Raw genomic sequence first — 288358 nt, 5'->3', positions numbered from 1 at the left:
TGCCAAAAGGCACCTAAAAGGAAAAAGTGAAGGGGTCTGAATACTTTCCGAATGCCTCAAAGAATGGCACCTATTGGTAGATTGGTAAAAAAAAATAACAAAAAAAAAACAGACATTGAATATCACTTTGAGCATGGTGAAGTTATTAATTACACTTTGGATGGTGTATCAATACACCCAGTCACTACAACGATACAGCCGTCAATCCTAACTCAGTTGCCGGAGAGGAAAGAAACAGCTCAAGGATTTTACCATGAGGCCAATGGTGAATTTAAAACAGTTACAGAGTTAAATGGCTGTGATAGGAGAAAACTGAGGATGGATCAACAACATTGTAGTTACTCCACAATCCAAACCTAATTGACAGAGTGAAAATAAGAAACCCTGTAAAGAATACAAATATTCCAAAAGTGTTATGTTTGGGGAAAATCCAACACATTACCGAGTACCACTCTCCATATTTTCAAGCATGGTGGTAGCTCCATCATGTTATGGGTATGCTTGTAATCATTAAGGACTAGGGAGTTTTTTTTCTTCAGTTTTTTTCCATTCAAAATGGAATGGAGCCAAGCACAGGCAAAATCCTAGAGGAAAACCTGTATCAGTCTGCTTTCCACCAGACATTGGGAGAATAATTCACCTCCCAGCGGGGCAATACCCTAAAACACAAGGCCAAAAATAGTTGCTTACCAATTAGACAGTAAATGTTCCTGAGTGGCAGAGTTACAGTTTTGACTTAAATCTGCTTGAAAGTAGTTGTCTAGCAATGATCAACAACATATTTCACAGCAGAAAAGAATAATGGGCCAATGTTGCGCAATCCAGATGTGCAAAGCTCTTAGAGACGTACCAAATCAAAACAAGTTTTATTTGTCACATACACATCTTTAGCAGATGTAATTGCGGGTGTAGTGAAATGCATGTGTTTCTAACAGTGCAGTAATATCTAACAATAAACACAACCTAAAAGTAAAAGAATGGAATTAAGGAATATATAAATATTAGGATGAGTAATATCGGAGTACATAAATATTAGGATGAGTAATGCCGGAGTGGCATAAACTAAAATACAGTAGAATAGAATACAGTATATACATATGAGATGAGTAAAGCAAAAATATGTAAACATTATTAAAGTGGCTAGTGTTTTCAACTCCATGGGGCAGCAACCTCTAAGGTGCAGGGTTATGTAACCGGGTGGAAGCCCGAGTGATGGCTATTTAACAGTCTGATGGCCTTGAGATAGAAGCTGTTTTTCAGTCTCTCGGTGCCAGCTTTGATGCACCTGTACTGACCTCATCTTCTGGATGATAAAGGGGTGAACAGGCAGTGGCTCAGGTGGTTGTTGTCCTTGATGATCTTTTTGGCCTTCCTGCGACATCGGGTGCCGTACCAGGCAGTGATACAGCCCGACAGGATGCTCTCAATTGTGCATCTGTGAGGGTTTTAGCTGCCAAGCCAAATATCTTCAGCCTCCTGAAGTTGAAGAGGCGGTGTTGCGCCTTCTTCACCACACAGTGTGTGGGTGGACCATTTCAGATCGTCAGTGATGTGTATGCCGAGGAACGTGAAGCTTTCCACCTGCTCCACTGCGGTCTCGTCGATGTGGATAGGGGGGTGCTCCCTCTGTCGTTTCCTGAAGTCCACTATCAGCTCCTTTGTTTTGTCAACATTGAGTGAGAGGTTATTTTCCTGGAACCACACTCCCAGGGTCCTAACCTCTCTGTAGGCGGTCTCATCATGGTTGGTAATCAGACCTACTACTGCTGTGTCGTCTGCAAACTTGATGATTGAGTTGGAGGCGTGCGTGGCCACGCAGTCCTGGGTGAACAGGGAGTACAGGAGGGGGCTGAGCACTCACCCTTGTGGGGCCCCTGTGTTGAGGATCAACAAAGTGGAGATGTTGTTTTCTACCTTCACCACCTGGGGGCGGCACATCAGGAAGCCCAGGACCCAGTTGCACACGGCAGGGTTGAGACCCAGGGCCTCAAACTTAATAATGAGCTTGGAGGGTACTATGGTGTTGAATGCTGAGCTATAGTCAATGAACAGGATTCTTACATAGGTAGTCCTCTTGTCGAGATGGGATTGGTCAGTGTGCAGTGCTATGGCGATTGCATCGTCTGTGGATCTATTGGGGCGGTAAGCCCCTAAGTGGGTCTAGGGTGTCAGGTAAGGTAGAAGTGATATGATCCTTAACTAGCCTCTCAAAGCACTTCATGATGACAGAAGTGAGTGCTACGGGGCGATGGTCATTTAGTTCAGCTACCTTTGCTTTCTTGGGTACAGGAACAATGGTGGACATCTTGAAGCAAGTGGGGACAGCAGACTGGGATAGGGAGAGATTGAATATGTCCGTAAACACTCCAGCCAGCTGGTCTGCGCATGCTCTGAGAACGCGGCTAGGGATGCCGTCTGGGCCGGAAGCCTTGCGAGGGTTAACACGCTTAAATGTCTTACTCACGTCGGCCATGGAGAAGGAGAGCCCACAAGCGGGCCGCGATGGTGGCACTGTGTTATCCTCAAAGCGGGCAAAGGTGTTTAGCTTGTCTTGAAGCAAGACCTCAGTGTCCGCGACGTGGCTGGTTTTCCTTTTGTAGTCCGTGATTGTCTGTAGACCCTGCCACATACGTCTCGTATCTGAGCCATAGAATTGCGACTCTACTTAGTCTCTATACTGACTTTTTGCCTGTTTGATTGCCTTACGGAAGGAATAGCTACACTGTTTGTATTCTGCCATATTCCCAATCACCTTGCCATGGTTAAATGCGGTGGTTCGCACTTTCAGATTTGCACGAATGCTGCCATCTATCCACGTTTTTTTGGTTAGGGTAGGTTTTAATAGTCACACTGGGTACAACATCTCCTATACACTTCCTGATAAACTCAGTCAGTGTATCCATGTATTCGTTGATGTTATTATCAAAGGCTACCTGGAACATATCCCAGTACGCATGATCAAAATAATCTTAAAGCAAAAGGGAAGAGAAGCAAAAGGGGGAAAAGGGAGCCGTGATCAGATTTGCCAAAGGGAGGGCGGGGGGAGGGTTGGAGTAGCAGTGGTTGAGTGTTTTAGCAGCGCAAATACTACAGTCAATGTGTTGATAGAACTTCGGTAGCGTTTTCCTCAAATTTGCTTTGTTAAAATCCCCAGCTACAATAAATGTGGCCTCAGGATATGTGGTCTCCAGTTTGCATAAAGTCCAGTGAAGTATACACGGCTGTGACTATAACCAAAGAGAAATACCTTGGGAGGTAATACGGTCGGCATTTGATTGTGACGTATTCTAGGTCGGGTGAACAAAAGGACTTGAGTTTCTGTATGTTATCACAATCACACCACGAGTGGTTAATCATGAAACATACACCCCTGCCTTTCTTCTTCACGGAGAGTTCTTTATTCTTGTCTGCGCGATATACTGAGAACCCAGCTGGCTGTATGGACAAAGACAGTATATCCCCAGAGACCCATGTTTTCATGAAATAGAGTATGTTACAATCCCTGGAAGGAGATTCTCGCCCTGAGCTTGTCTACATTTTTATCCAGAGACTGAACATTAGCGAGTAATATACTCAGAAGCAGTGGATGGTGTGGTTGCCTCGTTAGTTGGACTAGAAGTCCACTCCGAATACCTCTTCTCCCCCGGCGGTGTTTTGGATCAGCCTCTGGAATCAGTTCGTATTCCCGGTCGTAATGCTGGTGAGTTACCACCGCTCTGATATCCAAAATGTCTTTCCGGCAGTATGTAATAACAAACAATTCCCTGGACTAATAATGTAAGAAATAACACACACAAAAACAAAATACTGCAAAGTTACTTAGGAGCTAGGGCAGATCTGCTTCTGTCTGTCAGCACAATCTTTATATTTAAATGTTTATTTAACCTTTATTTAACTAGGCAAGTCAATTAAGATCAAGTTCTTCTTTACAATGACGGCCTACCCCGGCCAAAACCTTAACCAAACCTGACGATGGGCCAATTGTGCGCCGCCCTATGGGACTCCCAATAACGACCGGTTGTGATACAGGGTCTGTAGTGACGCCTCTAGCACTGAGATGCAGTGCCTTAGACCGCTGCGCCACTCGGGAGCCCCATCTTGCTTTATTAACCATAAATGCTGTCATCGCTGCCAAAGGTCCTTCTACAGAGTACTGACTCAGGGGTGTGAATACTTACAGTACCAGTCAAAAGTTTGTCTGCACCTACTCACTCAAGAGTTTTTATTTATTTTTACTATATTCTACATTGTAGAATAATAGTGAAGACATCACAACTATGTTATATTTTAGATTATTCGAAGTAGCCACCCTTTGCCTTGATGACAGCTTTGCACACTCTTGGCATTCTCTCAACCAGCTTCACCTGGAAGGCTTTTCCAACAGTCTTGGAGTTTCCACATATGCTGAGCGCTTGTTGGCTGCTTTTCCTTCACTCTGCGGTCCAACTCATCCCAAATCATCTCAATTATCAGATACTCTTCCTTGGGTCTAGCAGAATTAAGGCAGTTATACAATTTTAAAAACATTACAATACATTCATTACAGAATTCACAACACACTAAGTGTGCGCCCTCAGGCCCATACTCCACTGCCACATATCTACAACACAAAATCCATGTGTACGTGTGTGTATAGCGCGTATGTTATCGTGTGTGTATGCATGTGTCTGCGCCTACGTTTGTGTTACTTCACAGTCCCCGCAGTTCCATAAGGTGTATTTTTACCTGCTTTTTAAATCTGATTCTACTGCTTACAAATACACCTCCTCCTCCTCCTCCATGGAGATCATCCGTTCACCTACTCTGTGTCTAACAAAGACACGGCATTGGAAACAAAAATCTCAAACTCGGACTCATCAGACAAAACGACAGATTTCCGCCGATCTAATGTCCATTGCTTGTGTTTCTTGGCCCAAGCAAGTCTCTCTTCTTATTGGTGTCCTTTAGTAGTGGTTTCTTTGCAGCAATTTGACCATGAAGGCCTGATTCATGCAGTCTCTTCTGAACAGTTGATGTTGAGATGTGTCTGTTACTTGAACTCTGTGAAGCATTTATTTGGGCTGCAATCTGAGGCTGGTAACTAATGAACTTTTCATCTGCAGCATAGGTAACTCTGGGTCTTCCTGTCCTGTGGCGGTCCTCATGAGAGCCAGTTTCATCATAGTGCTTGATGTTTTTTACGACTGCACTTGAAGAAACTTTCAAAGTTCTTGAACTTTTCTGGATTGACTGACCTTCATGTCTTAAAGTAATGATGGACTGTCATTTCTCTTTGCTTATTTGAGCTGTTCTTTCCATAATATGGACTTGGTCTTTTACCAAATAAGGCCATCTTCTGTACACCACCCCTACCTTGTCACAACACAACTGATTGGCTCAAACGCATTAAGGAAAGAAATTCCACAAATTAACAAGGCACACCTGTTAATTGAAACACATTCCCAGTGACTACCTCATGAAGCTGGTTGAGAAAATGCCAAGAGTGTACAAAGCTGCCATAAATGCAAAGGGTGGCTACTTTGAAGTAGTTTAACCTTTCTGGCGCAGACGTTCCGCTAGCGACCCACCTTGACAACATCCAGTGAAATTGCAGAGCGCCAAATTCAAAATACAGAAATAGTCATAATAAACATTCATAAAAAATACAAGTGTTATACATCGGTTTAAAGTTTCTTGTTAATCCAGCCGCTTTGTCAGATTTCAAAAAGGCTTTACGGCGAAAGCATACCGTGTGATTATCTGAGGACAGTGCCCCGCTTACAAAAGCATACAAACATTTTACATCCAAGTAAAGGAATGACAAAAGTCAGAAATAGCGATAAAATTAATCACTTACCTTTGAAGATCTTCATGGTTGCAGTCACAAGAGTCCCAGCTACACAATAAATGTTTGTTTTATTGGATAAAGTCCCTCTTTATATCCCAAAAACTCTGTTTTGTTCAGTAATCCACTGGCTCAAAGGCGGTCAAAACATGCAGACAAATACATCCTAATAGTACCGGTAAACTTTGTCGAAACATGTCAAACAATGTTTATAATTAATCCTCAGGTTGTCAATTGTCTAAATAATCGATAATATTGCAACCGGACAATAGCGTATTCAATAGAAAGGAAAAATAACGAAGGGCGCGCACTTGGTCACGCGGGCAATCCAGCACTGCATGCTTTCCCAGTCCCCTGACAGAAAGGTCTCATTCTTCTTCATTTTTCAGAAAACAAGCCTGAAACAATGTCTAAAGACTGTTGGCATCTAGTGGAAGCCATAGGAACTGCAATCTGGGTCCTAACCCATTACATACTGTATAGGCATTCCATTGAAAACTACATATAAAAAAAATCCCACTTCCTGGATGGATTATCCTCAGGTTTTTGCCTGCCATATCAGTTCTGTTATACTCACAGACATTATTTTAACAGTTTTGAAAATTTAGAGTGTTTTCTATCCAAATCAGAAGCTAGGAAATATATGCATTTCCTAGCTTCTGGGCCTGAGTAACAGGCAGTTTACTTTGGGCACGCTTCTCATCCAGACGTCGAAATACGGCCCCCAAGCCATAAGAAGTTAACCTCTATAGGATCGGTGGGTCCCTTTTCAAGTTATGAACTTGAAAAGTTATTAATTAACCAATTAGGCACATTTGGGCAGTCTTAATACAACATTTTGAACAGATATGCAAAGGTTCACTGGATCAGTCTAAAACATTGCACATACACCATCTAGTGGCCAAAATCTAATTTGCGCCTTGGCTGGAATAATACATTATAGCCTTTCTCTTGCATTTCAAAGATGGTACAAAAAAAAAACCGCATGGTTTTTGCTTTGTATTATCTTGTACAAGATCTACTGTGTTATATTCTCCTACATTCATTTCACATTTTCACAAACTTCAGTGTTTCCTTTCAAATGGTACCAAGAATATGCATATCCTTGCTTCAGAGCCTGAGCTTTGGGTAGATTTGGGTATGTCATTTTAGGTAAAAATGTATGTATATTATTAAATCCAATTTATTTTCATCTTCTGCTTCAGAAAGCAAGAGTGACGCAACAAAGAAATCATATTGGTTTGATTGTAGTGGAATTTGGGGAATTTAAATAAATAGCCATATCTTCTTGTGAGCATGCTCAATAAATCAAAATGATTGGATTACACTCCCATTATAAAAATATTCATATTTTCAAAAGGTTTGGAAACTCGCAACAAATGTTACATGGCGCTAATAATGCTTTTCAAATCGTGTCACGACAAATGCTGTAATAATTCAGTCACTGCTCCAATTAAATCATTAAAAAACTCCCTAGTTGCTTGTTTTTTTGTAGCCCCTACGGCACAATGATATGGTTTCTCCTTCCTTTATAAAGAACCAGATCTGCGGGGAGGAAAACAAAGTGCTGAGACAGAACATAAACGGAGTGTGATTAGAGGGAGGTAAGCAATGCCTCACAGAGCGCTGAGCGATAGCCTGGAATCAAGTTCTCCCTCCACCAGCACCCTCGCCCTATTTAGAGAGAACAAGGTCCATAGGTGCCATTTGGGATGCACCCCTACTGTATAGTGTTTGTCAGGCTCAGGAGAGAACAGCCTAACATCAAGGATCAGTTTAAAAGTATAAATCTTCATCTTTAGGTGAAAGGTGGTCAAAACATCTCTGATCCTGGATCAGTGTCTAGGGGTGGCGTCATTCTACTAAGTGTGGGGAACTGGAACTGCAACACTTGAACCATTGAGAGTCCCCAGTTGACATTGATACTAATATATTGATGATAAATTGAGATAAAAATGTACAGCGGATTCCTTTGGGGTTGCAACTAGAATGCGCCCAGAAACATTGGTTTGGTTTTAATTTGGATTCATGAGCAAAAAAACAAAACATACAACCCAGGGTCCCAATCCTTGACGCTCAGAAATACCTCTAAGAATAAATAGAGGTTACCCCATAGATATAGAAGACTATTGTTCTTGCTATATTGTCTATGGGTTACCCCTAACCACTGATAGATTGGGGTTATGGTAATGTGATGTGTGGTTAGGGGGGATCATTTACCTTGAGCCCCCCTCCCCCCTAACCGTTCCATCACAGGACTGACTCACCAGGGGGTCTCTCTCTCCCCCCACCAGCAGTTTGACGGCGCCGTCCTTCAGCGCCAGGGAGCGCACAGTGCTGCTCTCACTGTCGGCCACGTACAGGCACCCCCAGGGCTCCTCCGGAGCAGGGGCCAGGCCCGAGGGCTGGGCAAAGCCGGCCTTTTGGGGGTAGGCGTTGTTGCGGTTCTCCTCGTTGCCACTGCCGGCGAAGCGCACACACGTCCCCGCTTTGGACTCGCTGGAGGGAGTTGTCATGTCGTTAATATTGTCCTCTGTGTGTCTGTAGCCTATGTGATCCAGTGGTTAGTTCCGCGGAACCTAGCACACATGTATACCAGTCGGCATCGAATCCGACCCATGCCCTTCTGACTCATAATATCGCCTAACTTTCCTGTCCCCTCTTCACTGTCCTCTCTCAATGAATACATAAAACCCTCCAAAATAAAATTATAATCCATCACAGCATTGGATGCAAATTGATAGGCACTAAAGCTTACAGTCAAATCTATGGAATGGTGAAATATCACAATATTGGTCTGTAAACCAATCCTAGCCTCAGGAGCCCCATCGTTTGAGCCTAAGGAACTGGATTGGTGTACTTAAGCTATCCTGACAGTGAATCTGTCACATTATTGGGTTCTCATTCAGATTTGAAAACACCAAAGGGGTAGATAGAAACTAATAGCCTACTTGATTCTAGACTGAATATATGGAAGAACAACATTATCTGGCCCTGAAACAGTTGCCAGTGCACAAAGCAATTATGTATCAGTCGCTCACCTTCTTTTAGGCAGCTTCCCATTTTCCAGGAACAGAGCCCAGATCTGGTGTGTCCCTGCCATGGCCACCCACAGCATGTTATCTTCCTCACCGCCTGCAAAGTAACACAGAAATACCCCTTTCACACTACTGAGCGAGCCGAATCGAGCAAAGCCGTGCTATACTGTACTGCTCGGGCCTGATCACACATCCACCTTTCTTTACCAGATCCATTGACTTGATCTGAGATAAGAAAGTCCATCCGTCCTTCCTGGTTAAGTATTCAGGGCATATACCAGGGCCATTTACTTGAATACTTTAGATCTGCAACGAAACATTGAGTACACAGGACCCACATATTTCAGAGCTCGTACAGATGCTTTTAGTCATTGGATACAGTCTAAAATAAATCCTTTATATTCAAGCAAGGACACAAAACATCTCCCCTATACTGACATGCTACCCATATCAGCTTAAACAGAGAAATATTTTGCTAGCAAATCTCTATGGGGTCAATTTCACACCTTAAGTATTGAATTCAAAATAAAATAAATTGTAAATATGAAAAATAAAGTTGAAAACAAAAATAATATTTGAGGAAAAGTGAAATGATGGATGTTGAGATAACAAAAAAAATCAAAAGGAACATTTGTCGAATTGTAAACAAAAAATAATGATATCAAAAGGAACATTTGTAGAATTGTAAACAAAATATAATGATATCAAAAGCTACTCTTCCTGGGGTCCAGCAAAATTAAAGCAGTTACACATTTAAAAAAAAAACCACTACAATACATTCACAACATATTAAGTGTGTTCACAGTCCCCACTGTTCCATAAGGTGTATTTATCTGTTTTTTTAAATCTAATTTTACTGCTTGCATGAGTTATTGATGTGGAATAGAGTTCCATGTAGTCATGGCTCTATGTAGTACTGCGTGCCTCCCATAATCTGTTCTGGACTTGGGGACTGTGAAGAGACCTCTGTTGGCATGTCTTGTGGGATATGCATAGGTGTCCAAGCTGTGTGCCAGTAGTTCAAAAAGACAGCTTGGTGCATTCAACATACCTCTCACAAATACCAGTTGTGATGAAGTCAATCTCTTTTCCACTTTGAGCCAGGAGAGATTGACATGCATATTATTAATGTTCTCTCTATGTGTACATCCAAGGGCCAGCCATGCAGCTCTGTTCTGAACCAATTGCAATGGTCCTAAGTCCCTCTTTGTGGCACCTGACCACTGGACTGAACAGTAGCCCAGGTGCGACAAAACTAGGGCCTGTAGGACCTGCCTTGTTGATAGGGCTGTAAGAATGCAGAGCAGCGATTTATTATGGACAGACTTTTCCCCATCCTAGATCCTGTTGTATCAATATGTTTTGACCCTGACAGTTTACAATCCAGGGTAACTCCAAGCAGTTTACTGTCCTCAACTTGGTCAATTACCACATTCTTTATTACAACATTTAGTTGAGGTTTAGGGTTTAGTGAAGGATTTGTCCAAAAATACAATGCTTTAAGTTTTTGAAATATTTAGAACTAACTAATTTTGCCACCCATTCTGAAACTAACTGCAGCTCTTTGTTAAGTGTTGCCGTCATTTTAGTCGCTGTGGTAGCTGACGTGTACAGTGTTGAGTCATCCGCATACAGTTTAAGTCGGAAGTTTACATACACTTAGGTTGGAGTCATTAAAACTCGTTTTTCAACCACTCCACAAATTTCTTGTAAACAAACTATAGTTTTGGCAAGTCGGTTAGGACATTACTTTGTGCATGACAAGTCATTTTTCCCAACAATTGTTTAGAGACAGATTATTTCACTTATAATTCACTGTATCACAATTCCAGTGGGTCAGAAGTTTACATACACTAAGTTGGATGTATTTCAAAGCCTACCTTCAAACTCAGTGCCTCTTTGCTTGACATCATGAGAAAATCAAAAGAAATCAGCCAAGACCTCAGAAAATAAATTGTAGACTTCCACAAGTCTGGTCATCCTTGGGAGCAATTTCCAAACGCCTGAAGGTACCAGGTTCATCTGTACAAACAATAAACTCCATGGGACCACGCAGCCGTCATGCCGCTCAGGAAGGAGACGCGTTCTGTCTCCTAGAGATGAACATACTTTGGTGCAAAAAGTGCGAATCAATCCCAGAACAACAGCAAAGAACTGGAAGATGCTGGAGGAAACAGGTACAAAAGTATCTATATCCACGGTAAAACGAGTCCTATATCAACATAACCTGAAAGGCCGCTCAGCAAGAAAGAAGCCACTGCTCCAAAACAGCCATAAAATAGCCAGACTACGGTTTGCAACTGCACATGGGGACAAAGATTGTACTTTTGGAGAAATGTCCTTTGGTCTGATGAAACAAAAATAGAACTGTTTGGCCATAATGACCATCGTTGTGTTTGGAGGAAAAAGGAGGATGCTTGCAAGCCGAAGAACACCATCTCAACCATGAAGCACGGGGGTGGCATCATCATGTTGTGGGGGTGCTTTGCTGCAGGATGGCATCATGAGGGAGGAAAATTATGTGGATATATTGAAGCAACATCTCAAGACATCAGTCAGGAAGTTAAAGCTTGGTCGCAAATGGGTCTTCCAAATGGACAATGACCCCAAGCATACTTCCAAATTGTGGCTAAATGACTTAAGGACAACAAAGTCAAGGTATTGGAGTGGCCATCATTAAGCCCTGACCTCAATCCTATAGAACATTTGTGGGCAGAACTGAAAAAGCTTGTGCGTGCCAACAAACCTGACTCAGTTACACCAGCTCTGTCAGGAGGAATGGGCAAAAATTCACCCAACTTATTGTGGTAAGCTTGTGGAAGGCTACCCGAAACATTTGACCCAAGTTAAACAATTTAAAGGCAATGCTACCAAATACTAATTGAGTGTATGTAAACTTCTGACCCACTGGGAATGTGATGAAAGAAATAAAAGCTGAAATAAATAATTCTCTACTATTATTCTGACATTTCACATTCTTAAAATAAAGTGGTGATCCTAACTGACCTAATACAGGGAATTTTTACTCAGATTAAATGTCAGGAATTGTGAGAAGCTGAGTTTAAATGTAATTGGCTAAGGTGTATGTAAACTTCCGACTTCAACTGTACATAGACACACTGGCTTTACTCCCGAGTGGCGCAGCCTTCTAAGGCACTGCATCTCAGTGCTAGAGGCGTCACTAGCGACCCTGGTTCGATCCCGTGCTGTATCACAACCGGCCGTGATTGGGCGTCCCATAGGATAGCGCACAATTGGCCCAGCAACGTCCGGGTTATGGTTTAGCCGGGGTAGGCCATCATTGTAAAATAAGAATTTGCTCTTAACTGACTTGCCAAGTTAAATAAAGGTTCAATAAAAACTGTAAATACTCAAAGCCAGTGGCATGTCGTTAGTAAAGATTGAAAAAAGTAAGGGGCCTAGACAGCTGCCCTGGGGAATTCCTGATACTACCTGGATTTTGTTGGAGAGGCTTCCATTAAAGACCACCCTCTGTGTTCTGTTAGACAGGTAACTCTTTATCCACAATGTAGAAGGGGGTGTAAAGCCATAACAGATACGTTTTTCCAGCAACAGGCTACGATCAATAACGTCAACACCCACACTGAAGTCTAACAAAACAAACCCAACAATCTTTTTATCATCAATTTCTCTCAGCCAATCATCAGTCATTTGTTCTTGTTGAATGTAACCTATTGAATCGATTTCGCCTACACGTTTGCCTGCAGTTACTACTGTTGGTTAGGTTACTCGGATCTTTGCTTTCACTGGCAGTTGTTTTCGATGGCAAGTTCTGGAAACATGTTTCTGTGAAGACAGGGCTTGGAGGGAGGAGTAGAAAATGAGTCTTTATTGGTCCACTAGTTTTGGAGTGACGATTCATCGTAACCAAATCAATGAGCAGGATAGACAGAGGAAGGTGGAAACCTGAAGAAAAAAATATGTTGCATTCGTTTTCAAATAATTTGCTCTTGCTTTAAAATGTATTTGCTTGCAAGTTTTTTGGTTTCGGTTTTGATAGTCTACAATTCTAAAAATATATATTTTTTTAACTTGACAGATTGTAAATGACTTTAATATTAATGTTTTATATCATTATATCCTCTTAGTATGAATAGATCGTTTTTATTTCCTTGCAGCTCTGTGTACGAGAAGAGTGTAATTATTTAGTGGACTGCAATGGACTGTAGGAATGTGCACTCCCAACAACTCAATACCTCTCCTGACTGATAAGAAGTCCTGTGATATGAGAAATCCTGGGTGATGGAAAAGTACTGAAGTACATCTTTGTGGAAGGGAGGGTGTGAGAGCTAAGGGTATAAGTGGACACTGCAATTTATTCAAGGTATGTATTCAGCTGTACATCTTCGCTGAGTAAATATTTGAAAGGTCACTGGGAGTTTGGGCTCTTATGATATGTTTATTGTATATTGGTCTTCTTATCAATTGCCATTTTCAGCAGGATTTCACGAACAGGTTTGGGAGGAAGGAGAATCAGTAGTGGAGGAGGCCAGCCAATAAATAAAGGTAAGCTTGTATCCTACCAATTCCTCATGTGCCCCTTAAGGGCCATCTACCCATTCTGTTTGTCAACCAGTCGTGAGCCTTCAGATTGTTGAATCAAAGTATCTGTGGAGAGTGAAGTTTTAAAATGTTTAAGCGAATCGGAGATATGGCCATTTAGGAAAAATCCGGTGTGTGCTTGTGACAGGTGGATGCATCCTGTCCGTAACTGGTGGATAGAACCAGTAATTAAATCAGTGGCCAGTTTATTGGCAGATAGTTCTAGGGATGGAGAAGAATCTTATATATAGGATTCCACCGGAAATAAAAACTAGATCGTATGTGCATAGTTCTGGGGTGGGGAGTTTGTTGAGACTATACATCAACAAGCCTCCACCAAAACAGACAGCGGGCAGGGTGATTGATTCCCATGTTTATGTGCTACCTATGAGAAGATTCCCAAACAATCTCTATGATGTGGTCTTGGTGATTGGAGTCACCCGTGTAAGGGACAGGCCAATCAAGGCACTGCATCTCAGTGCAAAAGGCTTCACTGCAGTCCCTGGTTCGAATCCAGGCTGCATCACATCTGGCCGTGATTGGGAGTCCCATAGGGCGGTGCACAATTGGCCCAGCGTCGTCCTGGTTTGGCTGGGGTAGGCCGTCATTGTAAATAAGAGTTTTTTCTTAACTGACTTGCCGAGTTAAATAAAAAATTATCAATGGATAGCTCTGGATGAGGAAGAGTCTTAGGGCAGGTGTTCTAGGGCAGGACCTCACCGAAAAATGTGTTTGAAGTCATATAGACTGCGCAGGGTAAAATGTACCAATGTTATTGGTAGGTGCTACCTACTAGAAGATCCCTTAATGATCTATATTGGCTATTTGGCCCCAGTGGAATAAACAAACATATTATATAGGTCCCCATATACAAAAATGTAGGCAGTGGTTTTGGCATGTTCATTGTGGACAGGTGGGTGAAGTAGCCCGTGCATTTAGGCCTTAACAGTGTATGGTTCAGGGGTGGGAATTGTATCTAACAGATTACAAATATATAGAAAATATTCCTAAAATGTGTGAATCCAGAAATTCAGACTGGAAAATTAACAATTAGTGAGTGGTGATCAAAGTATTATCAAAGGATGCACTATAAAAGGTAGCATTGTGAATTAAAGTCGTTTTAAAAAACCTGGGTTCCAATTTATGAATATGATGGGAATGAGAGACATTGTGTAGATTTGGTGACTATACATTCAGTTCATCGAACTTATACATTCAACCATCGAGAAGTCGTTTTTGTAAAAATAAGTGGAGGCAAGAATAGAGAGCTTGGTGGTAATATGGCTCTTCCTGCCTCCCAATCCGTGGGATGTTATGCTGCAGAGTCTAAAACACGCAGCAAAAAGTAGGCCCCTTTGCTATTATGTAAATAGTTAAATTTGAAACAACATTCTTCAATTCAAAATCATCCACCAAGTGTAAAGAGACTAAAACATGACTGGAAACTACGCAGAAAGCGTTAGGAGAAAGTGATCAGCTTATCGCTGGTCTTCTACCAAAAATGAATGTATCAAGGTCCTTTGCTATGTGCATTGTTCCTAAGCACACCAAACATCTTTGTTGTTGTCGTCTGAGTCTGTTGCGTCTTTCTTGTAGTCTGCTCTGTGCATTATTTCGATCTGTAGTCTGTTTTGTCACAAAATTCTAAATGATCCATCTCTTTGACTCAGTATATAGTGATTAGATTAATTTCATAGCATAACCCACACAAAATAAAAATAAAAAAGGCCAATCAATGGATATTACAAGCAATGGACAGTATAGGCTGGATGTGTGCAAAATGCAATAATATGCATAGGCTACAGGTTAAAGTTCATAAGGTTGTAAAAGTTGTGGAAGTGGCTGTCTCATTGACCTAGGCCAATTTGGACTGGTCACGTGATCCACTACAGTGACTGTCAATCATCAAATCATTGGATTGAGAAACAAAAAAAGTTAATAAATTACTTCTGTTTATTCGATTTCATATGCTGATCGAAAACATGAAGAACGACCCATGTATCATTCTGTGTTGTCAGGAAGCCGAATATTAAGTGGCCAAAACGTACAGAGCATAGGTTGAACCAGAAATCGAAAATAAATTTGAATAATCAAATCATTATTCCGTTTCTCGTAATTCAATATTTCCTTTAGAAACTGTTTGTGTTGTTTGATTTCAGAATCATCTCTTTTACATCATTTATATTGTAATATTAATTGGCAAAAACATACACGGACCGTATTGCAATGTGAGACATGTATTTCTAAATGAAACTGTTACTACAGTACATTCTGAAAGAATTTACTGCAAAATAACTTTATTGCAAAATGTATTATAGTTTTTTTAAACCTCAATCTACACACAATACCCCATAATGACAAATCAAAAACAGTTCAGACATTTCTGCACATTTAGTCCAAATAAAAAACAGAAATAACTAATTTACACAAGTATTCAGACCCTTTACTCAGTACTTTGTTAAAGCACCTTTGGCAGCGATTACAGCCTCGACTCTTCTTGGGAATGACGCTACAAGCTTGGCACACCTGTATTTGGGGAGCTTCTCCCATTCTTCTCTGCAGATCCTCTCAAGCTATTTCAGGTTGGATGGGGAGTGTCACTGCACAGCTATTTTCAGGTCTCTCTAGAGATGTTTGATCAGGTTCAAGTCCGGGCTCTGGCTGGGCCACTCAAGGACATTGAGACTTGTCTTAAAGCCACTCCTGCGTTGTCTTGGCTGTGTGCTTTTAATCGTTGTCCTGTTGGAAGGTGAACCTTTGTCCCAGTTTGAGGTCCTGAGCGCTCTGGACACATTTAAAAAAAAATCAAAGATCTCTCTGTACTTTGCTCCGTTCATCTTTCCCTTGATCCTGACTAGTGTCCTAGTCCCTGCCGCTGAAAAACATCCCCACAGCATGATGCTGCCACCACCATGCTTCACCGTAGAGATGGTGCCAGGTTTCCTCCAGATGTGACGCTTGGCATTCAGGTGAAAGAGTTCAATCTTGGTTTCATCAGACCAGATTCTTGTTTCTCATGGTCTGACAGTCTTTAGGTTCCTTTTGGCAAACTTCAAGCGGGCTGTCATGTACCTTTTATTGAGGAGTAGCTTCCGTCTGGCCACTCTACTGTAAAGGCCTAATTGTCCTTCTGGAAGCTTCTCCCATCTCCACAGAGGAACTCTAGAGCTGTCAGAGTGACCATCAGGTCGCCCGATTGCTCAGTTTGGCCGGGGTGACAGCTCTAGGAAGAGACTTGGTGGTTCCAAACTTCTTTCATTTAAGAATAATGGAGGCAACTGTGTTCTTGGGGACCTTCAACGCTGCAGAATTTGTTTTGTACCCTTCCCCAGATCTGTGCCTTGACAATACTGTCTCGGAGCTCTACGGACAATTCCTTCGACCTCATGGTTGGGTTTTTGCTCTGACATGCACTGTCAAATGTGGGACCTTATATAGACAGGTGTGTGCCTTTTCCAAATCATGTCCAATCAATTGAATTTACCACAGATGGACTCCAATCAAGTTGTAGAAACATCTCAAGGATGATCAATGGAAGCAGGATGCACCTGAGCTCAAATTCGAATATCATAGCAAAGGATCTGAATACTTATGTAAATAAGGCATTTCTGTTTTATACTTTTAATATATTAGCAAAAATGTCTAAAAGCCTGTTTTCGCTTTGTCATTATGGGGTATTGTGTGTAGATTGATGAGGAAAATGTTTTATTGAATCCATTTTAGAATAAGGCTGTAATGTAACAAAATGTGAAAAAAGTGAAGGGGTCTGAATACTTTCCGAATGCACTGTATATGATTTTGTGTGTTCTCATTTAATTGAAAATGTGTTTAGAGTTTAGAACTGCTTTTTTGACAATCTTTTATAGTTTGTGTTAAGAGTCTTGAAAATTTACCGTGATACTTCTGAAAATTGCACCAAAGTGTTATTTTATTAAAAATTTACGAGTTGCCACAGTAGTAGTTGCTGAGACTAACTACATGTGACAGACTAAATTAATTGTAACGAGAACTGACAAGAGCATAAAGCTTGTACTTTTTGTTACTGAAAATATATCTATTGGCTCATGCAATAATTGGACAACCGTTCCCTTCCAAATGGGATGGTTTGCACATCGGCTGCTCAGGTTATGAATTGTAATGTTTGATGGAACGCAGAAAAAATGCTTCCGTCTGTCTTTTCCATCCATAAACCTCTGTGCTTCATGCCCTGGGGACAAGTAACATCACAGCTGTAGTCGCTGCCAAAGGTGATTCTAACATGTATTGATTCAGGGGTTTCTAAAAACATGTGTTCACTTTGTCATTTAGGGGTATTGTGTGTAGATGGGTGAGATTTTCTTTAAACATTCGTACCGTTCAAAAGTTAGAACTGGGGTCACTTAGAAAAGTACATTTTTTGTCCATTAAAATAACATCAAATTGAGGGGTTTAGACTGACGAATTTCAGAAGAAAGTACTTTGTTTCTGGCCATTTTGAGCCTGTAATCAAACCCACAAATGCTGATGCTCCAGATACTCAACTAGTCTAAAGAAGGCCAATTTTATTGCTTCTTTAATCAGGACAACAATTTTCAGCTGTGCTAACATAATTGCAAAAGGGTTTTCTAATGATCAATTAGCCTTTTAAAATGATAAACTTGGATTACCTAACACAACGTGCCATTGGAACACAGTAGTGATGGTTGCTGATAATGGGCCTCTGTACGCCTATGTAGATATTTCATAAAAAAATTGCAGTTTCCAGCTACAATAGTCATTTACAACATTAAACAATGTCTACACTGTATTTCTGATCAATTTGATGTTATTTTAATGGACAAAAATGTGCTTTTCTTTAAAAAAAAAGGAAGACATTTCCAAGTGACCCCAAACTTTACAACAGTAGTGTATATTTCCCTCTGTCTGTAAATGTACATTCTGCCACAGTTGGTGTGTGCTAAGTTAAGGGTCTTTAATTCGAGTGATAGACTCAACGTGAAGCACTAAGGACTGTCATTCTAAATTTGGGTTGAATAAGTTATCACTAGTTCTAATGATGATTTGGAAAGGCTAGGAGAGAGAGACCGCACAAAGTGAGGGGAGGGTGCAGTGCTCCAATCTATTGAGTCTAGAGAGGGTTTCCTCTCAGGATAGTAGGGGTTTTGTTTTACCATATAGCATCATAATCTTGTTAAAGCGCATCAATACATTTGGCTTTCTGGGTGATACAGTACAGTTAATTAAGGCTCGTAGTCTACGTCTTGCTTTGATACCTAAGGATGAGGATACTAGCATCCCATTGGCATAGAACAGAATGGATGGGCGGTCCTTTCCCCAATCTCATTGAGGGTGGAGTGAAATGATTAAACATGTATTTTGTGGTTTAGTGCTGTACCCTGTGTCACTGCTTCATTGCTCCAGACCAGCACAAGGGAAGTTAGAGCACTGATTATGCTTTTGGGTCCCAAGGCGCAAATGTGTCTCTGACAACGAATGGGCGACATAAACCAAATAGAAACTGATAATTGTGCACGACTTCAACATTTAATTTCAATGAACTGAATGAGGACGAAGAAGGTGATTGAATTTAAAACAATCGTGTAAGAAAATCTATTCCTCTTTCTTGAACGCACACCCGGAAAAATACACTTTCTTTTTCAATTACATTGAACTCCCGACCGGTCACGTTGTACAACCCCATTATGGGCTATTAGCAGGACAATAGCCTCTTACCAACACCTCTCTGTATTTTGATACTTTGTGCAAGGCAACTGATTAGCATTAAAAACTGTGGATGGGGCCTCCCGAGTGGCGCAGCGGTCTAAGACACTGCATCGCAGTGCAAATGGCGTTGCTACAGATGCTGGTTCGATACCGTGCCAGCCGCGACCGGGAGACCAATGAGGCGACGTACAACTGGCCCAGCGTCGTCCGGTTTGGCCGGCCGGGACATCTTTGAAAACGAAATAATCTCCAAAATATCTTCTTTCTTTTTTTTAAACAAACAATTTAGAATCCTCCAATCCTCTAAATGTAATTATCGCCATATATAGGGCCATATAGATTGTAAACTAGTTGGGAAGAGATTTGATGGGACATGGTTTATGAATTGACATGCAATTTTCTGTTCCTCCTGAACAATAGTGTAAGAATTGCTATTCCTTTGTCTTGCACGCAAACCTAAAAAAAAGACACTTCATTTTTTCTTTCTACTTGATCAGAACAAGCTGTAACTGGACTGTAGCATATTACTTACTAAAAATTACATGAGAAGCGCACATTTGTAAATCCCAAACTCTAAAAATAAGGCAACGGTGGGCTTTTGTTTTCTCTCCCTCTGAAAACAGAGATAAATAATTTTAAATAACAAACTGGCTTTAATTTACAAATTAGTCAGAATGTCTCACCCCATGTTCAAGAATGTCCTTTTTCTTGCTCACTTTCGTAAACAAAATCATCTCCAACATATCATTATTTTTAAACAAAGCAATTATTAATTTAGAATTATATAAAAAAAATTGATATTCTCACATTTCAGATTTGCCCTAACTGTCAGAAGGTGGGTGTAGCTGGTGCATGAAGTCAGGCGCAGGAGAGCAGAATGAGTGAGCAACGTACTTTACTCAAAATAAAGGCACAAGGTAACAATACACTTGACCAACAATAAACGGTAATCAATTACGCACGGGTGAAAACCCCTTCGGCGGAAGTCGTGACACTAATGGAAAATGCCCGTTAGATATTAATTTAGAATCCTCCAATCCTCTAAATGTAATTATTGGCGGAGAGTCACGTCATTGAAAAAAAAAACATTTTTAGATGTACTGTAGGCCTACCGTAGACAACATGAGTCTCACTAGTGTTGAGTAATGTGCTGTTAAAAGTGGTGGTCTTATTTATTTAAAAAGCATATTGAAGTTAGAGGCAATAGGATTTGAAGCATTAGTCTACCCGCGTGTGGTCAACTATTTCAGCACCGTTTCCCACTGCTCTGAGACAAGCATGGGGACTGGTCTTGGTAAATCAATGAGAATTTTATTTTCACTGAATCTCCATTTGGGTATTGGTTAGACTACAATTAGGGTGTGGAAATGTTCTTAGTACTATAGCCTAGTCCCGACCATCACGTTGTACAGCGCCATATTTTCCTAACGGAGGGTTTAGTTTTTTTGTTTTTCTTGGAATAGATACACCATAATATTAATCTAATTAATTAAGCTAAATTTCTTAAAATCAATCCCATATTCTATGTTCTTACAAAAAAGGTTTTAAATTCTCTAGTACAGCCAATATTGAAGACTATCAAATGCTTCTCGAAGATACCCTCTGGTGGTCAAACTAGCACTAACTTGCATTAATGGCAACAATGGCTGACAATTAAATAACGTGCCATAGAATTCTGCAGCAGCCCGCAATGTGTGCTGCAGTATGACAACTTTTACAGGAAGAACCACTGTAGGATGTCATTGGAGATGTTGGTGGCTAGAAAACCAGGTATGAGTTGGGAGACAGATAGGGAATATCTGAAAGATTCAGTCCTAAATCTATCAGTGAACCACAAAGATATTCCCTATCACGAACCCAGCAGAACAGCATCCCGAAGGTATAGAGTCAGGTTAAGTGAGAGTGGAAATCATCATCTTTGCATATATAATTATGCATATCTTAACGCATTATTAATACTTATGTTTTGTGCTATCACTCTCTTAGGAACCCAAAGGAGGAAATGGAGGAAGTCAAGAGCTCCAGCTGAAATGTTATTATCAGTTGTCTGACGAGAGAGGGGAATAAGAGTATGCATAGTGTAATTATAGATCAGAGGCCATAAGTCTCAGAGGTGTAAATATACAAATCAACTGAATGTTAATCATGTTTTATAAAAACGTGTGCTCAATTGGATTCAGGTCTGAGGAACGGGTGGGCCAGTCCATAGCATCAATGCCTACCTTTTGCAGGAACTGCTGACACTCCAGCCACATGAGGTCTAGCATTGTCTTGCATTAGGAGGAACCCAGGGCCAACCGCACCAGCATATGGTCTCACAAGGGGTCTGAGGATCTCATCTCGGTACCTTGTGGCAGTCAGGCTACCTCTGGCGAGCACATGGAGGGCTGTGCGGCCCCCCAAAGAAATGCCACCCCACACCATGACTGACCCACCGCCAAACCGGTCATGCTGGAGGATGTTGCAGGCAGCAGAACGTTCTCCACGGCGTCTCCAGACTCTGTTACGTCTGTCACATGTGCTCAGTGTGACCCTGCTTTCATCTGTGAAGAGCACAGGGCGCCAGTGGCGAATTTGCCAATCTTGGTGTTCTCTGGCAAATGCCAAACGTCCTGCACGGTGTTGGGCTGTAAGCACAACCCCCACCTGTGGACGTCGGGCCCTCATACCACCCTCATGGAGTCTGTTTCTGACCGTTTGAGCAGACACATGCACATTTGTGGCCTGCTGGAGGTCATTTTGCAGGGCTCTGGCAGTGCTTCTCCTGCTCCTCCTTGCACAAAGGCAGGGGTAGCGGTCCTGCTGCTGGGTTGTTGCCCTCCTATGCCCTCCTCCACGTCTCCTGATGTACTGGCCTGTCTCCTGGTAGCGCTTCCATGCTCTGGACACTACACTGACAGACACAGCAAACCTTCTTGCCACAGCTCGCATTGATGTGCCATCCTGGATGAGCTGCACTACCTGAGCCACTTGTGTGGGTTGTAGACTCCGTCTCATGCTACCACTAGAGTGAAAGCACCGCCAGCATTCAAAAGTGACCAAAACATCAGCCAGGAAGCATATGAACTGAGAAGTGGTCTATGGTCCCCACCTGCAGAACCACTCCTTTATTGGGGGTGTCTTGCTAATTGCCTATAATTTCCACCTGTTGTCTATTCCATTTGCACAACAGCATGTGAAATTTATTGTCAATCAGTGTTGCTTCCTAAGTGGACAGTTTGATTTCACAGAAGTGTGATTGACTTGGAGTTACATTGTGTTGTTTAAGTGTTCCCTTTATTTTTTTGAGCAGTGTATATAATAATCGGATCATTGTTATAATAATAAAACAAATTATTTTAAATATGAAGAAAAAAAAAAGTTCCCAAATTGCATCGTAGCCTTGTATCTTTGTTATTGTAGGCCTGTTTATTTAAAAAAAAAAATGTTAACCTTTATTTAACTAGGCAAGTCAGTTAAGAACAAATTCTTATTTACAATGACGACCTACACCGGCCAAACCTGGACGACGCTGGGCCAATTGTGCGCCACCCTATGGGACTCCCAATCACGGTGATACAGCCTGGATTCGAACCAGGGTTCCTGTAGTGACACCTCTAGCACTGAGATGCAGTGACTTAGACCACTGAGCCATTCGGGACACCTTTATTAATCAAACCAGTTCTTTAAAGATGCTAAATGTGTTGCTGTTCTTGCTAATTGCTGCAATATAGCCTGTTCAAAACTTTGTGAATGTTTAAACCAGTTCCCAAGTGTTGTGTTTCATTCTGTTGAGCCATTTTCTTTGGCCAAATGAAGTCCAACTGTAATGTTGTATTTTTCACAATATACTATCCTGTTTGTATTTTTCCTATTAGTAATGTTTTGACTTACTTTTGATATTACCCTAATAAAGTTTAGAAACTTTAGTGAAGGTATGGTGTGGTTATTAGCTTATTATACTGCAGGCCTATGATATGAAGGCAGTGCTCACTGGCGCTCCAATTGACTGACAATTGAACTTGAGTTGAGGAAGAATGTTTTAGTGCTACCAGAGTTACTTCTATAATCTAACATTATAATACTTATTTATATAAAATATTCAGATTGAAAATGAATGAATTAGCCTCCTTTTGTAGCCTACGCCTATATCTGTTTAGCAGTAGCCTATCTGACAAGGATAAAGAAACGCATGTCGGTGTCGTAGCATGCCGCCGGCATATCTCTTGCTCTCTGGGGCTAGGCCTAAGCTTCTCTTCCTTTACATGTATTTTTTAAACATTACTATCATATAGTGCACGCCTAAGTCGATGCATGCAATGCCCTGATGCATTTAGTGCTCAAATCTCCGACAGCTGAACCAGGACATGGACAATTATTGTTTTAGGAAAGTAAAAACTAATGAAACAATAGTCTATAAAGTTTAACATATGCTACACATCGAAACAAAAAAGTTTTTTGTAATTTGTTATAGGCCATTAAGGACAAGAAAATGTCAGTTTTTTTAGGAACACAAGCTGACAAGCTCTATTTAACTTAAAGTTACTTCTAGGGATGCTTATTTTTTTATTTTTTTTTATTTTGGAGTGGACAACTGAGTTCCGAACTCATGCGCTTTTTGTTGATACAATAGTTGTAAGGAAGAACGACAACGTAGGAGGACATACGGGTAATACTGTAAATAAGGACAGGGACAGCTGGCCAAACCAACACTCGAACCTCTGTCGCCAAGGGATCATTACCACTCGACCAGACTCCGACACCTAGGGATGCTTCTAACATGCATTGTAAAATAAACTATGCTGCATTCGAAAAGGGATATGCAGACTAATTGATGCCATCAGTGGAAATGGTACAAGTAGTTCTGTCCCAGAAGCCTTTGTGTGATTTCACTCAGGTAAGGCTAGCAAGTGACCAACGTCACCATTAACATAATGGCCATTGACAACCAACAATAGACCATTTTCTACTAAACAAAGCACCCCATTTACGTCCTTCATCTACGCTGCATGTCCAATGGCACTGTTGGAGTCATGGCCTGTTCACCCCGCTACCATCTAGAAGGCAGAGACTGTACAGGTGCGTCAAATCTGGGACGGATAGACTGATAAACAGCTTCTATCGCCAGGCCATCAGACTGTTAAACAGTCATCACTAGTCGGCCTCCGCCCAGTACCCTGCCATGAACCTTAGTCAACTGTTACTAGCCGGCTACACAGCACCAGGACTGCTACCCTATGTACTGTACATAGTGTCATTGAACACTGGCCACTTTAATAATGTTTACATACTGTTTTACCCACTATATACACACTACCGGTGAAAAGTTTTAGAACACCTACTCATTCAAGGGTTATTATTTTTACTGTTTTCTACATTGTAGAATAATGGTGAAGACATCAAAACTATGAAATAACACATGAAATCATGTGGTAACCAAAAAAGTGTTAAACAAATCAAAATAGATTATGCAAATACTATAATAATAAGCAAACAAAGTAGCCACCCTTTGCCTTGATGACAGCTTTGCACACTCTTGGCATTCTCTCAACCAGCTTCATGAGGTAGTCACCTGGAATGCATTTCAATTAACCTGTTAGGGCTAGGGGGCAGTATTGACACGGCTGGATAAAAAACATACCCGATTTAATCTGGTTACCACTCCTACCCAGTAACTAGAATATGCATATAATTATTACATATGGATAGAAAACACCCTAAATTTTCTAAAACTGTTTGAATGGTGTCTGTGAGTATAACAGAACTCAAATGGCAGGTCAAAACCTGAGAGATTCCTTTACAGGAAGTGGGCTGTCTGACCATTTCTTGAACTTCTTTTCCATCTCTATCATTTACTAAGGATCTCTGCTCTAACGTGACACTTCCCACGTCGTCCATAGGCGCTCAGAGCCCGGGAAAAAACAGAATGTCGTCATTCCAGCCCCAGGCTGAAACACATTATCGCCTTTCTCAAGTGGCCGATCAAGGGACACTGGCCTTATGCGCGTGACCCCGACCGCCCCCGCCTTTGGGATTTTTTCCTCTGTTTGCCGAAAAGGAGATTCCCTGTCGGAATATTATCGCTTTTCTACGAGAAAAGTGGCGTAAAAATTGATTTTAAACAGCGGTTGACATGCTTCGAAGTACGGTAATGGAATATTTAGAATTTTGGGCAAGCGTCCCACCTAGCCCATAGAGGTTAACAGGTGTGCCTTGTTAAAAGTTAATTTGTGGAATTTTCTGCAGTGATATGCCATCCCATCTGGTTTGCGCTTAGTGGGACTATAATTTGTTTTTCAACAGGACAATGACCAAACACACTTCCAGGCTGTGTAAGGGCTATTTTACCAAGAAGGACAGTGATGAAGTGCTGCATCAGATGACTTAGCCTCCACAATCCCCCAACCTCAACCAAATTGAGATGGTTTGGGATGAGTTGGACTGCAGAGCGAAGGAAAAGCAGCCAACAAGTGCTCAGCATATGTGGAAACTCCTTCAAGACTGTTGGAAAAGCATTCCAGGTGAAGCTGGTTGAGAGAATGCCAAGAGTGTGCAAACCTGTCATCAAGGCAAACGGTGGCTATTTAAAGAATCCAAAATATAAAATGTGTTTTGCTTTGTTTAACACTTTTTTGGTTACTACATGATTCCATATGTGTCATTTCATAGTTTATGTTTTCACTATTATTCTAATGAAGAAAATAGTGAAAATAAAGAAAGACCCTTGAACGAGTAGTGGTTCCACCTTTAAACGTTTTGAGATTATGCTAAGGGTTTTAGAGGTAATTTGTGGTTTAATACGGTAACCTGCGTCACCACTTCATTGCTCCAGACCAGCGCAAGGAGGAGTTAGAGCACTGATTATGCTTTTGGGTCCTACTGTGTCTCTAACTGACAATGAATGGGCAACATAAACCTATATAGAAACTGATAATTGTGCATGACTTCAATATTACTTACTAAAACTGTTGTTATACTAAGGCTTTTATTATTTTATTAGGATTATTTTGCTATTACTGAAGTACTGTAGGCCACTCCCGAACGGTTACGTTGTTCAGCGCCTGAATGGCACAATGACCTAAGACAATGCATTGCAGTGCAAACTGTGTTGCTACAGATGACGGTTCAATACCCGTGCCGGCCTCGACTGGGAGACCCATGAGATGACTGTAGGTTTTTGGTTAAAAATAGAAATAAATAATTCAAAATAACAAACTGGCTTTATTTACAAATTAGTAATATTGTCTCACAACATGTTCAAGAATGGCCTTTTTCCCCTCGCTCATTTTACGTTATCTGAAAATGAAATCTCCAAAATATTTAAGGGGCATTGCACCAATAATGGCGCTGACTAGGGAAACGTTCCCACTGTTCTGTTCTTAGTGCCAGTCTGCACGTTCAAACTAAAACAATGTAACTAATAATGGCATCTTTATGCATTCATTAATAAAATAATGATAAAAATACTCTTTCAAAATGCCAATGTTTATTTAGTTATAGATCCATAATGAATTACTATGGGAATAAATATCACTGAATTACAGAAATATCATCTATACGTAATTATTGGCCGAGAGTCACATATTTTTTATATACCGTAGGCGACATGAGTCTCACTAGTGTTGAGTAATGTGATGTTAAAAGTGGTGTAGGTCTAATTTATTTTAAACGCATATTGAAGTTAGAAGCAATAGGATTTGAAGCAATAGCCTACAACTAAACTATTTTAGCACCGTTTCGCACTGCTCTGAGACAAGCATGGGGACTGGTCTTGATAAAACCATGAGATTTTTATTTTCCCTTAATCTCTGTGTGGGTATTGGTTAGACTAGAATTAGAAAATTAGGGTGTAGAAATGGTATGCTCTTAGTGTAACCTTCATTTAACTAGGCAAGTCAAATTATTATTTACAAGGACAGCCTACTCCTTCCTCTCTGTTGGGGAATTGAACCCCGGTCTCCCACAGGACACTGGATTCTTTAGCTAAATAGCCCAGTACTGTACTCCCGACTGTCACGTTGTATTTAACTAGGCAAATCAGTTAAGAACAAATTCTCATTTACAAGGACAGCCTACTCCTTCCGCTCCGTCGGGGAATTGAACCCCAGGCTCCCGCGTGCCCCGCATTCTCTAGGACAGCCATTATTGAAGGTACTTGAGGTCACCGAGAAAGTCTGGACATGGCCTGATCTCCCTTATGTAAGGAATTAGGCACTTTCCCATTTTTACTACAGTATGTATTGTTGGCTATGTTTACTTGTCAGACTGCACAGTAGCCTAATAAACAAATGCAGGTGACTTATATCTTCAAAATGCTTTAAATGCTTTATTATCCAAATGTAAAAGCATATACTGTACAGTATTGTATTTCTTCATCAGCATCTTTATGCTTTCGTTAATAAAATAATGATAAAAATACTCTTTCAAAATGCAGATGTTCATTTAGTTATGGATCCATAACGAATTACTATGGGAATAAATATCACTGAATTACAGAAATATTGGAACAAAGTTGTCTAATGAAGGTAAACAAATTGTTGCTTAATGGAAAATACTATTTCAAATTCACATGGTCACGTTGTACAGTGTCGTTATGGCTATTAGCAGGGCCATATTTTGGCCTTTATAAATATTATTTTGGCCTTTATTCAGATTACAATCACTTTCTGTCGTTTAAAAAAAAAAAAATAATCATCTCTGAAATATCGTTATATATAGCTGCTCTGAGATAAGCATGGAGAAACTAAAATGTTCAATTATATTCCATTTATACACTGCTCAAAAAAATAAAGGGAACACTTAAACAACACAATGTAACTCCAAGTCAATCACACTTCTGTGAAATCAAACTGTCCACTTAGGAAGCAACACTGATTAACAATAAATTTCACATGCTGTTGTGCAAATGGAATAGACAACAGGTGGAAATTATAGGCAATTAGCAAGACACCCCCAATAAAGGAGTGGTTCTGCAGGTGGTGACCACAGACCCCTTCTCAGTTCCTATGCTTCCTGGCTGATGTTTTGGTCACTTTTGAATGCTGGCAGTGCTTTCACTCTAGTGGTAGCATGAGACGGAGTCTACAACCCACACAAGTGGCTCAGGTAGTGCAGCTCATCCAGGATGTCACATCAATGCGAGCTGTGGCAAGAAGGTTTGCTGTGTCTGTCAGCGTAGTGTCCAGAGCATGGAGGCGCTACCAGGAGACAGGCCAGTACATCAGGAGACGTGGAGGAGGCCGTAGGAGGGCAACAACCCAGCAGCAGGACCGCTACCTCTGCCTTTGTGCAAGGAGGAGCAGGAGAAGCACTGCCAGAACCCTGCAAAATGACCTCCAGCAGGCCACAAATGTGCATGTCTCTGCTCAAACGGTCAGAAACAGACTCCATGAGGGTGGTATGAGGGCCCGACGTCCATAGGTGGGGGTTGTGCTTACAGCCCATCACCGTGCAGGACGTTTGGCATTTGCCAGAGAACACCAAGATTGGCAAATTCGCCACTGGCACCCTGTGCTCTTCACAGATGAAAGCAGGTTCACACTGAGCACATGTGACAGACGTGACAGAGTCTGGAGACGCCGTGGAGAACATTCTGCTGCCTGCAACATCCTCCAGCATGACCGGTTTGGCGGTGGGTCAGTCATGGTGTGGGGTGGCATTTCTTTGGGGGGCCGCACAGCCCTCCATGTGCTCGCCAGAGGTAGCCTGACTGCCATTAGGTACCGAGATGAGATCCTCAGACCCCTTGTGAGACCATATGCTGGTGCGGTTTGGCCCTGGGTTCCTCCTAATGCAAGACAATGCTAGACCTCATGTGGCTGGAGTGTCAGCAGTTCCTGCAAAAGGTAGGCATTGATGCTATGGAGTGGCCCACCCGTTCCTCAGACCTGAATCCAATTGAGCACATCTGGGACATCATGTCTCGTTCCATCCACCAACGGCACGTTGCACCACAGACTGTCCAGGAGTTGGCGGATGCTTTAGTCCAAGTCTGGGAGGAGATCCCTCAGGAGACCATCCGCCACCTCATCAGGAGCATGCCCAGGCGTTGTAGGGAGGTCATACAGGCACGTGGAGGCCACACACACTACTGAGCCTCATTTTGACTTGTTTTTAAGGACATTACATCAAAGTTGGATCAGCCTGTAGTGTGGTTTTCCACTTTAATATTGAGTGTGACTCCAAATCCAGACCTCCATGGGTTGATAAATTGGATTTCCATTGATTATTTTGTGTGATTTTGTTGTCAGCACATTCAACTATGTAAAGAAAAAGTATTTAATAAGATTATTTCATTCATTCAGATCTAGGAAGTGTTATTTTAGTGTTCCCTTTATTTTTTTGAGCAGTATATATTACATCTTGTCAAATAGCTGTCATATACGGCCATTATAAATCATTGACAGGTGGCATACCGCTAAACCGGTTGACTGAGTCTTCATGACACAGAAACAGTGGGTTTGAGGCCCCCCTCGCTTCAAGCTTTTTTATTAAGGGAGTAAAAACTGTTCACTGCTAGTCGTGGATGCGCAATTCAAATAACACAATGTGACAAAGTGGATGATTATAATAAAGTATATGAAACGTAGTACATGTAAGTATAACAGATAGCCTAAGTGGTGTTTTTGTTCTAACAGTAACATTATACTATTGTATTCGGTATGTTAGGCCTATGTAGAATACTAATGAATCATTAAGTGATATTGCTAGACATTGATTCAGTTTTGATCTAAACTTTATTAAACAAGCACCATTCTAAGAAGTGGTGGCGTGTCGCTCCGGTACCACTAACGTTAACCTGTAGCAATAGCCTGTGTCGGCTCCTCATTAAATATATTTGTAATCTCCATTTACAAGGTTTGGCTGCACTTCCTTTCGCAACACACTACCACAATAAATATAATTGTACATTTCACAGTACTTACTCCAGTACCTGGAGCCTGGCTATGTGCTATTGGTTCAGTTGAAATTTGGCGCGTTTTAGTAACTTTGAATAGCATATCGTGCCGTTTGACTTCTGTTGAGGCCATTTTCATTAAAAGGTATTTGATCACGTCCACATTTGCAATTAAATTATCCATAATGTGTTACCAGACATAATCGCTGCCACCTGGTCAGGTTAGCATAAGGCTAAATGAGCCAGGTTATGTAATGGGAACAGCTAACATGTAGCATTTTATCATGTGCAAATATGTCCAATGATTGTGATTGGTTGATGCGCATTTTGAGATGGAAAAAAAGTACCTAATGTTTGCAAGTATAGACCCAGTGGTTCTGAATCTGTTGTATTTAATTTGGTACTTAGTCACCCCAAGTTGGATCAATTGAAATCCATTCTAAGTAGAGACCTAGCAGTAAGTTGGCTCTAGACTTACCTGCAGTCCCAAGGGCCACATCCCAGGGTGAGCTGATAGGCTGCTGGGGTCCCATGGCCCCTCCCTCCATGTCTGTGCCTTGAAATCCCACTCCTGCTAGGGTGCTGACCTGTCCCTCCAACAAGTCAATCTGAGAGCGAGTGAGAGATTGGACAGTAATAAAGATTAAAAGAGTCTGAGGAGGTTCTATTTGGAAGTACTTAGGATCCCATTTATTGGTATTTTGACCAAATCAGATCTTTTGCCAATAAAAAGGCAAAAGACCATAATTGGGCAGCCTCTTTCTTACCTTTCTGATCAGATGGTTTTCAGTGTCGGCCACAAAGACAGTATCTCCTTTGATGACAATCCCCTGTGGGGAGCAGAAGGTTGCTTCGTCGAGATTACCGTCTTTCCTACCGCTCTCAGGCCCTATGACATCACAGGATGACAGGTATGGAAGACTTCATTTGGGGTGCATGTCAATAGTCTAAAGAGGCCTTTTAAGTTAGTATTTTCTTCATTTGCATTGATATGTCAGACCCTTGCCTCCTAGCTAACAGACTATACATACCATTACATACCATTACATTTCTATACAAACACAGCATCTGGATAAACTTGCCTTGCCATCAAATCTTTCATTAGGTAGCAGTCTCTAGTAAAACACAATGTTAACTAAATTGAATATTACCAATAAATAGACAAATGGCATTTACACGTAAATGACCCATGAGGACCAACATATAATATCAGATTTTGCTTTCATTTGACACCCAGAGTCTATATTTTGGGTAAATTAAGGCATATATAAATTTTCCAACCATTTTCCATTTTAGAAAATAGGAATAAGTAAAGGCTTTGATCTAAGACAACATCTACCAGACAGTATTAAAATGTATTAGAAATGCATATTAAACACAATAACATTGAAGTATAAACCCGTGCCAAACAATATCAACACCCAATCGTTAGTTTTGGAGAAATGATTTGCCTTCTGTAAGTTTAAGAAACTTTGCCTAGTGTCATTTCATTTCATTTCATTCATCCCTGTAGGTCAGTGCCTTCCCTGTAGCTCAGTTGGTAGAGCATGGTGTTTGCAACGCCAGGGTTGTGGGTTCGATTCCCACGGGGGGCCAGCACAGAAAAAAATTAAAAATGTATGAAATGAAAGGTATGCATTCACTACTGTAAGTCGCTCTGGATAAGAGCGTCTACTAAAATGTAAAATTACCAAAACCCCACATATATCTTTAAAGCCTCCATGAGGTATTTTTTACTGCAATTTTAACTCATCCCTGTATGTCTAATCAATTACTGAGTGTGTTTATTTATTGAATAACTACAAAATATATATATATTTTTTAACCCTTTTACCCCTTTTTTCTCCCCAATTTTGCTCCTCCCTTCCTATAGGCAGAAACTCAAACAGGAAGTACCCGTTCTAAGGACTATTCAACGCTGGTCTGACCAATCAGAATCCATGCTTCAAGATTGTTTTGATCACGGGAACTGGGATATGTTCCAGGTTGCCTCTGAGAATAACATTGACGTATACACTGACACGGTGACTGAGTTCATCAGGAAGTGTATAGGGGATGTTGTTCCCACTGTGACTATTAAAACCTACCCAAACCAAAAGCCTTGGATAAATGTCAGCATTAGCGCAAAATTGAAAGCCTGAACCATCTCATTTAACCACGGCAAGGTGACTGGGAATACGGTTGAACACAAACAGTGTAACAGTCGCATTTCAACGGCTTAGACACGAGACGTTTGTGGCAGGGTCTACAGACCATCAATGATTACAAAGGGAAAACAAGCCACGTTGCGGACTCCGACGTCTTGCTCCCAGACAAGCTAAACACCTTCTTTGCCCGCTTTTAAGGATAATACAGTGCGAACGATGAGGCAAGCTCCCAAGGACTGTGGGCTCTCGTTCTCCGTGGCTGACGTGAGTAAGACATTTAAGACTTAACTTCTTAGGGATAGAGGGCAGTATTCGGAAGTTCGGATGACTGAGGTGCCCAAAGTAAACTGCCTGTTACTCAGGCCCAGAAGCTAGGATATGCATATAAATTGGTAGTATTGGATAGAAACTTCCGAGTGTTTTCTAAAACTGTTAAAATAATGTCTGTGTATAACAAAACTGATATGGCAGGCGAAAACCCGAGGAGAATCTATCCGGATTTTGTTTGTTTGTTTGAGGTCACCACCCACTGAAATGGCTGTCTATGGGAAAATCAAAGGAAATCCTCCCAGATTGCAGTCCCTATGGCTTCCACTAGATGTCAACAGTCTTTAGAAAGGGTTTCAGGCTTGTTGTTTGAAAAATGAGCAAGAATTTGTAGTTTTTCCAGGTGGCTCTCATTTTGACTGTAGTCTTGTGGCGCATGTGGATGAGGGACCGCACTTCGTTATTTATCTCCAGTAATGAACATTCTATTATCCGTCTTAAATTGTATCATTTATTTACATATTAGGGTACCTGAGGCTTGCTTAGAAACGTTGTTTGACTTGTTTGGACGAAGTTTAATGGTTTATTCCTTTGTGTGCATTTTGAACGAGGGGAACAGGTGGATTACTGAATCAAGCGTGCCAACTAAACTCACTTTTTTGGGATATAAAGGACTTTATCTAACAAAACGACCATTTGTTATGTAGCTGGGACCCTTGGGATTGCAAACAGAGGAAGATCTTCAAAGGTAAGTGATTTATTTTATCTCTATTTCTGACTTTTGTGACGCCTCTGCTGGTTTGGAAAATGTTTTTAATGCTTTTGTACATGGGGCACTGTCCTCAGATAATCGCATGGTATGCTTTCGCCGTAAAGCCTTTTTGAAATCTGACAAAGCGGCAGGATTAACCCCCGGCCCAGACGGAATCCCTAGCCGCGTCCTCAGAGCATGCGCAGACCAGCTGGCTGGAGTGTTTACGGACATAGTCAATCTCTCTCCCTATCCCAGTCTGCTGTCCCCACTTGCTTCAAGATGTCCACCATTGTTCCTGTACCCAAGAAAGCAAAGGTAACTAGTAATTTAGTTTATCACCCCGGAGCACTCACTTCTGTCATAATGAAGTGCTTTGAGAGGCTAGTTAATTATCATATCACCTCCACCTTACCTGAAACCCTAGACCCACTTAAATTTGCATACCGCCCCAATAGATCCACAGATGATGCAATCGCCATTGCTCTGCACACACTGCCCTATCCCATCTGGACAAGAGGAATACCTATGTAAGAATGCTGTTCATTGACTATAGCTCAGCCTTCAACACACACTATAGTACCCTCCAAGCTCATCATTAAGCTTGGGGCCTTGGGTCTGAACCCCGCCCTGTGCAACTGGGTCCTGGACTTTGACAGGCCACCCCCAGGTGGTGAAAGTAGGAAACAACACCTCCACTACGCTGATCATCAACACAGGGGCCCCACAAGGGTGCGTGCTCAGCCCCTTCCTGTACTCCCTGTTCACCCATGACTGTATGGCCAACTGAATCATCAAGTTTGCAGACGATACAACAGTAGTAGGCCTGATTACCAACAATGATGAGACACCTCCTCCCTGTAGGCTGAGGGCCCTGGCGGAGTGGTGCCAGGAAAATAACCTATCCCTCAACGTCAACAAAACAAAGGAGCTGCTCGTGGACTTCAGGATAGAGAGCTATTGGAGCTATTCACATTGACGGGACCGCAGTGGAGAAGGTGAAAAGCTTGAAGTTCCTTGGCGTACACATCCCTGACAATCTGAAATGGTACACCCACACAGAAAGTGTGGTGAAGGCGGAGCAACAGGGCCTCTTTAACATCAGGAGGCTGAAGAAATTCGGCTTGACCCCTAAGACCCTCACAATCTTTGACAGATGTACAATTGAGAGCATCCTGTCGGGCAGTAGCACCTCCTGGTACGGCAACTGCACCACCCGCAACCGCAGGGCTCTCCAGAGGGTGGTGCGTCCTGCCCAACGCATCACACTGCCTGCCCTCCAGGACACCAACAGCACACGATGTCACAGGAAGGCCAAAAAGATCATCAAGGAAACCTGAGCCACGTCCTGTTCACCCCGCTATCATCCAGAATGCAACAGGTGCATCAAAGCTGGGACAGAGAGATTGAAAAACAAGTTCTATCTCATGGCCATCAGACTGTTAAATAGACATAACTAGCCGGCTACCACCCGGTTACTCAACCCTGTAGCTTAGAGGCTGCTGCCCTATGTACATGGGATCACTGGTCACTAAATGGAACACTAGTCACTTTAATCATGTTTACATATGGTTTTACTCATTTCATATGTATATACTGTATTTTAGTCAATGACAATCAGACATTGCTTGTCCTAATATTTATATATTTTTTAATTACATTATTTTACCTTTAGATGTGTTGTTGTGAATTATTAGATACTACTGCACTGTTGGAGCTAGGAACACAAGTATTTCATTACATCCGCAATAACTTCTGCTAAATATGTGTATACAGTGCCTTGCAAAAGTATTCATCCCCCTTGGCGTTTTTACTATTTTGTTGCGTTACAACCTATAATTTAAATAGATTTTTATTTGGATTTCATGTAATGGACATACACAAAATAGTACAAATTGCTCAAGTGAAATGAAAAAAAAAAACTTGTTTCAAAAAATGTTAAATAAATAAATGCATACACCCCCTTTGCTATGAAGCCTCTAAATAAGATCTGGTGCAACCAGTTACCTTCAGAAGTCACATAATTAGTTAAAGTCCACCTGTGTGCAATCTAAGTGTCACATTATCTGTCACGTTCTGTCATGTTCTCAGTATATATATATATACACAAGCCTGGTCTGAAAGGCCCCAGAGTCTGCAACACCATTAAGCAAGGGGCACCACCAAGCAAGCGGCACCATGAAGACGAAGGAGCTCTCCAAACAGGTCAGGGACAAGGTTGTGGAGAAGTACAGATCAGGTTTGAGTTATAAAAAAAATATCCGAAACTTTGAACATCCCACAGAGCACCATTAAATCCATTATAAAAAAATAGATTAAAAGAATATGGCACCACAACAAACCTGCCAAGAGAGGGCCGCCCACCAAAACTCACAGACCAGGCAAGGAGGGCATTAAATCAGAGAGGAAACAAAGAGACCAAAGATAACCCTGAAGGAGCTGCAAAGCTCCACAGCGGAGATTAGAGTATCTGTCCATAGGACCACTTTAAGCCGTACACTACACAGAGCTGGGCTTTACAGAAGAGTGGCCAGAAAAAAGACATTGCTTAAATAAAAAAATAAGCAAACACGTTTGGTGTTCACCAAAAGGCGTGTGGGAGACTCCCCAAACATATGGAAGAAGGTAGTCTGGTCAGATGAGACTAAACTGTAGTTTTTTGGCCATCAAGGAAAACGCTGTCTGGCGCAAACCCAACACCTCATCACCCCGAGAACAACATCCCCACAGTGAAGCATAGTGGTGGCAGCATCATGCTGTGGGAATGTTTTTCCATCAGCAGGGACTGGGAAACTGGTCAGAATTGAAGGAATGATACAGGTAAATTCTTGAGGGGAAACCTGTTTCAGCCTTCCAGGGATTTCAGACTGGGACGGAGGTTCACCTTCCAGTAGGACAATGACCTTAAGCATACTGCTAAAGCAACACTCGAGTGGTTTAAGGGGAAACATTTAAATGTCTTGGAATGGCCTAGTCAAAGCCCAGACCTCAATCCAATTGAGAATCTGTGGTATGACTTAACGATTGCTGTACACCAGCGGAACCCATCCAACTTGAAGGAGCTGGAGCAGTTTTGCCTTGAATAATGGGTAAAAACCCCAGTGGCTAGATGTTCCAAGCTTATAGAGACATACCCCAAGAGACTTGCAGCTGTAATTGCTACAAAATAAAATGATACAAACCCTCAAAAAAATATATTTTAATTCAGGTTGTAAGTCAACAAAATAGGTAAAAATGCCAAGGGGGGTAAATACTTTCGCAAGCCACTGTATGACCAATAAAATTTGATTACAAAAATAACTATGTAAGATGCGACGGTCTTAAGTTTGCGACAAAACCGCCACTAACACAACCGCCGCTTACAGCTGCTGCTGAGGAACCAGGGGAGACTGAATAACTAACACTAATAGCTAATTGCCAAGCAGAGGTGGAGAGCACACCCTATACTAATTGCCGATTGCCTAGAGGTGAAACCACTCCCCCTCCAATACAAAGAAATCACACATTTCCCTGCTCCTTAATCCTGGTTGATGTGTCAACAACTATCTGCAAATTATGAGCAGTCCACACACCAAAGTTGGACACTGGGAAGACAGGAAGCACTTAAAGTAGATCGACCTAGCTATCAAAAAGACAGTACTAGACCACAACAGATAAAGACAAAAAATTATACTTATCCTCCAGGAGTTATCAGGAGTTTTCTAGCTATATAATGAAGCACAGGGCAGACCTCTGCATTTCAAAGGCCAAACAGTGTCGTGACGTGACAATGTGATGACTACTATTTATCGAATAATTACCTACTGCATTTAATTATTACTCGATTAAGATGTAACAATTTGGGGCACCACGGGAAAAGTTTATTTTATGAGTTACCATTTCCCAAATTAACTCAAGAATATATTATCATACCAGTCATCAATCAATCATTTGCTTATATCAGTCTCATTCAGAACGTTGTTGACCTCGTAAATCTGCACGAACCCAAACCTAAGTGATGAATCAGCGATACACAAATTGGTTTAATTACTAACTAACTAATCACACAGAAATACATAAACACACATGCTATAGGTTATTGATAACTAACATAATGCATATGAAAGTTTCCTAGTGGACTAACCCGATATGACGGCTTGTTACACAATGGAAAGGGGTGGTGAAAGATCAAGAGCGGGAGAGACAGAGAGTGGAGTTATCGTACATACATTTGGAAACTGCACACACTGTAAATATGAATATTTAGCACCCTAACAGCCTCTCATTCGGATTAGAAATGCAACATATATTTACGCGTAAATGTCTTTATCGTCTCTCTGTTGAAACCACTCGATCCGTTTATGGGGAGTAGCTCCCGTCTATGAGGAGTAGTTTGATGTAAGTCTCTGGTTGTCCACCAGAGGTCAATGTCCTTCTTAGTTGTAGGCTTCTTTTGTTCTGGAGTGTTCGTTAGAATGGATCCATCAGAGGTGTATCACACGGTGGTGAGAGGGAGATGTTCTTCCCTCCCGTCTTGGTCAATTGTCCTAGACAGCTTCACAATACCCAGATGCCGACTGAGAATGTTTGGTCTTGTCTTCACCTTCTTCTGGTCTTGTAGTTTTAACCATTTCAAAGTGTGGACCACATCCTCAAGTTCTCCGGTCTCACCATTTTCAGCCGTGTAGCCACCGCTCCATGCTGTCTGGTCTGGTAGAGTCTAACCATTCGTGGTGTCCGGCTTACACCGTCCGCCTGCTTGGTCTCATGTACATTTTGTTACGAGTCCTTTTAAGCACTCTGGCCTAAAAGGCGGTTCCATCATGTTGACACTAACACTGAGCAAACTTGGGCATGGCTACTTGCTAGCACAGGTTTTGCAAGAAAAACTTCTAATTTAGAAGGCTAAAATCACATTGCTATCTTTTCACAAATATACACATATTTAATCATATAAGTTTTACAACATTTAGATGTAAATCTGATATATACATTGTGAAATATCTTAAGTTACAATGTTTCCGTTATAACGTCTTTCTGATCATTTTAATGACATCCCAAAATAGAAATGAATTTCCCATATTCCATCCGTCATCATTCCCAACATTCTTTGTTAGAAATATTGTTTCAATGTCCAATGTTTGATGTTGAAGTTGTTTGGGCAAGAGTCTCTCTATAACACTCAGACATTCCATTCTCCCAAACTAGAGACCAAGAAAGAGGAATTTCTCTCAATTTTACAAGCAGCTGTTAAGTCATAAAACTGGGCCAACTCCCCCAGGAGAGAGAGATGGCTGAAAGATAGTTTGGCTATTGGCCTAGCTGATTCGGCAACTTTGATCCTCACCAAGGAGAATGAGTCATGACAACAGTAATTACTACTTACTGTGTTCGGTCTCTGAGATGCAGAGGCCCATGGTATAATCTTCATTACAAACCAGGAAGTTTGGACACTGGATGCTGATTGGCTAAAACAACATGTAGCCCTGTGTATGTGAGACAGTATACCATGACTATGACGTTTAGCCTTTTCACCTTTTTATCATCTTCACCTCGAAAAAATGGCTACATCAACAATAGTTTGACATGTCGATGTAGAAGAGAAGGACACCAAATTCAAAACGAGCAACAATGTGTCTGTCGGCGTAATTAAAACAGTTGAGGAAAGAGGGGCACGACAACGCTGACCACGAGTGAAAGGATACATATGGTATGTAAATGTTAGCAATCTAGCTAAATCCTAATGTACCCTGACAATATAACCGGTAGCTACAGTTGAAGTCGGAAGTTTACATACACCTTAGCCAAATACATTTATACTAAGTTTTTCACAATTCCTGACATTTAATCCATGTAAATATTCCTTGTCTTAGGTCAGTTAGGATCACCACTTTATTTGAAGAATGTGAAATGTCAGAATAATAGTAGAGAGAATAATTTATTTATTTCAGCATTTCTTTCTTTCATCACATTCCCAGAGTTTCAGAAGTTTACATACACTCAATTAATATTTGGTAGCCTTTAAATTGTTTAACTTGGGTCAAATGTTTTGGGTAGCCTTCCACAAGCTTCCCACAATAAGTTGGGTAAATTCTGGCCCATTCCTCCTGACAGAGCTGGTGTAACTGAGTCAGGTTTGTAGGCCTCATTGCTCGCACAAGCATTTTTAGTTATGCCCACAAATTCTCTATGGGATTGAGGTCAGGGCTTTGTGATGGCCACTCCAATACCTTGACTTTGTTGTCCTTAAGCCATTTTGCCACAACTTTTGAAGTATGCTTGGGGTCATTGTCCATTTAGAAGACCCATTTGTGACCAAGCTTTAACTTCCTGACTAACGTCTTGAGACGTTGCTTCAGTATATCCACATAATTTTCCTCCCTCATGATGCCATCTATTGTGTGAAGTGCACCAGTCTCTCCTGCAGCAAAGCGCTGCCACGCCCGTGCTTCACCGTTGGGATGGTGTTCTTCGGCTTGCAAGCATCCCCATTTTTCCTCCAAACATAACAATAGTCATTAAGGCCAAACAGTTCTATTTTTGTTTCATCAAACCAGAGGACATTTCTCGAAAAGTATGATCTTTGTAGTTGCAAATCGTAGTCTGGCTTTTTTATGGCAGGTTTGGAGCAGTGGCTTCTTCCTTGCTGAGCGGCCTTTCAGGTTATGTCAATATAGGACTTGTTTTACTGTGGATATAGATACTTTTGTACTTGTTTCCTGCAACATCTTCACAAGGTCCTTTGCTGTTGTTCTGGGATTGATTTGTACTTTTCGTACAAAAGTACGTTCATCTCTAGAAAACAGAACGCGTCTCCTTCCTGTGCGGTATGACGGCTGCGTGGTCCCATGGTGTTTATACTTGCGTACTATTGTTTGTACAGATGAACGTGGTACCTTCAGGCGTTTGGAAATTGCTCCCAAGGATGAACCAGACTTGTGGAGGTCTACAAATTATTTTCTGAGGTCAATGTAGATGTTCTAACCGACTTGCCAAAACTATAGTTTGTTAACAAGAGATTTGTGGAGTTGTTGAAAAACGAGTTTTAATGACTCCAACCCAAGTGTATGTAAACTTCCGACTTCAACTGTATGTCGGCCTAACTATTAGCTAACGTTATTTTGTCTTATATATTTGAGGTACACATAAAGACCCGATGGGAGTGAACACCCTCGCAACAATGCTGCCAAAGATCTGCAAAATAGCTGGCAGATGTTTATTTTTATTCCACCTTTATTTAACTAGGCAAGTCAGCTAATTAAGAACAAATTCTTATTTACAACTGCCTACCCCGGACAAACCCTCCCCTAACCCGGACGACGCTAAGCCAATTGTGCGCCGCCATATGAGACTCCCGATCACGGTCGGTTGTGATACAGCCCGGGATCGAACCAGGGTCTGTAGCGACACCTCCAGCAGGTAGATGCAGTGCTTTAGACCGCTGCGCCACTTTGGAGCACAAACCACTGCCTCCGGACTTGAACATTTCTGGAGAAACCTGAAAAATAGCTCTGCAGCAACGCTCCCCATCCAACCTGACAGAGCAGAATGGGAAAAACTCCCCAAATACAGGTCTACCAAGCTTGTAGCGTCATACCCAATTAGACTTGATGCTGTTATCACAGCCAAAGGTGCCTCAACAAAGTACTGAGTAAAGCATCTGAATACTTGTGTAAATAAGGTATGTTTTTTTTTTATATATAAATTTGCACCAAAAAAAATCATGTTTTGCTTCGTCATTATGGGTTATTGTGTGTAGATTGATGCCGAACAATTTCATGAATTGTAAAATAAGGCTGTAACAAAATGTGGAAAAAGTTAAGGGGTCTGAATACTTTCCGAATGCACTGTAAATCATAACTGTAACTCGGCCACTCAGGAACATTCAGTGTCTTCTTGGTAAGCAACTCCAGCGTAGATTTGGCCTTGTGTTTTAGGTTATTTGAAAGTTAAATTAATCTCTCAGTGTCTGGTGGAAAGCAGACTGAACCAGATTTTCCTCTAGGATTTAGCATGTGCTTAGTTCCATTCTGTTTCTTTTCTATCCTGAAAATATCCCCAGTCCTTAATGATTACAAGTATACCCATAACATGATGCAGCCACCACTATGCTTGAAAATATGGAGAGTGGTACTCAATAATGGGTTGTATTGGATTTGCCCCAAACATAACACTTTGTATTCAGGACAAAAAGTGAATTGCTTTGCCAATTTGTTTGCAGTATTGCTTTTGTGTTTTGTTGCAAACAGGATGCATGTTTTGAAATATTTTTTATTCTTTACAGGCTTCCTTCTTTTCACTGAGAGATAAGGTAGTCATTCAAAAATCCTGTTAAACACTTATTACACACAGAGGGTGTCCATGCAACTTATTATGTGACTTGTTAAACAATTATATACACCTCACATACGTCCCATAATAAGACTATGCAATTACCGTATCAAAATGTTTATCTGACAAAGATTATTTAGCAATATGCAAGAGACTATAGCTGAGATGTTGGGATTTGGGGAGAGGCAGACCGTCTCGATTCTACTTGCCGCATAGGATCGATTTGGAGCTTTCTCCTAAAACTTAGGATGTTGATTATTTTACGATGACGTGTTAATCATTTCTTCCTTTACAAATCAATACTTTCTACACTGAACAAAAATATAAAACGCAACATGTAATGTGTTGGTCCCATGTTTCATGAGCTGAAATTAAAAATCTCATTTTCCATACACACAAAAAGCTGATTTCTCTCAAATTTTGTGCACAAAGTTGTTTACATCCCTGTTAGTGAGCATTTCTTTGCTAATATAATCCATCCACCTGACAGGAGTGGCATATCAAGAAGCTGATTAAACAGCTTGATCATTACACAGGTGCACCTTGTGCTGGGGACATAAAAAGCCACTTTAAAATGTGCATTTTTGTCACACAACACAATGCCACAGATGTCTCAAGTTGAGGGAGCATGCAATTGGCATGCTGACAGCAGGAATGTCCACCAGAGCTGTTGCCAGAACATTTAAATGTTAATTTCTCTAACATAAGCTGCCTCCAATGTTGTTTTAGGGAATTTGGCAGCGCGTTCAACGAACCTCTCAACCGCAGACCATATGTAACCACGCTAGCTCAGGACCTCCACATAGTGGGTGGGCCTGACTGCCAAGTGTGTGGGCCTATGCACTCCCAGACTGCACCGCTGCCCAGTCATGTGAAATCCATAGATGGGGCCTAATGAATTTATTTAAATTCACAGATTTTCTTAAATTAACTGTAACTCAGTAAAATCTTTGAAATTCTTGCATGTAGCGTTTATATTTTTTTCAGTATATCACAGGAGGTTAGTGCCACCTTAATTGGGAGAACGGGTTTGTGTTAATGACTGGAGAGGAATATGTGGAACGGCATCAAATACATCAAAGATGGTTTCCAGTTCAATTTGCGCTGTTCCAGCCATTTTTATGAGCCGTTCTTCACTCATTTGCCTCCTGTGCAGTATATATCCATTTGTGATGGCTACATAGGTTACTTTTGTGAATGTGCTTTATTGGTTGTATACAGACTGCTAGACAAAATGTAATGGCTCCTGTTAAGAGACAAAGAAGTTTGTTTTCCCATGTGTAGTGCATATGGCTATGGCCATCTAAATGCATAGATGTGTGTGTGCACTATGAGTAAAGTCATTGCCTTGTTTTTCACAAAATGGCCTTTCACCATTGGTATGTTAATGTTTGGTGTTGTAAACTGAGATGATAACACACATACTTTTCTAATTGCTTGTGAAACCAGTTGCTTGAAAGTTGTGTTTATTTGACTTCGAGAATTGTTCTTGTTTTTTAAATTTTTATTATGGTTATTTTGTTTATTTTCAAGGAAAATCTATTTTCTCACAAAGGGAAGAGTTTTATTTTCAAATATACTGTCTTTTATGATGCAGTGATCGTTGATATAAACGCAACATGCAACAATTTTAATGAGTTACAGTTCATAAGGAAATCAGTCAATAAAAAAAAAAAAATGGATTAGGCCCAAATCTATGGGTTTCACATGACTGGGAATACAGACATGCATCTGTTGGTCACAGATACAGTACCTTAAAAAGGACATGAATCAGAAAACTAGTCAGCATCTGGTGTGAACACAATTGCCTCATGCAGCAAGACAGAATTGATCAGGCTGTTGATTGTGGCCAGTGAAATGTTGTCCCAGTCCTCTTCAATGGCTGTGCGAAGTTGCTGGATATTAGCGTGAACTAGAACACGCTGTCGTACACGTTTATCCAGAGCATCCCAAACATGCTCAATGGGTGACATGTCTGGTGAGCATGCAGGCCATTGAAGAAATGGAACATTTTCAGCTTCCAGGAATTGTGACATGGGGCCATGCATTATCATGCTGAAATATGAGGTGATGGCAGCGGATGAATGGCACGACAATGGGCTTCAGGATCTCGTCACGGTATCCCTGTGCATTCACATTGCCAACAAATAAAATGCAATTGTGTTCGCTGTCCATAGCTATGCCTGCCATACCTTAAAAGTACACAGAGAGCTGACATGCATGTCATTCTCTCATGGCTCAAAGTGGAAGAGAGATTGACTTCATCATTACTTGTTTTGTAAGAGGTGTTGAAAAGCTGAATGTACCGAGCTGTCTGTTTAAAATACTTGCACACAGCTCCGACACCCATGCAAACCCCACAAGACATGCCACCAGAGGTCTCTTCACAGTCCCCAACTCCAGAACAGACTATGGGAGGCACACAGTACTACATAGAGCCATGACTACATGGAACTCTATTCCACATCAGGTAACTGATGCAGCAGTAGAATCAGATTTAAAAAGCAGGTAAAAATACACCTTATGGAACATCGGGGACTGTGAAGACACACGCATACATTGTGATATTGTTGTATGTTGGTATTGAACATTTTGTGTGGATATGTGGTGGTGTGGGGATGTTATACGATGTACTGTTTTATCTTTAGCTCACTCAGTACAAACATAGTTAACCGTTTTATATTTTGTTTTATATGTAATGTGGATGCTTTGGTGTGTTTCGACCCCAGGAAGAGTAGCATCTGCTTTGGCAGCAGCTAATGGGGATCCATAATAAATACAAATACCATGACCCCACTGCCAAATGGGGCACTCTGTCCACAACGTTGACATCAACAAACCGCTCGCCCACATGACGCCATACAGAAGGTCCACGGTTGTGAGACCGGTTGGACATAGTGCTAAATTCACTAAAATTATGTTGAAGGCGGGTTATGGTAGAGAAATTAACATTCAAATCTCTGGCAACAGCTCTAGTGGACATTCCTGCAGTCAGCATGCCAATTGCACGCTCCCTCAAAACTTGAGACATCTGTAGCATTGTGTTGTGTGACAAAACATTTTAGAGGGGGCTTTTATTGTCCGCAGCACAAGATGCACCTGTGTAATGATCATGCTGTTTAATCAGCTTATTGATATGCCACACTTGTCAGGTGGATGGGATTACCTTGGCAAAGGCACAAAACTACCTTAATTTTTTGTTAAACCGGTACTGGTTACCTTCAGACAAGTCCCGTTACACTTGTAGGGGTAGTACAGCAAAACGGAGACCACCACCCCCTTTCCACAGTGAGGTCACTTTAGTTTGCAGCCCAAACGGTTCAGACGCTAAAAACAGAAGATGGCACATCGACGGTACCGACTTCAGACTAGTTCACTGGCCACTAGTGGGAGTCGTGGAGCAATTTTTTGTGACAACACCGATTTTCGGGATGTCTCATGGTCTTATTAACACCGCTGTAGCTGCATCTTTTACGGCAGATGCGGAAGTGCAACATCGGCAGATGTGGTGAATTGAGACGCATCCAATGCAAAAAAAACTACATATCTATAGCTTAAATTGATGGATTTTTTGGGGGTTTTATTATGTTACGTAGATTGACACACCAGTGCGTCATTCGACTCTGGGGGGTTAACAATTCTTTAACACTGCTCAATTTCTTATTCCTGATTTCAAAGCAGGGGTTAAGGTGTTGTTGGACATAAAAATCCCAGCTACATAAATATGTCTAAGATTCTTCTGACACCCTCCTATTTGGATTTCTCCACCACCAGCTCTGTCAAGCCTTGAGGCGATCATAGAATTTAGAATGTGTAAAACGGGCCATTCATCTGATTTATTTTGAGGCGATGCTCATCCAGCCCTTACCTCCTATAGAGTAAAGCACCAGCCCAATGCTGGACACCACCAGTACCCGATGATGGCCCGTATCTGCTATAGCCAGTCTCTTCCTACTGGAATCCACTGCTACCTTCCCAGGAAACAAAAGAAGTGATGGGGGCAGAGAATCCCTGTAAAGCTTGGTCCCCACAAGGTGGTCACTGAGCAGGACCTGGTCCCTGTAGTGTCGAAGGGAGGTGTTGGTGAAGAGCACTAGGCGCTCACGGTGGCCCTCTCCCACCAGCGAGAAGAGCAGGTTGCCCCTGGGCCCAATGAGCACCAGGGTGGGCCAACAGGTCACCTCCAGCTCATGCCACAGCCGAGCGTCTCCATCATTCACCACCGGGTGGGTGATGTTGTAGCGGAGCACAGCGCTCCGCACGTTCTGCAGCACCTTGAACAGGAGGTCAAATCCATTCCACTTAGTAAAACATTATATGGTTAATGGTATAGTTGACTTGAATTACAATATTACTTGCAGTTTCCATACACACACACAGACTTTGGACTTGTTTACCTACTTAGCTACTACCTCCAACAACTAACATTTCAATGTTATGCAAATAAGATTTTTCTACCATTCACTTTTATTGTTTTTGTTCAGTGCCAATGTTAGCAAATAGTACTAGTGACTATGCATACACACCCAGAGTGTGGATTGCAATCTGGCCTGGTCCTGTTCGAGTAGTTTCGAGGCAAGGAATTTTTAAAGTACCATGACTTAAATGGTGTTTAAACTATCCCTTTAACCTGTCTGGGCTAGGGGGAAGTATTTTCACGGCCGGATGAAAAACGTACCCAATTTAAACAGGTTACTACTCTGGCCCAGAAACTACAATATGCATATTATTAGTAGATTTGGATAGAAAACACTGAAGTTTCTAAAACTGTTTGAATGGTGTCTGTGAGTATAACAGAACTCATAGGGCAGGCAAAAACCTGAGAAAAATTCAAGCAGGAAGTGGAAAGTCTGAGAATTGTAGTTCTTTTGATTCTCTATCGAAGCTACAGTGTCTGTGGGGGACGTTGCACTTCCTAAGGCTTCCATTGGCTGTCTAAAGCCTTCAGAAAGTGGTTTGAGCATTTTCCTGTCACTGGGCAGATAATAGGAGCTCAGTTACTGAGTGGTCTGCCTGGCAACAAAGGGATTGGCTATACACGAGCACGCCGTTCCTTCTTTTTCTTCTTGAATGAATATGCTATTGTCCGGTTGGAATATTATCGCAATTTTACGTTAAAAATACCATAAAGATTGATTTTAAACAGCGTTTGACATGCTTCTAAGTACGGTAATGGAACATTTTGACTTTGTCTTTCGTTCCGCACTCGCGCGTTATGCCTTTGGATAAGTGATCTGTACGCACGAACAAAACGGCAGTATTTGTACATAAATATGGATTATTTTGAACAAAAACAACATTTCTTGTGGAAGTAGCAGTCCTGGGAGTGCATTCTGACGAAGATCAGCAAAGGTAAGAGAATATTTATAATACTAATTCTGAGTTTACATTGCCCCGAACTTGGCGGGTGTCTGAATAGCTCGCCGTGATGGCTGAGCTATGTACTCAGAATATTGAAAAATGTGCTTTCTCCGTAAAGCTATTTTAAAATCTGACACAGCGGTTGCATCCAGGAGTAGTCCATCTATAATTCTTCAAATAATTGTTGTGTATTTTGTCAACGTTTATGATGAGTATTTTTGTAAATTGATGTGCACATTCACCGGACGTTTTGGTGGGAATACATTTTCTGGACATCACGCGCCAATGTAAAATGCTGTTTTTGGATATAAATATGAACTTTATCGAACAAAACATACATGTATTGTGTAACATAATGTCCTAGGAGTGTCATCGGATGAAGATCGTCAAAGGTTAGTGCTTCATTTAGCTGTGTTTTGGGTTTTATTGACACATGTCCTTGCTTGGAAAATGGCTGTGTGATTATTTTTGTCTATGTACTCTCCTAACATAATCTAATGTTTTGCTTTAGCTGTAAAGCCATTTTGAAATCGGACAATGTGGTTAGATTAACGAGAATTGTATCTTTAAAATGGTGTAAAATAGTTGTATGTTTGAGAAAGTTGAATTATGACATTTTGTTGTTTTTGAATTTTCCGCCCTGATATTTCACTGGCTGTGTCCCGCAGGTGGGACGCTAGCGTCCCACATAGCCAATAGAAATTAATAATGGAGAAGCTGTGTTGCAATATTAATGAAGAATGTAATTAAGATCACATTTCTTAAAATAAAACATGAAAATGGCTTACCTTTTCGTTGGGGAACTTGGCAGAGTGGACACCCACGATAACAAGCCCATCTTAAAAGAGAGAAACAGATGGAGGGGAGGGAAAGAGAATGTGAAACAGGGGGAAAATAAAATCATATCAGGATTGATCATGAACAGTTATATCCCGTTCATACCCAAACAAAATCCTGCAATCTTTACCATACCATCTTCTTTATACCGCCTTTTCTTTATATCTGAAAGGTGTAGCCGGGAACCAACGCGGTACATTAAATTCCACCAACGGCTCTGAAACCCGAGCTTTAAAAACATTTCTAGGCTTTGGGACGACGCTCAATTGTGAGCCAATCACAAAGCTTCACAGAAATGCTTTTAATGCATTTATTCTCTCCTTTTAAATGCAAACTCATAAAAAAAAAGAAACGTCCTCTCACTGTCAACTGCGTTTATTTTCAGCAAACTTAACATGTGTAAATATTTGTATGAACATAAAATTCCACAACTGAGACATAAACTGAACAACTTCCACAGACATGTGACTAACATAAATGGAATAATGTGTCCCTGAACAAAGGGGGGGGGTCAAAATCAAAAGTCAGTATCTTTGTGTGGCCACCAGCTGCAATAAGTAATGCAGTGCACCAGATTAGCCAGTTCTTGCTCTGAGATGTTACCCCACTCTTCCACCAAGGCACCTGCAAGTTCCTTGACATTTCTGGGGGGGAAATGGCCCTAGCCCTCACCCTCCGATCCAACAGGTCCCAGACATGCTCAATGGGATCCTGGCTCTTCGCTGGCTATGGCAGAACACTGACATTCCTGTCTTGCAGGAAATCACGCACAGAACGAGCAGTATGGCTGGTGACATTGTCATGCTGGAGGGTCATGTCAAGATGAGCCTGCAGGAAGGGTACCACATGGGGGAGGAGGATGTCTTCCCTGTAACGCACAGCGTTGAGATTGCCTGCAATGACAACAAGCTCAGTCCGATGATGCTGTGACACACTGCCCCAGACCATGACGGACCCTCCACCTCCAAATCGATCCCGCTCCAGAGTACAGGCCTCGGTGTAACGCTCATTCCTTTGATGAAACGCGAATCCGACCATCACCCCTGGTGAGACAAAATCGCGACTCGTCAGTGAAGAGCACTTTTTGCCAGTTCTGTCTGGTCCAGCGACAGTGGATTCGTGCCCATAGGCGACGTTGTTGCCGGTGATGTCTGGTGAGGACCTGCCTTACAACAGGCCTACAAGCCCTCAGTCCAGCCTCTCTCAGCCTATTGCGGACAGTCTGAGCACTGATGGAGGGATTGTGCGTGTCCCGCAGGTGTGATGTTCAGATGTAACGATCCTGTGCAGGTGTTGTTACACGTGGTCTGCCGCTGCGAGGACGATCAGCTGTCCGTACCGTCTTCCTGTCTTTCGCTGAGTTTATATAGTTCTGTCCTTGAGCTCTATTAATGTTCACTATTATGTCATATTTAGATAACTGTCTGCTGCTGCTATTAAAAAAAATTATAATCAGATGGCGAGGCCGTTAGTTAGTAAGCTATCAATGTGCATAATATCTAACAAGCGGAGAGAGGGTAGGGAAAAAAAAATAATTAAACATGGATCTGCATATTTTCTTTTACCAAAAAAAGCCAAATTTGATTTCTATACACAATAGGAAACAGAAGAGTCTAAAGGGCTCTACACAGTCTACGGATGCGGTTTGTACACTCACTGTCATTGCTGATTAAACAAATATCCTGATGTGGCTCTGAATTTAAAGGGAGAATCTGCAGTTGCTACATCCATTTTTTTTTTTTTTTACTTTTAAAATTAATGATATACAGTTTAGGTCAAATATATAGGCACCATTACATAAGGAGATGCACTGCAGTATTTAATGCAGCTGGTTGCCACACCAGATACTGACTGTTAAACTTGTTCAGTTTATGTCTCAGTTGTTGAATCTTGTTACGTTCATACAAATATTTACACATGTTAAGTTTGCTGAAAATAAACGCAGTTAACAGTGAGGATGTTTCTTTTTTTGCTGAGTTTATTTATCTTTTTTTCTTTGTATATATTTTTAATCTCATTTTCCATCTACGGAAACACATACTCTCTTGCAACCCGCCTCACCCAATGTGGTATCTGGGATCTGCTATTTTTAACACTTTAGAACAGGAACCAGACGCAAGCCAGCTAACTAGTTAGTAGTCAGTTAGCCACTGCTAGCGGTCATCTCTGTTAACTCGGACATCTGCCAGCCTCAGCCAGGTCAACTCTTGCCAGCCTGCACAGTGCGATATCAAGCCAGAGCATATCGGACTGCTTTTTCTCGACCACATCTCCGGATTCCTACCACAAGCTCTGAACCTTTCCACCGGATCATCGCAGCTAGCTAGCTGTTATCCGAGTGGTTACTCCTGGCTAACGTCTCTGTCCCGAAGCAAGCACCAGTTAGCCTGGAGCTAGCCTCGAACTAGGCCCATCTCCCGGCTAGCCGAAGAGATCCTGGGCTTCAATTACCTCATTTGCCAATTGGCCTGGTCCCTTTTCTGCCGACACGGAGCCCAGCCGATCCATCACGACTGATCTGCCGATTAAACCGTCTGAGGGGGTTTCAACAGGCTCTCCCATTGCGACGTCCCCCTGAGGGCCATCTGCTAGCCTGCTGCTAGCCCCGGCCTGCTAGCTGTCTGAATCGACGTGCCTCCAGCTCGCCTAGCTACTCACTGGACCCTATGATCACTCAGCTACACATGCCTCTCCCTAATGTCAATATGACTTGTCTATTGCTGTTTTGGTTAGTATTTTTGTCTTATTTCACTGTAGAGCCTCCAGCCCTGCTCAATATGCCTTAGCTAGCACTTATGTTCCACCCCCCACACATGCGGTGACCGCACCTGGCTTAAATGGTGACAATATCTCTCTCATCGTCACTCAATGCCTAGGATTACCTCAACTGTACTCACATCCTACCATACCCTTGTCTGTACATTACGCCTTGAATCTATTCTTCCACACCCAGAAACCTGCTCCTTTTACTCTCTGTTCTGAACCCACTAGACGACCAGTTAATTTAGCCTTTAGCCGTACTCTTATCCTACTCCTCCTCTGTTCCTCTGCTGATATAGAGGTTAACCCAGGCCCTGCAGCCCCCAGCATCACTCCCATTCTCCAGGCGCTCTCATTTGTTGACTTCTGTAACCATAAAAGCATTGGTTTCATGCATGTTAACATTAGAAGCCTCCTCCCTAAGTTTGTTTTACTCACCACTTTAGCACACTCTGCCAACCTGGATATCCTAGCCGTGTCTGAATCCTGGTTTAGGAACGCCACCAAAAATCCTGACATTTCCATCCCTAACTATAACATTTTCCGACATGATAGAACTGCCAAAGGGGGCGGAGTTGCAATCTACTGCAGAGATTGACAGAACTCTGCAGGCTTACTATCCAGGTCTGTACCCAAACAATTCGAGCTTCTACTTTTAAAAATCCACCATTCCAGAAACAAGTCTCTCACCGTTGCCGCTTGTTATAGACCCCCGTCAGCCCCCAGCTGTGCCCTGGACACCATAGGTGAATTGATCACCCCCCATCTATCTTCAGAGTTCATACTGTTAGGTGACCTAAACTGGGACATGCTTAACACCTCGGCCATCCTACAATCTAAGCAAGATGCTCTCAATCTCACACAAATTATCAAGGAACCTAACAGGTACAACCCTAAATCCGTAACCATGGGCACCCTCTTAGATATTATACAGACCAACTTGCCCTCTAAATACACCTCTGCTGTCTTCAACCAGGATCTCAGTGATCACTGCCTCATTGCCTGCGTGTGTAATGGGTCCGCGGTCAAACGACCACCCCTCATTACTGTCAAACGCTCCCTAAAACACTTCAGCGAGCAGGCCTTTCTAATCGACATGGCCCGGATATCCTGGAAGGATATTGACCTCCTCCCGTCAGTAGAGGATGCCTGGTTGCTCTTCAAAAGTGCTTTCCTCTCCATTTTAAATAAGCATGCCCCATTCTAAAAATGTATAGCCAGGAACAGATATAACCCCTGGTTCACCCCAGACTTGACTGCTCTTGACCAGCACAAAAACATCCTGTGGCGTTCTGCATTAGCATCGAATAGCCCCCGCAATATGCAACTTTTCAGGGAAGTCAGGATTCAGGAACCAATATACTCAGTCAGTTTGAAAAAGTTAACCTTAGCTTTCCTAACAGAAATTTGCTTCCTGTGCAATAATGCCAAATAGTTTTGGGACACGGTAAAGTCCATGGAGAATAAGAGCACCTCCTCCCAGCTGCCCACTGCACGGAGGATAGGAAACACTGTCACCACCGATAAATCTACAATAATCAATCATTTTTTAAATCATTTTATTTTACCACTTTTTTCTCCCCAATTTCGTGGTATCCAATTGGTAGTAGTTACAGTCGTCTCATCGCTGCAACTCCAGTACGGACTCGGGAGAGGCGAAGGTCGAGAGCCATGCGTCCTTCGAAACACAACTTAACCTAGCCGCATTGCTTCTTGACACAATGCACATCCAACCCGGAAGCCAGCCGCACCAATGAGTCGGAGGAAACACCGTACACCTGCCGACCTAGTCAGCGCCCGCCACAGGAGTCACTAGTGCGCGATGAGACAAGGATATCGCTGCCGGCCAAACCCTCCCTAACCCGGACGACGCTGGGCCAATTGTGCATTGCCCCATGGACCTCCCGGTTGCGGCCGGCTGCGACAGAGCCTGGGCTCGAACCCAGAATCTCTGGTGGCACAGCTAGCACTGCGATGCCTTACACCACTGCGCCACCCGGGAGGCCTGATAATCGATCATTTCAATAAGCATTTTCCACAGCTGGCCAAGCTTTCCACCTGGCTACCCCTACCCTGGCCAACAATTTAGCACCACCTGCAGCAACTTGTCCAAATCCCCCCACTTCTCCTTCACCCAAATCCAGACAGCTGATGTTCTGAAAGAACTTCAAAATCTGGATCCCTACAGATCACCGACCATTTCGAATCCCACCGTACCTTCTCCACTATATGCAATCTGGTTTCCGAGCTGGTCATGGATGCACCTCAGCCACGCTCGAGGTCCTAAACGATATCATAACCGCCATCGATAAAAGACAGTACTGTGCAGCCGTCTTCGACCTGGCCCAGGCTTTCAACTATCAATCACCGCATTCTTATCGGCAGACTCAATAGCATTGGCATCTCAAATGACTGTCTCGCCTGGTTCACCAACTACTTCTCAGATAGAGTTCACTGTGTCAAATTGGAGGGCCTATTGTGCGGACGTCTGGCAGTCTCTTTGGGGGTGCCACAGGGTTATATTCTCGGGCCGACTCTTCTCTGTATATATCAATGATGTCGCTCTTGCTGCTGGTGATTCTCTGATCCACCTCTACACAGACGACACCATTCTGTATACATCTGGCCCTTCTTTGGACACTGTGCTAACAAACCTCCAAACGAGCTTCAACGCCATACAACACGCCTCCAACTGCTTTTAAATGCTAGTAAAACTAAGTGCATGCTCATTAACCGATTGCTGCCCGCACCCTCCCGTTCTGTCCTAGAATATGTGGACAACTACATATACCTAGGTGTCTGGTTAGACTGTAAACTCTCCTTCCAGACTCACATTAAGCATCTCCAATCCAAAATTAAATCTAGAATTGGCTTCCTATTTCGCAACAAAGCCTCCTTCACTCATGCCGCCAAACATACCCTTGTAAAACTGACTATCCTACCGATCCTTGACTTTGGCAATGTCATTTACAAAATAGCCCCCAACACTCTACTCAGCAAACTGAATGTAGTCTATCACAGGGCCATCCATTTTATCACCAGAGCACCATATACTACCCACCACTGTGACCTGTATGCTCTCGTTGGCTGGCCCTCACTACATACCCTTCACCAAACCCACTGGCTCCAGGTCATCTATAAGTCTTTGCTAGGCAAAGCCCCGCCTTATCTCAGCTCACTGGTCACCATAGCAACACCCACCTATAGCACGCGCTCCAGTAGGTATATGTCACTGGTCCTCCCCAAAGCCAACACTTCCTTTGGCCGCCTTTCCATCCAGTTCACTGCTGCCAATGACTGGAACGGATTGCAAAAATCTCTGAACCTGGAGTCTTACATCTCCCTCTCTAACTTTAAGCATCAGCTGTCAGAGCAGCTTACCGATCACTGTACCTGTACACAGCCAATCTGTAAAATAGCACACCTGACTACCTCATCCCCATATTATTACTTACCCTTTTTCACCCCAGTATCTCTACTTGCACATCATCATCTGCACATCTATCACTCCAGTATTAATGATACATTTTTATTATTTTCGCCTCTATGGCCTATTTATTGCCTTCCTCCCTACATTTTCACACACTGTACATAGATTTTTCTATTTTTCTTTTCTGTTATTGACTGTACGTTTGTTTATATGTAACTGTGTTGTTTTTGTCACACTGCTTTGCTTTAGCTTGGCATGGTCGCAGTTGTAAATGAGAACTTGTTCTCCACTGGCCTACCTGTTTAAATAAAAGGTGAAATAAAAAATACAAGTTAAGAAACTTCGGTATGGCAATTTTTTGCCTTAGCTATTGCAGGCCTATGAAGGCAGTGAAACCAGCGCTCCAACTGTCTCCGACAGTTGAACTTGAGGAATAATGTTTTAGGCCTACCAGAGTTGCTCCTTTAATCCTTTAGTCCTAATAATGATCGAAAATGTATGAATTAGCCTCCTTCTGTACACCTATATCTGTATCTGCAACGATAAAGAAATGTCAGTGTCGGGAACATGGCGCCGGCATTCTTTCTCTCGGTCTTTCTAGGCCGGGCTAGGCCTAAGCTTCCATTCCGTTATTGACATTTTTTGGATATTAATATCATACAGTGGACATCTACAGGCCTATATGCATGCAATGCCCCAATGCATTTGTGTTCAAATCTCCGACAGCTGAACCGTGAGGTGGACAATTGTTTGAAGAAAGTAAAAACCAATTAAACAATAGGCTATGAAGTTTTAAATATGCAACACATCGAAACAAAACAAATAGTTTTTGGGGTAATTTGTTAAAGGCAGTTTAAGGACACGTAATTGTGGATAATTTGGCCAACATTGCTTGTGTATTGATGGCGCTGACACCGCCCAGTAGGAGGTCTCTTTCTACTCTCGGATCCGAACGGGTCTGTTTTTCCACTGGCCTTTTTGGAACGGGTCTGACTGTCCTCGGGTCCATTTGGAACATGTCCCCGTTTTGTGAAAATCTATTTATGCATATAGGGTCGGGTTTAAAAGCCATGGATCCATTTCGGACCGCTGCCCTGTATATACACGTCACTCATTGCTTTAAGGTATAGGTCTTCACGGGTCCAAAAATTGAAGACCTCTAGCTTGAAGCAATGAGTGACGTATTTGAAGGCCAGCGGTGCATTTGGAACCCACTACCCAACCCCTCCCCATTTTTCAGCTGGTTGTTCATAACAGCACCGTTTCTGTTTAATTGAACATTGCATTACCTTTTTTATTTTCTAACTGAACGCATCTCTGGTGACGTTCTTACTCAAATGTATTTAAATAAAATGGTGAAACCATTCAAATATTATTTACCCCTGCAAAAATAAACGGAACAAAAACTGGTTCATATCAGGCTGGTGTGTTATTTAGCAATAAACACTATAACCTGTAGCTCAACTGACGCAGCTTCGCGGATGTAAATAAATAGGCTAAAGCATGCCCATCTGTATTTGTGCTAATCATTAGCAAGATCATGACTCTTTCATCATGGGGGAACATCCTATTCCCACTTATCTCCCCCAAATGAATGAACTGCTACTATGTTACACAAAAAAATATGGTATAAGAAAACCTTTTACTCATCAAGAAACAGTCCATACAAAACACCAGCACCTGGTTTCCCTTCCATATTGAAATCAAGAAGACAAATTGGTATAAAGGAGAAATAAACCACCTTACTGCTGTGCAATGTCACACGCATCTCTATCAATAAAGACAAGGACGGGTCAATTTATTTTGTAGATTTTCTCAATTGAAATCAAAAATTAGCTCTGGAAGTATTGTGCATCAACATGATGAGTGCTTTCCCCCTACAATTTTGGCCATCACATTTGTTTTCTAAACATACTTTATTTAAAGAGGATAGGTTGCTGGATCAGAGTTTGTGAGACAGGCAGGTTGCCTCTGACTGGGGAGAGAAACAGGCTTGCTTGAGCCTACTGCCTGAGGTTCAGAGAAACAGCCCTTCTCTAATTCTGTAGCCTACTACAAACCAGTTGTTTCAAAGTTTATAATATTACCAAAGTTGTCTTTGAACTTACAAAATTCAGCCCAATTTATCCGTTGCCAATTATCACTCATTTGTCACAATTGTCAATTCGCAATAGAAACCATCTCCAATTGAAAAATACTATTTTTCTATATCATTCTTATTCGTGAATTTACGATGTTAAAATGTGACTGTACTTCTTTATTGCTTACAAGTTAGCTTACAAAAGTAAGGGTTTTGTTCAGAAGAGAGAGGAGAGAGAAAGAGAGGAGATATTGCTCTGTTCTCCTTACAAGACCTATGCAACTTTTTTCCCCTTCACAAACCACGGCCTCGAGGTCCGGGACAAACCAAGCATAACTGGCGGCGGGGGGATCCAATCATAAAATGTGGAATTGTGTAGTGTAAAGCCACCGAAAGCCAGTAGCTATGGTGGGAAAATAATTTCCAATCTATCATGGTTTATTATTGTTTAGAAAAGTATCACATTATAGCACAAGGGAGTAAGCACAACGTGCTTTGGAACTTGGTCCAAAAAAAGATAACCTGTTTAAAGATTCAGTGCCATTAGGAGTTGGTAGCAGTGACATTGCCTAAAAAGCTGGTAATAGCACACTGTGCAAATAGGATAATATTCTAAACTCAATACAGTGAGGGAAAAAAGTATTTGATCCCCTGCTGATTTTGTACGTTTGCCCACTGACAAAAGAAATGATCAGTATAATTTTAATGGTAGGTTTATTTGAACAGTGACAGACAGAATAACAACAAAAAAATCATTTTTTAATTTTATTTCCCCCATTAAAATGCAAATCAATTTATAACATTTTTGACATGCGTTTTTCTGGATTTTTTTGTTGTTATTCTGTCTCTCACTGTTCAAATAAACCTACCATAAAAAATATAGACTGATCATTTCTTTGTCAGTGGGCAAACGTACAAAATCAGCAAGGGATCAAATTCATTTTTCCCCTCAGTGTATATGGGGTCATTACTGTGCATTTTAAAAGAGGGGGCAAGAACCAGTGTGTGTGTGTGTGTGTGTGTGTGTGTGTGTGTGTGTGTGTGTGTGTCCCCCAGCAGCAGACGTGAGTGCTGCAGCTCTGTGCCAAAACATGGCTACTACTAACATAACTTCAGCACACCCGGTGTAAGTACTGTCGTTAATGCAGTAAAGGTCTGACGATGTTTTGGACACATTTGGTACAGATGTGCTTTGTATCCTTAAGTGTCCATGTATCCAAGAACTTCGACATGTTTTAATCCTTCTTGATGTAACATGATTTGTGGATTCAAATAGTGTGTGTGTATATGTGTGCGTATACCTTTGACAGAATGCTTTTTCTCCAGCTGATGCAGGTCAGGTAGGATATGGATGCAGTTTATGCAGCAGTAAGTAAAGAAGTCCAACACCACCACTTTACCAGCAAGCTCTCTTGTGAAAGAAAGGGGACCTTCTGTGTTCAGCCATTCGAGACCTGCAGAAAAATATGCATTACCAAACAGTATCATTACCATTTTACAACCAATGGTATAATGACATTCAGAGCTGTGGATGCAACATTTCATACATGTCAAATATTAATCAAGAAAGATCCTGTAGTTGCAGTGTTTGCATACTAGACGACAGTGAGAGAATGAAAATACAGCAAACATCTGAGGCCACATTCTATTTTTTTTTTTAAATATGCAGACCATTCAACACTGATTACAAAATGAGCAGCAACTGCCTGCCCATATACAGTTCAAGTCGGAAGTTTACATAGACTTAGGTTGGAGTCATTAAAACTCGTTTTTCAATGACTCCACAAATTTCTTGTTAACAAACGATAGTTTTGGCAAGTCGGTTAGGACATCTACTTTGTGCATGACACAAGTAATTTTTCCAACAATTGTTTACAGACAGATGATTTCACTTATAATTCACTGTATCACAATTCCCGTGGATCAGAAGTTTACATACACTAAGTTGACTGTGCCTTTAAACAGTTTCGAAAATTCCAGAAAATGATGTCATGGCTATAGAAGGTTCTGATAGGCTAATTGACGTCATTTGAGTCAATTGGAGGTGTACCTGTGAATGTATTTCAAGGCCTACCTTCAAACTCAGTGCCTCTTTGCTTGACATCATGAGAAAATCAAAAGAAATCAGCCAAGACATCAGAAAATAAATTGTAGACCTCCACAAGTCAGGTTCATCCTTGGGAGCAATTTCCAAATGCCTGAAGGTACCACGTTCATCCGTTCAAACAATAGTATGCAAGTATAAACACCATGGGACCATGCAGCCGTCATACCACTCAGGAAGGAGAAGTGCGAAAAGTGGTGCGAAAAGTGCAAAACATTCCCAGAACAGCAAAGGACCTTGGAAAGATGCTGGAGGAAACAGGTACAAAAGTATCTATATCCACAGTAAAACGAGTCCTATAATCGACATAACCTGAAAGGCCGCTCAGCAAGGAAGAAGCCACTGCTCCAAAACCGCCATAAAAAAGCCAGACTATGGTTTGCAACTGCATATGGCAACAAAGATCAGGCTTTTTGGAGAAATGTCCTCTGGTCTGATGAAACAAAAATAGAACTGTCTGGCCATAATGACCATCGTTATGTTTGGAGGAAAAAGGAGGAGGCTTGCAAGCCAAAGAACACCATCCCAACCGTAAAGCACGGGGGTGGCAGCATCATGTTGGGGGGGGTGCTTTGCTGCAGGAGGGGCTGGTGCACTTCACAAAATAGATTGCATCATGAGGGAGGAAAATTATGTGGATATATTGAAGCAACATCTCAAGACATCAGTCAGGAAGTTAAAGCTTGGTCGCAAATGGGTCTTCCAAATGGACAATGACCCCCAAGCATACTTCCAAAGCCCTGACCTCATACTTACAGAAAATTAGTGGGCAGAACTGAAAAAGCATGTGTGAGCAAGGAGGCCTACAAACCTGACTCAGTTACACCAGCTCTGTCAGGAGGAATGGGACAAAATGCACCCAACTTATTGTGGGAAGCTTGTGGAAGGCTACCTGAAACGTTTGACCCAAGTTAAACAATTTAAAGGCAATGCTACCAAATACTAATTGAGTGTATGTAAATTTCTGACCCACTGGGAATGTGATGAAAGAAATAAAAGCTGAAATAAATAACTCTCTACTATTATTCTGACATTTCACATTCTTCAAATAAAGTGGTGATCTAACTGACCTAAAACAGGGAATTTTTACTAGGATTAAATGTCAGGAATTGTGAAAAACTGAGTTTAAATGTATTTAGCTAAGGTGTATGTAAAGTTCCGACTTCATCTGTACATACAGTACTAGTCAAAAATTGGACACCTACTCATTCAAGGTTTTTATTTTGTATTTCTACATTGTAGAATAATAGTGAAGACAAAAAAACTGATAACACATGTAGTAAGCAAAACAGTGTTAAACAATTCAAAATGTATTTTATATTTGAGATTCTCCAAAGTAGCCACCCTTTGCCTTGATGACAGCTTTACACACTCTTGGCATTCTCTCAACCAGCTTCATGAGGTAGTCACCTGGAATGCATTTCAATTAAGAGGTGTGCCTTGTTAAAAGATAATTTGTGTAATGTATTTACTTCTTGATGTGTTTGAGCCAATCAGTTGTGTTGTGACAAGGTAGGGGTGGTATACAGAAGATGGCCCTGTTTGGTAAAAGACCAAGTCCATATTATGGCAAGAACAGCTCAAATAAGCAAACAGTCCATCATTACTTTAAGATATGGTCAGTCAATTTGGATCTATTCAAGAACTTTGAATGTTTCTTCAAGTGCAGCTGCAAAAACCATGAAGTGCTATGATGAAACTGGCTTTCATGAGGACTACCACAGGAAAGGAAGACACAGAGTTACCTTTGCTGCAGAGATTAAGGTCACTTTTTTGGTTACTACATTGGTTACTACTTGTGTTATTTCATAGTTTTGACATATTCACAATTACTCTACAATGTAGAAAATAGTCAAATTAAAGAAAAACCCTTGAATGAGTTGGCGTCTAAACTTTTGACTTATCTCCACACACACAAACACACAATGTACATCTTCAGACTGCGCAAATGCTGCGCCAGCTGACGCTCGACAATTCTAATTTGAAATAACACCCAGCTTGCTGTCTGTCATTAATGTACATTTTCCTAACCTTCGTCAAAATCGGGAATCCTCAAGTCATCGTTGTCGTCTAGTTTTCTCAAGTACTGGTAGACAAGGTTTTCTTTCTCTTGTTGGTTCGTAGCGTTGTCCAGGGCGGAGTCCAACTGGCTCTGGATTGGAAATAAAGCAGAAAGGTTGCACTTGGACGCCATCTTTCCAACCACAATTTCATTGAGTAAAGTCAATGCTATATTCTGCACCAGCATTTTTTAACAGTGACAAAATTAGCAATAATTTGTATATGGAATTAATTCAGTCAAAAATGGTGCTCTCATTAATATATAGGATCTCTTGGATACATATTTATTTTAAAAGTACATTTATATATATAAAAAATAACTATGTTAATTGTTTGGAAACTGCTGTTATAATTCCTAACAACAATACAGACGTGTCCGAGGGTGTCGTCAATAGTTACCACAGCCACAAAGTCATAAACCCCGCCTAATTTCTGTAATGTATATTTTACAAATATATATATATACATTTTTTAAACCTAACCTTAGTAGTGTGGTTAACGTTATGCATAACCGTAAGCACAAGTTAAGAACAAAAATACGTTTTTTTGTTTTCATACATGGTTTGCCAATTTTGACTTTGTGGCTGTGGTAACTAGTGGAAACCCAGGGCGAGAGCATCACCGTGATGTATCATGGGTAAATGGTGACTGACTGATGTACAAACAATATTTAGTAGCTATTCATGATGCACGGTGATATATAGATCAGAATCGCCCTTAGTCGGATACGTTTCATACATTTTTACGAAATAGCACATTTTAGCATTGCATTGGCTTTAAGTCTGGTTGCTAGAGTTTCTTGTTGACAGGTTATTAGTTAGAAAAAAATGCTAACACAATTAGCTGTTTTCGGTTTTGATTTGGTGATTGGAGGGGGGTGATTGGAGGGGATGCAACTTTTCCAAAACGGTATGGAATTACATAATTTGTCTTTTTGCAGGATGTTACAGAAAAGCGCGGTTAAACAGGCTATATTGTAGCAACAACGTGGTGTTTTAAAACTGTGTAATTTTTTCTGCTGCTTCAAATGTCAAAGAACGATTTGGAAGATGACATATGGGAATATAAGCCTCTCAAGAAGAAGAAAAGAAAGGACAAAGGGACACCTGAAACTTTTAATGGACCCATGGCTAAGTACAGACGAGCCTCAAAAAGTTTAACCAAAGGAGAAACTTCTGTCCAAGTGAAGAACACAGTCAGAAATGTGGAGCTCACCAAAGTAGTTCCAAATAAAGCCCTCGGTGTGAAGGCAAATGAGTCTATTCAAAATAAAGAGGTGGCGTGTAGGACACTTTCAACTCAAAATGTCGCCTTTCCACAGTCAACACAAGATAATGATAGTACACTTACTGCTGGAGAGAACGTGCACCAGGCATCTTCCCCTGGAGGAAGTTCCTGTCCGATCTGTCAGATGCCATTCTCTATATTGGTGGTACAATCGCAAAGATGGCATGTCGCAGAATGTCTTGACACTCCTGGGGATGACCGCAAAGGTACAGTATTGTTGTTTCAGATTGCTACGTGAGACGTTACTCAATAAACTGGAACAACTGGATTACATGAAAGGGCTTTATTTAGAGTTGGATGTTTGGTATATATTTGACATTTGTATGTAAAAGTAGTTTAGAAATAATTAATTGAACAGGAATATTTGTGCCATTTTGCCCTTACCCGGCCTCCTTTAGTGCTGTGTTCTTAACCAGGTGGGAATTGACCAGTTGTGAAGTCGTAAATAAATACCATTTGGATGCATTCACATGCTTCGTAAACAACAGGTGCAGACAAATGGTGAAATGCTTACTTACAGCCCTTCCCAAACAATGCATAATACAATTAAAATATATATAAAAAATTATTCCAACTCGAGGAATAAATACACAATTAGCAGTGATAGCTTGGTTATATACATGAGGTGCCAGTACCGAGTTGATGTGCAGGAGTACAGGGAAATTGAGGTAGAGACTTTATATTGTGGCGGATGAATCAGAAATAGTTGGCTAACATAGATAATTAAGATGTTTTATTTGCATAAGATGCTTATGTGAGATACTTGTCATTAGAATTTGGATAATGAATGTTGGCAGTTGCACTTTTCCCTAAGCTGGGGCTCAGTCACTTGGGGCCCAGAGAGGGGAGAGGTCAGGCTTGTCTTTCACATGTCCCTGGTGCTATGCAGAATATCAGAAAGGGAAGAGGAAAGAATGGAACATCGTCTATATATGTGTGTGTGTGTTCTTAATGAGGATGGGCCTCTATGAGATAGCACTGACAGAGGAGATTTACGATGTCTTTGGGTAATAAAGCCTAAAGACCATTCCAGAGGACATGAGCAAATGGTTCTGTTCTACACCGTACCAGGGAGAGACGGTTCCAGTTTGGAGTAGGAGGACCAGACACTGGTCTATACAATGAAAACTGTTGACACAGCAGTTGCTGTCTGCTATGTTTTATAGATATCTTTCATACAAAACTTAACCTTGTGACCCATTCTATGTATCTGTGGTTCGTCATGTACGTTGAGAGGGGTGTAGCTTGGCTATAAAAGATCTTTGTACTTTTGTGTTGACACTTTTCAATGGTTCATTAGAGATTGCGCATCATTGAAAGTCAAAGGGCTTTTGCAAAGCTTTTATTAAAGATGTAGTGTAAGTATAACTCTGACTGGTGTGTGAAGTTTGTAACTCTCCTCATTTGGTAATGCAGAAATTAGCCACCACAATATACAAATAGGTAGGGGTAAAGTGACTAGGCAACAGGATAGATAATAGACAGTAGGAGCAGCATATGTGATGAGTGTGGAAGTATAAGTGTGCCTGTGTGTACGTGGTATGTATGTATGTACAGTTGAAGTTGGAAGTTTACATACACCTTAGCCAAATACATTTAAACTCAGTTTTTCAAAATTCCTGACATTTAATCCTAGTAAAAATTCCCAGTCTTAGGTCAGTTAGGATCACCACTTTATTTTAAGAATGTGAAATGTCAGAATAATAGTAGAGAGAAGGATTTATTTCAGCTTTCATTTCTTTCATCACATTCCCAGTGGGTCAGAAGTTTACATACACTCAATTAGTATCTGGTAGCATTCCCTTTAAATTGTTTAACTTGGGTCAAATGTTTTGGGTAGCCTTCCACAAGCTTCCCACAATAAGTTGGGTGAATTTTGGCCCATTCCTCCTGACAGAGCTGGTGTAACTGAGTCAGGTTTGTAGGCCTCCTTGCTCGCACATGCTTTTTCAGTTCTGCCCACAAATTGTCTATAGGATTGAGGTCAGGGCTTTGTGATGGACACTCCAATACCTTGACTTTGTCCTTAAGCCATTTTGCCACAACATTGGAAGTATGCTTGGGGTCATTGTCCATTTGGAAGACCCATTTGCGACCAAGCTTTAACTTCCTGTCTGATGTCTTGAGATGATGCTTCAATATATCCACATAATTTTCCTCCCTCGCGATGCCATCTATTTTGTGAAGTGCACCAGTCTCTCCTGCAGCAAAGCACCCCACAACATGATGCTGCCATCAGACCAGAAGACATTTCTCCAAAAAGCACGATGTTGCAAACCGTAGTCTGGCTTTTTTATGGCGGTTTTGGAGCAGTTGCTTCTTTCTTGCTGAGCGGACTTTCAGGTTATGTCGATATAGGACTCGTTTTACTGTGGATACAGATACGTTTGTACCTGTTTCCTCCAGCATCTTGTGGTTTAAAAACACATTTTAATGACTCCAACCTAAGTGTATGTAAACTTCCGACTTCAACTGTATATACAGTACCAGTCAAAAGTATATTTTATATTTAAGATTCCTCAAAGTAGCCACCTTTTACCTTCATGACAGCTTTGCACACTCTTCTCAACCAGTTTCATGAGGAATGGTTTTCCAACAGTTTTGAAGGAGTTCCCACATATGCTGTGCACTTGTTGGCTGCTTTTCCTTCACTTTTCCTTCAACTCATCCCAAACCTTTTGAATTGGGTTGAGGTTGGGTGATTGTGGAGGCCAGGTCATCTGATGCAGCACTCCATCACTCTCCTTGGCCAAATAGCCCTTACACAGCCTGGAGTTGTGTTTTGGGTCATTGTCCTGTTTAAAAACAAATTATAGTCCCACTAAGCGCAAACCAGAGGGGATGGCATATCGCTGCAGAATGCAATGACCCTTTGAAAAATCTAACATAAATTCGGATATAACACTTTTTTGCTTACATGATTCCATGTAGTTTTGATGTCTTTCACTGTTATTTTATGATGGAGAAAATAATGAAAAACCCTTTTTGACTGGTACTGTATGTCTTCCATGGAGGTATTGGAATTCTTTGGGATGGTCTGCTCAATCCAAGATTACAACCACTGAATACAGCATTTCCCCAAAAATTGAGGAGGTCTGTTTTCCCAATATAACAAATCAAATTTGTCAGAGGAACAGAGTAGCATAAATAGGAAAGAATACCAGTTTCATTTCAGGACCAGGATATTGACAGCTGTGCCATACAGATTGCACAATAACTGGGATAGAGATTTTTGATTTACGATTTCATTGCACAGGGTGTCTGAGTTGATATATAAAACAACGTAAGATTCAAGACTTCATGCTTTTCAGCTAAAATTATTGTACAGAATTCTTGCCACCAACAAAATTTTGAATATTTGGGGCATAAAATCATCGCAGCTCTGCAGATTTTGTTGTGAGGATACAAAATAGACCGTTTGTTCTGATATTGCCCTCAGGTAGTCTGTTTCTGGTCTCCGGTTCAGGAATGGCTGAAAAAGAGTAACATTAATATAAAATTGACCCTAGAAATAGCTGTTGGGAGATCTGGAGAGACCGGGTCAGTCAATTACTAATATTCTTAGTAGGGATGAACACATCAGTGTCGGCCCGATGTCTAGTTTAACGCCGATGTTAAAAACCAATGTCAAAGCTACAGTGGATACCTATATAACGAAGATACATGACGTAATAACGCCATGTAAAGTTTTGCGCTACACGTGCAACACAACATTCCTAACCTAGCCCACACAATGTCTGCTGTGTGGATCGAGCAGTCAACAAGTCGAGCAGTCATTTGTAAGAGTAAGACAATTTCAGCGAGACAACGCAAAGGCGAAATCCATTAAAGCCAAGATAATGGAATTCATTGCCCTTGACAATCAACCGTTCTCTGTCGTGGGTGATGTTGGCTTTTGCCGACTGGTCGTGTACTGGTACACACTTGCAAGTGCCTTATTTTTCAGATGTTGCCATACCGGAGTTACACAGTAATAGCGTCACTGATATTAGCTTCACGACATACATACTATGGAACGTCGTTCGGGACTTTACTTGTCAAAAAAGATACATTAGCACTGTCAAAGCTGTGCAAACAAGCAAACACCGGCCACAAACGATGTGTTTACAATACCGCGTGTGTAATAAAGCATAATTTGTTCAACCGCAACTTCTGGGGTAGCTAGCTTTAGCACCAATACAACCAGCCTGGAACCAATGACCAGTAGAAACTGCAGTCATTTTCATTATTCTAAGTATTAGCTAGGTTGCCACTTGTTGTTCGCCTATTGAAATTGAACTTCAGTTCATGAAAATAAATAGCTAGCCAGGTACTTAACCCTGTTCCCCAAAGCTAACATTATAAGCAGCCAGCTAGCTTTATCTGGCTAGTGAGGCTCGACCGGACCGCATTATGTGTTGTGAAGCTAGCCACAACAAGGATTAGGCACAATAGTGTAATTTGCGGTTTGCCTTCAAAATAAAAGTATGACATTGACAGTGATGCAAATTAATACAAATAGTAGAATTATGCCATACTTTTATTTTGAAGGCTAACCGCAGAGTCCACTTGTGGCTAATCCTTATTGTGGCTAGTTTAACATAGATGGGTTCGACCACCATTAACTTCTTGCATCTAGGCGTTCCGCTAGCGGAACCCCGTTCCGCCAGTGGGATCCCTAGCCAACAGCCAATGGAACAGCAGGGCGCGAAATTCAAAACATCAAAAATCTAATAATTTCAATTTCTCAAACATATGACTATTTTACACCATTTTTAAAGATACACTTCTCCTGAATCCAACCACGTTGTCCGATTTCAAAAAGGCTTTACAGCGAAAGGAAAACATTAGGTTATGTTAGGACACCACCTAAACAAGAAAAGCCACACAGCCATTTTCCTAGCAAGGAGATGTGTCACAAAAACCCCAAATCCAGCTAAAATGAAGCACTAACCTTTGACGATCTTCATCAGATGACACTCCTAGGACATTATGTTACACAATACATGTATGTTTTGCTCGATAAAGTTCATATTTATATCCAAAAACAGCATTTTACATTGGCGCGTAATGTTGAGAAATGTTTTCCCTCCAAACCTTCCGGTGAATGAGCACAATGAGCACACACAGTACGTAAATTCTCATCGTAAACATTGGTCAATATAGAAGTGTTATGCACAGAATTATAGATACACTTCTCCTAAATGTAATCGCTTTGTCAGATTTCAAAAAAGGTTCGCGGCGAAAGCACAATTTGCAATAATCTGAGTACAGCCCAGATGACACTAACAACTAGCAAACAGAAACCCGCCATCTTGGAGTCAATAAAACTAAGAAATTACATTATAAATATTCACTTACCTTTGATTATCTTCATCAGAAGGCACTCCCAGGATTCCCAGCTCCACAATAAATGTTCGATAAAGTTCATATTTATTTCCAAATAATCAATTTTGTTCGCGCGTTAGGTTCACTATCCAAATCCACTACGCGCGTGCTTACTTAGTCCAGACGAAAAGTCAAAGTTATACTACAGTTTGTAGAAACATGTCAAACGATGTATAGAATCAATCTTTAGGTTGTTTTTATCATATACCTTGAATAAAATTCCAACCGGACCTATCCGTTCTCTTTAGGAGTGAATATGAACTCAGCTCGCTCCCAAGTCATTGCGCGTGACTTGAGCCCATGCCTTATAATGGGACACCAGTTTACCACAGCTGGTATTCCCTTCAAATTCACCATAGAATCTTCAAACACCATTCTAAAGACTGCGGACATCTAGTGGAAGCTTTAGGAAGTGCAAAATGAACCCTAAATCACTGTATACAGTCAAGGCAATCACTTGAAAGGACTACAAGCACCAGACTTCCCACTTCCTGCTTGACTTTTTCTCAGGTTTTTGCCTGCCATATGAGTTCTGTTATACATTTGGCAAATCCTAGCATAATTCTATCCTCCTGATTCCTGCTTACAAGTAAAAACGAAAACAGGAAATACCAGTGACTGACTCGCTCAATATGGAAGTGGTCAGATGATGCGGATGCTACGCTACAGGACTGTTTTGCTAGCACAGACTGGAATATGTTCCAGGATTCATCCAATGGCATTGAGGAGTACACCCCATCAGTCATTGGCTTCATCAATAAGTGCATCAACGACGTCGTCCCCACAGTGACCATACGTACATATCCCAACCAGAAGCCATGGATTACAGGCAACATCCGCATCGAGCTAAAGGTTAGAGCTGCCGCTTTCAAGGAGCGGGACACTAATCCGGACACTTATAAGAAATCCTGCTATGCACTCAGACGAACCATCAAACAAGCATAGCATCAATACAGGATGAAGATTGAACTACTACACCGGCTCTGACGCTCGTCGGGGGTGGCAGGGCTTGAAAACTATTACGGACTACAAAGGGAAACCCAGACGTAAGCTGCCCAGTGACGCGAGCCTACCAGACGAGCTAAATGCCTTTTTAATGCTCGCTTCGAGGCAAGCAAGACTGAAGCATGCAGAAGAGCACCAGCTGTTCTGCATGACTGTGTGATAACGCTCTCGGTAGCCGATGTGAACAAGACCTCTAAACAGGTCAACATTTACAAAGCCGCGGGGCCAGACGGATTACCAGGACGTGTACTCAAAGCATACATGGACCAACTGGCAAGGGTCTTCACTGACATTTTCAACCTCTCCCTGACCGAAACTGTGATAGTACATGCTTCAAGCAGACCACCATAGTCCCTGTGCCCAAGGAAGCGAAGGTAACCTGCCTAAAGGATTACCGCCCCGTAGCACTCACGTCGGTAGCCATGAAGTGATTTGAAAGGCTAGTCATGGCTCACATCAACAGCATCCTCCTGGATACCCTAGACAACTCCAATTCGCATACCGCCCCAACAGATCCACAGATGACACAATCTCTATCGCACTCCACACTGCCCTTTCCCACCTGGATAAACGGAACACCTATGTGAGAATGCTGTTCATTGACTACAGCTCAGCATTCAACACCATAGTTCCCACGAAGCTCATCACTAAGCTAAAGACCCTGGGACTTGACACCTACCTCTGCAACTGAATCCTGGACTTCCTGACCAGCTGCCCCCAGGTGGTAAGGGTAGGCAACAATACGTCTGCCACGCTGATCCTCAACACTGACTACACACCCCTGAGGGGCCTTAGTCCCATCCTGTACTCCCTGTTTACCCACGACTGGGTGGCCAAACACGACTCCAACACCATCAGTAAGTTTGCTGACGACACAACAGTGGTAGGCCTCACCAACAACGATGAGACAGCCTATAGGGAGGAGGTCAGAGACCTGGCAGTGTGGTGCCAGGACAACAACCTCTCCCTCAATGTGAGCAAGATACGGGGCTGTATTGGAGCGGTTTGAGAGTTTCAAGTTCCTTGGTGTCCACATCACCAACGAACTATCATGGTCCAAACACACCAAGACAGTCTTGAAGAGGGCACTACACCTTTTCCCCCTCAGGAGACTGAAAGGATTTGGCATGGGTCCCCAGATACTCAAAAGTTCTACAGCTGCACCAATCGAGAGCATCCTGACGCGTTGCATCCCCGCCTACAGAAGGTAGTGCTTACGGCCCAGTACTGGGGCCAAGCTTCCTGCCATCCAGGACTTATATACAGTTGAAGTCAGAAGTTTACATACACTTAGGATGGAGTCATTAAAACTAGTTTTTCAACCACCCCACAAATGTCTTGTTAACAAACTATATTTTTGGCAAGTCGGTTAGGACGTCTACTTTGTGCATGACACAAGTAATTTTTCCAACAATTGTTTACAGACAGATTATTTCACTTATAATTCACTGTATCACAATTCCAGTGGGTCAGAAGTTTACATACACTAAGTTGACGGTGCCTTTAACTTCTTTGGGATAGGGGGCAGTATTTTCACGGCCGGATGAAAAAACGTACCCGATTTAAACTGGTTACTACTCTTGCCCAGAAACGACAACATGCATATTATGAGTATATTTGGATAGAAAACACTCTGAAGTTTCTAAAACTGTTTGAATGGTGTCTGTGAGTATAACAGAACTCATATGGCAGGCAAAAACCTGAGAAAATTCCAACCAGGAAGTTTGACCTCAGATGGCTTTAGTCCTTTCAAATGAAGTTGTAGCTACAATACAGTGTCTGTGATATCATATTGCACTTCCTAAGGCTTCCACTAGATGTCAAGAGTCATTAGAACCTCGTTTGAGGCTTCTAGAATGCAATTTGATTGAATAATTAATACCCGGAACAGTAAGTGTTCTCACTGGGGTCACAGGCTTTCCTCACGCGCGCTCACGAAGGATTTAGCCATTTTTCATTTTCTTCTGTAATGAATCTGCTATTGTCCGGTTGGAATATTATCTCAATTTTACAACACCCTAAAGATTGATTGTGAACATGGTTTGACATGTTTCTACAAACGCTGAGGGAACTTTATAACTTTTCGTCGACGGTGGATAGATATATTTTGGAATGGGGACCTGGACGTGCCGTCAAAACGGATTGATTTTGTCATAAATTATGGACTTTATCGAACAAATGAACATTTCTTGTGGAAGTGGGAGACCTTCCGAGTGCATTCAGCCGAAGATCAGCAAAGGTAAGATAATATTTTTAACATATTTCAGCGTTTTGTGGATGCCGTGGCTGGACGGCTAACTGAATAGCATGGTGCACAGTACTCAGAATATTGAACAATGTGCTTTCTACGTAAAGTTATTTTGAAATCTGACATAGTGGGTGCATAAAAGAGTATTGTATCTATAATTCTTAAAATAATTATGTATTTTGTCAACGTTTATGTTGAGTATTTTTGTAAATTCACCGGACATTTTGGGGTGAATACATTTTCTGATTTTTTTGGGATATAAATATGAACTTGATGGAACAAAAAATGCATGTATTGTCTAACATAATGTCCTAGGAGTGTCATCTGATGAAGATCGTCAAAGGTTGGTGGATAATTTTAGCTGGGTTTTGTGCTTTTGGACGGCTAGCCTTGCTTTGAAAATGGCTGTGTTGTTTTTTGCTGTGGTGGTATCCTAACATAATCTAATGTTTTGCTTTCGCTGTAAAGCCTTTTTGAAATCGGACAATGTGGTTAGATTAACGAGAGTCTTATCTTTAAAATGGTGTAAAATAGTTGATTGTTTGAGAAAATTGAATTATGGTATTTTAGTTGGTTTTGTATTTCGCGCGATGCTGTTGGCTAGGGGTTCTGCTAGCGGAACGTCTAGATGCAAGAGGTTAAACAGCTTGGAAAATTCCAGAAAATGATGTCATGGCTTTAGAAATGTTCTGATAGGCTAATTGACTTCATTTGAGTCAATTGGAGGTGTACTTGTGGATGTATTTCAAGGCCTACCTTCAAACTCACTGCCTCTTTGCTTGACATCATGAGAAAATCTAAAGAAATCTGCCAAGACCTCAGAAAGAAATTGTAGACCTCCACAAGTCTGGTTCATCCTTGGGAGCAATTTCCAAATGCCTGAAGGTACCACGTTCATCTGTACAAACAATAGTACGCAAGTATAAACACCATGGGACCACTCAGCCGTCATACCGCTCAGGAAGGAGACGCGTTCTGTCTCTTAGAGATGAACATACTTTGGTGCGAAAAGTGCCAATCAATCCCAGAACAACAGCAAAGGACCTTGTGAAGATGCTGGAGGAAACAGGTACAAAAGTATCTATATCCACAGTAAAACAAGTCCTATATCGACATAACCTGAAAGGTTGATTAGCAAGGAAGAAGCCACTGCTCCAAAACCGCCATAAAAAAGCCAGACTTCAAAGATCGTACTTTTTAATGTCCTCTGGTCTGACGAAACAAAAATAGAACTGTTTGGTCATAATGACCATCGTTGTGTTTGGAGGAAAAAGGGGGAGGTTTGCAAGCTGAAGAACACCACCCGAACCGTTAAGCATGGGGGTGGCAGCATCATGTTGCGGGGGTGCTTTGCTGCAGGAGGAGCTGGTGCACTTCACAAAATAGATTGCATCATGAGAGAGGAAATTATGTGGATATATTGAAGCAACATCTCAAGACATCAGTCAGGAAGTTAAAGCTTGGTCGCAAATGGGTCTTCCAAATGGACAATAACCCCAAGCATACTTCCAAAGTTGTGGCAAAATGGCTTGAGGAAAACAAAGTCAAGGTGTTGGTGTGGCCATCACAAAGCCCTGACCTCAATCCTGCAGAAAATTTGTGGGCAGAACTGAAAAGGTGTGTGCGAGCAAGGAGGCCTACAAACCTGACTCAGTTACAGCAGCTCTGTCAGGAGGAATGGGCCAATATTCACCCAACTGATTGTGGGAAGCTTGTGGAAGGCTACCCAAAACGTTTGACCCAAATTAAACAATTTAAAGGCAATGCTACCGAATACTAATTGAGTGTATGTAAACTTCGGACCCACTGGGAATGTGATGACAGAAATAAAAGCAGAAATAAATAATTCTCTCTACTATTATTCTGACATTTCATTCTTCAAATAAAGTGGTGATCCTAGCTGACCTAAGACAGGGAATTTTTACTCTGATTTAATGTCAGGAATTGTGAAACTGAGTTTCAATGCATTTGGCTAAGGTGTATGTAAGCTTCCGACTTCAACTGTATATACAGTACTAATCAAAAATTGGACACTTACTCATTGAAGGTTTTTTTTATTTCTACTATTTTCTACATTATAGAATAATAGTGAAGCCATCAAAAGTATGAAATAACACATCATGTAGTAACCAAACAAATCAAAATGTATTTTATATTTGAGATTCTCCAAAGTAGTCACCCTTTGCCTTGACAGCTTTGAACACTCTTGGTTTTCTCTGGAATGCTTTTCCAACAGTCTTGAAGGAGTTCCCACATATGCTGAGCACTTGTTGGTTCACGTGGTTCAACTCATCCCAAACCATCTCAATTAGGTTGAGGTAGGGTGATTGTGGAGGCCAGGTCATCTTTTTATTTTATTTTTATTTCACCTTTATTTAACCAGGTAGGCTAGTTGAGAACAAGTTCTCATTTGCAACTGCGACCTGGCCAAGATAAAGCATAGCAGTTAGACACATACAACACAGAGTTACACATGGAATGAACAAAACATACAGTCAATAATACAGTGGGGGGAAAAAAAAGTCTATATACAGTGAGTACAATTTAGGTAAAATAAGGGAATTAAGGCAATAAATAGGCCATGGTGGCAAAGTAATTACAGTATGGCAATTAAACACTGGAATGGTAGATGTGCAAAAGATGGATGTGCAAGTAGAGATACTGGGGTGCAAAAGGAGCAGAATAAATAAATAAATATATACAGTATGGGGATGAGGTAGATAGATGGGCTGTGTACAGGTGCAGTGATCTGTGAGCTGCTCTGACAGCTGGTGCTTAAAGCTAGTGAGGGAGATGGGTATCTCCAGCTTCAGAGATTTTTGCAGCACTCCACCACTCTCCTTCTCTCTATTACTATTCTGACATTTCACATTCTTAAAATGAAGTGGTGATCCTAACCGACCTAAGACAGGGAATTGTTACTAGGATTTAATGTCAGGGAATTGTGAAAAACTGAGTTTAAATGTATTTGGCTAAGGTGTATGTTAACTTCAGATATCATAATCAATAATGTCTAATATAGCAACAGGAGTAAGTATAACCCAACAATTCCAACTTCAATAAATTATTGTATTGAATTTCAGAAAGTTCCAAAAAAGCATGTCCTTTTTTTTCCAGTTTCATGATGTCCCATGTCTATTTTAGCATATTACATGCAAATGCCATTCTTAACCATAATCTCCTATCCCTTGTCATTCCTAATCCTGCTCTGTCTTTGGGTTTTATGTCATGTGTACAGAATGTCCCAATGGTATCCAGTGCTACTCCACCATTCTGAGCCACTACCAGAGATACAGTCACTCCCTGCTTGCCCACAGCCGAGCAACCAATGAGGCACCCTGCCTCAGCTTGGAGTTGGTAACCAATGGCGGGGCCAATTTAAGCTTGGTGGGCTCACAGGACAGGCATAGTTCTTCTCCTATTAACAGACACAGTGGAGCTACATCCCCCACAAAGCCAAATGCCCTTCTGCTGCTCCGGTCTCCTGCTCCAGAGGTAATCCGGAAAAAAAAAGGCTGGTCACCTTCTACCAAAGGCTTGAAGTCTACCCTCCAAGACAATAAAACAAAAGTATCAACCCCCCATAAGGACAATAGTGGGGGTGAAGGCCTTGATGGTGGTTTTGTCAAAGCAGAGCCCTCTGCTTCTAGTGATGATGAGATCTCCTATTCCCCCATGTCTGAGTTTCCCCAAGATATAGAGGTTAATGGGACACAACCAAAAAAAGCTCTATTTCCAAGCAGTATGTTGGAAGATGGGGAAAATAATGACTCAATGTTGTTGTTCAGTGATGGCATCTCAAGTGATGAGTTATTTTCCAACATTGTGGCTCATTCTGAAACAAATGAAGTTGTAGGTTCTCCAGTATTCAGCGACAGCCAGGCGGTATCGATTAGCTCATTAGTGCATAGCAATCGCCCACCTAGCTTCTCAAGAGAAGCGCATACAGAGGTTAACTGTAATGCCTTCAGTGCTAGGCCTCCACTCCAGTCTCCAAAAAGTATAGTATTAGAAAGCTTACGGGAGAGCCTGTTCAGCCCAAGCAGCAATTTCAGCCTCCATTCCAAAAGCTTGGATCAGTGCCCCGCTCACACAAACACGGAGTTGAACATGTCATTACCTCAAGTGCCTCCATCTTCCCAAGCTTCCCCCACCCAACAATCTCAGGCAACCATGACAACTAGGAAGGGCAAGGGCAAGGCCTCTGGGCTCAAACAGACAGACATTGGGGTGTTTTTTGGGCTCAAGCCCCTGAAGGACAAAGGGAAGGAGCAAGAGGCTGGGAACATTTTACCTGGGGTGAGTCTCCATCAGGGTCCTGTACTTGAAGAGCGCAAGGGAGGCAAAGGGGACCATGGAGGACGTCAGAGGAAAGGCAGAAGTGCAAATGCCACGGAGACCCCTAAAGTTGGAGTGAGATCAGACGGTGGGAGTACACAGACTCCAAGTGAGGGAGGTAGGAAGAGGTGGAACAGGGGGAGAATCAATGGAGAGCAAAGGGAGTCCAAGCGATGCCCGTTTTATAAAAAGATTCCAGGTGAGTTGGTCGGTGACTAGTGTAAGTAGCATGCAGTGTGCCCTGTGGATGGCTAATTGGTAGAGGTCGACCGATTTATGATTTTTCAACACTGATACATACCGATTATTGGAGGACCAAAAAAAGCCGATACCGATTAATTGGCCGTTTTTTATTTTTTATACATATTTGTAATAATGACAATTACAACAATACTGAATGAACAATGAACACTTTTATTTTAACTTAATACATCAATAAAATCAATTTAGTCTCAAATAAATAATGAAACATGTTCAATTTAGTTTAAATAATGCAAAAACAAAGTGTTGGAGAAGAAAGTAAAAGTGCAATATGTGCCATGTAAAAAAAGCTAACGTTTAAGTTCCTTGCTCAGAACATATGAAAGCTAGTGGTTCCTTTTAACATGAGTCTTCAATATTCCCAGGTAAGAAGTTTTAGGTTGTAGTTATTATAGGACTATTTCTCTCTATGCCATTTGTATTTCATATACCTTTGACTATTGGATGTTCTAATAGGTACTTTATTATTGCCAGCCTAATCTCGGGAGTTGATAGGCTTGAATTCATAAACAGCGCCGTGCTTGAAGCATTGCGAAGAGCTCCTGGCAAACGCAGTAAAGTGCTGTTTGAATGAATGCTTACGAGCCTGCTGCTGCCTACCACCGCTCAGACTGCTCTATCAAATCATAGACTTAATTATAATAACACACAGAAATACAAGCCTTAGGTCATTAATATGATCAAATCCAGAAACTATCATTTGGAAAACAAAACGTTTATTCTTTCAGTGAAATACGGATCCGTTCCGTATTTTATCTAACGGGTGGCATCCATAAGTCTAAATATTGCTGTTACATTGCACAACCTTCAATGTTATGTCAAAATTACGTAAAATTCTGGCAAATTAGTTCGCAACGAGCCAGGCGGCCCAAACTGTTGCATATACCCTGACTCTGCGTGTAATGAACGCAGGAGAAGTGACACAATTTCCCTAGTTTAATATTGCCTGCTAACATGCATTTATTTTAACTAAATATGCAGGTTTAAACAAATATACTTCTGTGTATTGATTTTAAGAAAGGCATTGATGTTTATGGTTAGATACATTCGTGCAACGAATGTGCTTTTTTCACAAAGCTCACAAAGCTTTTGTTAAATCATCCCCCGTTTGGCGAAGTTGGCTGTCTTTGTTAGAAAGAAATAGTCTTCACACAGTTCGCAACGAGCCAGGCGGCCCAAACTGTTGCATATACCCTGACTCTGTTGCACAGAACGCAAGAGAAGTGACACAATTTCCCTAGTTAAAATAAATTAATGTTAGCAGGCAATATTAACTAAATATGCAGGTCACAATACTTGTGTATTGATTTTAAGAAAGGCGTTGATGTTTATGGTTAGGTACACATTGGTGCAACGACAGTGCTTTTTTTGCGAATGCGCTTGTTAAATCACCCGTTTGGCGAAGTAGGCTGTGATTCAATGATAAATTAACAGGCACCGCATCGATTATATGCAACCCAGGACAAACTAGATAAACTAGTAATATCATCAACCATGTGTAGTTAACTAGGCTCCTTGTTGCACTCGCGTAACAGGTAGTCAGCCTGCCACGCAGTCTCCTCGTGGAGTGCAATGTAATCGGCCATGATCGGTGTCCAAAAATGCCAATTACGGATTTATTATGAAAACTCGAAATCAGCTCTAATTAATCGGCCATTCCGATTAATCGGTCGACCTCTACTAATTGGTAGCAGGAACAACCTCCTGAAATCACTTAGCATACTGCTAGCAATGTGCAGTCGGAGACTGGCGTAGGCTATCCACAGGAAAGTATTATTAAACTGACTTATGGGGGACTTTTTGAAGATAGCCACCCCTAGCGCCTTTCCATGAAATGTATTGTATTATACCTTAGTCTCCGACTGTAGATAGCTTAGAATACTGCTAGCAATAAAGATGTTCCGGCTAACCCTATGCTACAGTGCAAAAGGCTTAGGCCTACCTGGCTTTAGCGTTTAAGGCAAAATACATTTAAAAAAGGGAAAATTCCAGTCAGCTCCAGGAGAGCTAAATCAAGAGCACCTAGTGGAAATCTACACATTTAAAACTAATTTCATTCTGCAACCTGTTTTTCTCAAGTATGTCTGGAAGTGACTAGCGTCCTTCTCATGGCCTTATTGTCTTAAGCTGTGTTGGAATACTCACACTAACCGTACTATTTGTGATGTAAATTGAGTATATAGTATGGATATAGTTAGTATGCCAAAGTTCCCGAATGTCATACTAAATTTGCCAATATACAAAGTATACAACCAGTGGACACTATTTTCATGCTTTTAGGGCCCATAATGCAATTCTTATAAAAATGGGCGTGGCTTCACAACATTTTCAGATTTGAAGAAAATGGCGGGAAATATGCAGACAGTCCGAGTCCAAGTCCGAGAGCGGATACAAATTCATTGCTTTAACTAATTATGACTAAAGTTAAGAAAATGTTGAGCAATGTAATAAAGTAATGCCTTTTGAAATAAGTTATGTTGGCTGACAATTTGTTACATTAGAGCAGTATGTCAAATCAAATTTATTTATATAGCCCTTCTTACATCAGCTGATATCTCAAAGTGCTGTACAGAAACCCAGCATAAAGCCCCAAACAGCAAGCAATGCAGGTGTAGAAGCACGATGCGGTATGTAACATTAGTTGGCTACTAATACATCGAACTTTCCAGGCAGTATATTAACTAACTATAACTACCCAACGTTTATTGACTTGATCATTCTTAGCTAAGTGGTATAGTCGTTGTGCGTTCAATGAACATTGTTAATTCTGGCTAGCTACTTCGATTTCAGAGCACTCTCGTCTGAACGGGTGTTGAGCGTTCGTAAAATCATCAGTTATTCTGTGCTCTGGCACACTCGAAGCGTTCATAAATTCACTCTGGCTATCTACTCCGATTTCAGAGCACACTCGTCTGAGTTTTCCTAAGCGCAGAATAACTGATGAATTTACTCAACGCTTAACACCCGTTGAATATGGCCGGTGTCAATAAACTTCGGCAAAAAAGCGTAATTAAAATGTTGCCAACAGCAGTTTATCACCAACGCTCTGGATAACATGAAAACAGCCTAACCAGCTCTACTAGGGGGAGTAAAATGGTCAGAGTGAGGTGTTCTCTCATTATTTGTCTGGAAGTAGCTAGCCAACGTTAGCCAGTTAGCGTGGGTGCTTGACTGCCGTTGAATGCTCAGATCAACCCTACACCTCAGCCAGAGCGTCCATTGTGCGCTCTGAACGCTCTGAATTTACAAATGGACAATCTGACAAAACTCTGGATTTACGAACGCCCAGAGCGTACTCTGGCACTCAAGATTTCAATGAATTTACGAACACACCCGGAATTGAAAAATGTCTAGTTAGTCATTTGTTATGCTAACAAACTAGCAACGCTCAACTGAAACGATACCGTTTGTTTATAGTATACTAAAATGAACTAATAGTATGTAGTATATACTCTATGTATGTAGTATACATTGTTAGTATGGGTATTCAACACAGCTTTATTTTTTTCTCTCTTTTTGCACAGGCACTAAGTTTGCTGTGGATGCTTTTCAGTATGGGCTGGTTGAGGGCATCACCACTTACTTCCTCACACACTTCCATTCAGACCATTATGGAGGCCTGAAGAAGAGCTCTACATTCCATATCTACTGTAACAGAGTAAGGGCACTTGCCAACTAAAACAGATGGAACATGTGGGGCAATGCATGCTGTCAATCAAATATATTTGTAAAAATAATTTTGATTGCGTCAGGAATCCCAATGGAGAGTTGGGGCCAAGCAGAGACGGCAAGGGTGGCTTGTCACTCCAGTACCTTGCCGTTCACCTTCCCATCCCTGGGCCAGACTCAATCATAAGACTGACTGAAGAGATGAGTCTTCAGTCTTAACTTAACCACTCTCAAATTCATAGACAGAGCTATGGATGCAAGGACTGACCATCCATGATACCAAAATTATAGTTTTAACCATGTTTTGAGGCTATAATAGTATTTGTTTACATTTACTTTGTTTACAAACATTGGAGTAAAACAAGCTTATATTATAGGTTCTGATGGGGTACAACAGTTGAACTAAGCTCATGAGACATTTAGAAGTTATATTCGTCGTGAATCAATGGGTATATATCATAAATGTATAAGTTCAAAAATGGATGTAGGAACTGCAGATTGCCCCTTTAAAGGGCAGCTGAACTCACTGATTTCGCCTTGGTTTTTGACCTCCTCATTAAGTAAAACTTGATTTGGGTCTTGGGCAGTGGTGGAAAAAGTACCCAAATGTCCTACTTCAGTAAAAGTAAAGATACCTTAATAGAAAGAGACTCAAGTAAAAGTGAAAGTCACCCAGTAAAATACAACTTGAGTAAAAGTCTAAAAGTATTTGGGTTTGAAATATTCTTAAGTATAAAATGTCAATGTAATTGCTAAAATATACTTAAGTATCAAAAGTAAAATTATAAATCATATCAAATTCCTTATTAAGCAAACCAGACGGCACCATTTTTTTTTTATTTATAAAAAAATATATATATTATTGACTCGACATAATTCCACTTTGACAATATGAGGTATTGTGTGTAGGCCGGTGACAAAACAATCCCAATTTAATTGATTTAAAATTCTGGCTGTAACACAACAAAATGTGGAAAAAGTCAAGGGGTATGAATACTTTCTGAAGGCACCGTATATGTGGTCCGGCACTGCAGCCCATTTATTGACAGCTCACAGCTGTGCGTCTCCCCAGATCACAGGTAACCTGGTGAAGAGTAAGCTGAGGGTGGCTGAGCAGTTCGTCCACATCCTGCCCATGAACACCCAGGTCACTGTGGATGGGTTCAAGGTCACACTGCTTGACGCCAACCAGTGAGTATGAAGAAATCAAAGGGCTTTAAATAGTGTGAATTGTTGACCCATCTTGCCTCTTCTTCCCTATATTAGTATGAAAAATGTCATATGGTGAGAATTCCACTCAGGCTATCGGAGTGTGCGGTGAAACAATTACCATACAGAACCTATCCATTCCTTTTACGTCTACTGGTCTTTTTCGGGGGTCGAATTCTATTTGGTATTCAGAAATGATCTTGAGTTGTGATATGTTACCTGGTCCTCTCCTCTCTGCCCACAGCTGTCCAGGTGCTGCCATGCTGCTGCTGTTCCTGCCCGATGGCCAGACTGTGCTTCACACGGGAGACTTTAGAGCTGACCCTTCTATGGAGGCCTACCACGAGCTGCTGAGCCGCCGAGTCCAGACACTCTACCTAGACACCACGTTAGTTTTTTAAGCTAGGGTTAGGCTAAGGGTAGAGCCATGGTGTGGACATGAAACTAGATTTAGGGTTTGAGTTAGGGTTGAGCCAGGCTGTTGACATAAAGCCACTGTTAGGGTTATGGCTAGGGTCAGGCTTGAGTCGGGGTGTGGTTATGAAGATAGGGTTAAAGCTATGGTTAGGGTTGAGCCAGGCTGTTGACATAAAGCCACTGTTAGGGTTATAGCTACGGTCAGGCTTGAGTCGGGGTGTGGTCATGAAGATAGGGTTAGAGCTATGGTTAGGGTTGAGCCAGGCTGTTGACATAAAGCCACTGTTAGGGTTATGGCTAGGGTCAGGCTTGAGTCGGGGTGTGGTCATGAAGATAGGGTTAGAGCTATGGTTAGGGTTGAGCCAGGCTGTTGACATAAAGCCACTGTTAGGGTTATGGCTAGGGTCAGGCTTGAGTCGGGGTGTGGTCATGAAGATAGGGTTAGAGCTATGGTTAGGGTTGAGCCAGGCTGTTGACATAAAGCCACTGTTAGGGTTATGGCTAGGGTCAGGCTTGAGTCGGGGTGTGGTCATGAAGATAGGGTTAGAGCTATGGTTAGGGTTGAGCCAGGCTGTTGACATAAAGCCACTGTTAGGGTTATGGCTAGGGTCAGGCTTGAGTTGGGGTGTGGTCATGAAGATAGGGTTAGAGCTATGGTTAGGGTTGAGCCAGGCTGTTGACATAAAGCCACTGTTAGGGTTATGGCTAGGGTCAGGCTTGAGTCGGGGTGTGGTTATGAAGATAGGGTTAGAGCTATGGTTAGGGTTGAGCCAGGCTGTTGACATAAAGCCACTGTTAGGGTTATGGCTAGGGTCAGGCTTGAGTCGGGGTGTGGTCATGACGATGGGGTTAGGGTTGAGCTGGGCTGTGAACATGAAACTAGAGTTAGAGCTATGGTTAGGGTTGAGCCGGGGTGTTGACGTGAAGCTAGGGTTACGGCTCAATTTAACCACTGCTGTTAAACACCTCTCTCAAACCATTTCTCCTCTTTCACTCTCTAGCTACTGCAGTCCTGAATACACCTTCCCCACGCAGCAGGAGGTCATAAACCTTGCGGCCAACACAGCCTTCAGGTGTGTGACCCTCAACCCTCGCACTCTGGTGGTGTGTGGCTCCTATTCCGTGGGCAAAGAGAAAGTATTCTTGGGTGAGTGCTGATTTGAGTGTTTGATCACCTTGAAGTAACTTTATTGAGCTACACCAGTGGTCACCAACCTTTTCTGAGTCAAGATTACTTTCGCAGTCAAAAAGTAAGCTGGTATCTACCGCTAAGATTTTTTTGTTAAACCAGATTTTTTTTTTTTTTTACATGAACCTAATAAAAACCATTCTGTTGGAATTAGGTTTGTGCAGTAGGCCTATTTTATCACAGCATATTAGCTATAGGCCTGCCAATATTGTTCTTCTCAGACAATATTAGATTTCAAAAGTCAAGCTTTTGTTCACAAAACACATCAGTTGGTGTAGCACTTGCGAGAAACAGCTGAGCATAAATTGCAAATAATTCACTTTTTTACTTTACTGGACTTATGGTAGAGATGCATCTGATGGTCATGGGGCTTTCAAGACAGCTGGGAACTCGAGAGAAAAAATGAGGTCAAATCATGACGTCAGTGATCTTCAGGTTGGAACGTTGGAGCTCTAGAAAGATGCCAGTTTTCGACTTGGAATTCAGAGTTGGATGACGGTTCAAAAAGATTTTCCCCAGTCGGATCTCGTTCCCCCCCAGAGTTCCCAGTTGTCTTGAACACATTGAAATCAGAAGTCTGATACTTCTAAGTTCGCAGTTGTTTTTTCTGAGTTCCCAGTCTCAGCGGAGGGTCTGCCTCTCACAGTCTCTGCTGGTGCACGAAATCTAAGGAAGTCTCAAGGTTTTGCTTGCCTGAGGTAGAGTAACTCATGAAAAGCTGTAGACCACACTATTTACCAAGATAATTTTCATCTACATTCTTCGTAGCTGTCTATTTACCACCACAAACTGATGCTGGCACTAAGACCGATACTCAATGAGTTGTATACGGCCATAAGCAAACAGGAAAACGCTCATTCGGAGGCGGCGCTCCAGGTGGCCGGGGACTTTAACGCAGGTTAACTTAAACCCGTTTTACCTCATTTCTACCTGCATGTTAAATGTGCAACCAGAGGGGGAAAAAAACTCTAGACCACCTTTATTCCACACACAGAGACGCGTACAAAGCTCTCCCTAACCCTCCATTTGGCAAATCTGACCATAATTCTATCCTCCTGATTCCTACTAACACACAAAAACTAAAGCAGGAAGCACCAGTGACTAGATCAATAAAAAAGTGGTCAGATGAAGCAGATGCTAAGCTACAGGACTGTTTTGCAAGAACAGACTGGAATATGTTCCGGATTCCTACGATGTTATTGAGGAGTACACCACATCAGTCACTGCCTTCATCAATAAGTGCATCGATGAAGTCGTCCCCACAGTGACCGTACGTACATACCCCAACCAGAAGACATGGATTACAGGCAATATCCGCACTGAGCTAAAGGGTAGAGCTGCCGCTTAAAGAGCGGGACTAACCTGGAAGCTTATAAGAAATCTCGCTATGCCCTGCGAAGGACCAAGCAGGCAAAGCATCGATACAGGACTAAGATTGAATCGTACTACACCGGCTCCGAAGCTCGTCGGATGTGGCAGTGCTTGCAAACTATTACAGACTACAAAGGGAAGCACAGCCACGAGCTGCCCAGTGACACGAGCCTACTTGACGAACTAAATAACTTTTATGCTCGCTTCGAGGCAAGTAACACTGAAACATGCATGAGTGCATCAGCTGTTCCGGATGACTGTGTGATCACGTTCTCCGTAGCCGATGTAAGACCTTTAAACAGGTCAACATCCACGAGGTCGCAGGGCCAGGCGGATTACCAGGACGTGTCCTCCGAGCTTGCACTGACCAACTGGAAGTGTCGTCACTGTCATTTTCTGTAATACCAACATGTTTCAAGCAGACCACCATAGTCCCTGTGCCCAAGAACACTAAGGTCATCTGCCTAAATGACTACCGACCCATAGCACTCACGTCTGTAGCTGTGAAGTGCTTTGAAAGGCTGGTCATGGCTCACATCAACACCATTATACCAGAAACCCTAGACCCACTCCAATTTGCATACCGCCCCAACAGATCCACAGATGATGCCATCTCTTTTGCACTCCACACTGCCCTTTCCCACCTGGACAAAAGGAACACCTATGTGAGAATGCAGCTCAGCGTTCAACACCATACTGCCCTGGGACTAAACGCCTCCCTCTGCAACTGGATCCTGGATATCCTGACAGGCCACCCCCAGGTGGTAAGGGTAGGTAACAACACATCTGCCACGCTGATCCTCAACACGAGGGCCCCTCAGGGGTGCGTGCTCAGTCCCCTTCTGTACTCCCTGGCCAGGCACGACTCCAACACCATCATCAAGTTTTCAGATGACACAACAGTGAGACAGCCTATAGGGAGGATGTCAGAGACCTGGCCGTGGGTGCCAGGAAAACAACCTCTCCCTCAACGTGATCAAGACTAAGGAGATGATGGTGGACTACAGGAAAAGGAGGACCGAGCACGCCCCCATTCTCATTGACAGGCTGTAGTGGAGCAGGTTGACAGCTTTGTGTTCCTTGGTGTCAACATCAACAACAAACTATCATTGTCCAAACACACTAGTCGTGAAGAGGGCACAACAAAACCTATTCCCCCTCAGGAGACTGAAAAGATTCGGCATGGGTCCTCAGATCCTCAAAAGGTTCTACAGTTGCACCATCGAGAGCATCCTGACTGGTTGCATCACTGCCTGGTATGGCAACTGCTCGGCCTCCAAACGTAAGGCACTACAAAGGGTAGTGCGTACGGACCAGTACATCACTGGGACCAAGCTTCCTGCCATCCATGACCTCTATACCAGGCGGTGTCAGAGGAAGGCCCTAAAAATTGTTCTCTCTGCTACTGCACGGCAAACGATACCGGAGCGCCAAGTTTCTACCCCCAAGCCATGACTCCTGAACAGCTAATCAAAGGGCTACCCAGACCCCTCTTTTACGCTGCTGCTACTCTCTGGTTATCTATGCATAGTCACATTAACTCTACCTACATGTACATATTACTTCAATTACCTCAACTAACCGGTGCCCCCCACATTGACTCTGTACCGGTACCCCCTGTATATAGCCTCGCTATTGTTATTTTACTGAAGCTGTTTAATTATTATAATTGTTTTATTATTCTATTTTTATTAACTTAAAGCATTGTTAAGGGTTTGTAAGTAAGCATTTCACTGTAAGGTCTACACCTGTTGTATTCGGCCCATGTGACAAATACATTTTTATCTGAAATACAGTACGTAGCTAAGCAAGTTATTTTTCCTGCAAGCTAGCTAGCCTCTATGGGCTAGGTGGGACGCAAGCGTCCCACCCGTGGTGCACTCCATCAACAGCAGGTGCATTTCAAGAGCGGCAAATTTGAATCCAAATAAATGTCAAAATTCAAATTTTTCAAACATACAACTATTTTACACCATTTGAAAGATAAACATCTCCTTAATCTAACCACGTTTTACGATTTCAAAAAGGTTTTACGGCGAAAGCATAAATTTAGAGTATGTTAGGACAGTACATTTACAAGAGTTGTGTGTAATGTTTTGTCAATTCAAAGACAGGGTCACCAAAACCATAAAACCAGCTAAAATGATGCACTAACCTTTTACAATCTCCATCAGATGACACTCCTAGGACATTATGTTAGACAATGCATGCATTTTTAGTTCTATCAAGTTCATATTTATATCCAAAAACAGCGTTTTACTATGGCATTGATGTTGAGGAAATCGTTTCCCTCCAATAACCGGCAGTCAAGTCAGTACCACAAATTAAATAATTAAAATTAGAAAACATTGGTAAAATATTATATTGTCATTTAAAGAATTATAGATTTACATCTCTTGAACGCAATCAACTTGCCAGATTTAAAAATAACCTTACTGGGAAATCACACTTTGCAATAATCTGAGCACTGCGCCCAGAAAAATACGCGTTGCGATACAGACTAGACGTCATGTTGGGGAGATCTAAAATCGAAAATACTATGTAAATAATCCATTACCTTTGATTCTCTTCATCAGATGTCACTTCCAGGTATCACAGGTCCATAACGAATGTAGTTTTGTTAAAAAAAGCTCATCATTTATGTCCAAAAATCTCCGTCTTGTTAGCACATGATCTAAGCCAGCCGGACTTCTCGTCATGAACGAGGGGAAAAAATATATTTACGTTCGTTCAAACATGTCAAACGTTGTATAGCATAAATCATTAGGGCCTTTTTAACCAGAACATGAATAATATTCAAGGTGGACGAATGCATTCTCTTTTATAACGTATTGGAACGAGGGTACCCAACATGAACTCGCGCGCCAGGTGTCTAATGGGCCATCATCGTTCCATGGCTCTTGTTCGGTCAGATCTCCCTCCAGAAGACTCAAAACACTTTGTAAAGGCTGGTGACATCTAGTGGAAGCAATAGGAAGTGCCAAAATATTCCTCAGCCCCTGTGTTTTTCAATGGCATAGGTTTAAAGGTAATACAACACATCAGGTATCCACTTCCTGTCAGAAAATGTCTCAGGGTTTTGCCTGCCAAATGAGTTCTGTTATACTCACAGACACCATTCAAACAGTTTTAGAAACTTTAGAGTGTTTTCTATCCATATATAATAAGTATATGCATATTCTAGTTACTGGGTAGGATTAGTAACCAGATTAAATCGGTACATTTTTTTTATCCAGCCGTGCAAATACTGCCCCCTAGCCCTAACAGGCTAGCTAACTAACTTTAGTTTATCTACTGAAACCCATGTTGTGTATTGCTGGCTCACATGCTACTGTGTTACAGTGGGGAAGTCAAATAATTTCTGTTTGCTAACTTATCTAGCTACATGGGTAGCTTAAGAGCTACAGGTTAGCAATGAACCCCGAGCCGGGATTGCTAACAAGGCTGGAAATTCAAAACATCAAAAATCTAATAATTTCAATTTCTCAAACAATCAACTATTTTACACAATTTAAATGATAAACATCTCCTTAATCTAACCACATTGTTCGATTTTCAAAGAGGCTTTACGGCAAAAGCATAAAGTTAGATTATGTTAGGACAGTACATAGCCACAAAAGTACAAACATCCATTTTCAATTCAAGGTCAGGCGTCACCAAAAGCAGAAACCAGCTTGAATTATGCACTAACTTTTGTCAATCTCCATCAGATGACACTCCTAGGACATTATGTTATACAATACATGCATTTTTTGTTCCATCAAGTTCATATTTATATCCAAAAACAGCATTTTACAGTAGCGTGAAATTCAGATTTTTTCTTCTCTGAAATGCTTCCGGTGAACATAACAAAATTACTATTCGAAAACATTGGTAAATTATAATATTGTCATTCAAAGAATAATATATTATCATCTCGTAATTGCTACCGAATGGCCAGATCTCAAAATAACTTTACTGGGAAATCACATTTTGCTATAAACGGGGTGCTATGCTAAGAACAACAGGCTATGCTATACAGTTAGCATCATCTAAAATCGATAATAACATTGTAAATATCCCCTTACCTTTGATTATCTCCATCAGAAGACTGGCATCCCAGGTCCGGAAGGCATCACAGGTCCGGAACAAATGTGGTTTCTTTTGACAAAGTTCATAATTTATGTCCAAATAACACCAAGTACTTAGCGTTCATTATGCTCCCACAAAACGTGGTGGGGGACTGTAAAATCACGCCGAAAAGCTAAAAAAAACCTAGTAAATAATCTATTTATGTTCGTTCAAACATGTCAAATGTTGTTTAGCATTAATCTTTTGGTCCATTTTTAACGTTAAACATCAGTAATATTTTCACACAACCTATCCTATGTCGAGATAAACAATGAAGACAAAACTCACGTTTCTCAGATTTATGCGCAGGCGCAAAAAAATGAAGTGATGACATGTCAACTTCCTTGGATTCTAATTTGCTCTCTGTTTATCATAGACGCTTCAAACAACTTTATAAAGATCGTTGACATCTAGTGGAAGCCGTAGGTGTTGCGAAATGAATCCTTTCTCACTATGGTATCTATAAAACAATGACACTAAATAGTAGTCACAAAATTCACATTTTTTTAATCTATTTTTCACAGGTTTTTGCCTGCAATATGAGTTTTGTTATACTTACAGACACCATTCAAACTGTTTTAGAAAATTCAGAGTGTTTTCTATCCGAATGTGTTAATAATATGCATATCCTAGCTTTTGAGTTGGTGTAGGAGGCAGTTAAAAATGGGCACATATTTTTTTTCAAAATGTCTCAATACTGCCCCCGAGCCCCAACAGGTTAAGAGAGAGTGTGGCCATTGACCATTTAAAAAGCCACTTCCAGGATTTTAATCTTGGGTAGCCAACTGAACTACTAGAAGTAGAATCCAACAATACTCAGATGAATAAAAATTGTCTATACTCTCTGTGTATATATATGACCCTGGCTTAACTGTCTTACAGTGGTGAAACTAACCAATACACATTTTAGTGCTTTTTTATTTCTTCATTCTGTGCTGCGACTCTTGCTGTATTTATTATTATTCCTGTCCATAGCTCTTGCAGAGGTACTGGGCTCCAAAGTTTGCCTGTCCCGGGACAAGTTCAACACCATGTGCTGTCTAGAGTCGGAGCGCATCCGCCAGCTCATCACCACCGACTGGAAGGCCGCACAGGTCCATGTGCTACCCATGATGCAACTGAACTTCAAAGTGGGTCCTGTAGTGATTTTTACAGTTCCTATACAGTACCAGTGAAAAGTTCTGACACGCCTACTCATTCAATTTGGGGCGACAGGTAGCCTAGTGGTTAGAGCGTTGGGCCAGTAACTGAAAGGTTGCTAGATCAAATCCCAAGCTGACAAGTTAAAAATCTGTTGTTATGTCCTTGAACAAGGCAGTTAACCCACTGTTCCTAGGCTGTCATCGTAAATAAAAATTTGTTCTTAACTGACTTGCCTAGTTAAATAAAAAATGTAAAGTAAAAATTCAAGGGTTTTTCTTTATTTTTACTACATTGTAGAATAATAGTAAAGACAACAAAACTATGAAATAACACATATGGAATCATGTAGTAACCAAAAAAGTATTTAACAACTCAAAATATGTGTTATAGTTGAGGTTCTTCAAAGTAGCCACCCTTTGCCTTGATGGCAGCTTCGCACACTCTTGGCATTCTCTCAACCAGCTTCGCCTGGAATGCTTTTCCATCAGTCTTGAAGGAATTCCCACATATGCTGAGCACTTGTTGGCAGCTTTTCCTTTACTCTGCGGTTCAAATCATCCCAAACCATCTCAATTGGGTTGAGGTCTGATTGTGGAGGCCAGGTCATGCAACACTCCATCACTCTCCTTCTTGGTCAAATAGCCCCTACACAGCCTGGAGGTGTGATGGGTGTAATGGAAATTATACGATTAAAGTTTTGACTAAATGCTTTCACTCAGAAACCCTATAACCTGTTGAAATGTATTTGAAATAAGGCTATAATAATGGGTTAAAAAACTATATTCCAATACTGTGTGTGAGTAAGACACTGTTACTTCAAAATGAGCAGGGCAGAGTTGATAAGACGACCTTAGGAAAGAAACAGGAGAAGAAGCCTCCCTAAGTTAGGGAGAGAAACAACGGCCTGGGAACAGCTAGGCTGGCAAAAGATAAGGATAAGGTGGTCTGGGTACTGTGGAAAAATACAGCCGCCTAAAGCTGGGTGGAGTTCTCTACGTGTGTGTGTGTGTGTGTGTGTGTGTGTGTGTGTGTGTGTGTGTGTGTGTGTGTGTGTGTGTGTGTTAATATAAAAGGCTTTGTACATTGTAAGGATTTTCAGACCTCTCATAAATAAACGTTTTGACCCTTGTGGGCTGGCTATACATCGGCTTCATTCAACCAGAATCTTACACACTCTGGGGGGGCAGACTGAGTAGTTTCATTGAAGTTCGGTTTAAGAACATTGATAACTTAATTCACGTAACAATGGGTTATTGTCCTGTTGAAAAACAATTAATAGTCCCACTAAGCGCAAACCAGATGGGATGGTATATCGCTGCTGAATGCTGTTGTAGCCATGCTGTTTAGTGTGCCTTGAATATTAAATAAATCACAGACAGTGTGGGAGGCTTTGCTTGTGACACTATCACACCTCCTCCTCCGTGCTTCACGGTGGGAACCACACATGCGGAAATCATCCATTCACCTACTCTGCGTCTCACAAAGACACGTCGGTTGGAACCAAAAATCTCAAATTTGGACTCCAGACCAAAGGACAGATTTCCACCGGTCTAATGTCCATTGCTCGTGTTTCTTGACCCAAGAAACTCTCTTCTTATTGGTGTCTTTTAGTAGTGGTTTCTTTTGCAGCAATTCTACCATGAAAGCCTGATTCACGCAGTCTCCTCTGAACAGTTTATCTGTATGTTACTTGAACTCTGAAGCATCTGTTTGGGCTGCAATTTCTGAGGCTGGTAACTAATGAACTTATCCTCTGCAGCAGACTTAACTCTGGGTCTTCCTTTCCTGTGGCGGTCCTCATGAGAGCCAGTTTCATCATAACGCTTGATGGTTTGTGCGACTGCACTTGAAGAAACTTTCAAAGTTCTTGCCGTTTTCCGTTTTGACTGACCTTCATGTCTTAAAGTAATGATGGACTGTCATTTCTCTTTGCTTATTTTAGCTGTTCTTCCCATAATATGGACTTGGTCTTTTACCAATAGGGCTATCTTCTGTATACCATCCCTACCTTGTCACAACACAGCTGATTGGCTCAAACACATTAAGAAGGAAAGAACTTCCACAAATTAACTTTTAACAAGGCACACCTGTTAATTGAAAGCTGGTTGAGAGAATGCCAAGAGTGTGCAAAGTTGTCATCAAGGCAAAGGGTGGCTACTTTGAAGAATCTCAAATGTAAAATATATATATATATATATCACTTTTTTGGTTACTACATGATTCCATGATTCCAACCCTTGAATGAGTAGGGTGTCCAAACTTTTGACTGGTACTGTATGTCAAAAGTGCTTAAAGGTAGAGTTAGTAAGACAACATTATCCTACAAAGCAGGGCAGCAACCTCACAGAAATGCAACAAAATTCAATCAGCCACAGTTGTCTCTTCCCAATGTTGACATATTTCAAGGGAGGGCATACATTGTAAAAGAAAATAGTGGAAGTCTTGACAGATTTTAATTATGTTGTTGTTTGTAATCAGGTAATCACCCTGCTGTGTATATTGCTGAGTCTACCTTAAACAACAACCACTTTTGTGCTGTCCATATAGCAAAAGAACATGATACAGTTTAAAACGGAATAAATAGAAAACTTGCTACACAAGGCAAGCTTTTGCGTATTTTTATTTTTTTACATTCAGAAAAATAGAGATTATTACTCTTATTTTGGATCTGGCATAACACAAGCCAGATCATTACCAAACACTTTCCACAGAAGTGCTCATTCAAAACTTGTTATAAATAAAAATCCCTGTACTGCACAAGGGCATACAATTGAAATACTCTGGACAAAGTAACAAAAAATCCATCTTTTCCATCTAAAAAATGCAATCCAAAATAGAACTTGAGAAGCTTTTGAAAATGTGTATTTTCTTTTGAGATTCCTCCACATTTTCATACAATAATGAGAAATGACGAGGCAGAGGATATTGACAAATTTCATGTTTTACTGCTTTAGATTGACACATTCAAAATGTATTTGCCGCTGTACAAGTTGTAAAATATAATTCATTTGAATTGCTTCTATATTCTCTTAGTAGACTTAAAGCAGAAATCTGCAGGTTGTGGGCGACCCTATGCCGCCCCACTTCTTGTGTAGCGTTTTTCACTTTGAACGAAAACAAGGGGGTTGAGCCCTGAGCCGCCTTGGGCTGGCCTTCTGGGTAAGGTGCGTCTTTGCGCTAATCCCGCCTACTCTAATGACCCTGCTGTCCTGGAGCTGGAGAGGAAGTGAAAGTCACTTGCAACCTAATGTTACAGCTGCCAGAAACAAACAGAGAAGACAAAGTCAACAAGCGTCATTCTTGGATCTGAATCAATTCGACCCCAAAATAAAAAAAAGCAAGAAAAAGACTGCCATGACCAATCCAGAAACCAGATAAACATTGGAATTAATTTTGAAAGGTGGAAGAGTGACACCGAAATGGCAACCGTTGTCATGGATTGGTCATGTTAGGAAAGTGTTGGGTTGCGTATTTAGCCTGCTAGCTATGTTAGCTGCTAACCTAAGTGTGTTCAATGTCAATCTAGCTAACATCTTTTGAATTCGGATCGTTTTGTACTCAAAGGAATCTAATGATAGCATCATGTAGCTACACTGCATAAACTCCAGAAGATGCCCAATGCCTTTATTTCAACTAGCTAACATTAGCTTGCTAAATCTAGATATTCAGATTGTTGACATGATGTTTTATTTAGTTTGTAGATGATCACGCTAGGTGGTCGACAGCATTTTCGGTTCAGGACCACCCCAAAAAATGCCTCTAGCTGTACAGTTATTTGTGGCATTGAGTTCATTTGTGAGCGATTGGGTTCTTGCAGTTCCAGAGCTGACGACTCTTCAGAATGAGAATATGGTAAAATTGACTGATTTATATTGTTGATATTATTAATGGTATAACGGCTAATGATAACTACTGATTAAGTTAATTCAAGAGTTTCTCTATATCTAACCCTTTATGGTGCTCCTCTTTGATTAATTTGCATAGGATAACCAAATTAATCAATAAAATCTAATCTTGCCAAAAGTCACAACAATTACCTTCTCTCTCAGGTGAGACCATGGGCAGTATATGACCGACTGCTAACTGTATTACCATAGTTAACTATTTTGGTTGATTACCAACAAAATAATTATTGAATCACAAAGCATAACATAACATGCATACTGCATTCTTTACCTCTTACAGTGTTGGGGTTTGCACAACCACAACTTGTACAGCCTCAGGTTCCCTCTATCAGACTGTCTCCACCAATCTCTCCCTGAGAAATACAAGTTTGGGTAATGTTACTGTACTGAATTATATATAATTTTGGTGGGGTGGTCCTGGGCTGAAAATGCATTCGACCACCTAGCTAGCTATCGTTATCATCTACAAACTAAACACTATCATGTCAACAATCTGCACATCTAGCTTTAGCTAGCTAACATTGGCTAGTTGAAATAAAGGCATTGGGCATCTTGTGGGGTTCATGCAGTTTAGCTGCTGGACATGATGGTATCATTAGATTCCTTTGAGTTCAATACAGTCCGAATACAGAATGTTATATTTTTCTCTTTGGGTCCAGTTAATTCAGATCCAAGAACTGAGAATGATGCTTGCTGGCTTCATCTGCTCTGTTTGTTTCTGGCAGTTGTAACATTAGTTTGCAAGTGACTTTCACTTCCTCTCCAGCTCCGGGGCAACGGGTTATTCGAGTAGGCGGGATTAGCATAAAGACACACCTTGCCCAGAATGCCAATCCAAGGCAGGTCAGGGCTCAACCCCCTTGTTTTTGTTCAAAGTGAAAACACTACACAAGAAATGGGGCGACACAGGGTCGCCCACGACCTGCGGATTCTTGCTTTAACACTTTCATTGCGCTTTTGGTGTTTCTGTGCATTTGATATAGTGTGTGGGTAGGCAACCACAGAGTGCCAGACCCTGGAATGCCAAAAATACTTGTTTTTTTTGTAAACTATTTAGCTTTAGACCACCTGGGAGACCAAGTTGATATAATACAGACAATAACTGATATTGATAAATTGGCAAGGTAAGTAAAGTGGTGTTTTTAGTATTATTATACAGTGGCTTGCAAAAGTATTCATCCCCCTTGGCGTTTTTCCTATTTTGTTGCATTACAACCTGTAATTTAAATGGACTTTTATTTGGAAATCCATTACATGGACATTCACAATATAGTCCAAATTGGTGAAGTGAAATGAAAGAAAATGACTTTATTTAAGTGTCACATGATCTCAGTATATATACACCTGTTCTAAAAGGCCCTAGAGTCTGAAACACCACAAAGCAAGGGGCACCACCAAGCAAGCGGCACCATGAAGACCAAAAAGATCTTCAATCAGGTCAGGGACAAAGTTGTGGAGAAGTACAGATGAGGTTTGGGTTATAAAAATATCCAAAACTTTGAACATCCCACGGAGCACCATTAAATCCATTATTAAAATGTTTTAAAGAATATGGCACCACGACAAACCTGCCAAGAGAGGGCCGCTGTTGATGATTCCTTATTTGAGAAGGAGACCAAGTCAAGACGTTGGACCGGGTGATTCAGTTTATAGTAAGGCAGTTTATTATGAGACAAAGATATTTGGCAAAGCATGCACGGACTCCTTCGTTTAGCTCATAGGGAACTAGCAGAAGAGAGCCCCGAAACATAGTGTACATCCAATTTATACAATGAAATAACAGTGTGTTGACGTTGAGTCTAGTAGGTCCGCTCTCCTGACTGGTCGATGAGTGGAGGGACGGTCCACTCTCCAGGTGGTGTCGACTTCCCATTGGCCCTTGGCAGTGTCCGTTGTCCTCGGAGTCCAACACACCTAAGTGTGTGTGTGTGTATTTCTGGTAATTCGTGTCTGGGTGCTTGCGATATTCATGGAATGTTGTTCTTTACACCATTGGTCAGTTCGTGTGGCTAGGGTGCTTTCATGTCTTGACATTTTTGTGTGAGTGCTTAGTCCGCCATCAGTCTCTGGGTGTGGTCGTGATTGGTATCAGTTGGTTGCTCAATATGTCTCTGGAATTTTGTTGTGTGCTGTTGTGAAACATGTTGTGCAAATGCCCTCCTTATATATAATTAGGTAAAACGTTAGATTATCTTTATTACACCGCCCACCAAAACTCACAGACCAGGCAAGGAGGGCATTAATCAGAGAGGCAACAAAGAGACCAAAGATAACCCTGAAGGAGCTGCAAAGCTCCACAGCGGAGATTGGAGTATCTGTCCATAGGACCACTTTAAGCCGTACACTCCACAGAGCTGGGCTTTACGGAAGAGTGGCCAGAAAAAAGCCATTGCTTAAAGAAAAAAATAAGCAAACACGTTTGGTGTTCACCTGAAGGCAAGTGGGAGACTCCCCAAACATGTGGAAGAAGGTACACTGGTCAGATGAGGCTAAAATGGGGCTTTTTGGCCATCAAGGAAAACGCTATGTCTGGCGCAAACCCAACACATCTAATCACTCCGAGAACACCATCCCCACAGTGAAGCATCCTGGTGGTAGGATCATGCTGTGGGAATGTTTTTCATTGGCAGGGACTGGGAAACGGATCATAATTGTAGGACTGATAGATGTCGCTAAATAGAGGGAAATTCTTGAGGGAAACCTGTTTCCTTTCAGCAGGACAATGACCCTAAGCATACTGCTAAAACAACACTTGAGTGGTTTTAGGGGAAACATTTAAATGTCTTGGAATGGCCTAGTCAAAGCCCAGACCTCAATGCAATTGAGAATCTGTACACCAGCAGAACCCATCCAACTTGAAGGAGCTGGAGCAGTTTTGCCTTGAAGAATGGGCAAAAATCCCAGTGGCTAGATGTGCCAAGCTTATAGAGACATATCCCAAAAGACTTTCAGCTGTAATTGCTGCAAAAGGTGGCTCTACAAAGTATTGACCTTGGGGGGTGAATAGTTACGCACGCTCAAGTTCAGTTTTTTTGTTTTATTTCTTATTTGTTTCACAATAAAAGCATTTTTGCATCTTCAAAGTGGTAGGCATGTTGTGTAAATCAAATGATACAAATCCCCAAAAAATCTATTTTAATTCCAGGTTGTAATGCAACAAAATAGGAAAAATGCTAAGGGGGTGAATACTTTCGCAAGCCACTGTAATAACTGAGGTACTCAAAGCGCTTTACATAGTAGGAGGAAAATCACCTCAACCACCACCACTTTGTAGAAACCACCTGGGCGATGCACGGCAACCATTTTGTGCCAGAACGCTCACCACACATCAGGTGGAGAGGTGAGGATTGATATACGGTACATTCGGAAAGTATTCAGACCCCTTGACTTTTTCCAAATGTTGTGAAATAACAGCCTTATTCGAAAATGGATTAAATAAATGTTTTCCCTCATCAATCTACAAACAATACCCCATAATGACAAAGTGAAAACAGATTTTTTTAAATGTTAGCAAATTTATTACAAATAAAAGTTGTAATTATTTACTTAATTATTCAGACCCTTTGCTACGAGACTCGAAATTGAGCTCAGGTGCATCGTGTTTCCATTGATCATCCTTGAGATGTTTCTACAACTTCATTTGAGTCCACCTGTGGTAAATTCAATTGATTGGACATGATTTGGAAAGACAAAATAGCAAAAAGCCATGAAGTCGAAGGAATTGTCTGTAGAGCTACGAGACAGGATTGTGTCGAGGCACAGATCTGGGGAAGGGTACCAAAAAAATGTGTGCAGCATTGAAGGTCCCCAAGAACACAGTGGCCTCCATCATTATTAAATGGAAGAACTTTGGAACCACCAAGACACTTCCTAGAGCTGGCCTACCTGCCAAACTGAGCAACCAAGAAGGGTCTTGGTCAAGGAGGTGACCAAGAACCCGATGATCACTCTGACAGAGCTACAGAGTTCCTCTGTGGAGATGAGAGAACCTTCCAGAAGGACAACCATCTCTGCAGCAATCAGGCTTTTATGGTAGAGGGGCCAGACAGCAGCCACTCCTCAGTAACAGGCACATGAGTAACACAACAGTAACAGCTCGCTTGGAGTTTGCCAAAAGGCACCTAAAGGACTCTCAGACCTTGAGAAACAAGATTCTCTGGTCTGATGAAACCAAGATTTGAACTCTTTCGCTTGAATGCCAAGCGTCACATCTGGAGGAAATCTGGCACCATCCTTACTGTGAAGCATGGTGGTGGCAGCATCATGCTGTGTGGATGTTTTTCAGCAGCAGGGACTGAGAGACTAGTCAGTATTGAGGGAAAGATGAACGGAGCAAAGTACAGAGAGATCCTTGATGAAAACCTGCTCCAGAGCGCTCAGGATCTCAGACTGGGACGAAGGTTCACCTTCCAACTGGATAATGACCCTAAGCACACAGCCAAGACAGCTCAAGAGTGGCTTCGGGACAAGTCTCTGAAAGTCCTTGAGTGGCCCAGCCAGACCCCAGACTTGAACCCAATCGAATATCTCTGGAGAGACCTGAAAATAGCTGTGCAGTGCTGTTCCCCATCCAACCTGACAGAGCTTGAGAGGATCTGCAGAGAAGAATGGGAGAAACTCCCCAAATACAGGTGTTCCAAGTTTGCAGCGTCATTACATTACATTTAAGTCATTTAGCAGACGCTCTTATCCAGAGCGACTTACAAAATGGTGCATTCACCTTATGATATCCAGTGGAACAACCACTTTACAATAGTGCATCTAAATCTTTTAAGGGGGGGTTTAGAAGGATTACTTTATCCTATCCTAGGTATTCCTTAAAGAGGTGGGGTTTCAGGTGTCTCCGGAAGGTGGTGATTGACTCCGCTGTCCTGGCGTCGTGAGGGAGCTTGTTCCACCATTGGTCATACCCAATAAGACTCAAGGCTGTAATCACTGCCAAAGGTGCTCCAACAAAGTACTGAGTAAAGGGTCTGAATAGTTACATAAATGTAATATTTCAGTTATTTTATTTTTGCAAACATTTCTAAAAACCTGTTTTTGCTTTGTCATTATGGGTTATTGTGTGTAAATTTTTATTTATTTATATTTTAGAATAAGGCTGGAACGTAACAAAATGTGGAAAAGTCAAGGAGTCTGAATACTTTCCGAATGTACTGTATGACAATTAGGATTGAGGGGGCTGATTAGGTGGCTATGATGGAATGGGGCCCCGTTGGGAGTTTAGCCATTTCCACCGGGGTAAACACCCCTACTTGCCTTGTTAAAATAAAGAAAAGAAAATACTCTCATGATAAGTGCCATGGGATTTTATAATGACCACAGAGATTCAGGACAGGTTTAACATCCTGTCCAAAAGACGGCACCGTCTACGCAGGGCAATGTCCCCTTCACTGCCCTGGGATCTCCCCAGAGGGAAGAGTGCTCCCTACTGACACTCTAAACACCACTTCCAGCAGCATCTGGTTTCCCATCCAGAGACCAACCAGGACTGACCCGGTTTAGCTTCAGAGGCAAGCCAGCAGTGGGATGCAGGGTGGTATGCCGCTGGTTGGGATTAAACTCTGGAGTACCTGCAGAATTACAGCACTAGGATTGCTTACCCCTGCACTAGTGGAAGGTTTGCACCTGATATAATACAACATTTCAAAATGTAAAGGGTGGAGCTAAAATGTAAAATACAAGATTATGACAAACTCTAGGTCACATGTTGGTTTTCATTCCCCTCAGAAAAGAACAGGCTCAAACTATCTGTTCACTCCTTATACTTACTAAACCAAAGTACGTACTCCCATGCCCTTTTTTCCTTTCCAGAACCTGCAGACTCATCTGAGTAGATTCTCAAGGCAGTACGACCAGCTGGTGGCCTTCAAGCCCACGGGCTGGACCTTCAGTCAGAGGGTGGAGGCTGTGGAGGATATCAAGCCTACGGTCCATGGAAACATCAGCATCTATGGTACAGCCCAGTATCTATACCATCTATAGCAGGTGTGCTCAGATCTGGCTCTCTCTCGAGGCCCAGAGCACTGCTGGTTTTGGTCCTAGGCATGACATTTAAAGCATGCTAACTAGGAGACATTGACTCACATTAGCCATGGCACACCTACTACTTACTAAGATGAATCATACTACATACTATTTAGAACGTACGGTTTTTGTAAAAATACATACAGTTAGCAACAAATATCAACATACTAGGCTCACCCATTATGTGAATGCATCATCTTATGCTCAATTGTGCAGTTTCCATCCATCTGTTCATTTTGGTGTAGCATCCCCTGAGCTTATTATCAACTGTTGTCAATCTCACTCAGTCTGGAAAATCTTCCTCAATGGCTCGCAGCGAATTATACTTGATGAAAAGCCGGAATGAGTATGACATCTGAGCATTTAAAGGGATAGTGCGAGTATGAAGGAAGTTTAGAGAGAGTTTCGTGAGCCAATGATTGGAAGTCTACCGGTACAGCTAGCTAGCATTGGCTCACAAAACGACCTCTTACTTCCTTCAAACTGCATGCATATAAATGGCATCCATGAGTTCATCTGACTCTGGGTAAGTATAATTACCAGACTCTCGCATTATCCCTTTAAAGCATACTCCAATGTTTAAAATGTCACATACTAAAAAACATTATTGTTTATAAAAAAAAACAATTAGCCTACTATTTAGTACGCAAGTAAGAGGATTTGGACAATGTTTTTTTTGTTCGAAAATGCCATGTTAGAACATTTGTGGCTAGTTTTAGTGTGGATTGCTGTCTCTACTGGCCCATAGACTGCTTTCAACATAAGGAAACAATTATGTACATTTAAAATTTTGCTGAAGAATGCCTTTCACCAGAAACTGAGGAAACCATGTGTGTGCACATGAAATGATAAATGACGTGGCAGGAGAAGAACTAGTAGGGAAGGAAACTAGCAGGACTGCGGAACTCAAGGTCCTGAGTTGTGCACCCCTGTCTATGGTATAGGACTATCTATGGCACTGTGCTCAGTATGAGTATAATGATGACATGGTAATTTAGCAGACTCTTTTATCCAAGGCAACTTACAGTTAAGACATAAAATAAATATAGGGATGTATGGGGCCCATAGGGAATTAAAACCATGACCTTGGTGTTGACGTCACCATACCCCAACCACTGAGCTATCTGATACTTGATTCCCAACCTGGCTCAGATATTTTCTTTTCACATTGTCCTTTTCAGCACGGTTCCAGCAAATATGGTGGATGCATAACAAGGCTGGTCTTTGGCTAATCTTTTCACACATCCATACTAGGGATTAACACTGGAAACCGGGATCCCAAGATTTTCCGAGCAAGCTCCTTCCTGCAAAAAAAATGACGGGATCTCAGGAACAATATACTATTTCTATGCAAAAATACAAACATGCATGTGCAAACTATCTGACTTCATTCACACAGACCAGTGATCACAACGCTCACTAATAGAAAACGTCACTTGCATAGGTTATAACTTACATTGTGTATTGACTATCATGAAACTTGGGGCGGCAGGTAGCCTAGTGGTTAGAACGTTGGGCCAGTAACCGAAAGGTTGCAAGATCGAATCCCCGAGCTGACAAGGTAAAAAGGCAGAACGAGGCGCAGCATCAGATATGTTCCCTGTGTTATTCCTGTGTTATTTCAAGTCCCTCATCACTGGATGTGTCCCTCAGCTCAAACTGGTCACAGTCACACCAGTATGTAAAAACGTGGATCTGGCCCTGACAACCTCCAGAACTACAGGCCTATTTCCAACCTGCCCTTCCTGACTAAGCTCCTCGAACGTGCTGTTCCTAGCCAACTTTAAAACTATCTGGTCACTCACAACCTACTTGAGCCCTTCCAGTTTGGTTTCAAGGCTAGACACAGCATCGAAACTACCCTGGAAAGGGTCTCCAATGACCTCCTCATGAATGCTGACTCTGGGGCTGCCAGCACCTTCATACTGCTCGACCTCAGTGCAGCGTTCGACACTGCACTCCCGGTCAGCTGCCTGCAGGACATCAAAGCGTAGATGCAGTTGAGTTTCCTGCAATTTAGCTACAAAAAAGAAAGAGGTCATCCTAATTGGCATTCACACAATCATAAACAACATCATGTCAAAGGTCTCGTTTGAGGCATCAAGAGTGTCACCAAAGTCAAATGTTTCCATCTTCTGAACATTGCCAGGTTACAACCTATGCTATCACAACCTGCAGCTGAGCGACTCATCCACGCCTTTATTTAATCCCGTCTGGATTATTGTAACGCCCTTTTTGTTGGCGCATCTGCCAAGTGCCTAAACAGGCTACAATATGTTCAGAACTGTGCTGCACGTGTCCTCACCCACACCTCCCCCCGCGAGCACATCTCTCCAGTGCTTCTCAACATCCACTGGCTCCCCATATGCTCACGCATCGACTACAAAATCCTGGTTTACACCTACCAAGCTATCCACAACTCTGGACCCAAGTACCTGTCTGACCTCATTCTACCCTCCTGCCCCACACCCTTCTCCTCCAGGTCCGTCTCCCTTCAGCAGCCCCGCAGCAGACTTAAAACTATGCGTGACAGGGCTTTCAGTTGCACGGCTCCGCGGCTGTGGTACTTACTTCCAGACACTAATAGGGCTGCGGAGTCTCTGTCGTCCTTTAAGGCACAGCTCAAGAACGTGCTGTTCAGCAAAGCTTTCAAGAACTTCTGCTAATGACGACACCTGTTTATAGCTTTGATTGTTGTCTGTGTTCTATGTTCTGGATTAAGTTTATTTTTTTTTTTTGCCTTGGGTGTGAGATCAAATCAAAGTTTTATTTGTCACGTGCGCCGAATACAACAGGTGTAGACCTTACAGTGAAATGCTTACTTACAAGCTCTAACCGATAGTGCAAAAAAGGTATTAGGTGAACAATAGGTAAGTAAAGAAATAAAACAACAGTAAAAAGACAGGCTATATACAGTAGCGAGGCTATAAAAGTAGCGAGGCTACATACAGACACCAGTTAGTCAGGCTGCTTGAGGTAGTATGTACATGTAGATATGGTTAAAGTGACTATGCATATATGATGAACAGAGAGTAGCAGTAGCTTAAAAGAGGGGTTGGCGGGTGGTGGGTGGCGGGACACAATGCAGATAGCCCGGTTAGCCAATGTGCGGGTTGGTTGGGCCAATTGAGGTAGTATGTACGTTAAAGTGACTATGCATATATGATAAACAGAGAGTAGCAGCAGCGTAAAAGAGGGGTTGGGGGGGCACACAATGCAGATAGTCCGGGTAGACATTTGATTACCTGTTCAGGAGTCTTATGGCTTGGGGGTAAAAACTGTTGAGAAGCCTTTTTGTCCTAGACTTGGCACTCCGGTACCGCTTGCCATGCGGTAGTAGAGAGATCAGGCTATGACTGGGATGGCTAGGGTCTTTGACAATTATTAGGGCCTTCCTCCGAGACCGCCTGATGTAGAGGTCCTGGATGGCAGGCAGCTTAGCCCCAGTGATGTACTGGGCCGTACGCACTAACCTCTGTAGTGCCTTGCGGTCGGAGGCCGAGCAATTTCCATACAAGGCAGTGATGCAACCAGTCAGGATGCTCTCGATGTTGCAGCTGTAGAACCTTTTGAGGATCTCAGGATCCATGCCAAATCTTTTTAGTTTCCTGAGGGGGAATAGGCTTTGTCGTGCCTTCTTCACAACTGTCTGGGTGTGTTTGGACCATTCTAGTTTGTTGTTGATGTGGACACCAAGGAACTTGAAGCTCTCAACCTGCTCCACTACAGCCCCGTCGATGAGAATGGGGGTGTGCTCTGTCCTTCTTTTCCTGTTGTCTACAATCATCTCCTTTGTCTTGGTTACGTTGAGGGACAGGTTGTTATTCTGGCACCACCCGGCCAGGTCTCTGACCTCCTCCCTACAGGCTGTCTCGTCGTTGTCGGTGATCAGGCCTACCACTGTTGTGTCGTCTGCAAACTTAATGATGGTGTTGGAGTCGTGCCTAGCCATGCAGTCGTGGGTGAACAGGGAGTATAGGAGGGGACTGAGCACGCACCCCTGGAGAGCTCCAGTGTTGAGGATCAGCGTGGCAGATGTGTTGCTTCCTACCCTCATCACCTGGGGGCGGCCCGTCAGGAAGTCCAGGATCCAGTTGCAGAGGGAGGTGTTTAGTCCCAGGATCCTTAGCTTAGTGATGAGCTTTGAGGGTACTATGGTGTTGAACGCTGAGCTGTAGTCAATGAATAACATTCTCACATAAGTGTTCCTTTTGTCCAGGTGGGAAAGGGCAGTGTGGAGTGCAATAGAGATTGCATCATCTGTGGATCTGTTTGGGTGGTATGCAAATTGGAGTGGGTCTAGGGTTTCTGGAGTTCTACGGGTCTGTAGTCATTTAGGCAGGTTGCCTTTGAGGGATTACTTTATCCTATCCCAGGTATTCCTTAAAGAGGTGGGGTTTCAGGTGTCTCCGGAAGGTGGTGATTGACTCCGCTGTCCTGGCGTCGTGAGGGAGCTTGTTCCACCATTGGGGTGCCAGAGCAGCGAACAGTTTTGACTGGGCTGAGCGGGAACTGTGCTTCCGCAGTGGTAGGGAGGCGAGCAGGCCAGAGGTGGATGAACGCAGTGCCCTTCTTTGGGTGTAGGGACTGATCAGAGCCTGAAGGTACGGAGGTGCCGTTCCCCTCACAGCTCCGTAGGCAAGCACCATGGTCTTGTAGCAGATGCGAGCTTCAACTGGAAGCCAGTGGAGTGTGCGGAGGAGCGGGGTGACGTGAGAGAACTTGGGAAGGTTGAACACCAGACGGGCTGCGGCGTTCTGGATGAGTTGTAGGGGTTTGATGGCACAGGCAGGGAGCCCCGCCAACAGCGAGTTGCAGTAATCCAGACGGGAGGTGACAAGTGCCTGGATTAGGACCTGCGCCGCTTCCTGTGTGAGGCAGGGTCGTACTCTGCGAATGTTGTAGAGCATGAACCTACAGGATCGGGTCACCGCCTTGATGTTAGCGGAGAATGACAGGGTGTTGTCCAGGGTCACGTCAAGGCTCTTAGCACTCTGGGAGGAGGACACAATGGAGTTGTCAACCGTGATGGCGAGATCACGTATGGTCACTGTGGGGACGACGTCCTCGATGCACTTATTGATAAAGCCAGTGACTGATGTGGTGTACTTCTCAATTCCATCGGAAGAATCCCGGAACATATTCCAGTCTGTGATAGCAAAATAATCCTGTAGTTTAGCATCTGCTTCATCTGACCACTTCTTTATAGACTGAGTCACTGGTGCTCCCTGCTTTAATTTTAGCTTGTAAGCAGGAATCAGGAGGATAGAGTTGTGGTCGGATTTACCAAATGGATGGCGAGAGAGAGCTTTGTACACGTCTCTGTGTGTGGAGTACAGGTGATCTAGAATGTTTTTCCCTCTGGTTGCACATTTAACATGTTGATGGAAATTTGGTAGAACTGATTTAAGTTTCCCTGCATTAAAGCCTCCGGCCACCAGGAGCACCGCCTCTGGGTGAGTGGTATCCTGTTTGCTTATTTCCTTATACAGCTGAGTGTGGTCTTAGTGCCAGCATCTGTCTGTGGTGGTAAATAAACAGCCACGAAAAGTATAGCTGAAATCTCTCTAGGCAAGTAGTGTGGACTGCAATTAATCACAATATACTCTACTTCAGGCGACCAAAATCTAGAGACTTCCTTAGATTTCGTGCACCAACTGTTTACAAATATGCACAGACCGCCCCCACTCGACTTACCGGAGTGTGCTGTTCTATCTTGCCGGTGCAGCGTATTTCCCGCTAGCTGAATATCCATGTCATCATTCAGCCACGATTCCGTGAAACATAGGATATTACAATTGATGTCCCGTTGGTAGGATATTTGTGATCGTACTTCGTCTAATTTATTGTCCAATGATTGCACGTTGGCGAGTAGTATTGACAGTAACGGCATCTTTCCCACTTGCCTTCTCTGGGTCCTCACGAGGCATCCGGCTATTTGTCCTCTGTACCTGCGTCGCTTCCTCTTGCAAATAACGGGGATGTCGGCCCTGTCGGGTGTTTGGAGAATGTCCTGTGCATCCTGCTTGTTGTAGAAAAAAATCTTTGTCTAATCCGAGGTGAGTGATCGCTGTCCTGATATCCAGAAGCTCTTTTTTGCCGTAAGATACGGTTGCAGAAACATTATGTACAAAATAAGTTACAAATAATGCGGGAAAAAACCCCACATAATAGCACAATTGGTTGGGCGCCCGTAAAACTGCTGCCATTTCTTCCATCGCCATTTTAATAAGTGCTTTACAAATTAAATGTATTATTATTTAATGCAAAAAGAACAAGGGCAGAGAAGAGCAGACCAACATGGAATTAAGTAAGAGGACAAGTGCTTTTAGTGGAAAAAAATCTATACTTTAATCTGTGCTGTTTGCGACAATGTTTTTAGATTGTATCGTTGTTTATTCCTCTGAGACAGATCTAGACCTCGTTTCAAAGGCAGTATCAAGAAATCATCTTATTTGTATGCCTAGCAATCACAAAAGGTACATTTTTTTAAAACACTTTTATAAGTCTCAGTCACAAATTACAGCTCCAATAAGCCCCTTATGGTGAACGAAAGACTTGTAGAATTATGATTTTTCAAGTTTTTAGTTCCTTGTTCACCGGTAGGGGGTCCTGGCATGCTCTGGGCATTACTGAATCAAATAAACAAAATTTGTCCAAAGAGTCGTTCTTTTGACTGAACGAGTTGAAAAGATCAGAGTCAGTAAAAAGAGACGAACTTCCCATCACTACAATACAATATCGAAAGAAAGACAGTGCCTCTCGGATCAGCTTGGTCACAGAGAGATAGATAAACATCATGATTCTTTGTTTAGTACAGATCTTCTGTGTATAAAGTGTCTCACACGTAAAGGCAAAAAAGCACCTAATGACGCACTTAGCTGCTCCACGAGGGGTCTGAGGCAGTCGATAAATAACAAGGGTTTTCAAGTGCAACTTTAGTAACAATGATTTTGACAAAAACATCCCAGAGATGTAACATTGCTCGTATGAAGGGCCTATTGATTAACTTAGCCTTAAGATGCTTTTGGGAAACCAGGCCCTGGTGTGTAATTTTGCAAGAGAAAAGTGAGAGATAGGCTAGAGATGTATAGCCTAAGTTAAATGCTTATGCATATCAACTCATCAGTTATTAGCTAAATATTACGCCTAATACGGCTGTGAATGCACTACCTGTGCTATGCAACACAGTAAACAAATCTCTGCCCGTGTCCAGTTTACCCATGTCAAGTGGTTACACATTGTCACGTGCATTTGATATAAAATTTGGAATCAGCGTTTAACCACCTGCTTTACTAAAATCTATCAACGGCTGATCATTATTATTACACTATAAAAGTCTCTTCACCCATTAATTATTTTCATATTATCCTGTAGGCTACAGGCAATGTTATTTCTGATGTTTTTGTTAGTATTTTTTAAAACAGTACACCTACATATAAGCCTACTGCAGAGGAAGACAACTACGACAGCAGCTCCGCAAACAATGGTAGTCATAGGCTCAGCAGGTGCACGAAGAGGGACTTCAAGGAGATGAAGGAGACACTGAGAAACCTTGTGGAAACTCTGGCATACCTGGTGTTCTTGGGCACAGGGACTATGGTGGTCTGCTTGAAACATGGTATTACAGACTCAATCAGGGACAGGTTGAAGATGTCAGTGAAGACACTTGAAAGTTAGTCAGCGCATGCTCGGAGTACACGTCCTGGTAATCCGTCTGGCCCTGCGGCCTTATGAATGGGGCTCCCGAGTGGTGCAGCGGTCTATGGCACTGCATCTCAGTGCTAGAGGCGTCACTACAGACCCTGGTTCGATTCCAGGCTGTATCACAACTGGCCGTGATTGGGAGTCGCACAAGGCAGTCCACAATTGGCCCAGCGTTGTCTGGGGTTAGGGTTTGGCCGGGGTAGGCCGTCATTGTAAATAAGAATTTGTTCTTAACTTCTATGGGCTAGGTGGGACGTTTGCGTCCCACCCTAGTCAACAGCCAGTGGAATCGCGTGGCGCAAAATACTATTTTACACCATTTTAAAGACAAGACTCTCGTTAATTTAACCACATTGTCCGATTTCAAAAAGGCTTTACAGCGAAAGCAAAAACATTAGATTATGTCAGGAGAGTACCCTGCCAAAAATAATCACACAGCTATTTTCAAAGCAAGCATATATGTCACAAAACCCAAAACCACAGCTAAATGCAGCACTAACCTTTGATGATCTTCATCAGATGACACTCCTAGGACATTATGTTATACAATACATGCATGTTTTGTTCAATCAAGTTCATATTTATATAAAAAAAACAGCTTTTTACATTAGCATGTGATGTTCAGAACTAGCATACCCACCGAAAACTTCCAGTGAATTTACTAAATTACTCATGATAAACGTTGACAAAATACATAATTATTTTAAGAATTATAGATACAGAACTCCTTTATGCAAACGCTATGTCAGATTTTAAAATAGCTTTTCGGCGAAAGCACATTTTGCAATATTCTGAGTACATAGCTCGGCCATCACAGGCTAGCTAATTTGACACCCACCAAGTTTGGGGCTCACTAAATTCAGAATTACTATAAGAAAAATTGGATTACCTTTGCTGTTCTTCGTCAGAATGCACTCCCAGGACTTCTACTTCAACAACAAATGTTGTTTTGGTTCCAAATAATCCGTAGTTATATCCAAATACCTCCGTTTTGTTTGTGCGTTCAGGTCACTATCCGAAGGGTAACGCGCGAGCGCATTTCGTGACAAAAAAATTCAAAATATTCCATTACCGTACTTAGAAGCATGTCAAACGCTGTTTAAAATACATTTTTATGCTATTTTTCTCGTAAAATAGCAATAATATTCCAACCGGGCAACGTTGTAGTCATTCAAAGGCTGAAAGAAAGAAATGGAGAAGTCTCGTGAACGCGCATCTCAGTCTCACTGTCCCCAGGCTGACCACTTACAAACTCTGCTGCTGTACTTTGCCCAGAGACAGCAGACACCCCATTCCACCTTCTGGCGGCTTTAGAGAGCCAATGGAAGCCTTAGAAAGTGTCACATTACAGCACAGATGCTGTATTTTCGATAGAGATGCAACAGAAGGACAACAAATTGTCAGACAGGGTCACTTCCTGCATGGAATCTTCTCAGGTTTTGGCCTGCCATATGAGTTCTGTTATTCTCACAGACACCATTCAAACAGTTTTAGAAACTTTAGGGTGTTTTCTATCCATATGTAATAAGTATGTGCATATTCTAGTTACTGGGTAGGAGTGGTAACCAGATTAAATTGGGTATGTTTTTTATCCAGCCGTGTCAATACTGCCCCCTAGCCCTAACAGGTTAAATGAAGGTTAAAAAAATATATATTAAAAAATAAAATGTTGATCTGTTTAAAGGTCTTATTCACATCGGCTATGGAGAGCGTGATCACACAGTCGTCCGGAACAGCTGGTGCTCTCATGAATGCTTCAGTGTTGTTTGCCTCGAAGCAAGCATAGAAGTAATTTAGCCCGTCTGGTAGGCTCGTGTCACTGGGCTGCTCAAGGCTGTGCTTCCCTTTTATAGCACGTAATGGGGAAAATTATGGACATGATTGTCTAGCTATAATTCTGAACGCATCTAAAACTGAGTAATCTAAACCCATTGGCCTGATTCCTCACTACTCCCTTTATTTGGATTGGGGGGCCCCTGGAGGTCGGGGGCTCCCCCGATAGCATATGAATACATCTTAAACCATGGCAAAATATGTACAATTGCAGGAAATTAGTTTTTAACCTGTTGGGGCTAGGGGGCAGCATTTTCACGTCTGGATAAAAAAAATGTACCCGATTTAATCTGGTTACTAATCCTACCCAGTAACTAGAATATGCATATACTTATTATATATGGATAGAAAACACTCTAAAGTTTCTAAAACTGTTTGAATGGTGTCTGTGAGTATAACAGAACTCATTTGGCAGGCAAAACCCTGAGACATTTTCTGACAGGAAGTGGATACCTGATGTGTTGTATTACCTTTAAGCCTATCCCATTTAAACACACAGGGGCTGAGTAATATTTTGGCACTTCCTATTGCTTCCACTAGATGTCACCAGCCTTTACAAAGTGTTTTGAGTCTTCTGGAGGGAGATCTGACCGAACAAGAGCCATGGAACGATGATGTCCGATTAGACTCCTGGCGCGAGTTCATGTTGGGTACCCTCGTTCCAATACGTTATAAAAGAGTATGCATTCGTCCACCTTGAATATTATTCATGTTCTGGTTAAAAAGGCCCTAATGATTTATGCTATACAACGTTTGACATGTTTGAACGAACGTAAATATATTTTTTCCCCTCGTTCATGACGAGAAGTCCGGCTGGCTTAGATCATGTGCTAACAAGACGGAGCTTTTTGGACATAAATTATGAGCTTTTTTGAACAAAACTACATTCGTTATGGACCTGTGATTCCTGGAAGTGACATCTGATGAAGAGAATCAAAGGTAATGGATTATTTACATAGTATTTTCGATTTTAGATCTCTCCAACATGACGTCTAGTCTGTATCGCAACGCGTATTTTTCTGGGCGCTTTGCTCAGATTATTGCAAAGTGTGATTTCCCAGTAAGGTTATTTTTAAATCTGGCAAGTTGATTGCGTTCAAGAGATGTAAATCTATAATTCTTTAAATGACAATATAATATTTTACCAATGTTTTCTAATTTTAATTATTTAATTTGTGGCGCTGACTTGACTGCCGGTTATTGGAGGGAAACGATTTCCTCAACATCAATGCCATAGTAAAACGCTGTTTTTGGATATAAATATGAACTTGATAGAACTAAAAATACATGCATTGTCTAACATAATGTCCTAGGAGTGTCATCTGATGGAGATTGTAAAAGGTTAGTGCATCATTTTAGCTGGTTTTATGGTTTTGGTGACCCTGTCTTTGACTTGACAAAACATTACACACAACTCTTGTCAATGTACTGTCCTAACATACTCTAAATTTATGCTTTCGCCGTAAAACCTTTTTGAAATCGTAAAACGTGGTTAGATTAAGGAGATGTTTATCTTTCAAAGGGTGTAAGATAGTTGTATGTTTGAAAAATTTGAATTTTGACATTTATTTGGATTCAAATTTGCCGCTCTTGAAATGCACCTGCTGTTGATGGGGTGCACCACGGGTGGCACGCTAGCGTCCCACCTAGCCCATAGAGGTTAAACTGCAAAAATGTTAGATGGGTTAGTGGTCCCCCATATCAGGCACTAGGGGTGGGGGTGTTGGTCTATTTTGCTGCTCCTGTTTCTGACTTCACTTGCCCCCCTGTCTCTCTCTTACTCTAGGCATCCCCCTACAGTGAGCACAGCAGCTACCTGGAGCTGAGGCGTTTTGTCCAGTGGCTGCGGCCCCTCAAGATAATCCCCACAGTCAACGTGGGCAGCTGGGCTAGCCGGAAGGCCATGGAGAGGTGCTTCAGCGAGTGGCTAACAGAGGCTTACGAGGCTAATAATGTTAAAGGAATCTAAAACAGGACACTTCAGTGTTCATACACAGTGAAAACAGTATATGACACAATACTTGAGTGTTAGCTAATTGGTTTATTCGGATCCCCATTTGCTTTTGCCAAAGCAGCGGCTATTCTTCCTGCGGTCCACACTAAAACACGACACGTAACAAAACACTGATACACAAGAACAGTTACACAAATTTAAAATACAATATACAAACAATACAACTAAAGAATCATTTGTGTCTAAATTATGTTTGTTACAGTGTGTCTGTGTGTGCCATGAGATGTTGTTTTTATCAATTCTTTTAAGGTACATTTTCTGTTTGTTTGGGTAATTGGAGATGGGAGTTCCATGCAATCATGGCTCTGTATAATACTGTGCATTGCCGTGAATTTGTTTTGGACTTGGGGACTGTGAAGTGACACCGGGTGGCATTTTTGTGGGGTATGTATGGGTGTCTGAGCTGTATGTTATTTGATTATGCAGGCAATCTGGGATTTTCATTCCTCATAAAAACTAGAAGAGAAGCAGTTAATCTCTTGTCATCCAGGAAACACTGGCATGCATGTTGTTGATGTTAGTTAGGTATGTGCAGTTAAGGGTAAGGCGTGCTGCTCTGTTTTGCTGCACTTGACCATATTACCAAACAGTAATCACGATGGGACAAGACCAGTTCCTGAACAACTAGTATCGTAGAAAAATGCAGAACATATTTTTGTAAACAGACATACCCCTCCCCATCTTCACAAATTTGTCAATATTACTTTGCCCATGATAACTGAACATACAATGTTTTACCTTGTTTAGCTTCCTCAACTTTCTTATGCACAACTCCAGTTGAGGTTTATCTCTTAGACAATGTTTTGAACCAAATACAATGATTTTAAGACCAGTTTATTATTTATCACCCATTCTGATACTAATAAGTCCTTATTTAGAATTTGTCAGCTCACTGGCTTTGGGTACTGACATATAGAGTGTGGAATCATCTGCCTACATAGTAATTCTAGCTTCGTGTCAGACCAGTGGCAAATCATTTGTAAAAATAGAGAAGAGTAACGGCCCAAGGTAACTGCCCTGGGGGACACCACACTGTACATCTCTGATGTTATATTGGATAAATAACTCTCCAGGTGATGTAAAGCCATAGCAAGTGAGTTTTTTTCAATAACAATGTATGATCAATAACATCAAAGGCTGCACTGAAATCTAATAATACAGCTCCAACTATAATATTATCCATTTATTTTAACCTATCATCAGTCATCTGAGTCAGTGCAGTACAAGTTGAATGCCCTTCTCTATATGCATGCTGAAAGTCAGTAGTTAAAGGTATCACAGTTTGCTACCATTCTCAATAGTTTCACATCAAGGTTGATTATCATTATTGATGGATAACAATACATTTTACAGCTCTCCCACACTAACTTGACCATTATTATTAAAATATGATGATTCACTGTCCAATGTTGTCATTTTACTTCTCAGTTTATCAACTTCACTAGTGAAATAGTAATTGAAATGATTGGCAATATCGAAAGGTTTTGTTATAATTGGCCCATCAACTTCAATGAACGATGAAGTCTATAACTACAAATCATTTTTAACTGGGCTCATATCTCACTTACTAGCAAAGATTATGAACAAAATGTGCAAACGTGTCTACATGCAGCTCTCGCTTTGATCTCAAAACAAGCGCATCTACTCATGACTGCTCATGCTGTAAACTCAGTTCAAAGTGAATGGCACAGATTCATGTATGTGACTCGTTTCAGGAAACTAGGCTTATGTCGTGTCGTGAATGAGCCTAGTCAGTATGACCTGGTGACTCTTCCAGTCAGAGATGTAACACTGAAACAAGGAAGATGAAGCAGAAGAAGGACAGGAAGAGGCCTCAACCACAGGTAGCTGGGGAGCAGCAAAACCCAGACAAAGGCAGAGAGGAAATGACGTTCGGAGGTTCATCTTACATGGTGACAACCCGTCAGATCTTGGCCCTGGGATGGAGTTGGAAGAGTTGCTTGATGGCACGTGGGCCATGAAGCAGATGACACCACGGATTTTCGTCACTTACGAAAGAACCTGACTCTGTAGACATCCTGTGTAAAGGAGCAAATTTGTGTTATGTAACTTTGCTTCAATGTCACGTGTAAGTGGGAGGATGTCTTGTGTGGCTGTAGTCAAAGAAGGCATGGGATTGGGCAATTTTAAGGGGTATAAAACCCAATGTAAAAGATAGGGGGAGTGGAGCAGAGATTCTGGGGAAGACAGATCAGGAGCTGATTGATGTATTAGAAGTTAAATACTTTTGGGGTAAGGTAAGAACAGAACTTGATTGTTATTGTTAGAAGCTTTTGCATTATCATTGCTATATAAATAAAAATATTAAAACATCAGTTGTGAAACGAGAAGTGTTAGTGGTTTTCATTAACTGGTTTAATTATTTGTTGAATAAAAGGTTGAAGAAGAAGAGTAAAACCACAGTGGAGCTCGAGGGTAACTTTAGTCTTAGCTGAAACCCTATACCCGGGACTTAGCGAGTGTGAGTCACCCGTGAGCGTGTTGTCCGTTCAACTAGAAAGGGAGGACCAGCTGCTAGCAGGAGTGTCTGAGACTATGCCGCACTTATAAAAATAGTATAACCCGACTTCCGGCGACGATATGGCGATGAGCAGCAGCTAACTAAAGAGGCTGTGTAGCTCCACTTGAATGAGTAGGTGTGTCCAAACTTTTGACTTTTTATGTCTTCACTATTATTCTACAATTTAGACATATTTGAACACATATGGAATAATGTAGTAACCAAAAAAGTGTTAAACAAATCTAAATATATTTTATATTTGAGATTCTTCAAAGTAGCCAACCTTTACCTTGATGACATCTTTGCAGCCTCTTGGCATTCTCTCAACCAGCTTCATGAGGTAGTCACCTGGAATGCATTTGAATTAACAGGTGTGCCTTGGTAAAAGTACATTGGTGGAATATGTTTGCTTCTTAATGCGTTTGAGCCAATCAATTGTGTTGTGAGAAGGTAGGGGTGGTATACAGCCCTATTTGGTAAAAGACCAAGTCCATATTATGGGAAGAACAGCTCAAATAAGCAAAGAGAAATGACAGTCCATTATTACTTTAAGACATTAAGGTCAGTCAATACGGAACATTTAAAGAACTTTGAATGTTTCTTCAAGTGCCATATCAAAAACCATAAAACACTATGATGAAACTGGCTCTCGTGATGACCGCCATAGGAATGGAAGACCCAGACTTACCTCTGCTGCAGAGGATAAGTTCATTAGTTACCAGCCTCAGAAATTGCAGCCCAAATAAATGCTTCACAGAGTTCAAGTAACAGACACATCCCAACAACTGTTCAGAGGAGATTGCGTGAATCCAAGATGGCGTGGCCCTTGTATATATATTTTTCTTTGCATATCTTTTTAAATATTTTCATAAACCTCAACTTCTAAATACTCTCCTGCAAACTGCCTCAGCCAATGTGGCGTGGATCTGTTTTTTTCTAAAGTATTTCTATTTACTTCGGATCTGGAATCCCTCAACTGAAGCTAGACAGCTAACTACCTACCAGCTATCAGTCAGCAAACCATTGCTAGTGGTCATCAGCTAACCTTTAGCTCGGAAAGCTCTCGCCAGTTCGAACAACGTGACTCAAACCAGAGCATAACGGACCTTTTTTTTCTCTCGCTCTCTCTCTCTCTCCATATCCCCGGATTCCTACCGCAAACCCGGAACATTGTCATCTGGATCTTTGCAACTAGCTAACCGCAATCCCGGGTGACTACTCCTGGCTAGTGTTTCCATCCTGGAGAAGCACCAATTAGCCTGAAGCTAGCCAGGCTAGGGCTCCTGGGCTACCACCGAAGCCCACTCCTGGGCTACAATATCCATACCCCTTCTACTGCCGGTGCACGGGCACGGAACCCCGACGATCCTCTACGACTGGAATACTGACATAATCTGCCCGAGGATTCCAACAGGCCCCTCAGGCGCAACGTCCACTGAAGGCCCATTCTGCTAACCGCAGCCTGCTAGCTACCTAGAGCTAATTGGAACCCTACTCATCCACGACTGGTCTATCGACGTCACCGCACGACCCGGCAAAAACAGACTTACCTCCATCGCGACGTCACCCAAAGGCCCTTCTGCTAACTTGCTAGCCCCGGTCTGCTAACTTGCTAGACCCGGTCTGCTAACTTGCTAGACCCAGTTTGCTAACTTGCTAGACCCGGTCTGCTAACTGCTAGCTTGCTTGCCCCGGTCTGCTAACTGCTAGCTTGCTAACTCTGATCTGCTAACTGCTAGCTTGCTAGCCCCGGTCTGCTAACTGCTAGCTTGTTAGCCCTGGCCTACTAACTGCTAGCTTATTAGCCCCAGCCTGTTAACTGTCTGAATCGCCGTGTCCCCAGCCAGCCCAACCACTCACTGGACCCATATGATCACTTGGCTTCGCATGCTTCTCTCTAATATCAATATGCCTCGTCCATTACTGTCCTGGTTAGTGATTACTGTCTTATTTCCCTGTAGAGCCTCTAGCCCTGCTCAATATGCCTTAACCAACCATGTTGTTCCACCTCCTACATATGCGATGATATCACCTGGTTTAAACATCTCTAGAGACTATATCTCTCTCATCATTACTCAATGCCTAGGTTTACCTCCAATGTACTCACATCCTACCATACCTTTGTCTGTACACTATGCCTTGAACCTATTCTATCGCACCCAGAAACCTGCTCCTTTGACTCTCTGTTCCGAATGTGCTAGACGGCCAGTTCGTATAGCCTTTAGCCGTACCCTTATCCTACTTCTCCTCTGTTCCTCTGGTGATATAGAGGTTAATCCAGGTCCTGCAGTGCCTAGCTCCACTCCCACTCCCCAGGTGCTCTCATTTGTTGACTTCTGTAACCGTAAAAGCCTTGGTTTCATGCATGTTAACATTAGAAGCCTACTCTCTAAGTTTGTTTTACTCACTGCTTTAGCACACGCTGCCAACCCAAATGTCTTAGCCGTGTCTGAATCCTGGCTTAGGAAAACCACCAAAAACCCTGAAATCTCCATCCCTAACTATAACATTTTCCGCCAAGATAGAACTGCTAAAGGGGGCGGTGTTGCAATCTACTGCAAAGATAGCCTGCAGAGTTCTGCCTTACTATCCAGGTCTGTACCCAAACAATTCGAGCTTCTACTTCTAAAAATGCACCTTTTTAGAAACAAGTCTCTCACTGTTGCCGCTTGCTATAGACCACCCTCTGCCCCCAGCTGTGTCATCGACACCATATGTGAATTGATTGCCCCCCATCTATCTTCTGAGCTCGTGCTATTAGGTGACCTAGACTGGGACATGCTTAACACCCTGGCCATCCTACAATCTAAGTTTGATGCCCTCAATCTCACACAAATTATCAATGAACCTACCAGGTACAACCCCAAATCCGTAAACACGGGCACCCTCATAGATATCATCCTAACTAACTCGCCCTCCAAATACACCTCTGCTGTTTTCAATCAAGATCTCAGCGATCACTGCCTCATTGCCTGCATCCGTAATGGGTCTGCGATCAAACGACCACCCCTCATCACTGTCAAACACTCCCTAAAACACTTCTGCGAGCAGGCCTTTCTAAATCGACCTGGCCGGGGTATCCTGGAATGACATTGAACTCATCCCGTCAGTAGAGGATGCCTGGTTGCTCTTTAAAAGTGCTTTCCTCACCATCTTAAATAAGCATGCTCCATTCAAAAAATGTTTTAACTAGGAATATATATAGTCCTTGGTTCACTGCAGACCTGTCTGCCCTTGACCAGCACAAAAACATCCTGTGGCATTCTGCATTAGCATCGAATAGCCCCTATGATATGCAACTTTTCAGGGAAGTTAGGAACAAATATACACAGTCAGGAAAGCTAAGGCTAGCTTTTTCAAACAGAAATTTGCATCCTGTAGTACAAACTCAAAAAAGTTCTGGGACACTAAAGTCCATGGAGAATAAGAGCACCTCCTCCCAGCTGCCCACTGCTCTGAGGCTAGGAAACACTTACCACCGATAAATCCACTATAATTGAGAATTTCAATAAGAATTTCAATAATTTCTCTACGGCTGGCCATGCTTTCCACCTGGCTATCCCTACCCCGGTCAACTGCCCGGCACCCTCCACAGCAACCCGCCCAAGCCCCCACCATTTCTCCTTCACCCAAATCCAGATAGCTGATGTTCTGAAAGAGCTGCAAAATCTGGACCCCTACAAATTAGCCGGGCTAGACAATCTGGACCCTCTCTTTCTAAAATGATCTGCCGAAATTGTTGCAACCCCTATTACTAGCCTGTTCAACCTCTCTTTCGTATCTTTTGAGATTCCCAAAGATTGGAAAGCTGCCGCGGTCATCCCCCTCTTCAAAGGGGGTGACACTCTAGACACAAACTGCTACAGACCTATATCTATCCTACCCTGTCTTTCTAAGGTCTTCGAAAGCCAAGTTAACAAACAGATTACCGACCACTTCGAATCCCACCGTACCTTCTCCGCTATGCAATCTGGATTAAGAGCTGGTCATGGGTGCACCTCAGCCACGCTCAAGGTCCTAAACAATATAACCGCCATCGATAAGAGACATTACTGTGCAGCCGTATTCATCGACCTGGCCAAGGCTTTCGACTCTGTCAATCACCACATTCTTATTGGCAGACTCGACAGCCTTGGTTTCTCAAATGATTTCCTCGCCTGGTTTACCAACTACTTCTCTGATAGAGTTCAGTGTGTCAAATCGGAGGGCCTGTTGTCCGGACCTCTGGCAGTCTCTATGGGGGTGCCACAGGGTTCAATTCTCGGGCCGACTCTCTTCTCTGTATACATCAATGATGTCGCTCTTGCTGCTGGTGATTCTCTGATCCACCTCTACGCAGACGACACCATTCTGTATACTTCTGGCCCCTCTTTGGACACTGTGTTAACTAACCTCCAGAGGAGCTTCAATGTCATACAACTCTCCTTCCGTGGCCTCCAACTGCTCTTAAATGCAAGTAAAACTAAATGCATGCTATTCAATCGATCACTGCCCGCACCTGCCCGCATCACTACTCTGGACGGTTCTTACTTAGAATACGTGGACAACTACAAATACCTAGGTGTCTGGTTAGACTAAAGTCTCCTTCCAGACTCACATTAAGCATCTCCAATCCAAAATTAAATCTAGAATCGGCTTCCTATATCGCAACAAAGCATCCTTCACTCATGCTGCCAAACATACCCTCGTAAAACTGACCATTCTACCGATCCTCGACTTCGGCGATGTCATCTATAAAATAGCCTCCAACACTCTACTCAACAAATTGGATGCAGTCTATCACAGTGCCATCCGTTTTGTCACCAAAGCCCCATACACTACCCACCACTGCGACCTGTATGCTCTCGTTGGTTGGCCTTCGCTTCATACTCGTCGCCAAACCCACTGTCTACAGGTTATCTACAAGTCTCTGCTAGGTAAAGCCCCGCCTTATCTCAGCTCACTGCTCAGCATAGCAGCACCCACTCGTAGCACGCGCTCCAGCAGGTATATCTCACTGGTCACCCCCAAAGCCAATTCCTACTTTGGTCGCCTTTCCTTCCAGTTCTCTGCTGCCAATGACTGGAACGAACTGCAAAAATCACTGAAGCTGGAGACGCATATCTCCCTCACTAGCTTTAAGCACCAGCTGTCAGAGCAGCTCACAGATCACTGCACATAGGCTGTTTACAGATGGGCTATCTACCTCATCCCCATACTGTATTTTTTATTTATCTTGCTCCTTTGCACCCCAGTATCTCTACTTGCACATTCATCTTCTGCACATCTACCATTCCAGTGTTTAATTGCTATATTGTAATTACTTTCGCCACCATGGCCTATTTATTGCCTTTAACTCCCTTATCTTACCTCATTTGCACTCACTGTATATATACTTTTTGTTTTGTACTGTATTATTGACTATGTTTTGTTTATTCCATGTGTAACTCTGTTGTTGTGTCGAATTGCTATGCTTTATCTTGGCCAGGTCGCAGTTGCAAATGAGAACTTATTCTCAACTAGCCTACCTGGTTAAATAAAGGTGAAATAAATCAATAAAATAAAATCAGGCCTTTATGTTCAAATTGCTGCAAAGAAACCACTATACACAAATAATAAGAAGAGACTTGCTTGGGCCAAGAAACATGAGCAATGGACATTGGACCGGTTGAAATCTGTCTTTTGATCTGATGAGTCCAAATTTGAGATTTTTAGTGAACGGATGATCTCTGTATATGTGGTTCCCACCATGAAGCATGGAGATGGTGCTTTGCTGGTGACACTGCCTGTGATTTATTTAGAATTCAAGGCACACTTAACCAGCATGGCTACCACAGCATTCTGCAGCGATACACCATCCCATCTGGTTTGCACTTAGTGGGACTATTGTTATGGAAATATTCAGTCAATAATATTTCTCAAATACCGGAGCCTGTGAGTTCAATTAGACTATTACAAAGTAATATAAGCTGAGCTGGTTCATGAAGCAACTGCCTTTCCAGCCTTTGAACACACTTTTTATACAAGTCTCATCCTTACGTCACACACATAGTAACTCCTCTTTATGTTAATGATTCATCCCCTCTGGCATTTAGCCACCATTATCTTTTTGCATTGCACTCATTTTAGTTTGGTTTCACATTAGGGCATAGAAACATTATGCCATAGCAATGGTACAAAAATAAACAGGCATTCCCACTCCCCATACAGGTGCATGTCTAATGGTGCTTAATGACCTAGACACACATATAGAGTGCACTTATCCTGCTGACTACTATGAAATGTATAATGGGCACACATGTACTGGAAAATTCCCAATATATCCCTCCTCTGGGCTTAATAAGTCCCAAACCTTAAAGTTTGTTCCAGTACACGTGAGAAGGGAAGCATCTTCTATGTTGCTAAGAAGACAATTTGCCTCCCTTAAACCTTATCAACCTTTGCTTAACTTTCTCATTCTGGGGAGGCGGGATCAAATATATCCTCTCACATATAGCTAGAAGGAAGTAAAAGATCCCTCTTTAAGCCAATTGTCCTTTAACCTGTTAGGGCTAGGGGGCAGTATTTGCACGGCTGGATAAAAAAAATGTACCCGATTTAATCTGGTTACTAATCCTACCCAGTAACTAGAATATGCATATACTTATTATATATGGATAGAAAACACTCTAAAGTTTCTAAAACTGTTTGAATGGTGTCTGTGAGTATAACAGAACTCATTTGGCAGGCAAAACCCTGAGACATTTTCTGACAGGAAGTGGATACCTGATGTGTTGTATTACCTTTAAACCTATGCCATTGAAAAACACAGGGGCTGAGGAATATTTTGGCACTTCCTATTGCTTCCACTAGATGTCACCAGCCTTTACAAAGTGTTTTGAGTCTTCTGGAGGGAGATCTGACCGAACAAGAGCCATGGAACGATGATGGCCCATTAGACACCTGGCGCGCGAGTTCATGTTGGGTACCCTCGTTCCAATACGTTATAAAAGAGGATGCATTCGTCCACCTTGAATATTATTCATGTTCTGGTTAACCTCTATGGGCTAGGTGGGACGCTAGCGTGCCACCCGTGGTGCACTCCATCAACAGCAGGTGCATTTCAAGAGCGGCAAATTTGAATCCAAATAAATGTCAAAATTCACATTTTTCAAAAATACAACTATTTTACACCATTTGAAAGATAAACATCTCCTTAATCTAACCACGTTTTACGATTTCAAAAAGGTTTTACGGCGAAAGCATAAATTTAGAGTATGTTAGGACAGTACATTTACAAGAGTTGTGTGTAATGTTTTGTCAAGTCAAAGACAGGGTCACCAAAACCATAAAACCAGCTAAAATGATGCACTAACCTTTTACAATCTCCATCAGATGACACTCCTAGGACATTATGTTAGACAATGCATGCATTTTTAGTTCTATCAAGTTCATATTTATATCCAAAAACAGCATTTTACTATGGCATTGATGTTGAGGAAATCGTTTCCCTCCAATAACCGGCAGTCAAGTCAGCGTCACAAATTAAATAATTAAAATTAGAAAACATTGGTAAAATATTATATTGTCATTTAAAGAATTATAGATTTACATCTCTTGAACGCAATCAACTTGCCAGATTTAAAAATAACCTTACTGGGAAATCACACTTTGCAATAATCTGAGCACTGCGCCCAGAAAAATACGCGTTGCGATACAGACTAGACGTCATGTTGGGGAGATCTAAAATACTATGTAAATAATCCATTACCTTTGATTCTCTTCATCAGATGTCACTTCCAGGTATCACAGGTCCATAACGAATGTAGTTTTGTTCAAAAAAGCTCATCATTTATGTCCAAAAATCTCCGTCTTGTTCGCACATGATCTAAGCCAGCCGGACTTCTCGTCATGAACGAGGGGAAAAAATATATTTCCGTTCGTTCAAACATGTCAAACGTTGTACAGCATAAATCATTAGATGATCAACAGATGGCGCTGCGAGCAGGGTTCACTATGATTTGTAGTCAAACCAAAGAGTCCCGATCAGTGGAATAGAGCTGGCAACAAACAAGGTAGGCAAGTGCCTATACCTAATTCCACTCATTTTGACATCTTGGGGAGATGAGAATCGTAGGCTGAACAATTATAGGATACATACGGACCTGGAGAGCCTGAGTTTAATTCGCTAAGCCCAGTGTGTAACCACCAGTCGTAGCTTTGTGGTATATGCTAGTACCATAAAGTTTAGAGTAAGTCCCGAGCAGAATAGATCTGTGGAGGGTAAGGCTCATAAGTCTCGAGCAAGATAGTTCATGTGGAGGGTAAAATTCCAAGAGTAAGTCCTGAACAGGGTAGTCCTGTGGAGGGTAAAACCCTAGTGTAACGGTATATTGGCCAAAATCTGTAAGGGTGGAAGCCCAGTCATGGTGGCCATGAGAGCGCAGGGTGTGAATGTGTGTGTGTGAAAGAGGTTAGTTCTATGCCCTGTTGGGGTGGTGAAACAGGAGAGATTATGTGGAAATAGGAAGTGTGAATAATTTTGGTGATGTGGGTTATTAATAATAGTGATAGTTGAGGCAATACGGGAAAAATCCATTAAGTCATCCATATTCTCCAGTAATACATTTGCAGACGCTATCGTACACTTAATACAAGGTATTAAGGGCCGTGATTAATTATTATCCGGGGAAGTTGGTAGCGCCACCTTGGAAAATAGTTAATAGGTGTGTATTATAGACCGTGGGTGAAGAAATCCAAAACACCCTGAACACCGTCGGGAGAGGTTAGGGAATAATAACTATTGAAATGGCGTCAAACGGCACCGATTCTCTCTTTAATATTGAGGCAGAGGATTTTATTAAAGCCATGGAGGCGCTGAAAGAAACACAAGTATTCTACCAATTTGGCTCGAATATGGTAAAAATTTAGCAACCTGAATAAAATTCGGCAACATTTCCCTGCTGACGGAGAATTCAAATCAAATAAAGAATTCAGGGAGGCAATTATGACTTGGCACAAAGACATAAAACCAGAGTCAAAAGCTCAATATACCAGCGTTTTGATGTCAGCATTCTATCAACAAAAAATACAAATGATAAACCCAGAATTAGTAGATATAAGCATCCACAGAAAGACTTGGTACGGGAGTGCAGTGATAGAATTTGCACTTCTGCTGTGATGGCAGGTTTGAACCCTGTGATCAAAACAGTAATTGCGAGGTAGTGGGATTTAATTCAAGAGGCTGTTTTGAGAGTGGAATATAACTCTGCTCACTTCACAGACATTTGAGGGGTAATAGGGAGAATCACAACTATAGTGTCAATGGTCAAGGTAAACCCAAGAAACGTAGCAAAAAAACAACACGTAGGGAGACAGAGTCCTGTTTTATGTGTGGGGCTATTTGGTCATTGGAAAAGGGAGTGATAAGTGGGTATGGAGCCTGCAGTATTTGGAGAAAATGCTGCCAGGCAAGCGTTTGCATCTTTATCAAAAGCGTAACAACAAATCCTCCGGAAAGTAGCAGGACAGGAACTTTCACCTGGCGGTGTATATCCTCGGTTCAATAGATATGTGGTGCATAGAGATTACAGTTTCTATGTGAAGGAAGACATATGAGATCACGTCTTATCTAACTTTTTAGTACAGGCCATAAATCAAATATTGCGGATTTCTTACGATGAGACACTGGCTAAATTTGCCACAGGAAAACGTATTTTGGGTTGAAGAATCTAGGCGAAATGGATTCTAAAAAGGTAACAAATTTAAATTATATGGCCAAACACTTTCAAACTCAGAAAGCCTTGGGTTTTTTTTTGATTTCATGAGACATTTTGTGGTTTTATTCTGAAATAGATTTCTGGAATATACGAAAGGGTGGAGGGGTAACAAGGAATTAGCAAAGGAATTACTAAACGTAAAATGAACTTTACATTTGTTTTATTAGTTCATGAACATTGTGGTGGATTGAAACAAACATTTAATGATTGGAGTAATGTAACGGCTGTCTTCTGTAGAAATGGACCAAGGCGCAGCAGGTATGTGAATACTCATCTTTAATTAAAATAAAGGAGTAGAGCATCCACTTAACAATACAAACAATATATACGACAGGAACAGTTTTGCAGGCACACAACACGCAGTGCAAAAACAACTACCCACAAAACCAAGTGACAAACATACTCCTACATATATGACTCCCAATCAGGAACAACGATCCCCAGCTGTTCCTGATCAGGAGTCACAAGACCAACACAGAACAATCACACACACAAGACTGCCACGTCCTGACCCCAAAACTACAACAACAGCTCCATCTGCTGGTCAGGACGTGACAGTACCCCCCCCCTCAAGGTGCAGACCCCGGAATGCACCTAACAACGAAAAAACACCAACAAACAAAATCCCCAACAAAACCCATAAACAATAACCCCTAAACAATAAGGGAGGGAAGGGAGGGTGGCTGCCGTCAACGACGGCACTGTGCTACACCCTCCCTCCCCAACCCACCTATCCTGGAGGTGGCTCCGGTGCAGGACGTGGACCCTGCTCCACCCTCGGCGTCGCCCACTTCGGTGGAGCCGATAGCTGCGCCAGGCAGACGGACCCCTCGAGCCGGGCCGGAGGACAGGAGGGCCCCTCGGGCCGGGCCGGGGGACAGGAGTGCCCCTCGGGCCGGGCCGGAGAGCAGGCCGGAGAGCAGGAGGGCCCCTCGGGCTGGGCCGGAGAGCAGGAGGGCCCCTCGGGCTGGGCCGGAGAGCAGGAGGGCCCCTCGGGCTGGGCCGGAGAGCAGGAGGGCCCCTCGGGCTGGGCCGGAGAGCAGGAGGGCCCCTCGGGCTGGGCCGGAAGGCATGCGGGCCACTCGGGCTGGGCCGGAAGGCATGCGGGCCACTCGGGCTGGGCCGGAAGGCATGCGGGCCACTCGGGCTGGGCCGGAAGGCATGCGGACCACTCGGGCTGGACCGGAGGGCAGGAGGACCACTCGGGCTGGACCGGAGGGCAGGAGGACCACTCGGGCTGGACCGGAGGGCAGGAGGACCACTCGGGCTGGACCGGAGGGCAGGAGGACCACTCGGGCTGGACCGGAGGGCAGGAGGACCACTCGGGCTGATCCTGACAGGCCGGGCACCCTGGCAGATCAGGGCAGGCGGGCACCTCTGGCAGAACCGGGCAGTCCGGCCACTCTGGCAGAACAGGGCAGTCCGGCCACTCTGGCAGAACAGGGCAGTCCGGCCACTCTGGCAGAACAGGGCAGTCCGGCCACTCCGGCAGAACAGGGCAGTCCGGCCACTCCGGCAGAACAGGGCAGTCCGGCCACTCCGGCAGTTCAGGGCAGTCCGGCCACTCCGGCAGTTCAGGGCAGTCCGGCCACTCCGGCAGTTCAGGGCAGTCCGGCCACTCCGGCAGTTCAGGGCAGTCCGGCCACTCCGGCAGTTCAGCGCAGTCCGGCCACTCCGGCAGTTCAGCGCAGTCCGGCCACTCCGGCAGTTCAGCGCAGTCCGGCCACTCCGGCAGTTCAGCGCAGTCCGGCCACTCCGGCAGTTCAGCGCAGTCCGGCCACTCCGGCAGTTCAGCGCAGTCCGGCCACTCCGGCGACTGTTGACTGGCGGGCAGCTCCGACGACTGTTGACTGGCGGGCAGCTCCGACGACTGTTGACTGGCGGGCAGCTCCGACGACTGTTGACTGGCGGGCAGCTCCGACGACTGTTGACTGGCGGGCAGCTCCGACGACTGTTGACTGGCGGGCAGCTCCGACGACTGTTGACTGGCGGGCAGCTCCGACGACTGTTGACTGGCGGGCAGCTCTGACGACTGTTGACTGGCGGGCAACTCTGGTGACTGTTGACTGGCGGGCAGCTCTGGTGACTGTTGACTGGCGGGCAGCTCTGATGACGACTGTTGACTCCTGATGCGTGGGGCAGGTATTGGACGTACCAGCCTGGAGACACGCACCTCCATGCTAGTGTGTCTAGCGGGAAACACCGGACCGAAAGGGCGCACTGGCGGTCTTGAGTGCAGGGTTGGCATCACCCCTTCCGGCTCGATGCTCCCCTTGCCCTGGCACCTGCGGGGCGCTGGTACTGGGCGAAGTGGGCTGTGCGTCCGTATAGGCGAGATGGTGCGCACCTCAGCGTAACATGACGCCCTCCACCTCGTACGCACCTCCCTGTAGTCACGGGTAGCTGGCTTACGGCTCTTCCCTGGCCTGGCCAAACTACCCGTGTGCCCCCCCAAAAAAAAATCTTGGGGCTGCCTCTCGGGTTCCCTTAGCTCCCTTAACTTGTCCGCCCAGAATTTTCTTTCGTCCTGCCAGGTCCATTCTTCCATTTTCTTCTCCTGTGGCTTCCTCCTCTTCTGCTGCTTGGTCCTTTGGTGGGTAGTTCTGTAACGGCTGTCTTCTGTAGAAATGGACCAAGGCGCAGCAGGTATGTGAATACTCATCTTTAATTAAAATAAAGGAGTAGAGCATCCACTTAACAATACAAACAATATATACGACAGGAACAGTTTTGCAGGCACACAACACGCAGTGCAAAAACAACTACCCACAAAACCAAGTGACAAACATACTCCTACATATATGACTCCCAATCAGGAACAACGATCCCCAGCTGTTCCTGATCAGGAGTCACAAGACCAACACAGAACAATCACACACACAAGACTGCCACGTCCTGACCCCAAAACTACAACAACAGCTCCATCTGCTGGTCAGGACGTGACAAGTAAGGACAGTGGATTGATCATGTTTGGTTCATAATTAATACTTTTGGATTGCGGATTAAAATGTGGCATAGTGAAGCCTAATGAAATGTACACTTTCTGTTCCAAAAGAGGGGTTTCATTATTTCTCGTTAGAATGTCCCTGGAGACTGTGGGCTTGAGAGCAGTTAGTGATAGTTTTAAGTATAATAGTATCTGGATTAGGCCATAAACAAGTTTCCGATAAGTGAGGCCTGTTCATGTGTGTTCTACACCTACGGTTCACCAGCGCGCACACCATTTACTGGTTACAAATGTGCGTTAGTGTTGATACAGTGGGATTTATTTTGGATGGGGTCTTTTCAATTCAGTTTTAAACTGGGTATGCAGAAGGATGGAAGTGTGAGATACTAAGGTTGTGAAATGAGTTCTGAAGGAAAGGGAAAGGAAATATTTTAATGGTGTCGAATGCCCTGTATCCTGACTTTCTAGTGAGGCCTGATCAATCTCACTAGAAATGATCGGAACAAGTGGGATTTAATTATTAACTTCTTGGGGCTATGTGGGACGCTAGCGTGCCACCCGTGGTGCACCCTATCAACAGCAGGTGCATTTCAAGAGCGGCAAATTTGAAACCAAATAAATGTCAAAATTCAAATTTTTCAAACATACAACTATCTTACACCCTTTGAAAGATAAACATCTCCTTAATCTAACCACGTTGTCCGATTTCAAAAAGGTTTTACGGCGAAAGCATAAAGTTAGATTATGTTAGGAGAGTACATTGACAATAGCTGTGTGTAATGTTTTGTCAATTCAAAGACAGGGTCACCAAAACCATAAAACCAGCTAAAATGATGCACTAACCTTTTACAATCTCCATCAGATGACACTCCTAGGACATTATGTTAGACAATGCATGCATTTTTAGTTCTATCAAGTTCATATTTATATCCAAAAACAGCGTTTTACTATGGCATTGATTTTGAGGAAATCGTTTCCCTCCAATAACCGGCAGTCAAGTCAGCACCACAAATTAAATAATTAAAATTAGAAAACATTGGTAAAATATTATATTGTCATTTAAAGAATTATAGATTTACATCTCTTGAACGCAATCAACTTGCCAGATTTAAAAATAACCTTACTGGGAAATCACACTTTGCAATAATCTGAGCACTGCGCCCAGAAAAATATGCTTTGCTATACAGACAAACGGCCATGTTGGAGAGATCTAAAATCGAAAATACTATGTAAATAATCCATTACCTTTGATTCTCTTCATCAGATGTCACTTCCAGGAATCCCAGGTCCATAACGAATGTAGTTTTGTTCAAAAAAGCTCATAATTTATATCCAAAAAGATCCGTGTTGTTAGCACATGATCTAAGCCAGCCGGACTTCTCGTCATGAACGAGGGGAAAAAATATATTTACGTTCGTTCAAACATGTCAAACGTTGTATAGCATAAATCATTAGTGCCTTTTTTAACCTCTTGGGGCTAGGTGGGACGCTAGCGTGCCACCCGTGGTGCACTCCATCAACAGCAGGTGCATTTCAAGAGCGGCAAATTTGAATCCAAATAAATGTCAAAATTCACATTTTTCAAAAATACAACTATTTTACACCATTTGAAAGATAAACATCTCCTTAATCTAACCACGTTTTACGATTTCAAAAAGGTTTTACGGCGAAAGCATAAATTTAGAGTATGTTAGGACAGTACATTTACAAGAGTTGTGTGTAATGTTTGCCAGTCAACAACGCAGCCACTGCTAGCTAGCCTACTCCACCAGCCAGCAGTACTGTATCATTTTAGTCAATAACATTTTTGCAACGTAAGCTTAACTTCCTGAACATTCGAGACGTGTAGTCCACTTGTCACTCCAATCTCATTTGCATTAGCGTAGCCTCTTCTGTAGCTTGTCTACTATGTGTCCGCCTATCCCTGTTCTCTCTCCTCTGCACAGGCCATACAAACGCTCCACACCGCGTGGCCGCTGCCGCTCTAACCTGGTGGTCCCAGCGCGCACGACCCACGTGGAGTTCCAGGTCTCCGGCAGCCTCTGGAACTGCCGGTCTGCGGCCAACAAGGCTGAGTTCATCTCAGCCTATGCTACCCTCCAGTCCCTAGACTTCCTGGCGCTGACGGAAACATGGATCACCACAGATAACACTGCTACTCCTACTGCTCTCTCCTCGTCTGACTACGTGTTCTCGCATACCCCTAGAGCATCGAGCCAGCGGGGTGGTGGCACTGGAATCCTCATCTCTCCCAAGTGGACATTCTCTCTTTCTCCCCTGACCCATCTGTCTATCTCCTCATTTGAATTCCATGCTGTCACAGTTACCAGCCCTTTCAAGCTTAACATCCTTATCATTTATCGCCCTCCAGGTTCCCTTGGAGAGTTCATCAATGAGCTTGACGCCTTGATAAGTTCCTTTCCTGAGGATGGCTCACCTCTCACAGTTCTGGGTGACTTTAACCTCCCCACGTCTACCTTTGACTCATTCCTCTCTGCCTCCTTCTTTCCACTCCTCTCCTCTTTCGACCTCACCCTCTCACCTTCCCCCCCTACTCACAAGGCAGGCAATACGCTTGACCTGATCTTTACTAGATGCTGTTCTTCCACTAATCTCATTGCAACTCCCCTCCAAGTCTCCGACCACTACCTTGTATCCTTTTCCCTCTCGCTCTCATCCAACACTTCTCACTCTCCCCTACTCGGATGGTATTGCGCCGTCCCAACCTTCGCTCTCTCTCTCCCGCTACTCTCTCCTCTTCCATCCTATCATCTCTTCCCTCTGCTCAAACCTTCTCCAACCTATCTCCTGATTCTGCCTCCTCAACCCTCCTCTCCTCCCTCTCTGCATCCTTTGATTTCCTCTGTCCCCTATCCTCCAGGCCGGCTCGGTCCTCCCCTCCTGCTCCGTGGCTCGACGACTCACTGCGAGTTCACAGAACAGGGCTCCGGGCAGCCGAGCGGAAATGGAGGAAAACTCCGCCTCCCCTGCGGACCTGGCATCCTTTCACTCCCTCCTCTCTACATTTTCCTCTTCTGTCTCTGCTGCTAAAGCCACTTTCTACCACTCTAAACTCCAAGCATCTGCCTCTAACCCTAGGAAGCTCTTTGCTACCTTCTCCTCCCTCCTTAATCCTCCTCCCCCTCCCCCCCCTCCTCCCTCTCTGCGGATGACTTCGTCAACCATTTTGAAAAGAAGGTTGACGACATCCGATCCTCGTTGCTAAGTCAAACGACACTGCTGGTCCTGCTCACACTGCCCTACCCTGTGCTTTGACCTCTTTCTCCCCTCTCTCTCCAGATGAACTCTCGCGTCTTGTGACGGCCGGCCGCCCAACAACCTGCCCACTTGACCCTATCCCCTCCTCTCTTCTCCAGACCATTTCCGGAGACCTTCTCCCCTACCTCACCTCGCTCATCAACGCATCCTTGACCGCTGGCTACGTCCCTTCCGTCTTCAAGAGAGCGAGAGTTGCACCCCTTCTGAAAAAACCTACACTCGATCCCTCCGATGTCAACAACTACAGGCCAGTATCCCTTCTTTCCTTTCTCTCCAAAACTCTTGAACGCGCCGTGCTTGGCCAGCTCTCTTGCTATCTCTCTCAGAATGACCTTCTTGATCCTAATCAGTCAGGTTTCAAGACTGGGCATTCAACTGAGACTGCTCTTCTCTGTGTCACGGAGGCTCTCCGCACTGCTAAAGCTAACTCTCTCTCCTCTGCTCTCATCCTTCTAGACCTATCTGCTGCCTTTGATACCGTGAACCATCAGATCCTCCTCTCCACCCTCTCCGAGCTGGGCATCTCCGGCGCGGCCCACGCTTGGATTGCGTCCTACCTGACAGGTCGCTCCTACCAGGTGGCGTGGCGAGAATCTGTCTCCGCACCACGTGCTCTCACCACTGGTGTCCCCCAGGGCTCTGTTCTTGGCCCACTCCTATTCTCGCTATACACCAAGTCACTTGGCTCTGTCATATCCTCACATGGTCTCTCATATCATTGCTATGCAGACGACACACAATTAATCTTCTCCTTTCCCCCTTCTGACAACCAGGTGGCGAATCGCATCTCTGCATGTCTGGCAGACATATCAGTGTGGATGACGGATCACCACCTCAAGCTGAACCTCGGCAAGACGGAGCTGCTCTTCCTCCCGGGGAAGGACTGCCCGTTCCATGATCTCGCCATCACGGTTGACAACTCCCTTGTGTCCTCCTCCCAGAGTGCTAAGAGCCTTGGCGTGACCCTGGACAACACCCTGTCGTTCTCCACCAACATCAAGGCGGTGACCCGATCCTGTAGGTTCATGCTCTACAACATTCGCAGAGTACGACCCTGCCTCACACAGGAAGCGGCGCAGGTCCTAATCCAGGCACTTGTCATCTCCCGTCTGGATTACTGCAACTCGCTGTTGGCTGGGCTCCCTGCCTGTGCCATTAAACCCCTACAACTCATCCAGAACGCCGCAGCCCGTCTGGTGTTCAACCTTCCCAAGTTCTCTCACGTCACCCCGCTCCTCCGCTCTCTCCACTGGCTTCCAGTCGAAGCTCGCATCCGCTACAAGACCATGGTGCTTGCCTACGGAGCTGTGAGGGGAACGGCACCTCCGTACCTTCAGGCTCTGATCAGGCCCTACACCCAAACAAGGGCACTCCGTTCATCCACCTCTGGCCTGCTCGCCTCCCTACCTCTGAGGAAGCACAGTTCCCGCTCAGCCCAGTCAAAACTGTTCGCTGCTCTGGCACCCCAATGGTGGAACAAGCTCCCTCACGACGCCAGGACAGCGGAGTCAATCACCACCTTCCGGAGACACCTGAAACCCCACCTCTTCAAGGAATACCTGGGATAGGATAAAGTAATCCTTCTAACCCCCCCCTTAAAAGATTTAGATGCACTATTGTAAAGTGGTTGTTCCACTGGATATTATAGGTGAATGCACCAAATTGTAAGTCGCTCTGGATAAGAGCGTCTGCTAAATGACTAAAATGTAAAAAAAAAAAAAAATGTAAAATGTTTTGTCAAGTCAAAGACAGGGTCACCAAAACCATAAAACCAGCTAAAATGATGCACTAACCTTTTACAATCTCCATCAGATGACACTCCTAGGACATTATGTTAGACAATGCATGCATTTTTAGTTCTATCAAGTTCATATTTATATCCAAAAACAGCGTTTTACTATGGCATTGATTTTGAGGAAATCGTTTCCCTCCAATAACCGGCAGTCAAGTCAGCACCACAAATTAAATAATTAAAATTAGAAAACATTGGTAAAATATTATATTGTCATTTAAAGAATTATAGATTTACATCTCTTGAACGCAATCAACTTGCCAGATTTAAAAATAACCTTACTGGGAAATCACACTTTGCAATAATCTGAGCACTGCGCCCAGAAAAATATGCTTTGCTATACAGACAAACGGCCATGTTGGAGAGATCTAAAATCGAAAATACTATGTAAATAATCCATTACCTTTGATTCTCTTCATCAGATGTCACTTCCAGGAATCCCAGGTCCATAACGAATGTAGTTTTGTTCAAAAAAGCTCATAATTTATATCCAAAAAGATCCGTGTTGTTAGCACATGATCTAAGCCAGCCGGACTTCTCGTCATGAACGAGGGGAAAAAATATATTTACGTTCGTTCAAACATGTCAAACGTTGTATAGCATAAATCATTAGTGCCTTTTTAACCTCTTGGGGCTAGGTGGGACGCTAGCGTGCCACCCGTGGTGCACTCCATCAACAGCAGGTGCATTTCAAGAGCGGCAAATTTGAATCCAAATAAATGTCAAAATTCACATTTTTCAAAAATACAACTATTTTACACCATTTGAAAGATAAACATCTCCTTAATCTAACCACGTTTTACGATTTCAAAAAGGTTTTACGGCGAAAGCATAAATTTAGAGTATGTTAGGACAGTACATTTACAAGAGTTGTGTGTAATGTTTTGTCAAGTCAAAGACAGGGTCACCAAAACCATAAAACCAGCTAAAATGATGCACTAACCTTTTACAATCTCCATCAGATGACACTCCTAGGACATTATGTTAGACAATGCATGCATTTTTAGTTCTATCAAGTTCATATTTATATCCAAAAACAGCGTTTTACTATGGCATTGATGTTGAGGAAATCGTTTCCCTCCAATAACCGGCAGTCAAGTCAGCGTCACAAATTAAATAATTAAAATTAGAAAACATTGGTAAAATATTATATTGCCATTTAAAGAATTATAGATTTACATCTCTTGAACGCAATCAACTTGCCAGATTTAAAAATAACCTTACTGGGAAATCACACTTTGCAATAATCTGAGCACTGCGCCGAGAAAAATACGCGTTGCGATACAGACTAGACGTCATGTTGGGGAGATCTAAAATCGAAAATACTATGTAAATAATCCATTACCTTTGATTCTCTTCATCAGATGTCACTTCCAGGTATCACAGGTCCATAACGAATGTAGTTTTGTTCAAAAAAGCTCATCATTTATGTCCAAAAATCTCCGTCTCGTTACCACATGATGTAAGCCAGCCGGACTTCTCGTCATGAACGAGGGGAAAAAATATATTTCCGTTCGTTCAAACATGTCAAACGTTGTATAGCATAAATCATTAGGGCCTTTTTAACCAGAACATGAATAATATTCAAGGTGGACGAATGCATACTCTTTTATAACGTATTGGAACGAGGGTACCCAACATGAACTCGCGCGCCAGGTGTCTAATGGGACATCATCGTTCCATGGCTCTTGTTCGGTCAGATCTCCCTCCAGAAGACTCAAAACACTTTGTAAAGGCTGGTGACACCTAGTGGAAGCAATAGGAAGTGCCAAAATATTCCTAAGCCCCTGTGTTTTTCAATGGGATAGGTTTAAAGTCAATACAACACATCAGGTATCCACTTCCTGTCAGAAAATGTCTCAGGGTTTTGCCTGCCAAACGAGTTCTGTTATACTCACAGACACCATTCAAACAGTTTTAGAAACTTTAGAGTGTTTTCTATCCATATATAATAAGTATATGCATATTCTAGTTACTGGGTAGGATTAGTAACCAGATTAAATCGGGTACATTTTTTTTATCCAGACGTGCAAATGCTGCCCCCTAGCCCCAACAGGTTAACCAGAACATGAATAATATTCAAGGTGGACGAATGCATTCTCTTTTATAACGTATTGGAACGAGGGTACCCAACATGAACTCGCGCGCCAGAGTCTAATCGGCCATCACCGTTCCATGGCTCTTGTTCGGTCAGATCTCACAGTAAAAGACTCAAAACACTTTGTAAAGGCTGGTGACATCTAGTGGAAGCAATAGGAAGTGCCAAAACATGAATCAACCCCTGTGTGTTTCAATGGCATAGGCTTAAAGGTAATTCAACACATCAGGTATCCACTTCCTGTCAGAAAATGTCTCAGGGTTTTGCCTGCCAAATGAGTTCTGTTATACTCACAGACACCATTCAAACAGTTTTAGAAACTTTAGAGTGTTTTCTATCCATATATAATAAGTATATGCATATTCTAGTTACTGGGTAGGATTAGTAACCAGATTAAATCGGGTACATTTTTTTTATCCAGACGTGCAAATGCTGCCCCCTAGCCCTAACAGGTTAACCTGTTGCATTAGTTTAGTAGAATACAAAACTGTTGTTTAACAAATGTAGAACCTTTAAAAAGTTGGTGCTGTCTTATCAGCTTAATAGTCAATACTTATTTCATTCTACTTTTATTACTGGACACTGTTCTACGTAATGGAAACAGATTATACTTTTAGAATACATTCTCTTCTGGCTCAAATTCACTGGTGTTACCTAACTATAAAACCAAGCAACAATAATCAGAAACTGTCAAATAATGTTTCTCATACCTCTGCTTAAAATATCCCACTACCTGCTTGTTTTCAACCGCAGCTAATCTTTTTACAATCTCAAGGCTCAATCCCTCTACTCATCATATAACCTTGTATTGAAACCTCAGCTTTTGAAATTACTAAAATATCGCATCATTAGAGTGCTATAAAAAGACACTAACATATTACCATTCACATACTGTTAACACTCATTACGTTTACATCAATCCTCCTTATCAATATAACTACATTTGTATCACTAACCACTGCTTCACACCCATTAAGCATCTGTTATTTTAAGATAACTTGTAATGCCCAAATATAGAAAATACATCAGCCAATTTTTTATCAATCCAAATAACTTTGAAATTCTTAATTTCCAATTGACTAACTCTCCTTTGTTACCTTCCCTAGTCTACATCTCTTCCCTTAAGCTCAGAAAGCTCTCTAAAATCTCAACCATACTCCACCTCTGTCTTTCCGCTAACGTTACTTTACTAAGTGAACACTTTTTCTTTAATTATAGTCAAAACAACACATATTCTGTTCACAGGGAGGCCACTTTAATTACTCTTAACTCTTCCTCCTATTCGTCAATTCAATAAATATTTTTTAGAAAAAAACAAAATAAAGTCTCACGAGTTTAAAACTACTAGGGTCTTCTTCTTGAGTCGCATGGTTCTCGAAACCCCCAAATATGTTCTCTTGTTTCACCGGTTGTACTCTACCATAGCTATAATTCCTTGTGACCCTGCTCTACCACATAGTTTACTAATGTGGCGATGTTTGGCATATGAGTTGCTTCGTCTTTTTACACCAATAATAAATGCACTACCTTACATATTGTATCAACACAGAACCCCCAAATCTACACCCTTCAGCGATTGTTTGAATGCGGCGTGATACAAAGTTCGACCATTTTTAAACATCATTCGTGCTCTCGCCCAAATATACTGCCCATTTTAATGTGTTACCTAATATCCACTGTCCTTGATTCTCACAAGGATTACTCAACCCTGCTCTGCTAACTCTCTGATTCATAATGCATAATTATTTTCTTGCCATAAGGCAGTCAAGCACCCAAGCTAACTGGCTAAAGCTGGCTAAACGCTACTTCCAGACACAACCAAGAGAATAAATCTTCCCTCTCCATTATACTCACCTCGCAGAGCTGGTTAAGCTCTACTTGTTTGTTAAAAACGTTGGTGACTAACTGTGCTGCTGGCAATAATTAAAATGGTTATTTCCCTGACGTTTACTGACACTGGCCATATTCAACCCGGCTTTGAGCATTCGTAAATTCATCAGTTATTCTGCACTCTGGTACATTCAAACTAGTGCTTTGAAATCCAAACAAAATAGCCTGAGCGATTCTACCAAGTACCCCATTCAACAGTATCCATACTCAAATAGTGCGGTTACGCTGATAGAACGCTAACTTCAATACGCTGGTATATTGAGCTTTTGATTCTGGTTTTATGTGATTGTGCCAAGTCATAATTGCCTCCCTGAATTATTTGTTTGATTTGAATTCTCTATTAGCAGAGAAATGTTGCCCAATATTATCCAGTTTGCTCAATTCTTCCCATATTCGAGCCAAATTGGTAGAATTATCTTGCGCTTCTTTCAGCGACTCCATGGTTTTATTAAAATCCTCTAGGATCATTTTACAGAGAGAAATGGGGCCGTTTGTCGACATATGAATAGTTATTATTCCCAAACCTCTCCCTACTGTGTCCAGGTTGTTTTAGATGTATTCACTGCCGTCTATAATACACACCTTCTATTAACTATTTTCCAAACCTCTCCCTATTTTCCTGTGATATTTGTATTTATTCTTTGCTCCCTAGTTTCGTTTTATTGTGCTATATTTATTTATTTAAACCACTCTCTTTCTCTTGTTCTTAGATTTCTCCCTACAGGTCCAGGGCTAAATCTTTCTAACGGTCTGTTTAAGCCCTGGATGGCTTGACCACATCCTCTTCCCTTCTATTTATATCCACGTAATTTTTCTTTCTCTGATTATTGTACTCAGTCTATTGGTTATTGCCCATCTCTAGGTTTTTATAATTGTTCTCTCTTTTTGAGTATATTCTTACTTCAAATGTTCCAATTTCTATGTACTGTATATTCTTCTACCTTGCAACACAGTATGCAATTTTTAATGGCCTTACCGGGCTATCGCTGATGTCGTCTTTACATGTATTACTATTTCACTATAATGTTCATGTATTTCCAACTTATAGTATCATATAACTTCAATGGTTATTCATGTACCATTCACACTCCCCTCCTTTAGTGTGGGACTGGGTGCGTCCTCCCTACCAGGTCACACTTTAAGCATCAGTTCGGGAGAGGTACGCAAACCTTTCCCCACCAACATACTTTTTTTACACACCTCTTACGCTTTCCAAAGCAACCTGATTATACAGCACCCTTTCTGATTCACTTCAACACAGAAAAGGCAGTATTCTACAGGATTTCTACCTATCCAAGCAGTCCCCATTGATCGATTCACTTCAACACAGAATAGGCAGTATTCTACAGGATTTCTACCTATCCAAGCAGTCCCCATTGATCGATTCACTTCCTCAATGCAATAGGCAGTATTCTACAGGATTTCTATCCATCCAAGCAGTCCCCATTGATCGATTCACTTCAACACAGAATAGGCAGTATTCTACAGGATTTCTACCTATCCAAGCAGTCCCCATTGATCGATTCACTTCCTCAATGCAATAGGCAGTATTCTACAGGATTTCTACCCATCCAAGCAGTCCTTATCGATTCACTTCCTCAATGCAATAGGCAGTATTCTACAGGATTTTACCTATCCAAGCAGTCCCCATTGATCGATTCACTTCAACACAGAAAAGGCAGTATTCTACTGGATTTTTATCTATCCAAGCAGTCCCCATTGATCGATTCACTTCCTCAATGCAATAGGCGGTATCACAGGATTTCTACCCATACAAGCAGTCCCCATTGATCAATTTACTTCCTCAATGCAATAGGCAGTATTCTTCAGGATTTCTACCTATCCAAGCAGTCCCCATTGGTCGATTCAGTTCCTCAATGCAATAGGCGGTATCACAGGATTTCTACCCATCCAAGCAGTCCCCATTGATCGATTCACTTCCTCAATGCAATAGGCGGTATCACAGGATTTCTACCCATCCAAGCAGTCACCATTGATCGATTCACTTCCTCAATGCAATAGGCGGTATCACAGGATTTCTACCCATCCAAGCAGTCCCCATTGATCGATTCACTTCCTCAATGCAATAGACAGTATTCTACAGGATTTCTACCTATCCAAGCAGTCCCCATTGATCGATTCACTTCCTCAATGCAATAGGCGGTATCACAGGATTTCTACCCATCCAAGCAGTCCTTATCGATTCACTTCCTCAACATGATAAGTGGTATTACAGGATTTCTATTTCTATTATTCGACCATGCAGATGGACAGTTGCCACTCCAAACTGGATCAAACAGAACAATCAACAGGGCAGACAGACAACCTGAATGAGACTGAACACACCCACCCCAGATGAGCAACTGAGCGAGCTGGATGAATTGAATGGCCCACTGACTCGGACTGATTGAATAAGATGAATGGGTTGCGTATTGTGCACAAACTCAGACAGGTCTACACAAATAAGTCCAGCCACACTGAATCAGACAACACAGTCACAACTCAAACAGACTGAACAAACTGGTCAGATGAACTGCCCAAACAAATTAGTGAATAACCCCACTCAACTGAGCCAGTCAAGACAGATAAAGCACACAACTCTCTCTCTCCAGTGGTCACACCCCAATTACTATACTATATTTTCACTGTTGCAACCCTCAAAGCTTTTTATCCTCTCGTTATTTTGCATGCATTTCATTTGAACTCAATAAAATAAAGCTCCCAATATTTCTTTGGTTCGTAAAATTTGGAGACCTACTTGGTGACCTACCAACTCTATACTATAGGCAAACATTTTTACCTTTGTTTTCAAGTGGCTGTTTGTTTGTGCTGTTTGGCCAAGAAGTCCCTCCGCAGCTGCAGATTTTCACCGTCTCTGGTCTCTTTTCGCCACTCCTGGCAAGCTCGCCATTTATCTCGTGGAAATATTCAGTCAATAATATTTCCCAAATACCGGAGCATGTGAGTTCAATTAGATTTTATTTCAAAGTAATATAAGCCGAGCTGGTTCAAGAAGTAACTCCCTTTCCAGCCTTGGCACACACTTTTTATACAGGTCTCATCCTTACGTCACACACATAGTAACTCCTCTTTATGTTAATGGTTCATCCACTCTGGCATTTAGCCACCATTATCTTTTTGCGTTGCACTCATTTTAGTTTGGTTGCACATTAGGGCATAGAAACATTATGCCATAGCAATGGTACAAAAATAAACAGACATGCCCACTCCCCATACAGGTGCATGTCTAATGGTGCTTAATGACCTAGACACACATATAGAGTGCACCTATCCTGCTGACTACTATGAAATGTATAATGGCCACATATGTACTGGAACATTTCCAATACTATCATTTGTTTTTCAATAGGACAATGACCCAACACACCTCCAGGCGGGCCTCCACAATCACCAATTGACCAATCAACCAATTGAGATGGTTTGGGATGAGTTGGACCGCAGACTGAAGGAAAAGCAGCCAACAAGTGTTCAGCATATGTGGGAACTCCTTCAACACTGTTGGAAAAGCATTCAAGATGAAGCTGGTTGAGAGAATGCCAAGAGTGTGCAAAGCTGTCATCTAGGCAAAGGCTGGCTATTTGAAGAATCTGAAATATAAAATATTTTGATTTGTTTAACACTTTTTTTGGTCACTACATGATTCCATGTGTGTTATTTCATAGTTTGTCTTCACTATTATTCTACAATGTAGAAAATAATCAAATAAAGAAAAACCCTGAACAGTTTGGACACCTACTCATTCAACTACAGTACCCTAGCAGTAGTCAAGCTGCTTATGCTGAAAAGCCTTGTTAGTGCATAGGGTAAATTAGCTTTTGGATTTCCAGTTTTTTTTCTCAGATTCAGACGAAAGCTAATATTTCACTTAACTTGTTTTGTATTAATATGTTACAGGTTTCTAGTGATGCTTACAAAGACAATTTCCTCTGAGCTGTACATTAAATCACTAGGGTGCTTTCTGTGTAAGGGACAATACAAACAAGACAATAATGAAGAGAAACAAAGAGATTCATCTCTTTTATTCCCTGTAAACACCATATATACATATTGGATTTGGAATTTTAAAAACATTTGACCATTTTACAGAAGATCATATCTACAAATGTATAATAATCACAGTTTGAATATTCAATCAAACAGAGCACATCGAACAACACCAAGACAATCAACAGTAAATACCAACATCTCGCTATAGTCAGTCATAATTTTACACTCACAACACATCTGTTCATATTGCTAATTTCACTGGTACGGGAGACACATTTGCCACTCTCTCTCTTTGTGGACTGGTCTCCCAGGCAAATAACATTAATTTAACATTGCTCCAATGTTTTCATGTTGTGAGAATGTAGGCCTAGGTTGGACCACACATGGGAGTGTTTGACCCTTTTCACAATTCAAATTGTACTTTCCAGCACGTTTAAAGTAAAGGTTCCAGCAACTATGGTGGATGCGGAACCAGGCCAGTGCATGGCTTAGTAGTGTGAAACAGGTACTAGAGTTATGCTTCCAATGTTTTTGTTGTCATGGAGGACACATTTCTTTAACCATAAGAGTACCACATTATCCACAGTCACTACATTTGTCTTACCAAGATATCTAGTATGTTGTTCATTTGACAATCAAATTAAACAGTAATGAAACGATTCAGGCAAATTATTTTGCTGTGTCAAATGAACAATAATTGTTGCCTTTGTAACATGACAAGTTACAAAAATTATTGATTGGTGAAAGTCTTCATTGGTTGAAGATACTCTACAATGTTAATCTTTAAGCCATATCAACAGTTTGCTGATCAATGATAAACTGTTTTACCCAGTGTATATAGCTCTGCTTCTGGGGTATTTGGGTAACTCCGTGCATAATAACGAGATGTCCGCAAGCCATTTCATTATGTTAATGTATTTATTCAGAATAATTCCTTCTTGAATAGTCTCTCAAGCTGGTCCTGAAAAATCGATTGACTCATTTGCCCACGCTGCATGTTCTCTACGCACTGTTGCGGAGTAGAGAGCCAGGTTGTGAATCCTGTGTTTTCGGTTTGCCAAGTTGAAAGGGTGCAAAAAGAACAGTAGTGTTTCCCCTAGATTTTTTTTTTCCTAAGCGGGACTTAAAAGCCCTCAAACCAACAAGCCGTAAACATCAAATTACACAAAACAAATCGATCCGGTGATTGTTCAATAGCGGGGGGCCAAGTGGACTTGTTTGGGGGAGAAGGCATCCCACCTAAACAATGGTGGGAGAAACACTAAAATCCCAGAGGCGTCAAGAGGGGCCTCCTTTACACTATAGTCGAAATAGTTACACATAGGTGACAAAAAACAAATAGGGGGAAAATAACTACAACCAAAGACTGCAGCTTAGGAGCTAGTCCTTCATCAGAGTTCTCCATATACTTCATACTTGTGTGTGTGTGTGTGTGTGTGTGTGTGTGTGTGTGTGTGTGTGTGTGTGTGTGTGTGTGTGTGTATTTGTCATAGACAAGGCAGCCGTGGCTGAGGAAAAGTCACTCTTTATCATGTCCTTGACAAAAGCATGGCCAGAAGCCAGTGTGTTGCAGGTGCATGTCAGCTCTTCTACTCTGAGCGAGTGGTCGGGCTACCTTTAAATGTAAATGTTGTTTACACCCATCCCCGGGACCATACGCCTCCAGCTCGGCCAGGTGACCCTCACTATGACAGCTGAAGAACATACTGGTGAAGAAGCAAATGGGGGGGGGGGAGCCTACAATGCTTCGTCCTACAAATTAATGACAGTAAAAACAAGGGAGTGTGTGAGAAAGGATGGAAACAAACAATTGAATATAAAATAATACTATAAAAGATTTCCTTCAGTGAATGGACAAAATGAAGAACAGAAAGGAGAGAGAGCAATGGACTTGATTTTAAACTCTGCAAAAGCTAAAGAAAACATTAAATGCCAATCAAAACTGACAGAAATAAATAAATCACATTAAATGACCAACTAAAGACCAGCCCTAGATTCTGAACTCATTATTATTTATACAACTTCATAGTAGGACATTTGGGGTCAAGCCAGGAGTTATTTTTTGACATTGGTGTTTGCAGAATGTAGGCCAACTAGAGAATCCTGACTCCAGATACTTTGTCATAAATTGAACATTTGATGTCAATGGGAGATATGCATAGAAATACAAGTTATGAAAAACCATCTCAAGTAACATTTTTGCCTTAAGTGCTTTGTAGGGCGAAAAAGGAAAGTGGACCTGGTGGACAAATTTTTGAAGGGTTGTGCGTTGAGTGCATTAGTAGTCTTTAGTTACTGGTTCACAGTGAGAGTACTACTGTAAGCGTTAGGGGTCACAGCGGTAATTCAAAAATATATTCAGCAAATTGGCACAAACACTTTTTTGGGAGAGTAATAAGGATTGGCATGCACACGGACCTGCATTAGAAACTGGCTTCAGAAAATGCTAACCAACATAATCCTTTCAATTCATTCATAAATAAAGCTATCCTTGGCATCCCAGGAAAGTGTATTAGATTATGCAAGGGGGGGGATAGTAGGACAATCCATTGGTCAGAGGATCTGAGTACTCATCCCATTGGAGAGAAGAGTTGAGAACATGGGGGTTTTCAAAATGAGAACAGGCGACTGGTATTCAACATTCAAATTGCTCCTTTACACTGCGTGTGTGCATGTGTGTGGATGTGTGTGCGTGTGTGTATGCATGTGTGTGTTCGCATGTGTGTGTCTCAGTTAAATTGTTGATGTGGCACAAGATAGTTGGTGGGGTCTTCAACATTCCCTCTTCACTTGGTCCTCTATAATTTCCTTCAGACACCGTCGTCTAGCATGCGCCACTTCCTCTGAGCAATGTCCTCCAGCTATCGTTGCTGTTTGATAAGTCGCTCAATCTCCGCCCCTAACGTCTGAAGATTTTCCTACAGAGAGATAGATAGAGAGAGAGAGAGACACACATCAGGCAACCCATTCAACAGTGAAATATTCTGAGCTGGACTACATCGTTTCCCATCATTTGTAGTCCTTCACCTTGCACATTTCTAGGTCATCAAAGTTAGACGACTGGAGAAATGGAAGATGAGAATGAGGACAGAGAGAGAGAGAGTACAAGACAGAGAGGGGGAACAAGATGGTGAAAAAGACGTACAGAAGAAAGAACGAGAGAGGAGAGAGAAAAACGGTGAAAAACAGAAAGATGCTTGCAGCAGGGATGGATGCATATCGTCTTGGTGCTTTCCTTAGAGACTGTTTAATTGCCTGATCACCCCAGTAGACTGACTAATCCTACCATGGGCAATGCTCTGCTGGTCAAACAACTGGACATCAAACATCAAACCTGGGTCTTCTGTGCAACTCAAAACCACAATAACCCACTGAGCTTAAGTCTAGGCATTTGTTCTGGGAGCTAACATGAGATTTTGGGTTTCAGTCAAGGTAACTCATAATGCGAGGATAGTTCAGCAAACCAGCGCGCTGTTACACAGGTACAGTATCTTACTTGTATTTATTTATTTTTATTTAACTAGGCAAGTCACGGCGGCCAAGTCCGGCCAAACCCTCCCCTAACCCGGAAGACGCTGGACCAATTGTACGCCGCCCTATGGGACTCCAGATCACGCCGGTTGTGATATCTGTGAAGCCAGCTACCATAATTAGTGGCTTTCCATAGCAATATCCCAGTGAGCAATGACCAACACAGGACATCCATGGACGTTAAAAGTGGTTGAAATTTGGTTAGTCTGCTCTGGCCTTGATTTCAATGTCTACAGATGTAGATTTTTGGTCAGGTCCGAACCGGCCTTGATTTGACCCGAACATAGATGTCAATACTGTTTTACTGTACTCTACTGTACAGTACTCTACTGAACTCTACTGTACAAACTTGTGAAACAGACGTCTATGATTGGTTCAGATTTGGTCCAGTTTATTTAATTGTCAGCCATTGTTGCCATTAATGCTAGTTATTGCTAGTTTGACCACCATAGGGCATCTTTGAGAAGCATTTGATAGTCTTCAATATTGTCTGTACTAGAGAATTTAAAACCTTTTTTTCTAAGAACATAGTATATGGGATTGATTTGAAGAAATGTAGCTTAATTAATTTGATTAACATTATAGTGTTTCTATTCCAAGAAAAAACGAAACATGAAACCCTAAGGGTTTCCGTTAGGAACATATGGCGCTGTACAACTTGACGGTCGGGAGTAGGCTACAGTACTAAGAGCATAACACTTCCACACCCTAATTGTAGTCTAACCAATACCCAAACAGAGATTCAGTGAAAATAAAAAATCTCATTGATTTACCAAGACCAGTCCCCATGCTTGTCTCAGAGCAGCGCGAAACGATGCTGAAATAGTTGACCACACGCGGGTAGGCTATTACTTCAAATCCTATTGCTTCTAACTTCAATAAGCTTTTAAAATAAATAAGACCTACACCACTTTTAACAGCACATTACTCAACACTAGTGAGACTCATTTCACCTACGGTAGGACCTACAGTATATCTACAAATATTTTTTTCAATGACGTGACTCTCCGCCAATAACTACATTTTGAGGATTGGAGGATTCTAAATGAATATCTAAGGGATATTTTCCATTAGGATCTGTGATAATATCTAAGGGGCACTTTTCGTTAGGGCAAATCTGATATGTGAGAATATCTAAAGGACTTATATATCATTCTAAATGAAATAATAATAATGGCTTTGTTTAAAAAAATAATGATATTTTGGAGATTATTTCATTTTCAAATAACCAAAAGTGAGCGTTTGTAATCTGAATAACAGCCAAAATTATATTTATAAAGGCCAAAATATTTATTTATATTTTTAGAGGGAGAGAAACCAAAAGCCCGCAATGCCTATTTTTTGGACAAGGACATCCCGGCCGGTCAAACCCTAAAACTAACCCAAATGACGCTGGGCCAATTGTGTGTCGCCCTATGGGACTCCCTATCACGGTCGTATGCGATACAGCCTGGATTCGAACCAGGGACCAGTGCCTCTTGCACTGAGATGCAGTGCCTTAGACCACTGCGCCACTCGGGAGCCATGATCAATATGACCAATATATATTGTCCTGCTAATAGCCCTTCCTAGAAACGTTGTTTGCAGAATTCCCTGCCTGCTACGCTTCTGAAAAACAAGCTAAATAATATTAATAATACTTTTTCACTTGTTAAAGGTTCCAATTGATGACTTTTTTTAATCAATTAGTATATTTAAGTTTAACCATAATATTTGTTGTATTATTTGTTCTGTCTTTTCTGGTGGATTAAACTGAAATTTTATTTTTAAAATAATGATATTTTGGAGATTATTTCGGTTTCAAATAACTGAAAGTGAGCGAAAAAAGGCCATTCTTGAACATGAGGTGAGACAAATTTGTAAATAAAGCCAGTTTGTTATTTAGAATGGGATTGATTTTAAGAAAGCTTAATTAATTTGAATAATATTATGGAGTTTCTATTCCTTGAAAAACAAAACCCTCAGGGTTTCCGTTAGGAAAATATGGCGCTGTACAAAGTGACCTTTATATAACTATGCAAGTCTGTTAAGAACAAATTCTTATTTACAATGTCGGCCTACACCGGTCAAACCTGGACGACGCTGGGCCTATTGTGCGCCGCCCTAAGGGACTCCCAATCACGGCCGGTTGTGATACAGCCAACCTAACTAAGAAATACATTTGACTATACAATTCTCCCCCTACCCTCCTTCTTTGCAAGAGTCTATTGTCCTGCTAATAGTCCATAATGGCACTGTACAATGTGACCGGTCGGGAGTAGGCTACAGTACTACAGTAAGAGCAAAATAATCCTGACATTTCCATACCCTAATTGTAGTATAACCAGTACCCATGCTTGTCTCAGAGCAGCACTGTCTTGACCTCTGAATGCTGTCTTTTCCCCCTTCCACTTGCCTCTTCCATTAATTTTGAAAGGGTATTTTCCAGTAAGCAACAATTTGTTCCCCTTCATTAGCCTATTTTGTCCCAATATTTCTGTCATTCAGTGATATTTATTCCCATATTCATTCGTTATGGATCATGAGAGATGGTGGAAATATTTTTCCTTTTACAGACTATAATACATGGTGTCCAGGTCAGGGTAACCAAAACATTTCTTTATTAAAGACTATCAGAAAGAATGTTGGTACTTATTTATTTTGATCCAAAGCCACGAATGAGTGAGTCACTCAGCTTTATGTAGGTGCCGAGGCTCTATGACTGCGCCATCAACTTGATTATTTAGCAGACATCACTTGCTTATATTCTCTTAGAATAAAACCTTAACAACCCTTTTAGTAAGTAATACTGACATGTAGTAACAAAAGAATAAGTGTATTTTTCCAGGTGTGCGTGCAGGACAGAGGAATAGCAATTCTTACACTATTGTTCAGGAAGAACGGAAAATTGCATGTCAATTCATAAACCATGTGCCATCGAACATCGTAAATCTCTTCCCAACTAGTTTACAATCTATATGGCTCTCCGCCAATAATTACATTTAGAGGATTGGAGGATTCTAAATTCTTTGTTTAAAAAATAACGATATTTTAGAGATGATTTCGTTTTCAAAGACGTCCTGGCCGGCCAAACCCTCCCCCAAACCGGACGACACTGGGCCAATTGAACGTCGCCTCTTTGGTCTCCTGGTCGCGGCTGGCACGGTATCGAACCAGCATCTGTAGCAACGCCATTTGCACTGCGATGCAGTGTCTTAGACCGCTGCGCCTCTCGGGAGGCCCCATCCACAAAGTTTTTTATGCTAATCAATTGCCTTGCACAAAGTATCAAAATACAGAGAGGTGTTGGTAAGAGGCTATTGTCCTGCTAATAGCCCATAATGGCGCTGTACAATGTCGGTAGTTCAATATAATTGAATATTGCCATTTCTCTTAGAATAAAAACCTTAGTGTAACAACAGTTTTAGTAAGTAATACTGATGAGTAGTAACATAAAAATGCATGATCTATAAAGTTTCCGTCTCATTACATTGTCATACATTTTATCTCCAGCCTGTAGGATACAGAAAAGGCCACATACTCTTTCTACCATATGCTATATCTGCTAAATAATTTTTTGGGACGAAATGTTGGAGCGATGCGTCTCTCCAACAGCACCCTGGAGAGGCGCACTGGGACTGTACAAAATAAATATTTTGCCTCACTGCCTTTTACAAGGTGGGCACTGGTTATCACAAGGCGACATCAGCGCTCAGCTAAAAAGCCAATTTCTCTACCTGGTTGAGAGAAATTGTCATTGTTTTTAGGCAGAATTATGTGAGGTTTTATGTGTTGATGGAGTTGTGTCTTGGTCAGTTTAGCTCAGAAAATGCCACCATTGTCAATCTGCCACCATTGGTGGCCACCTAATCCTGCTTAATGAGCGGGCCGTCCCTGTGTGTGCATAAAAGCGTTTCCACTGCAATTTGTTGCTTAATCTTTATTCCAGACAAAAAAAAATTACTGTAAATTTTTCTAGTTTGCATCATGCCTGTTCTTTTATGTGTCAGGTAATTCATCTGCATAAAATGGTTGGATGGAAACATGGTTACTGACTGATATGTCAACCGTAAAAACAGTACAGGGGTATGTAGTGTGAGCAGAAGTTAATTGTATAGCTTAATAAACTGAACTCTGGGGCTTTTATTCCCCGCAACACAAGGTGAGACAGTGTGTTCGGGGGACCCACCTTGAGTGTGATATTCTTGAGCAGCGTGTCCTCCAGCACGGCCTGCAGCTTCCTGTTGATCTCCAGCGAGAGGTCAAGGGTCAGGCCACTGTCAGCCGGGTGGGAGGTGTATAGGGAGGCCATGATGCCCCCCCGCCTGCCAAATTGGGCTTTGTTAAAGTCTGAGGCCTCTGAAGAGAGGGCGCCCGACTCCTCTCTCAGCACATAGCTCTGGATGATCCTGTCGGGGGCAGAGAAACAATAGTCCAGTCAGTTGCGCACATTAGACTACCATTCCAGGTGACTGCCATCCACACTCAATACCCACGGCGCTGCCATTTTTAACTGTTGGGCACATTCAATCAGAGCCCTAATGGCAGTAGTTGTGCCCATAAGAGTTAATTAAGCAGGTCACCACAGGAGAGAGGGTTGCCAAGACCCTATTAATCAAAATCACGCATATAATCAGTATGTGTGTGTGCATGCATGTGTATGTAGGCTATAACGCTTCAATGTTTCACTTGTTCATTTTCTTAGCATCAGCTCCAAATCATAGTCTACAAACAAGCTACAATGAACAAAAATAAATGCAACAACTTCAAATATTTCAGAAATCAGTCAATTGACATAAATTCATTAGGTCCTAATCTATGGATTTCACATGATTGGGAATACAGATATGCATCGGTTGGTCACAGATACCTTTAAAAAGTAGGGGGGCCTCTCGAGTGAGTGGCACAGCAGTCTATGATAGCTAATGTAAGAATTATAGCTAAAGTGAAAACACCTGTCTCCGGATTACATCTTCAAACTAAGGGCAACCTTGGCATGGCATCCGTGACAGGGAGACGCGTCCATCATGCATGATGATGTATGCAGGTAGCATTAGCGAGCTACATTTTCAGATATTACACGTTTCTAATTTTGACAGAAAGTGGTTTCATTTCAAGCTAAAGTGTACTGTTAGCTAGCTAGCTAATGTTAGCTGGCTGGCTCCCTAGCTGACGTTATTATTTGTATCCCAGAGCTGTTTGCTTTGCTAGTTAGAGCCTAATGTCAGCTAGCTAACATTGAACCTGGTTGGTTAGCTCCCAGCAGATTCATGCAGGGTAGCAATGACATGATTTGGCACTATGTTCATTGTTGTTTAACTACCTAACGTTAGCTGGCCTGCTCGTTAGCTAACGTTACGTGACGTGTGTGATCTTACAAGTTGTTTACCTAGCTAGGTTCATTGTTTCCCTAGCTAGCTAGCTACATGTCTATCTAGCTAGCTACAAGTGTTACAACACCCGGTGAATATGGTAAGTGTCAGTAAACGTTGGCAAAAAAGCGTAATGAAATTGTTACCAGCAGAGCTGGTTAGGATGTTTTCATGTTATTCAGAGGTAAACAAATCATTGGCCAGAGGGTGTGCGCTCTGAACGCTCCGAGAGCGAAACAAGGGTCTAAAGCTTAAGGTGTAAACGATGCTGAATGGGTGTAGACAAATTAGAGCTCTTCACTAGATACTAAAACATTCAAAGACCATTTTCTCAAAAGTGAGTTTACAAGTTTATCAACTTTCAAAGCAGAATTACTTTCCCATTGTTCCTCAAAAATGCAGTGTATGATATACCAATTTATAACTCTTATCCAATGTATTTTATCCAATGTAAAAAACACAATTTAAAATGTTGCTACATAAGACCGAATCCAGGTGGTGAGTCACTTATTTGAAGCAAGGTAAGACATGCCTCATTATTTGAAGTAAAGTAAAACGTGCAGGTTTCAAACAATTATACTGCCTCAAGCTCACATTAAGAAGTGGTGGGTGATGGGCCTCCCAAGTGGCGCAGCGGTCTAAGGCACTGCATCGCGGTGCTTGAGGCGTCAATACAGACCCGGGTTTGATCCCAGGCTGTGTAACAGCCGGCCGTGACCGGGAGACCCATGAGGCGGTGCACAATTGGCCCAGCGTCGTCCCGAGTCAGGGGAGGGATTGGTCGGCCGAGATTTCCTTGACTCATCACGCCCTAGCGACTCCTTGTGGCGGGCTGGGCACCTACAAGCTGACTCCGGTCACCAGCTGGACGGTGTTTCCTCCGACAGACACATTGGTGTGGCTGGCTTCCGGGTTAAGCGAGCAGTGTGTCAAGAAGGAGCTATGGGACAAGACTTTAACTTCCAATTGGATACCACAAAATAAGGGCGAAAAAGGGTGAAAAGTACCAAAAAATATAATAATAATATACAATACAAATAAAGTGGGTGATGCACAGATATCCTGCCTACAGTTGACTAGAGCCTATGCCCTCAAATGGCAAATGGGAGGCAAGCTTTAATTACGAGTTGATAATTAGATAGTTTTTTTTATAGAAGATTAGATTTAGAATTGTTATTTGTTGCACAATGACTGGGATTATGAAAGCACGTTTCACTCCAATACCAGCTTTTTGAGGAGCTGACGGGTTATTGGCCATTATGCTCCTAAAACTAGGCTCTGTATGCTGTGAGTGTGAATCTTAGATACATGACGACTAACGAAAACACACACACGCACCAATTTAATTCCACTAAAGTATGCAAATTAACCTATAGACCGATAAGCATGACTGGTCAAATGTATTTTCACTGGCTAACCGATTAACAGTTAACCATTAAAATCCCTACTTGCTATTGTCACAAGTTTCAATTAAGCTTTTGATGAAAAAGTCTGTTCCAAGTATTTTCTGTTGGTTACGTCATTTTACTATTTAGAATTCATTTAAACGGTTGTTTACTGGTTAACGGGGTCAGTTGGTCGACAGCAAGATTGAAGAAAATTGTGTCCCTAAAAAAACGATTGCATAACCCTAACTCTTCTCTCCAGCTATCACTCAATAGTCTGGCTGCTGATAAAGTGTTTAATGTGATTAAACATGGTAAGGAGTGGCGTGTCCCCCTAGCTTGTGATGTGTTCCATACTGTCTGTTTGGCTTTGGAGGTGGGCATGAATATGGATATGCCATCGTTAGTGAGTGACACTGACGCATCATGGACCAAGCAGCTATAAATATCCGATAATCTTGTCTGTCAGAAGAGGGGATGGACAAGTGTATGTGTGTTTGTGAGAGAGAGAGCGAGCGAGCGAAATTCTTACTGGCTGACAAGACACTGATAAACAGATGACGTGCCAAACACCTGCCAAAAATCACTCAAACACAGCCTTCAAGAATCCACCAAGAACTCTAAAAGGAATGACGTCACGTGACACCACCTGACTCTGTGACGGTGTCAGCAAATCAAAGCAGAGTTTGTAATAGCAGAGTGAGTTAGCGGAGGCTAAAGCCAGGTTAAGGCTAAATTAAAGTTATTACCTCCCATGGTAGAGACTCTCTGCTCGTCATTAGCATTCACTTTGGTTAGACCTCTGCTAAGCCTTACATTAGCATTAGTTTGCTGAATATTCTTACCATTAGCATCATGTTTTGCTATGCTTCTGCTTGCCATTAGCTTCCTATTTGACTAAGTCCTCATGTTTTTATAGGCTGCTTGTATTAGCTGTTATAGCCATACTTTCCCAAGCATCCAGTGTGGCAAAACACAAACCATGCCAACAGCGCAAGTAGACCAGAACAGTTTTGTAGAACAAAAAAAACAAAAATCCAATGGCAAGCCAACTCCTGCCAGTAAAACAAATCCTTATCCGTCTCCATCATTTTTCTTTTGCGGCAAGGAGAAAAAGTCAAAATAGGGGATTGAACCCACAACCATCGGAGTTGTACATGTGTGCTTTCTGCTGGGAGTGTTACCACTTCTCTCACTCACTTTGTCTTCTTGCGGATCTCCTCCACCAGCTGCTTGATGTGGTCCTCCATGAACTCTATCTTCTCCTGCTTGCGGGCGTGGGACTTCTGTAGACGCACAATACGCTCCACAAGCACGGCCTTGTCCACCTCGGGGTAGCTGTCCACCACCGTTGGGCCCGACTGGCTCTCCAGTGAGCGCTCCTCCATGCTGCTGCCGCCGTGCCGCGCATTCAGGGAGCCTGGAGAACATAACATACAACTTCATTGTCTATCGAAACGTTTTCCTATCTTAAATTCCCAACCGCACACGCACGCACGCACGCCCGCCACACACACCCCACACACACACACACACACACACACACACACACACACACACACACACACACACACACACACACACACACACACACACACACACACACACACACACACACACACACACACACACACACACACGAGAGGTGGCAGCGGCACAGGCTCAGCCACAGAGGAGCGTCTGTGCACCAGGTTAGGTGTTAAGTGCCTCAAGGGCACAACCATAGAAATATAATTATTTTTCAGTACGTGGCACCAGAGATTCTGATGCCAGCAACACTCTGGTTCCTGGCTCATTCCCCCAGATTTACCCCATCAGCCCTGGGATTTGAACAAGAGGGATGTGGGAGAGCATAGGATTTAGGCAATGTGGGGCTAGTAATAGTAATTGCGTGAGAAAACTTCTGTAGATTCTTCTGTCTGCAACAGTGCACCAACCCTGGTTCTGAAGAGCAGGCTTTTTTCCAGCCTAGCACTAACACACCTGATTCAACTCATCCTGGTCTGCATTGAGGATTGTTTGAATCAAGTGTGTTAGCGAAGGGCTGGAACAAAAGCACATACTGCAGTTCTTCAGGTCTGGAGTTATTAGTATTAGCCCTACTCCTCTCTCCTCATCTCCTTCTTAAAACCCATTGAATGAGAAAGCCAGAGGTCCCTCCCCTCTGACCTTTCCCTCCAATGGGCTGTGAGAAAGCAATGAGGAAAGAGGACGTGAGGAGTATGCAATTGAGATCTTCCCTAGCACACGCTAGCTAGCTGTTCATTATGACAATGTTTTCTTATTTAAACCTTATGTGCATTACACTATGATATTCAATACAAAATGTATTGGCTATATACAATGAGGAATATAAAATGATACAACGTCTATAAGGTGGAGTGCCTGGATACAGCCCCTAGCTGTGGTATATTGGCCATATAGGGGCGGCAGGTAGCCTAGTGGTTAGAGCGTTGGGCCAGTAACCGAAAGATGGCTGGATCAAATCCCTGAGCTGAAAGTAAAAATCTGTCGTTCTGCCTCTGAACAAGGCAGTTAACCCACTGTTCCCCGGTAGGCCGTCATTGTAAATAAGAATTTGTTCTTAACTGACTTGCCTAGTTAAATAAAGGTTAAATAAAATAAATATACCACAAACCCCCGAGGTGCCTTATTAACTGGTTACCAACGTAATTAGAGTAGTAAAAATGCATGTTTTGTCATACCCGTGGTATACAGTCTGATATACCACGGATGTCAGCCAGTCACAATTCAGGCCTCGAACCACCCAGTTTATAATACACACATATACATTTTAGTCATTTAGCAGATGCTCTTATCCAGAGCGACTTACACTAGTGAATGCATACATTTCTTTTTTACTTTTTCTTTTTTTTTTTCTACTGGCCCCCCGTGGGAATCGAACCCACAACCCTGGCGTTGCACACACCATGCTGGCGTTGCACACACCATGCTGGCGTTGCACACACCATGCTGGCGTTGCAAACACCATGCTCTACCAACTGAGCCACAGGGACAGGGACACATTATTTACTATTCATTTCTATTGGGTACAAAATAATCTTAAACACAACCAAAACAAACTGCAAATGCATCCAACAAGTTTGTTGCAAATGCAAGGAATATGGGACCAAATAGAACACTTTATCCTACTTTAATACACATAAGTGAATTTTTCCAAATACTTTTGGTGCCATAAATATGTACAAAAATTGCTCTGATTTCTAAACGGTTCGCCCGATATGCATGAAAATACACAATAATTAAAACTGACAGTCTGCAGTTAGATCTGTTATGGTGACCGTATTAACGCCACACCGGCGGTCACGAGTCACGAAGGCCGTAAAAATTCCACGTGACCGTTTAGTCACGGTAATTAGGTTTCTTCAAGCTCTGATGCGGCTGATAGCCTACCAAACTTGCTAACTGCCTGGTACTCAGCACTCTATTGTCCCTCTAATCACTCTGACATCAATAAAAATGTCATCTAAAATCTAATCTAACACTTCTATAGGCTATGGAATTGTGTGAGAAAACAGTGATGGCCTCTACTACAGTAAATAGAGGATCCCATCAGCTTTCTATAGGCTAGGTCTACTATATTTTTTTCTCAACTTTCCTAATATTAAGCACATTGCTTATATTTACAACAGGAGTATATAGCCTACCAGGCTGGCATGACAACGAACCACGGGAAAAGTGTATAGATGAAATGTATTTTTTCCCCCTGCCCGTTTAGATACAGGTGCATGATAATGGTCCATTCGAAATCAAAACAAATTTCACACATATATTATTTAGTATATGTAAAGACAAGATTAAATCAAGAATAGTTTGATCAGTGACAATATTAGTCTATCACTGATTAATTATATATTATCACTTGTGAATGATGCCTAGCACTTTTTCGAATCATAGTTGCACACCTCATGTAGCCTAGCCCATAGGCCTACATGTTTTGAGGGTTAGTATCACAACTAAAGTGGCCAAATAACTTCTTAAAATGAAGCACATTAATCCGCTTTACAAAGGGTGTAGAGCCTAACTGGCATACATACACAGCGTGTGACTTTCAAGTTTGGGGAAGATCATTTTCACCATAAAAATGCACCTTTATAATAAAAGCATTACCTGCATAATCACATTTGCGGTCACTTTTGAGAATGGTGTTTTCCCGCTAATGGAACATTCGTGCTTATAGCCTACTGCATTGCGGCACTTATAATGTGAAGAAATAGCCTAATAGTTTACCAACATTTTAAGCTAAACATTCTGATCTGTTGCGTCAGCATCATTGCGTAAAAAATATGTACTGATGCTAGTGGTTGAATTAATTTGGGATCTACCACATCCCACAACTGTCCCAAACTATATTTGGAATATTTATTTTAATTTTATTTATTCGCACAGAATAGGTAAACTTTTATACTATAGGGGATAGTACAAAAGTAGTGCTTTTGCTGTTCGTTAGGCTTAGTCATCTTGTTGGCTGACGAAAAGTAAATGTGGACTTCTCCCAATATCTTCAATATGCACCTCGGAATTAGATAAGGACGCGCGCAGTTGCGTCCCTGATGTGTCTGTCTTGTGAGTGAGAGGTGCTTCGGAGCATGCAGCACTAAGGAAGAAGGGAATTATAATTATTATATTTAGCCCAAGTGCACAAAGACCACTGGCCCCAAAAGGCATGGATTTTTTTTAAGGGGCATTACGGCCACACAAAGGGGATGCCAACGGGAAATTTGAGGCATTATCAAACTGTGAATGAGAGACTGATGAAGTGTGTGCAGCCTGCGCAAAAAATCATTAGTCACTTGATGCAGCCTTAAAATGTATTAAAAATCTGAACATATAGCCCAACGTTTGTAGAACAACTAGTTACATTAATAATTCTAAGCATATAAGAGTACCTATTTCTTTGTTAACCGTTCAACACAGAATAGCCGCATGTGCGCTATTCCTCAAATCCTTTGGAGAAAATATCCTTTATATTTGATTCAGCTTTCTTCAATTGTATTCTTCACACTATAAAATAATGCCACGTAATTATAAGCAAATGTTTTCAGCTAAATGAACTAGTGTAGCTCACAGCCATGTGGCATAGCCAGATTAGGACCTAACATAAGGACAACTCAAGAGTATGCTATTCTGTTCTTCTGAAATAGACTATATTTTCTTATATCATGTTTCTTTAGACCTGTCTAAAATAAATAATGTATTTATTGTGAAGGTGTAGATAACTATACTACATGTATTTATTAGCGTTTTTAAAATGTAGATGTTCCAAAGGTCTGCATCAGTGGCGTGTAGGCTGTGTGTGGAAGCCAGGAGATGATAAATGTGTTTATGTTCATTAATGGTCAATTACCGAGAGCTTGACAATCACCGGCTGACAACATTTAGTGACCGCCACAGCCCTATCTGCAGTTTAACTTCATAGTCATTGTATCATTAAAAATCTGCTGGAGTACAGAACCAAGATACAAACAAATGTGTCACTGTCTAAATACTTTTGGACCTCACTGTATTAACAACTGTAAATGGCATGTGCTGATGAATGAAAATGTTTATGCATGAAAATGCTTTTAGTCACACACTTGCAGAGCAAAAAAAACTTTGTACAGTAGCTGCGTCAGAGAACCGCAAATCAAACCATACCTGAGATAACTGACAAGCTGGGTAACAAATGTATTGATGATTTAGAGGTAAATTCATGCTTTCCTAACTTTTACTCACAATTATACACTTCAGAATCCGCTGGTAATCCTACCTTACTCGACACCTTCTTTGAGAACTTAGATATTCCTACAGTTGAACCTGAGATAGCTCCTGAATTAGAAAAACAGTTCTCTGTAGAAGAGATTGTTTTAGCAATTAAATCTATGCAGTGGTAAATCCCCTGGACCCGATGGATTTCCGAAAAAATATATATTTTTTAATTATCCGATCAACTCTCTCTTCTCTTGCTTTGCGTATTTGAGGAATCATTCTCCTCAAACTCTTTACCCTCAACAATGAGACAAGCATGTATTTCAATTATTCTGAAAAAAAAAAAAAACTTGAATGCGGTTCATATAGGCCAATTTCTTTACTGAATTGCGATGTAAGGATACATTCTAAGATGATTGCCTGCTGTTTTGAGTCAGTCCTTCCCTCCATTATCTTAAAAATCGTCATTCTTTTTTCAACATCAGACGTCTTTACAATATACATTATAATCCCTCTTCATCTGACAGAGATATTGTTATCACTTGATGCAGAGAAGGCGTTTGATCGGGTGGAGTGGGATTATCTATTTTATACTCTCAAACAATTTGGATTCGGTCCCAATTTTATGTCCTGGTTCAAAGTCTTTACTCTTCCCCTATGGCTGCAGTGCACAAATAATGACCTTCCTATTTTCCAACTTTAACGTGGGCCAAGACAGGGTTGTCTTCTATCCCCTCAGCTGTTTGCAATCGCAATTGAGCCTTTAGCCATAGAAATAACATCACTATCAAAGGTATTCAAAGAGGGGGCATAGAGCATAAAGTTTCACTATGAGGATGGTTCTACTAAAGACATTTGGTAAAATATCCGGGTATAAGGTTAATTTACAAAAAAGTGAATTGATGCCTATTAATCCTTCTGCCATGCAAACTTTTTAGTCATGTGACGACACAGACATTTTTATATTTGTGAATTTGGGTCACACACAATTTCAAAAGATCTCTACAAAGCCAATTTCTCTCCCTTGATACTCCGCCTGAAACAGGATCTTGAATGCTGGGATTTACTTTCTTTGGGTGGAATAATTAGCACTGTTAAAACTCTTTAGGGATGGGGGCAGCATTGGGAAGTTTGGATGAAAAGCGTGCCCAGAGTAAACTGCCTGTTACTCAGGCCCAGAAGCTAGAATATGCATATAATTAGTAGATTTGGATAGAAAACACTCTAAAGTTTCCAAAACTGTTAAAATAATGTCTGAGTATAACCGAACTCATATGGCAGGCGAAAACCTGAGAAAAATCCAACCAGGAAGTGGGAATTCTGAGGTTTGTAGTTTTCAAGTGAATGCCTATCGAATATCCAGTGTCTGTGGGGTCAGATTGCACTTCTTAAGGCTTCCACTAGATGTCAACAGTCTTTAGAACGTTGTTTCAGGCTTCTATTGTAAAAGGCGAGCGAATAAGAGCTGTTTGAACCAGTGGTCTGGCTGAAAGCCTTTAGTTTAGTCACGCGCTCCGCTCCCTTTCATTTCTAAAGACAAAGGAATTGTCCGGTTGTAATATTATTGAAGATTTATGATAAAAACATCCTAAAGATTGATTCTATACATCGTTTGACATGTTTCTACAAACTTTTTGTCTGGACTTAGTACCCGCACCTTGTGCATTTGGAATAGTGAACTGAACGCGCGAACAAAAAGGAGGTATTTGGACATAAAGATTAACTTTATCGAACAAAAACATTTATTGTCTAACATGGAGTCCTGGGAGTGCCACCAGATGAAGATCATCAAAGGTTAGTGATTCATTTTAACGCTATTTCTGACTTTTGTGATACCTTTCCTTGGTTGGAAAATGGCTGTGTGGTTTTTGTGGCTAGGCGCTGACCTAACATAATCGCATGGTGTGCTTTAGCCGTAATGCCTTTTTGAAATCGGACACAGTGGCTGGATTAACAAGAAGTGTATCTTGAAATGTATGTATAACACTTGTATCTTATATCAATGTTTATGATGAGTATTTATGTAATTTGATGTGGCTCTCTGCATTTTCACCGGATGTTTGTTTGAGACAATGCATTTCTGAACATAACACGCCAATTTCAAATTAGGTTTTTGGACATAAAGATTAACTTTATCGAACAAAACAAACATTTATTGTCTAACATGGAGTCCTGGGAGTGCCACCAGATGAAGATCATCAAAGGTTAGTGATTCATTTTAACGCTATTTCTGACTTTTGTGACACCTCTCCTTCTTTGGAAAATGGCTGTATGGTTTTTTTGTGGCTAGGCGCTGACCTAACATAATGGCATGATGTGCTTTCACCGTAAAGCCTTTTTGAAATCGGACACTGTGGTTGGATTAACGAGAAGTTTATCTTTAAAATGCTGTATAATACTTGTATGTTTGAGGAATTTTAATTATGAGATTTCTGTTGTTCGAATTTGGCACCCTGCAATTTCACTGGCTGTAGGCCAGGTGTTCCGCTAGGGGAACCCCCTTCCCAGAAAGGTTCAAATGAATATATTACATAAGTTGTAATACTTATTTCAATGTATTCCTATCTCTCTGACAAAATCTTTTTTCTATCTCCATAGATAAACTGATATCTGCTTTTTATCTGGAACAAGAAAAACCCTTGGATACGTAAGACCGTATTACAGAGATCTCGTCCCCAGGGTGGTCTAGCACTTCCAAACTTCCAATATTATTACTGGGCAGCTAATATAAGAATCACTCTATATTGGATGACAGTTCTATGGGCAACATGCTGGCATTTACTACTCTTCTAGCTAGACGTCTTCTACTATTTAAGTGGAAGGATTGGTTTCCTCCTACTTTTAACCATTGGATAAAAGGTATTTATGCAACATCTCAAGCTAGAGAAAATGCACAACTCTGTTAGGGGATCTGCAATTACATTTTATAATATCTGTCAACCTTTCCTATCCTTTGTAGAAGACATGGACCCAGGTAATTTCACAACTCCATAAAACAACCCAAATTGGAATTGGTATAGTTATTAAAAAAAGAAAATGTCAACTTTTTTTGGGATGAAGAGTTAAAGTTGGTGAGTTATTTTATGAATATTAAAGCAAATGTATATAGTGTTGAATTTGCATTTATTATGGATCCCCATTAGCTACTCTTCCTGGGGTCCAGACAAATTAAGGCCGTTATATACAATAAAAAAAAAAAGTTACAATACATTTCAACACACATTAAATGTGTGTCCTCAAGCCACTACTCTACCAACACATTTCTACAACACAAAATCCACGTGTATGTGTGTATAGTGCATATGTTAGCAGTATATACTGTACATTTGACGTCGGAAGTTCACATACACTTAGGTTGGAGTCATTAAAACTCATTTTTCAACTCCACAAATTTCTTGTTAACGATTTATAGTTTTGGCAAGTCGGTTGGAACATCTACTTTGTGCATGACACAAGTAATTTTTCCAACAACTGTTTACAGACAGATTATTTCACTTATAATTCACTGTATCACAAGTCCAGTGGGTCAGAAGTTAACATACACTAAATTGACTGTGCCTTTAAACAGCTTGGAAATTCCAGAAAATTATGTCATGGCTTTAGAAGCTTCTGATAGGCTAATTGACATAATTTGAGTCAATTGGAGGTGTACCTGTGGATGTATTTCAAGGCCTACCATCAACCTCAGTGCCTCCTTGCTTGCCATCATGAGAAAATCAAAAGAAATCAGCCAAGACCTCAGAAAAAGAATTGTAGACCTCCACAAGTCTGGTTCATTCTTGGGAGCAATTTCCAAACGCATGAAGGTACCACTACCACGTTCCTCTGTACAAACAATAGTACGCAAGTATCAACACTATGGGACCACGCAGCTGTCATACCGCTTAGGAAGGAGACGTGTTCGATCTCCTAGAGATGAACGTACTTTGGTACAAAAAGTGAAAATCAATCCCAGAGCAACAGCAAAGGACCTTGTGAAGATGCTGGAGGAAACAGGTACAAACGTATCTATATCCTCAGTAAAATGAGTCCTATATCGACATAACCTGAAAAGCCACTCAGCAAGGAAGAAGCCACTGCTCCAAAACCGCCATAAAAAAGCCAGACTACGGTTTGCAACTGCACATGGGGACAAAGATCGTACTTTTTGGAGAAATGTCCTCTGGTCTGATGAAACAAGAATATAACTGTTTGGCCATAATGACCATCGTTATGTTTGGCGGAAAAGGGGGAGGCTTGCAAGCCAAAGAACACCATCCCAACCGTGAAGCACGGGGGTGGCAGCATCATGTTGTGGGGTGCTTTGCTGCAGGAGGGACTGGTGCAAGGACCTTGTGAAGATGCTGGAGGAAACAGGTACAAACGTATCTGTATCCACAGTAAAACGAGTCCTATATCGAGATAACCTGAAAGTCCGCTCAGCAAGAAAGAAGCAACTGCTCCAAAACCGCCATAAAAAAGCCAGACTACGGTTTGCAACATCGTGCTTTTTGGAGAAATGTCTTCTGGTCTGATGGCAGCATCATGTTGTGGGGTGCTTTGCTGCAGGAGAGACTGGTGCACTTCACAAAATAGATGGCATCGTGAGGGAGGAAAATGATGTGGATATATTGAAGCATCATCTCAAGACATCAGACAGGAAGTTAAAGCTTGGTCGCAAATGGGTCTTCCAAATGGACAATGACCCCAAGCATACTTCCAATGTTGTGGCAAAATGGCTTAAGGACAAAGTCAAGGTATTGGAGTGGCCATCACAATGCCCTGACCTCAATCCCATAAAACATTTGTGGACAGAACTGAAAAAAGCATGTGCGAGCAAGGAGGCCTACAAACCTGACTCAGTTACACCAGCTCTGTCAGGAGGAATGGGCAAAAATTCACCCTACTTATTGTGGGAAGCTTGTGGAAGGCTACCTGAAACGCTTGACTCAAGTAAAACTATTTAAAGGCAATGCTACCAAATACTAATTGAGTGTATGTAAACTTCTGACCCACTGGGAATGTGATGAAAGAAATAAAATATGAAATAAATAATTCTCTACTATTATTCTGACATTTCACATTCTTAAAATAAAGTGGTGATCTTAACTCACCTAAGACAGGGAATTTTTACTAGGATTAAATGTCAGGAATTGTGAAAAACTGAGTTGAAATGTATTTGGCTAAGGTGTATGTAAACTTCCGACTTCAACTGTATATAATAGGCGGTGTCAGAGGAAAGCCCATAAAGTTGTCAGACACTCCAGTCACCCAAGGCATAGACTGTTTTCTCTGCTACCGTACGGCAAGCGGTACCGGAGTGCCAAGTCTTGGACCAAAAGGCTCCTTAACTTCTTTGGGATGGGGGCAGTATTTTCACGGCCGGATAAAAAAACGTACGAGATTTAATCTGGTTACTACTCCTGCCCAGAAACTAGAATATGCATATAATTAGTAGATTTGGATAGAACACACTCTACAGTTTTTAAAACTGTTTGAATGGTGTCTGTGAGTATAACAGAACTCATATGGCAGGCCAAAACCTGAGAAGATTCCATACAGGAAGTGCCCTGTCTGACAATTTGTTGTCCTTCTGTTGCATCTCTATCGACATTACATTTACATTTTAGTCATTTAGCAGACGCTCTTATCCAGAGCGACTTACAGTAGTGAATGCATACATTTCATTTCATGCATTTAAAAAAAAAAAATTGTACTGGCCGCCCGTGGGAATCGAACCCTGGCGTTGCAAACACCACGCTCTACCAACTGAGCTACAGGGAAGGCCAACTGTGCTGTAACATGACACTTTCTAAGGCTTCCATTGGCTCTCTAAAGCCACCAGAAAGTGGAATGGGGTGTCTGCTGTCTCTGGGCAAAGAACAGCAGCAGAATTTGTGAGTGGTCAGCCTGGGGACAGTGACACTGGAGATGCGCGGTCACGAGACTATTCCATTTTTTTCTTTCAGCCTTTGAATGAATACAACGTTGCCCAGTTGGAATATTATCGCTATTTTACGAGAAAAATCGCATAAAAATTGATTTTAAACAGCGTTTGACATGCTTCTAAGTACGGTAATGGAATATTTGGACGTTTTTTGTCACGGAATGCGCTCGCGCGTCACCCTTCGGATAGTGACCTGAACGCACGAACAAAACGGCGGTATTTGGATATAACTATGGATTATTTGGAACCAAAACAACATTTGTTGTTGAAGTAGAAGTCCTGGGAGTGCATTCTGACGAAGAACAGCAAAGGTAATCCAATTTTTCTAATAGTAATTCTGAGTTTAGTGAGCCCCAAACTTGGTGGGTGTCAAATTAGCTAGCCTGTGATGGCCGAGCTATGTACTCAGAATATTGCAAAATGTGCTTTCGCCGAAAAGCTATTTTAAAATCGGACATAGCGATTGCATAAAGGAGTTATGTATCTATAATTATTAAAATAATTTATGTATTTTGTGAACGTTTATCATGAGTAATTTAGTAAATTCACCAGAAGTTTTCAGTGGGTATGCTAGTTCTGAACATCATATGCTAATGTAAAAAAAGCTGTTTTTTGATATAAATATGAACTTGATTGAACAAAACATGCATGTATTGTATAACATAATGTCCTAGGAGTGTCATCTGATGAAGATCATCAAAGGTTAGTGCTGCATTTAGCTGTGGTTTGGGTTTATGTGACATATATGTTTGCTTGGAAAATGGCTGTGTGATTATTTGTCTATGTACTCTCCTAACATAATCTAATGTTTTGCTTTCGCTGTAAAGGCTTTTTGAAATCGGACAATGTGGTTAGATTAACGAGAGCCTTATCTTTAAAATGGTGTAAAATAGTTGATTGTTTGAGAAAATGTAATTGTGGTATTTTAGTTGGGTTTGTATTTTGTGCCGTGCGATGCCATTGGCTGTTGGCTAGGGGTTCCACAGGCGGAACGGGGTTCCGCTAGCGGAATGTCTGTCCTCAACAGGTTAACAGCATCTACCCCCAAGCCATAAGACTGCTGAACAACTAATCAAATGGCCACCGGACTATTACATTGACGACCCCCCCCCCCCCATTTGTTTTGTACACTGCTGCTACTCGCTGTTTATTATCTACAGTGAGGGAAAAAAGTCTTTGATCCCCTGCTGATTTTGTATGTTTGCCCACTGACAAAGAAATGATCAGTCTATAATTTTAATGGTAGGTTTATTTGAACAGTGAGAGACAGAATAACAACAACAAAAAATTCAGAAAAACACATGTCAAAAATGTTCTAAAATAATTTGCATTTTAATGAGGGAAATAAGTATTTGACCCCCTCTCAATCAGAAAGATTTCTGGCTCCCAAGTGTCTTTTATACAGGTAACGAGCTGAGATTAGGAGCACACTCTTAAAGGGAGTGCTCCAAATCTCCGCTTGTTACCTTTATAAGACACACCTGTCCACAGAAGCAATCAATCAATCAGATTCCAAACTCTCCACCATGGCCAAGACCAAAGAGCTCTCCAAGGATGTCAGGGACAAGATTGTAGACCTACACAAGGCTGGAATGGGTTACAAGACCATCGCCAAGCAGCTTGGTGAGAAGGTGACAACAATTGGTGCGATTATTCGCAAATGGAAGAAACACAAAAGAACTGTCAATCTCCCTCGGCCTGGGGCTCCATGCAAGATCTCACCTCGTGGAGTTGCAATGATCATAAGAATGGTGAGGAATCAGCCCAGAACTACACGGGAGGATCTTGTCAATGATCTCAAGGCAGCTGGGACCATAGTCACCAATTGGTAACACACTACGCCGTGAAGGACTGAAATCCTGCAGCGCCCGCAAGGTCCCCCTTCTCAAGAAAGCACATATACATGCCCGTCTGAAGTTTGCCAATGAACATCTGAATGATTCAGAGGACAACTGGGTGAAAGTGTTGTGGTCAGATGAGACCAAAATGGAGCTCTTTGGCATCAACTCAACTCGCCGTGTTTGGAGGAGGAGGAATGCTGCCTATGACCCCAAGAACACCATTCCCACCGTCAAACATGGAGGTGGAAACATTATGCTTTGGGGGTGTTTTTCTGCTAAGGGGACAGGACAACTTCACCGCATCAAACGGACGATGGACGGGGCCATGTACCGTCAAATCTTGGGTGAGAACCTCCTTCCCTCAGCCAGGGCATTGAAAATGGGTCGTGGATGAGTATTCCAGCATGACAATGACCCAAAACATACGGCCAAGGCAACAAAGGAGTGGCTCAAGAAGAAGCACATTAAGGTCCTGGAGTGGCCTAGCCAGTCTTCAGACCTTAATCCCAGAGAAAATCTGTGGAGGGAGCTGAAGGTTCGAGTTGCTAAACGTCAGCTTCGAAACCTTAATGACTTGGAGAAGATCTGCAAAGAGGAGTGGGACAAAATCCCCCCTGAGATGTGTGCAAACCTAGTGGCCAACTACAAGAAACGTCTGACCTCTCTGATTGCCAACTAGGGTTTTGCCACCAAGCATTGTCATGTTTTGCAGAGGGGTCAAATACTTATTTCCCCCATTAAAATGCAAATCATTTTATAACATTTTTGACATGCGTTTTTCTGGATTTTTTTGTTGTTATTCTGTCTCTCACTGTTCAAATAAACCTACCATTAAAATTATAGACTGATCATTTCTTTGTAATTGGGCAAACGTACAAAATCAGCAGGGGATCAAATACTTTTTTCCCCCACTGTAAGTATTTCACGATAAGGTCTACACTTGTTGTATTCGGCGCATGAACAAATAAAGTTAGATTTTATTTGAAGTGGTTTGGATGAGTTTCATGTATGAGACTGTGGTAGAGATTCTCCTCCTTAATGGGGTTGGCTATGGCCTCCTCCTTTGTCAGGATTTCTCTCTCATGTTAAAAATAGGTAAAACAGTCTCTTTTTTTTACATTTCGTCCCTCATTTTCCTTTGCATCGCTTTTTTGCAGCCCTTTTAATTGTAGTGTTAATGTTTAAAGTAATTTGTTTAACATTGAAATGTATCAACAAGACTATTCAGCATTATACAGTGAAGATACTTCCAACTCAAGAATTGATGGATGGTTGATAAACATTTTTAAGAATTTGAAGTTAGGATGGCCTGAATATGTGAATTTTTGGTTAGGCGCCTCTAGCTTGAACGGTTCAAGAGTTACTGTTGGTAAATCATGTTATGCTAATTTATGCAAATGTGTATACTTATTAGTTGATAAGTGTTTAAGAAAATGTACTTATGATAGCCTGAACATGAGCAAAGTAGTTTAGAATCTCTAGCTTGAATATGTATAATGTATATAGTTTATAAAAGTGTTAAAGAATTTGATAGCCTGAATATTTTAAAGTTGGTCTTGTAGCTTAACTGTCCAAGGAGCAGGACCATTTTTAATGGTTATTTCTGAATTCCAATGGTTCTCATTCAAACCCATGTTAATTAAGGCACATTTTAAATGGTTATATTAATCAAATGGGCACCCAAACTATCGGTATCGGTACTCCCTGTATATAGCCTCGTTACTGTTATTTTATTGAGTAAATTTTGTTTTTATTTTCTAATTTATTTTATTTAGTAAATACCTTGTTAAAACTCTATTTCTTGAACTGCATTGTTGGTTAAGGGTTTGTAAGTAAGCATTTCTCGGGAAGGTCTACACCTGTCGTATTCGGCGCAGCTTGGCTCCTGGACTCCGTCCACACATTTCAAGGCTGCGTTGAAACAATGATTTATCAATGACCCAAGACCAGCTCAGTTAATCCCTACCATTGTGACAATGAGTTGTCATAATGCTGCATCAAATGTATATTGTCCTTGGGGCGTTGGCAGACACACTGTAAGTAACTTAACTGATGTCCCCCTAATTGCCCTGATACCTTTGTTAACCTCTCTTGGGTAGGTGGGACGTGACCGTCCCACCTGCGGGACACACTATTCAACAGCCAGTGAAATAGCAGGGCGCCAAATTCAAAAAGACAAAAATCTCATAATTCAAATTTCTCAAACATAGAATTATTATATCCCATTTTAAAGATAAGATTCTCATTAATCCAACCACATTGTCCGATTTCAAAAAGGCTTTACGGAGAAAGCATAGCATTAGATTATGTTAGCACATCACCTTGACAAGAAAAACCACACAGCCATTTTCCAAGTAAGAAGAGGCGTCACAAAAAACAGAAATACAGCTAAAATTAAGCATGAACCTTTGATGATCTTCATCAGATGGCACTCATAGGACTTCATATTACACAATACATGTATGTTTTGCTCGATAAAGTTGATATTTATATCCAAAAACCCCATTTTACATTGGCCCGTAATGTTCAGAAATGTTTTTCCTTCAAAAACTTCCGGTGAATGAGCACATCAATTTATAGAAATACTCATCATAAACGTTGATAAAATATTAAACTGTTATTCAAAGAATTATAGATAAACATCTCCTTTTAATGCAAACGCTGTGACAGATTTCAAAAAAGCTTCACGGGGAAAGCACACTTTGCAATAATCTGAGTACGGCGCTCAGAAAACAACATCAGGCAATACAGATACCCGCCATTTTGGAGTCATCAAAAATCATAAATAGCATTATAAATATTCACTTACCTTTGATGATCTTCATCAGAATGCACTCCCAGGAATCCCAGGTCCACAATAAATGTTGTTTTGTTCGATAAAGTCCATAATTTATGTCCAAATACCTCCTTTTTGTTAGCGCGTTCAGTAAGCTACTCCAAATGTAGGAAGCGCGCAGAAAATGTTACGACGAAAAGTCAAATTAAGTTCCATTTACATTCGTAGAAACATGTCAAACGATGTATAGCATCAATCTTTAGGGCCTTTTTAACATAAATCTTCAATAATATACCAACCGGACAATTCCAATGTCTTCAGAAATGTAATGGAACACAGCTACCTCTCACGTGAACGCGCGCCACTGAACTCATATTATTTTCTGAGTCACCAACTTCCCGGCCTTCTTGTTCGCTCTCTGTTCACTGTAGAAGCCTAAAACAACGTTCTAAAGACTGTTGACATTTAGTGGAAGCCTTAGGAAGTGCAAATTGAACCCTAAGTCACTGTATACTGTAAAGGCAATCACTTGAAAAAACTACAAGCCTCAGATTTCCCACTTCCCGGTTGGATTTTTCTCAGGTTTCTGCCTGCCATATGAGTTCTGTTATACCCACAGACATCATTCAAACAGTTTTAGAAACTTCAGAGTGTTTGCTATCCATATCCTACCTTCTGGGCCCGAGTAGCAGGCAGTTTAATTTGGGCACGCTTTTCATCCAGAATTCCGAATGCTGCCCCCTACCCTAGTGAAGTTAATCCTACAGCTATTGTATGCAGTAATCATGAGCCTATGATCCATTGTTACAGTGATAGCACTGAGGCGGTGTGCCCTAGTAGGAAGACCAGAATGGGTAGCAAGGGAAAAGTTTGTCCTAAATATTTCCAAAACTAAAAGCATTGTATTTGGGAGTAATCATTCACTAAACCCTAAACCTCAACCATACCTCGTAATAAATAATGTGGAAATTGAGCAAGTTGAGGTGACTAAACTGCTTGGAGCAACCCTGGATTGTAAACTGTCATGGTCAAAACATACTGATACAACAGTAGCTGAGATGGGGAGAAGTCAGTCCATAATAAAGCGCTGCTCTGCCTTCTTAACAACACTATCAACAAGGCAGGTCCTACAGGCCCTAGTTTTGTCACACCTAGACTACTGTTCAGTAGTGTGGTCAGGTGCCACAAAGAGGGACTTTAGGAAAATTGCAATTGGCTCAGAACAGGGCAGCATGGCTGGCCCTTAAAAGTACACCGAGAGCTAACATTAATGACATGCATGTCAATCTCTCATGGCTCAAAGTGGAGGAGAGATTGACTTCCTCATTACTTGTTTTTGTAAGAGGTGTTGACAAGCTGAATGCACTGAGCTGTCTGTTTAAAATACTTGCACACAGTTCGGACACCCATGCATACCCCACAAGACATGCCACCAGAAGTCTCTTCACAGTCCCCAAGTCCATATATGTATATGTAAGTGCTTTAATATGTTTGGACCCCGGGAAGAGTTGCTGCTGCCTTAGCAGCAGCTAATGGGGATCCCTAATAAATACAAGTACAAATGTGAGAAATAAAATTGTATATATAGTTTCTAAAATCTTTCGGCAAGTAATCTAAGTATGGTCAGTCTAAATATCTCAGCGTTGTTTTTTTACCATTCTAGTCTATGGCACTTTTTTGGCATTGAAATGTACTGGTATCCATAGCAACGTCTCCGTTTGGGCTGCTCAATGACATGATATGCTATTATTTCAGCTTTGAATAGCAGATAAGTACAGGAAGATTTAATATGCCCCAATTTGTTGTCTAAGTTCATTGCAAAGTGGAGAGCTTCAGAATGCTGAAAAAACTCCCATTACAGTGAATGAAGATGGACAAAAGAAAGACAAAGTGTATTAGTTTAAAAGATATCAAAACGTTGTATGCAAGCAACCAAATCCACAGTCTACACGTTATGAAGTTTGAATGGTGTTTCCAGCTTAAATGATGTAAGAGTAGCGTGAAGAACAATAATAAGAAGTATGACGAAGATCTAAAGTCGGGACTATTGCTTTGCAAGTCCCACCTAATAATAATATGAAAGAAATCTGGAGTTGTGCATTGCTTTGCAGGCACACCTAAGAACATTGATTCAACCTATTTCTGCCGAATGTGTATACTGAGGTCTTGTGGGTAATGTAGTCAGAGATGAACAGGTGCCAAGTGAACATACCTGAGGAGCTGGAGCGACTTCCCATGCTGCTGACGTCCCGGTCACAGCCACCATTCTCCACCTGCTCCAGTCTCTTACGGGCTGCTCACAGTCAGAGAAACACACCGGTCAATTAAACTGATACACACAGAAAGGGACACGCACTAAAACACTCAGCACATAAACATACAGTATAAAGATGCATCCTTGAATGCTCACCATCACATGCACAAATACAAAGATTCATCCTCACATGCTCATGATCACACAGTTGCGATCACACACACACACCTCGATTTGAATCAGTATATGTCATTCCAGAGTGATGGCAAAGGCTTACGACCAATGATAGTACTTCGTCCCGTGAGAAAGTCTGCCTGCAATGCATGTCAAAATACCTTATACTAAGGGCTTCTCCAGCTGAGGCAGGGGAGCAGCTCACATGAATGAATTTCTATTAGCACCTATAGAGAAGGAGCAGTGTGGCTCTTTAAAAATATCCCCACCTTCGTCTTTCTCAACGTCCTAAGAGTGGGTCCCTGAGCGCTCTAGCTCCTGCTCTCTCTCTCTTTCTCACTCCATCTCCCAGCGTATCTGGAGCAAAATCCTTACCTTCCAACCGCTTAGCCCAACGCTAGTCTGCAACTTCATTGTTTTGTTAGAATGTGATTTCTGACCTAGCGTTAAGTTCGTTCTTGAATAGCAGTGGTATTTGGGCATGGCATTTTGGAAAGAATTAAGTACGTTTCTAGATTTTGTATTTATTTAAATGTATTTGGGTAAATCTTCCGACTCCAAGACAACTAATATGGCCGCTTAATGACTTACATAACATTTACCACTTTGATAACATTGTGCCACCAGTAGGATTAGTAACACCAAGGATACATTTTGGTAATTGAGGATTTTCATAAATGGAAGCCACAGAATCTAAGGACATTAATTTGTAAAAAATGTATTTAGTGGCCTCTCGAGTTGCGCAGTGGTCGAAGGCACTGCGTCGCAGTGCTAGCTGTGCCACAAGAGATCCTGGTTCGAGTCCAGGCTCTGTGGCCCAGCATCGTCCGGGTTAGGGGAGGGTTTGGCCGGCAGGGATTTTCCTGTCCCATCGCACACTAGCGAATCCTGTGGCGGGCCAGGAGCAATGCACGTTGACACAGTCGCCAGGAGTACAGTGTTTCCTCCAACACATTGGTGCGTCTGGCTTCCGGGTTAAGTGGGCATTGTGTCAAGAAGCAGTGCAGCTTGTTTGGGTTGTGTTTCGGAGGATGCACAGCTCTCGACCTTCGCCTCATATGAGTCCGTATGGGAGTTGCAGCGATGGGACAAGACTAACGAAATTGGGGAGAAAAAGGGGTAAAAAAAATTATATTTAGTAAAGACATTTGATTAATCATTTTGCTCACAATGTAATTTCATTTAAATTAAGTAACACAGTAATGAACCTTTTCATTTTGACAGAATACCACCAAATTATCACTGGGAAGCTCAAATTTATGATGAACTAATCATTTACTTTAATATAGACCCCTCCCACGATTATAGTTTCCCACTGGAGAAAATGGTCAAGGTCCTTGTCTATCTTTGTAATTAGTGATTTTAAAGGAGGTTACACCAATTACAAATCTTAGAAGCATTTTTTAAATTGTTTTATTTTTTATTTAACCTTCATTTAACTAGGCAAGTCGGGAGCCCCATTATATAAAAAAATAGAAAAGGTATTAATAGCCTTTGTTTTTATTGTTCTATACTATATATTAAATAGTTCGTTTACTTTCTAGCATTCAAAATAATAGATAGATATCTCTAAATCCCCAAAATATGTCACTACAACTCTAATCATCACCATTGAGACAAGCCAATTTGCTTCCCCTGACTACATTAAACAATGCACAAAAAAAGAACGTTCTCTTTCAGTCGACATCTCAATATGGTACACACCTTCGTGCGGGTCATTCGCTGAAGCCTTATTCAATCATGCCCAACAGGCCAATCAGGGCTTTGCAGGTGTAAGCCCCACCTTCCTATATAACGGGCTGTAAGCCCTGGTTCCCTCATTCTTCTGTTTGCTTTTGAGCCTGTTTAGCAGCTTTCTTCAGAAAAAGTAGCTCTCAACTTTACTGTTCCATTCTATTTGGGTTACAAGTTTCAAGATGTATTAGTCGTATGTATGGGAATCATATGGTATACACCATCGAACAAAATACTTACTTGCAGGTTTCTGTCTCAACAATACAATCAAATAATAAAAGAATACGCACATAAAGTAAATGGATCAGTAGAATAGAATACATTTTGTAGCATAAGTTTACTACAGGAAGGCATAATTTACAGTCCATTTTAACACATGTTTTGGGGAAGGGGCAATTGGGGGGCAAGTGTTTGAATTGTGCAGTACTTTGGAATCATAATGAGTCTGAAAGCAGCAGTTGTGATCCGTGGGTAGAATTCAGACCCCTTGACTTTTTCACATTTTGTTACGTTACAGCCTTATTCTAAAATTGAATAAACAGTTTTTCCCTCATCAATCTAAAAACAATACCCCATAATGACAAAGCAAAAACAATTTTGGAAATGTTTGCAAGTTTATGACGCTACAAGCTTGGCACACCTGTATTTGGGGAGTTTCTCCCATTCTTCTCTGCAGATCCTCTCAAGCTCTGTCAGGTGGGATGGGGAGCATTACCGCACAGCTATTTTCAGCTACTCCTGCGTTGTCTTGGTTGTGTGCTTAGGGGTCGTTGACCTGTTGGAAGGTGAACCTTCACCCCAACCTGAGGTCCTGAGCGCTCTGGAGCAGGTTTTCATCAAGGATATCTCTGTACTTTGCTCTGTTCATCTTTCCCTCGATCCTGACTAGTCTCCCAGTCCCTTCTGCTGAAAAACATTCCCACAGCATGATGCTGCCACCACCATGCTTCACTGTAGGGATGGTGCCAGGTTTCTTCCAGACGTGACACTTGGCATGCAGGCGAGAGTTCAATCTTGGTTTCATCAGACCAGAGAATCTTGTTTCTCATGGTCTGAGAGTCTTTAGGTGCCTTTTGGCAAACTCCAAGAAGACTATCCGGTTCCTTTTACTGAGGAGTGGCTTCCGTCTGGCCATTCTACCATAAAGGCCTGATTGGTGGAGTGTTGTAGAGAAGGTTGTCCTTCTGGAAGTTTCGCCCATCTCCACAGAGGAACTCTGGAGCTCTATCAGAGTGACCATCGGGTTCTTGGTCACCTCCCTGACCAAGGCCCTTCTCCCCCGATTGTTCAGTTTGGCCGGGTGGCCAGCTCTAGGAAGAGTCTTGGTTGTTCCAAACTTCTTCCATTTAAGAATGATGGAGGCCACTGCGTTTTTGGGGACCTTCAATGCTGCAGACATTTTTTGTTACCCTTCCCTCCCAAGAGCTATGCCTCGACACAATCCTGTCTCAGAGCTCTACGGACAATTCCTCCGACCTCATGGCTTGGTTTTTTCTCTGACATGCACTGTCAACTGTGGGACCTTATATAGATAAGGTATATCAGTTATTTATTTTTAATACTTTTGCAAAAGTTTGTAAAACCCTGTTTTTGCTTTGTCATTATGGGGTATCGTGTGTTGATTGAGGAGAAAAAAAAGATAATCAATTTTAGAATGAGGCTGTAAAAGTAAAACAATTGTTTTTTTTAAATGTAAAAGTCAATACTTTCCGAAGGCACTGTATATGTGTGTGTGTATGTCTGTGTGGGTGTGTGCATGAGTGATTGCATGTGTGCTAAGGTGCGGAAAATCAGAGCAGGTGGTCAGTCCAGTTCAATTGTTCAGCAGTCTGAGCAAGTTGTAGATAAAAACAGTCTCTGAGCCTGTTGGTATCAGACATCATGCTCCGATACCGTCTGCCCGACAGTAAGGGAGTGAACAGCTCGTGGCTGGGGTGTGTGGGGTCCTTGATGCTGCGGGCCTTCCTCAAGCAACATTTAGAGAAGATGTCCTGGATGGGTGGGAGCACGGTCCCAGTGATGTACTGGGCTGTTTTCACCAACCGCTGGAGGGCCTTGTCAGGCAGTCCTGGATCCAGTTGCAGAGGGTGGTGTCCAGACCCAGGGCTCTCAGCTTGTGTCAAGCTTGGAGGGAACAATAGTGTTCACGAGTCTGAGTTGTCGAACATCAATTCAAGTTTGGGTCTGTGTTGTCTTTTGGCGTCCCTAATGGATTTGTGGAGCCTGCTTGCCTTGTACGCGTAGCGCGCCACTGAGTCGTCTGGGTTTGTTCTGCTGACATCGAATGCTGCAGTACAGGCTCTCAGCATTGTATGGATACCTCTGATCATCGAGGGGTTTTTGGTTGGGGTATGTCCAGATTTTTATTGTGGGTACAACATCACCAGGCCGGACAGTTCCCTGTCCCTTCCCGGGACAAGTTGCTCACATGCACAAGGGAGCCGTACATCAAATCAAATCAAAAGCTGTGTTCGAAAAACTATACTAACATACTGTAAACTACATACTTAACGAGTATATACACTACATACTATATATTATTAGTTAATTTTAGTATACTGTAAACGAACACTATCCTTTCAGTTGAGCGTGCTAGCGCTTTGCCCGTCTACAGGAAGTTCATGCTGTTGCTGTGCAACATCTCGCTAGCTTGTTAGGATAGGATTACTAGCTAGACAATTTACAACTTCGGGTGTGTTCTTAAATTCAATCTGGAGTGCCAGAGTGCGCTCAGAGTGCGCTCTGCGTGTTTGTAAATTCAGAGCGTTGTTAGATTGTTCGTTTGTAAATTCAGAGCGTTTCGCTCTCAGAGTGCACACTGGACGCTCTAGCCAAGGAGTAGGGTTGATTCCAGAGTTCTGACCTAACAACAGCAGTCAAGCACCCAAGCTAACTGGCTCATGTTGGCTAGCTTGCACCTTGACCATTTTACTAGCCCTAGCAGAGCTGGATAGGCAGTTTTCATATTATCCAGAGCGTTGGTGACAAACTGTATTGCTGGAAACAATTTAATTACACATTTTTGCCGACGTTTACTGACACCGGCCATATTCATCAGGTGTTGAGCGTTAGTAAATTCATCAGTTGTTCTGTGCTCTAGTCTAGTACACTGGAATCGGAGTAGATAACCAGAGCCAATTTACAAAAGCCCCCGAATGACCATTGAAACCTACAACGACTATCCCACTTAGCTAAACTAAGAATGACGGGAATAATCAAGTTAATAAACGTTGGGTAGTTAGATAGAATATAGTTAATATACTGGCAAGTTAGATATATTAGTAGCCAACTAATCAAATCAAAAGTTATCACATGAGTATGCAGTTCAGCAGGTGCTATAGAGGGTGCAGTGAAATACTTATGTTACTAGCTCCTAACAACGCAATAAAATGTCAAACAATTAAAGGAGAAAAAAATATACAAAAATACAAGAAATCAAGAACGCCGGGACAAATGCGATCAACAACCCAAATAGCACTGTAACAGTACTCAAATGTAATCTATACGTATGTACGCCAGAAGTGACCATTGGTTCAATGTCTCTATATCATGAGATCGCAGGAATGGCTGTGTGTGCGCACGAGTGTGAGTGTGTATGTAAGTGTGTGTGCATGGGTTTGTGAGTTTGACGTGTGTGTGTGATAGCTTGTGTGTGTGTTTTGTGTGAGTGAGTGTGCATCACAGGGCACGGTACTGGGTGGAGGCCGGCTAGTTGTGACTGTTAAACTGTCTGAAGTCCTGGTCATAGAATATGTTTTTTTATCGCTCCGTCTTAGTTCTGATGCACCTGTACCTTCTGTCGGACGGTAGCCGAGTGAATAGGCCGTGGCTTGGGTGGTTGAGGTCCTTAATGATCTTCTTGGCCTTTCTTTAACATCGGGTGCTGTAGATGACCTGGAGGGTAAGCAGTGCCCCCGGTGATGAGTTGGACTGCCTGCACCACCCTCTGGAGAGCCATGCGGTTGAGAGCGGAGCTGTTAACCATTCCAGGCGGTGATGCAGCCTGTAGAATACTCTCAATGGTGCATCTGTAGAAGTTTGTGACGGTCTCGGGCCATGCCACATTTTTCAGCTGCCTGAGGTTGTAGAGGTGCTGTTGCACCTTCTTCACAAAGATGTTGGTGTGGTGAGACCATTTCAGGACCTCAGTAATGTGCACGCCAAGAAACTTGAAGCTTTTGACCCTATCCACTGAGGCCTGTCCACTGCGGCCAAAATAGGCCTTGACAAGGTGTCAAAAGCATTTCATAGGGATGCTGGCCCATGTTGATGCCATTACTTCCCACAGCTGTGTCAAGTTGGCTGGATGTCCTTTGTGTGGCGACCATTCTTGATACACACGAGAAACTGTTGAGCGTGAAAAACACAGCAGTGTTCCCGTTCTTGACACAAACCAGTGTGCCTGGCACCTACTACCATACCCCGTTCAAAGGCACTTAAATCTTTTGTCTTGCCCATTCACGTCTCAATAATCTCAAGGCTTAAAAATCCTTTAACTTGTCTCTTCCCCTTCATCTACACTGATTGAAGTGGATTTAACAAGTGACATCAATAAGGGTTCATAGCTTTCACCTGAACTCACCTGGTCAGTCTGTCATGTAAAGAACAGTTTGTTTTGTATACTCAGTGTATGTTGATAACTGGTAGAAAAAAATAAATAAATAGAATTTCTATTCTATATGAAATTTCTTGCAAAAATAAAACACCATATTAAATAACAGAAGAACCCCTTCAATTTTCCTTATGCAAAACCATATCGGAGACTCAGAGCAGACAAAATAATGGTACAATTACATCTAAACGGTTTTAAATGTAATTTGATGCATATCAGGGTTAATTTGCTAATCGATGGCCATAATATTGGGTCAAACGACATTCATTAGACCTATGATTCATTATTTATTTCAGCTAATTAATTCTAATTAACCTGTTAGGGCTAGGGGGCAGTATTGACACGGCTGGATAAAAAACGTACCCGATTTAATCTGGTTACTACTCCTGCCCAGTAACTAGAATATGCATATAATTATTGGCTTTGGATAGAAAACACCCTAAAGTTTCTAAAACTGTTTGAATGGTGTCTGTGAGTATAACAGAACTCATATGGCAGGCCAAAACCTGAGAAGATTCCATGCAGGAAGTGGCCTGTCTGACAAGTTGTGTTTCATCTGGGCTCTTTTTATTGAAGATTTAGGATCTTTGCAATAACGTGACACTTCCTACGGCTCCCATAGGCTCTCAGAGCCCGGGAAAAAGCTGAAGGATATCGAGGCAGGCTCTGGCTGAAACACATTATCGCGTTTGGCAAGTGGCCGCTCAGAGTACTGTGGGCTTAGGCGTGTGCCCGAGTCGACCAAATGCTTTATTTTCTTTCCTCTGTTTACCTAAATGCAGATTCCCGGTCGGAATAGTATCGCTTTTTTACGAGAAAAATGGCATAAAAATTGATTTTAAACAGCGGTTGACATGCTTCGAAGTACGGTAATGGAATATTTAGAATTTTTTTGTCACGAATTGCGCCATGCTCGTCACCCTTATTTACCCTTTCGGATAGTGTCTTGAACGCACAAACAAAACGCCGCTGTTTGGATATAACTATGGATTATTTTGAACCAAACCAACATTTGTTATTGAAGTAGAAGTCCTGGGAGTGCTTTCTGACGAAGACAGCAAAGGTAATAACATTTTTCTTATAGTAAATCTGACTTTGGTGAGTGCTAAACTTGCTGGGTGTCTAAATAGCTAGCCCTGTGATGCCGGGCTATCTACTGAGAATATTGCAAAATGTGCTTTCACCGAAAAGCTATTTTAAAATCGGACATATCGAGTGCATAGAGGAGTTCTGTATCTATAATTCTTAAAATAATTGTTATGCTTTTTGTGAACGTTTATCGTGAGTAATTTAGTAAATTTACCGGCAGTGTTCGGTGGGAATGCTAGTCACATGCTAATGTAAAAAGCTGGTTTTTGATACAAATATGAACTTGATTGAACAAAACATGCATGTATTGTATAACAATGTTCTAGGGTTGTCATCTGATGAAGATCATCAAAGGTTAGTGCTGCATTTAGCTGTGGTTTGGGTTTATGTGACATTATATGCTAGCTTGAAAAATGGGTGTCTGATTATTTCTGGCTGGGTACTCTGCTGACAATCTAATGTTTTGCTTTCGTTGTAAAGCCTTTTTGATATCGGACAGTGTGGTTAGATTAACGAGAGTCTTGTCTTTAAAATGCTGTAAAATAGTCATATGTTTGAAAAATTGAAGTTTTTGCATTTCTAAGGTTTTTGAATAACGCGCCACGGGATTACACTGGCTGTTACGTAGGTGGGACGATTTGGTGCCACCTATCCTAGAGAGGTTCATGTATTAAATGAATAGTTTAGTTCCAAAACGACAACACTGAAGCTCATTTCTGAAGCTTCTATATTGCAATAGTCTACACACCATATTAATATAATCGATTTTACACAGCATACTATAATTCCCAGAGTGCATTTCACTTCCCAGGGTGCAATGCTCCTCCCAGGGCTGCTGGCTGGCTAGTGGCTACTGCTAGCAAGCCCAGACAAATGCAAAGTAGTCTAAATATACTGCTCAAAAAAATAAAGGGAACACTAAAATAACACATCCTAGATCTGAATGAATGAAATAATCTAATTAAATACTTTTTTCTTTACATAGTTGAATGTGCTGACAACAAAATCACACAAAAATAATCAATGGAAATCCAATTTATCAACCCATGGAGGTCTGGATTTGGAGTCACACTCAAAATTAAAGTGGAAAACCACACTACAGGCTGATCCAACTTTGATGTAATGTCCTTAAAACAAGTCAAAATGAGGCTCAGTAGTGTGTGTGGCCTCCACGTGCCTGTATGACCTCCCTACAATGCCTGGGCATGCTCCTGATGAGGTGGCGGATGGTCTCCTGAGGGATCTCCTCCCAGACCTGGACTAAAGCATCCGCCAACTCCTGGACAGTCTGTGGTGCAACGTGGCGTTGGTGGATGGAGCGAGACATGATGCCCCAGATGTGCTCAATTTGATTCAGGTCTGGGGAACAGGCGGGCCAGTCCATAGCATCAATGCCTTCCTCTTGCAGGAACTGCTGACACACTCCAGCCACATGAGGTCTAGCATTGTCTTGCATTAGGAGGAACCCAGGGCCAACCGCACCAGCATATGGTCTCACAAGGGGTCTGAGGATCTCATCTCGGTACCTAATGGCAGTCAGGCTACCTCTGGCGAGCACATGGAGGGCTGTGCGGCCCCACAAAGAAATGCCACCCCACACCATGACTGACCCACCGCCAAACCGGTCATGCTGGAGGATGTTGCAGGCAGCAGAATGTTCTCCACGGCGTCTCCAGACTATGTCACGTCTGTCACGTGCTCAGTGTGAACCTGCTTTCATCTGTGAAGAGCACAGGGCGCGTGGACGTCGCCTGTGGACGTCGGGCCCTCATACCACCCTCATGGAGTCTGTTTCTGACCGTTTGAGCAGACACATGCACATTTGTGGCCTGCTGGAGGTCATTTTGCAGGGCTCTGGCAGTGCTCCTCCTGCTCCTCCTTGCACAAAGGCGGAGGTAGCGGTCCTGCTGCTGGGTTGTTGCCCTCCTACGGCCTCCTCCACGTCTCCTGATGTACTAGCCTGTCTCCTGGTAGCGCCTCCATGCTCTGGACACTACGCTGACAGACACAGCAAACCTTCTTGCCACAGCTCGCATTGATGTGCCATCCTGGATGAGCTGCACTACCTGAGCCACTTGTGTGGGTTGTAGACTCCGTCTCATGCTACCACTAGAGTGAAAGCACCGCCAGCATTCAAAAGTGACCAAAACATCAGCCAGGAAGCATAGGAACTGAGAAGTGGTCTGTGGTCCCCACCTGCAGAACCACTCCTTTATTGGGGGTGTCTTGCTAATTGCCCATAATTTCCACCTGTTGTCTATTCCATTTGCACAACAGCATGTGAAATGTATTGTCAATCAGTGTTGCTTCCTAAGTGGACAGTTTGATTTCACAGAAGTGTGATTGACTTGGGAGTTACATTGTGTTGTTTAAGTGTTCCCTTTATTTTTTTGAGCAGTGTATATTGCTGTCAAGTTATGAGTGCATTTCCCATTACTTTGGGTTGTGTAATCACATTATAATTCTTACATGAATGTGATGCTGAATGTACGTTCATGACTATAACCAGCTTTCCATCCAAACTTTTTATGCGAGTAAAGTACATGTCAGATAAAACATTTTATGACAGGCCTGATGGAAACAGAACATTATTCTGTAAACGTTCCAAAAGTCGACAAAACAAAATACGCTTGACAAGATGGGATCTTTTGTGTCATTAAAATTAATTATGCGAGAAATATAGGTGGAAACACTTATGTACAAATATTGATATAATAACCATCATATCGAAGTAAACTTACATAACGCGATGACATGTGGGATCCTCCCACTATGACTTGTCAGGAAAGCGTGTAAGTTATGATGAACTTCACAGGGTGGTGAAAGCTTAATGCTGCTTTCCAATAAATAACGAGGGTCTTATTCTGGTGACATGATCATTAATGCCTGGCTGCCGTTCGACAAATAAAAATAATCTTCATCTTTTGTCCATAATAATCTCATCATATAGGCTATACGTGCGCTCTAGCCAACAACGTGCACTCACTATATAACACAACATTTTAGTGAGGAAAATCATCACTAGAGTTGAAAATGCGCTGGGACATGGGAATTTAACCGCAAAAGTTATTTGTATGCACTACGTCATCACGCACTGTTCTTTATGCAGATTTTAGAATATTTACATAAAAACTGTTGCCATATGGACAGAAACCTAGCTATTGTCACTCAAAAATGATTCTAATTTAGTAGAATAACAACATGTTACAATGCATATGTGTAAAATTGATTTCTATGACGTTTTGGAACTAAACCATCCGTGCACTGCACTGCGTTGTTCACCTCTTACTTTGTTGTTTCTGTGGGCTGGCCCTCATCAGCTCTGTAATCAATGTAATCGCATAGTTCGCTTCTGCAGCCAGTTTTGTCAAACTACAGACATAAAGGCATGATGTTTTCATTAGAAGAAGCCATGCTGTTCGCAATTTCTCTCTCCTCTCTCTTGCTTCTCAAAAGTGACTCACGCTATCAGCTGCATGCGCAAGTAGCCTGGCTAGCTACTGCTCCCATGAGAACATTCAGACAAATTACTAGACAGACTCGATGTACTCAATTCGTACATGACAGCAGTACCGAGAATTACAACAATTCTAGTACCGAACCGTTTTTTCAAATTCTATTTCATGTTTCGGTATACTGTGCAACACTCACTATTCCATATGTTAGCCTAGTAGACCGCCCCCATCACTTTCAACCCCCAGAAACGGTGGATTTTAAAGACGCACTCCAGTCTCCTTTTCACGTAATTTATCAACCGATTTACTTAACCAAAGATATATCTCAATAGGTGGTTCAGGTATGTCATGACATGGCTCAAGTGGGGAGGTGGGCTGCAAATTCGGTCCGGGACCTGGGAAATAACATTTTAGAGGCCCCCCCCCATCTTGGCAGGGAAGAACACATTTTGCTGTTTTAAACCTAATTTCCTCCAATTCTACACATTTTGTCATGGAGCTGAGAGAATTGTGGTTTTAAAAGCTACACTGAACAAAAATATAAATGCAACATGTAAAGTGTTGACATGTTTCATGAGCTGAAATAAAATATCCAAGAAAATGTCCATACGCTTATTTCTAATCAAATTTTGTGCAAAAATGTGTTTACATCCCTGTTAGTGAGCATTTCTTCTTTGCCAAGATAATCCATCCACCTGACAGGTGTGGCATATCATGAAGCCGATTCAAATGTGTAGTTATGTCACAACACAATGCCAAAGTTGAGGAAGAGTGCAATTGGCATGCTGACTGCAGGAATGTGTGTCCACCAGAGCTGTTGCCAGAAAATTGAATGTTCATTTCTCTACCATAAGCCACGAGAATTTGGCGGTACATCCAACAGATCCGATCTAAAACTCACATTTCTATGTGAATTTGGTCAGGTCGCCCAAAAAAGTTACATAATGCAGCTTTAACTTTTCTAAATACTTTCTATCTGGTTTTAGCTGTTTATGTTTACATGGAAACCTTATTTTTATTTTTTTGTCATTTTTAATTTATTTTTTACAGCTAGATGGTCCGCCCAAGACTTTATATGCAGAAAAAAAAAACACCAAGTTGTGTCTAAAAAACACAATTTTGCTGAAAAAAAAAATGTTTTTACCTTAAGTGTGTGTACATTACTGTATTTACACTTGGCATATTGTTTGACCAATTGTTTGATTGCTTGCCAACCCTGCCCGGGGTAGGGCTTCATCCAAACAACGCCTTTCCCATTGGTTAGTGGAGGCAATTGCCAAGGTGTACAGTTGTTGGGGACTGCAGTCCTGGGCGTCAGGGAGCATTCCACTGGAATTGCTACTTCATGGACACTGTTCAGGTGCATCTCCTCCTCTGAGATTTGTGCGGTGGCTAGTTGGGCTTCCCCTCACACCTTTGTGAGGTTCTATCGTCTAGGCGTCACTGTGCCCTCCCTAGCGCACACAGTCTTTGGCGCTGGAGCTGAGTAGGATGGATCAGGTACATTACCATGTAACACAACACAAGCTTCACAGGAAACAGGCTATTGGCAAAGGGCGTTTTGCAAGTGTTCCATAGTCAACGCACAGGGACCAGTTACTGTTGGAGGTTAACTGTTAACTGCTCAAGGGCAGAGTGTTCCACCTTGCCGGCTTGGGGATTTGAACCAGCGAGCAACCTTTTGGTTATCGGCCCACTAAGCTACCTGCCGGTTCCCCCGAAAGAGATGAGGGAGACTTCTCACCAGATTGACCCTCTTGCACGATTTGCATGAGGGATGAGGGAACCATGGCTTGGGGCGTGTTATACAGTATAGGCAGGCAAGGCTTACACCCGCAAATCCCTTATTTGCCTGTTAGGCGAGATTGAATACGTCTTCAGCGAATGACCCGCACAAGGCCGTTTCCCATAGTGAAATGTCTCCCTCAACTCCTTCAGAGAACCGGGGTTACATACCATAACTAGGGCTGTGATGGTCATGGAATTTTGGATGACGGTAATTCGCAATTGCATTTTATTTTTATTTTGAAATACTTTCAAATAGAAATAGCTGACTTGGCAACAATATTAGAAAATAAGTGTTTAAATAATAAATATTTCACTACACATGTAATTGAACCCAGGTCTGAAACGTGGAAGGTTTCTAACCTTGTGGTAACATCTTGATTTGAGTGTGGTTGATTTCTGACGCACCATCAACTATGTAGTTAGACTGTGGACGGTTTCTGACCTAGAGTTAGCTGCTTGGTCAGGTCCTTGATGTTGGCCGCCTGTTTCCTCTTCTGGGTATGCAACTCGTCCCTCTGCTCCTCCACACGGGTCTTCAGCTGGGCCGTCTCCATCTGCAGCGTGGCCCTCTCCGCCTGCAGAGCCTGGACCTCATCCTGCCGCAGGGCCTCCTCCTTCCGGAGACGCTCAGTCTGCAAAATACATTGAATATGCAAGTCAGATAATAAAAGACAAACACACAAACAGAATCACATTTTTTAAGGGCAAGGGTGCTCAGCTCCAATTCTGAAGGTCTGTTGTCCTTGGGCCCTGTTTCCTAAATCATTAAAACCTTCATAGGAGCATTGTTATATCTGAGCTGTTTCTCAAAACCATTGTTACTAAAGTTGCACCTAACCCAAAAGCTTGTAATTAAAGACTTGGGCTACTCGTAGAACAGATAAGTGCAATGTTAAATTATGCTTTGCCCTCCCGCTAGAGGTTGATATTACCTTGGGAGTCCCGCGGGACTCGTCCAGCAATGGGAGTGAAATTCTAAAGTCAATTTCGGGACAGGACGGGAAAAGAATGACAATCCACAGGAACGGGCAGTACAGGAATCATTTAACTTTTTTAAAATATATATCAGTCAAAAGTTTGGACACCTACTCATTCAAATGTTATTTTTTATTTTTACTATTTTCTACATTGTAGAATAATAGTGAAGACAAAAAAAAATGAAATAACACATGGAATCATGTAGTAACCAAAAAAGTGATAAACAAATCAAAATATATTTTATATTTGAGATTCTTCAAAGTAGCCACCCTACTACAGGTACTCAAGGTGGTCTGATTTCATAACTACTAAAACAGGACCCAGGTGGTAAGTATAAAAGATCCAGTCCATTTAAAAAACTGGAGGCCTCCTACACTTCACTGTTGTGCGAAAATCCTGGCGAAATGCATAGCACATAGAATAAAAAAGGCTTTAACAGATATTGTTCATCAAGATCAGACAGGTTTTTTACATGGACGATATATTGGAGATAAGTGTCGCAACGGTCTAAGACACTGCATAGCAGTGCAAGCTGTGTTGCTACAGATGCTGGTTCAATACCCGTGCCGCCTGCTACACTGGCAACACTTTAACCTGTTAGGGCTAGGGGGCAGCATTGACACGGCTGGATAAAAAACATACCCGATTTAATCTGGTTACCACTCCTACTCAGTAACTAGAATATGCATATACTTATTACATATGGATAGAAAACACCCTAAATTTTCTAAAACTGTTTGAATGGTGTCTGTGAGTATAACAGAACTCAAATGGCAGGTCAAAACCTGAGAGATTCCTTTACAGGAAGTGGCCTGTCTGACCATTTCTGGAACTTCTTTGCCATCTCTATCATTTACTAAGGATCTCTGCTCTAACGTGACACTTCCCACGTCTTCCATAGGCTCTCAGAGCCCGGGAAAAAAAGAGAATGTCGTCATTCCAGCCCCAGGCTGAAACACATTATCGCCTTTCTCAAGTGGCCCATCAAGAGACACTAGCTTATGCGCGTGACCCCGACCGCCCCCGCCTTTGGGATTTTTTTCCTCTGTTTGCCGAAAAGGAGATTCCCTGTCGGAATATTATCGCTTTTCTACGAGAAAAATGACGTAAAAATTGATTTTAAACAGCGGTTGACATGCTTCGACGTACGGCAATGGAATACTTTGAATTTTATTGTCAGGAATTGCGCCAAGCGCGACACTTCTTTACTATTTCGGATAGTGTCTGGAACGCACTGAACAAAACGCCGCTATTCGGATATAACGATGGATTATTTTGGACCAAACCAACATTTGTTATTGAAGTAGACGTCCTGGGTGTGCATTCTGACGAAGACAACAAAAGGTAATGACATTTTTATAATAGTAAATATGATTATGGTGAGTGCTAAACTTGCCGGGTGTCTAAATAGCGAGCCCGTGATGCCTGGGCTATGTACTTAGAATATTGCAAAATGTGCTTTCACCAAAAGCTATTTTAAAATCGGACATATCGAGTGCATAGAGGAGGTCTGTATCTATAATTCTTAAAATAATTGTTATGCTTTTTGTGAACGTTTATCGTGAGTAATTTAGTAAAATGTTAGCGAATTCCCCGTAAGTTTGCGGGGGGTATGCTAGTTCTGAACGTCACATGCTAATGTAAAAAGCTGGTTTTTGATATAAATATGAACTTGATTGAACAAAACATGCATGTATTGTATAACATAATGTCCTAGGGTTGTCATCTGATGAAGATCATCAAAGGTGAGTGCTGCATTTAGCTGTCTTCTGGGTTTTGGTGACATTATATGCTGGCTTGAAAAATGGGTGTCTGATTATTTCTGGCTTGGTACTCTGCTGACATAATCTAATGTTTTGCTTTCGTTGTAAAGCCTTTTTGAAATCGGACAGTGTGGTTAGATTAACGAGAGTCTTATCTTTAAATGGCTGTAAAATAGTCATATGTTTGAGAAATTGAAGTAATAGGATTTTTAAGATTTTGAAAATCGCGCCACAGGCTGCAAGTGGCTGTTACGTAGGTGGGACGAATTCGTCCCGCCTAGCCTAGAGAGGTTAACTTCTTTGGGATAGGGGGCGGTATTTTGACGTCCGGATGAAAAGCGTGCCCAAAGTAAACTGCCTGCTACTCAGGCCCAGAAGCTAGGATATGCATATAATTGGTAGATTTGGATAGAAAACACTCTAAAGTTTCAAAACTGTGAAATAAAAATGATGTCTGTGAGTATAACAGAACTGAAATGGAAGGCGTAACCCCGAGGACAAACCATCCCCCCCAAAAAAAGAAATTCAGCCTACCACTGATTTCAATGGCTGGCATTTTTATTACAAGGCGAAACCCTCCCAAATTGCAGTTCCTAGGGATTCCACTAGATGTCAACAGTCTTTAGAAAGAGTTTCAGGCTGGTTTAAAAAAACATTTGGGAGAAGTTGTAGTTTTTCTAAGTGGCTCCCATTTAGGCTGTAGTGTTTCCAAGCGCATGGCGCGTTCTTTTTGTTTATCTCCGGTAAAGACAATAACGATTCTCCGTCTTAAATTGTATTGTTTATTTGCGTATTAGGGTACCTATTGTTTGATTATAAATGTTGATTGCCTTGTTTGGATAAGTTTATTGGTAACATTTGGGATTCATTTTGTATGCATTTTGAAGGAGGGAAACCGGGTGGATTAGACTGAAGTGCGCCAGCTAAACTGAGTTTTTATGGATATAAAGAAGGACATTATCGAACAAAAGGACCATTTGTAATGTAACTGGGACCTTTTGGAGTGCCAATAGAAGAAGATCTTCAAAGGTAAGGCATATATTATATCGCTATTTCTGACTTTCATGTCGCAACTCCCTAGTTGAAAATGATTTGTTATGCATTTGTGTGCTGGGCGCTGTAAAGCCTTTTTGAAATCTGACACGGCGGCTGGATTAACAACAAGTTAAGTTTTATTTTGATGTATTGCACTTGTGATTTCATGAAAGTTTAATATTTATAATAATTTAATTTGAATTTGGCGCTCTGCAATTTCACCGGAAGGTCTCGAATGGGACGGTAGCGTCCCACTGATCCGCAAGAAGTTAAGGGGCATTGCACTAATAATGGCACTGACTAGGGAAACGTTCCCGCAGTTCTGTTCTTAGTGCCAGTCTGCACGTTCAAATTAAAACAATGTAACTAATAATGGCATCTTTATGCTTTTGTTAACCTCTCTGGGAAATGTGATCCTATGCCAACAGCCAGTGAAATAGCAGAGCGCCAAATTCAAAACAACAAAAATCTCATAATTCAAATTTCTCACACATACAAGTACTATAAACCATTTTAAAGATAAACTTCTCATTAATCCAACCACAGTCTCCGATTTCAAAAAGGCTTTACGGCAAAAGCATACCATTAGATTATGTTAGGACAGCACCAAGACAAGAAAAACCACACAGCCATTTTCCAAGCAAGGAGAGGCATCACAAAAACCAGAAATACAACTAAAATTAATCACTAACCTTTGATGATCTTCATCAGATGGCACTCATAGTACTTCATGTTACAAAATACATGTATGCTTTGTTCGATAAAGTTCATTTTACATAATGTTCAGAAATGTTTTGCCTCCAAAACTGCTGGTGAATGAGGACATCAATTTACAGAAATACTCCTCATAAACGTTGATAAAATATACAACTGTTATGCATAGAATTAAAGATAAACTTCTCCTTAATGCAACCGCTGTGTCAGATTTCAAAAAAGCTTTACGGCGAAAGCACACTTTGTAATAATCTGAGTACAGCGCTCAGTCACCAAAACAAGCCATAAAGATACCCACCATGTTGTGGAGTCAACAGAAGTCAGAAATAGCATTATAAATATTCACTTACCTTTGATGATCGTCATCGGAATGCACTCCCAGGAATCCCAATTCCACAATAAATGTTCGCTGCTCTGGCACCCCAATGGTGGAACAAGCTCCCTCACGACGCCAGGACAGCGGAGTCAATCACCACCTTCCGGAGACACCTGAAACCCCACCTCTTTAAGGAATACCTGGGATAGGATTAAGTAATCCTTCTAAACCCCCCCCCTACCCTCCCCCCAAAAGATATAGATGTACTATTGTAAAGTGGTTGTTCCACTGGATATCATAAGGTGAATGCACCAATTTGTAAGTCGCTCTGGATAAGAGCGTCTGCTAAATGACGTAAATGTAAATGTTCATTTTGTTTCGATAAAGTTCATCTTTATGTCCAAATACCTCCTTTTTGTTCGCGCATTTAGTCCAGCATTCCAAATTCACAAGAGCGCGCGTTTAGTCCAGACGAAAAGTCAAAATAGTAACATTACAGTTCGTAGAAACATGTCAAAAGATGTATAGAATCAATCTTTGGGTTGTTTTTATCATAAGTCTTCAATCATTTTCCAACCGGACAATTCCTTTGTCTTCATAAAGGAAAGAGAAGGGAGCTCATGCTCCCGCCCGTGCGCGCACATGACTGAGATGATGGCCTACTGCCAGACACCGGATTCCAACAGCTCTCATTCTCTTCCCATTCACAGTAGAATCCTGAAACAATGTTCTAAAGACTGTTGACATCTAGTGGAAGCCTTAGGAAGTGCAATATGACCACACAGACACTGTATATTGGATAGGCAATCACTTGAAAAACTACAAACCTCAGATTTCCCATTTCCTGGTTGGATTTGTTCTCAGGTTTTCGCCTGCCATACGAGTTCTGTTATACTCACATACATCATTCGAACAGTTTTAGAAACTTCAGAGTGTTTTCTATCCAAATATACTAATTATATGAATATTCTAGGTTTTGGGCCTGAGTAACAGGCAGTTTACTCTGGGCACCTCATTCATCCAAGCTACTCAATACTGCCCCCCTTTCCCAGAGAAGTTAATAAAATAATGATAAAAATACTCTTTCAAAACTGCAATGTTTATTTAGTTATGGATCCATAACGAATTACTATTGGGAATAAAAATCACTGAATTACAGAAATATCCTCTAATCCTCTATATGTAATTATTGGCGGAGAATCACGTAATATTTTTCGATATACTGTAGGCCTACCATAGGCGACAAGAGTCTCACTAGTGTTGAGTAATGTGCTGTTCAAAGTGGTGTACTTTTTAATTTATTTAACCTGTTAGGGCTAGGGGGCAGTATTGACACGGCCGGATAAAAAACGTACCCGATTTAATCTGGTTACTACTCCTGCCCAGTAACTAGAATATGCATATAATTATTGGCTTTGGATAGAAAACACCCTAAAGTTTCTAAAACTGTTTGAATGGTGTCTGTGAGTATAACAGAACTCATATGGCAGGCAAAAACCTGAGAAGATTCCAAACAGGAAGCGCCCTCTCTGACAAGTTGTTGTTCATCTTGGCTCTTTTTATTGAAGACTGAGGATCTTTGCCGTAACGTGACATTTCCTACGGCTCCCATAGGCTCTCAGAACCCAGGAAAAAGCTGAATGATATCGAGGCAGCCTCTGGCTGAAACACATTATCGCGTTTGGATAGTGGCTGGTCAGAATACTCTGAGACTCACGCTCGCGCACGAGGGCACGAGATGTATTTATTTTCTCTCTCTTTGTACGTATACAGGCTTTCCCGGTCGGAATAGTATCGCTTTTTTTACGAGAAAAATGGCATAAAAATTGATTTTAAAAAGCGGTTGACATGCTTCGAAGTATGGTAATGGAATATTTAGAATTTTTCTGTCACGAAATGCGCCATGCTCGCCACCCTTATTTACCCTTTCGGATAGTGTCTTGACGCAACGAACAAAACGCCGCTGTTTGGATATAACAATGGATTATTTGGGACCAAACCAACATTTGTTATTGAAGTAGCAGTCCTGGGAGTGCATTCTGACGAAGAACACCAAAGGTAATCAAACTTTTCTAATAGTAAATCGGAGTTTGGTGAAGGCTAAACTTGCTGGGTGTCTAAATACATAGCCCTGTGATGCCGGGCTATCTACTGAGAATATTGCAAAATGTGCTTTCACCGAAAAGCTATTTTAAAATCGGACATATCGAGTGCATAGAGGAGTTCTGTATCTATAATTCTTAAAATAATTGTTATGCTTTTTGTGAACGTTTATCGTGAGTAATTTAGTAAATTCACCGGCAGTGTTCGGTGGGAATGCTAGTCACATGCTAGTCACATGCTAATGTAAAAAGCTGGTTTTTGATATAAATATGAACTTGATTGAACAAAACATGCATGTATTGTATAACATAATATCCAGGGTTGTCATCTGATGAAGATCATCAAAGGTTAGTGCTGCATTTAGCTGTGGTTTGGGTTTATGTGACATTATATGCTAGCTTGAAAAATGGGTGTCTGATTATTTCTGGCTGGGTACTCTGCTGACATAATCTAATGTTTTGCTTTCGTTGTAAAGCCTTTTTGAAATCGGACAGTGTGGTTAGATTAACGAGAGTCTTGTCTTTAAAATGGTGTAAAATAAGTCTTTGCATTTTTTAGGTATTTGAATAACGCGCCACGGGATTACACTGGCTGTTGAGTAGGTGGGATGCAAACGTCCCACCTAGCCCATAGAGGTTAAAGAGCATATTGAAGTTACATGCAATAGGATTTGAAGCAATAGCCTACAACTATTTTAGCACCGTTTCGCGCTGCTCTGAGACAAGCATGGGGACTGGTCTTCAAAAGTCAATGAGATTTTTATTTTCACTTAATCTCCATTTGGGTCTTGGTTAGACTAGAATTAGAAAATTAGTCTGTAGAAATGTTATGCTCTTAGTGTAACCTTCATTTAACTAGGCAAGTCAGTTAACCTCTTACATCTAGACGTTCCGCTAGCGGAACACCTGCTCCAATATCCAATGATGGGCGTGGCGCGAAATACAAATTCCTCTAAAATCCGAAAACTTCAATTTTTCAAACATATGACTATTTTACAGCATTTTAAAGACAAGACTCTCGTTAATCTAACTACACTGTCCGATTTCAAAAAGGCTTTACAACGAAAGCAAAACATTAGATTATATTAGCAGAGTACCAAGCCAGAAATAATCAGACACCCATTTTTCAAGCTAGCATATAATGTCACAAAAAACAAAACCACAGCTAAATGCAGCACTAACCTTTGATGATCTTCATCAGATGACAACCCTAGGACATTATGTTATACAATGCATGCATGTTTTGTTCAATCAAGTTCATATTTATATCAAAAACCAGCTTTTTTACATTAGCATGTGACGTTCAGAGCTAGCATACCCCCCGCAAACATCCGGTGAATTTACTAAATTACTCACGATAAACGTTCACAAAAAACATAACAATTATTTAAAGAATTATAGATACAGAACTCCTCTATGCACTCGATATGTCCGATTTTAAAATAGCTTTTCGGTGAAAGCACATTTTGCAATATTCTCAGTAGATAGCCCGGCATCACAGGGCTATGTATTTAGACACCCAGCAAGTTTAGCCTTCACCAAACTCCGATTTACTATTAGAAAAGTTTGATTACCTTTGCTGTTCTTCGTCAGAATGCACTCCCAGGACTTCTACTTCAATAACAAATGTTGGTTTGGTCCCAAATAATCCATAGTTATATTCAAATATCCGCGTTTTGTTCGTGCGTTCAAGACACTATCCGAAAGGGTAAATAAGGGTGGCGAGCATGGCGCATTTCGTGACAGAAAAATTCTAAATATTCCATTACCGTACTTCGAAGCATGTCAACCGCTGTTTAAAATCCATTTTTATGCCATATTTCTCGTAAAAAAGCGATAATATTCCGACCGGGAAAGCGTGTTTACGTTCAAAGACGAAAGAAAATAAAACATGGGGTCGACTCGTGCACGAGCCTCAGTCTGATGGTACTCTGACCGGCCACTATCCAAACGTGCTAATGTTTTTCAGCCAGAGGCTGGAATTACATCATTCAGCTTTTTCCCGGGTTCTGAGAGCCTATGGGAGCCGTAGGAAGTGTCACGTTACAGCAAAGATCCTCAGTTTTCAATAAACAGAGCCAAGAAGAACAAGAACTTGTCAGACAGGCCACTTCCTGTAAGGAATCTTCTCAGGTTTTTGCCTGCCATATGAGTTCTGTTATACTCACAGACACCATTCAAACAGTTTTAGAAACTTTAGGGTGTTTTCTATCCAAAGCCAATAATTATATGCATATTCTAGTTACTGGGCAGGAGTAGTAACCAGATTAAATCGGGTACGTTTTTTATCCGGCCGTGCAAATACTGCCCCCTATCCCCAACAGGTTAAGAACAAATTCTTATTTACAAGGACAGCCTACTCTTTCTTCCCCGTCGGGGAATTGAACCCCGGTCTCCCACATGCCCGCACGACACGGAGCTTCTTTAGCTAAATAGCCCAGTACTGTACTCCCGACCGTCACGTTGTACAACGCCATATTTTCCGTTCCATCCTAGCGGAAATCCAGAGGGTTTTTAGTTTTTCTAGGAATAGAAACACCATAATATTAATCAAATTAATTAAGCAAGTACCAGTCAAAAGTTTGGACTCACCTACTCATTCCAGGGTATTTCTTTATTTTTTACTATTTTCTACATTGTAGAATAATAGTGAAGACATCACAACTATGAAATAACAAACATGGAATCAGTTAAGAACAAATTCTTATTTACAAGGATAGCCTACTCCTTCCTCCCTGTTGGGGAATTGAACCCCGGTCTCCCGCGTGCTTGCATTCTCTAGTACAGCCACTATTGAAGACTATCAAATGCTTCTCAAAGATGCCCTCTGGTGGTCAAACTAGCACTAACTAGCATTAATGGTACCAGTGGTTCTCGCTTAAATAACGTGCCACTTAAATAACGTGCCATAGAATTCTGCGGCACCATGCAAGCTGCGCCGCAGTATGTTGCAACTTTTAACGGACAAACCACTTTATTTAGTGTGGTGTTAATAATTATTTTCTGATTTAAATGGATATATTAAGTTCTGTAATATTAACAGTGAAATAAAGATCTGTCGAGACCAAATACTTTAGTCAATTTCAACTTATTTTTTGGGAAAATTGTGAGTTACTTAAAAAAATTGTCGTGACCAAAACTATCACCACCACGTTTCCATTTCCTCTCTCTCCTTTATTCCTTTTTCGAGCGTGCAGAGGGGCTGTCAACAGTTTAGTGAAATATGTTTTGTTGCAAAAACATGTTACTGTCGATGTTCCCAAACAGATTTCACTTGGTTTCCCAAATTAAGCACTGGGTAGCTGTAGGAACATGGTTTGGAGAGCCCATGGCATACTGAGTTTGAGCGAAATATCACCTGTCGCGCAGTAAGAGCATACTCCTCAAACAGTGGTTGATGCATTGAGAGAAATAAGTGTTCTTATATTTTTTTCTCAGCTGCTCATATTATGTACCGCTCCGCTGTAACACCGAAATGCGCATCATTGAAAAATGGACCGGTAGGAGACCGTGTGGCCTCCATTCGCTATTCGAGTGCATGTCTTTTTTCCCCTGCCCATTTGATAAATGGGCCACTCTAAATATTACATACTAGTAAAGACAAGATTAAATTGAGAATAGTCTGATGGGTGAACATATGATCACTTGATGAGAGAACAGCTGTGCAGCCTGAGGCAAGGAACAAAGCACAACCTTTTTTTGAGACTTTCTAAAATCCTCAATAGCCTATAGTTGCATCATGCAGCCCATATATATTTAGATTTGTAAGACATTCTAAGGTTTGTATCATTCACAACTAAACTTGCCAAATAACTAAGTCCAGTGTATAGGACCTGTTCAAGAGTCGCTGTCGTGCCTTCTTCACAACGGTGTCCGTGTGATTAGAGCATTTCAGCTTCTCTGAGATGTGTATGCCGAGGAATTTGAAGTTATTGACCATCTCCACGGCTGCCCTGTTGATGAGGATGGGGGCGTGTCCAGCCTGGTTCCTCCTGAAGTCCACATTCAGTTCCTTTGTCTTGCTAACATTGAGGGAGAGGTTGTTTATCTGGCACCATGCAATCAGACTGCCTACCTCCTCCCTGTAGGCTGTCTCGTCATTGTTGGTGATCAGGCCAACTACTGTCGTGTCGTCAGCGAACGTGATGATAGAGTTGGAACTGTGTGAGGCCACGCAGTCGTGGGTATACAGGGAATACAGGAGGGGACTGAGGACGCACCCTTGTGGGTCCCCGTAATGATAATCAGTGTCGCGGAGGTAATGTTGCCTACCTTCACTAGCTGGGGGCGGCCCGTCTGGAAGTCCAGGACCCAGTTGCATAGGGAGGAGTTCAGACCCACGGCTGTGAGCTTTGTAATGAGCTTATAGGGAGGGCACTATGGTATTGAAGACCGCGCTGTAGTCGATGAACAGCATCCTTACATATGCATTCATTTTGTACAGGTGGCTAAGGGCAGTGTGCAGTGCAATGGCGATTGCATCGTTCGTGGATCTGTCAGTGCGGTAGCCGAATTGGAGGGTCGAGTGTGTTGGGGAGGGAGGAGGTGATATGATCTTTGACTAGTCTCTCGAAGCACTTCATGATGATGGAAGTGAGTGCTAATGGTCAGTAGTCATTCAGTTAAGTTACTTTCCCTTTTTTGGGCACTGGATGATAGCGGACATCTTGAAGCAGGTGGTTATAGCGGCCTGAGCTAGGGAGAGATTGAACATGTCCGTGATGTGGCTGGCTTTCTTTTTTTATACCGTGATCGTTAGGAGCCCCTGCCACATAGGCCTTGTGTCCAACCCGCTGAATCGCTCCTCCACTTCGTCCCCATGCTTGTATTTTTCCATCTTGATCGATCTGCGTAAGTCATATTTGTACCGTTTAACCAAACTATTGTCCCCGGTCCCCTTGCTCTGTTTATAAGCAGAATCTCTCAGTTTTCCTTCAAGTAGATGTACCAAAGGTGCACATCAGCTGCTTGTATGCAGCTTGTATGCATAGAGGCCTGGAGATGCTGAACGTGTGTATGTTAATTAACGGTCAATTACCATGAGACCGGCAGTCTGTTGCATGACAATAACCGGCAGACAAAATGTCATGATCACCACCGCCCTAGTCACTTGGCCGTGGCTTGCAATATAAAGCAGGCAAATAAGGCATCAAGTCATTCAGTTACTGTTGGATTGAACGTTAGAATGGGCAAAACGAGTTGCCTAGGCGACTTTGAGCGTGGTATGAACGTCGGTGCCAGGCGCGCCGGTTCCAGTATCTCAGAAACAGCCGGCCTCCTGGGCTTTTCACGTACTAAAGTGTCAAGGGTTTAGCAAGAATGGTGCGACAAACAAAAAAACATCCAGTCGGTGGCAGTCCTGTTGACAAAAACAGCTTGTTGATGAGCAGTCTAAGGAGAATGGAAAGAATCGTGCAAGCTAATAGGTAGGCCACAAACAGCCAAATAACGACCCAGTACAACAGTGGTGTGCAGAACATCATCTCGGAACGCACAACTCGTCCTTGTCACGGATGGGCTATTGCAGACCTCACAAGGTTCCACTCCTACCAGCTAAAAACAAGAACAAGCACCTCCAGTGGTCACGCGATCACCAGTACTGGACAATTGAGTGGAAAAACATTGCCTTGTCCGACGAATCCCGGTTCCTGTTGCGTCATTCTGATGTCAGTCAGGATTTGACGTAAGCAGCATGAGTCCATGGCCCTATCCTACCTGGTAGAGCTGGGCGATATGGCCAAAATCTCATATCCCGATAACGATACATATCACGATATAGCACGTTCTGTAAATTCACTGAATAAATAGTTTATATAAAATGACCACATGTAAAGGCCTATTTCTTGCTACATTTTGAATTATACTTAACAAATAAAAGGTACTTAGCCATATTTGATTATTTATCCTTTTATTTAGAACCTTTGGGCAAAATCTAAAATATTAATGTATAAAATCTAAAAAAGGTAATTAGAAAACACTTCAACTATAGTTGCAAACAAAATAAAAATATATATTTTAGGCCTAAATATTTTGGGGGGGGCTTGCCTGTTTTGCATGTTATTTTGGCATTAATACGTGTCACATATCAATTTGCATTTGGTAATTTCACATTCTGACCATTGTAAGTTGTTATTTTCTATGGTAGAGTAGGTCAGGGCGTGACAGGGGGGTGTTTGTCCATTTTTGTATTTCTATGTTTAGTTTCTAGTTTTGTATTTCTAGGTTGGGTTTTGTTTGGCATGACCTCCAATTAGAGGCAGCTGGTTGTCATTGTCTCTAATTGGAGGCCATATTTAAGTTGATGTTTGTCCCACTTGTGTTTTGCGGGTGATTATATTTTGTGAGTGTGTTTGTTCCTCCTGCGTCATGGTTTGTTGTTTTGTTCCTTCAGTTTATTTTGTGTCGCATTAAGTATAACTGTCCAATAAATACGTGGAACGAAACTGACGCAGCGTTTTGGTCCAATCATTCGAACAGCCGTGACAGGTACCTTGGGTCGAGTGTTCACACCAACTCACGAAACCCCCATTTCTCGGCCGTGTAAATTGGGGCCTTGTCTTTGCAGATGTAAGTTGTAACGGCAGCTGTTATCTCCTTCCATCTTCGTGATTCTTTGCCATATGGTGTGCCGTGGGCAAAAGCCTCTTGCAACATCTGAGTTGGGGGTTGTTTTGAGCACTCGACCGTACTGTTTCACATGAATCTTGCATAGGTGGTAAAAGAGGTTAGTGGTGTTTGAGCCTGTTGTCGGGACCGGCCTGCGGCATATATTGCAGAGGACGGTTCTCTGGTCAATGTCAGACTTTTCATACCCAAACCACGTCCATGCGACCGAAGTAGCCCCTCTTTTAGGTATGAGCTCCGTGTCTCCATGCTCTGTGTCACATTCACTCTCGTCAATGTTTGTTTGTGTTGCAAATTTCCTTCTACACGGGAGGTGTGGAAGAATGCAAGGCGTCGTCCAATTGACAAAAAATATTGCCGTAAAGAGTGTAATTTGCAACACAATGAAATAAACGATAGAGCATAATATGAAACGATAGAAAAACATCGTCACACAACATATATCGTCATATCGCCCAGCCCTACTGCCTGGTGTCAATGGTTCAGGCTGGTAGCGGTGGTGTGGGGAATGCTTTCCTGACACACGTTAGGTCCCTTGATACCAATTAAGCAACGTTTCCAAGCCCTGAAGAATTCAGGCTGGAGCCAAAGGAGGGCTCCAACCCGGTACTAGATGGGTGTACCTAATAAGTGTATTTCATGAAGAGTAACAACATGTGCAATGATGTGACAAATATGTGATTTACTACATTATTATAGGCTAAGCCATCAGAAATAACAGCCTCAAAATGTGCAGCCCTAGATGATAGTCTATCCAGGAGCTGATCCGTCATCAGTATTGTGTATTCATTCTAATGTTATGGTTTAAACGAAGAAAGCTGATCCGGGAGCATCGCTGCCTTCCTTTCGATCCTATCACTATGGACACATGTTCCAAAGATACTTAGTGAATGTTCTCTCTATGTGGTGGTATGGGAAATTAATGTTACATATTTGGCTGTTATAGAAACGATGCATCATTAAAACACTCGTAAGCATAAGTACCATCCCTATCGGGAAACCTGGTCCTGTTCATTTAGTTTTTTACCTAAAGTGACTGACTTCGACCATGCACGACAAATAGAATATGTCCCCGTTTTGCATGAAAGAATGAGGTGCTGGAGGTTGATGTAGTTCCCCTCTGGATGATGCAGGCTCGTAACGGGGGGTTTGAATTCTCGTAGTGCCAGTTTCTTTACTTCCACCTATTCCCCCACTCTCATTTCCATGCTCTCAAAATAAATCCCTTTAAAGAAAGATTCACCCATTTTGAATGTTAAATTGTTTTTGTGCATCTCTGAGTGATGTTCTATCGATTCCAAGGGTAATTTCGTGTTTTCATGTGTATCTGAGCTATTGCCTTATCAAATAAACAAAACTCGTCATACAGGCTGTATATCTGCCTGCTTGAAATTCCTTTAATGGCGAATAACTCAGATACACATGAAAACATGAAATGACCCCGGGAATCGATAGAACATCATTCAGAGATGCACAAAAACTATATAACATAAACATTCAAAATTGGTGAATCTTTCCTTTAACCTCTATGGGCTAGGTGGGACTATTTTACACCATTTTAAAGATAAGACTCTCGTTAATCCAACCACACTGTCCGATTTCAAAAAGGCTTTACAACGAAAGCAAAACATTAGATTATGTCAGCAGAGTACCCAGCCAGAAATAATCAGACACCCATTTTTCAAGCTAGCATATAATGTCACAAAAACCAAAACCACAGCTAAATGCAACACTAACCTTTGATGATCTTCATCAGATGACACTCCTAGGACATTATGTTATACAATACATGCATGTTTTGTTCAATCAAGTACATATTTATATCAAAAACCAGCTTTTTACATTAGCATGTGACGTTCAGAACTAGCATTCCCACCTAACACTGCCGGTGAATTTACTAAATTACTCACGATAAACGTTCACAAAAAACATAATTATTTTAAGAATTATAGATACAGAACTCTTTTATGCAATCGCGGTGTCCGATTTTAAAATAGCTTTTCGGTGAAAGCACATTTTGCAATATTCTGAGTAGATAGCCCGGCCATCACAGGCTAGCTATTTTGACACCCACCAAGTTTGGCCCTCACCAAACTCAGATTTACTATAAGAAAAATTGGATTACCTTTGCTGTTCTTCGTCAGAATGCACTCCCAGGACTTCTACTTCAACAACAAATGTTGGTTTGGTTCCAAATAATCCATAGTTATATCCAAATAGCGGCGTTTTGTTAGTGCGTTCAAGACACTATTCGAAGGGTAACGAAGGGTGACGCGCGGACGCGTATCGTGACAAAAAAAATTCAAAATATTCCATTACCGTACTTCGAAGCATGTTAACCTCTCTGGGCTAGGCAGGACGAATTCGTCCCACCTACGCAACAGCCAGTTGAATCCCGTGGCGCGATTTTCAAATACCTTAGAAATGCTATTACTTCAATTTCTCAAACATATGACTATTTTACAGCATTTTAAAGACAAGACTCTCGTTAATCTAACCACACTGTCCGATTTCAAAAAGGCTTTACAACGAAAGCAAAACATTAGATTATGTCAGCAGAGTACCCAGCCAGAAATAATCAGACACCCATTTTTCAAGCTAGAATATAATGTCACAAAAACCCAAACCACAGCTAAATGCAGCACTAACCTTTGATGATCTTCATCAGATGACAACCCTAGGACATTATGTTATCAATACATGCATGTTTTGTTCAATCAAGTTCATATTTATATCAAAAACCAGCTTTTACATTAGCATGTAACGTTCAGAACTAGCATACCCCCCGCAAACTTCCGGGGAATTTACTAACAATTTACTAAATTACTCACGATAAACGTTCACAAAAAGCATAACAATTATTTTAAGAATTATAGATACAGAACTCCTCTATGCACTCGATATGTCCGATTTTAAAATAGCTTTTTGGTGAAAGCACATTTTGCAATATTCTAAGTACATAGCCCAGCCATCACGGGCTAGCTATTTAGACACCCAGCAAGTTTAGCCTTCACCAAAATCAGATTTACTATTACAAAAGTTTGATTACCTTTGTTGTCTTCGTCAGAATGCACTCCCAGGACTGCTACTTCAATAACAAATGTTGGTTTGGTCCAAAATAATCCATCGTTATATCCAAATAGCGGCGTTTTGTTCGTGCGTTCCAGACACTATCCGAAATGGTAAATCAGGGTCGCGAGCATGGCGCAATTCGTGACAAAAAAAAATCTAAATATTCCATTACCGTACTTCGAAGCATGTCAACCGCTGTTTAAAATCCATTTTTATGCCATTTTTCTCGTAAAAAAAGCGATAATATTCCGACCGGGAATCTCCGTTTAGGTAAACAGAGGAAAGAAAACAAAGCATTCGGTCGACGCGGGCACGAGCCTGAGTCTCACAGTACTGTAACCAGCCACTATCCAAACGCGCTACTTTGTTTCAGCCAGAGCCTGCAAAGCCACGATTCAGCTTTTTGCCGCCTTCTGAGAGACCATGTGAGCCGTAGGAAGTGTCACGTAACAGCAGAGATCCTTTGTAATGGATAGAGATGGCAAAGAAGGCCAAGAAATGGTCAGACAGGGTACTTCCTGTACAGAATCTTCTCAGGTTTTGACCTGCCATTTGAGTTCTGTTATACTCACAGACACCATTCAAACAGTTTTAGAAACTTTGGAGTGTTTTCTATCCAAAGCTACTAATTATATGCATATTCTAGTTTCTGGGCAGGAGTAATAACCAGATTAAATCGGGTACGTTTTTTATCCAGCCGTGTCAATACTGCCCCCTAGCCCTAACAGGTTAAACGCTGTTTAAAATCAATTTTTATGCGATTTTTCTCGTAAAATAGCGATAATATTCCGACCGGGAGTCGTTGTTTTCGTTCAAAGACTGCAAATGTAAAATGGCCTCTCCACGTGCACGCGTGCGCCCGTCTCATTGTTCTCAGATCGACCACTATCCAAATGCGCTACTGTTTTTCAGCCAGAGACTGCAGAGTCATCATTCAACATTCTGGCGCCTTCTGAAAGCCTATGGGAGCCTTAGAAAGTGTCACGTTACAGCAGAGATCCTCTGTTTTGGATAGAGATGACAAAGAAGGCCAAGAAATGGTCAGACAGGGTACTTCCTGTACAGAATCTTCTCAGGTTTTGGCCTGCCATTTGAGTTCTGTTATACTCACAGACACCATTCAAACAGTTTTAGAAACTTTGGAGTGTTTCCTATCCAAAGCTACTAATTATATGCATATTCTAGTTTCTGGGCAGGAGTAATAACCAGATTAAATCGGGTACATTTTTTTTATCCGGCCGTGAAAATACTGCCCCCTATCCATAACAAGTTAAGAGGAGACACTGCGCACCTGTAGTCCTCCACAAGCAGCAGCTGGTACATTGAAAGTCAGAGCGATCCACATTGTCCCGGAACAAAGCAAAGTAAACAAAGCTCCTGCAGCGCTGGAAATGTTCAATAGCGACCTCCATTTGAGACCGCCGAGCCAGCTAGGCTAGCTGGGCTTTCGGGTCTCTCCCCCTATGCGGAATCTGGCAGGATCCCGCGACAGACTGCAGCGCTCACAGCAACTAACCCCAACAGAGCCACAGGATCCAAAATAAAACAAAAGTATATAAAAACTCTGTCAGCTTTTAAACCGAGGTCTCTAGTTCAGGTTTCGGCTTTCAACAAGAATACACATCACACTCTCAAGAAAAGAGAAATGACAGGCAATCATTACTTTAAGACATGAAGGTCAGTCAATCTGGAAAATGTCAAGAACTTCACATTTTCTTCAAGTGCAGTCGCAAAAACAATCAGGCGCTATGATGAAACTGGCTCTCATGAGGGCCGCCACAGGAAAGGAAGACCCAGAGTTACCTCTGCAGCAGAGGACAAGTTAATTAGAGCTAACTGCACCTCAGATTGCAGCCCAAATAAATGCTTCACAGAGTTCAAGTAACAGACACATTTCAACATCAACTGTTCAGAGGAGACTGCGTGAGCAGGCCTTCATGGTCGAATTGCTGCAAAGAAACCACTACTAAAGGACACCAATAAGAAGAAGAGACTTGCTTGGGCCAAGAAACACAAGCAATGGACATTAGACTGGTGGAAATCTGTCCTTTGGTCTGATGAGTCCAAATTTGAGATTTTTGTTTTCAACCGCCGTGTCTTTGTGAGATGCAGAGTAGGTGAACGGATGATCTCCGCATGTGTGGTTCTCACCGTGAAGCATGGAGGAGGTGTGATGGTGCTTTGCTGGTGACACTGTCTGTTTATTTAGAATTCAAGGCACACTTAACCAGCATGGCTACCCACAGCATTCTGCAGCGATACGTCATCCCATCTGGTTTGTGCTTAGTGGGACTATCATTTGTTTTTCAACTGCACAATGACCCAACACACCTCCAGGCTGTGTATTAGCTACATGACCAAGAAGGAGAGTGATGGACTGCTGCATCAGATGACCTGGCCTCCACAATCACCCGACCTCAACCTAATTGAGATGGTTTGGGACGAGTTGGAGTGAAGGAAAAGCAGCCAACAAGTGCTCAGCATGTGTGGGAACTCCTTCAAGACTGTTGGAAAAGCATTCCAGGTGAAGCTGGTTGAAGGAAGCATTAAGAAGGAGAGAAATTCCACAAATTAACAAGGCACATCTGTTAATTGAAATGCATTCCAGGTGACTGCCTCATGAAGCTGGTTGAGAGAAATCCAAGAGTGTGCAAAGCTGTCATCAAGGTAAAGGTTGGCTAATTGGAAGAATCTCAAATATAAAATACATTTAGATTTGTTTAACACTTTTTTCTTACTACATGATTCCATATGTGTTGTTCCATAGTTTTGATGTCTTCACTATTATTCTACAATGTAGAAAATAGTAAAAATAAAGAAAAAACTTTGAATGAGTAGGTGTGTCCTAACTTTTGACTGGTACTGTATATAAAACACAGGCAAATCACGTTTTTGAATGCACTGGGCCTTAAAAAAAAAAAGGAAAGAATGGGAGCCAGTACTTTTTGGGCTCTTTCTCTGTAGGTAATTGAATATTGCTGCCCTTTTTGTACTGTGCGTGTGTTGTACTATGTATTTTCTCTTTCTATTCTGTCTTCTGTTCTATTATAGTCAGTTTGATCATTGTTTCCTTTCCCCTGGGAAAAAATGTACTACCTGAAATAACCTTGAAAACCTCATAATCAAAAACTACAAAATGATTGAAAACAATAGACTGTGTTGTGTCGACTCACCTGGTCGGCCAGTGCTGTCTGCGTCTTATCCAGGCGGCCCTGCAGCTCCATGGAGTTGGTGCCTAGTCGGTCCAACTGGGCCTGTAGGCCATTGCTCTCCGACTGCAGCTGGGCGTTCTTGCTGCTTAGCTTCTCCGTGAAGCCCAGGAGCTCAGCCTCCCGCTCCCGGCTGCCTTGCACATCCAGCTGGAGGTCGCCAATCTGGACGTTCACACTCTCCACCTCCTCACGTAGACTGACCATCTCATGCTCGTCCCTGAGGAAGACACATTGCACGCACAGCACATCACATTAAAAAAAGTATTATTATTTAACCTGTTAGGGCTAGGGGGCAGTATTGACACGGCCGGATAAAAAACATACCCGATTTAATCTGGTTACTACTCCTGCCCAGTAACTAGAATAAGCATATAATTGTTGGCTTTGGATAGAAAACACCCTAAAGTTTCTAAAACTGTTTGAATGGTGTCTGTGAGTATAACAGAACTCATATGGCAGGCAAAAACCTGAGAAGATTCTGAACAGGAAGTGGCCTGTCTGACAAGTTGTTGTTCATCTTGGCTCTTTTTATTGAAGACTGAGGATCTTTGCTGTAACGTGACACTTCCTACGGCTCCCATAGGCTCTCAGAGCCCGGGAAAAAGCTGAATGATATCGAGGCAGCCCCAGGCTGAAACACATTATCGCGTTTGGATAGTGGCTGGTCAGAGTACTCTGAGACTCACGCTCGTGCACGAGATGTTTTTATTTTCTCTCTCTTTGTACGTATACACGCTTTCCCGGTCGGAATATTATCGGTTTTTTTTGCGAGAAAAATGGCATAAAAATGGATTTTAAACAGCGGTTGACATGCTTCTAAGTACGGTAATGGAATATTTAGAAATGTTTTGTCACGAAATGCGCCATGCTCGTCACCCTTATTTACCCTTTCGGATAGTGTCTTGAACGCACGAACAAAACGCCACTATTTGGATATAACAATGGATTATTTGGGACCAAACCAACATTTGTTATTGAAGTAGAAGTCCTGGGAGTGCATTCTGACGAAGAACAGCAAAGGTAATAACATTTTTCTTATAGTAAATCTGACTTTGGTGAGTGCTAAACTTGCTGGGTGTCTAAATAGCTAGCCCTGTTATGCCGGGCTATCTACTTAGAATATTGCAAAATGTGTTTTCACCGAAAAGCTATTTTAAAATCGGACATATCGAGTGCATAGAGGAGTTCTGTATCTATAATTCTTAAAATAATTGTTATGTTTTTTGTGAACGTTTATCGTGAGTAATTTAGTAAATTCACCGGCAGTGTTCGGTCGGAATGCTAGTCACATGCTAATGTAAAAAGCTGGTTTTTGATATAAATATGAACTTGATTGAACAAAACATGCATGTATTGTATAACATAATGTCCTAGGGTTGTCATCTGATGAAGATCATCAAAGGTTAGTGCTGCATTTAGCTGTGGTTTGGGTTTATGTGACATTATATGCTAGCTTGAAAAATGGGTGTCTGATTATTTCTGGCTGGGTACTCTGCTGACATAATCTAATGTTTTGCTTTCGTTGTAAAGCCTTTTTGAAATCGGACAGTGTGGTTAGATTAACGAGAGTCTTGTCTTTAAAATGGTGTAAAATAGTCACATGTTTGAAAAATTGAAGTTTTTGCATTTTGAGGTATTTGAATATCGCGACACGGGATTACACTGGCTGTTGAGTAGGTGGGACGCAAGCGTCCCACCTAGCCCATAGAGGCTAGCAGACATTTATTTGTAGCGATTTACAGTCACAGTGCATTCAACTAAGGTAGGTGAGAAAAACACATTTCATACAAAATCAGTCATTGCAATTCCTCAAAGCAGCTATCAACAAAATCAGTGCTAGTAAGACACACACACACACACACACCATAAATCAGTGTGCCCTCAGAAGTGTACGTGTGGACTTGTCCACAGGGATGTCAATACAGTGACAGACATTTCTCTTAAGTTGCTCCCTTTTCTATGGCCCATTTATTTGTCCTCAAAATGCTTTCACAGGTGAAAAAAATGGGATGGAAAGTCAACCTCTACTGTGTTGCTTTTCCCTTTACAGTGCTGTCGAATCAATGAGGATTGGGAGAGATAGGACAGGATGCCACTTCAGAGAATTGGCATTCATTCACAAGGTCACACACTAGAATCAGCCAAACGGTACAGAGGCAAGCAATACAAGATCAACCGACAAGTCTGTCTGTGTGTGTACGTTTATGTGTGGAGGGAATGTGATAGTGTGTGAGAGGGAAAACGAGTGTGACTGTCTTTGTTTGTCTGTGTGTGTGCACAAGTGTTGGCTCACCGTTGGTGTTGTTCCTCCAGTGCGTGTATCTCTCCCAGCTTGTCTCTCTGCCTCGCAATCTCAGCCTTCTGCCTGTTGATGATCTCTCTGTACTTGGAGAGCTCATCCTCCCAGCGAGGCCTCTCATCCTCCAGACACTTCACCTGGGACCCAGCACCGCACACACACACACACACACACACACACACACGAGAATCCCTATTTATACCTGGTGCTAACATGTGTCCTTTGTCCTGATCTTGTCCACATTCTGCTTGTGCCCACATTTTTTGACAGGTGTCAGTGTTTTCCCTATATGCATTTAGCAGCGGCGCAACACCACTGCTAAATCGCAGCCGCCACTGCAATTTAAAAAAATAATAATACATATTATTTCATTTCAATAATTTTCGGGTGGTAAAACGTTTTCAGTGTAAACTTAAACAACTAAAACCAGATATAAAGCATGTAGAAAAGATAATGGAGCAATATATTTTGTAATGAGCTCATCTTTGAGAACTACCAAATCATCCCCCCCAAAAAATACAGTCGGAGAATCAAAAATTCCAGACATGTCATGGCATGGGGCCCCCATTTATTTTGTTATAATGTTTGAGTCACTCAGATAGCATAAGAACAAGGCATAAACCATGGCAAATGTGTATAATTGCAGGAAATTTGCTTTAAAACTGTCAAATTTTCTCTCTGCCCAATGACAAAATGTGTAGAATTGTAGGAAATTATATTTAAAACAGCAACATTTTGTCAGCAAAATGTTTTGTCTCCGGACGTAGTAAGGCACACATTGTATCTGGATATCTTACAGGTGTACACAGATCTGGATGGTGAAACCATTTTAATCATCATTACATTTACTCAAGGCATCAAATAGAAAATCATTAATTTGAAACAATATCAAATAAATGGGGCCAGGAAATGTGGTCACAATGCTGACAGAGTGGACGGAAAACAGACACATTTCAATGCCATGTGTAAATGTGACAGAACTTAATTAGATAGTGATTGGATCATCTTGATCGGATAATGAAAGCCACGTTAGTGCAAGGTGTAAATGAGGCTAGAGAGACACACACACACACACACACACACACACACACACACACACACACACACACACACACACACACACACGCAGAGACCAAGACACATACAAACACACACCTTTGCGCGCAGAGTGGTCAGTTCATCCATCCCCTCATTGAATGTCCTCTTTAGGTCTTCTAGCTCCTTGGCCTTGGAACGGTGCATCTGTCAATCAAAGCAGAGCATTCGTTAGGTTAGCTAACAGTCTGAAAAGCTAGTGTTTCAGATCCAATTGCCACCTATACGCGATGATGTTACAAAATGCTTTCTAGAATATGTACAGAAGTAAGAAAAATAGCTCAATTAGCATAATTTTAAGAATATTTTTATATTGTATTATTACTTATTGTTATTGCATTGTCGAGAAGGAACCTGCAAGTAAGCATTTCATTGGACGGTGTACACCATGTGACTAATCAAACTTGAAACTACTGATGCCTTGCTACAACATTTTGGAATGTTCATTCAGATCCTCCACCTTTAACTGTTCGAAATTATTTAGCAAATGAGATATGGTTTTGCTTCCATTTCAGAATATCTGCTTTTGTTTTGGACACTGTCAAAGTTTGTTCATGTTAAAGCGTTCCTATTTCTCAGTAGCCTGAAGTGACTTTGGGATATTACTCAAGCAATACGTGAACGGTTTGAATCTGGAGAGCATAGGTGAGGTGAACCAGCAATAACACTTCCAGTAAAGCAACAATCAATTTGAAGCTAAAACATCCTCATAAAAACAAACTTCCCAAAATACTACAAATGTGCCCTTGAATTAAGTTGTTTCCAAGGCAACAGGGCATTGCATAAATGAGAAACAGCAGTTATGAAGTGTTTTGAGTTGTGACCGATTGCTTAAATATTGATCATTTTACTGCGATATCTCTTAAGTGTTAATCTTAAAAGAGGGCAGTGGAAATGGGGCAGTGTGTAAGTGTATGTCAGTGTGTCTGTGTGTGTGTTGTGTTGGACCTCCAGCTGGTCTGTCTGTTCCTGTTTGTGTTTCTCCAGTTCGCCTTTGGTCTCGCGCAGCTTGGCGTCCAATTCGTTCGACTTGATCTCCTCTGACTCCTGAGAAAGCGAGAGGGGGGGGTTAAAGAGAGAATGCACAGAGAGGAACAGGGGGAAGGAGCAACAGATGGAGGAAGGAGTGAGAGAGGATGGAGATAGAGAATTGAAAAATAAATAAGGATGTGGTAAGAGAAAGAGGAGGAAAGAAGGATGGAGAGAGATCATAAGAGAGGAAGGAAAGAAAAACAAGGAGTAAAGAGAAAAGAGATCGATTTAAGGGAAAGATCGTGTCAGAATAACCAGTGATTTCCACAAGAACATAGAGTAGCCAGCCAAACAGAAACAAATAGCCAGGCCGGGGGGGTCTGGCCCAAGAACCTCTATTTTGGTGGCTTCTAGTACACTCTAATGCCTTGATTCCATCTGAAATACACAGCGAAATAATTTAATACTTTATAGTTCATCTCCCAGATTGGAAAAATGTGTTTTGGTATTGTGTAGAAAGACATGACTGTACAATTGAAATGACTGTAAATGTATGAATTCAGTGAATTGTTAGTTGTTTTGGATATTGTCTTGGTCCAGGCCTACATGACCAGGAATAGTTTCGATAACATAGTAGTACGATAGTACTACTACAGTACGATAACATTAAACCTTTTTTAACATTTAACCTGTCTTCTCTTGAGATTAAAGTCTATTTACAGTTTTACTGCCAAATATGAATTGCCACAATGATATTACTTCTTCAAATAATGTATTTTCTTAAAACAGAAAAATGAAGTAAATAGCCTAAGGTTTTGTTTTTCCAGGAAGAGTATGCAAAACAAATTTCCACTGGATTCATGAAAATAATCATGATATCATTCTGCCAGGTAATCATAGGCTACTTCTTAGTTAACATTTAATTGAAAAAGTTTTTGGGAAAGCTTTTCCATCTACCAGAAGACTGTTTTCATTAGCATCATCGCTAACGGCTACACAGTGGTATACGCGCACACACAGTGGCTTGCGGAAGTATTCACCCCCCTTGGCATTTTTCCTATTTTGTTGCCTTACAAACTGGAATTAAAATGTATTTAAGGGTTTGTATCATTTGATTTACACAACATGCCTACCACTTTGAAGATGCAAAATATTTTGGGGGGGTGAAACAAACAGGAAATAAGACAAAAAAAAATAAAAAATATTCACCCCCAAAGTCAATACTTTGTAGAACCACATTTTGCAGCAATTACATCTGCAAGTCTCTTGGGATATGTCTCTATAAGCGTGGCACATCTAGCCACTAGGACTTTTGCCCATTCTTCAAGGCAAAACCGCTCCAGCTCCTTCAATTTGGATGGGTTCCGCTGGTGTAGAGCAATCGTTAAGTCATACCACAGATTCTCAATTGGATTGAGGTCTGGGCTTTGACTACGCCATTCCAAGACATTTCAATGTTTCCCCTTAAACCACTCGGGTGTTACTTCAGCAGTATGCTTAGGGTCATTGTCCTGCTGGAAGGGGAACCTCTGTCCCAGTCTCAAATCTCTGGAAGACTGAAACAGGTTTCCCTCAAGAATGTCCCTGTATTTATCATACACAGCATGATGCTGCCACCACCATTCTTCACTGTGGGGATGTTGTTCTCGGGGTGATGAGAGGTGTTGGGTTTGCCCAAACATAGCGTTTTCCTTGATGGCCAAAAAGCAACATTTTTGTCTCATCTGACCAGAGTACCTTCTTCCATATTTTGGGGAGTATCCCACATGCCTTTTGGCGAACACCAAACATGTTTGCTTATTTTTTTATTTAAGCAATGGCTTTTTTCTTGCCACTCTTCCGTAAAGCCCAGCTCTGTGTAGTGTACGGCTTAAAGTGGTCCTGGACAGATACTCCAATCTCCGCTGTGGAGCTTTGCAGCTCTTTCAGGGTTATCTTTGGTCTCTTTGTTGCCTCTCTGATTAATGTCCTCCTTGCCTGGTCCATGAGTTTTTGTGGGCGGCCCTCTCTTGGCAGGTTTGTTGTGGTGCCATATTCTTAATGGATTTAAATGGTGCTCCGTGGGATGTTCAAAGTTTCTGATATTTTTTTATAACCCAACCCTGATCTGTACTTCTCCACAACTTTGTCCCTGACCTGTTTGGAGAGCTCTTTGGTCTTCATGGTGCCGCTTGCTTGGTGGTGCCCCTTGCAGACTCTGGGGCCTTTCAGAACAGGTGTATATATACTGAGATCATGTGACAGATCATGTGAAACTTAAGTTAAATAATGTCCACCTGTGTGCAATCTAATTATGTGACTTCTGAAGGTAATTGGTTGCACCAGATCTTATTTAGGGGCTTCATAGCAAAGGGGATGAATACATATGCAAGCACCACTTTTGTGTTTTAAAATTTTTTGAAACAAGTAATTATTTTCATTTCACTTCACCAATTTGAACTATTTTGTTTATGTCCATTACATGAAATAAAAATCCATTTAAAAATCCAGGTTGTAACGCAACAAAATAGGAAAGGGGGATGAATACTTTTGCAAGGCACAGTAACTAAAACCAGTTAACATGTCGGAGATTTTAGAGTTCCGACTAGCACATGAACGTAGCATAATTCCAACGTATGCATAAGTTATTGTAGCCTACTGACGACGTTACAAGTGTAATTCAGAAATTAGGGAGAGGTTTAATTAAAGAAGAAAGGATAGACTTTTTCAAATGCTAGTTAAAGGTCATCACATTTCACATCGGATTTTTTAACAACAAAAAGGTAAGACGTGTTTTTAATTGTAGTGGCGCTCTGCACATACAAGCTTGTTAGCAAGCTAGCTAAAGTTTGCTCTGGTCCAACGTTAAACCAACTCTGAAGTTCAAAGACATGAAACTTTCCTCCATAGAAGCCGCTCATCTGTAGGTATAATTCTGAGGGCCTAATTCAGATAGTGCATGTCTTAACAAGATGCCCAGCGCTTCAAAGCAAGCTTCCTCCATCCTCTCTCGCTGTCTCCTCACCCTTAACATTTCAGTTGCATCTCGCACCCTACACTTTGACTGGCAGCACAGTGTGTTTGTGTTTGTCTTTCATTATACTTAAACCGTGCTGTTACGGGAAAATAAAAGTTGCTCTTAATGAATTTCCTATAGAGATTAAATGGCTTACCCGCTACACAGCAAGCTACTTTATCCGCACTTAATTTTTTTTATGTTTGCCTAAATCATAACAATAAAAAAAGTATATTTCAGAGGTGTAAAAAGGAACAGAAAGGAATGATATTAACCGGTACTTTTTGGGGGTTCGAACCAGTTCAGAACTTTGCTGGTCGGAGCAGTGGAATAGAACAAAAAAAGATATAATTCTGTTCAGAACAAAACGGACTGGTGAATTGAAACTTTTAAATTAAGTTTCAAGTTACTATGAAGTGGAAAATGTAGCCGTCTGTAACTGGCCTATTTGCCGACAGCCGGCACTAATGTAAAACACTGAATAAACATCAATTCCAAAGCAAAGATCTTGGGCCATCTGTATTAACTATCTCAGAGTTGGATTGCTGATCTAGGATCAGGCCCCTCCATGGCCATGTAATCTTATTCATTGTGCTCTAAAAGGAAGAAATCTGCACTCCTATTGCATGTTGCTTTCTACATAATACAGCACCAGATGGCATATGAAAGGACACAGCCCTCTACTGGCCCTGAGTGGACAGAAACTAGCCTGATTTCAGAATATAAGTCACATGATACTTTGTTGGATTTCTAATAAAGCTCATCAACACAGGTTTTCCATCTTTGAAAACACACAGACGCACACCTGATATGTGCGGATCATGTCCTGGCAGTTCTTGCGGATCTGCTCCGTCTCCTCCTTGGCCTGGGTGAGTTTGGCCGTGGTCTCTCGTAGCTTAACTTTAGTCTCCTGTGGTAAGAAGAAGCCAGTGAAGGGTTACAGTTTTTCGCATTCACGGACAAGCATTTTGTGAACAATGTCATACATTTTCAAAACACTGTACACACGACACAGAACTGTGGCTTTTTGCAAAACAGTAAATGTATTTTCAAAATGTAGTTGCCATCAAAAATAAAATGGTACCATTCAAATTGCAAATACATTCCACAAAAGAACACGACTGCCGACAAAAAAGATGATCACAAACATACATACCACTTGGGTCAAGTTGACAAAACAAAGTTAGCTTGTCTTAATAAAAAAATCCCATTTAAATCAATATTTTTTTGCAGTCAATCAAAAATGCAGTCACACAAATACAACCATCAAAATGTGCAGATTTTTGGTAATTTGGCTACTCTCCTTTTATCCATATTTCACCAAACAATTTCACATCAAATCAAAGATTATACCGATGGAACAATCACAAACCAATTACAATTACATTGCAGGGGTTGACATTAACGGTTGCCTGATGGCCCGGGGGTAAGGCAAACTGAACAGTCAGGCTGGTGGAATCTGGCAGGTGAAATTTGGTCCCGAAGAAAACCGTTACTTTGCGTTGACTATAGTGTTCTATTTGTTCATGTGCATCACACAATAACAAAGAAACAAGGCAATATATAACACAATTCTTCTCCCTACATTGTGTTCATAAAAGCAAAGAGCTTATTTTCATCAGAATAATCTACTTTCTTTCATTTTGAACAAAAGCCTGAATACCTAGTTTAAGCTCACATATTAAACACAGGGGGAAAAATGTACGCCTACCAAATGTGGGTAACTTGGTTAAAAGGGGAATAATTTTTGCTTTCTAATGCTGTTAACTGTATGTGTCAACTCCCAATATTAAGGGAATAACCCCCTGTTGAAACGGGAGTATGTGGTGAACAGTGAAAAAGACGCACTAGTTTTGGTAGCTTGCAGTCCTCCATTTAGCAACTCTTTTTGCAACACAAGTGTTTTTCCAATTTAGACAGATAATATAAAAAATTGTATTTAGCTGTCCAGTGCGCTAGCGGGCTCTAGTGTGCTAGCTAGCCAGTGTGTTTACAGTTTCATGAGCTTGCCATGAGAAAAGGCTTGTGGAAAAAGCAACTCCCTTGCACTGCTCATCATTAAAGAACAAAATAATTAAACGTTAAAAAAAATAGAACTCCTCAATAAATGTAAATCTTATTTCACTCACCAACTAACCCAACTTAATTCTCTGCATCTTTGCATGTCCTCAATGTTGTAAAATAACCATCAAAATTAGACACATCCCCATTGACTAGATCTTTTCCTATATTGTATATGATTTACTAATGATGAATCCATTTACAATTTTGTGCAGTAGTATTACTGATTTCCGGAAACAGTTAACACATTTACAACCTTTTCTCTTCTGATGAAAACAATATGTTGATATTCTTTGAACAAAACACAGTGAATTTTGTATGGCTTCAGAAAGTCTTCACACCCCTTGACATCAAGTCACATAATAAGTTGCACGGATAGTGTTTTATATTGGCTGCGGCCTCAGGCCCTATGGTGCGAACCTTGGAAAAGTAATTCCGATATCTTCCCCTTCCTATATTAGTAATAGGGATAGACCAAATTAGGCAGCTCTATGCAATCTTAAAGCCATATCAATATGTAATCTGTTTCAGGAATCTAGGCGTATGTTGCGGGTCACTAGTTCACAAGAGAGCCGTTTGAACGTAATTATTTTTTTATCAAAATGTTTTTTGGGGGCAGAAATGCCTTCTTGAACATATGAACTTTCATCTGCCTTAATTACAAACTTGTATGCTATCTGTAAATAAGAATACAATTGTTAAATTACGAGCCTAATTGGTTAAGACACAGAAAAAGTCAGCAACCTTCCCTCTACCCATGATTGGCTGAGATAATGAGTGGGCTGGACATGCTGAGAGATGAGTTTGGATTGGTCTGCCATATAGAGGGCTTCTGTCTATGTGAGCTGGTCAGTAGGTAATTCTGTCTAACAAGGCTTTCTTTTTTTATGAAACGTGTATTAAAACTGAAAAGACTTGACTATTAGAGGTCGACCGATTAATCGGCATGGACGATTAATTAGGGCCGATTTGAAGTCTTCATAACAATCGGTAATCTGCCTTTTTGGACGCTGATTATGGCCGATTACATTGCAATCCATGAGGAAACTGCGTGGCAGGCTGACTCCATCGTGGCAGGCGAGTGCAGTGTCAAAAGGACCTTGCGGCTGCAATAAGCCAAGGTAAGTTGCTAGTTAACATTAAACGTATCTTATAAAGAAAAACATCAATCTTCACATAATCACTAGTTAACTACACATGGTTTATGTATTACTAGGTTAGCTGGCTTGTCCTGCGTTGCAAATAATCAATGCGGTGCCTGTTAATTTATCATCGAATCCCAGCCTACTTCAACTTCGCCAAACAGGTGATGATTAAACAAAAGCGCATTCACGAAAAAAGCACATTCGTTGCACAAATGTACCTAGCCATAAACATCAATTTCTTTCTTAAAATCAATACACAGAAGTATATTTTTTTAAACCTGCATATTTAGTTAAAATAAATGCATGTTAGCATGTTAACTAGGGAAATTGTGTCACTTCTCATGCGTTCAGTGCAAGCAGAGTCAGGGTATATGCAACAGTTTGGGCCGCCTGGCTTGTTGCGAACTGTGTTTCTTACTAACAAAGACCGTAATTAATTTGCCAGAATATTACATAATTATGACATAACATTGAAGGTTGTGCAATGTAACAGCAAAATTTAGACTTATGGATGCCACCCGTTCGATAAAATACGGAACGGCTCCGTATTTCACTGAAAGAATAAGCGTTTTGTTTTCAAAATGATAGTTTCCGGATTTGACCATATTAATGACCTAAGGCTCGTATTTCTGTGTGTTTATTATAATTAAGTCTATGATTTGATATTTGATAGAGCAGTCTGACTGAGCGGTGGTAGGCAGCTGCAGGCTCGTAAGCATTCATTCAAACAGCACTTCACTACATTTGCGAGCAGCTCTTAGCAATGCTTGAAGCACAGCGCTGTTTATGACTTCAAGCCTATCAACTTCTGAGATTAGGCTGGCAATACTAAAGTGCCTATAAGACCATCCAATAGTCAAAGGTATATGAAATACAAACGGTAGAGAGAAATAGTTGACGCGTCATAATTCCTATAATAACTACAACCTAAAACATCTTAACTGGGAATATTGAAGAACTGGGAATATTGAACCACCAGCTGTCATATGTTCTCATGTTCTGAGCAAGGAACTTAAACGTTAGCTTTTTTACATGGCACATAGTGCACTTTTACTTTCTTCTCCAACACTGTGTTTTTGCATTATTTAAACCAAATTGAACACGTTTCATTATTTATTTGAGACTAAATTGATTTTATTTATGAATTCTATTAAGTTAAATTGAAAGGGTTCATTGTTCATTCAGTATTGTTGGATTTGTCATTAATACAAATATATATAAAAATCATCCGATTAATCGGTATCGGCTTTCTTTGGTCCTCCAATAATTGGTATCGGCATTGAAAAATCTAGATCGGTCGACCTCTATTGACTATGCAAGTATCCATTTCAAAAGAACATCACTGCAACAACTGCTTCAGAGCACTCTCGGCTGAGTGTACCAGAGCGCAGAATAACTGATGAATTTACGAGCGCTCAACACTGGTTGAAAACGGTCAGTATCTGTAAACGTAGGCCAAAAAAATTAATTAAATTGTTGCCAGGAGCACAGTTAGTCACCAACGCTCTGGATAACATGAAAACAGCCTAACCAGCTCTGCTAGGGTGAGTGAAATGGTCAGAGTTCGTGTGGGGAATGAAGCTTAAGAAGATTCTTATGGCACACGGTCAGTGTGAACCAGAGTGACTTGATACAACAATGGGCCAAGCAACAAACAACACAGGACAACTTATTTAATTTAAGTCTGCCGTAAAGCATTCATCCCAAATGTACAGTTGAAGTGGGAAGTTTACATACACCTTAGCCAAATACTTTTTAACGCAGTTTTTCACAATTCCTGACAATTCATCCTGGTAAAAATTCCCTGTCTTAGGTCAGTTAGGATCACCACTTTATTTTAAGAATGTGAAATGTCAGAATAATAGTAGAGAGAATTATTTATTTCAGCTTTTATTTCTTTCATCACATTCCCAGTGGGTACGAAGTTTACATACACTCAATTAGTATTCGGTAGCATTACATTTACGTCATTTAGCAGACGCTCTTATCCAGAGCGACTCACAAGTTGGTGCACCTTATGATATCCAGTGGAACAACCACTTTACAATAGTACATCTATATCTTTTTTGGGGTGGGGTACAAGGATTACTTTATCCTATCCCAGGTATTCCTTAAAGAGGTGGGGTTTCAGGTGTCTCCGGAAGGTGGTGATTGACTCCGCTGTCCTGGCGTCGTGAGGGAGCTTGTTCCACCATTGGGGTGCCAGAGCAGCGAACAGTTTTGACTGGGCTGAGCAGGAACTGTGCTTCCGCAGAGGTAGGGAGGCGAGCAGGCCAGAGGTGGATGAACGCAGTGCCCTTCTTTGGGTGTAGGGACTGATCAGAGCCTTAAGGTACAGAGGTGCCGTTCCCCTCACAGCTCCGTAGGCAAGCACCATGGTCCTGTAGCAGATGCAAGCTTCAACTGGAAGCCAGTGGAGTGTGCGGAGGAGCGGGGTGACGTTCGAGAACTTGGGAAGGTTGAACACCAAACGGGCTGCGGCGTTCTGGATGAGTTGTAAGGGTTTAATGGCACAGGCAGGGAGCCCCGCCAGCAGCGAGTTGCAGTAATCCAGACGGGAGATGACAAGTGCCTGGATTAGGACCTGCGGCGCTTCCTGTGTAAGGCAGGGTCGTACTCTGCGAATGTTGTAGAGCATGAACCTACAGGATCAGGCCTTGATGTTAGCTGAGAACGACAGGGTGTTGTCCAGGGTCACGCCAAGGCTCTTAGCACTCTGGGAGGAGGACACAATGGAGTTGTCAACCGTGATGGCGAGATCATGGAACGGGCAGTCCTTCCCCGGGAGGAAGAGCAGCTCCGTCTTGCCGAGGTTCAGCTTGAGGTGGTGATCCGTCATCCACACTGATATATCTGCCAGACATGCAGAGATGCGATTCACCACCTGGTTATCAGAAGGGGGAAAGGAGAAGATTAATAGTGTGTCGTCTGCGTAGCAATGATAGGAGAGACCATGTGAGGATATGACAGAGCCAAGTGACTTGGTGTATAGCGAGAATAGGAGAGGGCCTAGAACTGAGCCCTGGGGGACACCAGTGGTGAGAACACGTGGTGCGGAGACGGATTCTCGCCACGCCACCTGGTAGGAGCGACCTGTCAGGTAGTAAGCAATCCAAGAGTGATCCGCGCCGGAGATGCCCAACTCGGAGAGGGTGGAGAGGAGGATCTGATGGTTCACAGTATCAAAGACAGCAGATAGGTCTAGAAGGATGAGAGCAGAGGAGAGAGAGTTAGCTTTAGCAGTGCGGAGAGCCTCCGTGACACAGAGAAGAGCAGTCTCAGTTGAATGACCAGCCTTGAAACATGACTGATTTGGATCAAGAAGGTCATTCTGAGAGAGATAGCAAGAGAGCTGGTCAAGGACGGCACGCTCAAGAGTTGTGGAGAGAAAAGAAAGAAGGGATACTGGTCTGTAGTTGTTGACATTGGAGGGATCGAGTGTAGGTTTTTTGAGAAGGGGTGCAACTCTCGCTCTCTTGAAGGCAGAAGGGACGTAGCCAGCGGTCAAGGATGAGTTGATGAGCAAGGTGAGAAGGTCTCCGGAAATGGTCTGGAGAAGAGAGGAGTGGATAGGGTCAAGCGGGCAGGTTGTTGGGTGGCCGGCCATCACAAGTCGCAAGATTTCATCTGGAGAGAGAGGGGAGAAAGAGGTCAAAGCATAGGGTAGGGCAACGTGAGCAGGACCTGCGGTGTCGTTTGACTTAACAAACGAGGATCGAATGTCGTCAACCTTCTTTTCAAAATGGTTGACGAAGTCATCCGAGAGAGGGAGGAGGGGGGGGAGGGGGAGGAGGATTCAGGAGGGAGGAGAAGGTGGCAAAGAGCTTCCTAGGGTTAGAGGCAGATGCTTGGAATTTAGAGTGGTAGAAAGTGGCTTTAGCAGCAGTAACAGAGGAAGAAAATGTAGAGAGGAGGGAGTGAAAAGATGCCAGGTCCGCAGGGAGGCTAGTTTTCCTCCATTTCCGCTCGGCTGCCCGGAGACCTGTTCTGTGAGCTCGTAATGAGTCGTCAAGCCACGGAGCAGGAGGGGAGGACCGAGCCGGCCGGGAGGATAGGGGACATAGAGAGTCAAAGGATGCAGAAAGGGAGGAGAGGAGAATTGAGGAAGCAGAATCAGGAGATTGGTTGGAGAAGGATTGAGCAGAGGGAAGAGATGATAGGATGGAAGAGGAGAGAGTAGCAGGAGAGAGAGTGAAGGTTGCGACGGCGCAATACCATCTGAGTCGGGACAGAGTGAGTAGTGTTGGAGGAGAGCGAGAGGGAAAAGGATACAAGGTAGTGGTCGGAGACTTGGAGGGGAGTTGCAGTGAGATTAGTAGAAGAACAGCATCTAGTAAAGATGAGGTCAAGCGTATTGCCTGCCTTGTGAGTAGGGGGGGACGGTGAGAGGGTGAGGTCAAAAGAGGAGAGGAGTGGAAAGAAGGAGGCAGAGAGAAATGAGTCAAAGGTAAACGTAGGGAGGTTAAAGTCACCCAGAACTGTGAGAGGTGAGCCATCCTCAGGAAAGGAACTTATCAAGGCGTCAAGCTCATTGATGAACTCTCCAAGGGAACCTGGAGGGCGATAAATGATAAGGATGTTAAGCTTGAATGGGCTAGTGACAGTGACAGCATGGAATTCAAATGAGGAGATAGACAGATGGGTCAGGGGAGAAAGAGAGAATGTCCACTTGGGAGAGATGAGGATTCCAGTGCCACCACCCGGCTGACCAGATGCTCTCGGGTTATGCGAGAACACGTGGTCAGACGAGCAGAGAGCAGTAAGTGTAGCAGTGTTTTCTGTGGTAATCCATGTTTCCGTCAGCGCCAAGAAGTCGAGGGACTGGAGGGTAGCATAGGCTGAGATGAACTCTGGCTTGTTGGCCGCAGACCGGCAGTTCCAGAGGTTGCCGGAGACCTGGAACTCCACGTGGGTCGTGCGCGCTGGGACCACCAGGTTAGAGTGGCAGCGGCCACGCGGTGTGAAGTGTTTGGGTGGCCTGTGTGGCCTGTGTATTTCCCTGTAGCTCAGTTGGTAGAGCATGGTGTTTGTAACGCCAGGGTTGTGGGTTCGATACCCACGGGGGGCCAGCACAGAAAAAAAAGAAAATGTATGAAATGTATGCATTCACTACAGTAAGTCGCTCTGGATAAGAGCGTCTGCTAAATGACTAAAATGTCAAATGTAAAAATTTAAACAGGGATAGGCAGACACATGCTTGACAGGCTACAGGAGAGGCTACGCTAATGCAAAGGAGATTGGAATGAGCACTCAATGACACTCAAATATAACTTTCCAACTTCCACTTTAGAAATTATAATTGATGTAAACTACAGTGGTTCAATGTTACCAGGTATAGGCTCAAACTTAGTTTATTCAGCTAGATAACTTGGTACAAGCTTCTTCCAGTGCACCGTGTCCTATGACGCCGTAGCTAACTAGCATGCTAGCATCCAATAACACACGGTTACTACCAATACTTGGTTACAACAAACTACCAATGGATCATTCGTGTCCATGTCTGGTACCTTTCATAACGCAGAAGTGATTAAAAGTTTGCTAGCTACACAAGTGGACTACACATCTCGAATGTTCAGAAAGTTAAGCTTACGTTGCAAAAATCTTGTTGACTAAAATGATACAGTACTGCTCGCTGGTAGAGTTGGCTAGCTAGCAGTGGCTGCGTTGTTGCCTTTAAATTGTTCAACTTGGGTCAAACATTTCAGGTAGCCTTCCACAAGCTTCCCATAATAAGTTGGGTGAATTTGGCACGTTCCTCCTGACAGAGCTGGTGTAACTGAGTCAGGTTTGTAGGCCTTCTTGCTTGCACACGCTTTTTCAGCTCTGCCTACAAACTTTCTATAGGATTGAGGTCAGGGCTTTGTGATGGCCACCCCAATACCTTGACTTTGTTGTCCTTTAGCCATTTTGCCACAACTTTGAAAGTATGCTTGGGGTCATTGTCCATTTGGAAAACCCATTTGCGACGAAGCGTTAACTTCCTGACTGATGTCTTGAGATGTTGCTTCAATATATCCACATAATTTTCCTTCCTCATGACGCCATCTATTTTGTGAAGTGCACCAGTCCCTCCTGTAGCAAAGCACCCCCACAACATGATGCTGCCACCCCCGTGCTTCACGGTTGGGATGGTGTTCTTCGGCTTGCAAGCCTCCCCCTTTTTCCTCCAAACATAACGATAGTCATTATGGCCAAACAGTTCTATTTGTGTTTCATCGGACCAGAGGACATTTCTCAAAAGTATGATCCGTAGTCTGGCTTTTTTTTAATGGCAGTTTTGGAGCTGTGGCTTCTTCCTGCTGAGCGGCCTTTCAGGTTATGTCGATATAGGACTAGTTTTACTGTGGATATAGATACTTTTGTACCCGTTTCCTCCAGCATCTTCACAAGGTCCTTTGCTGTTGCTCTGGGATTTATTTGCACTTTTCTCACCAAAGTATGTTCATCTCTAAGAGACTGAACTCATCTCCTTCCTGAGTGGTATGATGGCTGCGTGGTCCCATGGTGTTTATACTTATGTACTATTGTTTGTACAGATGAACGTGGTTCCTTCAGGCATTTGGAAATTGCTCCCAAGGATGAACCAGACTTGTGGAGGTCTAAAAAAAAAAATTCTGAGGCCTTGGCTGATTTCTTTTGATTTTCCCATGATGTCAAGCAAAGAGGCACTGAGTTTGAAGGTAGGCCTTGAAATACATCCACAGGTACACCTCCAATTGACTCAGATTATGTCAATTAGCCTATCAGCAGCTTCTAAAGCCATGACATCATTTTCTGGAGTTTTCCAAGCTGTTTAAAGGCACAGTCAACTTAATGTATGTAAACTTCTGACCCACTGGAATTGTGATATGGTGAATAATAAGTGAAATAATCTGTCTGTAAACAATTGTTGGAAAATGTACTTGTGTCATGCACAAAGTACATGTCCTAACCGACTTGCCAAAACTATAGTTTGTTAACCTCTCTAGGGTAGGGGGCAGTATTTGCACGGCCGGATAAAAAACGTACCCGATTTAATCTGGTTATTACTACTGCCCAGAAACTAGAATATGCATATAATTATTGGCTTTGGATAGAAAACACCCTAAAGTTTCTAAAACTGTTTGAATAGTGTCTGTGAGTGAGTATAACAGAACTCATATGGCAGGCAAAAACCTGAGAAGATTCCTTACAGGAAGTGGCCTGTCTGACCAAACGTTCACAAAAAGCATAACAATTATTTTAAGAATTATAGATACAGACCTCCTCTATGCACTCGATATGTCCGATTTTAAAATAGCTTTTTGGTGAAAGCACATTTTGCAATATTCTAAGTACATAGCCCAGGCATCACGGGCTCGCTATTTAGACACCCAGCAAGTTTAGCACTCACCATAATCATATTTACTATTATAAAAGTTTGATTACCTTTTGTTGTCTTCGTCAGAATACACACCCAGGACTGCTACTTCAATAACAAATGTTGGTTTGGTCCAAAATAATTAAAGGAATCTCTCAGGTTTTGACCTGCCATTTGAGTTCTGTTATACTCACAGACACCATTCAAACAGTTTTAGAAAATTTAGGGTGTTTTCTATCCATATGTAATAAGTATATGCATATTCTAGTTACTGGGTAGGAGTGGTAACCAGATTAAATCGGTATGTTTTTTATCCAGCCGTGTCAATACTGCCCCCTAGCCCTAACAGGTTAACAAGACATTTGTGGAGTGGTTGAAAAACGAGTTTTAATGACTCCAACCTAAGCGCATGTAAACTTCCAGCTTCAACTGTATACGGGTAAGAGTTTAGCTACAGTTTCAGATATTATACGTTTCAAATTTTGTCAGAAAGTTGTTTTCATTGGAAGTTAAAGCATGCTGTTAGCTAGCCAACAGTACGTTTATGATTTGTGTGTAGTAATGATCTCTCAGAATGTCAATTCCGGATTGCTAGTTATAGCCTAATGTTAGCTAGCTAACATTGAACCTATTTGGTTAACTTTAGCTAGCTATGACAATCGGTTTGTATTGCTAGTACTCTATGGATTAGGATTATGGTTCATTGTTTAAACATAGGGCTAGCTAAACAAAAGACCCCAAGTTAAAGCTGACTGTTAGCTAGCTAGCTGACGTTAGATGGCTTTCTCGCTAGCTACGTTTTTGATCTGTGTGTAGTAATGTTATTTTAGAATTCCATTTTGCATTGCTAGTTATAGCCTAATGTGGATTAGGATTATGGTTCATTGTTTAGCTAGCATGTCTAAACAAAAGACTCCACTTCGCCAGATGATTACATGACCCATCAAAATAGCCAGGTGTGTCTGACGGCGATTACGGCTATCTATTGTATAATAATGCCAAAATATTTGTATCTGGAATTTGTCTTTCAGCATCAGTAGAACACGCCTGACTCTCCTTCGCCAGTCATACAACAAGAATGGTCTAATGCCTCCCATCAAAAATAGAGCTAGCCCAAGCAAGGACATGTTACACCTGAAGCATGAGGACTTGCAGCGAGTGGTGAACTTCAACAACTACGCAGAGGATAATGCAATAGCATTACCAGGACGCCACCCAGGACACAAACACTTCGATGGAAAGCTGATACCATCCCATGTGACAAAAGCAGCAGTGTGGTATCTCTACAAGGAATAAATGACAACACTTGGTATGTAAAGCATAAATAACACGTTTTGATTATTTAATTGACCTCCAACATGACTGGCACTACTTTTATTGATCTCACATTATTTCTGTATTTTCCAGAGGTACGTGTAGTCGGGCTGTGTGTTATCATTTTAGGTGTGTTATCACTTCCAGTTTCCAAGATGTTTCAAATCAAATCAAATTGTATTGGTCACATACATGTGTTTAGCATATGTTATTGCGGGTGTAGCGAAATGCTTGCGTTTCTAGCTCCGACAGTGCAGTAATATCTAACAATTTCACAACATATACCCAATACACACAAGTCTAAGTAAAGGATTGCAATTAAGAATATATAAATATATGGACGAGAAATGTCAGAGTGGCATAGACTACAATACAGTAGAATAGTATAGAATACAGCATAAACATATGAGAAGAGTAATGCAAGATAGGTAAACATTATTAAAGTGACTAGTGTTCCATTTATTAAAGTGGCCAGTGATTTCAAGTCTATGTATATAGGCAGCAGCCTTACTGTGCTAGTGATGGCTATTTAACAGTCTGCCCAATGTAACGGTGATGCGTTGGGCAGACCACACCACCCTCTAGAGAACCCTGCGGTTGCGGGCGGTGCAGTTGCTGTACCAAGCGATGATACAACCCGACAGGATGCTCTCGTGCATCTAAAAGTTTGAGAGTTTTAGGTGCCAAGCCAAATTTCTTCAGCCTCTTGAGGTTGAAGAGGCGCTGTTGCACCTTCTTCACCACACTGTCTGTGGGTGGGTGGACCATTTCAGTTTCTGTATGCAGTATTGTATTTGTATTTATTACGGATCATGCTCTGCACATTTGGAGGTAAGTGAAACTTACCTGATAATGATACATAAAAAATTATTACGTTTTACATTACATTTTCTTTTCATGAACTTATCTTAATGTTCTTTTGTTGTTTGCAGGTGCACTATCCTTCTGACGCTATGCAGCCAGGTCCCATCAACTTTTTAACCCATCGGAAGTGCGGCTTGTTCTGTGTCTGCTGTGAAGGAATACCATAACAAGTCAACTACTTGATTGATGAAGGCATGTCATCCAGCAAAGGCAGCAGTGCAGTCAACTACATGCACCATTTCTTCACCAAATACGGAGTTGGCGAAACACGTGTGGACCTGAATTGTGATAACTGCAGTGGCCAAAACAAGAACAAGTTTGTGCTCTGGTATTGTGCCTGGTGGACCATGCACAAGCGCCACCACAGTCTGGACCTTCACTTCCTGATCACAGGCCACACCAAGTTTGCCCCCGACTGGTGCTCCAGACTCATCAAGCAGCACTTCAGAAAGACCAGAGTGAACACTTAGTCTGAGATTGCTGGTGTTGTGATGGACAGCACTGTGACCGGGGTCAACATCCCACAGCTGGTTGGACTGGAGGATGGTAAGGTGCTGGTGAAAAGCTATGGCTGGCAACAACACCTGACTCCGTACTTCAGGCCGCTGCCACAGTTCAAGCAGTACCAGCACTTCAGGTGAATATAATTTTCCTTGCATTGTATGAGGTTATTCTTCTTATCTAAACTTGGGAGGTTTATTGATGTCGTGCAAGTTTGTAATGTCTTCATTTTTTTTTGTTATTTCCTGTTTTAGCCTGGTATTGTTGTCGCCAAGGAGCGTTCGGACTCAGTCGGGACCAGACTTCAGACTACTGCACAACGCTGACATCCTTCCTCCCATAGATGGTCTGCCTGTACAAGCACCACCTGGACTGGACACAGCTGGACAGAAGTATGTTTTTGAGAAGATCAGGGAGTTTTGCGACGAAGACGCTATGGACATCACATGCCCTGCACCAAAGTCCAGGGCAGGACAGAAACTGTCTCTCCGAATATAGAGTCCCTTGTTCATGCGTGGTTTGGTCGGACCAGTCACCAGTATTATCTGCAGTGCTTCTATTCAAATGAATCTCTCCTAACACACACGCCATACATTGCTGCTACTATATTTTATCCTGCTGCTCAGACACTTTTTCCCTGATTTTATGCATATAACTACCTCATCTATCACTGATATTGTTATTATTCTTGTACATACTGTATATGATTTTATTTATATTGACACTATCTATTTCTGATATTGCTACTATGCAAGTAACCATTTCGCTGTACGGTTTACACCTTCTGTAGAGACCCATCCACTTAGCAAGATATGGCTGGGGTTTATAGCATTTCTTTCACATGACCCATCAATTTAGACAAGTGTGTCTGGGTAAGTGTCATCTAAAATGTGCAACATATTTTTATCTGGACACTTTGTTTACCTGGAATCTTTCCTTATTGTAGGCTACTACTTTTACAATGTTTAGTCTTAATCTTTACTACACTACTCAGCGTTTAGCACATGACAATACTTAAAGAGATGGGTGTGAACAATGTTGAATGGTTGTAGACAAAGGAGAGCTCTCTAGTACATACCAAAGCACTCAAAAGGCCATTTTCTCAAAAGTGAGCTTACAAGTTTGTCAACTTTCAAACCAGAATTACTTTCCCATTGTTCCTCAAAAATGCAGTGCATGATATACCATTTTGTAGCTCTGAGTCTCTACTTTTATCCAATGTAAAAAAAAAAAAAACTACTTCAAATTTTTCTACATAAGACCGATTTGAGCTGGTCGGTCACATATCAACCATCAGACAGGGCCTGCAACTGCCTATTGAACGTAAGTTGTTTGAGTAGGAGTTTCCATGTGACTTTAAAAATCGTAAAGGACTTCGGTTGATGCATCTGAACACTATGAGCTTACTTCCTGAAGTGGATTACATCAAGATCTGGGCTACGCAGATGTATCTAGACATTCTGGTATTTACTGAAACTTGGATATCTGGGAATCATCATGCGTTCAGAGCTGACAGACAGGGTAGAGGTGGTGGAGTGGCCATTTTTATAACAAATAATTTCTCTGTCTCTTTACTGAAATCCATTTCCCTTGTCCTAATATCTTTAGGACAAGGGGATGTATCCATAGGGGTCTACCATCCTCCCTCGACTAACCTTTGTGCACTAGAGGAGTTAACTAGTTTGTTGTCGTCTTTTACTAAATCAGAAGTTACCACACGTTACCTAAATTAAGATTGTCTGAAGCTTGCATTTGCCAATCTAAAAAAAAACATGTAATGATCTAAACCTAACCCAGCTGGTGACTAAGCCTACACGCCTCAACCCTAAAGATCCTTTAAAGTCAAATCTTAAGCTTTTCTGGGCTAACAATGTAAGAAATAATACATAAAAAAACGAAATACTGCAAAGTTTCCTAAGGACTAGAAGCGAGGCGACCCTCTCTGTTGGCGCCATCTTGCTCTTCCCATATGCAAAGGTGTCTGACTTTAAAGTAAGTACAGTGTCACATGGTATAGTCTTTGTGGATGTATTATGAATGACCTAAGGTGTCTCATTTCAAACAATATATATATTTATTTTTTTACCTTTATTTTAACAGGGAAAACATACATACATACATACATGGCACATTTGTAAAATGTATGTATGTATGTATGTATGTATGCATGCATGCATGCATGCATGCATGCATGTATGTATGTATACACAATATTTGGGGCGGCAGGTAGCCTAGCGGTTAGAGCATTGGGCCAGTTTTAGATCAAATCCCCGAGCTGACAAGATAAAAATATGTTGTTCGGCCCGTGAACAAGGCAGTTAAACCCACTGTTCCTCAGCCGTCATTGTAAATAAGAATTTGTTCTTAACTGACTTGCCTAGTTAAATAAAGGTTCAATTAAAACAATTATAATAATTTAATACCCAAACGGCACTATACTCTTTCTACTGGTAGGCCTAATATTGTCACTCATCAGATTAGTATAGATTTAATCTAGTCTATAGGCTAACTCGTGTAAAATTAGTTTCAGTATAGTTTAGATGTAGTTTCGATGGGCCGGCTGTGCAAGCTGACTGGCATTGTTTGTTTCCCACTCATTAAGCTTGGTTTTTGTGCAGGCTGTACACACTTCATCTGTGCCTCATTCACAATTTGACAAGCACTTGATAATGCCTCAAATTTCCTGGCTGCATCTCCTTTGTGTGGCTGTACCAGTGGCCGTTTTGTCCTTGGGCTGAGTATAATAACTATAAATCCTTTCTCCCGGCAGCATGCCGAAGCACCTCTCACTCACATGCCTCTCCATCATGTGATCGGGCCTTCTCACAGGGTACAAGTGAAGACAGACACATCGGGGACGCAACTGCGTGCGTCCTTATCCAATTCCGAGGCGCATATTGAAGATATTGGAAGAACTGTCCACATTTACTTTTTGTCAGCCTACAAGATGAGTAGGCCTAATGAAAAGCAAAAGCACTAGCCTATGTCAATCTACTATCCCTCATAGTACAAAAGTTGACCCATTCTATTCTGTGCGAGAAATACATATTGCAAACAGTTTGGGACAGTGGTGGGATGCTCTAGATCCCAAATTAATACAACCACTAGCATCAAAAAAACTGTTTTAAGCAATAAGCCTGACGCAACAGATCAGAACGTTAAGCTTAAAATGTTGACAAACGAGTCGGCTATTTCTACACATTATAAGCGCAGCAATGCACACATGGCAGTAGGCAATAAGCGCAAATGCTCCATTAGCAGGAAAACACCATTCTCAAAAGTGACCACAAATGCATTTATGCATGTAATGCTTTTATTATAAAGGTGCATTTATATGGTGAAAATGGTCATCCCCAAACTTGAAACTCACGCACTGTGTATGTATGCCAGTTAGGCTGTACACTCATTGTAAAGCAGATTAATGTGCTTCATTTTAAGAAGGTATTTGGCCACTTTAGTTGTGATAAAACCTTATCAAAACATATAGGCCTTAATCTTGTCTTTACATATACTAAAAATAAGTGTGTGAACTTTGTTTTGATTTAGAAGGGACCATTATGCACCTGTCTCTGAAATAAACACATGTCATCTATGCACTTAAATAGCAAATGGAGGATGCTTTTCCCATGGTTCATTTTCATGCCAGCCAGGTAGGCTATACTGTTGTAAAGAGAAACAATGTGCTTAATACTAGGAAAGTTGATAAATATAGTAGGCCTAGCCTATTGAAAGCTGATGGATCCTACTCTTTTTAATAGAGGCCATCACTGTTTTCTCCTGCAATTGCAAAGCCGATAGAAATGTTGTGCAACATGAGCTCATACGCTCTCGTGAAGTGTTTGATTAGATTTTCGAGTACATTTACATTGATGTCAAAATGATTAGGGGGACAATAGAGTGCTGAGTAACAGACAGAGGAGGTTTGGCAGGCTACTAATGACCATCAGCAGCATCATAGCTTGGAGAAGTCTACTTACCGTAACTAAACAGACACCTGGAATTTGACTGCCATCATGGCTCGTGCCTGCCGGTGTGGCGGTAATACAGTCACTGTAACAGCCATAGTAACAGCTTCTTTTTACGATGTAAAATGTAAAAGAGAATGATATCAACCCGCAAGGTGAGCCGTCAAATTATTAACATGAGCGCCAACGCTGATAAATATGCATAACACAAACTCATTACACTATTGTTGTTCTAAATGAAAACAAACTCAACATTCAGTTAGGCCCAATTTAAATTTTATTGTTAAGTAATTTGCATAATTATCGGCCATTCCATTTGTCATTAAAAACCTGTTAAGGTATAGGGGGCAGTATTTTCACGGCCGGATGAAAAACGTACCCAAATTAAACTGCCTATTACTCAGGCCCAGAAACTAGAATATGCATATTATTAGTAGATTTGGATAGAAAACACTCTGAAACTGTTTGAATGATGTCTGTGAGTATAACAGAACTCATATGGCAGGCAAAAACCTGAGAAAAATCCAACCAGGAAGTGGGAAATCTGAGAATTGTAGTTCTTCTTTTGAATCCCTATCGAAACTACAGTGTCTGTGGGGTCACGTTGCACTTCCTAAGGCTTCCAATGGCTGTCAACAGCCTTCAGAAAGTTTTTTCATCTTTCTCCTGTTACTGGGCAGAAAATAGTAGCTCAGTCAATGAGTGGACTGCCTGAGGACAAAGGGCTTGGTGATGTGCGAGCCGGCGAGTGCGCCGTTCCTTCTTTTTCTCCTGGAATGAATACTCTATTGTCCGGTTGGAATATTATCGCATTTTTACATTAAAAATACCCTAAAGATTGATTGTAAACAACGTTTGACATGTTTCTATGAATGGTAATGGAACTATTTGACTTTTTGTCTCTGGTATTGCGCTCGCGCATTATTCCTTTGGATAGTTATCTGAACGCACTAATCAAAACAGGTATTTGGACATAAATATGGATTATATCGAACAAAAATAACATTTCTTGTGGAAGTAGCCGTCCTGGGAGTGCATTCTGACGAAGATCAGTAAAGGTAAGAGAATATTTATAATACTAATTCGGAGTTTCAATATTCAGTCAAAAGTTTGGACACACCTACTCATTATTTTTTACTATGTAGAATAATAGTGAAGACATCCAAATGATGAAATTACACATATAGAATCATATAGTAACCAAACCAAAGTGTTAAAAAAGTCAAAATAGATTGTATATTTGAGTAGCCACCCTTTGCCTTGATGACATCTTTGCACATTCTTGGCATTCTCTCAAACAGCTTCACCTGGAATGCATTTCCAACAATCTGCAGAGCACTTGTTAGCTGATTTTCCTTCACTCTGTGGTACAACTCATCCCAAACCATCTCAATTGGGTTTAGGTCGGGTGATTGTGGAGGCCAGGTCATCTGATGGAGCACTCCACCACTCTCCTTGATCAAATAGCCCTTACACAGCCTGGAGATGTGTTGGGTCATTGTCCTGTTGAAAAACAAAGGATAGTCCCACTAAGCACAAACCAGATGGAATGGCGTATCGCTGCAGAATGCTGTGGTTGCCATGCTGGTTTAGTGTGCCTTGAAATCGAAATAAATCCAAACATTTGACTAGTCTGTACACCAGGCAGTGTCTCCTTGCTCCCTGTGCACGTCAGTCACAGTACAGTGCCTGATGTGCCGTACCATGTCACAAAACAACAAAAGCTGGTGAGTGCGTTGCTTATGTTTTTTGCTTGAGATGTAGAGCCTGCTCTCTCAGTGATGACATTTTGTTTTGATAATCGGACCGTGGCTCGTTCTGTCCCAACGATGCCGTCCTTTCCACTCTCCTGCCTCTCACCGTTTAATTTGGTGGTGGCACGGGCACCTGCTCAGTGCGCATCGTTCACACTTTTTAGCACTTAGGCCTCGGCTGTGGCTCAGAATCAGAATAATAGTTATCAGAGATATTATTAATGTCTTCCCCACCTTCTGAGTCGTTTTCATTTAGATCTTGTAACAGTGCTAACACAGCATGTGCATCCATCAAGTGTTATTTATGTGTTAATTTGTGATGCTATCCTTGATATGATCCTGCTAATGTCATACGCACATGTGCGCACATGCACCTATCTATCCAACATTATCATGATTTGCTATAATAGATATTATACTTTAGTAATCCACAATGACCTGGCGATGTAAAATTCTAATAATTACATTATCTTCAATATTCCTACAGATACCTTGCAACTGGAGATCCCTTCATAATTATTGCCTACAGTTACCGTGTACAGTGGTTCCTCTAAAAGTTGCGAGCTTGCACCGCAGGACTTAGAGGTACCTAGCGTCAGGGCTTCATTGCTCTAGACCACCACAAGGGGGAGTTAGAGCATTCATTGTGCATTTCGGTCTCAAGGTTTTTATATGACCAATCATATAGAGTGGTCCCAATGACGATTTTTTGAGGTGAGCCACCCGTCCCTGGGTGAAGATGGCTGACAAAATGTACAATTGAGAGGAATGTTAGTTAATGTAGAGACAAACGTTTGTGTATATTTTTTTGGTCATAAAGTTAATTTACAAAAATCTTAGCAAGTTATCTTACTAGCTAACATTAGCCAGCTAGCTTGTGTTGGGAGTGCTGTTTAATGTTTTAGGGACTCCTGAGAAAACCAGCAAACCAGGCTCTCGTCTTGTGAAACAGTGGATGTAAAGAATCTAGCTAGCTAAAGCATTTATCGCAAATTGAAATGTACAATTGTGTAAGCTTGCCTTACAATGCAGCTGAAGAAACATAGCTAGCTAACTATTTACTTGCTTATTGTGTAGTAGAGGATAAAAATAACTGTATGCCTATGGATGTGCAGCTAGCACAGTTGACACCATCGAGGTGCGGATGTTTACATTCTACACAAGTAGTTTTTTCCCCCAGTTTCGTCCGACGAACAGATTGTAGTTAAAAAATAAAAAGGGATACATTTTTCATTGAATTCTAAGCATCACTCCAGCCAAAACAGGCTCTGCGAACGTTCGATTCCATTAATTTGCTATGGGCTCACACTAGTGTTCCAGTTTAGCCAACGTTCTTAACCTATTTGGGCTGGGGGACAGTATTTTAACGTTCGGATGAAAAGTGTGCCCAGAGTACACTGCCTGCTACTCAGGCCCAGAAGCTAAGATATGCATAAGTTTATGTTTGTTTGAATGATGTCTGTGAGTATAACAGAACTCATATGGCAGGCGAAAACCTGAGAAAAATCCAACCAGGAAGTGGGAAATCTGAGGTTTGTAGTTTAACCTGTTAGGGCTAGGGGGCAGTATTGACACGGCTGGATAAAAAACATACCCGATTTAATCTGGTTACCACTCCTACCCAGTAACTAGAATATGCATATACTTATTACATATGGATAGAAAACACCCTAAATTTTCTAAAACTGTTTGAATGGTGTCTGTGAGTATAACAGAACTCAAATGGCAGGTCAAAACCTGAGAGATTCCTTTACAGGAAGTGGCCTGTCTGACCATTTCTTGAACTTATTTTCCATCTCTATCATTTACTAAGGATCTCTGCTCTAACGTGACACTTCCCACGTCGTCCATAGGCGCTCAGAGCCCGGGAAAAAACAGAATGTCGTCATTCCAGCCCCAGGCTGAAACACATTATCGCCTTTCTCAAGTGGCCGATCAAGGGACACTGGGCTTATGCGCGTGACCCCGACCGCCCCCACCTTTGGGATTTTTTTCCTCTGTTTGCCGAAAAGGAGATTCCCTGTCGGAATATTATCGCTTTTCTACGAGAAAAATGTCGTAAAAATTGATTTTAAACAGCGGTTGACATGCTTCGAAGTACGGTAATGGAATATTTAGAATTTTATTGTCACGAATTGCGCCATGCGCGCGACACTTCTTTACTATTTCGGATAGTGTCTGGAACGCATCGAACAAAACGCCGCTATTCGGATATAACGATGGATTATTTTGGACCAAACCAACATTTGTTATTGAAGTAGCAGTCCTGGGTGTGCATTCTGACGAAGACAACAAAAGGTAATCAAACTTTTATAATAGTAAATATGATTATGGTGAGTGCTAAACTTGCCGGGTGTCTAAATAAGCGAGCCCGTGATGCCTGGGCTATGTACTTAGAATATTGCAAAATGTGCTTTCACCAAAAAGCTATTTTAAAATCGGACATATCGAGTGCATAGAGGAGGTCTGTATCTATAATTCTTAAAATAATTGTTATGCTTTTTGTGAACGTTTATCGTGAGTAATTTAGTAAAATGTTAGCGAATTCCCCGGAAGTTTGCGGGGGGTATGCTAGTTCTGAACGTCACATGCTAATGTAAACAGCTGGTTTTTGATATAAATATGAACTTGATTGAACAAAACATGCATGTATTGTATAACATAATGTCCTAGGGTTGTCATCTGATGAAGATCATCAAAGGTGAATGCTGCATTTAGCTGTCTTCTGGGTTTTGGTGACATTATATGCTGGCTTGAAAAATGGGTGTCTGATTATTTCTGGCTTGGTACTCTGCTGACATAATCTAATGTTTTGCTTTCGTTGTAAAGCCTTTTTGAAATCGGACAGCGTGGTTAGATTAACGAGAGTCTTGTCTTTAAATGGCTGTAAAATAGTCATATGTTTGAGAAATTGAAGTAATAGTATTTTTAAGGTTTTGAAAATCGCGCCACAGGCTGGCAGTGGCTGTTACGTAGGTGGGACGAATTCGTCCCGCCTAGCCTAGAGAGGTTAAGTGATTGCCTATCCAATATACAGTGTAAATTTGGTCAGATTGCACTTCCTAGGGTTTCCACTAGATGTCAACAGTCTTTAGAACATTGTTTCAGGCTTCAATTGTGAAAGGGGAGCGAATAAGAGCTGTTTGAACCAGTGGTCTGGCTGAAAGCCTTTAGTTTAGTCACGCGCACGGCTGTGGGCATGAGCTCCGTTCCCTTTCATTTCTAAAGACAAAGGAATTGTCCAGTTGGAATTTTATTGAAGATTTATGATAAAAACATCCTGAAGATTGATTCTATACATTGTTTGACATGTATCTACAAACTGTAATGGAACTTTTTTTACTTTTCGTCTGGACTTAGTACCCGCGCCTTGTGCATTTGGAATAGTGAACTAAACACTTGAACAAAAAGGAGGTATTTGGACATAAATTATGGACTTTATCGAACAAAACAAACATTTATTGTGGAACTGGGATTCCTGGGAGTGCATTCCGATGAAGATCATCAAAGGTAAATGAATATTTATAACACTATTTTTGACTTTTGTTGACTTCACAACATGGGTTGTATGGGTTGTTTTGGTGGCTGAGCGCTGTACTCAGATTATCGCATGGTGTGCTTTCACCGTAAAGCTTTTTTGAAATCTGACACAGCGGTTGCATTAAGGAGAAGTTTATCTTTAATTCTATGCATAACACTTGTATCTTTCATCAACGTTTATGATGAGTATTTCTGTAAATTGATGTGGCTCTCTGCAAATTCACCGGTTGTTTTGGAGGCAAAACATTACTGAACATAACGCGCCAATGTAAACTGAGATTTTTGGATATAAATATGAACTTTATCCAACAAAACATACATGTATTGTGTAACATGAAGTCTTATGAGTGCCATCTGATGAAGATCAAAGGTTAGTGTTTCATTTTATCTCTATTTCTGCTTTTTGTGACTCCTCTCTGGCTGGAAAATGGCTGTATGTTTTTTTGTGACTAGGCGCTGACCTAACATAATCGCATGGTATGCTTTTACCGTAAAGCCTTTTTGAAATCGGACACTGTGGTTGGATTAACAAGAAGTTCATCTTTAAAATGGTGTATAATACTTGTATGTTTGAGGAATTTTAATTATGACATTTCTGTTGTTTGAATTTGGCGCCCTGCACCTTCACTGGCTGTTGTCAAATCGATCCCGTTAACGGGATTTGATCCCTAAGAAGTTTTAAGCCATTTTTCAGCCTTGGGTGAACTTTGACTCGTTCTATTGTCCAGCCTATAGATAGCCAGAGCGAATTTACGAAAGTACCCGAATGTCCATTGAGAAAGCACAACGACTATACCATTTTGCTAAGCTAAGAATGACGAGAATAATCAAGTCAATTAACGTTGGGTAGTTAGTTAGCCTATAGTTAATATACTGATGTATAACTACTAACGTTAGGTAGCTAGCTAACATAGCAGTACATACAGTACTGCTGTAATGATATGCAATGTGGTTCGTAAGGATAGCGTAGCTAACAAATTGGCAGCCAACATAACATGTAAGGTAACTTATTTGAAAAGTCATTGCTTTATTACATTGAGAAGCAGGCTACCCCTTGGTCGTTAGGGCAAATCTGGTCTGTGATAGGAGGGGGGGTTTTCACACCTAGCTCGGCTATTTGACTATTCTTTAGTAATGGTTGAATAGTCTATTGTTCAGCTATTAGCCCCCCTCCCCAATTATGCAACTAATTGTTGTTCCCATCTCATTCCTTTCCCTCTTCCACGCGTCATCATTCTTCTCCTGAGTGGCTGGCTTGTGGGCGTGCTCGTAGGATATGGCAGCATCTTCGGTTGTGCGTCAAGGATTCCGCATAAAGTAGCACTATTGCATAGTTACAATGTGTAATCATTGATGTCCCAGGAGCAGTAAACACTGTTGAAGTGTTTAATTGTAATACATACATGCAGACACAGCATCATTAAAATAATGGAGTTTGATATGACTGAAAAATAATGTCTCAAAGATTCATACCTGAACTGCACCTTATTTGCCAAGGAAGAGTACATGATCAGTGAATATATTCAATGTACAGGCTACAATGTGGGAATCTCATGCATGGTAATAACTACAATACATGTATATAGGACTTGCATCCTAGGCACAATAAAATTATTATATTCTACTCTATCCATATGTAACAGTATAGCTTCCGTCCCTCTCCTCGCCCCTACCTGGGCTCGAACCAGGGACCCTATGCACACATCGACAACAGCCACCCTCGAAGCATCGTTACCCATCGATCCACAAAACCTGCGGCTTTTGAAGAGCAAGGGGAACTACTTCAAGGTCTCAGAGTGAGTGACGTCACCGATTGAAACGCGATTAGCGTGCACCCTGCTAACTAGCTGGCCATTTCACACCGGTTACACCCAACTTGAAAAAAAAACAAAATATACACAGTGAGATATTTGGCGAAATACACCGGCATGCCTCTCCATAGGAAAACAATGGGGGGTGCTCTGCGTTCCAAGGGCAAAAAGTATTTTGGGGCTAGCATTTGATGACAACTGAGCTAGCTGCCCAGGCTTACACAATTAGAAAGAGGAGATTCTCATGAATAAAATGGCGTCCGACTTGAAAAAAATCTAAATATACACATTGCGAGATATTTGGCAAAATAAACAGACATGCCTATATTTCCCCCATAGGAAACAATGGGAAGACCGTGAGCAGGTCTCATTGCCAACAATGGCAAAGTAGGCATTGTGACGTTGAACAATAAGCTGGGAATAGAACGTTCGGAAGGTGAGTTGGTGCCACGGTGCTCAATAGAACTAATAGGAGCTAGCAGGGTGAAAATTTTCACGATTACTTCAAAATGATAGCAAGCAGCTGGGAAATATGGTCATATTATGAAACTGGGCTCCACGGCGGATGCAATAAACTTGTTCTTATCAGAAAATAACGTTGTTTAAAATGTCATGTGTCTAGCCTACTATCTACACGGATTTCAGAACACACTCGTCTGAGTGTACCAGAGCGCAGAATATCAGAGCACAGTAGCCTAATAAACAAATAACCACGTTTTGTTAAAAATAGGAATAAAAAACACTTTCAAAATGCAGATGTTGATTTAGTTATGGATCCATAACGAATTACTAGGTGAATAAATATCACTGATTTAAAGAAATATTGGAACAAAGTTGTCTCATGAAGGCAAACAATTTAGAATCCTCCAATCCTGTAGCCTACTCCCGACAATCACGTTGTACAGCACCATATTTTCCATTCCATCCAACGGAAACCCTTCGGGTTTTGTTTTTCTCTGAATGGAAAAACCATATTAATCAAATTAATTAAGCCAAATTTCTTCAAATCAATCCCATATACTATGTTATTACAAAAAAGGTTTTAAATTCTCTGGTAATGCCAATATAGAATACTATCAAATGCTTCTCAAAGATGCCCTCTGGTGGTCAAACTAGCACTAACTTGCAGTAACAGAAGAAATGGCTGATTATTAAATGACGTGCCACAGAATGCTGTGGCAGCACACTTTTAAAGGAGGAACCACTGTAGGGCACTGCACGGTTGGGTGACCAGGGCCGTCTGAGACTGCCTCCTGGGGGAATTTGGGCTTGTGAAGGCTACCTGTGTCCTGCATAACTTCATGGACACGAGGACCAGGAGAGGATCTGCAGCGGAGAGGATCTGCACCTCGCTGCCGTGTGCCAGAGGAAAGGTCTGCTGCTCTGCAGGATGTTTCAAGGATGGGGTCCACCAATACAGTAAGAGGCAATCCATGTGCGGGAGATCTTCACCTCCTATTTCTTCAAAGAGGGTGCTGTTCCCTGGCAACACCATAGACTATACTATGCACAACCAAAGGCTCTTTTAAGAGCCATCCACATTGCAATAAGAGTATTCTTCCATTTACTTAGCTTGGGCTATGTCAACTGCAGTTATTCAATTCACCGTTTCTCTCCCTTTGATTTTTACTTCTCAGGTGAGGGTGCTGTTTAGGTACAAAAACAAAACATGCTCTTAAAACTACTGCAGGATTGGTGGGTCCCCTGCGGGACGGTTGAGCTAACGTAGGCTAATGCGATTAGCATGAGGTTGTAAGTAACAAGAACATTTCCCAGGAGAGACATGACTGATATTGTCAGAAAGCTTAAATTCATGCTAATCTAACTGCACTGTCCAATTTACAGTAGCTATTCCAGTGAAATAATACCATGCTATTGTTTGAGGAGAATGCACAGTTTTGAACATGAAGAGTTATTAATAAACAAAAATAGGCACATTTGGGCAGTCTTGATACAAAATCTTTTACAGAAATGCAATGTTTCATTGGATGAGAGAGAGAGAGAGAAAGAGAGAGAAGAGAAGAGAGAGAGAGAAGAAAGAGAAAGAGAAAGAGAAAGAGAGAGAGAGAGAGAGAGAGAGAGAGAGGAGAATGCCAACCCCCAGTCCCGTCATCGCCACCTCACCCGCTCTTAGAACCTGTTTGGGATAGGGGTTCCATTTCAACAACATCCGGTGAAGAAATGTAAAAAAAAAATACAAAAATATTGCAACTATTTAACTTTTGTGTTTAACCTCTCTAGGGTAGGTGGCACCAAATCGTCCCACCTACGTAACAGCCAGTGTAATCCCGTGGCGCGTTATTCAAAAACCTCAAAAATGCAAAAACTTCAATTTTTCAAACATATGACTATTTTACACCATTTTAAAGACTCTCGTTAATCTAACCACACTGTCCGATTTCAAAAAGGCTTTACAACGAAAGCAAAACATTAGATTATGTCAGCAGAGTACCCAGCCAGAAATAATCAGACACCCATTTTTCAAGCTAGCATATAATGTCACATAAACCCAAACCACAGCTAAATGTAGCACTAACCTTTGATGATCTTCATCAGATGACAACCCTAGGACATTATGTTATACAATACATGCATGTTTTGTTCAATCAAGTTCATATTTATATCAAAAACTAGCTTTTTACATTAGCATGTGACTAGCATGTGACTAGCATTCCCACCGAACACTGCCGGTGAATTTACTAAATTACTCACAATAAACGTTCACAAAAAGCATAACAATTATTTTAAGAATTATAGATACAGAACTCCTCTATGCACTCGATATGTCCGAATTTTAAAATAGCTTTTCGGTGAAAGCACATTTTGCAAAATTCTCAGTAGATAGCCCGGCATCACAGGGCTAGCTATTTACACACCCAGCAAGTTTAGCACTCACCAAAGTCAGATTTACTATAAGAAAAATGTTATTACCTTTGCTGTCTTCGTCAGAATGCACTCCCAGGACTTCTACTTCAATAACAAATGTTGGTTTGGTTCAAAATAATCCATAGTTATATCCAAACAGCGGCGTTTTGTTAGTGCGTTCAAGACACTATCCGAAAGGGTAAATATGGGTGACGAGCATGGCGCAATTCGTGACAAAAAATGTCTAAATATTCCATTACCGTACTTCGAAGCATGTCAATTTTTATGCCATTTTTCTCATAAAAAAGCGATAATATTCCAACCGGGAATCTGCGTTTAGGTAAACAGACGAAAGAAAATAAAGCATGGGGTCGACTCGGGCACGCGCCTAAGCCCATAGTACTCTGATCGGCCACTTGCCAAAAGCGATGCGTTTCAGCCAGAGGCTGCCTCGATATCGTTCAGCTTTTTCCCGGGCTCTGAGAGCCTATGGGAGCCGTAGGAAGTGTCACGTTAGAGCAAAGATCCTCAGTCTTCAATAAAAAGAGCCAAGATGAAACACAACTTGTCAGACAGGCCACTTCCTGCATGGAATCTTCTCAGGTTTTGGCCTGCCATTTGAGTTCTGTTATACTCACAGACACCATTCAAACTGTTTTAGAAACTTTAGGGTGTTTTCTATCCAAAGCCAATAATTATATGCATATTCTAGTTACTGGGCAGGAGTAGTAACCAGATTAAATCGGGTACGTTTTTTATCCAGCCGTGTCAATACTGCCCCCTAGCCCTAACAGGTTAATCTAGCCACCGTGTCAGATTTCAAAAAGCTTTACGGCGAAAGCAAACCATGCAATTATCTGAGGGCAGCACCCCATCAAACAAACACATGACAATCACATTTCAACCCGCCAGGCGTGACAACTCAGAAATAACGAAATAATTCATGCCTTACCTTTGAAGAACTTCTTCTGTTGGCACTCCAATATGTCCCATAAACATCACAAAATGGTCCTTTTGTTCGATTAATTCCGTCGTCATATCTCCAAAATGTCAATTTATTTGGCGCGTTTGATTGAGAAAAACACCGGTTCCAACTCGCCCAGCATGACTACAAAATATCTAGTAAGTTACCTGTAAACGCTGTCCAAACATTTCAAACAACTTTCTTAATCCAACTTTAGGGATTTTAAAATGTAAATAATCGACAAAATTTAAGAGGGGATAAACTGCGAGTGACCTGGAGCACACATCAAAACAGTATAGTCCACTCAGCTGGACCCTCGTTCTAAAAAGCCGTACTTCTTCATTTCGCTAAAGAAAAACATCAACCAATTTCTAAAGACTGTTGACATCTCGTGGAAGCAATAGGAACTGCAACCAAGTGCCACATAAATCTAGGTTCCCATAGAAAACCAATGGAAAACAGTCACCTCAAAAAATAATTTTCCTGGCTGGTTTGTCATTGGGGTTTCGCCTGCCAAATAAGTTCTGTAATACTCTCAGACATTATTTTAACAGTTTTAGAATCTTTAGAGTGTTTTCTATCCACATTTATTACATGCATATCCTAGCTTCTGGGCCTGAGTAGCAGGCAGTTTACTTTGGGCACGCTTTTCATCCGGACGTCAAAATGCCGCCCCCTATCCCAAACAAGTTAAGATAGTGTCGGCCACCAGTTGGCCCAAAGGTTGGTCAGGACACACCACAAGAGACACTATTATGTAATTGTGATGAACTGAGAGAATAGTATGTTTAGCAGCACTGCTCCTCTGTTCTTACCTCTTTCCTTTTCTTTCTTTTACACTCTCACACCTCTCTCCCCACCTCCTCCTTCTTCCTCTGTTTTTATCATGCACACCAGATGTGCATTGAAGTACAGATTTAATTGTATTCATTAACCTCTCTGGGGTCGGTGGGACGAAATCGTCCCACCTACGTAACAGCCAGTGGAATCCTGTGGCGCGAATTACAAATACCTTAGAAATGCTATTACTTCAATTTCTCAAACATATGACTATTTTACACCATTTTAAAGACAAGACTCTCGTTAATCTAACCACACTGTCCGATTTCAAAAAGGCTTTACAACGAAAGCAAAACATTAGATTATGTCAGCAGAGTACCCAGCCAGAAATAATCAGACACCCATTTTTCAAGCTAGCATATAATGTCACATAAACCCAAACCACAGCTAAATGCAGCACTAACCTTTGATGATCTTCATCAGATGACAACCCTAGGACATTATGTTATACAATACATGCATGTTTTGTTCAATCAAGTTCATATTTATATCAAAAACCAGCTTTTTACATTAGCATGTGACGTTCAGAACTAGCATACTTCCGGTGAATTTACTAAATTACTCACGATAAACGTTCACAAAAAACATAATAATTTTAAGAATTATAGATACAGAACTCCTCTATGCACTCGCTATGTCCGATTTTAAAATAGCTTTTCGGTGAAAGCACATTTTGCAATATTCTAAGTAGATAGCCCGGCATCACAGGGCTAGCTATTTACACACCCACCAAGTTTAGCCCTCACCAAAGTCAGATTTACTATAAGAAAAACGTTATTACCTTTGCTGTTCTTCGTCAGAATGCACTCCCAGGACTTCTACTTCAATAACAAATGTTGGTTTGGTCCCAAATAATCCATAGTTATATCCAAATAGCGGCGTTTTGTTCGTGCGTTCAAGACACTATCCGAAAGGGTAAATAAGGGTTACGCGCCCAACGCGTTTCGTGACAAAAAAAATCTAAATATTCCATTACCGTACTTCGAAGCATGTCAACCGCTGTTTAAAATAAATTTTTATGCCATTTTTCTCGTAAAAAAGCGATAATATTCCGACCGGGAATCTGTGTTTTAGTACAAAGAGAGAGAAAATAAAAACATGGTGTCGCCCCGTGCCCGCGCCTCAGCTCATTGTCCTCTGATAGACCACTTAACCAAAGGCGCTAAAGTTTTTCAGCCAGCGGCTGGAATTACATCATTCAGCTTTTTCCGGGTTCTGAGAGCCTATGGGAGCCGTAGGAAGTGTCACGTTACAGCAAAGATCCTACATTTTCAATAAACAGAGCCAAGAAGCCCAAGGAATGGTCAGAGAGGGTACTTCCTGTACAGAATCTTCTCAGGTTTTTGCCTGCCATATGAGTTCTGTTATACACAGACACCATTCAAACAGTTTTAGAAACTTTAGAGTGTTTTCTATCCAAAGCCAATAATTATATGCATATTCTAGTTTCTGGGCAGTAGTAATAACCAGATTAAATCGGGTACGTTTTTTTATCCGCCGTGTAAATACTGCCCCCTAGCCCTAACAGGTTAAATTACAATTATAATATTTATAATGCAGGTACATATTTACAACACTTGGATAATGAACTTAATTCAATAAAGCGTTTCACATTCCCTACTGCTTGAAATTCTCTCATTTGATGAAACACTACACCTATCCTGTGTTTATCAGATCAATGCAGATGAAGGGCATTAGATATTGAGATGAACTGGTTTTAGAGTATTTACATGACACATAGGAAATGTAGTGTACTGTTTTTAAAATTCTATTTCTGTATATACGAATTACAAATCAGCCTTAAGCTAGTTAAATCATGTTTCTAGTCTATTGCATAGTTACAATGTGTAACCATTGATGTCCCAGGACCAGGATTGGTAAACACTGTTGAAGTGTGTAATTATAATACATTCATGCAGACACAGCATCACTCAAAAACTGGAGTTTGATACTCCTGGTATTGGATATGACTGGAAAATAATCTCAAAAGACATTCATTCCTGAACTGCATCTTTATTTGCCAAGGTAGAGTACATGATCAATGAATATATTCAATGTACAGGCTCCAATGTGGAGATGTAATGCTTCGTAATACTAAATGTGTATAGACGACTTGCATCCTTGTCACAATAAAGTTATATTACAGTGCCTTCGGAAAGTACTCAGACCCCTTGGTTTTTTCCGCATTTTGTTATGTTACAGTCTTATTCTAAAATGGATTAAAAAAATTAAACTTTTTTACACATTTTTGCAAACGTCTAAAAAGGTAAAACTGAAATACCTTATTTACATAAGTATTCAGACACTTTGCTATGAGACTCAATATTGAACTCAGGTGTATCCTGTTTCCATGGAGATGTTTCCTTGAGATGTTTCTACAATTTGATTGGAGTCCACCTGTGGTAGATTCAATTGATTGGACATGATTTGGAAAGGCACACACCTATGTATATAAGATCCCGCAGTTGACAGTGCATGTCAGTGTAAAAACCAAGCCATGAGGTCCAAGGAATTGTCCAGTTCCCAGACAGGATTGTGTCCAGGCACAGATCTGGTGAAGGGTACCAACACATTTCTGAAGCATTGAAGGTCCAAGAACGCAGTGGCCTCCATTCTTAAATGGAAGAAGTTTGGAACCACCAAGACCCTTCCTAGAGCTGGCCGCCCGGCCAAACTGAGCAATCGGGGGAGAAGGGCCTTGATCAGGGAGGTGACCAAGAACCCAACGGTCACTCTGATAGAGCTTCATAGTTCCTCTGAGATGGGAAAACATTCCAGAAGGACACTCCACCAATTATGCCTTTATGGTAGAGTGGCCAGATGGAAGACACTCCTCAGTAAAAGGAACATGACAGCCTGCTTGGAGTTGGCCAAAAGGCACTGAAAGGACTCTCAGAACATGAGAAACCAGACTCTCTGGTCTGATGAAATGAAGATTGAACTCTTTGGCCTGAATGCCAAACGTCACATCTGGAAGAACCCTGGAACCATTCCTACGGTGAAGCATGGTGGTGGCAGCATCATGCTGTAGGAATGTTTTTCAGCGACAGGAAGACTAGTTAGGATCGAGGAAAAGATGAACGGAGCAAAGTACAGAGAGATCCTTGATAAAAACCTGCTCCAGAGCGCTCCAGACCTCAGACTGGGGCGAAGGTTCACCTTCCAACAGGACAATGACCATAAGCACACAGCCAAGACACCTCAGGAGTGGCTTTAGGACAAGTCTCAATGTCCTTGAGTGGTCCAGCCAGAGCTTGAACCTGATCGACCATCTCTGGAGACGCCTAAAAATAGCTGTGCAGCAACGCTCCCCATCCAACCTGACAGAGCTTGAGAGGATCTGCCGAGAAGAACAGGAAAAACTCCCCAAATACAGGTGTGCCAAACTTGTAGCGTCATACCCTAGAAGACTCGATTCTGTAATTACTGCCAAAGGGGCTTCAACAAAGTACTGAGTAAAGGGTCTGAATACTTATATAAATGTTATAGCGTGTAGATTGATGAGGGGGGAAAAAAACAATTTAATCAATTTTAGAATAAGGCTGTAAAGTAACAAAATGTGGAAAAGGTGAAGGGGTCTGAATACTTTCCGAAGGCACCGTATATTCTACTCAATCCATGGGCTTCATTAATGCCATTCAGACTGTTTTGAAGTTGATACAACCGACTATGATAGCTGAGGTTCATAACTAGGTTCTGAACTAATATGTATACCAAACGTTTTAGGGTCCATACACAGATCGGCTACATAGCTAGCTACACATCCATAGGCATACAGGTATTTTTATCCTCCACTGCACAATAAGCAAGAACATAGTTAGCTAGCTACGTTACTTCTGATGCATAGCATGAAAATATCAGCAAGGCAAGCTTTTTTTTTCTTCAATTTGCAGTAACTGCTTTAACTAGCTAGATTATTTACATCCACTATTTCACAAGACAACAGCCTGGTCTGCTGGTTTTCTCAGGAGTCCCGAAAACATTAAACAACATGAATTAGAATTGCATACTCATGTCACAGCACCTATAAAGCTAGCTAGCTGTAAAAAAATGTATGATGTTATGACGTTGTAGTTACTTACATTTACATTTTAGTCATTTAGCAAACACTCTTATCCAGAGCGACTTACAGTAGTGAATGCATACATTTCATACATTTAAAAACGTTTTCCCCCGTACTGGTCCGCCGTGGGAATCGAACCCACAACCCTGGCGTTGCAAACACCATGCTCTACCAACTGAGCCACACGGCATTTGCTTCCATCCTAGTATTTTTGTCAGCCATCTTTGCTGAAGAAAGTCTCCAGCATAGGGTCGCATAGCTTCAAATTCGTCATGGAAACCACTCGATATGACTGGTCATTGCCCAGCGGTCACCGCTAGTGATTTGCATAAAGTTGTGAAATGTACTTTTCCCACCACCTCCCACACCACGTTCGTGCCGCCCAACGGTCCCCTGCCCACTCCGCTTCTCACCACTTTCCTTCCATTGAAATGTAATGGGAAGTGGTGTTTCCACACAGCACCATGTGCTAGTACTGGTCTACAATATCTTTCTTGGATGTGCTGTTATTATTTACTTAAAACCTCAAATGTAAAGTCCCCATATTTGGGGAGCCGATTAGATTTATTTTATTCAATTCCGTCTGGTATGAGAACGATAGCCCCTATCTGCAAAAGCAGGATGTCTGCAGAAAGCTGAGTATCTTGGCTATTGATCTGTGACACTTACTACCATATATAGGCATACGAATGTATAAGGGAAGGCTGAGCCGATGACCTCATTTCAAGATGGCTGCTACCTACATTCCAGTTAGCGTTGTGAAGCATAAACTAAATAAACACAGAATACGTCGATTCACACCGAAAGACGGGTCTCCACAGATCATGAGGATGTCTTATTTGTCTGTCTGTGACCTAAAGTTAATGATCACCAGCCCCAAGAGTCAAAATGTTTATTTTACACAACGTTTTCACCAAACAGCAAACATTTTACAAGGTAAGCTTCGATTTGGTCTGTGTTTGAGCTATAGCTACATGGGGGTATGAAATTAATCAAAAGGTTTGGTAGGAACAAATCTAGGCTATTGCCAATGTTATCTGATGATATATGAGTTAATGGCAAGATCAAATGTCCACCGAGTGACTATATCTTTGCACATGAAAAATCTGATGAAAACACTTGGATATCCCTTGTATGTTCCCCGACACCACCACAATGTTTGAGAGAGGTTGGTGTTGTATAAATTTAGTTTTTATAACAAATAGCATTTAGGAATTGGAAATATGTAATAGCACTGGAATTATCTAGTAAGACATCCGCCACTTTGGAGAGGTTTAGGGACACTTGGAAACGTCCTGTGACCACACCTGGCATCACTTACTACAACATCTGCCCATTTGTTAGGTCTATCAATCCCATTTTTTTTCTGATATTGTTAACATGTTGTGGAAGCCATCTGATGTGTTTCCAGCTCTGGGCATCAATAATTCACTTATGGCTTGCAAACAAAAAGATGACTGAAAATAAAATATATTTTGTGTGTGCTTGATCTTGTGTATTCTGAACTACGTAACTCCTACCGATCTTCTGATAATTTCCTCATAATCTTTCCAAATATACCAAGTTATATTCATGTCAGAATCATGTAATTACACATGAATAGCAGTTACTTTTGGGTCTATTTAGGCGGAAATCTACAATTTTGCCATTACATCTGAGAGGTTTTTAATTGATAAATACAATTGTAAATGAAAATATACACATTTGGTGATAGAATTTATTTTAATATTGAAATAGGCTTACATCATGATAGGCTGCAGCACAGAAAATAAACAATGTAGCCTACCTAGTATGTTATATTTTACAGCACAGAACTTCCCCCAACCCCAAGGCATTTTATTACTCTACTGTGTTGATATTAAAAATAAACACACTTGGTGATACAGGGTTTATTTTATATTGGAATAAGCCTACATTATTATAGGCTACAGCACAGAAAATAAACATTGAATGTAGCCTAGTAGGACAATGCTACAGTTCCCCTACCGCTCAAACAAAACAATAGCATAGCACTGGCTATAACATTCTTACCTTTCAAACCTCCATTCCCAATGGGGAAAGGTAGATCATTTAGTTTTAAAAAGTATGAATGTTTGTAATGAAGGATTTTCTGCTTTTGAAATGTGGCAATTTTTACAAATGTTGAACTAACTCCTAAATCTATTTTTCTTTTAGTCAAGATGATAAGATGAGCCAGACCAGCCAACTGCCCCCACTGAGGTGGACAGAGATGGCAACCTCTTCCTTACCAGGTGGATGGACACTACAGTACTACTCTGCGCACCACAAGACTAAGAGATGGCACAGGACCCCGTTTTACCATCTCATTGACATTGCTGTGACCAACTGCTTCATCATGTACAAGGAACTCTGCCTATAAACAGTCATTAGTTTGAGCTTTCCCTTGGGTGCAATATTCATGAAGGCCAGTAGATGGGGACCTAGTCCCACTAATGAGTGTGAAGGGATGGCTTTCACCTGTGGCATGTGAGGGACAGACAATTGTCTGATTGGGCTTTTGTTTGCTGAAAATTTGATGTGGACAGTAGTCCAAAAAATGTATATAGTTGTTGGCTTGATTGATATTTGTGACTCGTTTCAGGAAACTAGGCGTATGTCGTGCGTCACTATCTCACAGGAGCGCCATTTGAAAGTACATTTTAGTTGGTTTAGCCACCGAAAAAGCCAGCAACCTTTCGGCTAGTCATGATTGTCTGAGATAATGAGTGGGCTGGACATGCCGAGAGATAAGTTCGGATTGGTCTGCCATGTAGCAAGCTTTTATGAAAGATATCACGTAGTAGAACAGCATAACTGTTGCTCTCCACTTTCTGGAGGACCGAGTTTTGAAATCAGTGGAATTAGAGTATGATAGCTAAGGAGATGGAGAAAAGTCTGGCATTTGATTGCAAATATGCAAACGGAGTACACACAGAAGGCTGTTGTATAAAACACCTGTCTCCGGATTACATCTTCAAACTAAGGGCAACCATGACATCCATGACAGAGAGGGAGAAACGTCCATCCATGTGTACGAGTGTCTAGCTAGCGACATTTTCAGATATTACACACTTCTAATTTTGTCAGAAAGATGTTTTCATTTCAAGTTGAAGTGTACTGTTAGCTAGCTAAGAGATGGCACAGGACCCTAGCTAAAAAGTGTACTTTACTCTGTCAGTCACTCTGACAGAGTAAAGTGTACTCTGTCAGAGTGACCATCGTGTTCTTGGTCACCTCCCTGACCAAGGCCCTTCTCCCCCAATTGCTCAGCTTGGCCATGCGGCCAGCTCTAGGAAAAGTCTTGGTGGTTCCAAACTTCTTACATTTAAGAATGATGGAGGCCACTGTGTTCTTGGGGGACCTTCAATGCTGCAGAAATGTTTTGCTACCCTTCACCAGATCAGTATCTGTTTTTTTATTTTTAATACATTTGCGAACATTTCTAAAAACCTGTTTTCACTTTGTCATTATGGGGTATTGTGTGTAGATTGCTGAGGATTGGTACTTATTTAATCCATTTTAGAATAAGGCTGTAACGTAACAAAATGTGGATAAAGAGAAGATGGCTGAATACTTTCCGAATGCACTGCATCTCATTGTTACCATACACCTGCAACAAGATAGCTCAGATATGCGATTGCCTTTTTGAATTTTGAACGTGGATATGATAAGTATGATAGGAGCTCTGTACAACTGTGTGGAAGAATAAAAGTATCCAAAACATGTAAAACCAAACTACCAACCTTTTTTTTTTTTCTTAGCCCTTTTTCTCCCCAATTTCATAGTATCCAATTGGTAGTTACAGTCTTGTCCCATCGCTGCAACTCCCATGCGTCCTCCGAAAAACAACCCAGCCAACCCAACACAATGCCTGCTTAACCCGGAAGCCAGCCGCACCAATGTGACTGCCGACCTGGCGAACGTGTCAGTGCGCATTTCGCCCGGCCCGCCACAGGAGTCACTTGCCATCCAAACCCTCCCCTAACCCGGACGACGCTGGGCCAATTGTGCACCGCCCCATGGGTCTCCAGGTCGCGGCCGGCTGCGACAGAGCCTGGACTCTAACCAGGATCTCTAGTGGCACAGCTAGCACTGCGATGCAGTGCCTTAGACCACTGCACCACTCGGGAGGCCCACGACAGACCTTGATTCTCAGGAAGAAGAAGGGCGGGGGGTGTATGTTTCATGATTAACGACTCATGGTGTGATTGTAATAACATACAGGAACTCAAGTCCTATTGTTCACCCAACCTAGAATACCTCACAATCAAATGCCGACCTTATTACCTAGAATACCTCACAATCAAATGCCGACCCCCCCCTCAAGCCGATACCAGGGCGGCCCTCAAAAGAGCTTCACTGGACTTTATGCAAACTGGAAACTGGAAACCACATATCCGGAGGCCGCATTTATTGTAGCTGGGAATTTTAACAAAGCAAATTTGAGAAAAAGACTGCCGAAGTTCTATCAACACATTGACTGTAGTACTCGCGCTGCTAAAACACTCGACCACTGCTACACCAACTTCCTGGGACGCCTACAAGGACCTCCCCCACTCTGATCACGACTCCAATTTTCTCCTCCCTTCCTATAGGCAGAAACTCAAACAGGAAGTAACCGTGCTAAGGACTATTCAACGCTGGTCTGACCAATCGGAATCCACACGTCAAGATTGTTTTGATCACGAGGACTGGGATATGTTCCAGGTAGCCTCCAGGAATAATATCGACGAATACAATGATACAAGTGTATAGGAGATTATTAAAACCTACCCTAACCAGAAACTCTGGATATATGGCAGCATTCGCACAAAACTGAAAGCACGAACCATCGCATTTAACCATGGCAAGGAGACTGGGAATATGGCCGAATACAAACAGTGTAGTTATTACCTCCGTCCGGCAATCAAACAGCCAAATTTTCCCAATAGAGACAAAGTAGAGTCTCAATTCAACGGCTTAGACAAGAGACGTATGTGGCAGGGTCTACAGACAATCACGAACTACAAAGGGAAAACCAGCCACGTTGCGGACACCGGCGTCTTGCTTCCGGAAAAGCTAAATATCTTCTTCACCCGCTACCAAGGACTGTGGGCTTTCCTTCTCCGTGGCCAACGCGAGTAAGACATTTAAGCACGTTAACCTTCGCAAGGCTGCCGGCCCAGAGCATGCGCAGACCAGCTGGCTGGAGTGTTTACAGATATATTCAATCTCACCCTATCCCAGTCTACTGTCCCCACATGCTTCAAGATGTCCACCATTGTTCCTGTACCCAAGAAAGCAAAGGTAACTGAACTAAATTACTATTTCCCCGTAGCACTCACTTCTGTCATCATGAAGTCTTTGCTAGGTAAAGCCCCGCCTTATCTCAGCTCACTGGTCACCATAGCAACACCCACCCGTAGCACTCGCTCCAGCAGGTATATTTCACTGGTCCTCCCCAAAGCCAACACTTCCTTTGGCCGCCTTTCCTTCCAGTTCTCTGCTGCCAATGACTGGAACGAATTGCAAAAATCTCTGAACCTGGAGTCATATCTCCCTCTCTAATTTTAAGCATCAGCTGTCAGAGCAGCTTACTCACTGTACCTGTACACAGCCAATCTGTAAATAGCACACCCAACTACCTCATCCCCACATTATTACTTACCCTCTTGCTATTTTGCACCCCAGCATCTCTACTTGCACATCATCATCTGCACATCTATCACTCTAGTGTTAATGCTAAATTCTAATTATTTCGCCTCTATGGCCTATTTATTGCCTTACCTCCCTACTCTTCTACATTTACACACACAGTACATAGATGTTTCTATTGTGTTATTGACTGTACGTTTGTTTATGTGTAACTCTGTGCTGTTGTTTTTGTCGCATTGCTTTGCTTTATCTTGGCCAGTTGTAAATGACTGACTAAACAAAGGTAAAAAAAAAAAAAAAATTAAAGATTGAGAGACTAGTCAAGGAACATATCACCTCTACCTTACCTGTCACCCTAGACCCACTTCAATTTGCTTACCGCCCCAATAGATCCACAGACGATGCAATCGCCATCACACTGTCCTATCCCATCTGGACAATAGCTCAGCATTCAACACCATAGTACCCTCCAAGTGCGTCATTAAGCTAGAGGCCCTGGGTCTGAACCCCGCCCTGTACAACTGGGTCCTGGACTTCCTGACGGTCCGCCCCCAGGTGGTGAAGGTAGGAAAAAAACACCTCCACGTCGCTGATACTCAACCCTGGGGCCCCACAAGGATGCATGCTCAGCCTCCTCCTGTACTCCCTGTTCACCCATGACTGCATGGCCATGCACGCCTACAACTCAATAATCAAGTTGTAGGCCTGATTACCAACAATGACGAGACGGCCTACATGGAGGAGGTGAGGGCCCTGAAAGTATAGTGTCAGGAAAATAACCTCTCACCCAACGTCGACAAAACAAAGGAGCTAATCGTGGACTTCAGGCACCCCCCTACCCACATCGATGGGACCGCAGTGAAGGTGGAAAGCTTCAAGTTCTTCGGCGAACACGTCAATGACAAACTGTGGTGAAGAAGGCACAACAGCGCCTCTTCAACCTCAGGAGGCTGAAGACATTTGGCTCGGAACCTAAAACCTTCAAACTTTTACAGATGCACAATTGAGAGCATCCTGTCGGACTGTATCACCGCCTGGTACGGCAACTGCACCGCACACAACCACAGGGCTCTCCAGAGGGTAGTGCCAAAAAGATCATCAAGGACAACAACCACCTGAGCCACTGCCTGTTCACCCCGCTATCATCCAGAAGGCGAGGTCAGTACAGGTGCATCAAAGCTGGGACCGAGAGACTGAAAAAAACTGCTTCTATCTCAAGGCCATCAGACTGTTGAATAGCCTTCACTAGCACATTAGAGGCTGCTGCCCTATATACACAGACCTGGAATCACTGGCCACTTTAATAAATGGAACACTAGTCAGTTTAATCACGTTTACATATGTTGCATTACTCATCTCATATATATGTATTCTATACTATCTACTGTATCTGTCTATGCCGCTCTGACATTGCTCATCCAAATATGTATATATTCTTACTTCCATTCCTTTTCTTTAGATGTGTGTGTATTGTTGTGAAATTGATTGGTATTACTATTAGATATTACTCCACTGTCAGAGCTAGAAATACAAGCATTTCGCTACAACCGCAATAACAACTGCTAAACACGTGAATGTGACAAATACAATTTGTTTTTAAATCTCCAATATACAAATAGTGCAAATTCAGATAATGACCTTGAAAATCATAAACTAAGTCACACACAGTCATACTGTATTTGGGCGTATAATAGTGTATACTATTATTCTTCTGCCACTTCTATCCTGTTTCTTCCTGTCTTTTAACCTCTTGACGGTCGCCTAGGATAGGGGGCGCCACAGCGCATTTTGAAAAAAATTCGTGCCCCATTTTAAACGGCCTACTACTCAAACTCAGAAGCTAGGATATGCATATAATTCATACTTGTGGATAGAAAACACCCTAAAGTTTCTAAAACTGTTTGAATGGTGTCTGTGAGTATAACAGAACTCATGGCAGTCAAAACCCCGAGACAGATCGAAACAGGAAGTGGAATTCTGAATTGCGAACTCAACTTCATCACGTTGCCTATTAATCACACCGTGAGCTATGGTTCATTGAGCACTTCCTATTGCTTCCACTAGATGTCCCCAGTCTTTACAAAGTGGTTCGAGTCTCCTACTGTTAAAACTGAATGAATGAGACGCTGTGGAACGTGGTCACACGGAGAGGGCCATCACCATTATGACGCCGGCGCCCCTGGTTACCCTCCCCTTTCGAAACGTTTTGAAACACAATGCAATCGTCCCCCTCGAATCTTATTGGCTCTCTTGTTGAAAAAGGCCCTGAAGATTTATGTTATACAACGTTTGACATGTTTGAACGAACCTAAATGGGGAAAAAATGTATTTTCTTGAAATGGCTGTCCCACGGCCGACGGAGCATTTGGATCAGCCTTCAGACGCGCTAACAAGAACAAGCTCTTGGAACATAAATGAGTAATTTTTTCGAACGAAAATACATTTGTTGTGGACCTGGGATTCCTGTAAGTGCTTTCTGATGAAGACAACCAAAGGTAAGGGATTATTGACAATAGTATACAAGACTAGATGTGATATGCGATTGTTCCAAGATGGCGCTGGCCTGTAACGTTAGCCTATTTTTCAGAGTATCGCATCCCCTTTCATCGCAAAGTATGATTACCCAGTAAAGTTAATTTTAAATCTGGCATTACAGGTGCTTTCAAGAGATATTCATCTATAAATCTTAGAATGACAATATTACATTTTAAAAATGTTTTCGAATAGTAATTTAGTAAATTGTAGCTCTGTTTCATCGGATGCATTTGAGGGAAAATAGTTAGCCAACGTTACGCACCGATGTAAAATGCTGTTTTTATATATAAATATGAACTTTATCGAACAAAAGAATGCATGTATTGTGTAACATGATGTCCTAGGTGTGTCATCTGATGAAGTTTGTCAAAGGTTAGTGCTGCATTTAGCTGTTTTTTGGTTATTTGTGATGCATGTGGTTGGTCGGAAAATGGCTATGTGGCTACTTTTACGATATACTCCTCTAACATAATCTAATGTTTTGCTTTTGCTGTAAAGCCTTTTTGAAAATCGGACAACGTGGTTCGATTCAGGAGAGGTGTATCTATAAAACGATATAATTTGAAAAAAAAAATGATTTTTTTTTTTTATTACATTTTGTTATGCTAATGGCGATAGGATTTTTCGCTGGATGTCCGTCCCGTATGAGGCCGCACAGGGGTTAACTTTTGTTCTGATGCGATTAATATTCAGGCTTTGGCCACAGCAATTCTGTGTCTGAAAATCACAGATTGAACCAATGGTTTTTCAATGGGAGTCATCCATTGATCATCAACGGAGATGATTGTCTGTCAAAACACGCAATGTCCACTTTTTTACTTTTTTTTTACGCAATGTCTGCTTTTTTTTAACAAAAATAAACTTGAGTTGAACTTTTGACAGACAAAAATAGACAATTGAAGAACGCATATAGGATTTCATCCATGTTCATTCTTTGTGGCTGTCGCCTTACTAGTCAACCGTGTAAAAAATGCAGTTGGTCTTACCTTATGGGCGTCGGTCTCACTATTCAGCTTGTTCTGAGCCCATTTGACCTTGATGAGGTGAGAGTTGATCCCCTCCTTGACGTTCTCCAACTCCCGATTCAACCTGCTCACCTCTCCCTCCTGAGGACAACAAGAGTTGGATTCCATTAGGATGTGACAGGCACGGTATGCCATTTCATTTGTAATTAATGTTAAAGGATCACTTTACTCAAAAAACATATTTCAGTATTTTGTTCATTAGTCCACTGTTATGGTCAGCAGTAAAGTTTCAGAAAAAGCAAAAGTTGTGATGATGCAAAATGCAGCAGGTACAAAGAAAAACATTCCACCACCATCATGTTCATCATCATCATCAAAAGCCTTCGAGCAGACTCTTTCCAATAACTTACAATAAATATGAAAGACTCATGGCAAAATAGGTTTGCCAGTGCAAATAAAGCAGCGGTGTCAGAAAGTCCATCTAATATTGCGCCAGCGCCACCTTAGCAGCTGAACATGTGGAACTTTGTTGCTTAAACATTAACCCTGCGTTACCTTGGTGTCATGGAGCTGCTGCAGCCGGCCTTTCTCCTGGGCCAACTGGTTTCCCCTGAGGGCCTGGCGGTCCACCTCCTTGGTGGCCTCCCTCAGCCTCCTTTCCAGACCCTCCTTGTCCCTGCGCAGGTCCAGAGCCTCCTTCTCCCCACGAACATACTTCATCACCATGGCCTCCTTCTCCTGACGCGCCTCCTCACACTTCTTCCCAGCCTGGGAGGGACACATGAATTAATAGCTGTTACATTGATTATATCATTATGTATTACATTGATTATATCATCAGTATAGGCTGGTGAGAGGAGGACGGCTCATAGTAATGGTGGATGGAATGGAATCGATTGAATGGTATCAAACACATGTTCCATTAATTTCGTTCTAGCCATTAGTCCTACTATGAGGCCATAAGCCACCACAGGTTAGTATGTCGACAGGTAGACACAGACATTTACAAACATGCAGACACACATTCACTGATGTACACAGAAACACAGGTGCATGCATTATGCAAGTTTACACACAGACATGCAGAAAAATAGACACAGAAATTATGCATGCTCAAGTGCACACTCATTCATGCTTAATTAAAACTCTTGTATTATATCTGGGGGCGTAGTGACGGACTCTCTGATTGCATGTCGTAAGTGGATAGTGCTGCAATTGAATGTGGCAGTTTGGTTGAGGTTTCAATACAAAAATCCACAATGAGTATGTGTGAGATCTAAACTAGAGCCATACAAATGGTAGTGCAGTGCATTGATAGGTCAGCTTGTAATCTGCCAGTTAGGAAAATCCTCAGTCATCGGTCAGGGTAAAAAATGCCAGCTGGCTCAAGGACAGTTGGGTGCTCTCACACAGGTGTGTTAATATTTAGATGGCTTGAAAAAGCTAATAAACTACCCCAAAACGATTTATATTGTTCAGCGAACAGTGAAATTGAATGCGTTATCCTTCCAAAGCTACCAGACCGTCACAGCCAGGACATTTTAGCTAAAATCCTGGTTGCCTCTGACAGCAGGCTGAAACTTGGCTGCAAGTGGATCTTCTAGCATGACAATAACCAAAAGCACACATCAAAATCCACAAAGAAATGGTAAATTAACCACAAAATAAAAATGTGCAACAGCCTTCTCAGTCTCCAGTTGAACCCCATTGAAAACCTGTGGTTTGAATAGAAGAGGGCAGTCCATAAACGTAGATGAAGGACATCAAGGATCTGAAAATATTCTGTATCGAGGAATGGTCCAAGATCCCTCCAAATGTGTTCTCCAACCTCATAAAACATTTTAGAAAAAGGCTCAGTGTCATTATCCTCACAAGGGGAGGGTGCTGGAGTACTGAAGAGGGGTTCCAATAATTCTGACCCCTATCTTTTCGAGAAGAAAAATGTATTACTTGTTGAACAAAATCTCTTTCTCTGAGCAATTGTCTTAATATGAAATTATATATTTTTTGCATACAATATAGCTCAGAAAAGTATTATTTATTTTATAGAGTATTTGTTGCTCATCTATATCAAGGGATCCAATAATTTTGGAACCCACTATATAGGAATAGAATCGCCTTTTTCACTGCACCCCTTTGATTTGAAGAAAACATTTCCATACACGTTTGCCCATGGTAGAAGTGGTCAGGAAGATATCTTTTGGACCTGAATGCAAAAACATTCAGGCGATAGAGGTTCTCAAAGTTGACCCATTTTGCATACCACACGCTACCATGTAACTTCTTCATCACTGAAAAAGATAAAACCGTTGCGAATGATATCAGTTGAAGGCTTACAAAGAGGGTTGTCCAATAATGTATAATTTCTTGCAAATAAAATGTTTTTAACTAATGTCAACTATATAAAAAACAAACTCCACACAAAACAAAAACCTTGCAAATGTTGTAGCTTAGACCCTATTTTAACCTGTTATGGCTAGGGGGCAGTATTGACACGGCCGGATAAAAAACGTACCCGATTTAATCTGATTACTACTCCTGCCCAGTAACTAGAATATGCATATAATTATTGGCTTTGGATAGAAAACACCCTAAAGTTTCTAAAACTGTTTGAATGGTGTCAGTGAGTATAACAGAACTCATTTGGCAGGCCAAAACCTGAGAAGATTCCTTACAGGAAGTGGCCTGTCTGACCATTTCTTGCCCTCCTTGATTATCTCTAACAAATACAGGGGATCTCTGGCATGACGTGACACTTCCTACGGCTCCCATGGGCTCTCAGAAGGCGGGAAAAAGCTGAACGATGTAATTCCATCCCCAGGCTGAAACACATTAGCGCGTTTGGCAAGTGCTCTATCAGAGGGCCATTAGACTGAGGCTCGTGCATGAGGGGATAGCATGCTTTTACTTTCTCTCTCTTTGTAATAAAAAACTATTTCCCGGTCGGAATATTATCGCTTTTTTACGAGAAAAATGGCATAAAAATTGATTTTAAACAGCGGTTGACATGCTTCGAAGTACGGTAATGGAATATTTAGATTTTTTTGTCACGAAATGCGCCATGCTCGTCACCCTTATTTACCCTTTCGGATAGTGTCTTGAACGCACGAACAAAACGCCGCTATTTGGATATAACAATGGATTATTTGGGACCAAACCAACATTTGTTATTGAAGTAGAAGTCCTGGGAGTGCATTCTGATGAAGAACAGCAAAGGTAATAACATTTTTCTTATAGTAAATCTGACTTTGGTGAGTGCTAAACTTGCTGGGTGTTTAAATAGCTAGCCCTGTGATGCCGGGCTATCTATTGAGAATATTGCAAAATGTGCTTTCACCGAAAAGCTATTTTAAAATCGGACATAGCGAGTGCATAGAGGAGTTCTGTATCTATAATTCTTAAAATAATTATGTTTTTTGTGAACGTTTATCGTGAGTAATTTAGTAAATTCACCGGCAGTGTTCAGTCGGAATGCTAGTCACATGCTAGTTACATGCTAATGTAAAAAGCTGGTTTTTGATATAAATATGAACTTGATTGAACAAAACATGCATGTATTGTATAACATAATGTCCTAGGGTTGTCATCTGATGAAGATCATCAAAGGTTAGTGCTGCATTTAGCTGTGGTTTGGGTTTATGTGACATTATATGCTAGCTTGAAAAATGGGTGTCTGATTATTTCTGGCTGGGTACTCTGCTGACATAATCTAATGTTTTGCTTTCGTTGTAAAGCCTTTTTGAAATCGGACAGTGTGGTTAGATTAACGAGAGTCTTGTCTTTAAAATGGTGTAAAATAGTCATATGTTTGAGAAATTGAAGTAATAGCATTTCTAAGGTATTTGAATAACGCGCCACAGGATTCCACTGGCTGTTACGTAGCCGACCCTAGAGAGGTTAATAAGTGAATACAGATTTAGTTTAACTGACTTGTGTGATAAGTTGGTCTCTCCTCATTTGATAATACGGAAAATAACCACCACAACACCTACTCCCGTTGCCTGCTGCACTGCTGCTTGGATTCCACCTGGCGATCTGTTCACCGTCTGCCCTGGCCTGTCTCCCCGTCTGGTACAGCTACCCCCACCACACTCACCCCTCTCTCCCGAGCTTTCGCTCGCCTCCAGCACACACGCAATGTTGGGGCGAGTGACTCTGAACTTACAATGGCTAGCCCAAAGTCGGTTCAGGTTATCAGTCAACCTACAAACAGCACAGGAATGATATCATCAACATGTATTGATCACATCTTTACTAATGCTGCAGAAATTACCTTGAAAGCAGTATCCAGATCCATCGGATGTAGTGATCACAAAATGATAGCCATATCTAGGGACACCAAAGTTAGGCTGGGCCTAATATAGTGTATAAGAAGTAATACAATACGTTTTGTGGTGATTCCTATGTTGTTGACGTAAAGAATATTTATTGGTCCGTGGTGTGTAATGAGGAGCAAACATACGCTGCCCTTGACACATTTATATGATTGCTTATTCCAGTTACTAATAACCACGCACCCATTAAGAAAATGACTGTAAAACTGTTAAATCCCCTTGGGTTGATGAGGAAATTAATAATGGTATGGTTGAGAGGGATGAGGCAAAAGGAATGGTAAATAAGTCTGGCAGCCAGACTTTTGCAAATTGAGATATCATGTGGATGTACTGAATAAAAAAAATAAACTATACTATGAAACAAAGATAAATGACAAAGAATTATAGTAAAACAGAACCTTAAATTACATTTTGGGGGAAAAAAGCAAACTCAGCTCCATCCATTCATTCATTCATTCATTCATTCATTCATTCATTCATAAAATCACAAAACCAACTGATATTGCCAACTACTTTAATAATTTTTTCATTGGCAAGATTAGCAAATTTATGCATGACATGCTAGAAATAACCACTGACACAACAATTCCTGGGTAGCGGAATAACTTTTGGTTCCGTTCAGGCCTGAGGGCATACACTTTCTAATAGGCTGAAATTGAAAATATGGTAAATAGGAGTGGCAATATCGTCCGCTATTATCCTCAATAATTTTCCATCCAAGTTGTCAGACCCCAGTGGCTTGTCATTGTTGATTGGCAACATACATTTTTTCACCTCTTCCACACTTACTTTACAATGCTTGTCTTTCATAATTTGGTCAGATATACTTGGATGTGTAAAGCACACTTTACTGGCTCAAATAGCCGACCAATTAGCCTGTTACGAACCCTTAGTAAACTTTTGGAAAAAATTGTGTTTGACCACATACAATGCTATTTTACAGTAAAGAAATTGACAACAGACTTTCAGCACGCTTATAGGGAAGGACATTCAATTGACTGATGAATGGCTGAGAGAAATTGATGATAAAAAAAAGATGGTGAGGGCTGTTTTGTTTGACTTCAGTGTTTTATTATCGATCATTGTCTGCAGCTGGAAAAATGTGGTATGGCTTTACACACCCAGCTATATTGTGGATAAATAGTTATCTGTATAACAGAATACAGAGGGTGTTCTTCAAAGGAAGCCTCTCGAACATAATCCAGGTAAAAATCAGGAATTCCCCAGCTGTCTAGGACCCTTCATTTTTCCTGTCTTTACTAACAACATGCCTGCCACTGGTTGGAATAAGTTAGCCCTAAAATTTCTAAAACTAAAAGTATTGTATTTAGTACAAATCATTCACTAAACCCTAAACCTCAACTAAATATTATAATAAATCCTGTGGAAATTGAGCAAGTTGAGGAGACTAAACTGCTGGTAGTAACCCTGGATTGTTAACCGTCATGGTCAAAACATACTGATACAACAGTGACTAAGATGGGGAGAAGTCTGTCCATAATAAAGCACTGCTCTGCCTTCTTAACAATACTGTCAACAAGGCAGGTCCTAAAGGCCCTAGTTTTGTCGCACATGGACTACTGTTTAGTCATGTGGTCAGGTGCCACAAAAAGGGATTTAGAAAAACTGATATTGGCTCAGAACAGGGCAGCACGGCTGGCTCTTGCGATGTACACAGAGAGCTAACATTAATAATATGCATGTCAATCTCTCCTGGCTCAAAGTAGAGGAGAGATTGACTTCATCACTACTTGTATTTATGAGAGGTATTGACATGTTGAATGCACCGAGATGTTGGTTTCAACTACTAGCTCACAGTTCGGACACCCATGTATACCCCAAAAGACACGCCACAAGAGGTATTTTCACAGTCCCCAAGTCCAGAACAGACTATGGGAGGCGCACAGTACTATATAGAGCCATGACTACATGGAACTCTATTCCACATCAAGTAACTGATGCAAGCAGTAAAATTTGATTTAAAAAAAACAGATAAAAAAAACACCTTATGGAACAGCGGGGACTGTGAAACACCACAAACATAGGCACAGACAAATGCATACACACACACGATAACATACGCACTATACACACACGTGCACATGGATATGTGGAAGTGGTAGAGTAGGGGCCTGAGGGCACACAGTGTGTTCTGAAATCTGTGAATGTGCTGTAATGTATAAAAAAATGTTAAGTATAAACTTCTTTAATTTTGCTGGACCCCAGGAAGAGGATCGATAATACATACAAATACAGTATCTCTATGCATTAAAATTGCCATCTATAAAATGCAATTGTGTTCATTCTCCATAGCTTATGCCTGACCATACCATAACCCCACAGTAACCATGGGGCACTCTGTTCACAACGTTGACATCAGTAAACCGCTCGCCACACACGTGATGTGCCATTGAGAGGCCAGTAGGACGTACTGGCAAATTATTTAAAACAATGTTGGAGGCAGCTTATGGTAGAGAAATCAACTTTAAATTATCTGGCAACAGCTCTGGTGTACATTCCTGCAGTCAGTTTGCCAATTGCATGCTCCCTCAAAACTTGAGACATCTGTGGCATTGTGTTGTGTGGGAAAATTGCACATTTTAGAGTGGCTTTTTATTGTCCCCAGCACAAGGTGCACCTGTGTAATGATCATGCTGTTTAATCAGCTTCTTGATATGCCACACCTGTCAGGTGGATGGATTATCTTGGCAAAGGAGAAATGCTCACTAACGGGGGGGGAATGTGCACAAAATTTGAGAGAAATAAGCTTTTTGTGCGTATGGAAAATATCTGGGATTTTTTATTTCAGTTTATGAAATATGGGACCAAATCTTTACATGTTGCGGCATATTTTTGTTCAGTGTATGTTGCTTCAATTTAAATTCACTTGCCACTCAACTCACACAGCTCAATTAATTTCTCCCAATCTCTGTACTTGAAGCCTACGCACTGGGCATATGTGACCGACTGGCTCAAATCGGTCTTATGTAGCAACATTTTTAATTGTGTTTTTTACATTGGATAAAAGTAGAGACTCAGAGCTACAAATGGTATATCATACACTGCAGTTGAGGAACAATGGGAAAGTAATTTTGCTTTGAAAGGTGATAAACTTGTAAACTCACTTTTGAGAAAATGGCATTTGAATGTTTTGGTACTACCTTTGGAGAACCCTTCTTTGTCTACACCCATTCAGCATCGTTCACACCCTCTTTAGCTTTAGCCCAACCCATATCTTTAAGGGTTGATCCGAATGTACTAAGAGCAGTCAAGCACCCAAGCTAACTTCCGAACAGCTCACTGAACATTACTCACCCTGGCAGAGATGGTTAGGCTGTTATGTTATCCAGGGAGTTGGTGACTGCAACTGTGCTGTCAGATTGTCAGTTCGTAAATTCAGAGCGCACACCGGACGCTCAAGCCGATGAGTAGGGTTGATCCGAACGGTCTGACCTCACAACGACAGTCAATAGCCAAAGCTAACTGGCTAACATTGGCTAGCTACTTCCAGACAAATAATGAGAGAACACCCCACTCTGACCATTTTACTCACCCAAGCAGAGCTGGTTAGGCTGTTTTCATGTTATCCAGAGCTTTGGGGACTGTAAATGCGCTGCTGGCAAAATTTGAATTAGCTTTTTTGCCAACGTTTACTGACACCAGCCATATTCAACGTGTGTTGAGCATTCGTAAATTAATCTGCGCTCTCTGGCACACTCAGACGTGAGTGCTCTGAAATTGGAGTAGATGGCCAGACTGAATTTACAAACGCACTCAAAATGGTTACTTGCATAGTGTTTTGTAAAGACATGTAGCTAGGTAAACAATGAACCATAATCCCAACGCATGACGTTAAAATCCTGCATGAATCTGCAGGTAGCTAACCAACCAGGTTCAATGTTAGCTAGCTAACATTAGACAATAGCTAGCCAAGCAAATAGCTCTGAGATACGAATAAGGTCATACACGTAACGTTAGCTGGCTGAGCCCGCTAGCTAACGTTAGCTAGCTAGCGAGGTAAACAACGAACCATAATCACAACTCACTACATTACTACCCCGTATTAATCTTTAGGTAGCTAACCAACCAGGTTCAATGTTAGCTAGCTAACATTAGGCTACAGCTAGCCAAGCAAATGGCTCTTTCTATCAAAATTAGAAACATGTAATATCTGATAATGTAGCTAGCTAGACTTTCTTACCCCTATACATCATTCATGGTTGGATGCGTCTCCTGTCGGATGCCATGGTTGCCCTTAGTTTGAAGATGTAATCCGGAGACAGGTGTTTTCTCCAACTCCTTAGCTATCATACTCGAATTCCACTGATTTCAAAACTCAGTCCTCCAGAAAGTGGAGTTTTAATGCACTATACATAAAAAAACCGCAGTGTTAGACAGGATTACCTAAACATACTGACCAGCTCAGACACAAGCGTGCTATATGGCAAACCAATCCGAACGCATCTCTCAGCATGACCAGCCCACTCACTATCTGAGCCAATCATGGCTAGCGGGAAGGTTGCCCTCTTTTTCTGTGGCTAAACCAACTAGGCTCGTAATTCAACAACTTTATTCGTATTTACAGATGGCATACAAGTTTATTATTAAGGCACATGAAAGTTCACAGGAGAGCCGTTTGAACGTAGACTTTACATTTTTATCAAAATGTTATTTTGGGCAGAAATGCCTTCACGAACATGTGAAGTAGTGACCCGCGACATTAAGCCTAGTTTCCTGAGACGGGTGATATATTTCCATAGTGATAGGTGTAAAGGAATGGCAGAGATAGGGAGTTAACAGTATGAAACTCATTGCATGCTGAAGACACATTGAGCTAATTTAAATCTATTATACTGCTTGTCCGACAATTTTTTCTACCCGTCTCGGACTGTCGTGCACTGCTATGCAAGGGTCTTCTTGACATCCTCTTTCTCCGGGAGCTTACCTGCTCTAGCCGGTAGGCAGTCTCTCTGTGCAACTGCTGCAGAGCGTTCTTCGCGGCGCCATCTTGGTAAACCAGTTTGTCCCTGGATTCCTTCAACTCCCTCAGCAGCTCCTCCACCCGGCCCTCCAACTGGGAGAGACACAAAAGACATTGTAGGGTGAAGTTGCCCCTAGACACTGATCTTAGGACTGTTTTGTATTTCCCACACTAATTGCTAAGATTTGGAGGGGAAACCAATCCTAGAGCTGTATCTAGGAGAAACATCACCCAGGAGCAACAAAGAGTAGAGGACAGGTCCGTCAGGTTAGACAGGGACAGACCTGGCTTAACCTGCCTGACTGACAAGCATGCAAACATACATAACAGTGCCTTCAGAAAGTATTCAAAACCCTTCAATCAATCCACATTTTTCTGTGTTACAGCCTGAACTTAAAATGTATTAAAATGTAGATGTTTTTGTCACTGGCCTACACACAATACCCCATAATGTCAAAGTGTAATGATGTTTTTCGAAATGTTTACAAATTATTTTAAAATTAAAAGCTGAAATATTTGTAGTCAATAAGTATTCAACCTCCTTATTTACGATTGCAATAACAAATTCTGGGGCAGAAATCACTCTGTGACTACCTCATCTCTGTACCCCACACATACAAACAATGTAAGGTCCCTCAGTCGAGCAGTGAATTTCTAACACAGATTCAAACAAAGACCAGGGAGGTTTTCCAATGCCTCTCCAAGGGCACATATTAGTAGATGGGTGAAGAAAAAAGCAGACATTGAATATCCCTTTGAGCATGGTGAAGTTATTAATTACACTTTGGATGGTATATTAATACAACCAAGCGCTACAAAGATAGAGGCGTTGCCGGAGAGGAAGGAAACCGTTCGGAGTGACTTTAAAACAGTTACAGAGTTTAATGGCTTTGATAGGAGAAAACTGAGCATGGATCAACAACATTGTAGTTACTCCACAACCTAACTGACAGAGTGAAAATTAGGAAGCCTGTACAGAATACAAATATTCCAAAACATGCATCCGCTTTCTAACCAGGCACTAAAGTAATACAGCAAATAAATGTGGCAAAGCAATTACATTTTTGTCCTGAACACAAAGTGTTATGTTTGGGGAACATCCATTACAACACATTACCGAGTACCACTCTCCATATTTACAAGCATAGTGGATCATGTTATGGGTACGCTTGTAATCGTTAAGGACTGCGTAGTTTTTCCAAAGGCCAAATTGTCATTGGAGATGCTTACCAAGAAAACAGTGATTGTTCCTGAGTGGCCGAGGTACAGTTAAATCTACTTGAACATCTATGGCATAACCTGAAAATGGTTGTCTAGCAATGATCAACAACCAATTTGACAGAGCTTGCATCATGGGTGAGAAATAAATATAATGAATTAATTTCAATTCAAGCGACAACAAAACAAAATGTGGAATAGATCAAATGGTATAAATACTTTCTTTAGGCACTGTACCTCCAAAAGGCTACAGACAGGAAAGATTAAAAGTTTAATACATATTTTTTTATAATAACAGCAGTAAATGACAAAAAAAAAAAAAAAGAGTATATTTTTTGCTCTTTCATGGCGATGGGTAATTGAGAAGACTTGGTCTATCTAAAATGCACACGCACAGACAACAAACTTAAGGACGGACAGACAGCAATACTATAGATTACACAGAGATTGGAAATTAATGTCCCAGTTGGGCTATAAAGGTTCCCTGGTTTCCATTCAAGCTGACCCACGCTCTCTCCACTGGCTTCCAGTTGAAGCTCGCATCCGCTACAAGACCATGGTGATTGCCTACGGAGCTGTGAAGGGAACGGCACCTCCATACCTTCAGGCTCTGATCAGGCCCTACACCCAAACAAGGGCACTGCGTTCATCCACCTCTGGCCTGCTGGCCCCCCTACCTCTGAGGAAGCACAGTTCCCGCTCAGCCCAGTCAAAACTGTTCGCTGCTCTGGCACCCCAATGGTGGAACAAGCTCCCTCACGACGCCAGGACAGCGGAGTCAATCACCACCTTCCGGAGACACCTGAAACCCCACCTCTTTAAGGAATACCTAGGATAGGATAAAGTAATCCTTCTAACCCCCCCCCCCCCCCCCCTTAAAAGACTTAGATGCACGATTGTAAAGTGGTTGTTCCACTGGATATCATAAGGTGAATGCACCAATTTGTAAGTCGCTCTGGATAAGAGCGTCTGCTAAATGACTTAAATGTAATGTAATGTAAAAAGTGGTCGAAACAAAAAATCATATCACCTATTTTGGCATTCTCAAAAGAAGCATCAAGGTGTACTGAAAATCACCAATCACGACTCAAGAATCACTGGAATCTGGTGCAGTATAAAAGCTAGTCTACATTATTTATTTATTTATTCTTTAACTAGTCAAGTCAATTAATAACAAATTCTTATTTACAATGACGGCCTACCCCGACCAAACCCTAACGACGCTGGGCCAATTGTGCGCCACTCGGAGCAACATCAAGAACTACAGTGGGGGGAAAAGTATTTGATCCCCTGCTGATTTTGTATGTTTGCCCACTGACAAAGAAATGATCTGTCTATAATTTTAATGGTAGGTTTATTTGAACAGTGAGAGACAGAATAACGACAAAAAAAATCCAGAAAAAAGCATGTCAAAAATGTTAGAAATTGATTTGCATTTTAATGAGGGAAATAAGTATTTGACCCCTCTGCAAAACATGACTTAGTACTTGGTGACAAAACCCTTGCTGGCAATCACAGAGGTCAGACGTTTCTTGTAGTTGGCCACCAGGTTTGCACACATCTCAGGAGGGATTTTGTCCCACTCCTCTTTGCAGATCTTCTCCAAGTCATTAAGGTTTCGAGGCTGACGTTTGGCAACTCAAACATTCAGCTCCCTCCACAGATTTTCTATGGGATTAAGGTCTGGAGACTGGCTAGGCCACTCCAGGACCTTAATGTGCTTCTTCTTGAGCCACTCCTTTGTTGCCTTGGCCATGAGTTTTGGGTAATTGTCATGCTGGAATACCCATCCACGACCCATTTTCAATGCCCTGGCTGAGGGAAGGAGGTTCTCACCCAAGATTTGATGGTACATGGCCCCGTCCATCATCCCTTTGATGCGGTAAAGTTGTCCTGTCCCCTTAGCAGAAAAACACTCCCAAAGCATAATGTTTCCACCTTCATGTTTGACGGTGGGGATGGTGTTCTTGGGGTCATAGGCAGCATTCCTCCTCCTCCAAACACGGCGAGTTGAGTTGATGCCAAAGAACTCCATTTTGGTCTCATCTGACCACACCATTTTCACCCAGTTGTCCTCTGAATCATTCAGATTTTCATTGGCAAACTTCAGACGGGCATGTATATGTGCTTTCTTGATCAGGGGGACCTTGCGGGCGCTGCAGGATTTCATTCCTTCACGGTGTAGTGTGTTACCAATTTTTTCTTGGTGACTATGGTCCCAGCTGCATTGAGATCATTGACAAGATCCTCCCGTGTAGTTCTGGGCTGATTCCTCACCGTTCTCATGATCATTGCAACTCCACGAGGTGAGGTCTTGCATGGAGCCCCAGGCCGAGGGAGATTGACAGTTCTTTTGTGTTTCTTCCATTTACGAATAATCGCACCAACTGTTGTCAACTTCTCACTAATCTGCTTGGCGATGGTCTTGTAGCCTATTACAGCCTTGTGTAGGTCTACAATCTTGTCCCTGACATCCTTGGAGAGCTCTTTGGTCTTGGCCATGGTGTAGAGTTTGGAATCTGATTGATTGATTGCTTGCTTGCTTGCTTCTGTGGACAGGTGTCTTTTATACAGGTAACAAACTGAGATTAGGAGCACTCCCGTTACCTGTATAAAAAGACACCTGGGAGCCAGAAATCTTTCTGATTGAGAGGCGGTCAAATACTTATTTCCCTCATTAAAATGCAAATCAATTTATAACATTTTTGACATGCGTTTTTCTGGATTTTTTTGTTGTTATTCTGTCTCTCACTGTTCAAATAAACCTACCATTAATATTATAGACTGATCATTTCATTGTCAGTGGGCAAACGTACAAAATCAGCAGGGGATCAAATACTTTTTTCCCTCACTGTACAAGACATGACTTTAGTTGGCATACAATTTTTGTGCGTTCTGGATACACCGATTCTGCTAATATTATCAGATTTTTACAATGAAGCATATAATCTGCAGAGACATTCACTGAATTTGAGCATCTAGAATGCACTCTTTGTTTAGTCCTGGCCCTGCTATGACTGTGCCTACTAAGTTCACTCCACCTGACCTTGAAGGTCAACCAGTCATATCATGATTTTTAGTTTATTTAATTTTTACAGGGACAGTGCACATTAATCAACGTTAAAGTAAAAGTGCTGGTTTTAGCCTGCCGGCTAATTTTCAACCGCAGTCCCTGGGCAGGTTATATGAGGTCTGAACTTCTACCAGGGCCCGTGTTCATAAAGCTTCTCAGAGTGGAAGGGCTGATCTAGGATCAGGTCACCCATGTCCATATAATTATGATCTAAAGAGCAAAATGTATCCTAGATCAGCGCTCCAATTCTGAGATGCTTTGAAAAATACGGGCCCTGGATAGGGCTGTTACGGTGACCATTTTACCGCCACACCAGCAGTCACAAATAATGACCGCAGTCAAATTCCACGTGACCGTTGAGTCACAGTAACTAGGCTTCTCCAAAACTGCGCTCTGATGCCGCCAATGGTCATTAGTAGCCTACCAAATCAAACACTTCATGACAGCCCTGGCATTCAGAGATTGAGCGGAATAGGATCACATTGCACAGCGAGAGCCAACTTCTCATAGCTGGCTGACGCATGGAATTAAATAAGTGTTCTTATAAGCCCATGTTGGATGGACCCCATCAGGATTCTATAGGCTAGACCTACTATATTTATTTCTAAACATTTCTAAAAGTATGCACATTGCATCGTTTTACAACCACAGTAGCCTAGCTGGCTGGAATGAACATGAGCCATGGTTAAAAAGGCCCTATTTTCGCAAATCAAGTGCATACGAATGACATCTTTTTTTTCCCCTGTTCCGACCAGGCCCCCAGTGTCCTGTCTGGAGAATGAAGTCACAAGCGCTAGTGGTCAGCTACTGCATAGCAACCTACTGTAGCCATTCCAAAAATCATGGTATGCCGTAGAAAGCTTATGTTATTTATGACCGTCAAACACATTTCTTGAGACGGCAGTCTTGGTCTCTAAAATGTATTTACTAAGATCATGTTCAATCCCCACTACGAATTATTTTAAATTTGCTACAAATTGAGATATTTAATTAAATACTGATCCATTCTGACTACAAAACTCAGCAAAATTAGGAAAGGTCCCTTTTTCAGGACCCAGTCCTTCAAAGATAATTCATAAAAATTCAAATAACTTCACAGATCTTCATTGTAAAGGGTTTAACTTCTTTTGGCAGTGAAATTGCAAGGCGCCAAATTCAAACAACAGAAATCTCATAATTAAAATTCCTCAAACATACAAGTATTATACACCATTTTAAAGATGAACTTCTTGTTAATCCAACCACAGTGTCCGATTTCCAAAAGGCTTTACGGCGAAAGCATACCATGCGATTATGTTAGGTCAGCGCCTAGTCACAAAAAAACATACAGCCATTTTCCAGCCAGAGAGGAGTCACAAAAAGCAGAAATAGAGATAAAATGAATCACTAACCTTTGATCTTCATCAGATGGCACTCATAAGACTTCATGTTACACAATACATGTATGTTTTGTTCGATAAAGTTCATATTTATATCCAAAAATCTCAGTTTACATTGGCGCGTTATGTTCAGTAATGTTTTGCCTCCAAAACAACCGGTGAATTTGCAGAGAGCCACATCAATTTACAGAAATACTCATCATAAACGTTGATGAAAGATACAAGTGTTATGCATAGAATTAAAGATAAACTTCTCCTTAATGCAACCGCTGTGTCAGATTTCAAAAAAGCTTTACGGTGAAAGCACACCATGCGATAACCTGAGTACAGCGCTCAGCCACCAAAACAACCCATACAGATACCCGTCATGTTGTGGAGTCAACAAAAGTCAAAAATAGCGTTATAAATATTCACTTACCTTTGATGATCTTCATCGGAATGCACTCCCAGGAATCCCAGTTCCACAATAAATGTTTGTTTTGTTCGATAAAGTCCATAACTTATGTCCAAATAACTCCTTTTTGTTCTCGCGTTTAGTTCACTATTCCAAATGCACAAAGCGCGGGCACAAAGTCCAGACAAAAAGTCCAAAAAGTTCCATTACAGTTCGTAGAAACATGTCAAACGACGTATATAATCAATCTTTAGCATATTTTTATAATAAATCTTCAATAATACTCCAACCGGACAATTCCGTTGTCATTAGAAAGGAAAGGGAACGGAGCTTGCGCTCACACGCTAGACTAAACTAAAGGCTTTCAGCCTGACCAATTGTTGAAACAGCTCTTATTCGCACCCCTTTCACAATAGAAACCTGAAACAACTTTCTAAAGACTGTTGACATCTAGTGGAAGCCTTTGGAAGTGCAATCTGACGCCATTTACACTGGATATTGGATAGGCAATCACTTGAAAAACTACAAACCTCAGATTTCCCACTTCCTGGATGGATTTTTCCTCAGGTTTTTGCCTGCCAAATGAGTTCTGTTATACTCACAAGATATTATTTTAACAGTTTTGGAAACTTTAGAGTGTTTTCTATCCAAATCTAGCTTCTGGGCCTGAGTAACAGGCAGTTTACTTTGGGCACGCTTTTCATCCGGACGTGAAAATACTGCCCCCTTGCATAAGAGGTTAAACACCATTTCCCATGCTTGTTCAAAGAACCATAAACAATTAACGAGCACGCACCTGTGGAACGGTCGTTAAGACACTAACAGCTTACAGACGGTAGGCAATTAAGGTCACAGTTATGAAAACGTAGGACACTAAAAGAGACCTTTCTACTAACTCTGAAATACACCAAAAGAAAGATGCCCAAGGGTCCCTGCTCATCTGTGTCAACGTGCCTTAGGCATGCTGCAAGGAGGCATGAGGACTGCAGATGTGGCCAGGGCAATAAATTGCAATGTCCGTACTGTGAGACACCTAAAACAACGCTACAGGGAGACAGGACAGGACAGGACGGTCCTCACAGTGGCAGACCACGTGTAACAACACCTGCACAGGATTGGTACATCCAAACATCACACCTGCGGGAAAGGTACAGGATGGATGACAACAACTGCCTGAGTTACACCAGGAACACACAATCCCTCCATCAGTGCCCATACTGTCCAGAATAGGCTGAGAGAGCCTGGACTGAGGGCTTGTAGGCCTGTTGTAAAGGCAGGTCCTCACCAGACATCACTGGCAACAACGTCGCCTATGGGCACAAACCCACCGTCGCTGGACCAGACAGAACTGGCAAAAAGTGCTCTTCACTGACGAGTCGCGGTTCTGTCTCACCAGGGGTGATTATCGGATTCACATTTATCGTCGAAGGAATGAGCGTTACACCGAGGCCTGTACTCTGGAGCGGGATCGATTTGGAGGTGGAGGTTCCTTCATGGTCTGGGGCGGTATGTCACCGCATCATCGGACTGAGCTTGTTGTCATTGCAGGCAATCTCAATGCTGTGCGTTACAGGGAAGACATCCTCCTCCCTCATGTGGTACCCTTCCTGCAGGCTCATCCTGACATGACCCTCCAGCATGACAATGCCACCAGCCATTCTGCTCGTTCTGTGCGTTATTTCCTGCAAGACAGGAATGTCAGTGTTCTGCCATGGCCAGCAAAGAGCCCGGATCGCAATCCCATTGAGCACGTCTGGTACCTGTTGGATCGGAGGGTGAGGGCTAGGGCCATTCCCCCCACAAATGTCTGGAAACTTGCAGGTGCCTTGGTGGAAGAGTGGGGTAACATCTCACAGCAAGAACTGGCAAATCTGGTGCAGTCCATGAGGAAGAGATGCACTGCAGTACTTAATGCAGCTGGTGGCCACACCAGATACTGACTGTTACTGTTACTTTTGATTTTGACCCCCCCTTTGTTCAGGGACACATTATTCCATTTCTGGTTTTTGCTGAGTTTACATTTGTCACACAGGACCACGTGCAGACCAATCATGGGCTAAGAGCAGGCTCACTCTTCACACATGCACCTAAGAGGGTGTGGTGTGCTATCCAGAGGAGTGTGTGGAGTCAACAAGACTCAAGTGGAGATGGAGGGGCTGATCAATGTCTATGGGGCTGACAGAGGATGAAAGAATGGGGGAAAAAAAGAGTATGGAGATGGAGGATTGCACAAATGATAAAGATAGTCTACAATCATATAAAAGTACAGAATCGAGAATGATTTCATAATGTATATATAATCCACTTTTTTCTCATGGGGTAATCCAATCTAGCCTAACCGAGTTGTGATGGTAGCCCATAAGCGACAGACAGAGACAGACAGACAGAGACAGACAGAGACAGACAGACATAAAACATTTGCGGTCCGTTTGGTTTTCCATAGTTGACCTGGCTAGGTTCTTCTACGGCAAAGATCACAGTAGGCTTTCATCAGGTTCATAGACATTTAAAAAAAAATAGACTCCCTCAGTCAGGATGAAAACAACTATATTGAACATGATCCTTTGCTAGTAAAAGCTACTTTTACCATGATACTGAGCAATTTTTTGGTGCCATTCGGCCCCATTCAGCAATATCGCGCGCTTCAAATTAAAATACTTCTGGCTTCATGCACCATCGGGAGTTTTCCATAGGAGTGTGTGGCTGACGTCTGCACTATCCCTAGTGCAGAAACGGGTATTAATTCCCATGCGTCAGGCCCTGGTTGAAAATGGGGCTTTGATCCCATGCCCAAACGATCCCTGTAACACCCTAATTTTACCTGTTAGAAGGCCATCTGGTGAATATCATTTTGTGGAAGATCTTAGAATAGTTAATGATGCTGTTCACGCAAGAGCACCCCTTGTGCCGAACACAATTACTATTCTTTCCCAAGAGCTGTTGTTTCTTGGTTATAGGTTTGGCGAAAGCATTCTTCAGCATCCCCGTTGACCCTGGGTCACAGCATTGGTCATCTTATGTTTCCAGGGTAAAAATGGACAGTTTTGTCACAAGGCTACGTTGAATCACCTGACATTTTTGCCCAGGACATGGTGAGGAACCTGGAAATGAAACGACAAGGGTGACCCTTTAGTAGGCTATGCTGTTGTCACCACTGTTCAAACTATGGAAAGTGCTAGACTTCCCCCTCAGTTGTCTGTCAAGACCATGTGTCAAAAGGAGGGATGGTGTAAATAAAAAAATATTGGAGTACAGTAGGATTTACTCTATTTGCTTTACATTTTTATAAAAAATGTGTGATCTGTATGACTAATAATGTTGGACGCGTCCAGTCACATCCAAGGACAGAGGGCCCTTTTGAGCACTTGATGATGGACTTCATTGAGTTGAACCCTTGTGAGGGGAACAAGTATTGTTTGGTGATTGTTGACACATTTTCAAAATGGATTGAAGGTTTTCCTTGCAGGAGAGCTACAGCAACAGCTGTGGCAAAGGCTCTTCTGAAAGAGACCCAACATAGTGACTGGTCTCTCTCCCCATGAGATGCTGACAGGGAGACCCATGAGAATGACTAACGCCATTTCCTCAAAACAGGTAATGGAAGACGACGCTAGCGTCCCACCCACAGTTCACACTATTCAACAGCCAGTGAAAAATCAGAGCAGAGCACCAAATTTAAAACCACAAAATGTCATAATTCAAAGTTCTCAAACATAGGACTATTTTACACCATTTTATAGATACACTTCTCCTGAATCGAACCACGTTGTCCGATTTCAAAAAGGCTTTACAGCGAAAGCAAAACATTAGATTATGTTAGGAGAGTAGATAAACACAAATAACCACACAGCCATTTTCCCAGCAACTAGATGCATCACAAATACCCAAAACACAGCTAAATGAAGCACTAACCTTTGACGATCTTCATCAGATGACACACCTAGGTCATCATGTTACACAATACATGCATTTTTTGTTCGATCAAGTTCATATTTATATCCATAAACCCCATTTTACATTGGCGCATGACGTTCAGAAAATATACTGCTCAAAAAAATAAAGGGAACACTTAAACAACACATCCTAGATCTAAATGAAATGAATAATCTAATTAAATACTTTTTTCTTTACATAGTTGAATGTGCTGACAACAAAATCACACAAAAATAATCAATGGAAATCCAATTTATCAACCCATGGAGGTCTGCATTTGGAGTCACACTCAAAATTAAAGTGGAAAACCATACTACAGGCTAATGCAACTTTGATGTAATGTCCTTAAAACAAGTCAAAATGAGGCTCAGTAGTGTGTGTGGCCTCCACGTGCCTGTATGACCTCCCTACAACGCCTGGGTGTTTTCTATCCAAAGCCCATAATTATATGCATATTCTAGCTACTGGTGCAGTAGTAGTAACCTGATTACACTGATGTCTAAATGGAAACCGTTGGAGTAAGTAAGCCAGCCTTGTCCGATCCAGACAGCCCATAAGGGAACAGCCATGAGGCAGCTTGATGGACGTGACACCAGTCTGGAGTTGGAGTGCTTACCTTCTTCACGGTGCACATGTGCTTTTTCTCAGTCTCCACCCTCCTCTTCAGTTCTTCCCTCATGGTGTCCTTCTCTGAGCAGATAGCCAGGACCAGCTCCTGGTGCTTGTTGTTTTCATCCAGCAGCCTATAAGGTCAACAATCCAAGCGTAAGGGTACAGCCACACAGACGCATGAACAGGGATGGAAATGGTATATGAAATATGTTTTTGTCCTTCAAAAGTACAAGATCTCTATTAAAAAGCATAACTTAGCCTAACTTTTCAAATAGACAAGAGGGTATTTTCTACAGAACAAGTTTGGGATATTTCAGCTTGTGATTGCAGAAAGTGCATAAAAATATGATAGGATAATTCATCTATCCACAAAAAAGGCAGGGATATACAGTAGACCTACACTGGTATCATGTGAATGTTTACTTGGCACACAATATACCAAATTATAGCGACATACAACTTGTAAGAATATTTTGAAGATTAGTACGCGTGGTGTAATTTAAGGTCAAGAGGGAATTAACAATCAATGGAAATAGTGTTTTTTCTGTAAAGGGGAATTAATTATCAATGGGTCAGAGACATGGGAGGAATTTGTCTAGGCATTGAGCCTGAAACAAGATACAAGGAATCTTGCAAGGAATTCTTATTGGTCAACCACAGGCTAGGGTTGGGTTATAAAACTACATCCTGTCCCTTTGTTCTGTAGAGAGAATCACTGAGGACAGGGGAGAATGAACATCTACCTCTCAGTATAACATCTATGATTTGTCCCCTTTGAATAAACCTATTTTTTTCCACCTGATTTGCTTTGGGGTCTGTGTTATTGAAGAGTAACATAAACTGCTAACAAACTTCATGACTTTGTTACACATCACCATGGTATTTATTACCTTTTGATAGCCTTTTCCTGCTGCACATACTTGTACTGGATGCACTTCTCGAAAACCATTGGGGAGCCGTCCTGGTCAGCCTGCATGCCATTGACATGGGGTCCACCCTTGCGCCCCCCTCCCCCTCTCTCGGGCAGCTGGCAGGAGAACAACTCCTGCTCCAGCTCATCCAATAGGGACTCCTGGGAGACCGACCGCTGGATCTCAGTCATGAGCTTGCGGCTGCAGTCCGTGTCGTAGGGGCTGGGCGAAGAGTTGGTGTTCGTGGGGGCCATCGTTCGTGGACTGGAAATTCCAGGGTCTGCAAAGGCAGGGCTGGGTGTGGAGGGCGTGGCTGGGCTATTGGTGACTACTGAACCTTGAATGACGTTTTCCTTTGTGGGGGAGGGTTCCACGGAGCATTTGAGGGGGCCATCGACAACAGCTGGTTGAGATTCTGCGTCTCTGTTCGGAATAGAGGTTGAGCAGTCACCCACTCCAACTAGAATAGCGGGTGGAGATTCCACTGCCTTGCCCAGAAGCGACGACAAGCTTTCTATCGTCACCTCCAAAACTGAGTTGGTGCTTTCCATTACCTCATCCAAGACCGAGAATGGACGTTCAGTTGTCCCATCTACAAGAGTTCTTGCGTCTTCCATTGAGGCTGTCCCAATGTCACAGCTAATGTCCACATTGACAGACTCCTCTCCACCCTCTTGCTGGCACTTTTTCTTCTTCTTGTGTTGTATCCCATCTCCCTCCAGACTCTCCTGTTCGACATCATTCCCCCTTTCTGCATAGACCTCATTTTCCTCCATCGTTGTGTCACTCCTGTTGCTCTTGTTGATCCCTGATGACGCCTTCGGCAGGGAGTTGACCTCTGACCCCTGGGTCAGGTCTGAGGCAGAGGCTGGGTCAGACTGCTCCATGGTTTTCCTCAGCTTCACACCTGACACACAGAGACAGAGAGGGATGTGGGGTAGAGAGAGATATGAATGGGAATGAAAGTCTGACATCACTAACTAAGTAATATGAAACACTTCCAGCATAAATTGCACATATAGCCTAGGCCTAGAGGATACCCATTGGAATTTGACAGGGCAGGAGGTAGGCTAACAGTTTTAATGGGAACTTTTGCTTTAATGGGACTAACACTACTTCCTTTTACAGTAACAGACAGCGATAATGATGCCACTTTAATTTCCTTTTCCTTCTTACCGTTAACCTGTTAGGGCTAGGGGGCAGTATTGACACGGCTGGATAAAAAAACGTACCCGATTTAATCTGGTTACTACTCCTGCCCAGTAACTAGAATATGCATATAATTATTGGCTTTGGATAGAAAACACTCCAAAGTTTCTAAAACTGTTTGAATGGTGTCTGTGAGTATAACAGAACTCAAATGGCAGGTCAAAACCTGAGAGATTCCTTTACAGGAAGTGGCCTGTCTGACCATTTATTGTCTTTCTTTGACATCTCATTCAATTACAAAGGATCTCTGCGGTAACGTGACACTTCCCACGGCTCCAATAGGCTCTCAGAGCCCGGGAAAAACATGAATGGTGTCATTCCAGCCCAAAGCTGAAACACATTATCGCCTTTGTCAAGTGGTCGATCAAGGGACTGTGGGCTTAGGCGCGTGCACTGGTCGCCCCCGTCTTTGTGTTTTTTTCCTCTGTTTGCCGAAAAGGAGATTCCCGGTCGGAATATTATCGCTTTTTTACGAGATAAATTGCATAAAAATTGATTTTAAACAGCGGTTGACATGCTTCGAGGTACGGTAATGGAATATTTAGATATTTTTTGTCACGAATTGCGCCATGCGCGCGACCCTGATTTACCATTTCGGATAGTGTCTGGGACGCACGAACAAAACGCCGCTATTCGGATATAATGATGGATTATTTTGGACCAAACCAACATTTGTTATTGAAGTAGCAGTCCTGGGAGTGCATTCTGACGAAGACAACAAAAGGTAATCAAACTTTTATAATAGTAAATCTGATTTTGGTGAAGACTAAACTTGCCGGGTGTCTAAATAGCTAGCCCGTGATGGCTGGGCTATGTACTTAGAATATTGCAAAATGTGCTTTCACCAAAAAGCTATTTTAAAATCGGACATATCGAGTGCATAGAGGAGTTCTGTATCTATAATTCTTAAAATAATTGTTATGCTTTTTGTGAACGTTTATCGTGAGTAATTTAGTAAATTGTTAGTAAATTCCCCGGAAGTTTGCGGGGGTATGCTAGTTCTGAACGTCACATGCTAATGTAAAAAGCTGTTTTTTGATATAAATATGAACTTGATTGAACAAAACATGCATGTATTGTATAACATAATGTCCTAGGGTTGTCATCTGATGAAGATCATCAAAGGTTAGTGCTGCATTTAGCTGTCTTCTGGGTTTTTGTGACATTATATGCTAGCTTGAAAAATGGGTGTCTGATTATTTCTGGCTGGGTACTCTGCTGACATAATCTAATGTTTTGCTTTCGTTGTAAAGCCTTTTTGAAATCGGACAGTGTGGTTAGATTAACGAGAGTCTTATCTTTAAATAGCTGTAAAATAGTCATATGTTTGAGAAATTGAAGTAATAGGATTTTTAAGGTATTTGAAAATCGCGCCACAGGATTCAACTGGCTGTTACGTAGGTGGGACGAATTCGTCCCGCCTGCCCTAGAGAGGTTAACCCAGCTGGGCAAATCAGGGGTTCTACACTAACTTTTTCCACAGCACATGATTTGGTCACACCATTTAAAAAATAAATACAAATATAATTGATAATGACCTGGCCTGTGTTCCATAATGTGCCTGCATTCCATGCAGAACCTGATGTGCCTGCATTCCATACAGAACCTGATGTGCCTGCATTCCATACATAGCTAGCTAACGTCAACAGGTTAATGTCAACACACCATAGTCATGGGTCTACAAAAACAATTGAATGGTACTCTACTCATGACAAAAAATCTGATTTGACATTGTAGTGGCTATCGCTGTTTTGGTTGTTTGTTTTTGCTTAGTGACATGGCGAATATAATATTTTTGGTATTGCCACAACAATGCCACAGTGCTGGGTGCTAACCAACCATGTTCAATGTTAGCTAGCTAACATTAGGCTCTAACTAGAACAGCAAACGGCTCTGGGAAACAAATAATAATGTCAGCTATCAGCTAGCTAGCTAACAGTACACTTTAGCTTGAATGGAAACCACTTTCGGTCAAAATTAGAAAACGTGTAATATCTGAAAATGTAGCTAGCTAATGCAGGACTATCATGCATGATGGACGTGTCTCCCTGTCACGGATGCCATGCCACGGTCACCCTTAGTTTGAATATGTAATCCGGAGACAGGTATTTTCTCCATCACTTTAGCTATCATACTCTAATTCCACTGATTTCAAAACTTGATTCTCCAGAAAGTGGAGAGCAACACTTATGCAGCTTCACTACAAAATATATATATATATATATATTTTTTAAAGCCGCGTTTGACAGGATTACCAACACAGACTGACGAGCTCAAATAGACAAAAGCCATCTACGGCAGACCAATCCGAACTCCTCTCTCGGCATGTCCAGCCCACTCATTATCTCAGCCAATCATGGCTAGTGTGAAGATTGCTGACTTTTTCTATGGCTTAACCAACAAGGTTCATAATTTATCCATTTTATTCGTATTTACAGATGGCATACACGTTCGTTATTAAGGCACATGAAAGTTCACATGTTCCTGAAGGCATTTCTGCGAAAAACTGCATTTTGATAAAAAAATATATATGTTTTTACATTCAAACGGCTCTACACGTAAGTCGTGACTTGCGACATACACCTAGTTTCCTGAATCGGGTCACATATAGGCCCTACACGCACCGCACACAGCAGGGCTTGACATTCAGGTAAATTTGACAGTGGCACACCGGGCCAGTACCAAAAGAAAGCTACTGGCACAAATGACAAAAAAATACTGACACGGGTCAAGATCTGACAGGAAAGCCAATAGTGCACTCATCATTTCAATAAACAGGTGATTTTGTCTTTCATTTGAGGGCTGAGAAAGTAGCCTATACAGGGTTCATAGACATTTGCAAGTAAAATTCACACACTGAAAATATATTCTTTAAAGCACTTAACCCTACAACCGCTGGGTGTCAAACTAATGAGCAGTCATTCTGACTGCAACATAAGTGTAATTAATATATTTCAAATATGCTATAGCAAAAACAATAATTTGGTTGCGTTTATGAAAGCCTTGAGTAACAGAATACGATTTGTATGTTATTCCAATACCACAACAGCATTTATTAGTTTGTTACTGTAGGCTTTCAATCAATGTTATTATTCATGGAGTGCCTTTGTTACAACTATGAAACAGAAAGCATGTGTTGGAAGATGGTAACAACTTATTTTTAATAACGACAAAATAAAATAAAAATACCCCAACCACGGTCAAAATTCGGGCAGTCAAATGATGAAAACATCAGCAGCTTAAACATCATTATAAGCGCTAAGTGGCCTTGATAAATAGTGAAACTCAACACAAAATAAATAATGGTATTATAATGAATATACAGTACCAGTCAAAAATGTTGACACCGACTAATTGAAGGGTTTCTTTATTTGTACCATTTTCTACATTGTAGAATAATAGTGAAGACATCGAAACTATGAAATAACACGTGACCCGATTCAGGAAACTAGGCTTATGTCGCGGGTCACTAATTCACAGGAGAGCCGTTTGAACGTAAATTACATTTTTATCAAACGCTTGCGTCCCACCTACGTAACAGCCACTGCCAGCCTGTGGCGCGATTTTCAAAACCTTAAAAATCCTATTACTTCAGAGTCTTGTCTTTAAAGGAGAGTCTTGTCTTTAAAATGGTGAAAAATAGTCATATGTTTGAAAAATGGAAGTTTGGGGATTTTTGAGGAGTTTGTAATTCGCGCCACGCCCCATCATTGGATATTGGCGAGGCGTTCCGCTAGCGGAACATCTAGATGTAAGAGGTTAATGAGAGAATCACTGACATGATGTCAGCTGGTCCTTTTGTGGCAGGGCTGAAATGCAGTGGAAATGTTTTTGGGGGATTCAGTTCATTTGCATGGCAAATATGGACTTTGCAAATCATCTGATCACTCTTCATAACATTCTGGAGTATATGCAAATTGCCATTATACAAACTGAGGCAGCAGACTTTGTGAAAATTTATATTTGTGTCAGTCTCAAAACTTTTGGCCACGACTGTACACTGTCTAAGCCAAGGACTACATGCTTGATTACAAAACTGTGTGGGGTAAATATATTTTATATGACATACATTATTTTGTGTTAACTATTAAATAGTAGCCTACATAAAAGTGTGTTTAAATCATTTGTAACTTGTTAACAATTTCTGCTAGTTAGTTGTTGCTACCATGTGGGTTTTAGCTTGCTTGAGCCTGCTAACTGAGGAGTATTAATTCACCTGTTTCCATTTCATTTTAAAACATTGTTCTTACAAAGGAGTTGTTTATTCTAACTGCTTAGCTATGTATCTGTACATGGAATTGCATTTGTTTTTACTCATTTTTTTCAAATCTTTACAGGAAAATGCCACAGGCACTATCTGATGTGTGGAGACCTGTCACTGCAGCTAATGTAGAAGGAAAATATGTGTACATTTGCAAATACTGTGCCAAATCATATGTGAAGAATGCAACAAAGATGCAGAATCATCTGGCCAAGTGCATAAAGTTCCCTCAGCACTCAGAACGAGCAACCTCTGACAAAAGTCCCTCTACTTCTACTCAAGGTGAAAATGTGGAATCAGACACCTCATTGATAGCAACAGCTCATGGTCTTCCTGGAATCAGATGTTTTTTTGACTCAATGGAGGAACGTAGTCAGAGAAATTCTGATGAATGTTTTGCTCGAGCTGTGTATATGCAACTGGTTCACCTCTGATGCTCACAGGCAATGTGTATTGGAAGAGATTTCTGAATGTTCTTCGCCCAGCATACACCCCTCCAACCAGACATGCTTTATCTACTCATTTGCTGGATGCAGAGTTCAAGTGAAGGTCAAGCAAATCATAGAGAAAGCAGACTGCATTGCAATCCTCTCTGATGGGTGGTTGAATGTTCGTGGGCAAGGAATAATTAACTACATCATCGCCACCCCTCAACCAGTAATCTACAAGAGCACAGACACAAGGGACAACAGACACACCGGTCTCTACTTTGCAGATGAGCTGAAGGCAGTCAATGAGACAATACCATCCTGTCTGATGTTCAGACTCTGCTTGCAGATGCAAGAGAAGAAATCCGTACTGCCCTGCCCACTTCACTGTTGAGCCAAGTAGAATAAACTGCAGTTCTGAAATAAATCAAAAAGTGTGAAGACCTCTGCCTGAAGCTCATACACGCCACAGCGTACATGTTGGACCCCAAGTATGCTGGCAAGAGCATCCTGTCTGGTGCAGATATCAACAAGGCCTATGGTGTCATCACTACCATGTCTCGCCACCTCGGCCTGGATGAGGGCAAGGTTCTTGGCAATCTGGCAAAGTACACTTCCAAGCAAGGGCTTTGGGATGGAGATGCAATATGGCAGTCGTGCCAACATACCTCATCAGCCACCTGGTGGAAGGGACTTTGTGGATCTGAGGCTCTTTCTCCTGTTGCCTCCATCATCCTCCAAATCCCACCAACATCAGCCGCCTCAGAGCACAACTGGTCCTTGTTTGGGAACACACACAACAGGCTGACCAACACAAGGCTTGACAAATTGGTGGCCATCCTCGCAAATTTGAGGCTTTTTGAGCCTGACGAGCCATCCTCAACAAGGTTGGAAAGTGATATGTTAGGATATATGAAGTTCACATCCTTATTAATCATTAGCTGTAATAGAGAAATGAGGGGTGCCATAGCAAACAAAAACAGGGAGAAGGGAAAATCTGGAGACAGAGGTCGACCGATTATGATTTTTCAACGCCGATAACGATTATTGGAGTAGCAAAAAAAGCCGATACCGTTTAATCTGCCAATATATATAAAAAAAAACAGTGTTGGAGAAGAAAGTAAAAGTGCAATATGTGCCATGTAAAAAAAGCTAACGTTTAAGTTCCTTGCTCAGAACATATGAAAGCTGGTGGTTCAATATTCCCAGTTCTTCAATATTCCCAGTTAAGATGTTTTAGGTTGTAGTTATTATAGGAATTATGACGCGTCGACTATTTCTCTCTATACCATTTGTATTTCATATACCTTTGACTATTGGATGTTCTTATAGGCACTTTAAGGGTAACCCTAAATATTGCTGTTACATTGCACAACCTTCAATGTTATGTCTTAATTATGCAAAATTCTGGAAAATTAATTACGGTCTTTGTTAGGAAGAACACAGTTCGCAACGAGCCAGGCGGCCCAAACTCTTGCATATACCTTGACTCTGCGTGAAATGAAGGCAAGAGAAGTGACACAATTTCCCTTGTTAATATATTGCCTGCTAACATGAATTTATTTTAACTAAATATGCAGGTTTAAAAACATATACTTGTGTATTGATTTTAAGAAAGGCAAAAGAGGTTTATGGTTAGGTACATTCGTGCAACAATTGTGCTTTTTTCACGAATGCGCCTTTGTTAAATCATCACCTTTTGACGAAGTAGGCTGTGATTTGATGATACATTAACAGGCACCACATTGATTATATGCAACACAGGACAAGCTAGTTAACCTAGTAATATCATCAACTATGTGTAGTTAAGTAGTGATTATGTGAAGATTTATATTTTTTTGTAAGATAAGTTTAATGCTAGTTAGCAACTTACCTTGGCACCTTGCTGCACTCGCGTAACAGGTGGTCAGCCTGGCACGCAGTTTCCTCGTGGAATGCAATGTTATCGGCCATAATCGGCATCCAAAAATGACGATTACAGATTGTTATGAAAACTTGAAATCGGCCCTAATTAAATCGGCCATGCCCATTAATCGGTTGACCTCTAGTAGACATGCTGACATAAAAGAACATCATCTTTGCCAGAATTCAGCCAGCCTTCACAAGACAACAACATATGTCCCCTTTTGTGCTTTATACCTTCAAAAGAATATAGTACGTTCTATGGATGGTCTTAAACTGCAGTAATTTATGTCTGAGATTATATGAACATGACTGGGCATTCTAACATATCTGTATCCATCCATCATCATCATCATCATCATCATATAGCGGCTCCCAGGTCTTCCTCACATTTCTGTTTTCCATGTTTTGTGTCATCAGGAAAAGCTTCTATCAACCCTTGCAAGATTGTCAAATAGCTTCTGGCTTGTCCAGTGTTTGCTGACCAGAGAGAATCAAGTGTGGTACCTGCAAAAATTCACCTCACCTCTGTCACAGACTGGTCTTCCCTGGCTGCCTGACTCTGCTGAGACCCCTGTCACCATCTGATCCTCCTAAAATGAGGCACGACAAAGAATTACCTTGGTGTACATTTATACATTATATTATCCAAGAAAAGAATGGTGAAATAATTGAAATTACCATTATTCCCAGATTCCAAACTGTAGCTTTAAACTTAAGCTGATGTCCTGTAGCTACTCTAGTTCTACCCATCAATTCAAGATGGAACTTTGTCTCATTCACTGAATATGCTTCAAAATTCACCTGATATCTATAGACAGGTCTTCCCTGGCTGTCTGACCCTGCTGGGACCCCTGTCACCATCTGATCCTGCTAAGACATGATGAGCATAGTGTTGTGTACTGACTGCACTAGAGGGCTGCATTCCGCCAGATGCCTGCGGGACCTGTGGGTCCCGACAGAGATCATTGCGGCGCAGTCGGCATATTTCATGCTGCAGGTGGGAGCGGACGGTCAGACAGACAACTATGGGATGAATATATTTTTGTTGTTCCACATAATATTTTGAAATGGTCCTTTCTGCATTAGCCTACCTATTGTATTAAAAGCATATCTTTTTGGCATTATTCACACACAGAATTCGCTGCTTCAACTTCAGTAGCCTACCTCTCCTAGTTGGGTTTCAGAGTTCAAGTGCGCCTAGTATGTGTGGTCTAAATTGAAATAAGAGTAGGATGCCTACATGGGCAGAGAATCACGTGGCAGTTACCTTGAATATGAAATGAACTTAAATATGATTTGACTCTAGTTTACTACAGTGTCTGTAAATAAATATTGATAATGAAAAGAAGTGGAGGGCGCCCAACTAGCATGAGTCGAAGTGCAATCAAAATGTTTTATCATAATTGAAAAGGAAAAGGCACAACACGCACATAGGTTAGGCTACTATGGTGGGCGAGAGTTGCGCCTTTTCATTTTCAATAACTATGGATTACCCATTTATTTGTCTCTGCCTGCAAATAGTCCCCCTAAAAGGTAGGCTATATCCGATAGGTCTATGCAAAACGTAGCAAGTGTCACTGTCAGCATTCTTGCTGCCTCCAGTTCAGTAGCCATACCTGCGAGATCAGGTGCGTGTGTGGTCTCAATTAAATAGAGTAGGCTATAACCTAAGTATACATGGGCGGAGAAGTACAGGGCAGTTCTTTCCAAAAAAATTTACTTCCTGAATAGGCCCATGGTTAGGCTATAGTTTACGACATTACCTAGAAATAGGACTAAATATTGATCACCCATATTTCTCCATCTGAAAATCTTCCCACTTCTAAAAGGTAGGCTATAAAAATTGCTCAAGAGAAAGTGCAATTCTCTCCAACTCTGCTCTCTTCAAACTACATCCAGCAGATGGGCTGATATAGCCCAGTAATACAACTTAAGGGCCATGTGAGAATCTCTGGTAATTTAACCTATTTCTTAAGTTATTTTTGCACAATTGAAGTTGCCTATAGGGCAAAAAATTACTGTGACCATGGCTGGCAAGATTCAGGTCTAGTTTGATTGAGGGAAAAATAATAGCTAACGTAAGCCAACTTTTGGCCAGCTCTCTAACGGTACATCAACTGGTGAAAGCTTGCCAAGCTAATTTACTTCTGAAACGTGACAAAACAAAGACTACAAAACGTCCATTCAAACAACTGCTGTTACACAGTAATAATAGCCACCTCATAATAGCCATCTCATATCGCTATTTGACAAGAAACTTGAGGCTTGAGCTGACCTTGCTGAAGTAGCTACTCAGTAGCTTAGCTTAATCATTCATCTCAGTAGAGGGAATGAAACAATAGCTAACATTACATGTCAGTTACAATCCTAGCTCAGCGCTGCGAATAACCCCTAGTTAAAAAAAAAATGTATGTTAAGTTTAACAGCAGTTACCTTGCCAGCAACATCAGTCAACTAAAGAGTAGACAGTTAATGTTATTTTTAAACAACTCGGTGAAAGAGCGCAACGTGTACACTGAAATATGCTTAACTCTCCTGTGCTGGTCCAGCCAGCCTTCCAGAAGCTCAGCCTTCCAGAAGCTTTGCCTTCACACAGCCTGTCAGCCCACTCAGTGGTGTCCGTGTGGTCCTAAAGCACACTGTTGCCTCGTTTTGTAGCACATTCCAATGATAAAACTGGGAGACAGACAAATTAAATTGTAGAATGTGGTGGGGTCATGCCCGTGACTGTAATTGCGTGCATGTATTTTCAAAAGTCAAAAAAGTGGTCTTAACAAAATACCAAATAAAAACTTTATGCTTATGTAATGTCTCCAAGGTCTTCACAGTTTGTTATATATATATATATATATAAATAAAAGGACAGAGATGTGTGGTTCGAAGGTATTTTAGACGTATTTCTACATTTAATGGGATCCTATGGGCAAATGGCGTAACATGATATGCCTATAAAGTATCTAAATATGTGGGATATTGACCGAAAACTTTCTTGGGATATCAAACAATAGTATAGGCAAGGGTTAAAACAGGTACACATATCAAAATGTGGAAAATACTCCTTTAAGTGGCAGATGCTCTTACCTGAAAACTCCAGATTGTGTCTTTAAGTATATTAAACAGGGTTTATAAACTCATATTTCTATAAACCCCATCTTAAATCAATCCAATTGTTTTCAAAATATATAATAATAATAATAATAATAATAATAGATACAATAGTTGTAAGCAGTGGTCCTAGTAAATAATTAAAGTTACCAGCACAGCACACCCATCAACTATACATTAGAATTAGCTTATTATCATTCCCGAAACTGACCTAAAAATGATGTGGCAATTAGAAATGTGTTTTTCAGTAATGAGAGGCCCTTAGCTCAATCTGCAAGTAATAGGAGACAGCCATTATGAACCAGCAAACAATTGACCACATGACTAAAGCCCATTCATTCCTCCATGTTGGCGAGGTAATGGTTCTCAAGGTTTTTCCCAATTTTAGTTTTTTGGAAAGGTAAAGTAATTTACAGGGGGTGTTTGAGAATAAGATACTCATTCTGAAGAAATATAAGTGAAGAAATTAAATGAACTTGTGCTGATCTAAGAACAGCTCCTCTAGATGATGGATCATGGGTGAATAAATCTATTTTAAAAATGATTGGAGTTTCTACAGGAACTTGAAAAACTGTTATGGTAATGAAAAACATGTCCACAGACACCATTTTTACATAAATATTTTAGTTCCATCTAAATAAACTTCAACTAGCATACCATTTACAGTGAGGGAAAAAAGTATTTGATCTCCTCTCAATCAGAAAGATTTCTGGCTCCCAGGTGTCTTTTATACAGGTAACGTGCTGAGATTAGCAGCACCCTCTTAAAGGGAGTGCTCCTAATCTCAGCTTGTTACCTGTATAAAAGACACCTGTCCACAGAAGCAATCAATCAATCAGATTCCAAACTCTCCACCATGGCCAAGACAAAAGAGCTCTCCAAGGATGTCAGGGACAAGATTGTAGACCTACACAAGGCTGGAATGGGTTACAAGACCATCGCCAAGCAGCTTGGTGAGAAGGTGACAACAGTTGGTGTGATTATTCGCAAATGGAAGAAACACAAAAGAACTGTCAATCTCCCTCGGTCTGGGGCTCCATGCAAGACCTCACCTCGTGGAGTTGCAATGATCATGAGAACGGTGAGGAATCAGCCCAGAACTACACGGGAGGATCTTGTCAATGATCTCAAGGCAGCTGGGACCATAGTCACCAAGAAAATAATTGGTAACACACTACGCCATGAAGGACTGAAATCCTGCAGCGCCCGCAAGGTACCCCTGCTCAAGAAAGCACATATATATGCCCGTCTGAAGTTTGCCAATGAACATCTGAATGATTCAGAGGACAACTGGGTGAAAATGGTGTGGTCAGATGAGACCAAAATGGAGCTCTTTGGCATCAACTCAACTCGCCGTGTTTGGAGGAGGAGGAATGCTGCCTATGACCCCAAGAACACCATCCCCACCGTCAAACATGGAGGTGGAAACATTATGCTTTGGGGGTGTTTTTCTGCTAAGGGGACAGGACAACTTCACCGCATCAAACAGACGATGGACGGGGCCATGTACCGTAAAATCTTGGGTGAGAACCTCCTTCCCTCAGGCAGGGCATTGAAAATGGGTCGTGGATGGGTATTCCAGCATGTCAATGACCCAAAACACACGGCCAAGGCAATAAAGGAGTGGCTGAAGAAGAAGCACATTAAGGTCCTGGAGTGGCCTAGCCAGTCTCCAGGCCTTAATCCCATAGAAAATCTGTGGAGGGAGCTGAAGGTTCGAGTTGCCAAACGTCAGCCTCGAAACCTTAATGACTTGGAGAAGATCTGCAAAGAGGAGTGGGACAAAATCCCTCCTGTGATGTGTGCAAACCTGGTGGCCAACTACAAGAAACGTCTGACCTCTGTGATTGCCAACAAGGGTTTCGCCACCAAGTACTAAGTCATGTTTTGCAGAGGGGTCAAATACTTATTTCCCTCATTAAAATGCAAATCATTTTGTAACATTTTTGACATGTGTTTTTCAGGATTTTTTTGTTGTTATTATTCTGTCTCTCACTGTTCAAATAAACCTACCATTAAAATTATAGACTGATAATTTCTTTGTCAGTGGGCAAACGTACAAAATCTGCAGGGGATCAAATACTTTTTTCCCCTCACTGTATATACTATTAGTTCATTTTAGTATACTATAAATGAACAGTATGCTTTCAGTTGAGCGTACCATCTCTTCACCTGTCTATCGGAAGTTGATTCTGTTGCTATGGAACCTCTTGCTAGCTTAAATTACTAGTTAGAAGTTTTACGACTTGGAGTTCGCTCGTAAATTCAGAGCATTGTCAGATTGTCTGTTTGTAATTTCAGCGCGTTTCGCTCTGGCCGAAGAGTAGGGTTGATCTGAGCGTTTTGACCTCACAACGGCAGTAAAGCACCAAAGCTAACTGGCTAACGCTGGCTAGCTATTTCCAGACAAATGAGAGAACACCTCACTCTGACCATTTTACTGACACCAGTCACATTCAACGGGTGTTGAGCACTCGTAAATTCATTATTCTGCGCTCTGCTACACTGAGACGAGAGTGTCCTGAAATCGGAGTAGATAGCCAGAGCGAATTTATGAAAGCACCCGAGTGTCCAGCTAAGAATGACAGGAATAATCAAGTCAATAAACATTGGGTAGTTAGTTAGCCTATAGTTAATATACTGGCAAGTTTGATGTATAAGTAGGCAACTAACTTTAGCTAACAACATACCGGTACATACTGCTGTAATGATACGCTGTGTTGTTCGTAAGGACAGCGTAGCTAACAAATTGTCAGCCAATATAATGTGTAAGGTAGATTATTGTTGAAGTCATTAACTTATTACATTGCTCAACATTTTCTTAACATTTCTTATAATAGGTTAAAGCAATGAATTTGTATCCCCTCTTGTACTTCCGCTGCATTTTGTCCTCTGTTTTCTTCAAATCTGAAAACGTTGTGAAGCCACGCCTATTTTCTTAAGCATTGCATTATGGGCCCTAAAAGCATGGAAAGTGTCCACTGCTGATATACTTCGTATTTTGGCGAATTTAGTACGATATCCGGGAACTTTTGGTATACTAACTATATCCACACTATGACCAATAACAATACTATATACTCAATTTACGTCACAAATACTATGGTTAGTATGAGTATTCGAACACAACTAAAGTATTTTGGAAGAACACCCCATGGCTGAAGGTCCTCTAGAAAAGGATGTGGGCAGTGGTATTCTTGTAATGACTCTGCCTGTGGCAAAAGTCAATAACATAACTTAGCTACATACCCTATATAACAAGTACAACCAAAGTTTGTATACAAGGCTATCTGCCTTTAAAAGCCGCAGATGGCTAGACAGCTTACGTTAGCTAGCTCATATGCCGCGTTGAGAACAACTGGGAACTCGGAAACATAGGAAGTAAAGTCATGACGTCGGAGCTCTAGAAATTGGCCCGAGTTGGGTTAACGTTCAAAAGATTTTTCCTATTCGGAGTTCCCAGTTGTTTTGAATGTGGCAATATGATGCATAGCTGGTATTCTGGCTAGCGTTAGTCATATTGAATGCCATATGTACTGAATATTGATGTTGAAGTCATTTTATATCTAGTAATAATACAACGACCAATATAAATAGCTAGCTAAACACATCTAGCAAGTTAGCTAACGATAGCTAGCTAACCAACCAACGCGTTAGCTACCACTAAACTGTATTCTGTTAACTAGACAGAAAATAAGATAGATTGATAGTTTGCATTGCAAATACCAACCTTATATGATATATCCATTTGGTAAGGTTCCGATGTTACAAAAAAATCGACACTTTCCTTGACAGCTGATCCAGCTCAGCTGGTTACCCCCAACAAGTCGCTGAGGTGACAGTAACACCAGAGACGGAAAAGAAAACGAGACACCCCTCTCCCTTTTCCCCCAGTTTTTTTCTGGTTGAATGAAAGTCAATGAACTAAGTAGACCGACCCGGAACTGACAATCGTAAAAGTCCTGAGGGAACTATTGCCCACGTGAAGGTCCTATCTTCATTAATCCACCATCTTTGGTGACACATCAACAAATATGGCCACTGCAGGAAAGATCCTTGCTAGATTGAAGTGAACGGGACGATGGCGGAAGTGGATGCTGAGTTCGAATTAAGCAGCGCGTCGAGTACATTTGGCGAAGAAGAATGTTGTGAATCGACAACAGAAGTATCGAAAACTGGAAATAAAACGAAATTGTCTAAAATTGGAGTGGAGTATACGTGTCTAAATGATAATGAATCGCTTCTTGTTGCGATGCGTTTGTTGAGTAAGGATGCATATGTGGAAAACCCGTTTGTGGTGTCAAATGGTGAAGTATGCGCTTGGAAAAGTGGAGTCTATCAGAGTGACCAGGAGTGGTCTTATTTTGATTAACTGTATTCATGAAGAACAGAGGAAGATTGCATTGGGCAAAAGAATCCGGACAACAGAAGTTGTGTTTTGAACTTCGGAAGAGAGCACCCTCCAGTAGTGTAAAAATACTTGAAAGTACTACTTAAGTCGTTTTTTGGGGTATCTGTATTTTACTTTACTATTTATATTTTTGACAACTTTTACTCCACTACATTCCTTAAGAAAATAATGTACTTTCTACTCCATACATTTTCCCTGACACCCAAAAGTACTAGTTATATTTTGAATGCTTAGCAGGACAGGAATTCATGCACTTAAACACAAAATCCCTGGTCATCCCTACTGCATCTGATCTGGCAGACTGACTAAACACATGCTTTGTTTGTAAATTATGTCTGAGTGTTGGAGTGTGCCCCCTGGCTATTTGTATATGTTGAAAAAAAATATTAAAGATTTGTGTTGTCTGGTTTGCTTTAATACAAAGAATTTGAAATTATTTGTACTTTTGATACTTAAGTATATTTAAAACCAAATACATTTTGACTTTTAACTGAGTAGTAATTTACTGGGTGACTAACTTTTACTTGAGTCATTTTCTATTACGGTATCTTTACATTTCCTCAAGTATGACAATTGGGTACTTTTTTCCCACCACTGCACACGTCAAAGGAGTCATCTCAGGGTTGACAACATATGTTCAGGTTGAATAACTGAAGAGAATTCCTGGTGTGGTTGGTGCCCAGTGTCTGACCCGGTGGGTGAATGGAGAAAAATAATTAAGTCTGTCAGTCCTGTTGTTTTTTTAATAAAGAGCAAATACCTACACATGTGCACTTGACACATTTATGAAATTGCTTATTCTAGTTGCTAATAAGCATGCACCCATTAATAAAATGACTGTAAAAACTGGAATTTAAAAATTGTATGATTGAGAGGGATGAGGCAAAATGAATGGCAAATAAGTCTGGCTGCTCAACCGATTGACAAACTTATTGCAAATTGAGAAATCATCTGACTAAACTGAATAAGAAGAATAAAAAACTAGACTATGAAACAAAGATAAATTAAATAAAGAATGCTTGTAAAAAGCTATGGAGCACCTTAAATTAAGTTCTGTGAAAAAAAGGCAAACTCAGCTCCATCATTCATTGAATCAGATGGCTCATTCATCACAAAACCAACTGATTTTTTCAACTACTTTAATGATTTTTTCATTGGCAAGATTAGCAAACTTAGGCATGACATGCCAGCAACAAATGCTGACACCACATCCAAGAATATCGGACCAAATTATGAAAGACAAGCAATGTAATTTTAAATTCCTAAAGTTAGTGTGAAAGAGGTGAACAAATTATTGTTGTCTATCAACAATGACAAGCCACCGGGGTCTGACAACTTTGATTGAATATTACTGAAGATAATAGCGGACGATATTGCCACTCCTATTTGCCATATCTTCAATTTAAGAATACTAGAATGTGTGTGCCCCCAGGCTTGGAGGGAAGCAAAAGTTATTCCGCTACCTAAGGATAGTAAAGCCCCCTTTACTGGCTCAAATAGCCGACCAATCAGCTTGTTACCAACCCTTAGTAAACTTTTGGAAAAAATGGTGTTTGAGCAGATACAATGCTATTTCACAGTAAACAAATTGACAACAAACTTTCAGCATGCTTATAGAGAAGGATATTCAACAAGCACAGCACTCACACAAATGACTGATGATTGGCTGAGAGAAATTTATGATAATAATTGTAGGGGCTGTTTTGTTTGACTTCAGTGCAGCTTTTGACATTATCGATCATAGTCTGCTGCTGGTGTCGTGGAAATATTCAGTCAATAACAATTCTCAAATAGCATAGCATGTGCGTTCAAATAGACTTTTATTACAATATAACAAAAGCCGAGCTGATTCATGAAGCAACTCTTGGCACAGACTTCTTATACATTTTTCCTCCTTACGTCAAACCCATAGTAACTCCTCTTAATGACTCGTCCCCTCTGGCATTTAGCCACCGTTATCTTATTGCCTTGCACTAAGTTTAGTTTGGTTTCACATTAGGGCATGGAACCCATAGAGCCACAGAAACAGTTCAAATAGACAGACATGTTTTCTACTAAGACAGGTGCATACATGTAGGATCCTAGCAACAGTCTTAGGTACTTTACAGAAATAACCAGACATGTCATCATGCTAACTCCTCTGAAAGGGACACCCATGTTCTGGAAAAACCTTAGAGGTGTAACCATAGCAACAGCACATAGTAGGCCATAACACAGTTACAGGAATAACCAGTCGTGTCCACACCCCAGACAGGTGCATGTCTAATGGTGTCTAATGACCCAGAGCACATATAGAGTGCACCCATCTTACTAGCTCTTCTACAATTAATAATTAACACACATGGTCTGGAAAATTCTCAATATATCCCTCCTCTCGGGCTAAAAAGCCCCATACCTAATAATTTATCCCAGTACAAGTGAGAATGGAAGTACCTCAGCCCCCCCTTTCTCATTCATAGAAGAGGAGGCAGGACCAAACAAATCTCCTCCCAAAGCTAGAAAGAAGTAAAAGATCCCTCCTCAAGCCAATTATCCTTTAACATACAGTGTAAAAGCATATGCATGCATTTCTCAGCCTTGCCCGAGAGTTTAAGTTATGTAAAATAAAATAAAAACAATAAAAACATAAAAAATACTAAACCAAACCTCATCAACCCTTATAATGTTATTCTCAATATGACACCTAAACATATGGCCCTCCCTCACAGACACCTCTCTAACAACTATTCGGTCTATAATGAAAAGACCTGTTAAAGGAATAAGGGCATGGTGCGTGGACTCTTGTAACTGGAAAACCTTATGTCACACGTCTAGGAGTTCATATTAACAGAAGGTCTAACTTCATTTATAGTATCATCCATATTTACTAAACACACTCTATATCACAACACAATGGGCAATCACCCCTTTGATACAATGCACAAAGGTTCAATATGATGATAATGTCCATCCCCTTCTGTTCAGTCTTTTGAGCACCACTTACATTGGTTGACACCTCTGATCAGGATTAGGATCCTCATTATCCTTGACATAGTCCGGAACTGGATATATGTCAGGAAGTTCAACATCTATAACATTCTATAACAATTGATGTCGTTCTTGATAGGTACGACAACCCCATCCTCCCCCTGGAGCTACACCCCATAGGCATTCAGGATTTCCAAATGGACAGTCCAACGGTCCTCCTTTAGTATTGCATGGTTTTCCACTTTAGTCAGTGTATTGTCCAGGAGCTCCAAAAACAGGGTACGCCTCCACGACTGGGTCGGTAATGACAGTTTGTACAGTCATCTGTTTTACTGTGGTTTGGATGAGGAGGGATTTCAGTAAAGGTAAAACATAACAGAATACAACACCCATCACCACTAGTGACCTATCATAATTACCATTTTTGTAAACATTGCACCCCATTTTCCCAGGATTGAGTCCAACCAGTCCCAGCCATGGGAATCATGTCCAGCATTGTCCTTAACTTCCTGTCGTAGTCCTTTCAGCTTGGTTATTGTAAATTAACCATCTGGGGCAGTGTTATTGGGGATGAAGGTGCAGCAGTCATCTCCCAACATAACACAAACCCCACCTTTCTCTGCCAAGAGCCAATTTAAAGCTTGCCTGTTCGGCCATGTCATTTTGCTAGTGGCCTGTACTTGTTCTCCCAAAGCGGTCAATGCAGAATCTGTATAGTTAATGAATCTTTGTTGGTTATAGAAAATGTTATTTATCCATTCTAGGTTTTTTGTTTGGTGTTATCCAAAGAA

General features: G+C 41.7%; 3 protein-coding genes and 1 non-coding gene across 10 annotated transcripts in view; 2 read left to right on the top strand and 2 right to left on the bottom strand.

Moving 5' to 3' along the window:
* Positions 1-60381, bottom strand: part of nhlrc2 (NHL repeat containing 2) — a 72381-nt gene extending 12000 nt beyond the window's left edge. The window contains exons 1-8 of the mRNA XM_014157076.2: positions 60083-60381; positions 57249-57401; positions 47629-47678; positions 45348-45753; positions 30772-30893; positions 30483-30612; positions 8866-8959; positions 8092-8323 (exon numbers count right to left, since the gene is read on the bottom strand). Coding sequence (XP_014012551.1) covers positions 8092-8323; positions 8866-8959; positions 30483-30612; positions 30772-30893; positions 45348-45753; positions 47629-47678; positions 57249-57401; positions 60083-60299 — 1404 coding nt within the window. The 5' untranslated portion in view covers positions 60300-60381. The remainder of the gene's footprint in view (positions 1-8091; positions 8324-8865; positions 8960-30482; positions 30613-30771; positions 30894-45347; positions 45754-47628; positions 47679-57248; positions 57402-60082) is intronic.
* Positions 60382-60714: 333 nt separating this feature from the next.
* On the top strand, positions 60715-111557 carry dclre1a (DNA cross-link repair 1A (PSO2 homolog, S. cerevisiae)). 2 transcript variants are annotated; one of them, XM_045702018.1, is made up of 9 exons: positions 60715-61605; positions 73258-74556; positions 78143-78276; positions 79360-79478; positions 79741-79884; positions 80915-81060; positions 87559-87713; positions 97446-97592; positions 108985-111557. In XM_045702018.1, exons 1-9 carry the CDS (start codon positions 61140-61142, stop codon positions 109165-109167), a joined length of 2793 nt encoding a protein of 930 aa, XP_045557974.1. In that variant the 5' UTR covers positions 60715-61139; the 3' UTR covers positions 109168-111557. The 2 variants fall into 2 exon arrangements, with proteins under 2 accessions (XP_045557974.1, XP_045557972.1); XM_045702016.1 differs by having other exon boundaries at positions 60716-61605; positions 97446-97587.
* Positions 111558-137487: 25930 nt separating this feature from the next.
* Positions 137488-284264, bottom strand: ccdc186 (coiled-coil domain-containing protein 186). Of its 6 annotated transcripts, none has more exons than XM_014157070.2 (17): positions 283920-284262; positions 277608-277674; positions 269261-270188; positions 268375-268501; positions 257726-257854; positions 249002-249214; positions 248468-248587; positions 207092-207196; positions 203268-203366; positions 202380-202466; positions 201219-201361; positions 198887-199142; positions 179552-179741; positions 166216-166296; positions 148952-149171; positions 145184-145403; positions 137488-140402 (listed from the first exon to the last, which is right to left on the bottom strand). In XM_014157070.2, exons 1-17 carry the CDS (start codon positions 283935-283937, stop codon positions 140346-140348), a joined length of 3060 nt encoding a protein of 1019 aa, XP_014012545.1. In that variant the 5' UTR covers positions 283938-284262; the 3' UTR covers positions 137488-140345. The 6 variants fall into 6 exon arrangements, with proteins under 6 accessions (XP_014012545.1, XP_045557970.1, XP_014012546.1 ...); XM_045702014.1 differs by lacking the exon at positions 283920-284262 and adding an exon at positions 279518-279631; XM_014157071.2 differs by lacking the exon at positions 277608-277674.
* trnat-ugu (transfer RNA threonine (anticodon UGU)) lies at positions 214478-214560 on the top strand. The gene has a single exon. It is a non-coding gene; the product is annotated as a tRNA-Thr (tRNA).
* Positions 284265-288358: the final 4094 nt, after the last annotated feature.

This window comes from Salmo salar, chromosome ssa19, assembly GCF_905237065.1.
Source record: "Salmo salar chromosome ssa19, Ssal_v3.1, whole genome shotgun sequence".
Classification (NCBI taxonomy): Eukaryota; Metazoa; Chordata; class Actinopteri; order Salmoniformes; family Salmonidae; genus Salmo; species Salmo salar.
This window is presented reverse-complemented; position numbering and strand designations above follow the sequence as displayed.

Excerpts from the sequence above, each read along its gene's own strand:
- dclre1a (XM_045702018.1), top strand. The coding sequence starts at position 61,140 with ATGTCAAAGAACGATTTGGAAGATGACATATGGGAATATAAGCCTCTC. Across the intron at positions 74,557-78,142 it reads GTTTTATAAAAAGATTCCAG|GCACTAAGTTTGCTGTGGAT; the intron begins GTGAGTTGGTCG and ends CTTTTTGCACAG. Across the intron at positions 79,885-80,914 it reads ACACTCTACCTAGACACCAC|CTACTGCAGTCCTGAATACA; the intron begins GTTAGTTTTTTA and ends TTCACTCTCTAG.
- ccdc186 (XM_014157070.2), bottom strand. Across the intron at positions 149,172-166,215 it reads AAGTCGCTCCAGCTCCTCAG|GCTCCCTGAATGCGCGGCAC; the intron begins GTATGTTCACTT and ends TATGTTCTCCAG. Across the intron at positions 140,403-145,183 it reads TCAAGAATATCACACTCAAG|GAAAATCTTCAGACGTTAGG; the intron begins GTGGGTCCCCCG and ends ATCTCTCTGTAG.